This window comes from Anarhichas minor, unplaced genomic scaffold, assembly GCF_050575085.1.
Source record: "Anarhichas minor isolate MPS153535 unplaced genomic scaffold, ASM5057508v1 ptg000023l, whole genome shotgun sequence".
NCBI classification, from domain to species: Eukaryota; Metazoa; Chordata; class Actinopteri; order Perciformes; family Anarhichadidae; genus Anarhichas; species Anarhichas minor.
In genome coordinates, this window is record NW_027466469.1 from 2,271,695 (window position 1) to 2,519,310 (window position 247,616).

Genomic DNA, 247,616 nt, shown 5'->3' on the forward strand with positions numbered 1-247,616 from the left:
ATGTATTGTCAGTTTGTTTATACAGTAGGTCCATTAGGTGTCTGTGTACAGCTGTGTGTGTGTGTGTGTGTGTGTGCGTACATAATATGTGTGTTCACGTGGATATCTGAGTGCCACGCGTGTTGCAGATGGGTTCATAACACATCTGTTATAGTACGTTACAGTGTGTGTGTGTGTGTGTGTGTGTGATGTTTAGTTATGTATATATGTAGTGTGTGTGTGTGTGTGTGTGTGTGTGTGTGTGTGTGATGTTTAGTTATGTATATATGTAGTGTGTGTGTGTGCCTCAGCTCTCTATAGACATGGCTAAGATGATCTGCTCCATTTTATACGCCAACTTCTGCTTCTGGGCCTGTTCATCCTGCTCCAGTGCCTCGATGATCTAATACACAAACACACACACACACACACACACACACACACACATACACACACACACACACACATACACACACACACACACACACACACACACACACACACACACACACACACACACACACACACACATACACACACACACACACACACACACAAACAGAAACACACAAGTGCACAAACTGTGAAACCGAGAACATGTGGCTTATCGTTGGTCAGCTATGGGAATCATACAAATATTCACATACACAAATACAGATCTGCAACACCGACCGCTTCTACTGGTATTTCTATTTTGATGATTAAATATATTGAACGTTTTACTGCGTTTGGTTAAAGGGGACAGATCATGCTCCTTTTTTAGGTTCATACTTGTATTTTGGCTTTCTACTAGAACATGTTTATATGCTTTAATGTTGAAAAAAATACTTATCTTTTCTCATACTGTCTGTCTGAATAGACCTGTATGAAACGCTCTATTTTAGCTGGGGGTGGGTATATTCTAATAAGCCTGCATGTGACATATAAGGGAGACAAATCTGAATGGCTTGTTTAGTCACATGTTTTCTGATCCAGGCCGCCCACGAAAAACTGACTGGGTCGTCTTATTTCACAGTTTGTTGGTTGGTAGCAACTCCAGATACTCAAATGTGTGCGTACAAGCACCGAAGGTTTTTCATGATATGTCCACTATAGAGTTACATTTCTAAATTATTTTAACTGGTATCTTGCTTTAATCATCACTGATTTGCTTGATTAGAATTCAGTGCATATGTATGAACATCAGCATTATTACTAAAGCTTATCAGGGTAAGTTTTATATAATTATAAATTAAATAAATCAATATTTTTGGGTTTTGGACTCTTGGTGTCTTCAAATTGTGTGTGCAGTCAGTCACCTCGTGACTTCAGTTTTTTGTTGACATTTTATAAGCCAAAACCATCAATTGATTTGTTAAAGAATAAATCAACATATTAATTGACAATGGGCTAACATTAATGATATTTATCTGTCAATCTTTAAGGAGTAGGTAAACACCCTCTCAAAATCTTGTACAGGTGTACATTAAGGGTGTAGTTACTCCTCTGACCACAGCCAACCACACTCAGCAGTGATGCTGAGGTCAGCTTGGTGATAAGTTACGCTTTAAACATGCATTCATTTCTATTTTTTGCCACTTGGGGGCAGCACAACATTGACACGTGGTCACCTCATAAAGGGGTTATGGTGCACTCGATAGCAACCAATTGCGTATCTACACACCCAACAGACGCAGGGAAACATTGTCATTCATGAAGAGTTCTGTTCATGTCCATATAATTCATTTAAGTCCAATATTTGTTCTCCTTTTAGCTCCGGCTCCACCAACTCCTGGGGGGATTATCTGGTTCTTAACTGGCGAAATGCTCCGCTGTTGGTCACCAGCTAGCGGCTAACTTTGTCTGTCTGCTGTTTGGTGCAGCGTTCAGAGGGTTTATCCGAGCTTTTGAAGGGGCGGCTATAGAGTCGGGTGATAATTAGCTCCGCCAGGAGGATCATGCGATCGGTCAAGTGAGTGAGTGAGTGAGTACCTGCCTCTCCACCAGACACCTTTTTGTGCAAGATTGTATAAAATGTTGTACAACCGATTGCACCTTTCTAGTTCTCTGTGGATTCACCACTATGAGCAACACTTTTTACAGTACGCATAATCATTTTGTCTTTTGTTAGTATAAAAATAGCTGCTTTAATATATACATTTGAAAAAAGCAGGCTTCAGATGGCTAACCACACCAGCGGGACCTCTACAGCACATTCTCTATGTCGCAGTGTGTCGACCGGCCTCACCTCTTGGCTGTACTTGCTGACGTAAGCGTAGATCTCATGGAGGGCACTGAGCATGTTGAACTCACTAGAGTGAAGGCGGGCCTGTTCAGCCAGATAGGCATTCATATCCTGATCACTGATGGCAGGCAGGCGGTTGATGTCAGCGTAGTACCTGAGAGGAGACACACACACACACACACAATCTGTCAGAGTCAAGGGCACAGTCATGCATACCAGAGCTTTCCTCGTCACCTGGATTCAGTGTGTTGTTGTAAAAAGTCAGAGCACATCCATTGTTAAAGGAGCCAGTAACCCAGAGGTGTTATGGCAGTGAAATAAGGAAAAGTGTCTCTCATATGTTCAGTCTTTTAGTCACGTGACTTCAGACCACACCGGCACACAGTTCTTTCTTTTTTATATAAACAAATGAGTGTACTTGTGAAAACTTCCACTTGATTACACACTCATTCTGTTACTGCCAACCCTGTTAGAGCTACATGATTAATTGTACCACAATTTGCGTTCACAACTCTACGCCATCCTATTTTATACACAAGGATTCTGCCGCAAATGCATAGCAGGGAGGTCTGGTGCACCAAACCAAGCGCTCCTAATTCGTCCCCGCAGTAAGACAGGACGAGACTCTTTTTGCAAGGCTCTTTTAAAAAAACAAAAACCTTAAGCCAACACCAACAATAACCTTTAATATAACAAACCTAATCCGATGTAAACCTAATTCTATTCATAATAAAACAAATGTCAATTCTAACTTTCACCTAAAACATAAACCCTGATTCGTAACCGACACTGTGAAGAAGTGATGACAACCTAAGACACACACACACACACACACACACACACACACACACACACACACACACACCTTTCTACCCAGCTCTTGTAGTGCGGTATGTCCTTGGCGTAGAGTAGTTTGGTGGAGGGCGAGTCTTTGCCGAGACGATGTTCAGAAGTTGAGCAAGAGTCCATGAAGGTCTGGGCCACCACAGACAGACAGGCGTCCGTGATGCTGCTTTTATGGATGTCAAACACAAACTGGGGATTCTTGATCACATTTACCCAGAAGCGCAGGGGCAGGCTGCAGATAATGATAAAAAAAAAGAGCGAAAGTGAGACTGAAAGATCTACATGTTTTTAGACTTGTGTGCAAAACAGCAGGATTTCTTCAAGTAGATAAGGCGCTCTTTTTTTTTTCTCCTCTCGACCGATCCTGTAATGACTTTTCAAACTGTCTTTAGTTATGAGAACGAGATGAAGATGGAGTTTAGAAGACCATGTAATTAAGAGTTACAGATTGTGCCAGAGAATGATAATTAAGAAGTTCTTCAAAGAGCAGTAATGAGTACAAGTTTGGTAGAAAAGTGAGCTGTCTCAAGTCAGGCTCTCCCCCTCTCTCTCTCACCAGTTACTCTTCCAGGTGTGACGAACGTCCATGTCATGGATGCCGTGCATGTCGGCCTGCTCGTCCAGGAAGTCAAACATGTATTTGATTGCCAGAGGCAGGGCGGTGCCCCGACACACGGTGCTGAACAGGGTCTCGAACAGGTCGTCCACAAACTTCTGCAGTGTGCCCTGTGGAAAACAGTGCACAGAGTTGAGACTCGCGGCGCTTCTGCTTTGTAGTCTTTCCTCAAAATCCAAAGTGTCCAGCGTTCGACTGCATTAAAACTGTAACTTAATAAAGCAAAAATTGGCACTAGGTGTCCAAAATAGTTATTCAATCTAACTGGACTCTGCACCATTCTGAGTCACTTATTATCTTTAGTTTTTGTAGGGATCAGTCATCTAACTTTGAATGAATAAAAAAAAACATGTTTTTACTACGTGTGTGATATATTTTGCACCTTTGTTGCTAGCAGCCTCGTCAGGTAGATCTCAGACACCATCTTGCTGCCGCGCTCGCCCTCTTTCTGGTCCCCGTGGTCGTGGTTCTTGACTAGGTGCCAAACTTTGACCCCGCTCTCCAAGTCAGGGGTCAGCATGGGCACACGGGAGTGGGGGCTGTCCGGGCTGGTGGGCGTGGAGCGGAAGGGAACGTCCACGCCTGGATGGTATAAGAAAGTCTTTAGATGCGGTCTGTAAATGGAACACTTCTCATCTGATAACCAGTTTGTCAGACAACGGCTGGAAAGTCACATTTGTCTATCGGATCTGAGTTTAAGGCGGACTGTCTCTTTGCAATCTGCAAGTGAGCAGGTTGGACGTGTGTGTTCAGACTATATAATCATTTGCTGACATTATTTCAGCGGTTGTCATAGTAATGATGCAGACGTGCGCTCAATCACTAAAGGCATGTTTTTCTGTCTCGGCTCTGGTCCTCACTTTCTGTTTGATGTGTTGTATGTTTATTTTTTTTGAAATCTTTAAATCACTTTGAATCTAATATGAAAGATCAGTGTGAGCTGTATTTGAAGAGATGTGGTTTTCGGTCAGTAGTTAACAGAGTTCTGAAGCGATGAAACCAGATGAATATTCTCTAGACTCAGATTGCATCTCTTTGTTTAATGTGCCGTTTCACAGTGTCTGCTGCATGTGCTTTGCAACAGACTGATGAGTGACAGCAACAGATGGTGCAACACTGCAGAGAGCTGGATGAATATTAAGTATTTGTGTTTCTGAAACAGTACTGACCGTATCTGCTGATACTGCGTGGGAAGCTGGCTGAGGAAGGAATATTGAAAGAGGACATCTGTTTGGGCACCAAGGCCACCACGCAGCGCTCAGACACCTAGAAGACAAAGGTAAGGCCTGCCTATTATTTATTTTACGGGTTGGTGGCTGTAATTATGGCAGGCATTCATAAAGCTGTTTGTGAATACAAATCAAGGATTAATTATGATTCAGAGGTTTTTTGAATGGTCTTTAAAGGGCAGTTGATTCACAAGACTTATAATAAACGTATAAAGGACCGGACTTTAGTTCAAGTAAAACATTCCGTAGAAGTCGACAGTTGGAGACATCTTCCCTCGTCATCCCGCTGGAATATAGATGGCAGCGCATTGATCACAACAGCTTCAGCTTTAAGAGCAAACAGATCCATATATACTTCATATCGATAGACTTGCTCAAACTTCAAGGACTAAACATCAACCTTCAAACTAAAACTGGAATCGAGTAAGAAGATTTCATCAATTAAAAAGAAAGAAGAAATCCTCCTCGCAACGATACGATTCACTTGGGTGATGGTTGAATGCAGCCAAGGTTGAAGGAATTCAAATACAAGAAATACAAAAACTGAAAATGATGTATTTGTTGTGTGTCAATCCCTCTCTGACGTAGATTGAATGCATCGTGAAACGCTTGTTTGCTTGAATAGCTGACTGTTTTTTAAGTCAGAATGGCTAAGATGAAGCCCAGTGTGAGAGTCGCTCCTACACTTTTCTCCTTGCACTAGTTCCAGGTAAACACTGCGTACCGTCGATGTGCTTGGCAGACGCGGCGAGGTCGTCTGCAGCGTGAACAAACGCCACGCCGCTGTTCCACAAGAGCTACAAACGTGGCGAATACAAATCCATCTTAGCAACTGAACAAACATTTCCACACCTGGCCGAGGGATTTGTAATGAAAGAGCGAAATTGTTTATCTCCTGGACAGATAAGAGGGGAGTACATGCGTCCTTTGTCAAAAAACATCGCTTTTAGCACTGAAAATGCAGATTTCCTTTTGTCTTTTATTTCTGTCTTTTGTTCAAACAAAAGTCTGCTGCACTGAAATATTGGGCTGTGTGTGAGTGGTACAGTCGGCCCCGAAGCCGATTGTCGAGACAAACGTTTGACTGACAAAGGAACAGGATGACTCATCCGAGGTTGGTGACCTGTGTAGTCGTATTTATGAGCTGGAGAAAAGAAGAAGAAGAAAAAGATGTTGTGAAAGGCACGGCCCAAGTGCGTGTTCGGTTGACTAAGCGTGCTTGTGACCCTGGGGGTTGAGACACTGTTGGCTAGTGTGAGGTGAGAGATGTGAATATGAATGAGTAACGCTCTGTCCTTCAACGACAACATCCGCCGGTTGAAAAGATCCACGGTTTGTATGAGTGACATAGCTCCGCAAGCTTAGTATCTAAGCTGCAACTATCTTAATCATTTATTCATCTTTCAACTCTTGTGAATGTCTTTGGATTCTGGATTCTGTTGGTTTGACAACAGGAGCAATTTGAGTCTTTTCCCTTTTGCTCTGGGAGATCGTGACGGGCAGGTTCCCTCGGTTGGTGAAAACAATTGATGTATTACTAAGGAGACACTTTCATTGATAATGAACACAAGTGCTAGATGCAGTTCTAGCATTAATATCACGAACAGACCTGGTAGTGCATGAGTGTGTTGAGTCTCTTCCAGTCGCTCTCTATCTTGGTGGTGATGTCCTCGTCCTGCAGGACCACACGAGCCGTCCTGCCCTGCCGCCACTCTGAAGGAAAATACAATCAGCAGTGAACGCGTGACATAAGTCATGTCTGTTCCGAAATGTTTGCATCCCAAATCGCCTGACAGTTACATATTGTCTAATGTCCGTCACTTGTCTTGCGCTGTCCCCTTTTGCGCTGCAGGTGAGATCGTGTTATCCCTGTGTACTGTCTGAGCTCATTCTTCTAAAGAAAAGTTAAATGTCACCGAGACAACTTGCTGTGCGTTTCCACCCCCCCCCACCCCCCGACAGTCGAAGTGATTTCGATACCGCAAAACAAAACACGAATGACACAGCGTCTTCACAGAGATTTAAGAGACCCAAAGCAACAAGGAGGAACTGATCCTCTCCAAATCCCTTACATCCCTAACTACAAACCCAAAGCGGTATCAGCCACTAGCTACAAGGTATCTTATTTACTCCCTTTGAAGGTGTGTGTCAGCTGGATTTGTGCCCAGTCATTCAGTATCGGATGACACGTTGTGGGCGTAAGCTTAAGTGTAGGTGAGCTGTCAGTGAGGTTTACCGTCAGTGGCTCTGGTTAGGTTGTAAACAGTTTTTGGGGAGGATGTTGTCTTCTAGAAACTGATTTTGAGCCCTGTGTTGATGGCATACGTCTCCCGTGAAACAAGTACTCTAAGCTGTATTCCCCCCCCCCCCTGTCATTATTCCAATATTTCCAATTAGCATGATGGAAAGAGTCTTTCACAGTAGGATCGCACTCAAAGCGGCCTCACCGAGATCCATGTCTGCAGCCCGCGGTCGCTGTGAGTAGGGCATGTTCTTGTACACGGCATCCAGAATCTTCTCCTTCACCTGGGTAATGGTGTCACAGTTGAGCACCTTGACAGGGATTTCTGGGCTGTTCTCATTGTCTGGGTTCACACAGCTCAGCGTCTGGGGATCCAGGATATATAGAAAGAGAGAGAGAGAAGGAGAGGAGGGGGTGGAGGGGGGAGGTAAGAGAAAGAGGCAGAGAGAAAGGTGTTGCTTGCTCGGAAAGTCCTTTTATTACGTGCTTCTTCGCCAAACTGTCCTGGTGGAGAGGATCTTGGCCAGAAATGTAATTTCACATCTCCAGGATGTGGCTGTGCCGCTCCAGCAAGGGGCATTAAACAAGTAATGAGACACAGCCCTCTCAGACTCTCCGACATGGATATCAGAGAGGTGTCATCCTGTCGCTGGCTGGCTCTGCTTCTGAGCTACAGCCTGAGGGGGAACTCGTTCTGACGGGCCGGTGGAGGAACCCCGCCGGCTTGATTTTAATGGAAAGGTAAAAGTAAGAGGCTTGTTGTGTACACAGGTGGCCCTGCTGCATGACTCTTTAACGATTAACACCAGTCAGAACTCTGTGGACTTCTTAATTGTTTTTATCATTTAAAACGTATGTGTCTTCATTATGTCATTATTTCTACAGCAATAGAAGGAACCAGACTTGTCTCGTCAAAATTCATCAGGCCTAGAGAACCGTAAGGGCAAACGTTTGGAGATCAAATCATTTTACACTGCAGGGTGTGAGATCTCAAGGCATAGTATTTCAGTCACACAATGACCATTTGTGTATCAATTACTCATCCCGCGTTACCTCGAATTGTTGAAGAAAAAGCTGTTTTGTCTTGCATGCTTCCACGGTGAATGAAGAATTAAAAAAAAACTGAGAAAGGTCTTGACGAATTGAAGTAAACTGGAGGCCGCGTTTAACGCCAGCAAAACTGCATCAACACATCCGTTTACAAACTCTCACGTAACTTGTGAAGTCTCGTTTATCCAGTCGTGTGCTCACTACTTCCTACTACTCGGCCTGTGCATTGTCAATAAAATTGTACTAAAACACTTCTGCAAAAACAGTCTCATGCTTACGCGGGCGCACTACTCGTACAGTATTTTAAATAGAGCATGCGACTGGATAAATCCGACCCGGATTAAACTGCACGAGTTGTGTGAGAGTTTGTAAACAGATGTTCGTATATACTGTAGTTTTGCTGTTATTAATTGTGAGGACTGCAGAAACTTTGTCCATATCTCCTTAAGCTTGACGAGATATCTGGCTATATGCTCTATTGTTTTTCTCCACTGCCTGTCATGTTATTGAAACTATCCAAATATTCAAAGCATTCATAAAAATCCCCGCCCCGGCACATGCCACATTGCTGTGGATCTGTCAAGCCTCTTTGCCAAGAGATGTCGCAGAAATGGATACAAACTAAATTTTAGACATTTTTTAAATTTGTTTTTTATTGATGTCTTTATGACTCACCAGCGTCTTGTACTCAATCTGCTGTCGGATGAGCTTGTCCTCGCTGAGGGAATAGCGCGCCTCTCCGGTGATGGAGTCTATGGGTCCCTTCTCCATTTGCTGTTTGATGGCACAGAACAGCATGAAGAGCGGCTCGCCGGCACACTCCTTTTGTTTTTAGAAGGAGACGCCGGGGATTAGAGGGAAAGGTGGGAGAAAGGAAAATAAGACATTGGAAAGAAGTGAAGGCAAGGGAAAGCGATCTGTATTCATTAGCGCAGAGAACATAAGACTCAGCAACTAGAGCATGACACATCAACGCTCAATACAAACGGAGCTTTCTCTCCTTTTTGAATGGCAACGCTTGAGGTACGTTTGACCCCACGTTTAACCATTAATCAATACCACAGAGTTAAAATGACAGCTACCACAGCAGCCAATGTCAAAATCGATGCAAACTGTTTTAAGGAGCATCGTCACAGTGCATCACATTGACACCTGTAGCGATTAAGGCGCGAGAGAAATTTTTTTTTTTTTTACCTTGAGGAATTTGTGTAGCAAGAAGGCAAACCAATTTGTCAGCATCTTCTCCGCCACCGACTCTGTTCTGCAAGACAAGAAGAAAGCGCGCTCATTTGTTAGCGAGAGACGTCCCGCAGAGAGCCGGAGTGCTCTGATTATACTTTCATAATTCAAGACGAAGAAGAGCCCGACACTGTTGCGACCAAAAAAACATGACACGGAGAGTTTACGGAGAAATGCCATCCTCACACAGCCGCTCGGCCTCAAAGGACACACACTCTGATATACTGTAAAGTAAAGTGCTGCTGGCGCAGAACATATTTGGGTCATGACGTGATTGTGCAGATGCAACTTGGATTGTCCACTTCAAGTCCTTTCACTCTGTTTCTTCCTCGCTGTGTCTGCACTCAGTCCAGACGGGAGCGATTTCATGATTCACTGCCGTAAGTCCTTTAAATCATGGAGCAGGACCCTTAAAACGGCGTATAAGCTCTTTCTAATCTGAATCTGATCCAAAGCCTGCCGTTTTATTGTCACCGGTCTGTCTCCCTCTCCAACCTGCTGTCTCTCTCATTCCCTTTTTCGGGTCCTTACCTGCATTTGAACCCTAACCTGTATTGACTGGACTGTTGACGGCATCCCATTAAATTGCAGAGTGCTTCCGCAAGAGCAGCGCGTTGTGGGCTAACAAGCTCTTGTTGTACCAGCTCACCATGCAAACTCATCCTTATATTTAATGAGTGTGCTTCAGATTGAGAGAGCACTCTTTTTCAAAAAAGAAAAAAAAAAAAAACTCATGAAATATTCAGCAGGCCAGTCTCAGCGCTGGGAAAACAATCGGCAGATAACCAGAGATGGAGGAAGGAGGGAGAGAGGTGGGAGAAGGGAGGACTGGAGAGGTGAGGGGGGGGGGGGGGGGGGGCGTGAGCTACAGCTGAATGTTTTATGAGTGGCACACAGAAGATAAGTCAGACTGACAAGGACTCTGCCGCCGCTGCACTCGCTCTCACCCATTAGGTTCTCTTCCTCTGCCGGTCCCGCCCACTCTCTATCCCGTTTACCGCTCCTGTCTTTCACCTGTCTGCTCAGCCACCCTGTTTCTCAGACTCGGAGTGGCTGTTTCACGCCGCTGCACAAAACAAAAGCTGAACAGAGGTGGGCTCTCCATCGCTGGCCTAGTTACTCATCCGTCTCCAGTGCCGTAACTGGGCTGGAAAGAACAATGCACAAAGGAGCTTATCTTTGCCAAAGAGATAAGCAGCGCTGATCAGAACTGGACAGGTCTGCGACAGAAAAGGCCTGTAGTTTAAATCCTCTGACCACAGTGGGTAATGTGGACAGAACAGAGAACGTGAGGATGAATTTGGGTTCCTGGAATTCACCATGAACCTTTCTACATACATGACTTGTTAAAGTTCTTACCAATAGTGTGCTTTAACCTTCAAGTGAGTGTATTTAAAAGGTGCAAGATAAGGCCAGAATTTTAGTTCAAATGTTTAAATAAAAGAGAAAATGATCAACACCATGTGGAGACGTCAACAGTTTTGACGTCATGCCAAATACGTCAATGTATTGTGCTGCAGAGGTATCTACTGCCAGCCAGCCAGCGTCTTGTAATTCCACTTGTTCGTCGAGAGGCGATGGTGAGTCACTGTGGCATCCGGTCTGCCCTCAGTCCAGAGGACGAAGGAGTAGAGCTGCCCCGAGAGGTTGTCAATAATTAATCTACGGCTACGGTCCGTGTGCGTCTTGATGGATTGTTTATTGGATTAAATCCAGATACGTGAGACGACTCGCACCCTCGACTCTTCCTCACTGCCACCAGGGAGTAGAGCGTGCAGCAGCATAGCTATCCCCAGTCAGCAACTGGTTTGAATTCAGCCAGTGTAAACCCCAAACCAGAGGTCCTGATCCCTCTGCCAGCCCGCTGGGACTCCTCACACTGGAGTTTGTGCTGGCTTATTTCCAGTTGCTACAGCCGCTGTCCGTGTCCGAGTGCCGGCCGCTCTCCTCCCGGGGTGAAACGACCTTCTGGCCGCGGTGAGATGAAGATGAGGGTCGTTTTCTCGTTACCGCCACTTTGGATCAAATCCAATTAAGAAACTATAAAAAGCGTAACGGACCGTACAGCCACCGGTATACAGATGGCTACCGTTAACTATACGCGTGGAGATAATAAGATAGCAGTGTTATGTTGACTGGCTCTCAGAGATTCAGCAGTTTGGTTTAATGTTGAGTATCCTTGCCAGGAGGTTAGTTAGTAGTTGGCCTTATTAAATAACTGATGACAAATTCAGTAAATGTAGGTTATGGACCCAGTAGTAGAGGTGAAAAGCAGGTGGCTACATGTTACACATTGTACCTTTTTAAAAACAGTGATATCGCCATTTTCTCAGCAACTGTAACTATGATGCCTAAACCCGAGCGTCCTGACTGACATAACTTTAACTCTTTTGTTACTGAATATAACACAAAGGCATCTTTTACCAAAATGTACCGTATAAACAGCTTATTTGTAATGCAACTTCAAGCGACAGCGTAATACTACGGCCGGTTTACCTGCGGAGGAGTAGCTTGGGGTGGTTCTTGCTCTCCAGGTTACGTTCTATAAGATCGGAGAGCAGGTGTTTGAGGATGTCCGTGGCATACTCCAGCCGCCCCTGCAGAGCGGTCATGATGAGCGAGGCGACGTAGCCGCGGTCACGCATGGAGAAGGAGCGCTGCAGCTCCAGTGTGCGGATGAATGTCAGCAGGAAAACCTTGTTATTCACCAGCTGAGCAAACTGCTTCAAGGCCTTCTCCACATTCGCCTGTCCGCTCCCCGACACCTACACGCATCATGCATTTTTGCACACACACACACACACACACACAAAGACGCACATGCTCATTAGATAATGCCCACTCAAGGATGAGAAAAGTCATGACATAGATGGAGGAACATGAAGACAGAGTGAGCTGTACACAGATATTCTCATAAACGATCTCAAGGCAAGAAAAACAACCACTGGTGTAGCACATCCATCTCCACTTTTGATTCATATCTTCTAAATTCATCAAGAAGTTCATCAAGAAAAAGAATACTATAAGAAACTATGCTATTCTTTTTTTCAACAAGTAAAGGGCCTGTTATTTTGATGAAAAAGTCAGAATGTTTAAACTGCAATCAGAGAGGCTCTTTAGAAGAGAGCCCTTTTGAAATCATTGTGACCATAATAAGAGCTTGATTACACCAACTATAACAAAACCGGCCTCATTATGACCTGAAGTACCTGAGGATTTGTTCTACAAATAATGAAAAGGCAAATGGTTTATCATCAGAGTTTCTTCAAAATGAGTTGTAGAGTGCTTTATAATTAAACGCTTGAGGGCGAGACGATTATAAGAACAATCTCGGCTGTCGAAGAACATTTTTAAAACCCGGTTCTTTTGAATTTGAGAAAAGACGAGATGAAGATAAGGACCACAATCAGAAGAAAAGTAATGCTACCCAAGACCGGTACAAAGAAGCCAATGTGAGAATAATGCTTAGGGAATTTCTTGATTTCTTTGTACTACATAGTGAATCACGTTGTGCTATCCTGGAGTTTCTGATGACGAAAACAATCCTTGTGACATCAGATGTAGATCAATAATTAGTTTTTAATGCAAAACGCTAGGAGTCCGAGACCAAGAAAAGTTTGCCTCAAAATAGAACTCCTAATAAGATCTGCCTACACGCTCTTCCAGCTGGTGTGGACACCATTAAACAAACAGACCTCAAACCACAGTGAGGAGACTGACATTTGCTCACTCTGCTCTGTTTCGACAGCAGTTTGACAGCTCTTGCCAACGAGCCAAAATCAATCTAGTTTGGAGTATACTAGAGCCTTAAGGTCAAGGTGTCGGGAGAAATGGCAGAAACTGTACTGAGGTAGTGCAGCCCTGCTTCAGAGGCATCTTACCTCCAGCTCTCTGAGCACAGGGTGATCATCGATGCCGGGGAAGAGAACCCTCATGGCGTAAGTGCGATAATCCAGGAAGGGGATGCCAGCTCGGTCCAGATCGCTCGTTAACTCGTTGATGTCCGTCTGCAGCTCTGCAAAGGCTGCATGTGACGCAAAGGTGCGCGTTAAATGTTTTGCAGCGTCAATCTTTAGTAACCAAAGAAAGTATTTTTCCTTTCTCAACTGTTGTGGAACACTAAAATCAAGACAAATAGTTGTTGTGATATGATTGGGAAGCATTGCAGTTAATATAAAGAGTGTCACAAAATTTAAAAGCAGTATTTTGAGGACATTTTTAGATCTACACACACTGTAGTAATGTATCTTTCTGAATATATTTCATTTTGGGCTTGTGCGTTTTTGTTAAGGCATCTAAATAATGACCTTTCAATCATTCCCAAGCCAATAAACATGTATATAAGATAATAAACCTTCATTCAGATCAATCATTTTGTCAAACGAAGCCCTCACAAACATCAGTCAAAACATCGGTCCTCAACAGACGGCGCTATATTGCAACCGCAAATTTCACGTTCTTTTGGGCAGCGTGACTTTCGATGCCTCAGATCAGCCTCCCTCACCTTCCTTGCACTCGAGAGCCACTCTGGACTCCAGGTTGTCCATCTGCATCTGCAGGCGCTTCAGAGTGAGGTCGTTCTCATGTGACTTCCGTCTGTAGGCCAGCAGGACTATGACGACGACGATGAGGAGCAGCCCTCCTCCAGCTGTGATGCTGAAGATAGCAGGAAGGGTGAGCAGGCTGTCGGACCGGATGTGAACTTCTCCTGGGGAGATGTGGAGTCCTCCTACTTGGACCTGAATAATAATCATAATAATAATAATAATAATAATAATATTATTACAGGCCCAATATTTCATTGTCCTGAAAATGCTCCAAAAACAAAGCAAATCATGAATAGAAAGGCTGTCCTGGATTCAAAACATTGTTGCTGAAGTATTAAATTGGCAAATACAATTGAGATATGGACCATTTTCCTGAACAATTGCCTTTGAAGAAAACCGTTTTTTAAAAGTTCCAGGCACACCAGCTTTCGTTTTCACAGCTCTTTGCCTCATTGTTTGCAAGCGTGCCTGTCAATAATTCTGGAGCGCAATGTGCTGTAATTGGGAACCCACCAGACCATGAGTGACAGACAATGACAGAAAGCCAGCGAGTAACTGAAAGACTGCCGGTGACCCACAAACGCACAGTGATGCACAAACAAGCACTGACCTACACACCAGTGACCCGGATCCATGCAGACACACAGTCAGATGGACAGAAAACACTTTTAGACTGACCAGGACTTTGTGCTGCCCGGTGAGGTTTGGGGGCTCACAGAGTAGCTGAGTGTCGGACACGGTGAGAGAACAGGGCGTCTCTCCGATCAGCACCGTGTAATTCAGCCGGGCTCCACCGGATGCGGACGGCACAAGGTTACGTCCCTGCAACACAGTTACAGAAGCAATATACAAAACATCAGAACATGAAAATATATCATCATTGGGATCTCAACAAACGAAAGGTCTGGTCTAAGGCATCAGATGAGAACGTTGTTTTCAAATCGCATCTACTGTACAGTAACCAAAAGTAGTGTACATACCCCATTGGAATTTCTATGTTGTTTCTACAAAGTTTCTGTTTTGTAGCATCATTTCTTGCAGATTATGCGTATTTCATCTTAAACTGCATTGATTATTACCATGCGATATCGAGGCATTAGTATAATTACTGTAATCAACCCTCTTGGAGAGGACCGCCAGACAGTTTTTCAGTTCAGCAAAATGATTTCACCTAACAGAGGCAGATGCAAAGCAGTCTGCCATGCTGTTCCTCCACGGCAAACAGAGACAAAGGTGTGTACGTGGTGTAGAAGTGAAAGGTAGAGGGAAAGATCCATTCTAGAGACGGGACGCAAAGGAGGGAAATCATGGGAAATGCAGTTTTTTTCAGTCCACTATTGTTTTGTTTGTTTACAGCGTGTGTAGTAAAGCATTTAAATACATTTCAAGAATTTAGAAATATTATGTGTTGCAGATTATGTGATCAGATGTATTCAGGGCTGGAGGTACAGCAGTGAGGGCGGGGTATAGATGTCATTTGGTGTTTTCACACCTCCAAAAGGAAGTCAGCATTTTCTGCACGTTGTGGTTCGCTTTGCCCCATGCCTTGTATTTTAGACCTTGAGGCTTGCCGTCGACGGATCAAAAGCTATTGCACCAGGACACTAAAAAAAAAAAAAAATTGGCGGAATCATGGCCACTCGTACAGCTAGCACAACAAGTGGACGAGGAGTATATAAAATGCGCCCGTGCCTACCCTAAAAAGGTCATTAAAGGGGGAAGCGTTGACTAGCAGCGCGATGACGGTTGATAAGGTGTGAACAGATATAGGACTGAGGCCCCATCAGAGCTGAAGTGGGCCGGAAAGAGAACTGAGTCCAACTGACAATGCGAACACAAAAAAGGACTGAGTCACTTTAATGTTGGTCTACTTTTTGCTGTTTGAGTTTGGTTTGTTTAAAAAGGACTATATGTGAAAACATGTCACTGTCAGAATTTCCTCTCTGTCCATTGCAGGGAAATCAAAAAAGGAGAAAGAACCCATCGTCTGACGTACTTTGAGTATGATTGGAGCTCCGGGTTTCTGCTCCAGAACACCGGATAGACTGAGGGGCTCCAGGTACGGGTTGGGGTAGTAGACGAAGATGGTGTTGTTGTAAGTGAGCAGAGCTTGAACGTTGTTGAAGACGAAGCCGAACTCGTCCGCGTGTTTGATCGTCTCCTGGTCGGCGGTGTAGTCGGCCTTCAGAGACGGGGCGAAGCAGCTGATGGTGGTGGTGTTGAGCACTTTGCACACCTGGAGAAGAATCGATACGGTCAACGTCACACAGGTCACAGCACATACAGTACCCACGACCAGACCGAGTGTGAGACGTAGCACAGTATGGCAAATGTCTTTTGATAGCAAAGACATTTTAAACCCTCTAGTCATTGTTCATTTCACTTCATGTGAATAGTTTTTTAATAAGGCAATATATATATTGTACTCTTTGTAAATCTAGAAAGCACATTTGCTTCATAGATCTGAACAGATGCCTCGTTTCATGCCCATCTGCGGTGGAATTACTGTTGTCAGTCATTTCTTAACATCCAGATGTTGTGAATCTTTTGGAGCCTTTTAATCATAATCAACTTGTGTATGAACATAAATATACTGACGACCTCTGTGGTGTTAACCTATATAACCTTCAATATCTGTTGCAGTATTGCCTGTATATTTACGTCCTATCCATATGTTCTATGTCTGCTCTCGTGTTTTTGACCTTCTGTCTGTAAATGTATGACATCTGCTTTGCCCCGATGATAGAGCGCTGCAGGGACGATGTTATGTTGTAATACCAGCCCTGGAAGTTATCGTTGCACTTGTTCCCTCCACAAAAAGCCAATGGGATTTTTTTGTTTTCCCCAATTTGGATTATTGGACAAAATATAGTCTGTGGCAGACACAGGTTTATGATAATTACACGTTTTATTGAGCAAGATGATCTTCACTTTTACAATTTTTGAAGCGAAAAGCCAGAAGGCAGAAGTAAAAAGCTAACGTTAGGCTATAAACGAAAGACAACGAGGCTGCGATGGCATTTTCAAAGCTTCAAAATGCACATGAGGGGTATTTACTAAAGTATTTTATGTCATGGAACAAAATGATAAAATCACTAAAGCTTGTGTCAACCAGAGACCTTATTTCAGGCATCAAACCAAAAAAACATTTTAAAAAACCCATTAACTTCAAGACGAGGGCACCGAGTGCAAAGACGCTGACTCATTCCTGGGTTTTAGGACTCACTCCTGCATCAGTCTACAGTGCTGACACTAAAGGCATCCCAGAGTCCTTGGTCAAATGTTTTTATCTACCAGAAACTGTATTCCATATAAAGCCAATCACTCGCTCCCTTGGTGAGGTTAATATCACATTGTTAGTTATTGGTACTCTCTGGAATTGGCATGTGCTTTGTGTTTCCCTCAGCAATTCTTGAAAATCCTCCTCTAAATGAAGCAGACACGTTGAATTCCCCCAGCCTCAGGCCGGTTTTTTAAGCTTCAGTTTGTATCTAAGGTTTCACAGAAAGTTTATTTCAAGTCAATTAACCGCTTTTGTGAGTCAAAACATTTTTTAAGCAACTCCAGTGATGTTTTCGAGATATGTGCGATTAAAGCGACTGCCCTCATTACATTTGCCAATGACCCTCCTTTAGCAGCTGAAGCGGGTCAAAGTTCAGCTTTAATCCCTTCAGATCTCAGTACTGCCAGTGACACCGTAAAACATGCAGCTTTAATTGACTGGCTCAAATTCTGGGCTGGCATCATTAACGCACCATTTAATTAGCTCAGGGCAAACCGCTCACACACAGCATTGTCATCAGCACTTTCAGTGGCCTCATCATGGGCTTTCTTTCACATGCTTCCTCCTGAGCTTTATTATCTTTAGATATAGTGTTTATTTCCACAGCGTTGACAACAAATTAGATCTTTTCAATTTTCCAGGGTAGTTTAACCCAAGCTGACTTAAATATATAAGCATATTTATTGGTCTAGACAAAACCATTATCGCCTTGTCTCTTTTCTTTATTTCGCCATCAATGAACTCTGTCTTTAAAATGTCTACCTTACGCTGCTAGAAGCAAACACGCTCATCGTTCCATTTCTGTTATCTCTTCAGCGGTTACTAGAATGGATTTTTAAGAATATATGGATCTATTTCGAGGTCAAGCCAAAAGTTCCGCCCCAGAACTTTCGACCCCACTTCAGACGGTGTGCAGTCTCAAATCCTCAGGCAATTCCCTGACTGGTCCAGAGTTGAAAAATAAAGGGCTAAAGGTGACTGGACTGATGCCGCCGGGGCCCCGACACTCTGGAACAATCGATCACTTTGAAACGAAATGCCTGAGGAGCTCAGACGAGCAGAATCGGCACCATAAATCACCTCCCAAAACTGAGTTGTGTCAGTCTTTTTAAAATCTCATTTTAGAGTGAACTCCTCTTTATGCCACCTCTGTCTAACCCCTTTGTCTACGTATGGCTTCATTTTGACATTCACAGTGACGCTGACATTTTCCAAACTACGGCCTATTAGATTGTGTCCGCAGGATTTCCAGCTCTTTTTGGACAATTCGCTCTCCATCCTCCAGTCTGTTTGGTCCAGAGACCAGTTGTTTTTCCGACTCTGACTCACACTTTGGTAGTGCAGTAGGTAGATAATATTTCATACTCAAAACTAAACCAGCTCTAAACATCCTGTCCCCCTAAGATGTGTAAAACTAAAGAGGTTTGTGACTAAGGCTGTATAAATGCTTTACAAAGATGTCACCACGGATCAGCGTGTAAAAACAAAACCCCGGGCCCTGAATCTCCCTGTTTACGACTGTAGCAAACTGTCAATAAAGAACAACTTCACTGTGACATTTCCATCAGCTTGAGTAAGCAACGCCAATAAAAGTTGAGTGCAGTGTATTAGCAGTTGTCACACTCACATTGACGGATTCATGGCCGGCGTATTTGACTCTGACGCGTGGCTCCTGAACCACATCCAGGTTGGTCCCGGTCACCGTCAGTGTGGTGTGTCCGCTGTTTTGCAGGGAAGGAGAACGTTTTTCCATTAGTACCGAGAACTATTGGTCAAAAACACATGCACATACACATGCACATATGCAAGCGCTCCACCTCAGCTCCAGGTAGCCCGCATGTGAATGCGAGCTGCGATTCTCAATGATTTAATTGGTGTGACCACTGTGGAGAGAGCAATCTTTGCAAACCCCACGTTTTTTTCCAGAGCAACTGCATTAATGCAGGTTTGAGGAGGTATAGCTGGCGCGGCAGCTCGCTCTTTGTTATTGGACAGGAGAGCCAGATCAAACGGCAAACCAGCTGGCTGCTATTTTATATTCATCCATGACTGTGGGGCTGGCATGGCATGAATGCGGGTGCTGCTTGTTTACATATCTGCTCTAGATGTGATTAAAATAAACAACGCTCTCTCATCTCTGTGTAACCTGTGCTGCAGCGTGAGCTCAGAAACCCAAAGTATGGAAAAGCTCGAAAGTAGAGAAGCAGAGACAAAAGAGGCGGGGGGGGGGGGGGGGGAGAAATACAAGAGAGAAGTGATGAAAAAATGGCGTAAAAGAAGAACTGGCCAGCCTTGTCAGCCTGACGGAGTGCCAATCCTTCTCTTCTCACACTTCAAAGGGTACCTAAGCTTGTAGGGCCACATAGTGGGACAGCACATTCATGACGAGGGCTCTTGGTTGCAGCTCCACAAAGCTCCTCCTGTCACTAGGCTGAGGGCCAGGGTGGCTCTCTGAAGTCTAATCTGCAGGGACGTAGCGCCGGGTAATCCCACCCGCAACCAAATTAATTAAGTGCCGTCATTTATTTAGTTGGAATACAGGTGACGCACCTTTTTTTTTTAGCAGCGACAGAGAATTCACTCACTCTAATAGTGTCAGCCTCACACTCACTCGCATTAATATTTTAGTGAAATGTGGCATAACTAAAAGTGCTGTTTTTTAAACAAAGATTGTCGTTTGTTTAGATTAGTCAACCTTGCCAACCAACAGCCGTGATAGAACTGACAAGCACAACGCCTCAGTTCTTTGCATCACTCTCTCTGTAAACTCACAGATTGCCTGGCGCTGCTATAATCTGAACTGGGCAGGCCACCACATGAAGGCAGGATGGTTTTATTTATAACATTTGATTTCTAGTTGAAAAATTGAAGATTGACAGATAGTGTCCTTGGCTTTGCGTTGATCAGCTAACATTTACTTTCCTCTTATGTGCGTCACCCTTCGTTATTACATTACATTACAGTCATTTAGCAGACGCTTTTATCCAAAGCGACTTACAATTCAGAGTCTATCACATTTCTACACCGTAGGCACAGCTATGGGAGCAATTTTTGGGGTTAAGTGTCTTGCTCAAGGACACATCGACATGCGACTAGCGGAGCCGGAGTTCGAACCGCCGACCATCTGATTGAAAGACGGCCGTGTTATCCACTTAGCCACAATTGCTATTCCACGCTCATTATTAGAGTGAGTTAGCCACAATCGCCCCCATATACTTCCGTTATACTTCCTAGAGATAGATTTGCAACTTGTGCACACTGGATGGGCTGGGATTTGATGACAGCACGACCGTAACAATTAGAAATACAGTGAAAAAAAAAACAGCAAACAATTGCAATGTGGATGCAATGTGCATTCGCTAGTATTTATCATGCAATGTGAAGAGCAGCTCAAGCTCACGCTCACACCCACTTACAGTCTCACCAAGGGGCCGCGCTCATCAAATATGCAACATGCAAGCTGCAATTTAGCCAAACGAGATCACTTCCTCTCGCATTACTTGTCGAACCTTTCTCTAATCAAAAGTAACACCGTACTTGCAACCCATGAGCATGTGAGAGCTGACAAAGTTATCCACACGCCGTAAAGTTTGCGCGCCTGTGGACTGTGTGAGATAACACGATCACAATAAAAAACACTGGGAGGAGTTGCAAACTCCACACAGGAAGCTCCAGAGAATGAACCTCCATCCTCCCGAAGTACCATGCAGTGTACACATGCGTCTGTTATTTGTGTGTGTGTGTGCGTTACCTGGTGATGCTCCACAGGGGTTCAATGCGCTGGACTGTGGGGTCTTCTATGTACTCAAAGGCCAGACTCCCGGGAACTTTGGCCCGGTCGACGCTCAAACTGACCTGCACCGGTCCGGCTCTCGTCACGGACGGCGCAGAGAAGCACACGATCTCGGACACGGTCCGCCTGGTGGGGACACGGGAAGAGCGATTTACTCACGCCTTTCTGACTGTGACTCTGCCTCCTCGCTACTGCGGTGGCAGATCCCTGACTTCACGCAGTTATGAGCCCTGCACATTACCACTAGAGGAGACGATCCATTATAGTCTGTCCCGTCTCTTCCTCGTTACAGACACATTAGGGATGGAACACTGTAATTAGAAGGTGCTCTAGCTAATGGCTTCCTCGCCTCACCCTCCCGACTCCTACCATGTGAGGCATTTTGAACTTTTAAATAGATCGCTATAAATACACAGAGAACAAAACCCACCGCTGTGGGTTTCATCACCTCCTCACAAATCATTAAGACTTTTCATGCAACGCACGAACACTTAATTGTATCCAAAGTGTGCTTCTTTAAATAGAGTGGTCTCTCGCTGTGTTTCGTGGAGATTAGAGAAGGCTTAGTCTTTGATATTGTGTGGAGGAAGTCTCACTTCTGTGAATCTGGAGTCTAAAGGAATGTAAGGCGTAACGTAACATCGGGAAGTCGTGTTCTCATCACCCACCTGTACAGCTCACAGGTCTGATTGCCAAAGTACACGTTAACAGTGCTGCCAGCGCCCAGGTTCTCCCCGACAATGGTGACCTTGGTGCCCCCAGATTCAGGCCCTCTGCCTGGGGTCAGCGCCAGCATCGAAGGGGTCTGAGGAGAACCAAAATTCATTAATGATTCACACTCAACATAGATCAAACACAGATTACAGTGCTTCTTATTAATCGTCCACCGGCCTCGGCTAATTAACCTCTGTGGAACTCAAAAGTTAACATCAAAACTCTTTAAAAACAAAAAAGGTCGACAAATGAGCTTCTTTGGAGAATAAATGGTAATGAAGAATGACCCATGTTCATCACATGTTCATCCTAATTCATAGCTTCAGAACAAATGGACAAAGTGAATGTGTTTGAGTGCCAGAATCACCACAAAGGAGTAGAGCTGGGAGGACTGCGCTCGTAGTTCTGGTCTGCATTCGCCAACACACAGCTTAACGGGACCTGGAGCACTTCTTTTAGGAGCCGCAGCCATCTCGCACACAATCCTGTCCAGACAAAAGACACAAAGACACAAATGTTGGTCGGGAAAAAAACAAACAGTCATGCAACAGATCATGGTGCATACAAAGTAGTGGTGTAGCGGACCACTGTCGATCCGTACGGATTCACCCTCACGGTTCAGCACGCATGTGAACCACAGATTAATTACAGTTTAAGATTAACCATCACAGTGTGAAATACAGTCTTACTCGTAAAATGTAGTGTTGGTGAGAAACTTGAATAAATCCAGTTGTTTAAAGGAGATGTTTCCACAACAACATGAATAGTTATTAGAGATGAACTATGACCTCTGTACACTAACTCTAAGCAGCTTACAATACATCATTAAAACTACTAATGACAAGATTTGTTTTAATCCATAAATTATTGCATTATTATCCAATGTTATTTCCTAATCATTTAAATTGTGTTTTTATGAAGAGAATATACTATAAACTATAGATGATTATAACAAAGTAAAAGGATAACGTAGAATTTTGGATTGTTTAAACTGACTTCACAGCGGTTGAACTGTTTTTTGGGGCGGATGGAGCCTTGTAGACCAGCTGCTATAATCAAACAACAAAAGGATCTGTATATGCCATTATGGATCATCAAAAAGTTATATTTGCTCCTTTTTTTTCTTTTGTGCTGATCCGATTCGTGACTCTGATCCGTGACACGATCCCAACCGTGAGTTTTATGATCCATTGCACAGCTACATGCAAGTAATAACAAAAGCCAGGCAAACACACACACACACACACACGGCAGAATCACCGCACTGTATCACATCTGTTACGTATTGCACAGGGGGAAGGTGGCCTCTGCTGGCCGGTGTGATTGAGGCAGACTTTCATAGAAGTTGTGGGTCAATACAGAGGGTCGTCTTTCTTCCTAATGGGAAGCCTATAACAGCAATATAACTCAAATGATAAACTGCACCCCTCCCCGTCTTCAGCACGATTGCCACCCACCATTACCTCCGGTTGCCATGACAACATAGGGGTTTCTTCAATAAATCAGTATTGCCTGTCAGGTCAATAAGATGAAGTGTGCCGTGAATAAGTCATTATAGCAACTGACCCCATGCTGAAATTAATGGTGGTAACAGTTGTAATGCCATGTTTTAAAGCGCCGTGTGAACGGCCCCGCTACAATGAGACCTATGAATCGTCCTCGCCCATCCCTTCTATTCATAAATCACGGGAGTTTTCCAATTTTCTGCCGGCACGTTCTTTTCTTTTTCTCTCTATTTTTCTTTCTTCTTCTTTCTTTTTTTACAAGGATATAAATAAAGTCCCTGCAGCCTGAGCCCAATCGCATTACATGGCTGTGAGAGAAACACATGGCTAACATATTGTCCCTCCAGTCAGCGACATGCAGCGCATTTCAATTACAGCTGTGCCGACAGCCTCATAACGACAGCGACACAAAGACCGTCTCTTCCTTTGGCTCTGACTGCACCAGAGCAATGCAAAGCCCCCCCCCCCCCCACACAATCCTACAACCTGATGAGGCATCACTGGGCTCCAGCTTATTCACAGATTCTGCTAGTGCTGAGGGGAAAAAAATTGTGTGAGAGAGAGAAAGAGATTGTGTTTATTTTGTGTGTGTGTGTGTGTTTGCATCTGTACTGTATGTCTATGTACGGTACAGTATGAATCCATGCGTGTCTGGGCAGGGGAGGGGAGGAGTCTCTCTTACTGTTCTGCAGTGATGTATCCTTCCTCCTGTGGGATGCACTGCACACCCGCCACCTCCACGTTGCCCTCCAGCTCAGAGAAGGACAGACCCAGGTTCAGGCCCTGGATGGTGACCAGTGTGCCCCCCTCCAGAGGTCCCGCCACTGGACTCACCTACGTAGGAAGGAGCATAGACTGTATTTAAGAAGTAGACGTGACGTCATTGGTTTGTGGAGTGCTGTTTTGAAGCCTTGAGTTCTGCATTTTGCCAGTCGCCATCTCGGTTTCTGGCCGTCGCCATCTTGTTTTTTTGCAACCAGAAGTGACAGGAGAAGGTGGAGCTAAGTACAACCGAATGCTGAATAAGACATTTTTAAGCGATGATACAAATGATACAATTAACTTTCATGAATTGAAAACCCACTGTCGACAAAAACGCGGACAACGCCGTGGTATCAACCTGTCAATCACAAGGTTTCTCATAGACTTCTATACAACCAGAGGAGTCGCCCCCTGACGGTCATTAGAAAGAATGCAAGATTAAGGCACTTCTGCATTGGCTTCACTTTTCAAATAACACCTCAGATACACATATGTATATATATTTATATTCAAGAATTTCATATTGGAGAATAATGTGCCTTAAAGAGAGTTTCATTCCAAAATAATAATTAAATGTAATTGGTTACAGTGTCGGTTGAGAGTTCTGTATAAGTCTTGGGCAGAAATATCAATTGTTGGCGACTTTAATACAAAAATACCGACCCTCAAAATGTATATTGGTTCAAGGACGCGTAAAACCTTCACAGCAACCAACGCAACCTAGAAGTGCTATTTCAAATGCAGCTGGGGCTTCTTTTAAGATTCTCAATTCTTTAGATTCGTTGAAGAATCTAAAGTACTACATGACCTGAATGACTGAGCATCTCCACAGACACACTTCCCACTGTGTAATCTCTATGTAAACATTAAGTAGATTTACCTTAAGTCCCATACTGACAGGAGGTTTCTTTTTTTTTTTTTAAAGCTTTGAAATCCACCATAATTCAAAACAAACTTTACTGAATAATGCAGTGAATAACAAAACCCTGAGAAACCTATTGACAGTGTCCCAGCTGGAAACCTTTGGACCTGCAGAGCAGAACAGGAGCGACACTCCCTCCACTCCAGAGCAGCACTCGGCTGCAGCTCCTTCAGGAACACTAATAATGTGACGGGGACTTCAAAGGCTCGCGGCTCTTTGAAGTGCAGGAGCCCTGCATCTCCGTGTCTGACCCACTGTGCCTCATTCTGGGGAATGAACAGGAGTTTGTGACATAAAAGATCCATCACTGCTCTCTAAACAGACTGAATTCGTTAAGCTGTCAAGCACTTAAGGTATTCAGCCGGCGTGGGATAAAATGCGAGATAGTCTCAGGTAAACAGGCACTTGGATGGGAAATTGGAAGGTGGCCACGCATAAAAGTGTTTGTTGTTGATATTTTCACAAGAATATCCAACAAGATGTCTCGGCCTATTGTTTCCGGATACTTAGAGGTATGAATACTCGGATGATGGTTGAAGAAACAGGCTTGTGACTGGACATTTATGGGCAGTGGTCTTTTAACCCCCAAACTCTCTCAGTAAGTAAACAGCAGAACTCAAATGGTGCTTTCCGAAAGTAAAAGCTATTAATTATCTCCACGGGAAAAGTCGTAATGCGGACAATATATATGCATAGGAACCAAAACTATGGTATGTGTACCTGTAGAGAGTTTACTCCCATATTTCTGGAGAAGCACAAAACTGACACAAATAAAAGTAGTGATAGAGTAGATCCAGCTACTGTAAAAAACGACTTCATCTCTGTTTCTCCATCAGACACGCCTCGCACCTCAGTCAATGAGTTTAGCTTTTTTTTTTATTGCTAACAAAACTCCCAAAAGAAGACTTTGCCTTCCTTGCATCTTCAACTTAAAAGTTTCTGAACAAATGACCACAATGTCACGATTGCTTTCAACTGATTTGCCAAGTTCAAGACGTACAATTTGTATTCCTTGGAGTTTCTGACATATCGTATTGCAGCTCTGTTGTTTTAATTGGCATGACGCGTTACCGAGTCATCGGAGAGCTGAAAGAAAGCTGAGACCAGTCAGGCGTCAGTTTGTAGCTTCATGTCAGTGGCTTAAATTGAAAATGACTTGTAGCCTGTTGCTGTGTCGCCCATAGTGTGAACACACCAATCATACGTTTCTGTTCTAAAAAACGCAGTTAGCCTGTTCCCATTGCTATTTAAGGACATAACTACGTCAATGATCGCCCGAGCAAAATTTCAACAGCGACTCACCGACAAAGTAGAAGGCCAAGTTTGGTCCTTTTGTTCCTTTTGTCGCTCATAGTGTGAAATATTATTTTGAATTGTCATATGCATACGGGTACAAACATGAAATTTGACTTCTTCATTCAAACCATAAGCATTAGGAGCGGTGGGCTGCTGTAAAGCACCCACAGAGCAACTTGGGGCTCATTCGCTCAGGGACACTCCAGCAAGCAGACGGTAGGATCACGGATCGAACCACCAACCTTGTGTTTGAAGGACGATCCGCTCTACCCACTGAGCCACGGCCGCCCCAAAGCAGAAGAATGACAAATGCGTATAACACTTCCAACCACCAGAAACTACTCATTCTAGTTAATTACTTGGCTAAAGGAACTCACATCTCATAATTAAATTGCACAATAAGCCTAGCGGGTTGACGGGATTGACTGACCGGGCAAACAAACAAACAACTGACCTCAGTGATGCGTGGGTTGGTGCACTTGACATTCTTGGCGGAACGGTCCAGCCAACGGCTCGCATAGGGTGAGATGGGAGGACAGTGCTGCCTCATGGTGCATCGGCCCTCACCGCTGCACCATCCACACTGGAACTTCCTCTCCGCCCGCAGACACATGCCACAGCTGTCCCGCTGGGCGCTGCACTTGTAGAGGTGCACTGTGGGACACCGCAGAGGATCTCTGGTCAGTTAAATAACAAGTCATTTCGGCGTGTCAATATTGAGGTTTTTGAAGAACATCGCCGGTATAATAGCTCATAAATCAAATGTCAGCCATAGAATATGCTGTAAAAGCGCCAGCAGGGAGTCGTGACAATTCGATTTAGACAAACTGATTCACACATTCTTAAACAGCAGGTATTTACAGTCAATTCCATAAAAAAATGAATAACCGCCTACAACCGAGGAGTCAACTTGAGAATTCACCTAAATTCGTAAAAAAAAGCATGTTTGTTTAAATTCCTTCTTCCAAGTATTAAGGAAAAAAGATGGCGAGGTAATCCAATAAACCTTTCTTTGAAGTCTGTCGCCTACATCCTCTCTCCTGTAAGTAGTCTGTATTCATGCCCATATAAAGTAACTTGCCTGCGTAACAAAAAGGCCTGTTGAAATTCATGGCCATCACTGTGTATATCCTTGGCAACGGGGATGCTTTTAATGCACAACCCACAATGAAAACTGACAAACACATTTTCTCGTATGATGATGGAGAGGACAACCAAGAGCAGCTACGAGAGCGAAACTGAGCAAATATGAAGATTCACCCTTCACCCCTCCGGGCACACAAGTGATTGGGTGTTTTTTGATAAGACTCCCTGCTATTGTGAACTTTCTCTCAAGGCCCTTTGGGAGCCTTGAAGTGGTCTCTATGACCCATCTATCCCCCTGTGGATTGAGTGCTTTACACCTCTCTGGCCTGGCAGTGATGGATGGCAGAGGCACCTTTAATCTTCTCGGGATTGTCGATGATGAAATTGCCGTTCCATACGATGGAGAGGTCCACTGCCAGGTCACTGAACTTCACACCCTCGTACAAGTACTGAAAAGCAGAGACAGAGAGTGAGGGAGTGTGCGGTAAGTGGATCGAGAGAGAGAGAGAAAGTCACAGCGCGACAGAGGATAGAATGAAAAAGAAACAAAGTCAGAGTGGAGGAAAATGAGCGAATGGAAGGGCAGAAGAGGGACGAGGTTCTTAACCATCTGTCATTTCTGCCATGGTTGTCTGCTCCTCTCCTCTTTGACATGTAGGCACGCAAACCCTGGCTGGGGGCCAATCATCCACATCTGAGGAAAATGGCCTTTTCATTCACTGTCACAGAGCGGCAAGGTATGCTTTGCATTGAAATTTAGCCTCCGATTTGCATTGTGCAACAAACATCTCCTGTGTTCATCCCAGACCTGTGACTTTCTGTCGGGAACATCCCCTTTTCGTTTGGCGAACGCCGAGACGTTAGTCCGACAATATGCAGCTCACGAGACAAGGTCGTGTTGAATTCAGGGTTTCCATCTTTTTCACTTTACACCATACACATTTTTTTTTTTCTAACCTTTCCTTCCCTTGTCGGTCTCCTTTCCCTCGAATGCCTCGCACCTTTTGCCATCACTCTCGCTTTCCCTCTCCTCTGCTTTCTCCTCATATGCTCAGGCGGCATGCACTGATGTTCCCTATGCACCTTGCCTACACAGCATCTAAGCTGTCTGCCTCATTTGACAGCTGTGAGACTCCCACTGGGAGTGTTTGAGGTCATACCGAGCTGTTCTGGCACTGCACGCTGGTGCTGTTGAAGCGCAGCGCCGTGACACGGTGGATGACACCCTGTACGTGCACCACGCACTCGTAGCCCCGCTGGCCCGACTGCGGCTGCGGGAGGTTTCGGGCCCTCAGCGTGATGGGTCGGACCTCACCGGCCGGCAGGAGGATTTCCCCAGAGTGAAGGAGCTGAGGGCAGTCCTGTGAAAACAGTGTACAAACACACATAATTGTATTATTCACGGAAAGAGAGCACACACTCTTTCATGTTGTCCCTGCTGTTTGGCCTTTATATTACCCATGCATAATAATAATCCCTTCGGAGATTAATTGAGTTATCCTTCTACACTATCTAGTTATCTATTTTTAGTATGTATCTTCTTTCTTCTATCTGTCAATGCATGTAATCTGTGTCAATATATATGAATGTATAATATAAACATGAAGGACTGCAGGTATTATTGGGGCAAACAAATCGCTAATCCGAATATAATTTGCATTCATATGCTACATGTTACACTTTCCACTATGGTAAACTATGTAAGACTATTTATTACATATTTTTTAATCCATAGTAATAATGATGCTATTTTTCCGTCAGTCTTCCACTTTGGTCCAGACTGAAATATCTCAGCAACTATAGGATGGATTGCCATGAAATATACATGCATGGTACCCAGAGGATGAATACTAATGACTTTGCTGAAATTTTCCACTTATCCAGTAAAATATTTAAAAATCTACTGGATGGGCTGTTGCCGAGATATTCAAGGACTTTGGCGAGCCCCGGACTTTTCCTCTTGCGCCACCATGAGGTTGTTTTTTCCATTTGATTTTGATTGACATGACACGTGGTACAGACATTCCTGTCAGGAAAAGCCATAGTAACTTTGGTGATGCCCTGACTTTTCTAGCGCCATCATCTGGTCAAAATTTCAAATTGTGGTTGGTGTTTTCAGCATGTTAGCATTTAGCTCAAAGAAACATTGTGCCTTTAAAACCAGCTGCCAACATGTCTGTAGACTCTTAATAGTCTTACATTTAAATCACGGACTGTGCCTTTAAGGTAAAAGTATCACACAGGAACAGATAAATGGTGCTCTTAAAGGCTTCACGTTAATCGGCTAACTGTAGCTCTCTTTATGTTAACGGTAATGCACAGCACCTCTGAGGCGTTGACTCTGCCCTCCTGGAAAGAACAGCTGCTGGGGTCGTGGGTGCACAGGTTGCGGTATTTACACCAGTGGCAGCGAAAAGTGCTGTTTACACAGGACAGACACCTGCAGGGACAAATGAATGCGTTACTACTTGACATGCACAATTTTAATTGAGTGGCTCTGCATTTACATAATATGTAAAAAGATTTATTCCTTTTTTTCCTTACTCATTACCCACATCTTCCTCTCCTGTGTGAAGATGATTGAAAAGAGGAGACTGATGAAGGATTACAGCTTTCAGCTCAATTTATCGTGTCAGTGTGTTTCACTGAAAGATCAGATGTCCCTATTTTCTATGCAACCAGCAATGAATGGTGGTCTTTTTGTCAGGGATGACAATAAATGACCTGAGGTATGAAGTCTTGGCAGGAGAGTCCCTGTCACTTAAAGCACTCTTAAGCAATTTAAAGTAAAAAAAGTGTTGGACAAAAAGCTGTAGAGGACCTGCAGTGTCCTTGCCCTGAGCTTTATAATTTCATTATTCATTTTTTACACACGCTTGCTTTATATTTCTGGTTTTTGACTGCAATGAAAAACAGTACATTTCATTCGTCCAACTCTGGCTTGTACACAAAATCTAGAATTAAAAGTGACAACTGGATATCTGATGGGTAGAATTGCGTCCCATCTTTGGCTCGGATTTGCTAAACGGCAGCCAGCGGTCAGTTGTGGATTAAAGTTGTGCTGAACCCTGTCAGACTGGATTTCATCACATTTCATTCAGCAAACGGGGAGCTGATGGTGACACAACTTTGGGTGGAGGACTTAGAGAGGTGAGGAAGTTACGAGAACAGAGACGAGTGACGCACAGCTGTTGATATACCAGACAGAGCAATTGGAGGGCTGAAAATTGAACATTTTCCTGTGGGGGGCCACGCAGGCTTCGCTGTGTATAATAGAGGTGTGTGGAAAACAGATCAGTGCTCTATCAAAATCATGTTCTCCCTAAATTGGTCATGCAATAAGATGAAACCATGAAGAAACTATCAAACCACTAGCAGCACTCCAATACTGCGGCTCATAGCAAGCTATACGAATGCCAATAAATGTAGTGCAGCGGCATTACATTTTGATATTAATTAGCTGCCCAGGGCCAGTATGGACATAAAAATGTGTGGGTGTGTGTGAGAAAGAAATTTTGAGGGGTTGGGTATTAATAGAACTGGACTGGCAGGGAGCTGCAAACACTGGATAATTAATTATGGAGGTTGATGTGATGCTGAGCTGGTGGCGGTAGTGGGGGGATGTGGAGGAAGAGTTGCTGGGTGAAGAGTGTGTTTGGCTTGAAATATTAATCACAGGAGTTCACAGGGTCACCCCGCAGCTAATGGAGGCCGTATCAGTGTGGTGGGGATGTGATGAGCCTCCGACTGTTTCTCTCTAATGGCTTAATGCGGTTATATTAGGGCATTCATGTCGCAGTCAAAGAGCATTTTGAATAGGTGGCATGTGTATCCACTGTGGGCTAATTTCCAAGGTTCGGCTATGAATGCACCATCAATCAAATATTCCCTCCTAGAGTGAACTTATTGTACATCCCTGTATCCAGCTGTTGTGCGCTCGTGGTTGAGTATAACTCACGGCGCCGTCGAAGGTTAGTGAAGTGTGCATAAGAGGCTGTCAGTTCAAATCTCTGTAACACCTCAAAAAATTAAAGGAATTATTACTTTCCCTGTCCAAGAATGTGGACAAAAATGTAAAAAAAAATAATAAGAATCATGGTGAAGGTCTATTGGAGTAACTAATTCAACGTTTGGCCTTTCTGGAGGTTTGTTAAGCTGTGAAAGCTCGTAAAGTTTCTGATTTGCAGACACCTTTTAAAGCCGACAAATGCTGCTAATTGGCATTCATCCTAATAAGATCCACCTTTTGTAGCAGTGCTTGCAATTGCTATTCAGCTATACGGCTGACATTAGCATAATGGCTCAAAGTCAAAGCAGCTCCCCTGCCCTGTCGAGAAATTTATATTGGCAAGACAAAACAGATGAGTATTTAAATAAATTCCTTGTTAATTTACATTATTTTATCCACCCTCAAAGCACCAGAGCGAGGCTATCAAATCTAAAATGTCTCAACACAAACAGTCGTCTGGCTGGGACGCTCGGGACAAAGTCAAGTCAGAAAGGAGGTGTGTGAGTCTGCTGCTTATCTATTCAGGGCTCCTCTGGGACTGCTGGCCTACAGCGAAGCACACTCTGTTGCACCAGTAGAGCAGCTCAGCTATGAACACCGTGGGTCTGCTATGCAGTTTCCAGATGTGAAAATGTATACGGTATTGCAAAGCCGAAGAAAACGGGCCAAGGCAAATGCATCATGTTGATTTGAATGAAACCTGACAGATAAATTGAACACTGAGGTTCTCTAACAGCCCAATCTTAAGTAGAGTTGTGAGCATCAGTACATCGTTGCCCTAAATCAAGTAGTGCTCCTCCGTCTATTGAACAAATCAAAGACAGAGGTGGGGATGGGCAGCTGGACTCACGTCTGATGGGTGCTGCAGTTGTAGAACTTCACCTCTGTGCTGGCGACCATCTGACCTGTCTCCTTTGAGTTCAGACGAAGCTCTACGCCAGCCCAGTCTGAGAGAGAGAGAAAGAGAGCGAACATAATGAGTGAAAGGATGGAGAGAGGGAATTAAAATGATGCAATAGAGAGAGAGAGAGAGAGAGAGAGAGAGAGAGAAACAAAAAGGAAAGGTGAAAGAACGAAAACAATGATCGAAAAGACTAGGTCAAAATGAAAAAAGAAATGTTAATACTTTTATCGCACTTCTGTAAAGAGCCACCTGGTGTCTGCGTCTCTGCCAGGGCATATTGCTGTTGTCGTGAGGAAAACCTTCAGTCATAAACTTCAATCGAAGGATTACTGTATATGCTCTGAGTAAATCCTACGGCTCCTTGGTACTTACGGAGCTCCTTGGATAAACAAAAAATGCAAGGTGGTCCATCTGAAAGGAAAGCTGGTGGGGTTTTTTTTGGGTGTGTGTCTGGAATATTGATATTAGAAGTTCTTCACCTGACATTGGCATCACTATCAATCAGTTTTTCGTTGGTTTGTTTTGACACGAGAGGTGTCTGAGCTCACCTTGTCCTTCTGGTATTTGAGGGACCTCCTTCCCGGCCGGCGACAGACACATGACCCTGTTCCCGTTGACGTGACCGTCCACCTGGGCCTGCCGGCCAAATGAACAGGTGATTCCAGCAGAAAGGTCTGGAACATTATTCACCTCCAGCAGAAGCTTAAAAGAAAAGCAGAGGGTGAAGATGTTAATGGGCCGAAACTTGTGACAGGCCAGGTTGATTGGGCCGGTTTTAGCCTGCTATATTAGGGTGGCTAGTAGGAATGATAGGCCGGCAACTTGGGCAGGAGGTAGCCCAGAGGTTTAAGTGGACTAATAGCACAAAGGTTGAGTCCACGATGTACTACAATTCTCACAATATTTTCAGAAAGCACGACAAAATGGCAAACTTGATTTTGGACACAGCCCGGGCCAAACAGCATTTTGTTTCCTTTGGCTCTGTCTAAAGATGACAACATCTGCACTTCTCAAACCCACTAATTAACACATTAAATCTTGGTTTATACATCTGTACGAAGGCCGACCTGTAAAAACGACTACATGGACGGAAGTTACTGCTCCTGGCCAACGAATAGCCCGGCATACAACCCCCTTTGTGAAACCATAACCCATTGTTTTTACACTTCTGTTTCTGTACGGACTGAACAAATGAGACCTAAGATGTTGATCAGTGAGTTTAAGAGGTGCTTGTAGTCAGGGTAGCTACTTCCCCTGTTATACTGTGTAAAGCTAAGTGCAAAGCTAAGCTAATCTAATTGGCTGTTGGCTCCAGCAGGATATTTAACGCACCGATACGAGAGTGGTATTAATCATCTAATTCTCGGCAAGAAAGCAAATAAGTGTACTTCCCAAAATGTCGAACTATTCCCTTAAGATAATCCTCAGCACTAACTGTACTCCACTCCTCTGTGCTCTTGGCTACTGTCCAATAAACAGTTGAATTAAGCTTTTAGGTAACGCAACCTTTTGGCAGATGACATCGTAAACAACTCTCACGTCATCCCCCCTCAGCATTTGTCTCTCATCCCACAGTTCATGTATTTAAACCACAATAAATAGATCGGATGTCTACAGGGAGAACCACCCTTCTCTCTCTCTCTCTCTCTCTCTCTCTCTCCCTCTCTCTCTCCCTCTCTCTCTCTCTCTCTCTCTCTCTCTCCCTCTCTCTTCGCCTCTCACAAATCTAATCTTCTCTACCAGGCTTATACTTACTGTACATGTGGCTGCTGTACAAGGCTACTCTCAGTGATTGCTCATAAACTTTGCGAGTGGAGTGACAGAGCGGTGATTGGTGGAATGATAAGCGGACTCACAGGGACACTATGTGCTGATACAGCAATGCTGTCCGGGTGAGCGATGACCTTCACACAGCGGTCAATGTCGGTGGCGAAACGGAAGGCCTCATCCGCCCTCAGACACCGATCCCTCCTCGAGCACCTGTGGAGCAAAAGGCACTCATTATTAAATATTCATAAAACAGTGCAGCCAGTTTAGAGACGAATAATGGCAAACGCTCCGATTTGTTTTGAATTGGCCCGGCAGTCATCCACTATGTAGACAACTACTGGATGTATTGCCATGAAAGTGTCACGTTTTTAGTTGTGAGCGAAATGTCTCAGCAACTATTGGACGGATCGTCATGAAATTGGGTTCTTGAATCATTTTGGTGACTTTTCATCCAGCACCATCATTGAGTCAAAATTACAGTTCGTCCAATGCCCCGATTTGACCTGCATAAGTAAACGAGACAATCAGAGAGAAGATTGTCTATTTCTATATAGTTCTTAACGCTTGTCATCGGTGCAACGAGTCGGATTCCGCACAAAATCAGACGACATCGCACATGTTCACCAGAAACTCTTTCAGCGACCAACCGACGGTGGACAGACCCAGATCCGGCTTCGCTGCGGCCTTTGGCTCGCATTCGAAGCCCGGGGTGGGAAGAGGAGAGCTCCTCGCCCGGCAGCAGCATCTCCTCCTCCGGCCCAGGAGCAGAGCTTCGACTCGCTACTCCACCAGTTCCTGGCCGTAGCCGAAACATCGACACCACCGTTGCCTGCCTGGAGGGAAGAGAGGCACGCGAGAACCAGGACTGCACGGAGCAGACTGTCAGACCCTGGCTGGAGTAAAATGAGAGGTTTTTCCAAAGGGATTCTAAACAAAATGAAGGTTCCTCTTAGTAGCTTTAAACATCAGCTTGTTAGCATGCACTTGACCACACTATAGTGATGTCCATGTCTCGATTGTTTTTGATGATTGATCATTTCCTCCACACAGCTGTTAGTCAGATCAGATGCTTGGTCAGATCGTTCCCTATATATTTTTTATATACTTTTCCGCAGAGCACATAAACCGAGTGCAACATTTGAATAAGCTTCAGCTCCCTAAATCCCAACAGGCAATTAAAAGTAAGAAGTGAAAGGGTTGGCACCATAGTGCGACCTTAGAATAACCGTGTAAGAGAGAAGTATAGGCTACATTTAAAGTTATCGCAAGGGATGGAAAGGATTTATAAAACTTTGAATAATTTGTCCAGTTTCAGAAACGGGGATTTGTTGTTGAGATAGTTTTTTAATGTGGTTGTATTGATACTGATTTCTTTGAAAGAGGCATTGTCGGAGTTAGGTCTCTGCAGGCTCAGATAGTAACAGGCATTAAAAAGAACAAGAATCTCTCAGCCGTAGAGTTAAATCGTAATGGAAAACTCAGTCTTTTGGCTGAACACCATCATCTCTTTCTTTTAACAGTGTAATGCGCACAGCGAGGGGAGATAGTACTTAATACACTCTCAGATGCTGCTGAGGGGGTGGCGCCTCCTGAGAGAGCTCAAAGAGCGCCGAGGCCTCGGCTGTAATTACAACACAATAAAAAGGCGGAATGGAAACGCGGTGACAGCTGTTGCCGGCTCGGCTCCTTCAGGCGGACCGGAGCCACAGGAGTATAGACGGTCACCTTCTGACCGCTCATCAACTGAAGTGCCTCCGAAAAAAAAAAGGGACACCTTTCATCTCAGACTGTCTTTCATTGCCTTTTATTTTGCCTCCTTTATTTGCAGCGTTTTGTCTGATGGAGCCATTTGTTCCCTTTTCCCGTCAGGCTGTGCGCCTGTTCAGCCCCCAACACACTCTGTCAGATGGGTGCTCTGGTGCACCGTGCCAAGGGTGGGAAAGTGAGATCCTGAAAGAGGTCTACATGAAACTCTTTGAGAGTCATTCAGAGGCTGTAAAAAGACCCCAATCAGGATTTATTGGACAGAAAAATAAAGTAGCCTCATTCTGCAACGTGAGGGATCATGATTCACTTTGGGTTACTTGAGGGAACAGCAGCCTATCTATTCACTGATAAGTGTAAGGGGGGGGGAAGGAAAAACTACTGTTTAATGAGCCAATTTGGATTAAGACAAAACATGTTTTTTTCCTCTCACTTCACAATTTGATAACACTGAGAGCTGCAATTTAAATAATGCTGATCATCATCAAGATATTGCTCGCTGAAATGCAGTCGTCATATGATGAGACGGGGGTTAATCCCCGGCTGAGGTCAGCGAACCAACTCTGCCGCTGTTTGGGAAACACAGCGTTTTAATCGCCTGAATCCCCTTTTCTCCATATCGAGGTATTATGCAAGTTAACCTGGGGGTCAGATAATTAAGATGGAAGTGATAAGCTTGCTCCGTCAGGTCCAAAATGTTCCCCGGGTATGTAGACGTGCAGTTTGTGCACCCGCAGTGACTGACTAATCCCTCCCTCCGCCAGCCCATTAACACCAGTCCCCCCCCCCCCCGGCCTGACGGACAATAACATCTGCAGTTTCTGCTGTGCTGAATATCTCTACTTTAGGAGGGAACACGCTGTCCAATAACCGCCTCCCGGTTTTCCGTTTGTCCCGCCAGCTGTTGGTAACGTTGAACTCCAAGGGAGGACAATATCTCTGTTATATTAAACTGCACAAATCACATGACCACGTGCTTACCCTTATAGCTTTCTAAAAGCTGTTTGGTAAGCATTAATGTTGTGGTTTTAATCCCTCGGCTGTGATGTGTGTAAGCGAGCATCATGGGAGTAGAAGGAGGGGACAAGACTCACGTGTTGAACAGGACACACCAGCCGCAGTGGGGGTCACCAGAGCTCAGACACTCAGCACATGTGCCGTACTGCTCACAGGCCTCCACGGGGACCTGAGCCACCTACACCAGAAGAAGGGCAGGGAGGGTTAAAGCACACGTTCAGGAAAGATACACAGATACATTAGTAAAAACAGACAGGAAGAAAAAGTATAAAGTTCTCCATTGGCTTCCTTCAACAAACTGTTTTGGCATCTGTAAATGTATGGACATGATTCCAGTGGCAGTCAAATTGAATTTACTGCACACACAAAAAATGAAGCCCAATGTGATCCTTTTGTTGTGTACGTTGATCCACATCAGACAAGTCTTTATTTTCAAGCCTTTCTGCATTTTTACCTTCACTGTATAGTCTACAGCGGAGGTGTAACGCGACTCCTTTACAGCTGAAAGCGAACATGAAACCTTAGAACAAACCAGATATCTGGAAGTGCAAATCATAACACAAGGGCCGCAGGAGGGAAACTAAACAAACCACAGACAATCGCTTGGAAGCTGCAAAAGTATTGCGAACTGAACACACAGTGAGGCGGGCCTGCCCCCCAAAGCAATGGTAGGGGAACACTGGGGCATATCTAGCGCCTCCACACGGCGCTCAACATGGCGACGGCTGAGCCGGCGACTGGAAGCTAACGGTGATAACGACGGCAACAGTGCTGACAGAGCTAACGGTGTTGACCTGAGGGGGAACCGGAGGGTGGGCACTACGCTTCAGCGGCGACGCTGTCGGTGTGGAAGGCATTATCAGCTGTGACCACCATATGAGAGCAATGCAGGGTCGGGAGCTGGCCAACTCTTGACGACACAAAAAATGCTAAATACTTGCATGCGAATATCATATGTTTAGCGCTTTTAAAAAACAGAAGGAGTGGATCTTGTATGCTCTGCCTTTATCAAGGTTGAAATGAGTAATAGAGTTTGCTGTCTCAATCGTTCCGCACAAAGTGATTGGTTATAATATGACATAAAATAATATGATATTTGCATTCTGTTTGAAAGTACAGTTTACAGTAAAAATAGAAATGAATCTGACAAAAAAAACAACTGGTGTGTAAGTGGCTGCCTTTAGTGTGATACAAGTTAAAACAAAAAGGGCGCCATGGACTGGAAATAATGTCGACGAAGGCATTCAACCAAAACATCCTGATGAAATAATAAGCAGTTCTGATGAGGAGAGACCAAATCCCATTTCATCATGTCCATGTCCATTTTGCAACATGTGGAAGCCTCATCACTGCTCACACTGTAGAGTTTCTCTGAGGAAAACAACTCCTTTTTTTCTACTTCCTGCTGCTGACACAAACATGCAGCACTGTGGTTTTTGCCTCCAGATATTTTGTTCCTCATATGTCAGAAAGCGTATGAAATGACACCACAACTTTTCTTTGAAACATTTGATAAAGGATGTTATTGCGCTACTATAGCATGCCAGCTTGTGGACCTCTGCTATAGTAATTACACTGGAATAATTCAATATTGTAATTTAACGTCTTTCAATGGAATCGTAACGTGCTGAAATCATATCCAGATATATATATATACATATATATATATATGTATATATACATATACTTGATAATATTGTGTTAATTTTGCACGAAAGTGCTAAATTAAATGTCAAAATGAGAAAAATAACTCATTCTGACAAGAGTATACGAAAATATGCTTTACCATGCTGTTATTTCACATAATAAATTCACATTTGTTTATTGAACTTGCAATTATCGTTATATGAAATCTCCCAGTCCACATTATAAGTTGAGCTGCTATTTTCCACACACAGGAGCACACACAAGCAAAAAGACGTAGTCAAACTGACAGACGGACAACCACGCACCGTGCTACTGCTGCAACCGCAATGTGTGAATGTCTGGCAAAGTATGAGCTCTCCATGACGGCCAGCACCAGCCCTGCACTCAGCTGCAGCTTGTGCCCGCCTATTTTATACTGTATAATTATTCAAGGTCTGGACGTATGATGCAAGCAATTTCCTGATGTAAGCAATCACAAATGAAGAGTGGATTATGGATTAGAGTGTCTCCGGTGCTCCTGATAGCATAAGTGGGTGCTCTCTCAGGTCTGTGTTGGCAAAATGGATTGTCTGCTGCTCCCAATGAAATAACTTTCTCTTTTTTTCCAGCGGTTCAGAACCCAAAGGTGCATTCCATTAGCAAAATGATTTTGCAGCACAGGAGGGGCTGAGTTTCTAAGTCCATATGCGACGCAGTGGGAATAATCCATGAATTTTTTGTGGATGGGAACTCGTCTAAAATAACAAAGTTGGTCTGTGGTCGTTAGGAAGCATGACCTTTACAAGGGGAGAGCTATGGATCGTCTGCCTTCTGCTGCCCCGCTGACAATCATATGTGAAGCTCTCGCTGCACATAAGAGTTGATGTTTAATGGAGCTGACCTGAGCAGGAACGCACTGTGTTGAATCCAAATAAGATCAAAAGACATGACCTTAGGTTTTATGTTGACAAGGTCTAAAAAGCATAGCAGCTCAGCATGTGAATTAGAATCGGTCAACATGGCGACGGCTGAACCGGCGGCTACCAGCTAACAGTGCTAGCAGCATGAACAGCGCTGACAGAGCTAACGGTGTTAACCTGGGGGGCGGGGGGGCACCGGAGGGTGGGCACTACACTTCCCCGACGACGCTGTGGGTCAGAACAGTGGCGCTTGGTTCTATAACATAAAACATATCAGTAAATCCCCTTTTTACGTGTCTAAAAAATGGTGGATGCTAACAAGTGGCTAAATGAAACTACAAAACGTCATCACACATAAAGTGCAGGTTTTCCTTTTAGTGTGTCCAGCTCAATGACAGTCAGATAATAAATGTCTTAAATGTAATGAGACACAGGAATTGATTTGGATATTTCATGTTGTCTTTCCTGGTTGAATCTAAATTTAATTGAAAGTTCATATTGTGGAGATGAGTTTCACTTCTCAGTGTAATGAATATATGATGTCTTTTTATCGTCTTTCTATAATGGTGGATTACTGAATTAAGCCTTCATACATCATTCATGATCAGTAGTATTATTTTATCAAGCTTTTTTTTGTCTTGTCTTCTCTGAGATAATTTCTCCAGGTGAAAGTGATTATTTAAAGCAAACACAGAAAACCAATGACAACCCTCCGCTCCCAAGAAAGTGAGAAATCTCAGTCTGGCTGCCTTTTGAATGATCGTCAGCGTTAGATCATAACGTCCACTTTTCCGGCTCTGGGAATTACAAAATCCTCATCTTTCCATAACATCTGGGATGACCTCACACTAATGCTCGATCTCATCATCTTATCAGCTCACTGTCGCTTTAACACTTTCATCCGGATTTACTGGAACTTTACGAATGCTGTCAGATGAGCATGCAGGCTTTTAGACCTCTGCACTACAGTTATCCTTTTTCCTAAGTCTGGCTCTGGACAATCCACAGCCATCTCTAGATAGATACTTACGGTCAAGGAGTTATCTGGTCATATCTAGGATTTTGTGTTTTTAGGATACAGCAAGAAAAGTTTGTTTTTAGTTGTATTTTTGTTTTTCCATCATTGGTATAGAGCAAGTAGCTTCACTTTAATGCAGATCCCCTTTAACTTTCTCAAAGCCTGTTAAGTGCACATGCTGTACAGCAAACACAAATTGGTGTGAAGCTGATCTTATCGATATTTATTGTCACAATAACCAGTAAACTACCAGGACACACCTCCCGACAACCAGCGTTAAATAACACCTAAACAACATCTGGGACAGAATTATTCCTTTGCAAATGCTGTTTAAATGATTTGCTTATCAAGTCGTCCGCCTACAGGGTTCTTTTTGGGTCTTTTTCATACATGACAATACATGGAAACATTTTTAAATCGAAAGTAATTCTTTGTTCTTTTCCTCAACTCCCATGATACTTCGCCTCGTGGTAACCTGTCTGCTTCTGGACCAGAGCAAGAGTGATTTTCTTTCAACGAGAAACGTAGTCTCCTTGAAGTTTATGACAAACCGCCAAAAATGGGCAAAAGAGATGCAGCCGTGAAACTTGGTGCCAGGCCACCTTGTCATGGCTGCAGTGATGGAGACAGAAAACAAATTCCAACGGGGAAAAGCACCTGTTGTTGAAGCTGTACTGTAATTTGAAACAGTCAGTGAAATTCAGTAAATCCGTTTCATTACTTTATAGTCATGTAATACATGTACAAATGTCAATTAGATGGTAATCTGCATGAGAAATAAAGAAAATCCATCATTCGCTTATAGCAATCAATTTAACCCGGACAGACATGATCACTATAAAAGATTGACACTGTACAGTGTAAACTTGACTGAACCTAATTAATCATATAACTTCCAGTTAAAAATAAAGAAAGATTAACTGCTGGGAAGAGTTATTTTCTTTTTTCATATCAATAATGGATCCCAAATGATGCTTTGCGGACACAGACACAAGCACGTACATCCACACACACACACACACACTGATTCCCGCTTTTCTCTCCTCACTCTTCATCATCACGCTAACCCTGCGTGTTTCACTCGGCAGGAGACGGAGAGGCTCATTGTTATTCCACGAGGGTCGGCTGATCTCTGCCAAATCTGTCTGTGCCTCGCTCCTTATTCCACATCATTCCTGTATTGTTTGGCTCCCAGAAATCAGAAAACCTCTCATCCCCGGGATCTACTAGAAATGTGGGAAATCTGTGCGTGAAGCCCTCCCTCTGGGGGATTCCTCACCCGAGCAGGGGGAAAATCGGAAGGGAAAAAGCTGAGCAAAGACGAAGAGGAAGACAGAGAGAGGAAGGCCTCGCTCTGCTCCAGAGCTCCTCGGGGCTAAAGAGCCAAAGCTGTTCTCATATTGAGAGAAAGCGCGTGGCCGAGCCGCGTTTGGTAGTAGCACGGTTTTTACGTGTCACTGGAGGCGGAGTGAAGAGAGTGGCCGGCCATCTCCTTGAAGGAAGCATGCGTCTCTCCTTGAAAGACCGGAGCTCATCAATAAGTGATGCTCTGTCTCTTCCAGTCCATCAGACAGAAGGAGGAGCTGCCACTGCTGCTGTTTTAGAAGACGGCGCCCAATGCAATACTGTCTCTAGTCTCTCTCCCTTGTTTTGTTTAACTCGATGCTTTTTATAGTTTTTCTGGACTGTTTTTTCAAGATTCCCAGAAGAGAGTTTTAGAGCCACTTTGAAAAAAAAAGAAATAACAGACAGAACTGCAATTGTACCGATGCCCTTTGCCTGTCTGTCCTGTGACTCCGGCTCGATGCATTCCAGCAGTCAGAAGACAACTGAGAGCAGTGATAGGGGCTTTTTCTTTTTTCTTTTTTGGGGCCGCACTGACACCTAATCCCATTTCACAGTGCCATGCAGCTGCGCCAAAATAATCACTTGATGGGAGTTGAAAGTGATTACCACTGTTCACTCTTATCTGCAATGAGTGCAGAATATCGTCCAACGACAACAACAACTGCTCGCCTCTGTGATGCCGGGCCAAGTGAGGAGCAGGCAAGGGGGGGGGGGGGGGGGGGGGGCCTATACAGCAACACAGAAAAAAGAAGAAGCCGCTAATGGTTTTCTGTGGGATGTGTGTGTCATGTACAAAAGATGCATGCACTGTAAGGCGATTCGCGTGGATAAGCAATTAGAACAGCGGCCCGTCCCCTTACACACACACTGCACATTTAACAATCCCCTCAGCTTGTGAATGTTTGAAAGATGCCACATTGGATTTTGGGGATAATCATCTGGTTGGATTCCAAATAAATAGCATTACTTTATCATTCAACATGAATTAATGTTTTTTGTTTTAATACTGCTTTATTGCTAATTCCCGAGCTGAACAGAACAATAAGGCTAACTGAATTGCTGGTATCTTTTTCCAATTAAACTGAATCCAATATATTTTTTCAAGAGTTCTCTACCTAAAAACACCTGTTAATATTATATTGTATGTTTGTTTGTACAAATTTCCCCCGCAAATGGCAAAACAAATTCTCTTTTTTATGTGAAGTAAAACTACTAAAGCGGCAGTCTCTCGCTCAAGGACATGTCGGCATTGTGAACGCTCGCTGTCACGGGGGCCACGAACTCGCGGGCTTCCAGCTGAAGGACGGCCTCACTACTCGCTGCATCACCCCGCCACTGAGCATTTTCCCCACGACAGCAGCAGCAAAATGAGGGCGTTTCCTCACCTGATTGTCAGACATGACGTAGAGAAAGTTCCTGTCCAGGGAGAAGGCCATATCCCGGAGGATGGGGCTGCTATCCTTCATCACGGTCACTGTCTCGTACAGCACTCCTCCCACCAGAGGACCGTCCACTCTGATCTGCAGAGACACAGACAAATACAGAGAGGACACAGTGATTCAATGGTTACTGTACTTTTGTAGAGGGATATTAGTTGTCTATGTAAGCTCCCACTGTCCCACTGTGGTTTAAACATCGGCTTTAAATGAAAAGAGATTAACAGCATGCTCTCAGTTTGATGACCACCCAATTTCAGTTTCAGCTTGCGTTGTTCGGTATGTTTTCTTGCTTCAAAATGGTGATGAAACTTTTAAAGAACCACGACTTTCTTCACATTGGGTGATTGTTCCCTAACATTTCAAAAATGCCTATTAACATGCGTCAATCTATTTCTCCAGATTCACAACATGTCCTCTTGTACATTTATATTTTGTTCTATGACAAATAGACATTTCTAAGACGTAATCCGTTGTAAACTCATTTCTAGCGATCAGTTTGAACTTAACTCACTTACAGAGAAGCTGTTTGCGTGAAATGACAGCCTGTTCATTTGTGCAGGACTGAGAAGTGCTCTGAAGTAAATCACTGAAAATGTGCCAATTCTTACTGGAAGCCACACTTCACAGACTGATTGTAAGCACTATACTGCGATCTCTTCATTATTCATTCATGTCACCTGGAAATGGTGTGCGCATTGTAAAGCTTAGACTGAGAGGAGTACACAGAAAACATCTGCTGCTATACTCATTCACTTGTCCACCCCCGAGGTTACAGCCGCGATGCAGCGAGACTTAAAGATAAACATGCTCACTGAGCTCAGCCTTAATTTGACTTTGGAATGACTTTGAGGCAGAAATCTTTTGGGGCTTATTAAATGCCAGCATGGAGAACAAATGCCCACTAGTGACGGGTTCTCGATTCTCTTCTCCCACCTCTGCCTTACAGACAAGAAGTGCTGTTGCAGTGAAGCAAACGAAATAAGCAGGGCGGTCTTTGTAATGAGGCAGCTGTGTGAGGATGTGAAACTGTTTGCAAAGATGTAAAGTGGTGAGTAAGCTGGAAACCCCTTTATTATTGCTGATAAAATCTACCCGTTAGTCACCACACACTGAAAAGAGTTTTATCTTTTCATCTTCTTACTACAAACCTCTTTGTTTGACTGCTTTAAATTGCATAACCATCGCCAAATGTGTTTTGCACCACAAAAAGAGAAGGCAGAGCTCCTTAAATGTTTTATTTCACAAAAAGACCTTCATTTGCACTCATAAATCCCATCTTTCACCATTGGTGCAGGAACCATGTGAATTGCATCACACAGTAACAATAAGTTGACACTTGAAATATAAGTCAGAAATGTGAAATGAGAGAGAAAAGTCTGAATAAAGCAGGAAACTGAGAGGTGTGTGTGTGTGTGGGGGGGGGGGGGTCCTCATTAGCTATGCAAACCCAGGTTGAAGCCCTATTTAAATTCCAGGGAGATCAGATCATTAACCATGTGATGCAATTACAGTAAAGCTGAATTCATTTCTCAATCATAATAATTGAAATAAACGCAAGATAATGAGGAATTGGAGCAGAGAATTGTGGTGAGTGTTGCGAAACGTCTGCAGTGTGATTTATGGCATGTCTTCCCTCTGTGCATCCCCGACGCGTGGACTCAGGCGACCTCGCCACCCGAATCAAATTTGACTGCATAAGATTTTGAATGCGTGCCAGGTCTAGCTCGCGCACATGGTGGCAGAGCCTCAGCAGTCTCTCAATGGGGACAGTCAATCAATACAAACTGATTACATGATTGGATCCCCTGGGCACAAAAACTTCATCAATCAATCACGCCTCCACCTTCCAGGCAGCTGTGCCTCTCCAACCGTCAGCTCCGCCAGCCAAGAATGAAGAAAGGAGGGAGAAAATATGCGCAAACCCGTGAGTGTGTGTGTGTGTGTGTGTGTGTGGAAGGGACAGTATACTGGGGGGTACTGGGAGTGTGGGGCGTCATCCTCTGCACACAAAAACACCAAAGTAATGAGCGCAATAGTGACACGATATCGTCTGCTGATTCCAGATCACAAGAGGAGGCTGTGTCTCTCGCCGGTTATTACCTCGGCACAGTGCACGATCCTGTCCTTTTAAAATGGTTATTTCATACACAGATGTATCTCTGAGCTGAGCTTCTTTCTCTCTCTCGCTCATTGTCTGGTTCCTTTCTCCTGCCCTGTCTTCTCTCCCTCCTCCTCCATTTCCTATTCCTCCTCTCCCTTACACTACTACTATCCCACGCAGTAATGGAGCCAGTTTACGTTATTGTTTCCCACACTCCTCATTTCATAAAGAGCATATAGATAGAAACCAGAGCATGTCAGCTTTTTTTGTGGTGAAAACGACAACAAAAAATGAGTATAGAGAAGCACAGATGGCGAGGTTGACTGAGGGCTGAGCTCAGACAAGCACTGACCCATCGTGACCGATCCGTGGTGTTTGATTTCAGCGGATTTATAAGTGTTTTTTATCGTTTAAAACAGGGCTGACCAGACAGAAGCCCTGTGGGAGTACAACAGGTCCTCAATCTCTCCTTAAGCCCCACAGCTCGCTAATGAGAGTACGGCGGGTTTAATTGGTTTTATAATGAGCCTGCATGTAGGAAATGGCACACAAAGTTACACGCACGCGCTCATCTACGCACACAGGCGCGCAAACAAAGACGCACACTTACGCTCGCATATACAAACACGCCGCGCGCGCGCACTCTTTCGTCGAGCGCTCTCATTAAATCTGCTGCTGGAAATTCTGTGCATGATCACTTGTTGGATCAATACACCATCTCATGGATTATTGCGTATCAGGAACACACACACAAATTGCGGCGATCCATGTAGTGCCAAATTAGGCCCCGTTTCTGCTTGTCAACAGAAGAATCCATGAATGAAAACGCGTGGATGAATCCATATTTATGGAGACAGCGAGACAAGAAGGCCACTCACGCCGCTCCCTTGCCCACAGATCAATCGGTGATCAGGGATCAGATACAAGCCGCAAAGGTTTAGTGCGCCTTCTGTTTGATCTTGTGTGTAGAGATCATCTGCCATTGACCGTGTGAGCGCTTTCATGGTTAAACTTAAGTAGCTAGCTAGAACGCTCCTTGGTTATTGTATATTTTTAAAAAGCAATCCGATCCGCCTGAGATACAGGAAGTGGCTAAGTGTAAATGGGGTCTCATTTAAGAAGTTAGGACATTGCCTTAAGGTTGGTAAGAACGACTACATATTTCCCAAAAACCTCAGCAAACCTCCTTTTAAGATTCAGGCAGATTCCCCTTGTGTGGTCCATGTCATGTAACAGCAGAACTGAACTGATTTGCCATTAATACCACATGTTCCTCTGACCTCGGTGAGCTCCTTCATTTCATTTTCTCTTCCCAGCGTCTCACGGCTGACGAGGGTATATATTTAACCCATGAATAATATTTAAGCCAATAACAGCAGTATCCTTCCTGCTGCTGAAATTCCCTTCGCAGAACCTGCGATGGATATAAACAACCCGGCTTAGTATGGCTTCCACAAACAGCTATGCAACATGAGCCCATGCGCTCTGAACGAAAACAGCCGCCCTTTTGCTGGGGCCCGGGTTTTGCATCATAAATGCTCGGCTGCACTCTCATTCTGTGAGAGCCAAAGAAAGCAAAAGAGAAAACAACTGTCACTTGGCTTAACTCAGGTTGGCTCCGTTGTAAAGCTGCCATGAGCAACACACACTCACCCGAACGTCTCTCCTGTGTGTATTTACATGCGGGGTTGATTTTTGAGATCCATTTCAGACGATGGTTTTATTCGTGCTGAGAGGAAACGTAAATGTCTCTGAGCCCCTGCTTTTCCGCTGCAGACGGGGAAACCTTATAAAGCAGATGATTGCTATGTTTATGTGGTAACTGCTGTCCAATCTAAAAAAATAAAAGTGTGTCCATATGTGGCCACTCAGTCCAACCTAAACATATGGATGATGACCCAGGAGGCAGGGAGCTCTCTGTTAAACCGATCATTCCCAATCTGCCACTCCGACAAGGTTTCGTCCGTCCCTGAAGGCCGGTCTGTCCGACTTGAACCAAACACAAAGATGTTGGTTCATTTAATCTACCAACAAACTTGTCTTCCTCGGCCTTTACGTGACATTTAGCTGGAAATCAGTGATTCATCCTTTTTGGCAGGAAACCACAGATAAATCTTCCATTACAGTGGGACAGAGGGGGCACAGAGTGAAAATACACGCAAGACTAGATCTAAAGTAGATGTATACAGACCGTGAGACAGATTTTGGCACCGACATGACTCAATATTGTGACACGGGCCATGCAGCGACATAAGGGCCAGACAACTGGCCACCTTTTAAGGTTGAGTGGCCGTGCATATGGTCTGATGGAGGATGACAGGATGGAGGAGCGCGGGGCATTGATTAGCCCATATAACCATCACGGCTCTGTGAATGCTAATGAGACGGAGCTCGGGGTAATGAAAACGAAGAGCGTTCAGGGAGAGAGGAGGGGTCACTGAGGTGGAGACGTGTATTACGGGGCAGGACTAACCATTCAGCCGTCACATTAACTACAGTCACAGAGAGAGGCGTATTGATCCCGGCCACTAGATGCGCTGTATGTTGGCAAGTGCCCAAACCTAAACGCGATTACCAACTGGGTTGGAAGGAGAGGTCATGGCGCGTGTGTTTTTTAAGGGTTACTGTTAACAGCCTTCCAATTGCAGCGGCTGTTATTTTCAGTTTCAGCCTCAACCTTCAGCTGCATGGCGTGCTCCCAAGTCTTCAGACCACAAGTTCTACAAACTTAACTGCACTCTCCTCTCAGTCTCCGCGTGTTCACATCTTTTTCTCTCTCCTTGAGGACACGGTTTCCTGTTCTCTCTTTCCTGTCCTCCTCCGTACGCCCCCGGACCCTCCAATCATTCCCATTGTTAGTAGGGTTCCCAGCAACAAAAAGCAGTGGGAGGGGGACAGTGGAACAATTCATGGCACCCGTATGGTCTTCATTTTGCTGACCGCAATGCAGTCACAGTCCTCTTGTGTGTTGCCATTTGTGTGACTGAGCTGGACAAAGAATGAAAGAGAGGACAGAGAGAGTCGGAGAGAGAGAGAGAGAGAGAGAGAGAGAGAGAGAGAGAGAGAGAGAGACGGAGCTGCTAAATTAAACTACAGTCAGGAAATGGCCGAGAGATAGACACCTGTCATACCTGTTGTATGTGTTATCACAAAATTGCCTGTCTTAATGGCGATTCGCTCTGAAGACTTTCACCATCGGCTCCAGCTCCCTGCATGCGGTTATGAAAATCCTTTCAATTTAGCCTCAAACACACCTATTCAGCCTGCGTCCCTCCTCCGAAACTCTATTCTAATGATTTCAATCACCAGATCTCCACTTCCCGGCCCCTGTTTGGAAACCGTGACTTTGAAAAGTCCAAGTCATTTAGCCGTGCGCTGGAGAATTTCCCCACCCGGTCAACTCTCAATAAGCCATAATGAGTCCACTATTTGCACATGAGAGTATTTATTCGCAGTGAGCTTAACATTTCCAACCATTTCTAGGGAAATACTGCCGCTGAGTTAGCTGCAGCCAGTCGCTTTTCTTCTTTTTTTTCCAGCACCGCGCTGCACGCCCTTCATATTATAGCGTGGGCATGCTTTGAATTACATTAATCAGCTCTGAGCTAATTCTCTTACAATGATTGAATGGTGAAGGCATCAATGGCTCGCTCAGGAGTCGCGCTGAGGCAGCTGCAGGGATCAGATTTGTGATGCTTCAGTCAAAGGACCGGTTCCTCCACGAGACACCCCCTCCCCAGCCTGCAGAGAGTGTTGTCTACCTACGGTGAGCTCTTTAAACATGAAACGGTTTAATCGTAAATGAAAATAATACTGCAGTTCCTCAGTGGCAGGTATGACATATGACATCATTGATTTCCCTCTGAACCGGGATACACACGTCTTAATACACTCGCTATGTCAGGGAGGCGTCCGGTCGCACTCGGTATGCTATTGTCGTCCTTCTGAGTATTACTGTGCTCTGCAGAAACATTTCCTCCGAAAAAAATCAATTCCACTCAACACCAGTTATGTGTTTGAAGCTGCCACAGGGTAAGCATAAGTATAATGTCATTCTACACTGTGTCTGCTGCTTACTTACTTGCTAGGATACAGGAGCGTAGACGCAGAAATCTGCTGTCCTCCTTCAAGTGTAATAAAGTATGAAACCTGGGGAAATGTGTTTGTAGTCTTGTAGTTTTTGGAGCTGAATGAAGCCATTTATAGACCTAATACACATTTTACTACATTATCCACAAATTCTCGCTCCCAACTCATCAAATATTGCTGCTTGGTCAGTGGCCTTAAGCTTCAAACTATGACGCTTTGGGTCCCCATCTAGTGTCAGCTTTGGACGTGCCGGCGACGAGGTGTGTAAAGAGAAACTTCCGTCTTTGACAAAATAAGTCACGGGACACAAACAGCAGTCTCCTGGGTGAAATTCCTGTTTGTTTGAGCCATCCAACACCCCTCCCACCCACCCTAAGCAGACCGTCGAACACTTTTTGTAATTTATGCTTGACGCATCCGCGAGGGTCACGGCCCCATCACGGGGGTTCCATGGAGCAGGTTTTCACCTGTCCGTGCAAATCCAATCCCGTGGATTCGGCGTCAAAGATCGAGCTTTGTCGAGCTTGCTCACATTTGTTTTGCAGCATCACCTGAGCAGAGCCACGCCAACCAACTCATTATTGTTGCAACAAAAGGTTACAACCTAGATGTGACTGTACTGACTGAAATGCTAATCTTGCGCCCACTAGCATTTTGCTAACAAGTGGAAACTGTGCCAGTGAAAGTTGCATCTATCAACGCCTCCTGCTTTATGACCTAAATAGAAATAAGGATCAGGGAGAGATAATGGCTTTTACCTGGATTCACTTCATTAGCGAACGTCATGCAAAGTGTAAAAGCCCCTTTTTGTTTTCGGCACAGTTCCCCGCAGGGTCATATCACTCAGCTAAAATCAACCACCCAAGGCAACACGACTGTGGCAGGTGATGATAGAAATGTCCTGTTGTATATCTGGACTATCGAGAGACGGTGACGGACTCATCCATATGCTGTACGGAGCCCGGAAGGTGAGACTGACGGCTATCCCTGTGACCTTTCACCCCGGTTACTCCACTTCCTGTGGCAGGCTTGACCTTTGCAATGGCCCTGCTGCCGGAGAGATCCGCTGATGCCGATTATTGTCATGCCCCATTTCCACTCAGCCTGTCCATTTGGGGGTGATGGAATATGACTCGCGAGGTGACCCCGTGCTCCTCGGAGGCTCCTGGGAGTCTGAATCATGGCTGTTCATTCTGTCAGTGTAATGACAATCTCTGGCCTTTAGACGCTCTGCACTTTAAGCGCTAATGATAGATTCCTAGTGCTCCTAACCCAAACTCACTTCCTGAACACATGCAAAACTTTGGGTTTTTTTCTTGGTCTACCTTCTCCTTCTTCCTAAATCTCTTTATTTTTCTCACTTTATGTCTCAGTCTTCTTACGTCTGTCTCTGTTGTTTCTCTCTTTCTTCCCTTTGCCAGTCTTTGTCTCCCATTGTCTGTCTCCATTTTATTTCTCTCTCTCTCTCTCTCTCTCTCTCTCTCTCTGTCAGGCTATCTTGTTTTTTATTTGTCCCCGATGGCTCATCCAATGAAAGAGCTGCAGTGATGCTATCTGTGCTCCCAGTCTGGACCCGTGTGTGTGTGTGTGTGTGTGTGTGTGTGTGTGTTTGTCTGTGTGTGTCAGACAGATTGCTCCTCATAAGACTGAGGCCTCCAGGCTAATGTCACAACAGTCCTCTCACACACATTTCCTCAGTCAGCTGCATGCCTTAACAACTGCGCAGCAAGCAGAGCCCACGGGTGCTACCAAGTCAATCCGGTTCGATCAAAGAATGAGCCTGATAGGAGCTTCATGATAATATATCATTACAGTATGCATTCGAAATGAAACATGATGGACAATGAGCTAAATCAACTTCATGAACCTCTCGGAAAGAGGTCATCTTATGTCTGTGGGCTTGGTGTAAGGATCCTACTGTGGTGGGGGGAAACAATCCCTGGGAAAGATCTGTGTGGATGATACATTCCTATAGATTGCCTGTTTTCTGTACATCTGAAGCGTATTTGTGTTTGCTTGCCTACCTTATCATGCCAAAGTGGTTACTCTGTGGCTTTCAAACCTACCTCGATATGTCATAGTTAGGTATGCCAAAGGCCATTAAGGGGTCAGTATGTTTAAACAAAGTGCTTGTCAGGTTGTTGAACAGCGTCTGGAACCCCTTCCAAAAACTTTTTGTTTTAAAGACTATGTCAGTAACAACCAGATATTTAACTGACATGTTTTGCTGTACATTGGTGGAAGAACAATGTTTGTAATTTTATTAAAACTGACAACCATGTCCGCTTCACATAGCGATTGGCCAGGTGTGTGGAGTTGGGAAAGTAGTCTAGTTGAAATGATTAGTCGATAAAAGTTGTTTTTAAATAGATTTGCTACTGTTATAATGATTTAATAGCTAGTAATTGCTAGTAGATTGATTGAGTTGTTAAGATTTTTTAAACACATTTTGGGGCAGATTCTTTTACTACCTTTTACAGCCATATTGATTAGTCAATTAAGGAAATAATTGGCAGATGAATCATTAATGAAGTCTAAAGAAGAGCATTATTTCGAAACGTCACTCGTGAATGTGCTAATAAATTGCACTTAAGATAGCGACAGTGTTTGGACTTTTATTTATATTTTCATTGCTGTCGTCTTTTGGTCCAGTTTTGGGTCTTTATTGTTTGTCAGATTCATCATCAATGAATATAATCTTCAGGTGCAGGCTTTATCGTCAGGATTTGAGCTTCTCTCCTTTTTTTCAATCTTCACTCAACTACTTCGTTCAACACTTTGAATGCCTTTAATTAAGGTGAGACTGAGTCTGAAAGTGTGCACCATTATCCCCCATGTGAATGTATCTCGCCCCTCTCTGACAGCTCCGGTCATTTCGGAACAGCTATAAACCCATTTGGCCTCCAGACGTGGTCAGATGACGTTTGAACTAGTTCCTGTCAATCATACGCTTGTCAGTACTCTGTATTAATAATCAATCCCTTCACCTGATGATGCAAGCACGGCCGAGCAGCAGAAACCTAATACTGAAGGAATACTAAATTAAGACTTTAAAGGAGAAGGCTGGCGATATTGTATATTTGACCAAAAAGATGAACACCAACAATGCTTTGGTCAATCTCATAATGATTTCAGAATTAACCACTCTGTCTGTGGCACTCATCCTCTTTAAAACAGGTCACATGTATATATTTAAAGGATAAAGCTGTCATTTCCTGAAACAGCTGGGCACATGTTTTTTTTAAATGGGAGTAAAAGGTGCATCTGTTGCGGCCTATTTTCAGCTCTTAGTGGGTATTTACAGCAGCAGGACAGTGTATGTGGGGTGACCCAAAATTAACTACAGTGCCCATATTCATAACATGTCATCCAGGGCAACAGCATGGCTCGCTGGTGCGTTTGGACAACAATGGAGGTGTGTGGCATAGAGGAATACGATTTATCAGGGTTAAGGTATTCAGTATTTATAGTATAAATCCTTTTTTGGTTTTAGGCTTTTTATTGGATTTGTTGACAACAAGAAAAATGTAGGATATTACCAAACTTATCCTTTAAACAAATGAAGGATTAAGTTAGACTTTGAAACCTTGAAAATCGGAAAAAGAAACTCTCAAAACACAAGATAAAATTAGAAAATAACGAGGCTTTAAAAGAACAGGAACAATAATGTTGGGCTTTGAAATACAGATTAGACTTTTAGATTCAGGCGAGTAATTTGAGCCTGCCTACAAGACACAGACAAACACTTACATGTCTAACCGTGTTCATAAATAAATGTAGAAATGACTGTCAAGTACACAGAGATAATGTTCAACATCAGTGAAGAGGTCCTTTAAGTACTTTATACCGCTAAACGCCATTAAACCAAAATCCGCCAGGACTGTGATTCACTAGAGCTGCATAATTTCCTGCCGCTAATACAAAGGAATTGAGGGAACAGACACGTGCTTCAGTTGTGGCTCAAGAAGTCACGGGTGATAAATTTACATCAATCTGTCCCAGTCCAGAGGCTGAAGATGTAGTGCTGCATGATTACTGCACCTTTGTTCCGCTGCATAATGTCCTACATAATCACCATGATATATTAAACGTGACCCGTTATGCTAATTAGGCCATTAATTGCTCATATTATTGCATTAATTAGTGTTAATGGATTAAAGATCATTATTGCATAAATGTGCCACAGCGGTGAGACGCAAGAAACAGCTGTGGAAGATGAATCTCTGTGGTGTATTTCTGATGAATGATGTAATATGTAGTTTGGAGGCAGAAACCTTTTAGAGTGATGTAAGACATTAAAGGCACATTCCACCAATCGGTTAGTTAATGGTGAGTGCAACACAGCCCAAAAAACGTTGTCTTCTGGGGCTCTTCAGGAGCTTTGTAATATTATTATTTTGTTTTTTTTAGTGCTATTGCTACAGTTCACATTATCTGTAGCCTTATTGATTAGCTTACTTTTTGCTAACGGCTGAGAGGGCGTTTCCATTTGAAAAACTCACAAAAGAACACAGATTCGAACTCTGAGAAAGTCATGATGTCTCAATGTCGTCACCAGGGTTATGTTGTCTTTAGCATGGGCCCTTCAAATTCTTAACAGAAAGCCATGCGTTATAAATTGGGCACGGCATTCCCGAGACAGGGAAGGTTTAATAAAGAGATGCTCTACGTTGCATTGTGGGAAATGTCGGTTCCAGTGTGTTTGGAGTTGTATTCCACAAACTAGGAAATAAAAGTCAATATATTTCTGCTTCTGCTGCATCAATTTTGACTTTTCTTTTGGTCGTCTGTCTCTCACAAGTCCCCACACTTTAAGGGAGTGCAATACTAAATCGCTAGAGTACAACTTAATTATGTTAATGTTTTATTTGTTCATGCCTCATTAGGTCAAGGGTATAAACGAGTGATTTTAACCTTCATACAAGATATGAAGGACACTTCAAATGATGTGTTTAAGCAAGTTAAAGTTAAATGAGGTTCACAGAGATCTCATCATTTTTCATAACCATCCAGCTTACATCATTTTTAGTTGGCAAGGAATATTTTTCATATTCATCATAGAAATTTGTCAATTCAAGAGTTGCTATTTCTGTGCTTGGATTTGATGCTTAAGATTGCTTCAACGTGTACAGCTTCATCAATCTCATCCGCACGTTTTAGCCATTTTTTGCTGATTTCCATCGATGTAGCTAGCTAGCTTTGTGGGAACACTTTCCAATTTTTAATCCCGCCTACTAAACTCTGATTGGTTGATTGTTAAGCCAACTGCTGGAAATAGCTGTCAATGTGAACAACATCAATTTAGTTGGATTGTGAGGTCTGGGATCAGGCTACGTTTTGCATTGGTAAAAACTGAAACAGGAAGATAACTTTTAGAAGAGACAAGAGATGCCAATGGGTCATCAATAGCAGCCTAAATAAATCATTTCTGTTTTCTGTAGATAAGTGATGCTATTTGTCATCAAGAGGATCCGGTTGTCTCTCTGTAAACAACCAGACGATCCCGTATCGGTGTGCACAAAAAAGGCAGATCAAGCCCGTATTTGCTCGACAGCTGCTGCTCTCACCTTCTTCAGCCGTCCAGTCCTGGTCCCCAGGAAGATCACACTGTGTCCGTTGTAGATGTAGGAGGTGACAGAGGTCAGCCTGTCCCTGCTCTCAGTGTACACCGTCAGGCCGGACACCAGCTGGGAACCCCCCAGGGGCTGGTTTATATCCAGGCCACAGAAGTGATCATCGATGGGAACAGGCTGCGTGGAGAGAGGGAGGGATGGAGAGGTGAGTGTTGGGGTGAAGTTGAAGAAGGCATTGAGAGTACGAAAGCAGAAAGATGGAAGGGGGGGGGGGGGGGTGTTCAGGAGGTGTGGAGAGGAAAGAGTAAGAAGAAGCGAAAGGAGGGAGAGATAGGAAAGGGGAGAGGGCGAGCGGAAAGAGGAGTGAGGATGACAGATGTGAGGAGGGGGGAGGGGGGGGGTAACGAGAGAGAAGGGAGAGCGTAAGTGACTGAGATCAGTGGAGACATATACAAACACAAGAGAAGAACTCAAACTGACCTGTGGCAAGCCCCACGTGCACTACGTGCACACAGTTTTCAGGGTTAAAAATGATTACTTCAAAAGGGGCTGCCTCGTTTATCAACAGCAGACTAATTGCTGATGGCAAACGCGAAGAAACGCTGTGTATTTTGCGCCGGTTTCTGTGATTTTGAGATCAGTTGATCTGACATCACACAAAGACGCTATACAAGAAGTGTCAGGTTGTGATTAAGCATCAAAGAGAGCCGCGTGCTTCTCTGTCCTGTTACATCTACTAACACGCGCCTCAAATCTTTGCTAATTGCTTGTCACTCAGTGTATAAATCTACCTTTTTAGGGCAACTAATTTCTTATTTCACGTCCTCCGCTTCTTATGCATATTAGCCCTTGCTGTTGTTTTTCTTCCATCAAGCAACGTGCCTCAGCTTTACTGAATGTGACCAGTGAAGTGAACGCAGCGTACACAAGCTTCATATCTCACCCTATAATAAGCCGTTTTCTTTGTAGTATGCAAGCATTCAAGTCTTCTCTTTTGAAACTAAGTGTTGTTAGGATATGTGAATATTTGTCATTTGTATATTTGTTTTAACATTTGCATTTGTTTCTACTGACTGCTTGCAACATCGTCTGATATTCTGCTGCTGAATTTAATCATGTCATCAGAATAATGAGATTTATCTTATCCCCTGAGGATGAATCCTGACATTTCATCTAGCGACACCAGCAGGTTGACATTTGTGCTTTTAGGTGAAAAGTCTCAACAGCTTTTGGATGGATTGCCATGAAATTTGGCACAGACATTCATCAGGTTGAATTGTTGTTACAAGCAAATACCTTCAGGTTTTTTTTTCCATCGACCTCACCTTTATGTTTAGTGCAAATCATCAGCTGTTAGCATGCTACCACTTCAAACTAAGACAGTGAGCTTGACGCACATTGTGCCTGCTGCTATAAATGCTGTTTTGTCTTGTTAACCCAATAACTGGCAGATAGTGACAGTGGAATTTTCTTAGAGTCTAAGATTGACAGTGACAAGCAAAAAGTGTGAGTGAAGCAGTAGAATAAAACCGTACTGGTCTTTTCAAGTAAGTATCTTAAAATAGGCACATTTAAAAATCTGGACACAGGAAGGAAATTATCTGATATCAGTGTTGGTTTTCGAAAGCAGATAGTGGAGAACAAAGATTTAGATGCAATGGAGAAAATCTAGAGATTGTCTATTGCTTTAAATATCTTGATGTCATTGTGAATTATAATGGTCCGTTGAAGACTGAGGAGCAGCATAAGCAAGCCTCCCATGCAATGTTTGTCAATTATTTTGTAGAAACAATGTTGAAAATTTGATTCACCTTTAGATATCACAAGATCTGTTTGACAAGTTAGTTACACCCGTTATGCCATATGCTTGTGTATATACTGTATATTGGTGAAGCTACACCTCAGATTTTGAAAGAATACCTTAAAAGTTAAACTGACAACCTGCAATAATACGGTCGATATGGAGCTGGTAAGAAACCCACTCTGTGTCGCAGTTGAAAAGAGAATTATTGGCTACTGGGAGGAGGCTGAATAAAGGTAAAGAAACTGAACTCAGTCGTATAACATACAACTATTTGCCTGCATAATTTGGGTGTGTATGCGTCGGTATGGGTCTTGCAGGTTAATCAGATACTGGATGACACAAAAGTGCGACAACATCAAGTGGCTGAAACTTACTGTTGAACAGAGGCTGAGAGATCAGGTCATGCTAAAGTGGCTAGGTGAGGTAAGAAGTATGACATTATTATTATGCAGAGTTCAGAGTGCAGAGTCTAGATTGGTGAAGTATCTCTTGTATGAAAGTGAAACGTACAGCCAGAGTTTTTGTAACTTTAGAGTGAACAACTCCAGAATTCCTAAAGTCATTGAAAGACAAGTTGGATAGAAACCAGAGGGGAGCTTGAGAGACGAGTATTATATTTAGTTTGAATGTTAGAATATAATCATAATAAATTATTAGAGATAGTTATTTTCTTAAGTATATCTGTGTTTAAATTAACATTGTTATGACAATCAGATAAGCCAAAAGTGATTTGTAAACTGGGTGCCTTCTTTAAAGAATGCCCTGAAGTAACATTCGTTGTACTTTAGCCATGCCGTGTGCCATCGTTTTGTTATTATTGTACGTGTGATCATAGTCCTGGAATCAATGGATAGTCAATGGAATGAAAGTGAAATGAGTATCGGCATCAAAAAGCTGCATCAGTGCATCTCTAGACGCACTTGGCTGTTGATCTTTCACTGAATGATTAATTATATAACCAAAGAAACACAATATCTAATGACTTCTCAACAAAGCCGAACCACCGCGTTTCATTTACTGTCCATTTTAGATATAAAGCCCTCTGGTTAACGGCGCAGTGAGAGTTAATTATTGTATTATTATGTGTCTCTGTCGTCCCTCAGTTGCTTTTATGAATACATCTTATTTGTTTGATGGCACTGTGGAATTAAAGTACATATTTTGAACGACCAGAGCATTGGCTGCGATGAATATCATTGTTTTTATGGTCCGCTTTCAACTTGTTTCCATGAAAGCCACTCATTGTGCAGAATTATAGCTTTCACAAAAGAAACCGACTTGGACATTCGCAAGAAAGCCCTTTTCTCCAGATCAAGAACGGGTCTCCGAGGGTTCAAATACTGCTGACAGCGACAAGAGTAGAAGGAAGGGGTTGAAAGGGGGGGAAGAGGGGGAGAGAAAGGGGAGGAGAAGAAGGAGGGAGTCAGTGCCCAAACCCCTGAATGAAATCAAAGCTCCATACAAACGTGCTCTGATTAGCGTTGTGGAATTAATCTCCTCCAGCTCTTCTGCTCTCGCGGGATCCTGAAAACCTGAATGGTGTCTTCAGCACAGCTCTGGCTGCCTGCCTGACAGCTATTTCGGCTTCAATCATGGTTGTGGATTATGAAAGAGCCAACTTTCAGCAAAATCTATATCAAAGCTGCTCACCGTTGTGCAAGTTGGTCAAAATATGTGAGTGTTATAGGCAGTCTGGTCTCCGTAGAATTAGATTCTCATCCAACAAAACTGTATCGTCAATTGTTTTTTCAAGAGAAACGTATTTTCTTTGTTTACGTTTTTTGCAACCGCAAACTGGGAGAAAACACGTTTCCCTCGAAACATATCTGAGAGTGCAGTTTAGTTGTAGTGGAACATAATTTTAGGGTTAGTTGCAAGAGTCAAAAATCAAAGGGTCCACCTACCGCCTTGGTGCACTGCACGTCTTTTCCCAGCAGCCAGTGCAGCTCCAGGTTTCCCTCTCCCTGGTAGCAGGACTGCAGCCGCTCCTTGATGCGCGTGTTGATGTCTTGGATGGTGAAGACGCAGAGAGCGGAGTGATCAGGAGGGTCGTGACACTGCTTCTGTCCCTTGGAGAACACGGCAAAGAGCACGTCCTCCTGGGCGCTGATGTTGAGCGACTTTGCCAGAACCCTGCCGGCCTTGGACAGGTAAGCCGCCTGCAGCAGGCGGTACTCCTCGCCTTTTTGCACGCACCCCACAGGAAGCGACACGTACGAGTGGAACTTCTTGTCCCCTTTGCAGAGGCGGATGATGCGAGACGTGTAGAACAGGTCGCCGGGGGAGCCACCGGCGGGCATCCCGTTCTCCGGCGTCTCCGGCTGGACGGTCAAGAAGTAAACGAAGCTGCCGCTGGCGAAGCCGTAGATGTAGTAGATGTCAAAGTGTGGGACAAGAGCGAGTGTGTCCGAGGGGATTTTAATGAGAGAGGAAACAAAGTCGGTGTGAAGCTCGTAGTCCAGCATGGCAGAGGATTCTGGGTCGCGAGGCAGCTTGCGGCTGGAGATAGTTGGGAAGTAGTCCTGCTTGCCACCGACGGCCGTGCCGATGTAGAGGGTGGCATCCTGACCCTGCGAGGGCACAACAACCCCGTACATCGTCCCCGTCTGGTTGTCACTGGACAGGTAGTGTTCCTTCTTGTGCGTGGGCTCCACGAGGATGAACAAGTCATCCAGCCTCATCAACTTGCAGACGCCCTGGTAGAGACTCCCGCAGGCCAGCAGCCGGTTGTGCGAGTAGTCGATGAGCAACAGTTTGTTAACGTTGTCAGTAGAGGCAAGAGGCTCAGAACAGGGCTGGACAATCAGCGGAGGGTAACACGCTTTGTTGTCGTACTCTGGCCCCGTATCGTGGGACACCAGGAGGGTGAGGTTAGCTGACAACTTGTAGATTCGGTTGACAGCTCCGATGTACAGAGCGCCAGTAGACTGATGCACAGTCAGGTGGTTCAGCGACCACTCCCTTCTCTCTGATTGGAAGGTGTTCAGAGTCTGTCCAGCAGTCGTCCTGTGATTCGCAGAGATTAGAGTCAATAGCCACAGTGACAGGGGCCATGACATGACCTTTGGAGGACGGTGACCTTTAGTGAGGCCGCAGTAAGTCCATCTTTTATCCAAGCACGTTCCCATCCCCACGTGGTTCCGAAAAAAAACAAATACAGAGGTCAGATAAAACACCTGGGGTTGTGTGCTGAAGTGCGGTCTGGTCCTTTCAAGAGATCTTCACATCATTCTGAAAGAGAAAATAAAGACATTTGTTTTAAACTCGAAAAATCCTTCAGTGTTTTGAGAGTGGAAAAACGGCTTTCAGGGTATCATTAGATACTCCACGAACCTAGACATATATGAGCTTGTTTTCTCCTCGATCTCTGCTTAGTAAGACAAATGAGACATCAAAGAAACAAGTAATCATTTATTCAAACTGTCTGCCCATATTTACTAGCCCGAGAGATGTTCCAATATTCCCCCTATACAACAGGGGGGCTCATTATATCCGCCTGTCTGTAAGAGAGAACTAACCGTGGCTTATTGTTTGAACAAAGCAACGACACGCCGTAGCTGTGCATTCCCTCTGTTTGGGTGACTAATTTAATGATCCAAATGTATTAATTATGTGTCCATATTTTGGGCTCCCTGTTTTCCTTTCTCCCCTCTGCCTTGTTCGTTTAAATGGTTGAATCCAGGAGGAATTAATCACTCTCCACCGCGGCCGACATTCCTAAATTAATCAGGCTTTTTCTAGGGATGGCAGGGAGTCATTAGAGATTCAGAGCCAGGCACCATCAACCCTCACACTTCCCTGTTTAATTTCATTAGCATATTTTATGCAGATATTTACAGGGGACGAACACTGTCCCTCAAACAGGCGATGGGCTGGAGGATGGATGAGTTCGACATATGGCAAAGGATGTTTGGTGTGTTAACTGTTTTTTTCCGCCTTGTCATAACTATTGTCTGTTTTAGTTTGATGCAACAGATGAGAGAAAATACGCTAATTTGAAAAGAAAAAAAAACTGTTTTCTATCTCAAAATAAAGACAGATGATTAGTGAAGGCAACATATCATCGTAGATAAAGGGGCGTCGGGTACACGGTTAATTCATCGTAGTCCATTAATGGAGTAATAAAACTGCCTGCGTAGGAGGAGGGGCCTTTTTAATGACTCAAACCCTTTCAGTGAAACACCTTTTTAAAGATATCCTGCTAAAAGCTTTGATGGCAACTTTCTTTTTTGGCTGCCGCTAATGAAAAAAGGTTGTTTTGCTCAGTGAGACTTCCCGGTATAAGTAAAGGTTAAATGAAGACAGCCATGTCAGATTCTAATGCCGGGGTCACGATGCGGTCGGTGCTCTCCATTGGCCGACTAGCAGGACGTCCGGCTGAGTTGAGAGTGAGCCAGGGATGGAGCGGATGGACTGACACTGAGCTGGCTGGGCCGAGTCCAGCTCCACTCCAGCATCTCCTGTCCATCTGTCCCCGCCGCGCTCGCACCGCGGGACGAGTCACTCCAGTGTCTCGACCTACTCTGCTCAATTTGGCACGTGCAGAGTGCGCAACCCTACCCGTAATTGGCCACCAAAGAGCAACATCTGACACACACTCTATTGCTGAATTTGAATCTGAAGTTTGATGCTTGTGTGGTATATTTTCAGGTCTTACACAGTACAGCGAAGACCCCAAGTGTAGTTGTCTTAGATGAAAACCAGATGTGCAGGAGACCAGGGGCAGAAGGGGGGATGTGTAGAATGAGGAGGCCACATACATTCTCTTATGTTCCGCCCAGATGTAAACATGACATGTACCCTATATAAAGATGAAGCGAGCGCCCTAGAGGCAGGACTTTCGGATTCGACTTGAGACCTCCGGACGATCTAGACGTCCGTAATGACATGTGTTGCTTGTTTGTAATAAACTTTATTATACCAGCAAGAACAGTGTCCACGGAGCATCCTTCATCATCACTTCAACAGAACTGCCGCATGCAAGACACGACACTTGCTTTTCTCTAACTGCAATACGTGACATTTACTCAGACCGATGTGAGTCACACTCTGGCTTATCTCTATCTTTGTCTAGCTCCGCTTGAAATGTTGGATGACTGAAGCTTCTTCTTTTCTCTTCGACTTTTTTTCCCAACTGGACACAAAAACTGCGTTTGCTGTTATTGGTTCTCAGAAAGCTGAGATTTGGCAAGACGTGTTGGCTGCAATATTTACAGCTTCTTTATTTTGGGCAAAAATGGTGTCCAGCTAATTCCTTCAGAAAATCCCTCAAATCATCTGCTTTGCAAGCTGATGAGTCCCTGAACCAGTTACTGTGTGGATGTAACCACGATGTTCTATCATTTGTCCTTTTTATGTGAAGACCCGATGAAAAGAGTATTCAGGCGTTTTTGAAATGTCGCAGAGGAAGCAGTGACAGACCTTTATTTTGATGGCTTCTGGGTAAACTAAAATATAAACTCTTTGAAGCATTCATTCGTTTGTTTTCAGTCAACCAAATTGCCTGAACCAGAACACCGGAGAACTCCGGTCACCGGAAACCTTTACTCCCTGGAGTGCCGAACCTTTTTTCTTCTTCTTCTTTCTTTTTAATGCAGCTTTTTAGAGTGAAAGGGGATGCTGGAAGTAAAGAGCTGTTTGAAAGTGGGCGGATTATACCACAAAAATTTGACTCAATCCTTTGTGCATATTCTCGAGCTGTCACAAAAAGGAACAGAAAAGAGATTTTGTGGTTAATTCAACTGGTCTCTACTTTGTGGCGTCCAACAGAATCTCAGCGCTTTCGAACATCTCTTGTTTAAATCACACTGAAAACTTCCTGCTGACGACCTGTAGTGCAGTTTGCATTGTAATCTTATCAGAACCTCAAGTCCTGTCCTTTTTCTCAACTAGACATTTAGACAGCGCTCTAGATGTCCGACGGCAAATAGCAGACCAAATGATATTTGCAAAGCCAGCTTTGAGTCTGGCATGATCTTAAACAGCAGACGCCAGCAGTGCCACCCAGAGGTTAATTCAGTGTTGAGAGTCTCCAGTCAAGAACTCCAAGAGGAATTACTTAACAGGGAGGAAAAACAAGAGGAGGAAATAGAAAGTGCTGGTGGCAAACGAAGCCGGGCAGGCGAGCAGCAGCCTCATCGTTTCATCCATTTCTGTTCTCCCGGCTTTGGTCACGTCTAAGGCGTGCAGTCATGCTGCTCAGTGTTTACCCTGGATTATAGAGACAACTCTTTGCCCTCCGCAGTCCATCCTGCTGAATTCTCCGCCTCGCCACTCAGACACGCTCGAGCCGAGACGTGACTCATTCACACTCACACACACAGGAGCATGGGTTTGCAGAGGCCTCTGGGGACGCGAGGCTCTCAGCGGGCACCAATGAGGCATATGAGGGAGAAGCCGGCCCTCCTGTGCTCCACAAACACGACCCTCTGACCTGGATCGAGATCAGTGGAACCAAATCCATCCTTTGGGTTCAGCCTTCACTGGGGTGAAATGCTGTCATAGCGTCTGTAGCGCCCTTTTAGGCATGATTCACGGGACAGAAGGGATGGTTAGCTTTTTTTTTTTTTACCTCTTGTTTGTTTGACCCATCTGCCATCAGAGATGAACTAAAATGTTCTAAGGGGATATTTCTTTGTTTGGTTGTCTTTGTGCATCAGTTTAAAAGCTCGCTCAAGTTCGATAGCATGAAGCTGGGCTCAGCAAACATTTGTCTTGTGGTAAATTCACAAATTCTGATAATATTACTGATAGTTTGTAAGACAACTGTGAAGATTGCACCATTGTGAGACATAATGGGTTTAGAAAACCCAATTAAAAGAGTAAGAAAATGTCAAGAAGCATAACTATCTGCATTCTTTCTGTATTCTGTATTCTAACACCAGCAATAAGATGGCACAACATGATTTTTTTTCACTTATAAGAAAAACAGATTTAGCAGGAACAGTATGCCGTTCAAGTTTATGCTGTTTGCATTTTGGATTATAGGTTATAGGTTTGTGTGAGATCAGGAACACTGTGGACAGACAGTGCCATGATCTTTCTAAAGGTCAGCAGAAACCTCTCTGCTCTCACACTTAGTCAACAATGGGAGTCATTGTCGCAAGCATCATAGGTGATAAAAAAAAAAAATGTTGTTTTTTGTGGCCTTGATTTATAAGGCTGTAAAAAAGCAATAACAGTATAAGACCATGGGGGCGGAAAAGTGTCTGAACTACAATAGTCATAACGGCTTCTGTCCTCATGATTTCAAGCCGGCTGCAGAAAGGCACAGGGTTTTTTTGTGTGTGTAGGTTCTCAGGTTCATAAAGTCCGTTCTCGGAGATGATTTCAGATTTAGGGAAGAAGTTGTGGCTGCAGCTGTTCTCGGCAACGCACAGTAAAATATCGACTTACAGTACGTAAGCTCACATGGCATGATGGGATACTTTTGTCTGGGGTTTCCCGCAAATACACACGGACGAGTCATTGGGGGCAGGGCCAGCGTTGTACGCGTTACACATGAATGAGCTGGGAGGGCGCCAGCCGCGACAGAACTTGACTTCCAAATGAATAAATGAAGGCAATTAGTAGATCTGTTTACAATGTTGTGGAGACAGAAGTAGGTCAAACGTGGCGGGGACAGGAGGGAGGAGGGAGCCAGCAAGCCAGAGCCACGGGCTGTCGCTGGTACCTACAGTGATGAGTCTGGGAATTAGGACATGAAAAAGCCGTCTTTATTAAGGATGACTTATAAATGAATGTCATATTGAATCACATGGGACCGGTGGGGTTTATTAGAAAAAGCAATGTTTTGTGACCAGTCCACCGTGTTTTATCTGTAGCCGCGTTGAGGAGGGGCACCCCAGGGTGATTGGTCGCTCCTTGTGAGCCCCCCCCCCCCCCCCCCCCCCCTCCACAATAACACACACTCGGGGCCTCACAGGGCATAATGTGTGTAGCGTGGATGCTCACACTGTAGATGCCGACAGGATATCTCCACTTTGATGCCGCGCACTGAAATTTTGTGACAGTTGGCCTGTGGTTCATTTGAATTATTATGTTCTGCAATGTAAATTTCAAACAGCAGTGCTTCCCCCAGACATTTCCCCCAGTCGGGGGGGGGGGGGGGGGGGGGGGGGGATCTTACAACCAGTATATTTAGATAGATAATGATTCCAACACTTTGCAATTGCTAGTATTCTCTGGAAACGAATGCTGTATATACATTTAGTTGTGTTGGCAGCTCTTCTGTACCCCGGCATGATTGTATATTCAGAAAAACCAACCGTAATTGCCTTTTTTTTCCCCGTACTTGTTGTTTAGTTTATTGGTCAGAGCAGATATTGCACGCTTTAGGACTCTCCAGCCAGCCACTAATCTTGATGGTAGCGTAGCGGCGGATGTCTGCTGGGAACAGTAAAACAGCACTATGTCATCGCAACGCGCTCTGCTCCTAATAAGCGCAGGATGCTGCGAGGGACCTGGGCAGAGGCGAATGTGACAGAGGGGACCAATTCTGACACATCACCATACAACACAGTCAGCAGCCTCCTTCTGCAATGCATGCCATTATCTTAGGGCGCATGCATTATACATGCAGATACAGTGCTCTATCTGAAATTGCTGTTAAGAGCCGGGACCAGATGAAGGGCGCCGCTGCCACCGTCAGATTTAGCCATGCGTGGCAGTCTCCTCTCTTCCCCTCCTCTCGGCTCTGTCTCCTCTTCCATAAATCTCATTGTCGGTCTTCCCTGGTTAATGGTGACCTCAAGCAGGCTCTCGACTGCTGAAGCCCTCGCGTTGCATATATGATGAGCATAGAGGGGAAAGTCAAAGTGACCTCCAGGACTGTGATGAAAACCTACGCAGCTCGCGTGCAATAGGAGGTCTTCTATAATTCAGCGGCCGCAGACGAAGACAGAGACGAGCGGCGCTTTCTTTGGAGCCACGCAGCGCTGCAGCGTCTGCCCAGCACCCCTCATCCTCAACATCGCTTAAGTGCAAGAATGGGAAGAACAAGGGGTAAACAGAGGAGTCCGACCACGGCTCTGAGTGATCTGTGGACAGTGCAGCTGAGGGGAATAGAGAAGGAGGGTGGTGAAATGTGAGCTGTACTCTGGAGCCCAGAGACAAGCACAGAGCAGCTCTCCAGTTGTGCTTTATGTGTAAAAGCACTCTCTCTTAGCCATTTCTATGTGGCTCTATAACTACCAGCCTCCTCTAGCGTGGCTGTAATTTTATTGTCTGCTTCCAATCTTCAGAGTTTCTGTCTTTTTTTCCCGTCCGAGTTGACATTGCTTTTTCTCAAGAACAGAGCTATATTCCTGCTCCGGCTGATTCAGTTACAGATGTGCGGGGCTATATTGATTTCGCATACATAAATCATGGAGACCTGACAGCGAACATACATTTGGCAGAGACCAGACCCCAGCGAGTGCATGAATGAGAAAAATAATCAAACACAGTGATGCAGAGCATCCACGTGAAGCTGTGAAGCACATATGTCCATAATTCCCACACCACTGCACAGAGAAATCAAAGAACTTATTCCAAAAGAAGCCTGTTCGTTTCCTCGGCTTCCTCCCTCTCTACCCATATGGCTTCGTGGGGCGGAGGATGCCAAGGTTGGAGGTAGCTTGCACGAATAATTACGATCAAAGAAATTACAATGCAAAAGGAACAGCTGCTACCTCCACTGCTGACAAATCACTGTGAGCGAGAGGAGACGGCAATAGGCAGCGAGCGAGGGGGAGAGAAACAGCAAAGAGGAGGAGAGACGATGCATGTTCTACTATTCGACAACTTTCCCTCTAAGTATCTGCTGCTCCAAAACCCATCTAATCCGCAGCGCAAATAAGGCCTTTGGTGGCCATTCATCCAAAAGCTGTACAAATACAAGCATCTGCCCAGATTATCTCAGTCCGTCTCCATGGTCGGCCTAACTCTGACCTACTCTGAAACTCCATCCGTGTCTCCAAGGTCTCTGATTGTGATTTTGGACAAACACAGAGACATTTCCTCAGTGTTCAGAAATAGACATAGCCTGGTTCAAATTATAGTACCCGAGTGGGACGGAGGTCTACCAGGACTGTGAACAGACTATTTTCATCAAATAGAAATTCACTTGAAGGCAAATTGGACGCAGGTTTTTAAAATATTTTTTTTTTTTTACAAAAGCTCCTTAAGGGTTAAAGCACAATGGGGAAAACAGAATTTAAACAGCAGAGAATATTTCCCATCGTTAAAACCTGTCCCTCTTGATAGGACTTCGTCCTCAAATTAACATTGAATTCTCTAAGTCTATTAAGAAAATGGTTTGCGGCCGCCAAGTGTCGGATGTAGTCCAGGCGCTCTGGGCTTTCTGGGACATGTTGTAGGTAACTGATTACTTACTTACTTTCTGACACGTGCCCAAGCAAGTCATTCAGTGTTGTGTTGTGGCTTTAATATTCCCCCAAAGACTCTGTCAGCAAAAAACGTCTCAAGGGAGAAGTAATTTAGTAGCCTCCTCCTACTGCACTTCAATTAATTTGGTTTGAAACAAAGATTGTTCTATCTATCTACTATATAACTTATCTGTGATTGTTCGAAAATTCGCTGATGTTATTATTTATTTGGAATTTCACCAATACTTCGACTGACATGCCATGAAGAAGGTGCAACAAAGATTTTCTTAGAAATGAAAAAAAAGATTTGAGTTGGAGGCGTTTGATGAAATGGAAGGAAGTAGAAGCTTTTAAGTGAAGTGACACAGATTTGCCACGGCTCTACCGCATTAATACCAATTTCCATACATTTTCCATGTCATAGAATGCATTTTCCGCCACCAATATGTGGATTTCTATTTCTTTATTAGATTCTCAAATTTCAATTGACAGTTAATTTGAATTTTCCCAAAAAAATGTTCTTACGTCATCATAAGATTGGCACCATCCACGTTGGACATGAAAGACGAGTTAAACTAGACATATCATGAGAAACTCACTTTAACAGTGCTTGTGCGCATGCATTTGTATCTCTTGAGTGGCTACCGATCCAAAAACGGAGAAATAAGACCATCTTTTCGAGAGGGGGGCTTAAAGCAACAAGCGCTAAAACTTAGCTTTTCCGACAGAGGATGAATGCAGGTATATTCAGATGGACAGTGTGAGAAAAGTAATGTTTTTTGAACATGAAATCATTTAAACACGTTCTAGTTGAAACCCAAAATACAAGTATGAAGCTGAAAATGAGCTTGTGTCCCCTTAAACCCGTAGTCCATTGCGCCTCCATTAAGTTCGGGGACTTGCAGACGTTATCGTGCGAAAGAGGCCGAGATATTCTGACTTTTGGTCCCTAATATGAGTCAACAGAGCATGCTGCATTTCTCATAATGTAACTTGATAGCATCTTTTAAGAGACCTCTCTTTTCAAGCTCCACGACCCGAGTTTGTAGACTTTCTGTTAAAAGTCTGTAGTCTTCAAGCCCGACCTGAGATAACCTTGATATCACCTATTTTCTCAGACTTTAGAAAGCCTCTCCAAAGCCACAGAAAGCATTCCACACCTGTTTAAATAAGCTGAGCAGTACTGCTCATGGTGAGTAAACTCATCCTCGTGTGTAAAACGCCCCTTTAAATAAAAAAAGAGATTACAAACTCTTCAAACTTGTCAATTCTTTCCCAAGAAAAAAGCACACATGTGACTTCCCTCAATTTTGTCAGTTTTCCTTTCAACCATATGCTGCCTGCTAACAACCATGTACCGGAGGAAAATAATGCAAAACACACACATCAGCAAAGTTATTGCACTGTTTGTATTAACAACGGTGCGACAATCTGGAGGCGGTGCGCCATATTGCAACACCGCCATCTCTGCATGCTGAGCCCTGCCAAAGCTGCCATCTGGCAGGTGAGCTGCACGCTTTCCACTTGTTCCTCTCCTCCCTTTCCCTTCTCTCCTCCACTGTCAGTTACCACCTCTCTCTCTCGCTCCCCCTCTTTTTCGTCGTCCTTCTCACTCCTGCTACCTATCACGTCCTCATCTCCTCTGTTTCATCCCTGTTCTCCACCTTAAACTACCTGTGTATCCACCTCCCTCCAGGCCTGCATCACACACTGAAACAATAGAGGAAGCGAGAAGCTCGAGAGGGGGGGTCGACGGAGAGAAAAGAGCGAGGACGACAGCGTAACGCTCGTGCAGCATTTTGTTCTCTCTCCGTTTCTTCCTCCCGTCGGTGACGGTTTCGTATCGCTGCTTGCGTCGCTTTCTCTCCTGCATGCTATATCTAATGTGTGCCCACCTGTGCAGAGTCACACCAGTAAATCCACATGTGTACGCACTCGGATTCAGTACGCGCGCACGCGCAAACACGAACGCACACGCTCCAGGGGGCTCTCCTTCTCCTCCTCCCTCCTCGGGCTGTGTAGCATCCGAGCAGTCGTGTTTAATCAGGGTCTCTGTCGGCAAACGGGGGTAGTGGTGGGGGGAGGGGTTGGAGGTGGAGGGTCTCCCGCTATGGGTAGCGGTACTGAGCTGCTGTGCACTCACACACCGTGTAATTGCGTTACATACACTAATTCCCCTAATGTATAGCAGCGACTGCGCTTCGCCTTTGCCCCTGACCCACCACATCCCGCTCCCCGGTGTTCAGATTACTCTACAATCAATGTCACGGTATGAACCGGTGGTCATTTCAATCAAAAGCTGTTTCTTTCACCGCTATGGAGTTGTGTTACTAATTTCTTCCTATTTATTTATTTGTTTGTCTTCTCAAACGTGCACCAGAGCTCATTAATCTCCGTGGAAGCCTGAGATAACTCTTCCTGGCTTGTGGGTGAATTTGACAGAGACAGATGTTCTGAATTACTTCACCCACGCTGGTCCTGCGTCGTCTCCGGGTTCAGCAGAATCCAACATGATGCAGTTTCACCTGCAATCTATCCGCGTTCAAAACTACCGTTGCAAAAAAACGGATAACAAATATAACGCTGGGCAGATAGAAATCAATGAACGAGCCAACGAACAATCCATGCTTCATTTTGTAGGACGCGTTTTAATCTAATCTCCACTGGATCTGTCTGACTGCATGGTGGAAAACAGTATGAATAAAGGACCTTAAAGGGTGAGGTCACCCAACTTTAGAACTATGTCCATCTATTAAACTAATATCTGTAACTAAAGTAGCTGCCCTGAAAACAAAGAGTGGAAATTAGTTTGTGCCTCTCAAAACACTGAAAAATGACATTTGAAAACCTCAAACAGCAACTTGTCTTTCCAGAAACTATATCCGGATCACACTGGACGATCCACAGACTGCAGATTTCAGAATATTGTTCCTTTGAAAGTAGAAAACTGGTCACAGTGAGGTCTGTGTGGTTGTTACTGCCATAAAAATAGATTCGGCTGTATCGATGTGGCAGCATGAATATCTTAAAAAGACAGATATCTTAAAAACCAGAGATGTCAGACCAAAAGTAACTGTATGGCTTGAAACCACAAAGAGTAAGGGAAGAAATATATGTCTTTTTGAAATTGGATAAAGTGACCCTTTAAAAATGGCTCTACAGCAGGAGTTAGGATTGGATAAACCCCAACTGCATTACTGAAACTCCTTCAGATGAACAGCAATCATCACAACCAAAACCTCATTTTCATTTATTGCCGTCAAACGGCTGCAAAAGAGTGAGAGACGTGAACTAATGTGGAGATTCATTTACATTCTAAAATTAGCAGGCAACTGATAAGGTGCATGACTGGCATGAACGTGCTGAGGGGAAAAAGCCAATCTCTCTCTCTCTCTCCAAGAGAGGCTTTACCCACTCTGGAGGGGCCAGGAGAATAAAAGCTAGTCCAACTGGCCGACCAGATAAGCCGGAGCACAGAGAGAGAGAGAGAGAGAGAGAGAGCACACAGAGGGGGGAACGGGGTTCATGTGGTTTTGCATGAGAGTGAGAGTCAAAGAGCCGTGAATCCAACAACCGGCACTCCTCACCCCCTCTACTTATGTAGCACCCAAACACACACACACAGGCAGGGGCTCGAAACAAAGATGTACTTGGTCAACAGCATTGTCGAGGTTGGCACCGCTACAGCCGTGTGTGTGCGTGTGTGTGTGTGCGCGTGCCTCGGTTCTCCCAGGCCCGGGCTCCTATCTCAGCTCCTGCCCAGCCTTATCAGCGTCCCACTGGCTTCTTGCTCTGCCCAGGCTGCCAAGGCTGCACGAGCTCCGGCTGCAGGAGGCAGGAGGCAGGGCAGCAGCGGGGGAATGACTGTCCCCGGGCTAAATACTTCACTCTGGTATTCTCCTGATGACCACTGATATCTGATGCGCTTGCCCAGAATAATCCACAAGTGCAAAGAGTTGTGCCACGGAAGGCTGTGAGTGAAAGGCATCCCTCTGATGATGCAATGACGTTTAGCACCAAACCAACACAACGCTGCTCTGCCTCCGGTCTGTGATGGGTGCTGAAGCTGAGGCACCGGTCCACCGCATCTGTCGGTTGTTCCAGGTGCCCCCCGATGGAGACATAATATTTGATCATTTTCTCATGCAACATTTGATATAAACACCTCGATTCATATAGTGTGCGCAAACCGACGCCTTTCACTGCGCCCCGGAGGCGCGTAAAGTCGACCCAACTTTGCCCTCGTGCACGCCGCGCTGGGCTGCACGTACAGGCTGCTGCTCAGCTACTAACAGCGAAGGAGAGGCTACTCACCTTGAAGTAAGAGGAGACTCATTCATGAGTAGCGCAGATCCGGTTATTTTGCTGGGTTTTTTTTCTTTTTAGAAAAGAGGAACGTCCCACATCCGTGAATGTGTGTGGACGCAAAAATAAATACAGCAGCTGTAGACAAACTACTTAATTAATTTATCCTACGCGCTGCACGCGACGCTAAATCGTAAAGTCATCTGGACAGCAGAGAGCGACTCACCGTCAGCCGCTGAGAAGGAGACGGTATCAAGTGACCCTCCCGCCTCGTTCTCTCTCTCTCTCTCTCTCTCTCTCTCTCTCTCTCTCTCTCTCTCTCTCTCTCTCTCTCTCTCTCTCGGTCTGGATGCCTGTGCTACATGAAGTCACCCATCAGTTCACTTGCACCTCACGTACAGTGTGCGCTTTTAGACCCAACCTCCGTCGCGTCATCCTTTTGGCACAACTTGAGCGCGCTGCAATACATGTCATGTCTTTTTTGGCATTAGGTGGACCCTTCGAAGTGTCTGTGGATTTATATCAGGGCAGATGAAAATGCATCCTTTTTAATATCAAGAAATTATCCATAAATGTAATACAGGTAATAAAGATTCAACAGAAAATTCGAATATATTAAAAAGAATTGGACCCAGCCTGCCACAACGTTATCAGCAGCGCACAGGATGAAGATAATGCCAGAGTCTAAAATAGGCTTGTTTGTCAAATGGCAGCTATCTTCATTCTTTTTTGTAATACCAAAGCTTGTACAAATGGGTTGTATTTTTGATTTGTTATATATTTTGAGACGTGTATTCACACATCCTCTGAGGTAAAATCTAAATTGGAAGAATGTGAAAGGAAATTGTGTCACAGCAGCTCTCATGCTGGCCCGCTCACCCAGTCAGATATAGACTGAGACAGTCAGGATCTTTTTCTTTAAAGACAACCTTTTACAGTGAATTCATATGCATTTTTATGTTCATTCAGAATTCCAGATAAAAAAAACGCACAGCACACACTCCCAAGTTTCCTTTGAAATACTGCCATCTCTAGACTGAATGACGCAACCGCACGCCCCTCCTTCACAAATCTGTGATCCAGAGCCTTTTTGTTATTACAGCCTCATTATTGAGTTGTGTTGTTGCTTTCTGCTTCAGGTGAAAGATCAAAACACATCTGACTGTAGAGTAAGAGGCTGTATAGTGCGATGCACGGATCTCCCTGACTTTGAAGGAAAAATGTGCACATACACACGCACGCACACACACACACACACACACACACACACACACATAGCCAGTCACCAATGTGTCCAGATGAAACTATCACAGAACTGCTTACGTTGCTCAAAAGCTCAGTAGGCAGTTTTCCTGGTCTTGGTGGAGGGGGGGAGGGAGGGGGGCCGTCGGCCAGCTGTCGTCCCCTCATTATCTGCCGTTTGGTGGGTTGAAGATGAGTCGGAGATGTCAGACGGGTTACCTGTTAGGGGCGAGCAGCTCTGGGTGGCCCGTGGACTCCCTCAGGGCCAACCAGATGGCAGCGATACTCCTCACTGGCCTGGCGTCAGGTGCTGGGGTTCATGAGGCCATGTTATACACACACACACACACACACACACACACATACTGTAATGCAAAAACATAGAGAACCTAGAAACACATATACAAACATACACCTTGAGGCAAGCACGTGCAACGTGCACAGCCACAGCGCTGAAAATAGGCATGCGGATGCACACATAGCTGGAGGGAAACTATAGTTTCAGGTGAGGGGAAAAGTGAGAAAATAGAAAAAGGCTGAGAACAAAGAGTTTTATCAGACGTATATGTGTTGAATAGGCATTTAATTCAATTCAATTTATTTTGTATTGCCCAAAATCACGAATTTGCCTCAGAGGGCTTTACAATCTGTACACATGCGACATCCTCTGTCCCAGGACTCTCACATCGGTGCAGGAAAAACTCCCCCAAAAAACCCTTTAACAGGGACTAAAAAAAAAGGAAGAACCCTTAGGGAGAGCAACAGAGGAGGGATCCCTCTATCAGGATGGACAGAAGTGCAATAGATGTCATGTGTACAGAATGAATATACGTGTAACAACACATTCAATGCATATGACAGAAACTATTTAGATAATGAGAGTAGTGAGCAGAATAATGATGACAAAATGATGACTACTACTAATAACAGCAGAAGTGGATATAGTAGAATAACGGCAATAGCAAGCAATGCGACTACTAATGATAATGATAGTGGGTGCAGTGGGTTAGAGATGTGGGATGATGGGATTGTCCTTGTGTCAAATAATGTGTGATTATTAGAATACCTTTATGTATGAATGGATTAACATACTACCTTTCTCCATATTTTAGTCCTTTTATCAGATTTATCAGTGAATGATACGTTGTACTGGAAAGTGCTTTTCAGGAAATGCCAAGCTACATTAAACGTGATGACTCATGCTTGTACAGTATATGAGTGACTCACAGTCGTAGCTTTTCAACGTCGGGTCAAGGCCGTGATGAAGATTGTGAGTGGAACTGAGTTGTCGACGATTGTTACACTCACTGCACAAGTGAAATGGCTCACCACTGTCCAATTCCAGGGCGGTTGTGGTCGTTAATTAGTTTTCAAGTTGCGGTGCAAACCCGCGTTATCGCTCCTTGAAGAGCAGCACTTGTACAGTGTGTTCAGGTCTCTGGAGAAAACTCGCCGAGAGGAGAAGCCACAGGTTAGCTGCTCAAGTGAAGAGTGTCTGAATGAGGCTGCCGCAGAAAACTGAATCCTCTTTGAAATGCCTCATTATATCGTTGCTATTGAAAAGTGCTGTTTGAATTTCCCATAAAACGTGTTACTCGTAGCAAAGAATGTGCTTGTCTCTCTTTCCATACTGTTAATGGCAAATATGGATTCCAGCAGGATAAGGTTTGCATAACTATGCAGATGGAATAACAGTATTTACAGTATATCAGTGTTTATGACATAACTACTGACGTAAATGGTTCAGTTCTAGAGCTTGACTGATGAATTAGCCGAAGCCAATACATCTGTAAAGGCCTAAACTGGTTCATCAACTGCCAGAAAAAGATTGCAAAACCTTAGATTACGTCCAATGCAGACGTTTTGAAATTCTCGTTTTTTTTTTTACAATATCTGCAAATGGCAACTTTAATATGACTATGGTTAGGTAGATATCATGATTATGGCAAATACATTATGGTTAAGGTATGTGGTTAGGGTTAGGCATCAAAAACACTTTAAGGAAAGATGGGTGAGTTGATAAACGGACGAACAGTGATTGCAGATCTGGGACACAAACTCCAGTCTGATGCGCCCTTGACACTCTTACTTTCCTCCTCACATGAAGAACACACTACTTCCTGTTTTGGCACTGAGCGTTGGCATTGGACCAAAATTGGGAGGCGGAGAATTGAGCAACATAAATTCCCAGGAGTTTTGTTTTTGCTGCTCAGTATATTTGTCGGTCACAAAAAATAACTGAAAAAGGTTCAATGATATTTATGTAGGAAAGAAAGAATATTTGCTCATATCCTTATCTCTGTTTTTTATTACCCTTAATAAAAACTCGATCATGGTCATTTTGGTAAGTGTGTCAAAAGAACTCAAGTCAATTGTGTCCGGTTTTGTGTCATAACACAATTGTTCTTTGTGTTGTAAAGCAAACACAGCAGATTTTCACACAATTCAGTGAGGCACAGTGAAAGATGCAGTAACACAGTGCAGGATGTCTCATGCTTCAGTGGTGTTTGTTCACAATAATTGTACCAGAATACGTCCCAAAGGGACATCTGTGCATGCTTTAAGTCAATTGTTATTATGTAGCCCAAAATCACAAATTTGCCTCAAAGGGCTTTTCCAACACATTTGTCGACCTCTGTCGTAAGACCTAAGGAAGACTAACTCCCTGAAGAAAAAAAAAACATTAAACCCTTTTAACAGATAGAACAAGAGAGAAGGTATCTCTCTTCCAGGACAGACAGATGCCCAAAGTAGACAAAAGTAATGATCATGAACTTATGGTTATGGATAGTAAAATTACACTAAAGACTGAAATTACGCACTTCATTCTTGCCTTAATGTTGCGCCAGAGGGGCACCTGAGCACCTGGTCCCTAACTGTAACCCTGCACACAGCAGAGATGTGTTCATTATGATTATTATGCTTCTCCCGCAGACAGGACCCAAGTGGAGCTGCCAGCTAGATGCAATCTACTTCATGAAAATTACCATAACAACACAAAGCTGTGCAAGGTGGCAAAGGGAGGTGCATGCAAATGGACCAGCAATGAAATAAGATTGCAGGCACAATCAAGCTGTCATGACACAGAGAATAATAACAACTGAAAGCCATTAAAACCCTTTGCTCCGAACCGTTACACCTCGCTGTGTAAAGAATGGGATTGAGAGGCCCTCATATCCCTCATTTCTCCAAAACAACCGCAAACACACACCAGGCTTTATCCACCTCGCATCCATCATCTCCAGATTATAATGAGACATTCATCAAAAGGAGTACGCTGTCGGAAAACAATTATCCATCCCCTTGTCACTCGTTCCTGTTTATGCTGTTCATATACATTTCTCTTCTCTGTTGTCAATATGTACATTTTCAGAAATGTTTTCCATCCAAAAGAATATAAACCCAGGGCCATTTTTCAGGTCGGGCAGATGGTTTGTTTGTGTTTATATGTGGCTGTTTCAAATCACCGGTACCTATAGGTTATTCCTCCGTGCCATATGTTTTCCAAAAAACGATAACAACATAATTGAGCCACATCGTTTCACTGATGAACGTTGCCCTTCATTACCATAAACACGGGCACTGTAGTTTATTTTTTAGTTGATCCTTCATACACCGTCCTGCAGCCGTAGATACTCAGAAGCACCAAATGTTCATTAATCCACGGCTGAAAGTAGTTCCCAAAACAATCACAGTTAACTTGTGTTTTACGAATGTTTGCTAAAAACTACAGTGCCAAGCTGGAAGTTTTAGGAATTAATTTGGTCCTTTGAATCTACTGCTGCGTTCCAAATGGCATAGTTTTTATTTTTTATTTTTAGAACAGCTGCCCTGTTGCATGCAGTATGCATACATTTAGGACATATTACTTCGTCATTGCGGCTTCTGTCAATAAGCTGTTATCAGTCTGTGCTCTCTCAGTGGCTCAGTCGATGTGACGCATCTTCCACAGCACAGACTATTGGGGGTCAGAATAGCCAGAAAAGCATGCTGGCTTGCATACTGCAAAATGCGACCAGATGAAGTAGAACATTCTGGTATTTTTGGCATACTGCATTTGTCATACCATGTATTGGGACATTGATTTAACTCGTTTGAGACAATACTATCACTACTTCTTTTTTAAAGCTTCATGAGACAACCAGCAGAGGCTCAGAATGATATAGTTGTTACCTGAACTGCAGGCGTATCAGCAGAGAAACCTGCTGTGTTGCATGTGATGCAACATGGGGAACTGTCATCATATCTGCCAGACCGACTGCATCGCAAACGAGAACAGCAGTCAAACTCCAATGTTCAGCCAGAGAAAGAACCCAAAGGTACATCCTCCAACTCTCAACACTTCCATGAGTTTCAAGAAAAACAGTCTACTGTGAGCTTCACAAAGTCAATATTTATACTGTCATAGGAAATACGTGTGAAGGGAACAAAACTTAAACTGTGTGCAATTAACCTTTTATTAATTAACCACTCCCCTCAATTAGTAATTGTCCAATCGTAGCGTAGCAACCCTAACTAGGCATGGCTGGCCTGTCAAACTCCACTCGCTGAAACTATACGGCTACATTAACAGAGTTGAATATGGCGTTCCCACTCACCCTTGCTGTCAGTAAGTCCCAATGGCAGTACTGCAGTGAAAAAAATCCCCTGCAGCCGAAAGACCATTTTCCCCAGAGACCACTATTATAAAAGAGACTCCTGTACAACGTTTGAAACCTAGAACGGCACCGAGGTTAATTGTTACTCTTTGTATTGAAGGTTATGTATTTATAAAGCTCTTCCAGAGGCGAGAAAAGTGATATTAAAGTGTGTAAGTTTAAGGGCCGATCTGGTGTCCACTTCTTATAATATACGTCCATGGCCGAAACCTTCTGCATGGGGCTAAGAGTGGTATTTGTCATTTTAAGAGTTTGGGTGGTGGAGTTGTCTTTTAGCCTTTACAAATCCAATAACACAAGAGCAGACGTAGAAGAAGGAATTGATGAAACAATGGGTTTATGTGCTCTAATGTAAGCTGTACTTGTTAGCCTACATCAGTTTGTTGAGGTACAGGTTAGGTTAAATAGAAAGAAAAGAAAGCGGTCGAGTGACGCAGGAGTTAGCAAGTTTGCACTTCCAGTTCCCTTGTTGTGAAGTCAGTGGTTTTGTGATTAGGTATTTGGTTAGAGGCATGAAATAAGAAATAAGATCTTGTGGTTAACACAAGTTTAAGAGATTTTAAATGCTTTGTTCTGCGACATAAAACATGTCAGTACCCCGTGAATTTTGAAGCTTTTACGTGTTTTGAAAAAGATGGTCGCTAACAAGTGGCTAAATGACACCACAAAATGTTATCACGCCGATTAGTCCACCTTAATCAGAATCAGAGGAAGTAATGAAGCGATAAGTGTAAATTACCTGATGAGTAATAATTTCTATTAAAGATACAGTCATCTGTATTGTAGATCTATTAGTTCTGATTTTTCAGATTAAAATCTTTGACTTCAATTCGTAGCTCAGCCTACCTTTCATTATGTCCCGTGGGAAATGTGTCTACAAGAAGCACTGGTGCCTCCACTCAGTCTCATTATATCAATTAATTTCCTTGTTCAACAACAGTGACTTGATGCATTTAGATGAACGATTAATTATTTTATTCATAAACAATCACACTCCAGCAAGATGCAAACACTCGAGCATCAACTCATTTACATGCAGTACATCAGAGCAGGATTATCGGCTTTTCATTGGTATCTCAAATATATCTTTGTGCTTGTTTGTGTGGTCTTTATGTATTAAACGTTCATCAAACAATGGATGCTATATCATCTTCTTACAAGTGTTCCCTTCCTGAAGTCTGAATTTATGTTGATTAAAAAAACTATCAAGTTCTTCTTTTATGGATTCCAAAAAGAAACGTAATTTGTTGTTTGTTTTTGTTGTATTTGTTTTGTGGACCCCAGGAACTTTGTGGAAGCTAATGGGGATCCAAATAAAGGATATAATTATACTATAAATATAAAAAAAGAGTATTATTTATTTAATTATACCTTATAATTTCTTTCTTTTTATTTAATTATTTAACTATGTTTACATTGGTATTGTTGTTATACCATGTCTGCATATATGTGTGTTTGTATATGTGTGCAGGGGGTTGTATGTGTACGATATAAGTAAAGACAAAAACAGTGTAAAAAAAGAATAGAATTATACTATAATGTGTAAGTGGTAAAGCAACATGAATCCATATGTATGACACTCATAATTACATCAAATTATAACAATAAAATGTCGTAATAATCTTACAAATCATATCAGTTTGACACAGTCCCATCAATAGGTACAGGTGCGGATGTTGTTTATAAAAAGGGTTTTTAATATTGTGTGTATAATATGTGTGAACTGCGTCACATTTTGTGTGTATTCTCCTCGCTGAAGCTTTAAAACAGCAAATGTTAAAGCTTTAGTACAACGAATAAGAAGTGAGTCATTGAAGGTGAAACAAAGTAGCAAAATGAAAAAAAAGAAACATTTCTATTTTAGGAGCCATTGCACGTGTGTTAAGCTTGAGTCCAAACAGAGCTCAAGTGTTTTCCACTCACAGCTTTTTCGCTCTGTTCACATTCAGCTCAATCAGTTCACAAATTAGATCAAACTGCACATAATAAACTAATGACAGAGACCTCATTCACCAGTTCTTGACAGACTGGAGCTAGGGCAAGAGATTTATGAATTTCTATAAACAATCCACCTCCTCCGCTGATTGAATTTGGAGTGAATTGACCCGTTTGTCGGTCACGACAGTGTGTAAATGAAGTTCTCTGATCTGTTTATGTGAGCACAGCGTTTATCATCGGTTTATTACCCTCATTGACTCTGAAGGTGTTTTTGCAGGATGCCGCATCCCGTAGCATTAAGGAGCGGGGAGGCAGACGGAGAGAGCCAATTGTGTGTGAATGTGATGTGAAAACACAGATTCGCCCATCAGTCATGCATTTTCATCAGCTGACATTTGCTGACATTTCGTGGCTCCCTTTTCATCCGAGCGCTTATAATGAGGCAAATCAATACTGTAAATATTGAGGAAACTCAGCAGAAGTGGAAGGCCTGAATAATTTTGTGATGATCTAATCTTAACTTTAATGTTATTAATATGGAATTAAATGCCTCGCTCCACATTCAGAGTCATTTTTAAGGAAGCATCCATGTTTTCTGAAACCTTATATGAACCACCTGCATAGATTTATCTTCCTCTCAGAGCCTCTTATTACCTTTGCATATAGATGTATTTTTCAAAATAAAGGGCTATTTGAAAATGAAGAAATATTTGACACATCTAATGTACTTTTTAAGTGATTCAAATACCAGAGGGCACCTTGTATTTCCAAGGCTTTTTACTTTCTTACCCGTCTTTGCCTGTCATCTAGGTTTTGGGTGAAGCTCACTCCCCTTTTCAACACTTTATTTTGGAGTTAATGGCTTCATCACTCGGCTTTGCATCACCTGCACGCTTGGCTTGAGCATGAACTTACCCTGCTGGGATGTCTACCTGTTCCTGGAGGTCATTCCCTCTTCGAACAGGTGGAAAGAACTTGATCGGCCCACTCAGCATTTCCCCATATCCTGTGGAGCAGGATGCACTCTTTAAGCCAAATGGCTTTGGTAACCTGCCCACTACACACATTTGAGCCCTGTGTATGCATGAGTTCTTCGCCTCAAATGTCAGGCCTGTTTTTTGTTTTTTTGTGGGGTAGATGAAATAGAATTTCGTTGATTTAAAGGGAATTTAAGAAATCCTATATCTTGTTATCAAGTAGGCCAATCAAACACTGTTGTGTTCAATGTGTAAAAAAAAGCCGGCACACAGGGCAGTGTGCATCACACTTGAAGAGCACTTCCATATTTAGACCAACAAGAACCCTTGGAAAATCCTGAATATGTTTGACCTTTTTTTACTGGAATTAATTTGCATCTGGCTTATTGGATGAAAGCAATTTTGTGTGCCAAGTAAATTGGCATTTTCTTGTCAGAGGAAGATACTGGTGTAAATATTCAGCAGGAATAGACTGCGGCCTTCCCTGGGGCTGCAAGTTAATGTGGTGAAATATGAAATTGGGTTCTTAAGTGTAAGATGGATTCAGTCGGTTTGGTCAGAAAGGGGCAGAAGACTGTTGAACGAGAAAATCAAGAAGTGAAGAAAATGTCTATCACTGACATTTAACCAACAGCTCAGCGGGATTTCAAAATTGCCCGTCTGCAGATGTTCTGAGGCTCGCCTATTGAAACCTCAGCACAAATGTCAGAGGAGAGTTTGGTTTAATTGAGAAATGTACCACAGACCTGATGACACTTCTTAAATTGTCTTCTGAAAATGGCGGCTGATGAGCCCGACTTGGGCATAAGTTTGACACCGGCTCGGTAAAGTGTGGCGCTGATTAAATCTCTGCAGGGTTTCTCTCGCTTTCAGCCTTTATTATTGGATTCTTTCACAATAAACAGGGAGGATGAAGCCTGTGCTCAGAATAGAGTTTGATGTGCGGTGCCTCTACCTTGGCACAGGAAATCATTGCACAGTGGTTGAGCAAATAAAAAGAAGCCAGGCGGAGGAAGAGCGTGTGCTTTAGCATCCATCCCTGGGTTGTTGTTTTTTTTTGGAGAGGATTTAAGGAACCTATAGTTTGTTTCATCGTTAGAATTATTATCTAAAGTAAAGCACAGCAATGGTTTCAGCTCTAAAATTCAAATTACCTTTTTGACTGATCCCCACTGCAGATTTTTATATTGCTTTTTATGGCGAGCTGCTTTGAGCTTGAAATCGGCATCTGTGTCTGTATTTATCAGTGCATGACCTTTTTTTCAGATATCTGATCTTACCTGTGATAGCAGTGGGCTTTTGAGGTTAGACCAATTTCTGCGAAATTGTGTACAGATAGTCATGGTTTCCAGATGATGTAGGCCTATCATACTGACGTTGGCGATCCACTGACTTTTATTCTAGGTTGACAACTATGGATGAATTGCCATTAAATTTAGTACAAGCATTCTTGTTCCCCTCTGGATCAATTGTAATAACTCTGGTGATCCTTAATTGTTTAATTTAAATTTCTCCAATACTTGTAATACAATAGCTTGTGACCAAATACCTGCAAAATGAATGACCTTTTGTAACAGCCAGAGTTGTGGTATTACTGTAATGCCAAGCGCTGCCACAAGGTGGTGCCTCATTTTGTTGTGATGTGCTGAGAGTTAGTTGGGTTGAGAGTTGAGCTGCGATCGGCACCAGCTCATGCGTGTATGAATGTAGTGAATACAGTGCTGCAGAGACTTGGGACTGTATGGTTGCATCCCGTACTGCAGAATAAAGTTACAGTTAGTAAATCTCCGTCCCGTTGTCTGTCGACAGTCTGAGCTAAAGGAGCTCCTGCTAACGAGCCCCATGCTGCTAGCTCTCTCCACCTTCACCAGCCACGTCACACGTGTTGAGTGCTAATTAGCAAACGTTAGCATGCGATAGATTAAAATGAAAAATAAATTTGATACTCGATGAACAACAGCATATGAGCATGTTGCAATGTTAGCATTAGCATTTAGCTCGAATCGTATGTGTGTCTAGTTACTTTGCAGATAAAGATTTGAAAGAAATTACAAAATCCTGTAAATTGTAAATTTACAATCTACCTAAACTACCTAATAGTCTGTTAAATCAGAAGTTAAACCTGCTGCTTACATATCAATGCATCAGTGATAGTAATCCGATATAACAATATCAAATGGCTGCATATTTTTCATTTAGATACTTTGAGTACATTTTCCAGAAAATACTTTCATACTTCAGTAAAACTTTAATGGACTTTTATTTGTATTCTTACAAAGTAGTATTGCTACTTTCAATGTCATACTTTCATTGCTACCTTTTTTAAAGAATCTCAATACTTCTTCTACCACTGACAGTAAGCAAGATAAAATGAGGTCTGTATTGAACATGACTCGCTTCATCATAATAACAACAACAAAGCTCTGATGTGAGTAAGGCATCAAGTCAGACAAATGGTGTTTTAATTAGCATAGAAAATGCATCACGTGATATGAGTAACTGCACCCAAATAAGCTGCCATAAAAATCATGAATCTTATCCTGTCAACTGCAGGTGTAGCAGGAATTAGAGGAAATGAAGGAAGAAAAATGTCTCATCATGTCTCATAAATCCCAAATTAAAAATGCTATTGTAATAAAAGTAATAAAAAATACATCAAAAGCATTATTTGCAGGTGTTTTGCCTTCTGATGTGCGTTTAGAAATGCAGCTCACTAATGTGTTTATTGGGCACTTTGCCGGGAACGCACTGTCCGTCAAACCTGTAGATAGGAAGAGCAAACACAGTCTTTGAATGTCAATTCCAGCATCACGGGCAGCTGCACTCAGTCATCCTCCTCCGTGCTCCGTTTTGAAATTGCCGGTCCAAAGCAATCACAAAAGTTTTGATGAGTATATATCTGCCTCCGCAAAGTTCTGATGTGACACATTTACCCACAGAATGCCTTCAGAAACAAGAAAACACACACCTGAGGCCAAATCCATATCTCCTCTTGGTGTAAAATAATTACCTCTCTGACAGTTCTGTCCGGCCCTCACATCACACTATCATCCGCGCAGTTTTCTTATCTGGGTTGACGTTTGAATTAGGTGGTGCGATGTGCACATATTCAGAGGTGAGGCTGCCTTGTGTTTGCTGTCACAAAGAGTCTCTACGAGAGAGATGATGACCTGCACACCGGGCTTTGCTGAAAGCTCTAATAAGCGTGGCACGACACCCACCCCGAGGAAGGTCTCCAATATCAACCATCTGATCAGCGGGTCAGCTGGGATTTGTATCCTGGGCCTCGTCTGATGAATGAATCATTTCCTCTCGTACGTCTCTCAAAACACACTGTGTCCAAAGGCTGGATTGCAAAGGACATCAAATACAGACGGGGATGCGAAGAGAGGAGAACACATAAACACAGTGATGTCATGAATATGTGAAAACCCCTCTTAAGGGAGAAACATGTTGAGGGAAAGAATAAATGATTTATGTTTGATGTCTTCAAAGATGGGTTTCTTTTCCTTGGGATTGATGCACGTCTACAGACATCTTTTAAAGAAAGATGACAACTTTAAAAAAACAAGTCTCTATCTCCGTCTCACTTTTCACTTAATTTATTATAATTAGGACTTTGAAGTAATTGCACCTCGTTCCTTGCAAGCAGAGTGATTTTATTTTGGCTTCTTGCGAACACATCGGAAGCTGTTCAAGCTGGTTTTGTCGCCGCCTCGCTCAGCGGGGCAAATTATTAGACAAGCACTCCTACGCTTCGTCCTGGTTCCCCATTGCTTCAAAATAGTCATTGCTCAGTATTTGTTGTTGTGGATGGATGAATATAAAAGACAATAGCAAATGTATTTAGCCATATAATTACATGTATTGTTAATAATATACTATTGCAACACTGGATTACCTTAAAGCAATACTGTAAAATGATGGGGATTACACTTATTCGTTTTCTTGCCAGGAAAAGATGGCTCTCCTCATCACTCAAGGCAAAAGCAAAAAAGCGTATTTCCCGCTATTAATATTTGAGGATGGCCATGATATGAATGTATATTATATGTTCCATGTATATTTCTTATTGTCAACAAATCCCATTGAAAGACCGAAAAACTACAATGAATTGATCCGATTAACAGGTATTGTCTGTGTGGCCAAAGTCTGATTTATTGTAGCTTTTTCCTCTGTGCCATTGACCTCCATTGTTTTCCAAAAACGTATTAAAAGCCACGCTGTTGCACTCGGTGACGTCGTGCTTCATTTCAATCATCATCATCATCATTGGCACCGTTTTAGTTGATCCGACATATATTGTGCTTCCGTAAATACTGAAAATAGTCTCCATTTATGCAGCTTTTACTCCAGTTTGAATAACGTTCGCTAAAACACGACCTACTGATTTAGGAAATTACTGAGCCTTTAATTAAATAACTGTATATTTGATCTTTAGGATGAATGCTTTGAACACGGTGGGGAAATTGGAAAATATTAGGAGATGGACGAATTGTTGTCTTTTCGTGGTCATCAAAAAGGAGAAATCTAAATCATAACCAGACTTATCCTTTAAAGCAAATTTGGTATACGTGGTTTTAAACAGCACACGAGTTCCAGTGAGACATCAGTATTTACACATATATGCTGCAATCCTACAATTAACATAGGATTACACGTCTTAATCACAGGATTTCAAGCTTCGACTGCCTGTATCTTGAGTGAATCCGCATTCACATTCCCCCAACTTAAACGGTGATCAACTTCTGATGCCGCTTTTCTCCCACAATAGCTTCCACAAGTCGACTAATCCCGGGTTTTCTCTGCTAAGACGAGCCGACATATTATCAAAGGTTAAGCTACCTCGCAGACACGGAGGGAGCCCGCAGAATTCAAATTTCAGTTCAAGTTGTGTGAGGGAGCTAATGAGAGCTGGGGGATTATCAGAGTTATTGGCCATGATCGGGTCAATTGGAAGGTAGTCAGGCGCCAGGAGGCTGAGTTGGGCATGACATCTGCCAGAGGAAGGATGAGGGGGTCCGTCTCTGTGATGCACAGTCATGCACAGTGGTAATTCCCAGAAAGGTCACACAAAATGACACCTACCAGCATTAAGCCCGGCCCTGCTCTCTTTCCTCCCTCTCTCTTCAGAGCTATAATCTGTCTGATTCGTCTTCCTAGCGCTGCTCGTGTCATCTCTCACACTGCTTTCAGCCCCACTGGAGCCACCTCTGAGAACGAGAGGGCGAAAAGGGCAATCTCTGTCACATTCCTCAGATGTGATGTTTCTCCAGCTGCATCTCGTCCGATTTAAAGCCACAGTCTCAGTGTGTGTGTGTGTGCGTGTGTGTGTGTGTGTGTGTGTGTGTGTGTGTGTGTAACAGGAGGGAAATCAATGAAAACGGATTTCACAGTGAACGCGTATACATTTCTATTATTTCTTTTCATTTTTTTATTACCTGAGAAGGAACAGCATGTCAAGGATTTATTATGGTGTTAGCGTTACAATGATAAAGCAATTTGGTCAACTCCGGCAGTAAATTGGCTTGTCACATAAGATAGCATTGCCAAGATGAACAGAAAATGCCAGGGAGCACATTAAATTATGAATGATGGAAATTATATTAACATTTAAATGAGACAGTCATGGTCCAGTGGGATTACAAGTTTTCAGTGTTTTATGGTGTGGAATGATGTATCGCGAGGATATCAGAATTATTATGATTTTTTTGCATTTTACTACGTACCCGTGGTTGTTCTTTACACAAGAGCAGTTTACCTCTAAATAGCATCCTGATGAAACTGATGTGATAACTAATCATAATGATAGGCTCATTAACAGCTGTGGTAAATAAATGAGATGCAGCAGCAGAGCCTCCGTGAGTTTACATTTCTGTTTACTCCATATATCTGCTTCTTGTACGAGGAATGTTGTCGTCGTGTGAGTATTTCTCTGAAATCCCGGCTCCTGATTCCCCCGGCTGCAGCTCCAGCAATCACAGAAAAACATGTCCAGGGGGGACGGGGAAGGAAAATGAAAGCAGCAAGTACAGGCAATGACCTTTGCAGACTCCTCACATGATAAATGTCAAAGGTTTTCTGTTTTTAATTTGTCAGAGTTTCCAGGGAAGCCTGACCTATGTCCACTTTCAGCCACAGCATTCCTATCACAGCAGTCGCTGAAGCGGCACCTCAAAACCTATTACTACCCGCCTTTGCTGAGGCTGGTGCTGTCAAAGCTGCAAATTAGCCCATTTGCAACCTTTCATAATGCACTGTAGCAAGGAGCGGCGTGTTTTTCTGAGGGAGGGCTGACGCTGAACATTGTAATGTATTGCAAATGTGACATATTGCAGACAAACCAGAGAATATACATTCAAATGTGGCAGGTGTCACTTTTGTGCTTTTCTGCAATCCATTATGCTTTCTTAGCATATTTTGACCTTTTTGTGTTGTAGTGTGAGATGTTGATACAGAAAAGCACTACTATGAAATCAGGGCTTAGTTTGTGAAAGTACACACGTCTTAAAAATCCTCAATGCAAATTGAATGACACATCCCATGAAAACACCTCAAATCTCAGCAAAATATCTGAATTTACCATTGTATGTATCCACTGAAATGTTTGTCAAAAATGTTTGTCCTTTTGTGTGTGTGTGTGTGTGTGTGTGTGTGTGTGTGTGTACCTTGAGCTTACTGGGAGGAAAACAACAGTGTTATATTTACACATCCAGCAGACCCGGAGTAACAGAATCATTAGTATAGAGTCATGTGTCTCTCCACTTGATGAACATGAGAGCTTTTGATTTTTTAATTTGTTTTTCTTAAACCAAGAACAGACATCTGAGCGAGAGACTCGATTACTGATTTCTGAAGTAGAAGCAGAAGGGTTTGACCCCCTCAAAGTGTTCTTTGTTCCCGTCTTGGAGCGCTTGATCAATGAACGACTAGTAGTCATTAGAAGACCCTCTGGTCGATTCCACATTAGACTCCATCTTCCCTATAATTGGACTTTTCTTATTCTGCTTCCGCCTACTCGGTACTCTCAAGAAAGCAGGATTGTGTTTTCAGATGGAAGTGTTGGTCGCCTTGCTTTACGATCTAAATGTTAGGAGGGTGAGGTCTGCTTCCGCACAGCCAGCTACAAGCGTTTTAATGTTTCAGAGCATCTCCGGGGGAAACAACAGCGCTCGATGTCACATACATTTCTAAAGAAATTAAACAGACCATTAATTATGAACCTTGGCTGGAACCCAAGACTGAAGATCTGAATACAAAATGTTTGACTTGTTGGTGTCAGAGGGATGTCTCCTTCGAGGTCAAAGACAGAAAGGGAGAAAAAGCTCGAAAGCAGCAGAGCTCTTCAGCATGCAGTGAGGCTGCAGTACGCTGACCTTCATCCCCGATAACCCGAGCCTCTCTCTCCCCCCTCCTGAGATCCGATGGGCTGCTGGTTTGGACGTTTGCCAAGGTCAGGTGTAGGGCCTCGGTCCTGTGGGGAGGTGATGAGGTGATGCGTCCGATGCCCTCTACTGTTAATGAGTGTATCGTGAACAACCATAGGGGGGTAGAAGGTGAAATGGTCTCACACCATCCACCTAAGTGGGCCAGATGTGTGTCGTGCTATTTGTGTGTGTGTGTGTGTGTGTGTGTGTGTGTGTGTGTGTGTGTGTGTGTGTGTGTGTGTGTGTGTGTGTGTGTGTTTGTGTGTGTGTGTGTGTGTGTGTGTGTGTGTGTGTGTGTGTGTTTGTGTGAGTGTGTGTGTATGGCCTGAGGAGAGGTTGGAGGTGGAGGGGACGTACAAAAAGAGGGGTCATATTTTTATCTTGGTGCTGTTGCACAGCTGCTAGAAAAGTGTCAGTTTAAATGAAAATTAGAGACAAAGATCAGTGACGGACAACCTATAAGCCAAAAGGTTTATTGATTTCAATGAAATGAGATGGATAGGTTCTCTTTTCCTTCTCTTTTCTCTTTTCTTCAAGGCCAGGCAACTTTGATTCATGCTAGTGTTTTTAAGTAATTCAAATTTGACTTTAGTTTTGAGCAGGCCGGACTCTACAGCACAAGAGGCCCGAGGTAAGATTTTCTTTGGGGGCTCCTCCATACATTATCATGTCTTTCAACATGATTGTGATCAATAAAAAAAAAATTAAGCAGAAGACAACCATTCATTAATTTTTCCTAATGAAAAATAAAGAAATATATTTATGTGTGATTATCATTGACTATTGTCTGCATGAACTGTGTCAGAACAGTGGTTTTTTATTCAAGATATGGTTATAAACTATAACATAGTAGAAGCTCGAGTTTTTCTTTTGCCAACCAGATATAATCAAAATCAATAAATGGAGATTGATTTTTATGGAATGAAATTGCTGTCATGTTTCACACAAAGTGGCCTATTGCGTACACTTTAAGTTTAGTTTTGAGGAGTTCGTGGCAGAATCACAAGCATGTTGCTGTCCTACTGTTAGACATAAGACACCATTTCTGACCAGCGCCTTCAACTCTCTACCAGGACTTGAATTCAGAGATTATGTTCGGAAATGTTTTTAAATGCGACGGTAGACGGGTAAAAAGGAAACCTGGCAGTTCTACGAAGGCTAATCGGGCACTACTGCTGCGCCATTGATCGTCTGGCTCACTGTGGCGCTCCTCCACACAAACGACTCAATACATTATTCGGTGCATTGAGACTTGTGCAAAACCTGTGACACCACAGAGAACTATCCGCTGCCTACTTACCATGAAATATCTTTACTATCATGAATGGAACCCTACATTTACCCTTCAGCTGTCTTATTTATGTTGATTTACTTTTTTAAATGGATTTATAGATGTGTTACGGGTGCATTTACATGTCAATACTGTAAGCCGGTACATGTGTTGTGTGTTATTTACAGTGCTGGTTAAGAGGCAGGCATTGCATGGTGACAACAACACATAATGACATTAACATGTGAGAATCAGCAGTTGACAAGTTCATCAGTTCATCAGTTCTGTGGTGAAAGTGCTCGCACAGCTCTCTTGTTAATATAAACTTCTCATTTGGTCTTTCGGATCGTGTTTTTTGCCTTGACAGCATCGTGACTCAATCGTTACTGAAGTGTGTCGGTGGCCAGGCTGAAAAAAAAGATGCTTGATTGGAAGTATTTCAGCATTTGTTTGGTGAGGGAGACCTATTTGGGCGACCGGTAAATCCAGTCGTGACCGGAATTAGTCTGAAACTGCTTTGTCGAAATGTGTGGATTTGCGACAACAATTTAATTAGTATCAGAATTCTTAGAAAAGCTTTGAAGAAACTTTGAAGAAAAGCTTTGTATGAATGAATTCTTTGAACCAGTCCAATAAACTTTTGTGAAAGTTTCAGGCTCTTCAAAATGACACGACTGTGAGACATGAACTTATAAGGTAGATTTAGAGCTGAGTCATGCTGCTGGTTGATATTATGAATACATGTGTTTTATGTAGGTGCAAATATAAAACATTCATTTACAAACCCAAACACTGAAGCAAGGCCGGATTACCAAACGAGCAAAGCAGGCAAAAGCTCTCGGCCCCTAAACCTCCAGAGGCCTCAAAATTCCAGCCATGTCTAAACATTACATTCCCAAACAACAAAATGTTGTTCGAGGGAAGCGTGTTTTATCGTGGTTTACTTTTGCTTTTGACGTATCACAAATAAGTTTCAAATGAGTCAGCAGAAGTCCGCACAGGAAGGAGGTCATAGTGGGCGATGGTTCAAAAAACACGGGGCTTTCACCAGCAGACTGCTGTTTGTGTACCGTGTAAAGAAAGGGCTTTATACCTAAACACAACCAAGTACTTTTGATGAGTTTTTGTTTTGTTTCATAGTCATTTAAAGCCAAACCATGATGTTTTTTACAAACCCAGCGAGGTAGTTTTGTAGTGTTTTTTGTTTCAATTTAGAATGTTAACCATCTGTTATAAACTTTTTTTTAAACTGCGGCTGTAATCTGGGAGGAAAAAGGTTCTACTCGAAACATGATTAGGAGTGCAGTTCAGTTGTATGGTAAAGTAGAATACAATTATTACTTGTTCCTGCATTACTAAATCATCTTGCGGCCTCAGCCAAAATTATAATAATCATTATAACTACTTGAGTGGAATATTGTGCTCACACAGGATATCGAAATATGTTTCATGAAATTGCCACAAACCAACTGACACACAGAACACCAGGGACCGGGTAATAGTCCAGAATAGACGTGCTGGTTGGTTTTCTGGGAGCAAGGTATGATGAAGCTGCCATCTTTTAGTGTGCCGTGTGCACCATATGTCACAGTTCACTGCGTTGACCATCAGTTTAACTGCAAACATTCATATTTCTGAAAAATAGTTATTTTAGAAAGTTACATTGTACTAATGATTTTAGCTAATTAGCACAGACCAATTTATGAATCTAGCTGATATCAGCACTGCACCAGCTTCATTCAAGTTGCCCCTTGATTGCAGTGCCATAAATAATCAACAGGTGGCACTCTCTCCTGCCCCATTTCCAAATACTTCAAGGTACCCGGCTGGAACCCAAATGCCAAAATGTCCTCCCAGCTCACAAATAACAATTTCAAAGGGCAAGTCTAAAATGAGTTGGCTGGACTTTCTGGGCGTTAACAGCAACAATGGAGCAGCTACAAAAAAAACAAAAAACAGAGTGTGTCTTGATTTGTGAGGTGGACCTCCTCAGCAGACCTTGGAAAGCAAAAAACCGTCCCCAGGCTCCAAGTCTAGTGTGTCACTGTGATACACTCGACTGGTATAAACTCCGATATGGCTGTGTGAGTGCTCCTCTCATGCCTTTTGTAATTACTCTGACAGCAGCTGTGCGATGTACAGAGGATCCATCAGATCTATTATTCAGCTTTAAGTGGGTGGAGTGACACCACTTATTCTGAAAAAGCACAAGGAGTCTCAATTTTTCAAAGTTTGTTGGAGTAAAGCTCCTTTTCATCACATGCCAACAACTCCCCTCCGTGGGCAATTTGTCATCTTACATAAATCCCGTGTAGTACTGTGTGATACATTTAAGTGCTGTGTAAATACATTATATGGAAACAGAGTTGGGACTCTTTCACTCTGTTGCAGACGGGAACTTTGGCGCCAAAGAGAGACGACGCTCTCGTCGTTTTCTCCGCACGTTATTCTGCACTTCTTTCAAACTGGTTGAAGGGTGGTACTATAGCTGGATGAAATATGTGTGGCTGTTATGTCCGCACATGCCCACGTTGTGTAACTTTACAAGGTCTGTTGCTCTGAGGCACAGATAGCAATCTACGTCTGTTTAATAGAACAGTCGTAAATGTCTCCAACAGCTTTGGATTTAGAGTTGTGTTAAAACATCCTGCTGCGTTTAGGGCTTTTTGTGAGAGTCAAACAAACATGCATCAAACTACTTTAGCAAAAATAGACGATAACGACATGTAACATCTAACATCCTGACCTGGCTCTCTGATCAGGTTATTTGTGACAATCAACAGCAACGGTGGCAACTTGCAGCACAACCGAGCCGAGCTACACTTTGAGTAATAGCTTATCAAACCCCCTGAAGGCTGAATTAAGGCGGTGGACACGATGTGTCTGAGCACCTCAACATGCTGCTACTGCCAAGATGCCGCACTCTGCAGGCTTGCTCCATCTTGTCTGCATTCCACAGCAAACTCAGGGAAGTGGCTCGTGGAAAATTCCACCTTTGTGGCATTTAGGGGATGGGGGAGGGGTGGGATAAGATAAAGGGCAGGATCCTTGTTACTGCTACAGTGTGAATCTGACATGAAGAAGGTTATGTTACCTTTCGGTTAAAGGTCTTTGTTGGATCTGCTGGTTGATTTGCAACCAATTTAAAGTCATGAAAATATGTGTGAATATTCAGCATTTTGAAATTGACACTTCAGACGTTTAACATTAAAGGAATAGCTCAACAGTTTGGGAAATATGCTCGTGGGCTTTCGTGCCAAAGTTAGATGAAGGGATTGACACCACTCTCAAGTCTGTTTGGTTTTATGAAGAGACTATTTCAAAAATAATCCAGGAAGTAAATAGTCTGGCATAACCCCCCATGAAACCGCAAATTGGTGTTTTTACACTTGTTATTGGACAGAGGCAGGCTAGCTGTTTCCTGTCTTTGTGCTATGCTAGCTAACCGACTGCTGGTTCTATCTTCATATCTACCGTACCAAAATACCAAAATGTCCAACGTCCAAACGTCCAAAGTTGGTTCACAGGTACAGGTTGTGTTGTATTCTAACACATTCAGTCTACTCTATAACACAGACAGTATTCAACTGAGAGAGCTACCAGCCTCCACAAACACAAGTCTCATGGTTGCATACAGTATAATTCAAATCAACACGGGCATTTATTCATAGAGAAGATGTAAAGAGCTGTTTTTGGTGTAACTGCTGTATGTAGACCTGGTTTGATGTCGGTGTTGCATTATATTCAGGAATGTCACAGCAGTTTTCTTTCAGTGAAGCAGAGGTGCTGAATTTTGCATTTTAGTTCAGTTTTCAGACATGTTATTCAAAATAAAGAAATAATGTACTGAGCAGGCAGCTGTAGATACAGCATCACTATTATTCCTGGAGTTTAATTCAACTTTTAAAAACCCCACATTCGAACCCCGCCGTGTGAGCTGCCTTTTAACCGCAATCATTTAAAGAGATTAAAATCTGGGCGCTGGGTTTATGCATTCACACATCACTCAGCATGAATCAGAGTCCCTGAGGGACACTGGATTGGCTCATCAAAGGATAAATCTCTGCAAACGGACATGTCAGTGAAGCCCGCTCCTCCCTGATATACATTTATTTCTCCCTTGAAATGTATCTTTCTATTTAAACAGCGATCTCGATCTCACTGAGAATACCTGAATACAGATAAAACAAAAGCTCGTTCACCCCCGAGTAATAAATTATAAGCCACAAGTTGAGAGAATATACCGACATAGCAACTACTGATATTTGGTTCACGCCAGGACAGGTGTCAGCTTTCAGTTCAGCCAATTCAAACTGTAACTCCCGTCTTTCAAGTGAAAGATTATTAATATTCAGTCATTTCTCAGAAGTTCATATGACAACATTTCCATGTCTGTATACAGAGTTTTTGTTTTTTTCTTCAACTCAGTAACCCAACTTTTCCTTTTTCCGCTCCTTCCTCTCTCTTTCTCTTCCTTATATTGTGATATGCTGCTGGATTGGGTGCAGTGCATCTTGAATGTCTTTCAAGTCTCGGCACAGCAGTGCATATCTTACCTGAGAGCGGTGGAGTTGCAGCAAGCTGCTGGCCTGGGGCCTCAGAGCCTGCCACCCCACCCCCACCCCCCTTCAGTGTGGTCCATGTCCTCGCTGGTACACTGGGAATGGGCGTAATCTGCTATACAGTCTCCCTGTCAGGGATTATGCACATATTGTAAAGGCAGTAGTGCTTATTTAGACAACCAAAATGGTTGCTCTTTTCTCCAGCTGCATTTAACATTTTCTCTTCCTTGAGTGGATTTTGACTGCATGAAAAGAAGCTTTGTCTTATAACGATACTATAAACGACACTGATCGTAGAATAAATTAAAATGGATGCTTATTCACTCTCTTGCCGAGAGTCAGATGGGAAGATCAATACTGCTGTCATGTCTATACAGTAAATATGACGCCGAAGCCGGCAGCCAGTTAGCTTAGAGACTGTAAACAGGTGCCTGGCTCATGTCGTTTTCACACTTCAGAGAAACGAACGAGATTTTGTTTTTAATTAGTGAGCTTTTTAGGTTTTGTTACCTTTGGACGGAGCGAGGCTAGCTGTTGTCCCATATCATAGAGTATCAGAGAGTAGTATCGATCTTCTCAACTCAACTCTCAGATAAGTATAAAAAGTATTTCCCAATATGTCAAACCCTTCCTGTAATATGTTGTTGCCACTAGATTGTCTGGTAAAATCAGGCTGTCAGAACCATAAAGTCAACCATTAAAGCCCAGAGCCTCCAGATTTATGTGAATATTAAACCGGCAGCATTTCAGCCTTCTCTACAAAATGGGTGTTAATCAGGATAAATCAAGAACTTATTGTTGTTGTCATCACAGAAACAAGGCAAACTTTCAACCTAACTCTGTGAGACTTCTTCTCACCATCTTGAATACAGAGCTCCTTGCTTACGTGCAGTGCAGCATTCCAGGCAAGTTGAAACACGACCGTGTCCTTCCCTGTCTGAGGGAATCAGTTAAACTGGGTGGATGCAAGGAAATGGATCGCACACATACAACTCTGTATAACTTCAGAATGCAAAAAGAAAATTTAATAAAAATAGCGTTAAACTCATGTCACCCCCTGACAGGTATTCTGAGGTAAAGTTTAGAGCACGTCGCTTTCACATAATTCAAAATACAAGAAAGAAAAGAAAACAAATATTTTTGCCAAATGGGCACGGCACATAATTAAAACCACTTCTACAATACAATCAGCCCTGCACTTAAAAAAAAGATACTACATGACTCGATCTACATAAAGGCACAGTTCTTTTTATGGCATTCTCCATCAGTAGCTTCACTCAAACAGGAAATAAACCCTCCAAACAACACGCCTAAAGAAACATCCCTTTGAAGGAAAGGCATAGACAGTATCAGCAAACCTAAAAAAGGGCTTATTACATCCGTCATTTCCATAAAATGTGGGTTTTGAAAGTACCCCGGGATGTGTTTATTACTGATACATTTTCACCACAGTAATAAGCCCCAAAGTTTCCAGGTGCTATAGTCAGCCAAAACTTTTCTTAAATGGAAAAAACCTCAGAGATTTTATGGGATTAATAACTAGAACAACTTTCAACGTTACTGGATTTACTTGATAATTTAGACATAAACAGGTTCATGCTGCTTTGAAAAATGCTTTCACGTCTCATTATACATTTTGTCGTTTAATTGTGCTTGTTTACATTGTTTGCATGTATTACCATGTAAGTCATCAATTTGCTCCTGTATTAGTAAAACAGTATATCATATAATTTCAGCATGTTGCACTACAGTGATTGTAGTGATTCAAATCATCGTTTGTGTAATTTGAAAAGTTTTTTTTTAACGAGGGTGGAGAGGGTTTGGTTTTTTAACGTTCAGTTAAAAAAGGGCTATATTAGGGTGTGGACTGGCTCCAAGGCAGAAAAGGGGCGAGGTTTAACCCTGCTGCTGCATCGCTATTGGTGGACAAGGGGGACAAAAATGCCTGTACCTGGTGCAGGTAAACAGACTGACTGACACAGCAGGGATGGATGGGCTGACGGGATTTACTGTAACCGTTCAACTTCATTTACCGACCATTCTGGACAACTTCACAGCTTTTTTTTTTGTGTGTGTCTCGCTTTTGTACAGGTTTGTGTTGTATACACTTGTATGTCTATCTGCAGACAAAAGAAAACAGAAAGGTCAGCATTTGTACGTTTTTTTTCTTTGATAAATATCAGGCACTGGTGCTTTGTTGTGTGCAATTTTCCCTGATAGTTTGTGCATTTCACACATCTTGCCTCGTCATTCAGGTGAGTTGCAGTCAGAGGTTGAGACGTCGACAGTGTACGTTTGTCAGCGGTTGTAAGTTCTGTTTTAGCTGCATGATTGAGAGACGTGAGAGCTGAAGGTTGCTGGTGATTTGAGAGTGAGTCAGTAATAGAGGGTTCCATTTGTGTGGGTTTGGTCTCGACATGTTCAGCAGCACCCCGCATCCACTGGGTTCAAAAGACTCCAGAAGGATGGAAAACAGTGAAAACAGGTTTGGTCTTGTGCAGGGAGAGGCCGGCCTGGCACACCCTTCATGCACGCACTCACACACACACAAAGAAAGAGAAGCGAACCTGTTTTCTAATGGAGTCGTTCTTTTTAACCACTCTGCAACTTCTTTCCCGACAGAAAAAGAAAGAACTGCATCATTCGTGGAAGGAAGTCAGCCGTGTCAACTATGTCACTCCCAGGGATTCCTCACCGGAGGCGTCAGCACGCTCGCTGCTTTAATGAACCCATCCATGTATTCTATCCTTCATTCCACCGGAGTCTGTGTAATGTGCCAATCAGATTTCAGTGGTTTGAAGAGTAAAACGCATGGAATTTGTCATCTGGGGGAGCTTTCCTAAGAATGAAGTCACATGAAAGAAGGTCTTAATGGTCGCAACGTTTACAATAAAGGTTAATGTGACTCTGTGACAAAAGATCAACCTCGTATGGCCTTTAATGTCTTTGGATGCCAACCTGCCGTTGAATGCAACAGTTCTGCACAAGCACAGAAAGAGGACTTCTCTTCCTCCTTCTCCTCCTCCTACTCCTCCTCCTCACCTGCATTGCGACAGCAGTTGAATAGCGCTGCACTGATTGCACTTTATTGCAAAATCACAGAGTCTTGGCAGCCCCACTTTATGTCTTTTGGACTGTCACTCAGAGGTTGTTATGTCCTCACCGTGTCTCCCTGCCCTTGCTTCTCCAAGACATGGCAATTACATAATGACACCTAAATTCCCACATTACCACATCCTCAACAAACTCTTCAGGGTTAGTTCCAAGACGTAGTTTTGTGTCCCTAAAGTCTCCTCTTCTTATAACCGCACCCAAAGAACTCATATATTGTCAGCATTGTCTTGAGTGATTCAGCATTGCGTAATGAACATCTTTTTTTTCTCCAAAGAATATAGTTTTCCCATCAGGTTTTTAACCAATTCTCTGTTGCATAATTAACCTGACTCATTAGCATTAGCGGAGTCTATTCAAAGCTTTAATTCTAACTAAATGGGCAGCTGGAAGTCATTTGACAGCTACATTGAGCCCTGAGTCACCCAGCAATAATTCTTCCACCCAATTAAGATGGAGAGAACATAAAGAGCAAACAAACAAAGCCACATAGTGCCAGATCAGCAAAGATTCATACGGACCTGCATTGAGTAACAGTGTTGTTATGACAGTTTCCTTCCTTAATTATACACAGTGAGACAGTCGGTTCCCCCTGCCCACGGACACACCATTTCATCCAGAACTACAGGTGCTAAACCCTCGTCAGTTATTTAACAACAAATAGGAAACAAGATATTTTAATAAATAATTAAAAAAACATCATTATTATGAATTCACAACACAAAGGAGAGAAGAGTCTTTCCTGCCTTTTCTATCACAAAACAGAAAGCACCCAATATATACAAAGAACCCATGCATGACCCACGCTTTAGAAAGATTCATCCTCATCATCTTGGCTCCTTCTGCTGCCCCTGTGAACAATCAGCCATCCCAGCAGGCCTCACACAGTAGAAAGACATGTGTCTTTCTACTGAACAGGCTTCCTCTTCACGTCACACCTAAGCATGCCATTCACCTTCCTGTTGGATGCAATGATGACCACGGGGCTTAGCGCTGCATAGAGTGAGGAGAAGAATATACGCAGGTCAGAGATCAGCGAGGAAGCCATGGCCTTCCTCACAGTGAGAGTGTAGACCCAAATCCCGTTATCGACCCCGTAAAGAACCACATACAAGGTCACGAGAGCTATCACGGTTTTGGCAGCTCGTCGCTCTGCCCCGCCTACGCTACTGCCGCGGAGTCCCTTCACCTGCTGGCTGTGCTTGTAAAGGAAGACCAGGATGATCAGACTGGCTAGCGCCATGAGGGCCATGGGCACCACATCTCTGCCCACCTGGGCTGCCCCGTTCGCCTCAATGGACAACTTTGAAGGAAAGTTAACGTAGCAGAATTGGACATTGATGCCATGGTTTGATAGGTTGGAGACGTTTTTGGTGCCAAAGGAGAAGAGTATGGCTGCCGACGACATGCAGGTGTTGAGGACCCAGAGGAAGAGGAACACAAAGCCCAAATACTGGGCTAACACGGTGCGGAAGGAGGCCCAGCGTGATCCAGGAGGGGCGATGCTCAGGCACTGGTAGGCGCTCAAGACGAAGGTGAGCCAGATCGAGAGGGACCGGGATGTTCTGTAGACAAAGATCACGGCCTTACAGCCCACGTCTCCGAAGATGCTGGGCAGGCGGAGGGAGGCCAGGGTCTCCAGCAGACAGCGGACGACCACCACCAGCAGGTTGACGCAGGCCAGGTGCAGGACAATGACATCAGATGGGAGGAGGTGGTTCTTCTGGTACAGCAAGAGGAGGAACGCCAGGATGACGGTCACGTTACCCGGGACTCCCACAACAGTGAGGGTCAGATAGAGCATCCCGCGGACAAACACCTCTGATGGCATTCCTGCAGCAATAGAAAAGAGGACAAGGCAACTTCACCACTTAGATAAACAAGGTGTATTCAGGCGCATTCGAAAAAATTGCAGAAGTTTACACCCCTACCTGAGAACAGTCAACGGTAACGAGGTCTGAAGTGGACCTTCTCCCTGATCCCTCTCTCCTGAAGTAGTCGGGTTGTTTGTGCTCTTATACTTGCAAACAGGTGACAGTTGTTGAATCTGTTTTTCATGGTCCATTGACTTCTCTTCCCTCAGCCTCCAATTACTGGAGATCAATTCAGATGACTGATTCTGTCCCCTCACTGGGTTTCAGACAGACAGGATAACACAGAGAAAGCTGTGTACGGAGATCCAATCATTGGACAGAGAGAATGGTGTTAATAGATAACATCTATTAGCTACAAGTTTATACTCAAGAAAGATTAAAACAGTTTCTCAGTGTCACTGGTTCCCTGAGTGGAGACCACTGAATACCTTTTTTTTGTAATTACTGATCCTTTAATTAGATTTCCTTACAGGACCCTTCATGTTACTCTTGTATTTTTAATTCTCTAATCAATTTTAGAAGCCACTATTAAAAAAAGACTTCTCTTTGTTAGTCAAACACCAACACCACAGTGTCCTCCAGTGGAGAAAGAGGACGTTCCACTCAGTCTGCATGACAGATCACCCACGATTTTCATCTGTAGAGTGTGACATAGCAGACAATTTATGATTGTCTAATTCACCCAAAGCCATAAAAGTTCTGAATATTCAATTAAATCTAAACTGTGAGGATTTTGTAAGGACAAATAAGTGTAGGTATGGCCTGCATGATTTAACCGCAACATGTCCTAAAGCAGGTGATGAATGTTAAGTCCATTTCTCTCAAGTGCATGATGAGACATGAAATTAAAAGAGAAAATACCACAATATGATATTCAATGGGATTAGTTGCATACATGAAATTCATATTTTGAACATGATATAGGAGGATTTCATTTATTGATAGTGTTGAGTTTATTAATACTTGGTTGTGAAATGTATAAGTGCATTTACTCACTGTGCAAATTTGAGGTACTTGTACTTTCCATTTTATGCTGCTTTGTACTTCTACTCATTACAAAGGAAAATATTGCACTTTTTTTCTCCACTAGTACTTATTACATACAAAACATGATATATTCATTTATTAATATTAGCTTTACCATAACCTACTGCAGCAGTAACATGATACCAACACATCAATAATCCAATCATATAATAATATTAAATAAATTATGATATATACAGTTATAGTGTAACACTCACAGGGTCCTCTTTTCTCTGTTGAGTACTTTTACTTTTTTTAAGTGCATTTTCCTCGTGTTACTTTTACCTAATTAACATTTTAATGGAGAATTTCACTTGTAATTTAATATTTTCATAGTTGTTCTTAAACCGCTGTACATTTTAAATTTAACTTTATTGTCCTTGAAGGGAAATGTGTCTTTCAGCCAGGTGCAACACAGATTGCATACAGACCTGAAGGTACATAAAACACAATGGAGAAAAACAATAAAACGTAATGTGAACGTGGTAAACAGAGGGGGAATTCAGACAGGTACCTAAACTGATGAATGATCTCTGTAGATTTGATGTGATAGGTGAAGGCACTCAGCAGAATGAAGATACATCTTGAAGATCAGTCGGTGTTTTCAACTGAACATTGTGTGCGATTGAGTTATGTTACTTGTATGTTAGAAGGATACTAGAAAAGATATAGAGAAATAAAATAAAAGGTCGTGGGAGGTCAAATTTGCTCCTTTCCCCTTAAATGCAAACACTGAGTCTAAGGCCCATCAATATCAGACGGGAGACTGCTAAGCCAAAAGCCTCTTAAACCTTTTGCTGTGGGACAGATTAAGTGGCACAGTGAGGAGTGCACTGAATATTCCCTCTTCCCCAACCAAAGCCTCACCCGCATACTTCAAGGTGCAAAAGGTTAAAAAGTAGACACATCTCTGAACTGACTTGACTTGCATGCGAACCACTAACTTGACTGCTACTTGAGAAGTGACTTGATTTAAGATAATACAGCACTTAATGGTGCGAGAGAGTGCATTTTCTGAACACTAAGTAAATAATCTCAAACAGTGATATCAAAAGAATGAGAGACATTTGAGTGCAGCTTATATTGTGTATAAGTCTTTTATTATCCATGCAAAACTATTAATGGATATTTCATCCATAAAGTCATCCCTTAATCAGGAATACAATGAAACAGAAAAAAAGACACTGCGCATATTATTGACACGACCTGTATTAAACTAGATGTAAACTTCGCCTCTAAGGACATTATTGTAATGAAAGTTAATGTAACATTAAAACTAGTTTAGTGCATTGGGGGAAAAAAACTATTTACATCACCCATAAACAAAGACATCAAATTGCATGTCAGGGGAAAAATAAATTGAACTTGCAATGCAGCAGACTGCACATTATCCAATCCCCTGAGAAGGACAAGCTTGAACTTGCCATTTTAATTAGCTCTTTGAACATGTAAACATGTAAAACAAAAAAACAGACACACACAGGAAAATAATACATCTTATGATGCTTTATTCCAAAGCCCATTCCCAGGAGAAAATAAGCTTCTTAAACAACAATGTTTCAGCACACATGTCTGAATTTTGCAACTGAGAAAATGTAGAATTGACCAGTTGGTTACAGCGCGTTTAATCTAAGACACATTTACAGTTTGTACAGAGAGTAGCACCGTACAGAGTCAGTGCTGGAATACCTTGATAGGAATAGCAAACTTCTGTTGCAGCGATTGTGAGTGCTGACTGTTAAGAACATAAATAAATGTTGTCCCTGTGCCCCCAATTAGTACAGACATGCATTTTTATATGGCTAATTGTCTTGCTCCTCTGTATCTTTTAACACGCTCCCAGGACATGAAGGAGGAAAGGAGCGCAAGCCAAAGCACCAGCTGTGCATGTAAAAGCCTCTTGATGGCTCATTCAAGGCATCATCAGGCTGCTTTTGCATCAACAATTACCGCACGCAGTGTTCCCCGCGAGGGTTGTTTAACTCTATTTTTTAACTCCACGGGGAAATAGCATTATAATGTTTGATGGACGTGCAGTCTGTAGAAGCTGAAAACTAACATGTGGAAGTAAAGCACGGGAAAATACCGCTGAAGTTTAGAAGTCACATATATTATCTGTATGACCTAAGGCAGCGCAATTTCCCAACACTAAGACTAATTGGGAGTGTTGTGTTGATGTTCAGCCTGGAGACGTTTGATGTCACACTCCCACCTCAGAACCTCTCAAGTCTACCTTAAAACAATACTCACATTCCCATCTGTACATTGAAACAGATTTTGCACAATGTCATCATCCCTCGTGTTCATACCTGCCACGAAAAGATCCATTCCTAACATGTTTCGAGTGGAAGTGATGGGGGACGTCCATGGAGTCAATTTTTTATGGCGCCCAGGAAGGAGAATAGGAAGAGGAACACAAAGCCCAAATACTGAGCTAACCAAGGACATCCACAGCTCTTGTTTTGTACAAAAATATATTCAAAAGTGTATCTGAAATTGATTTGACGCTGAGTGAGCGAGGACTGTGGACTTTCTTCCCCACCATCGCTTCCATTGGATGCTTGTTAGGTCCGAACAGGAGGAATGATTGCAGAAAGCAGAAACTGCTTCAATGTTCACATGGGCACCTGATTATTGTTTTTTATTGACTTGAAAAACTGTGTGTGTATCCTTCAGTTGTCGTATATTCCCTATGCAGCCCTCTGGAATAAACTGAGTCAGATTTAGTTTGTTGCTTTAATTTGCCAAACTGTGGGCTGAACACTGCAATGTTGGCCAGTGATCTCAAGGGGCATCTGAGCCTATAAATTGCAATTACACAGGCCATTAAACATTTAATGCACAACAGGCTTTACTTCATCTCAACTTCTGGTGAGCATGGTTTTCATTCAAGAGATTGCTTGATTATATTCTGGCTGGTTATATAAAGTTCCTTTAAATTGAGTTACTCAGAGGCTGTTCCCTGTATTCATAACAGATTTGATTCTCCGTCTGCCTTTCAGCAGCAGGCCTTGGTGTCATGGATCTGTGTGTGACCATCAAAGGGGTCTCGTTCCTCTTGCAAACAGGTATGGGCATCTTGGGGAACACGGTGGTGCTGCTGGCGTACGTCCACATCTTCTACACCGAGCCCAAGCTTCTTCCTGTGGACATGATCCTGTGCCACCTGGCCTTCGCCAACCTGATGCTGCTACTGACCCGCTGCGTCCCCCAGACCATGACTGTGTTCGGGCTGAGGGACCTGCTGAATGATCCCGGCTGTAAGGTGGTGATCTACGCCTACCGCATCGGCCGGGCTTTGTCGGTCTGCATCACCTGTATGCTCAGTGTGTTTCAGGCGGTGACCCTCGCCCCCGCTGGACCCCGTTTGTCCAAGTTGAAGCCTGCACTTCCCTCCCTGGTGCTCCCCACCTTTGCAGGACTGTGGCTCCTCAACATGGCCATATGCATCGCAGCCCCTCTCTTCTCTATGGCTCCACGTAATGGCACCGTGCCTGCATTTACCCTCAACCTGGGCTTCTGCCACGTGGACTTCAGAGACAACCTGTCCTATGTGATTAACGGAGTGGCCGTCTCTGCGAGGGATTTTGGCTTTGTCGCCCTGATGGTGGGCTCAAGCGGTTACATCCTGCTGCTCCTGCACCGCCACAGCCGCCAGGTGAGAGGGATCCGCCGCCCTCAGGGCGCCGGGGCAGAGACCAGGGCGGCCAAAACAGTGATCACCTTGGTGGTTCTGTACGTGGTCTTCTTCGGGATCGATAACGCGATCTGGATCTACATGCTGACGGTGGCGAAGGTGTCACCAGTGGTGGCTGATATGAGGGTGTTCTTCTCCTCCTGCTACGCCTGTCTCAGCCCCTACTTCATCATTTCCTCCAACAAGAAGGTCAAGGCGAAGATCGTGTGTGCAGCTGAGCAAAACCAACCGTCAGTGGACAATCAGGAGTCGAGGGACAAATGACACTCTTTCTCAGTTTTGACAGGCTGTTGACTAACAAGACAGCAGAGTCCTTCTCACAGACCTTATCGTTTTCAACACTTCTGCTCGGATGACTGACAATTACTGAGACAGTGGAACCTTTCAGAAAGTAGAACAAACAGTAGTGTATTGCAATAGTGTTTCAGGGTTTTCTCTTATATTTATATTTTCATCAAAATCACAAATATACTGTACCTGCCATGTGGTTTGTGGTCATTTTGAACTATAGCAAAAAAAAACACACACACACCATCATCATCATCATTAGAGCCGAAACCATTCAATTAGTCAATAAGTAAATTAATCTGCATAAGCTTTGAGTATTGATTAATTGTTTAAGTCATTTCAAGCAAACACCCCCTCATTCTAGCTTCTCAATTAAGATAACTTGCTGCTGTTCTCTTTTGTGATCTTACACTGATGATCTTTGGGATTGTTGGTCGTATGATAAGCAATTTGAACAAGACTTTAGTCACAATTAAGGACATCATCGTCATGCTTTTGAAATAGTTTAAGGGGAATTCAAGGTTTAATTGTAGTGAGTGTCAAAGGCATGTACAGTTTCACGTACATTTCACATTCACTCAGATATTTTTTTAGAGTCAACATCTTTTAATTTGACTGTTTAAGGGTCATTAAAATAATGACAATCAGAATGTATCCACCAGAATTATATTCCTGATGTTATGGGAAGGGTTTTGAATTTGAAAATGTGGAAAAAGACAACTTTGCAGACTTTTTCTGGTGACTAATCAAAAATCTTACAGGGCGGATGCAGTGTTTCTTACGTCTTAGTCCAGAATTTGAAGATGTTGCTTTTGGCTTTTTTCTAGACTAAACGATTCATTAAGAAAGTAATCGTTAGAATAATAATTAATTGCTATTTGCAGCCCTAATCATTCTCATCATGTCCAATATTGTGCTGTCTCACTCTTGCTGTGCTCTGATTGGCTGAAATGTTAGGAATCATTTAACATTGGGTATATGTTGTCTGTAGAGTAGCCTCCCAGGCAGCGCCTTACTACTTCAAGTGTGCGACTAGTTTAATCAGTCAAATGTTTATGATTAAAAATAGAGCACAAAATACCACTATAACGTGTCAGACAATGGTAGCGGTTTAATGTCTCAATCTTACCCACGGAAAAGGATTCTGGACGCAACCTGAGCGAGCACCAACTCAGCCTGCAAGCCAATGCTTAGGGAATAACCCTCCCTGCACAAGCACAACAAACCCCGGAAAAGGGAAGCGGAAGACTGAGCCAAACGTTGAACAACAAAGTGAAGTTTGTGAAGTACACAGTGACAGTTACCTGAAATAAACGCCTCGACAACCAGCCATACGGGGATGAAGGAAACGTCTTAGAAATGTAACACCTACGAGGCATCAATCGAGTCGAAAAGTGTCAGTTGTGGTAAAGCGCGTAGCTAGCGGTTAACCTCACGTTAGCTCGGTTTGACAACAAGACGCTGCTGCGCTTCACAACCCGACGACGGGAAAGTAGTTACCGAGCGGTTTGTGATGATTGTTAAAGGCGTTTACAAGTTTGTGGCAAATCAACCCGTACTGTCTCATTTCAGGTGAGTTCCTTTAGCCTGCTGCTGACGGGCGGCTAGTGTTAGCTAACGTTTGCTCGATTTAGTTTACGGTAAACAGAAGCTCGCTTCAGAGCTAAACTAACGGTGACAGTGCGCGTACAGCTGACTTTATATCTAGTTTCCTCTGTTAGCCATTGTTCTTTTATTTATTATGTTGCTTTAATGCAGTGATGGAAGAAGTACTCAGATTATATGTACTTAAGTAAAAGTAGCAATACCACTTTGTACAAATACTCTAAGTCCTGCATTCAGAACCTTACTCAAGTAATAAGTGATGGAGTAGTAGCATTGAAATATACTTACTTACCAAAAGTACACATAATGCAGAATGGTTCATTTCAGAATAATATATATATATAATATCACAGGATTATTGTTGATTATATTTCGTATCGATCATCTGAATCTGCATGTAAAGTAACAAGTGTATATAGTAAGATAGTAAAAGTAAAATGTACAATATTTCCCTCTGACATGTAGTGGAGTGGAAGTATCAAGTAGCATGAAATGGAAATACTCAAGTGATGTACAAGTACCTTAAAATTGTACTTACGTACTGTATTTGAGTAAATGTAGTTAAGTTACATTCCACCATTGCTTATATGTCAGTTTCAGTGTCTGTTTTTCGTTTGTTTAGTGAACACATCTGGATTTGTGCCCAGTCCTCTCTGTTTCCTGTCCTCTGTGTGAAATGACCTGACTGACTTCACTGGTTCCAGCATCAGATCACAATGGCCAGAATAGCCTGGTACCAAGAGAAGGTAACACAGATATTCTGTTGTAAATTACCCTTTTTTTAAAGTGTACATTTAATTTATCCAACAAACCAATTTTAAAAAATCTCTATAGATAGATAGATACATAGATAAGACATTTGAATTTGGTGATATTGGTACAGAAACAGCTTTACATTTATGTTATGAATGTATACTTCTGAAATTTTTGGGGGATGTTTTAAGATCAATTTACAGAAAATAGATGCATTTTTTTTTTTTTTTTTTAAATGGAAAGTTTTATATCAATAAATGCAAATAGTGTCAGAAAACCAAGCGCAGACCAGTTCAAGACTGAGATTTATGATTTTATTAGCTCATTTGACAGGGGCACTGCTCCTTTTTTCCCCTGTTTACCTTTTGCTGTTTTCGTATGACGGCGTACAAACCAAATGAAGTTGGAAAAAAAACAGGTGTGACCTGTTCAACAGGTTACCGTGTGTCGAGACGTGTAGGGGGATATTCACTAAGCCTGTCAGGGCTCGAGGCTGCCAACGCCACAAAATCGTGCATCAGTGTAATTTTCCAATTCATGTTATGAGCCCAGCTGCATTTCATCTGTGTCAATAAGATCTCACGCCAGGCTGTTTAAGGCCTGTGTTGACGTGTCTGAAAAGCAGTAGAGCGCAAAAGAAAGTGTTTACAGCTAATAGGCTGAGAATATTACACTTTAAAAAGTCCCATCTTTTACATTTAAAATGTTATTTACGCTAGTTCATGTAGGTATATTTAGAAATGTCAGTCTCATATTCATTATTGTAATATGTATGAGGGTCTTAATTTGCTGTCTTTAAATGTCAGAAGAAAATGTCATCGGTTAGTAATATTTTTAAATGCATTCATTTTAATTACCCAGTTTATTTGAAGAAGCTTTTGGAGCCGTAAATGTATTTATTAAGACACTCTGATCAGCTCTCCCTCTCTGTTTCTTCAGTCTCTACAGAAACGGGTAAAAAAACAATCTGTTTTAAGTCCGATTTATTGGAATAATTTACCATAAGGATGAGCCCAAACATGCCCGAACAGCACTTTTCTTCCATTTGAACTGGAATTAAATCTGGACAAACTGAATGTTACTAATTGCCACAGACCCTTAGTAAATACTCCGTGGTGCTTAATTTGAAGAATCAGAATCAGCTTTATTTGGCCAAGTATGTGCGCACATAAAAGTAATTTGAGCCAGTGTCTTTTTCTTTTTTTTGCATCTTTCACAATGTACTTGCATATAATTAAAAATAACAGCTCGGGGACGAGGACAACAAAGCTGGTCAGATGATAAAACATCTATAAGTCAAGTGTTCTTTGTAAACAAAACAAATAGTGCAAAGAAATAGATACTGAATGGATATACATGGCCTGAATTATTATGTAAGTATGTACATGTAAAGATGACTATATACTGTATATACAGTGTGTAGGATTTATATTAATAGCGACAAATGATATGTACCTAGTGAAAATGCTAGTCAGGGTAATGAATGTTCTGTTGTTGCTACAGATCGGAGCCTATGATCAGCAAGTCTGGGAGAAATCTCTGGAGCAGACGGATTTAAATGTAAGACAACAGCAGATCTCTGAAAAGAAATCAATTTTTGTGTATTCATCTTGTGCATTACCACTGTATTGAAAATACCACTTGCCATTCATCTAGGGTTTGGACAGCCAGCCGAGAAAGACTGGTCACATCAGATCAGACCTCATTGATGTCGACTTAGTAAGAGGTGAGCATCAGTGAGGAGTAGTTCTCCATCTCTTGTTAGTTAGTTTGATAACAGAGACATTATAATCATCTGCATACAGACAGCTTACACACTAACAAATGCATGTTCTGCTGTCAGCTAATACCAACCTCTGTCTACTTGCTTTAGCCCCGATAACGACAGAAGAATAACAAACAGAGACAAATCACAGGACTTTGTATCGTCGAGGAATATCATCATGTTTGTAATGGCGTCAATGCAGCTGTGTGAGCGACTTCCTCGTTTCTCCCCGCAGGATCAACATTCGGCAAAGCCAAGCCAGACAGACCCTGGACAGCTCTGACCCGGAAGGGTCTGGTCAGAGTGCTGCTGTTCCCGTTCTTCTTCCAGTGGTGGATCCAGGTGACCTCCAGGTCCATCTCCTCATGGATCCTCGTGCTGTATTTCATGCAAGGTTAGCTCACCGGGTCTATTCACACTTGGGCTGTGGGTTTCTCAGCAAAACTGCCCTAAATTTGATAATGAATTCAAATATTTACATAATGACGAGAGAACCAGGGCACAAGTAATGGACTACATACTGCAAACTGACTCGTACTGCTGAAGGATCTCAGTCCTGTTCTTTCTTGTTTTTATTGAAGATATCATTAAAACGATTTGAAAGAATAGTAATTCCTTCATGAGCCTCTTCTATATTGCCATTATCAATCATTTATGTGCTTTCAAAATCCACAGAGAAAGAGACGATATGGAGCCCAGCTATAATGAATTACCAGTCTTGACATCCACATTGAATAATGGTTTTAAAGCTAACTAACAGAGTCCCGTTTGAAATGCTTTTATTGCAACAGTGACATTTTGAGTGTGCGTCGTTCTTCAGCTAAAACATCACTGCTGCTGCTGGAGTGAAAGTCATTCAGAGATTAGGTGGGACGCCTCAGGCAAAAACATTGTTTTCATGTACTGATCAATTTTGGGGTATTTTTCTTCTATTTTCTTTCAGACTAGTGGGAAGAAATGCATCCAAAGTACACATTTAAGTGTTTATTTTACAAATGTTTTTCTATTTGTGTCACCAAATTTAGCATTATATAATGCCTCATTTGCACATATAAACATAGAATTTCATTAATACCAAAAACAATAGTTTTTTTGTGTTATCTATCAGTTAAAATGTTAAAATGTTACCCTATTGGCCTCCGGTGTCCTTCAAAATGTATGGAATTTTATATCCTTATATTCCTCAACATCAGTTTTATCTCAGCCTCTGAGCCATACATCTTTTCATTCCTATCTATATTCTGAAGGTTTTTATTGAGGGGTTTGTTCATATATCAGCCCGATTTATATAGCATCTTATTTCTGAAAACATGGCCAAAAAAAAGATTGATTTAATGGCTGTTGACAGTATTTTCTGATTTATGCAGTAATAAAAAAGAGCTATTCCAATTTCCCATTGTAGAAACCTTTGACTCTTTAAGGTTTTTACAAATAAATCAAGAATTTTGAACCTGACTTCATCCAATGTTCAGGTTTCTGTTGTAGAAATGTCATATTTGATTAAAATATTTGATTTGCATATTTAAACTATATTTTTTTACCATATTTGCCTGTTTTGTCTCCCCATAAATATTTTTAGATTGTCTCTTTTGACTTTGCTGAGCCATAGAAACACACGCAGGATATAAATATAAATGATTGTAAAGACAATATGAGGATTTTAATACGTACCCAATTCAGTATCTCCATTTGTCACATTTACATTCAGTTATGTGCAACAACAAACGTGTTACCCATCACACCTGAGCGACACAGAAAGACCTCATTAATAAGCATGAATTCTGTTATAATGGCTCCCCTAAGAGACCGTTTTGTTTGCTGTTGCCAAATGTTTTGCTCCCCTCAGTGGCAGCAGTGGTGCTGTACTTGGAGGTCCCTGGGGCGAGTGCCAGCGAGGTGTTTGGGCCCATGTGTCTGATGCTGCTGCTGGGCACCGTGCACTGCCAGATTGTGTCGACTGAGTCCAGCCGGTGGCCCTCGGGCAGTCCAGCTGCCAGCTGCACGACCAGCCCTGCTCGCAGACGGAGGTTGTTCTCTCATTGTTAGGCACTGCACACTCATTTGCCTTAACAAACACACTCTCACCTCTTGGCACGTGCATAAACAAGAATAAACCCAAGGACTTTCCATCAACCTGACGTTGTTTTATTCAGTAAAGCCTCTCTGATGCTCTCCAAACTCCTGTGGGTTTAAGCTCATTTTGTGATGCCTGCTGTATTTGCAATCTCTCGTCTTTGACTGTCCTTTTTATTCTGTGTCCTTTCAGGCCGAGGAAGGGCAGAGTGCTGAAAAAATCAGAAGAAAAGAATGACGGGGGGGACGCAGGGGAGCAGGGGCCGTGGCAGTTTGAGGAAAGCCAGCGGGTGTACAGGAACGAAGAGAGGAGGGTACAGTCACCTATCTCACTAGTCTGAAGCGAAGAAGGAACTGATTTATGACAGAAGTAAAGATCACTGTCAGAATAAAAATAAAAAAACCTGTCAATAAATATGGATGGGATGCACTGGAAATGTAGTTAGAATTAAACTCTGGGTCCATTGCCAAAATGTAAAGGGACAGTCAACCCAAAATCAAAAATCCCTATCGTTTCTTCTTACCTGTAGTGCTATTCATCAATCTAGAGTTCTGGAGATATCGACCATAGAGATGTCTGCCTTTCTCCAATATAATGGGACTATATGGCACTCAGCTTGTGGTGCTCAAAGCCAAGAAAATACATTTAAAAAGGCTCAACAGCAAATGATGACTCAGTTACTCAAAATAATCCACAGACCTTGTTGAGAGCAGTTTCGTGTAAGAACCTGGTCATAATTTCAAGAGACATTGGTGTTTTTTCTATGTATTGTTTGAGGGCCCTCAAGTCCCATTGTATTCAAGAGAAGGCAGACATTTATATTGCTGATATCTCCAAAACTTGGCAACAGACAAAACAATTAGCACGATAAATAGTGCTACAGGTTAGAGGAAAAAGAAAATGTAGTTTTTGGGGAGAACTCTCCCTGTTTGGCCTCTGGCTAATGAGGACGTGTAACTGATGTTTGCTGTCTCATTATCTGTACAAAGGCAGATTGATTCTACACTGATTTAGTGAAGATAAAGAAACACCTGTATCTTTATTGCAATCGATGAACCTCCTCGACTGCCTCGAGCTTCTAATAAGAAGAACCGTTGTTGATTGTTTTATTGACTCCAGGGCTGTTGTATTGGAGTTCATGAGATTGTCAGATAGTCTTGTTATTTTGGTAATTTCCTGTATTACAGGACTGAGTTCAAAGCTGCCCTTGACTCTTTAATTCCATTCTTGCTTTGAAGTGCACCATAGTGGTACAGTCTGTGGTGTTTGTCAAAGTCCTGCATGTTTTGTATTACATGTTTTAAGATGTATGTGTGTCTCAATATTCTCTCACAGACCACAAGAAAGTCAGGATTTGGGGCATCCGACGAGCTCTCCAGTGAGGAAGAGGAGGGGGTTCAACCAGTGGAAGTAATTCTTCCAAAACCTCATCAAGAGAGGCTCCCTGCTTCAACTTCTCCACCAATGTCTTCTGTTAGGAAGAGAAGTCTAAAGTCTAACTCCAAATCTCCATTAAGACCTCAGGTACACCTCGTCGTTAGCCTGTGTGTTAATGAAACTGGACTTTGACGTTTACTTTGCATCAGTTGTGTGTTCCTCGTATAGAACAAGCATTTAGGATTGAGCACAGTTCAGCGTGAAGTGAAATGACTCTTTATATACTGAAAACAGGAAGGGGCCTCCGTCAAGGGGACGCCCAGAGAGTTGGAGCGCCTCAGGCCGAGCGGGTGCTCGCTTCCCGCCTCCTCGCGTCCCGCCTCCGACACCGATGACACACTGTGGGAGGAGCTTCTCCAAGGGCCCGACTCCGCCTCCACGGGGAGCAGTGACAGCGAGTCGACCGGGAGGTTCAACGCTGGCGTGGCGCTCGCTCAAACCACCACTCTGAGCAGTGATGATGAGAGCCTGCAGCAGGGGATCGCCGGAGTAAGACCGTCTTAAATACTCTTCCTCCACTGGTTTTGTCTCATCGTGTACATGTTGGTACATTTTATTCATGGAGGTCAAAACACTCCTAAGGTGTTACAACTTTATGGTGTTAATGTTAAATGTTGTAATATTTAAGTGCTAGCTTCATTAGCCGTCCCAGTCCCATTGGAAACCATCAGTAAACTGGATGTTATTTATTGTGTTTCATTTCAGAACCAGCTGTCTTGGCTGCAGGCATGTCACCCATCCAAGGACCGGGTCAGTGCCATATTTTGGGAGCAGGGCGAGTGTAGGAAAGCAGACATGTCAGTGTTGGAGATCAGTGGGATCATCCTCACGCGGGTACACGTCACGCTCTTTACTTTGGTATTAATTCTGTGGGTAAAGATTGCTTAGAGTCACGTCTGTGGTGGGAAATATTGTAATCTAAGGAAAGCCTCGTTCAGTGATGAAATACAGTGACGGATAACAATTTGAATTAACTTATTATATGATTAACAATATGCCAAAATGTGATATTCCTACTCTGTTGAACATTTACCTGTCTGACGTATATGATCACTTGTAGACATTAGAAAAAATACAGAAACACAGACTGCGTTCTTTTAACACAATCTTTTCTTACAGAGTTTGCTGTCAAGAACAATAGATTTGCTTTTCACAGCATTAGAATGTTGCTGCATAACAACATGTCTCTCTCTCTCTCTTGTGTTTCTTGATAGGTGAAGTTGGTGGAGCAGGGTATTGGTTACCTTGTGCTCGGTGGGCTGATGACCGCCACCCTGGCGCTGCTTCCCTTCGCCTTCCACTTGGCCCAGCGTCTGGACATGTCGCTCCTCGGCTCCATGTCCCTCAAACAGCTGGGCGAAATGGCGGTGGGGCGGTGTGATACCCAGGTCTACGTCTTTTTCTTCATCACGATGGTGCTGAGAGTCTGCCTCATAGGACTGTTCTTCTTCATGATGTGTGTGGCTGAGAGAACGTACAAACAGGTAATACGATTTAATAATCCCATCGAACCTGAATGATGAAATTTGTGCCAAAAATCACATTCCTTCATGTCTGTCGTAACTCAAAAATGTTAATACAGAAATATGATACATACTGTTAGTTTGAGCTTTATTACCTCACTAACTCACTAACTAGCAATATTATACTTCCTACTTGCGTCCCCCAAAGCATTATGGGTACTGTTCCAAACCATTATGTGATTATCCCAAATAGAAGTAAGAAACAGAAGTGACAAAATCCATTATTGTTACCCTTTTCTTGTTTGTTTACTAGTGAGAATGTTATGTTAATATCCCAGGAACATCAATACATTATCCGTTCATGGACAGTTATCGCCCTGCCTTGAAAATCAACTATAGGAGTGAAAAAGCCTAGGGATCATTGTTTGATTGTATTATTACAGCTGATTTTAGTTTGTTTTTTAATGTACTTCAATGAATTCTGATAGTATGCAACTTCATCCACACTCACCAATCCGCTTAGTCACTCACGGGTGCCGGTCTTCCCTCTAGTGGCAGTTAGGAAACATTGAAACACAATCACTCGACTCTTTGCAGGAGACTGCTAAACTCTGTCGACTTGCTTTGCATCTCTGACAATGTGTGTACGTCCATGTTTCCACTACAGAGACTCTTGTTTGCAAAGTACTTCAGCCACATCACTTCAGCTCGCAAGGCCAAGAAATCAGAGATCCCTCATTTCCGGCTGAAGAAGGTCCAGAACATAAAGATGTGGTTGTCACTGCGCTCTTTTCTCAGGGTTTGTATTCACCTGCTTTAACTCCGTCATTGCTGTTACGTTGTTTCACCACCGGAGGGTTGCGATGGACGCGTCTTTGTTTGTAACGGTGACTCGCTCGTTCATTGCAGAGGCGAGGGCCGCAGCGCTCCGTCGACGTCATCGTCTCCACGATCTTCCTTTTGGCGCTCTCTATTTCATTCATCATTTGTGCCCAGGTCAGTCATGTGTCCGCTGGAAGAGATCAGATCTGTTGTGCCGGCGGCCACGACGAGTATCACTACTGTTGTTTTTCTCGCTCTTCCTCAGCTGCTGCACAACCACCAGACATTCCTGGATTCTCTGACCAACTGGGAGCTGATGGTGTGGGCCTCCTCCCTCATCCTCTTTCTCTTACGGCTGGCCACGCTGGGCTCAGAGACCAACTGCAAATACAGCAACTCCTCAGTGCTGCTCACCGAGCAGGTAAGGACCCGGCTCGTCTGAACACATGGAGTTGCAAGTAAATTTGTCAGTGGGTTCGGCACAATAGGCGACACCATCAACTCATTCAGTGTTAGAATCGTTTAATCCAGGTTTGAATGAATGACTATGACTTTATTGTACAATTTACAGAATGTAACACTGCTCTTGGTTGCAGATCAATTTGTATCTCAAGATGGAGAAAAAGCCCAATAAGAAAGAAGAACTCAATATCGTGAACAACGTTTTGAAACTGGCTACAAAACTGATGAAGGTAAGCAAAAATTAAGCTTCTTTGTTTTCTGAAAAAAATGAATTGTCTGAATTATTGTAGTTATTTTGCTTTGTAATATTACTACAGCAGAGCCAGAACCTTACTCTCGTCATTATTTTCCATGTCTAAAATATTGCACATTTTTGTATTTTATTCCTGTCAAAGTATGATAAAGGCGGTATTTGACAATAGTTTTTCCCCAGATCCGAAACCATCTTTTAATAATGAGAACTCACTGATACTGTGCCTTTAAAGCATTATTTATCCATGACTGCATATTACAGCTGCACATTTTATTCGACAAAGAGACTGACTTCATTTTACAACTGAATCATTTTCTATAAGAACAAAACAGTGACTCACATCTTTCCTTTTAATGTTTTAAGTTTAATTTTAAGAAAATTAACAAAATCTAAAAATATTCTATTGCTCTTACAAATCTTAAACGCTGCCCCAGAGTTAGAACACAGAATAGCATTTAAACTACATTTAAAAGTAGTGCCTCATTGTTTACCATGTAGTGAATAGCTGTTAATACCTCTGATCTCTGGCGTGGGGGTTAACCATGAACTGTAATGTTCCTGTTTGAATCTTTGTTGCGTTCCTTATTTCCAGTCCTCTCTCTCTCTCTCTCTCTCTCTCTCTCTCTCTCTCTCTCTCTCTCTCTAATAACTTAATACTGAGAGATATAGAACTAATTTGATTGCATTGTAATTACATTTGTTTTATTTATAGTGATGGCCCCATGGAGCTATTTTTGTCAGTGGTACCCGTGACATGCATTCCCTCTTACCTCCTCCAGGAGCTGGATATTCCATTCAGACTGCTGGGTCTGACTGTAAACCCTCTCATCTACAACATCACCAGAGTGGTCATCCTGTCCGCCGTGTCTGCTGTGGTCAGCGACCTGCTCGGCTTCAACATCAGAGTGAGAGTCTTTCTGCTAAATGTTAAAATACACAGAACGAATTATGATTAAAGGGGCACTCAACTCTACTTTACACAAGTTCAGTTTAGTCTTCACATAAAGCAGTATTCAGCCTGTAACAACGGGTTGTGTTATGTCTTCTGTGGCTGTAGAGGGAGCTTTCTGAAGTTTGGAAGTCTCAACGTCAAACTCAGTCAGTTGCATTGTGGGAAATGTAGGATCCAGTGATTTTTGTTGTGTTTGACTAGGGGACTACAACTCATGTGAATACCCCAACTTATTGAATTACAATAATAAAACACTGGACTGACCTTTAAATGAAAATTGTGAAATGTTCCCTTTATAGTTGCATATTACAAACAAACCAGTGGGGTTGTAAAGTAGCCTACAGGGATATCTCAAAAATATCTTATCTCCTTGATGCCTAAGTCAAGAGTTGGATTACAAGATCAACTGTGTACAACTCATGATTGTGAGGGGAGTATGTAGCTGGAGCCAGGAGGTTGTTAGCATAGCTTAGCTTAAAGACTGTAAGCAGGAAACAGCTAGCTTGGCTGCCTCTTCTAATGTCATTGTAATTAACCACAACTTGTTGTTTTTATATTTCTGTTTGTGTGTACGTATTAAACAAGAGATGCATCATGATCTTTACAGCTGCAAGTAGGTTTAATTATGTACTTTGACGATGCTAAGATAAACCAAGTTCCAGCCTCCTGGCTCTATAGCTCTATATTTATAGCGCAGACATCAGACTAGTATCGATCAAAACTTGCTGCAAGAAAGTGAATAAGCATGCTCCCTAAAAACAGTTCCTCTAATGAGGGATGAACCACAGTTGGTCTGTAAGACATCTGTGAAATGACGGTATTATTTTTTCCTCCTAATGACAGTTTTATCTCTTCTGCTTCATTTCCAGCTGTGGAAAATCAAACCTTAATGTGAAAACGGTCGGACACTGGAGACCAGAAACTCCCCACGTCTGCTGCATACAGCGTCTCATCTACAAAAAGACAAAAAAGTGCAAACCTACTGACTCTGTAATGATTGTCTGTGCCTTCCAGCTGAGACTTCTGTCTCTTGAGTTTCATGAGTCTTTCACAAGTCTGAGATGCTCTGACAATCGCTCACACACCGTTACTGGCTCAGCCGGTGTCCATCCACCACGCCGCTAACCCAGTGCCTGACCGTTGACCCTTGACCCTTGAATGTTCCTCAGTATGTGGCTAAATATGGCGGTGAGTTTGAGGTCATTTCAGGCTTCTGTGGCGTCCACATTCCAAAATGTGTACAGATGTGTGGACACAACATCAAAAGTAAATGCAGATGTAGATATTATTGTCTTACTCACTGATGTTTCTCATCAGTCTAACTGTAAATCAAGATGGGCTGCCAGCTTAATTAAGTGCATTTTCAAAGGACTCATCTTTAATTTCAACCTTTTGTACTATTTAAAGAGGAAACCTTGTGATTGTAAGTGGGCTTTATTTATTCTGGGTTCTATTGTAGCACTTGTAATGGTACCTGTAAATCCTAACTCTCTGACCACTATCTATTGAGGACCATTGTTGAATGAAATGACTATGCAATGTTTGTATAGTTATGCTCAAATTAAATATTTGATAGAGGTGAATAAATGTTTTTCAACCACGGATCGGTTTCGTAATGTTTCTCTCTCCACATGCTGGGTTGCACTTCATCCTCTGCAGAGCTCTTACTGTCTGTGAAGTCTTTTTTGAATTAGTGATAATGGGTTGTGCATTGACGTATGATCTATTATCAACGTTACGGTAGGAAAAAAAATTATGACGTAGAGGCACATCTTCCGCTTGGAAGGACACCAGCCGGCCGAGGACGCACCTCCGCACCAAGGACAGGCCGACCAGACTGGCTCCTCCGGCCGCAGCGGCGGGTGCAAACTCTCGGTCCGGCAAAATCGTGAGACCCCCGTGCCGACGGTGTGTAACGGCGTCCGCAGAGGCTTTCCGCCCGGCACGACTCGTATTATTTACATATCGACCAGGTAAAAAATGAATATGATGCGTCCTGTGTAGAATATGTTTGAGGCGGAACATGTTGTTGGGCATTTTCATTTGGGATTATGTTGTTCTGTCGGATTTCGCGTCGCATGAACTCAGTCACCGCAGTTAAAGAGAGAAAGATGGCATTGCTCATATGCGGCTTTGTAAACACAGTGGGTTTAGCCAAGCGGACTTCTTTCCCTTTAAGAGATGATGTGGCAGCATATTCATCCTTTGCCCTTCTGGTGGATGTTTCCAGGGATCCATGGAGCCATAACATATTTTTTTTAGAGAATGCACAGCTTTGTGTTTAAGATTCTGTTCTATCAGAGATGCATGGAAGTGATAGACTGACTGACATTGATCTGACTCCTCTGTTTCAGCCCAGCTTGGATAATCCCTTCTGAGACAGAAAGAGAGCTGATTTTTTTTTTTTTTTTTACTCAAACAACACTCTCAACATGTCGAGCACTCAGACAGACAACGGCTCTGCAAACTCAGCAGAAGCTAAGAAAGCAGACATGAGAATGAATGAGAAGAAGTGCTGTAAGTGAAGTCTTAACCCAATAATAATTCCATTTGAACAAGTTCTTCTGCATGACTGCTTTAAGCGTCCACAGGTGCTCTTGTAGCATAAAGCCTTGTATTGTTCACTCTGTGACACCTTCTGTGGTTTCCACTGTTCTTAAGTAAATTGCCTTTCTCAGGACGTTTCCTCCTCTAATTTCTGTAGATCCTGTCTTCGATCCCAGTCCGCTGATGATATTTTTGTCTGAAGAGATAATTATTTTAGTCCAGTGCACACATGGCCTAATTATTATTTTGTCCTTTAAGAATCCTGCAACAAAATGCATTTTTCTTGCAGTATTTTCATTAGTTGTGTTGAAACGCAGCCTAACTTTCCGAGACAGTACATTTACATCTACGTACCTTAAATTCTCTGCCTGTTATGCAGCATTTTGTCATGCAGGTGATTCACATTGCAGACACTATAACTGTGTAGGGTTTCTATTAATGTGCTTGTGCATCTGTCCCCTGTGTAGCATGGGCCTCCAATATGACAAACTCTCCAACGGTGATCGTAATGATCGGCCTGCCTGCAAGAGGGAAGACCTACATGTCAAAGAAACTCACACGTTACCTCAACTGGATCGGAGTCCCAACCAAAGGTACATGACGTGACAAAAACCTGTTTTCTTTGTGTGTTCAATTTTCCCCAATAGTAAATCTAAGTCAAGCTCACTGCACATATTTCAAATTATAATCAATATACAATCATATCGTGTCATGGGTGTCAACTCAAAAGTAGAGTATATTGGTCTACAAACTAATTTAACACTTTAAATCAATAATATAAATCTGATTTTTTTTTCTAAAAATAAAACAAAAACCTTACCAATATATTGAGGAGAATCAAAAGATCTTTGCCGATAATTTGTCACGGGTTATAAAATTAGAGTAGAAGAATGTATTGATTACAGGTGAAACTGTTTATTTTTACTTTCAAATACTTTGCAATGACTGTCCAAACGTTCTTCATATTGGTTCATGTAGCAACCCCCATTTGACATGACATGTACATTTAAATGTGCGCAGCCTACTGTATGTGAGTATCTGAGAATAGGAGGCTGAATTCAGCATCGGCTGTAATGCCTTGTTAATGTCATTTGTTCATTTTTCAGTGTTTAACTTGGGCGTGTACCGCAGAGAGGCCGTCAGAGCTTATAAGTCCTATGATTTCTTCCGGCACGACAATGAGGAAGCCATGAAAATAAGGAAGTAAGTTCCACTTTTACAAAATGTGCCCATCGTGGGCTGTTGTTCAGTCATTACACAGGACATTCATATATATTATTTATCTATCAGTAAGGGAGGCTGCAGCATTTCTACTGTCCAGTCCACACCTTTACTTGAAGAGTCTATTAACTTTTTTTGTGTAAACAGTGTCACAGCTCTTTCAGGTTCATTTGTCTTTTTTATATTAATGCCAACATTTCCCCCAAGTAACATGGTTCTGTTTGGTATTCTGCAGCCTCCACTGCTGCATCAGTGACTAAGCTGTTTTCAGGCCTACAGCCTACAGACAGAGTCAGCATAATGTTCATACTACCTTAAACTGGCACTGATTTATAGTTAATGTGCAAAGTATCACCACCAAATTCTTCTGCTTTGTATTCAGATCAAATGTATAATCACTGCTTATTTCCCAAAAAAGATTAAGAATACAGATTACAACTGTCTCTCTCTTTCCTTCATGGTCTTATCCAGCAGTGGTAATCGAAATGGAGTTTGTCGTTCAGGGCTTTCATAAAAATGCGACAGGCTCTTGACAGCGTCCCCACGCTGAATCGTGACCTAGATATTAAACAAGCTGCCGCTGTCACTCAGAAGCTGACACAAGCCCGCCAGCTGGGTCTAACTGTAAAGTCTTTGTCTTTTTCACATAAGAAGTATCAGTTTGGTGGGGTTAAAGGAAAAAGAAGCCATTTTGCTTTCTTGCAGAGAGTTAGATTAGAAGTGGTGGCCAGAAAATAGTTATTTACTGAAGAAAACAACACTAGATTATCCCAAATGGAAATTATTCCCCTGAGTGTAAGTGATAGTGACATTTTGGAGAATACGCTTCTTCGTTTTCTCGCCGAGAGTTACCTGAGAACGACTAGGCACATTTTACAAAGTATAAAACCATTTCTTTAACTCTACGAGACAATTTAGTGATGTTCTGTTCAGTAAATCCCTCAGGATTCCTTCAAGGTACTAAATCCACCCCAAAAATATTGCTTTTCTTTCAAAAGAGCAGTCCAAATGAAACCGTGCACAATAAGGTCTATGGATTATCAAACGTGTAACCAAGACCTTTTGTCAAAGATAAAAAATATATTGCTGCTGAGCTTTGCAAATGTATTTTTTTCCAGTGCTTTCAGCAGCACATATTGCATTCTATGTACCTCAATTTTGTTGGGGTGGCAGCAGAAATCTAAAGAGATAGATATCTCATAACCTCGGCGATAAAAAACTAAACTGTCTCCGTGATTAGACACCACTAGGAGATTAGAAAATCATTTTTTTGTGTGTTTGAGTTACCTGATCTTTTAACCAAGATACTATCAATATCCCTTATGCAGAAATATGTAAAATAAGACACTAATCTTTTATTTATTATTATGATTAGCAGTCTACTTGATGATCAAAAGAGCATGATTCCAACGACATAATACTACTAATACTTTCTGATTTCTGACATTTTCCATGTCATTTACGAATCTTTTTAGTGAATGCGAGCATACTGATGGTCCTTCAGAGCACTGTTCCCATGTATGTTTTCTCTCTCTCCCACAGGCAGTGTGCTCTGGTAGCTCTGCAGGATGTGAAGGCGTACCTGTTGGTGGAGGGAGGTCAGATCGCAGTGAGTCCTCTCTCTGCCTATGTCTCTTTGTGTCTCAATGTTGACTCATTTCCAAACGTAAAGAAATATCCAGAAGGGAAACGCCTTTTGCAGTACGACAGTCTTAATCCTAAACTGTCCCTCAAACATTTTACCAGTGAAGACACGCATCATACATGATAAATTCTTTCCCTCCTTTGTGTTCCTTTTATTTTTTAGGTGTTTGATGCAACAAACACAACAAGAGAACGGCGTGACCTCATTCTAGGTTTTGTGAAGGAGAATGCATTCAAGGTGAGATTTGCTTAATTATGTTCATACTTTGCAATTGTTTCCTCTTTTCCCTCACGGGCTTTGGTGGAAAATAGGCGTTGATATTTAAACACTGTGCATAAAGCAGTTTCCTGTACTGGTTAAGCCACTGTGGCCACAACTGGTTAAAAGATTAAATCAGCCTTTAACTACCAAGATTATTTAGAGTCAACTGTTTTTGTGTTTCTGTAATACCCTTAAGTGCGGTGCAACAAGATAAATAGAAGAGGAACAAAAAGGTCAATTAATTTGTCAATCAATTTAGTTTGGATCATAGAAATAAAATAGAGTAGAAGGGATATTCCCATTCAAAGCAATGTAGCTGGATGGTCAGAGCGGCCGCAATTTTTATTTGTACTGTTGCCATTGCACCTGTTGTAGCGGGCTAACTTCCGTATACACTACACAGACTTACAGGAATGCTTCATCCACACACTCTTGTTCCTGTATTGAAATGTGACAACTTTTTTGGGCTCATTTTCTGTAATCAGTGTAGCATTAAGTATCGTGGAAATGAATTAGCTAGCTAGCTTGTTAATTATCCAATGCTACACTTTGTTACATAAAATGATCGAACAGCGGGCTGGTGGCCAGCGGCAGCGCTTGGTCTATATGAGCCTTCCGCCTCACTCGCCGCTGCTGCTCCATAGGTCTCAGGAGCAATTGCCATTTTCTTTTGTACTCGTCAAATGACCACAGAAAATAGTTGCAACTGCTAGCAACACTGCTAGTTCTACTCCCCTATTTCTTTGGTTCAGAAAGTCTCTTAAAGGTACTTTGTGTAATGTCTGACCACTAGTAGCAATATTGAGCAATGTTTTTGGAGCAATGCCCGTTTTGATTGCATCTCCTCCTTGTGCTCAAGGACACACGTGTGTGAAACATAACACTCAGCTCTGCTGCCAGTTTCCTGCTACTCCACTGATTGACAGTTAGTTTTTTTCTTGCACCAAGACACGTTGCAACACCCCAGGAAATGCAGAAAAGAAGACTTAATGGCTAGCAAAAATGGTTGGAAACAATTCAGTCAAGAATACACACAATTCATTTTGGTAAGAGATAGTGAATGTAAACATCACTGTTTTTGTTTACTTGAACACTCCACTGAGTGCCTTTAATTATCTGATGTGGAAACAGCTGATTATGTGACATTGCATCAATTCAATGGACATTTTCAGGAAGCTTTTGCACATGTTGACCCTGTGAGCTGCCCTCTGTCCAACAGGTGTTCTTTGTGGAGTCGGTGTGTGACGACCCAGAGGTCATTGCTGCTAATATTCTGGTATGATCTCGTGTCACCAACGACACTCAAAGGTTTGACTGTGACTTCTTGAGTCGTCTCGGTCGAACCCGTAATCTATTAATATTCACACTATCTACAGTGTTATGTGAGAACGGCCGTGCTTGCTCACATTGTTTGAATGTGCTACATACCTGTGACAGGAAGTGAAAGTGTCCAGTCCAGACTACCCTGAGAGACACAGAGAGAGGGTCATGGGCGATTTCCTCAAACGAATCGAGTGCTACAAGGTTACTTATCAACCATTAGATCCTGATGATTACGACAAGTAAGAACTGATCACCTCCTTCTGCTTCTATATTGGTTTTTCAAACGTTATTTAATACCGTTTACAAAAATGTAATATTCCAAGATTATTCACATAAAGCTTATTTTGGAATGTTTTTTTTAACCAAGCAGTAAAATTGTTTGCATCTTGTGTATCATTTTGTGGAATTGCGGTTGCAATTCAGAAGAAAACCACTAGATGGTGTCGTTGAACAACTATTTGACTCACCTACATGATTCATTGGCACCTGCAGGGACCTATCGTTCATCAAGGTGATGAACGTGGGCCGGCGTTTTCTGGTGAACCGCGTTCAGGACTACATCCAGAGTAAGATTGTCTACTACCTCATGAACATCCACGTGGACTCTCACTCCATCTACCTGTGTCGGCACGGAGAGAGCGACCACAACGTTGAAGGCCGCATCGGAGGAGACTCTGAACTGTCTCCTCGAGGGAAACAGGTTCTCTTTTCATAATCCTCATTTTATGAACTCAGATCAGTGGGATAAGGTGTACTTAACTGTATTATTATGAACACCTGAGTCATACCCTTTATCACATCTAATCATCTCCATTTCCCATTTTCTTGTCTCGGTCAACTGGACATGAATCTAATGAAGCAGAAGTACTAAGGAATTAATTAAGAAGAAATAATGAACAGACAGATGATTGGAATTCTCTCTCTTTATCTCTCACATCCAGTTCGCCCATGCCCTGCGAGACTTCATTGAGGAGCACGAATTGTCGGATTTGAAGGTGTGGACGAGCCAACTGAGAAGAACCATCCAGACAGCAGAGGAGCTGGCCGTCCCTTATGAACAGTGGAAGATACTCAACGAGATTGATGCAGTCAGTACCTTCATTTTACAATTGGGATGGGAATTTTACAATTCTATGAATCATTACAGATTGACAGCGCTCTGGTTTAGATAGAGAGAAACTATATTTTATTCATTGTATTTTTTAGATCCTTTAGCGGGAGGAAATGGGGCTTTCTGATAATACGTAGCACAATATCAGTTGTTGAAGAAGTATTCAGATCCTTTACTGAAGTACTAATACCATGCTGTAAACAAAATACTCTGTTACAAGTAAAAAGTCTTGAACTGAAAATCTTACTTGAGTAAAAGTATGAACGTATAATAAAGAAAATGTAATTAAAGTATTAAAAATAAAAAAGTACTCAAGTAGAAAAATGGCTTCTTGCCAGTTAACTTTCTGTCAATCGATGAATCTATTAATAGTAGTTTAATTTATGACAAAACATCATATTTTATAAGCTATTTGAATGCACAAATCTGAATTTGTAATGTAACTAGTAACTAAGCGATCAAATGATTGATAATAAATATTCTGAGATATAGTAGAGTAGAAGTAGAGGTGGCATAAAAAGAAAAGACTCAAGTACCTCAAATTAGTACTTGATACAATCCGTCTCTACACAATTGCCAAAGTGAAGAAGGCTTCCGTGTCGAGGTAAGAGAAGAGAAACACAGCCACAAAGCCTTTCAGTGCTTTTGTTATTGTTCAAGCATAGAGCAACATCCAGAGGAGAAACCTCACAGGGTCTTCATAGAGATGGGAATGTGGTGATTACACCTGGTACTCTATTTACAATATTACAATATATTATATATATATACAATATACTACTATCACATGTGTACCGTGTCTGTATTCTGGTGTGAAACTGACATTATTCTTTTAAAACATCCTGCTGCTGTTTTTCTTTATATAATCTCTATGTGGACTATATTTAAATTCTGCATGTGATGTTTTCTTGGCAGCGAAGTAAATAAAATGGTGTGTGTGTGCGTGTGCGTGTGTGTGCGTGTGCGCGTGCGTGCGCGTGTGCGTGCGTGCACACACAGTGAAGGGCTTCCACTCTCCTCTTTACTTGTGCTTTTGACATTAATACAAATGCTGTTGTCCTTCTCCAGGGTGTGTGTGAGGAGATGACTTATGAGATGATCGAGAACGCGTTCCCAGAGGAGTTTGCTTTGAGGGACCAGGACAAGTACCACTATCGTTACCCAGGAGGGGAGGTGACCTGACAACACTCCTTCCATACTTTTGTTTGCAATAAACTGAATCCTGTTTGTTTAAATGTGTCCTTCGACGGTGGGTTTAAAACAGTCTCTTCTTTCTTTCAGTCCTACCAAGACCTTGTTCAACGCTTGGAGCCGGTTATCATGGAGTTGGAGAGGCAGGGCAACGTGTTGGTCATCTGCCACCAGGCTGTGATGCGCTGCCTGCTCGCTTACTTCCTGGACAAGAGTGCAGGTCAGCCAAACACAAGTGCGCACACACACATATACACATATGACCTCCCACCAGCAGATGATAAGACAATTTTGCATACTCTCTTCTTCATCCCATAGAAGACCTGCCATACATGAAATGCCCGCTCCACACAATACTCAAGCTGACCCCTGTTGCATATGGTAAGCTTTTACCTATAGCTCTCAATATTACACCGTAACACTGATTATTTTTCTGCATTGTATGCATGTTTTATTAAGAATGTATTCTATCGCCTATCCTCTAGGTTGTAAAGTGGAGATGTTTTATCTCAACGTGGAGGCAGTGAACACGCATCGAGACCGGCCTCTTGTAAGTCGCTCTGCATCGAGCTGAACCACATTGTTGCATGAACGTGCATACAGCATCGTTAAAGTAAAGCTTCAAATGTGATCATCGCTGCAAATTATGTTTCTTGTTTACTTGCAAAGTAATAATTCCAAACTCATCAGCAAATCTCACGGTCTAATCCAAAGTCTAATAGGCTCGTTGTGTCTGCACTTCATCCCCTGTGTGAGGCTTTGCTGCCTTGAATCCCTTTTCTGTGTCCCGGTTTTGTTTTGCTGCTTTTATCTTTAACCCTAATTAATCAGCCTGGCTTGAGCTGCAAGCTAATGAATGTTAAGTCAGTTGTTAATTTGGTGTTCTTTTACCTCGATGGAGGCAACGGCTGATCTATATCCATTTTTAAATCTTATATTAATCTTGATTGGAGCAGTTGTTCGTCTGTCAGTGCAATCAGGACTGCACTGTTACAGTTCATCAATGTTTGTTGTCGTGTGGTTGAATAACCTGGTTGAAACAGCGTCTGTCACTTAAAACGGCTTCAGATGTTTTAACCTGTTGCTGTGGATCCATGTTGATAGGACGGCTAGTTTGTGTCCAGTAAGGTGTCGCCCCCCCCCTCCCCCCTCCCCCCCGGGTCTTTGTGTGTTCCCTCATCTTTTTCCCCTAACATTTGCGGTATTTCATCTCCTACCAGGATAAAATCCCCAGGGACTCTGCTCTCATACATCGGCGGAATAGTTACACGCCCTTGTCCAGTCACGACCAGGTCAAGCGTCCCAGGCTCTACAGCGCAGGCAACCAGCCCTGGCTACCGCTCGCCCCCACCCCATCAGCTCTGATGCCAGAGGGACGGCAAAGCCAAGTTAGTGCCGTAGCTACAGGCTCCCCCATTAAATCAGTCACCGTCAACTGTACTCAGTCACCTCCCACCACAGTTTGTAACCCTGTGTCTGGCATTTCCTCGCCTCAGTTTTGGATTGTCTCGATGATTTAGTTTTCCGTGTTGAAAATGACGTATATAGAATCCATCTCTGTATCTTTCTCTCTCGGGGCATGTCTTGGATCTTGAATGGGTCTTTTTATGTTGCGCCTGTCTGTTTCCAAAGTCAGATGTTTGTCTTGCATGACCTCTGCTTCACCACTGGGCTGTCTCCGGCTTGAATATGCAGAACAGCACGTCTACTTTTATTAGTTAGCCTCTACGGGATAGAAAAGACACACACACACACACACCAAAGGCATCTTGTACTGTATTTTGGTACAAGTACACATTGTTAGCTAACCTTAACCTTCATAAATCTACAGTGATGATTAAAAACTGAATCAATTTGAGAAAATGAACACATTCTACAAATGACAGATGTCAAACTTACAAAAAATGTTGAAATTTAAAAATGCATATTCATATTTGTACGTGTTGTGTACGTGTTGGCCTGGCCTCATGGGTAAAGTGCTACAGCCCCTCTCCACATTTCTATCTCTCTCTTTCCCCACTTCCTCTAAACCTGTCTTAAAGCCTCGGACAGGAAGCAGTTGTCTGTGAGTATTTTGGAGATTTAGTACATGTGTAGCCCGCCTTTCATTTTCTTTCCCACAGTTCAACTCATGTCATAGTAACCCATGGCCATCTGTTGTCACAGTGGTGCATTTTCTATGGTTTTCAATCTTTTGGTTTGTCTAACCTTCGAACCACTTTTGTACTTGAATAAGAACGAAAGCTGTCGCCATTGTTTCATCTCAGTGTCCTTATCAGGACAACTCTTATCAGACGCTGATTCTGTGGTCGTTTCATAAATGGTAAAACTCTTTGATTATAGTATTTATTAGACACCTAAATATATTTCTAAATGGGAAAATAATGTAGGAATTCTCAGGGTATTTAAGTATTGATTTCCTTGTTATTGCATACAATTAAGGCTACTATATCACGCTAGGAGCCGGAATGTGATTTATAATGAATCACTTCTTGAGAATGTGCTAAAGAAGAGTCTCCACTAATGTGGACTGTCACATTTCTCAGAATGACCTCATTTTTCAAATAGGAACTTAAAAGACTCCTGGCCCCGCTGGTAGGCTGTTAGCTTCCTCCAGTAGGATCTGCTGCTGTTTGGTATTCATTTGTGAACGTCGGTGACATTTTCTTTTCCTTGAAGGAGTCCCTGTGCGAAGGAAGCGACTCTGACAGTCCAGAAGAAACTAGTGGCTGTGTTCGCTTCTGAGTGAAGATGAAAGCCTCTTCCTTCATGGCACAATGTGGGCAACAGTTCTGGGTTCAGTCACGAATCAAAATATATATATATATATATATATATTTTTTTTTTTTTTAAACCACATTCTTGGAAATGATGGTCAGATTATGAGGTCACTTTTTGGTTTTGATCCTATCTATCTTAACCTCTCTGTTTAACTTTACTCTGCATGCCGAGGCTGAGAACTGGAAGCCTGACTATTATAATCATAAACACTTCTGCATGTGCAACAAAACCAATCAAAACAACAGGCAACTAATCATCATTGTAAATAATACAATGCCTTACTGAAGTTAAAGTATATCAATAGAATTAGCTCTTCTGTATGAATGTAACAAGAACAATTTTCACTATTACAAATAGTTATAAAGTAGATGTAGTACACATATTTTTATAATATAAATACCCTCATCTACCATGCAAACAAGCTGTAGATCTTATAAAATGTATTCCGAGCTATCATCTGTTATGTCTTATCTTATTGATTATGTTTATTGTGTATTGTGTTTGTTATTTTAGGATTTGAGAGAATGTCGTTTTTGGCTTCTAAAGGAAATTCAAATACTGAAATGGTTTGTTAGACTAATACACAACATTTCTGGACATACTGTGTACCAGCAGCGGTTTTAAAACCAACGTAGTTTTCTGTCAAAAGCTGAAATTTCACAATGTTCACAAGCTAGTGTTATCTGTCACAATGTTCACTAAATCCTAAAAGTTCATCAGTTAATCAGTTAGTCCAGTTAATGTATTGTTCGTCTTGCCTCTATATATGAGGAAGGGATGTTGTGGAACAAAAGCATAACATTTAATGGTATTTTAGCTATTTCTTGACATTTGTGTTCATGTCATCATCCTGGCCAAACTTTTAATGAATTTATTTTAATGTATCTTTACCCTTTAAATTTGCTTTAAATCAGCCATATCCGAAACACAAAATCCTTCTATTATACTTACTAATAATAGACAGATGCACAAGTTCCACTCTATGACTGTGTAAGTTTTGACTGTTAAGTTTTTTGCTGAATCAGCCTACTTGTGCCTTTTAAGCAGACAATAAAAGTGAATTTTGAAGTTACATGAACTTATTCCCCGTAAAAATGAAGGAGACACTGAGCATGTGATATTTTCCAAATGGTTATTCCATTATTTGTGGCCTTCATTTAATTGTTCTTTGTTTCACAATCCTTAAAGAACTGAATAAGACATATAGAAACAGCTTTGCTTGATATATATTAGGCCTCCGAGATTCGAAGAGATTTCAAATCAAGGTCATTACAGTTTATGATTATTGGACAGATGGGTGTAAAACCATACAAAATTATTAAGTCAATTGTAAGCAGATATAACTGTAATTAATTGTTTTAAAGAACTGGAAACGAATGTGTTTTGGCCTCATTAACAGAATAAATGCGTTCTATTCTCTTGATGTGTTTCTGCGGTTTACTATTTCTATTCTAGCAGCACTCCACCCACTACAACACTTGCAACAAGGAATTCAAACCTTAAAAACATGAATAATAAGTTAACAACTAATAATTTGTTTTTGTTTTTTTAACTACAGTCCTTATCTAAACACACGAGGTGAGAAAAAGACCAAGGTTGGATCAGTTATTAGTGTTTGTCAATGGGATTTTGAAACAGGTTTTCTTACCTCTGGAACAAAAGTTAGCGTCACACTGGTTCCCTCGACAAAAAGCCAATGAGATTTTATATTGTATTTTAGATTATTGCAGAAAATAAGCTCTGTGGCAAACACAAGTTTGTGATACTTTAGTTCAGCAAGATGATCAACTCAACACCACTTGTAATTGCAAATGGTACACACAAGCTTATGTGATTTAACATTTTGTTTTACGACCTATGCATCCTTAAATACCCCACTCATACATTTTTGCTTTTACGTGTCTTGAAAAAGGCTAAATGAGACTTTGAAATGTCATCACACAGACTACTCCGGCATCACAGCCAGCTTGTGTACTCGCGCTCATGCAACCGTAACATTGGTGTAGTTCGTTTATAGCCTAACGTTAGCTTTTTACTTCTGTCGATTTCATTTATGCTTCAAAAATTATAAAAGTGTTTATTTGTAAAAGTTATCTTTCTGAACAAAACATTTAAGTATTATAATCTTGTGTTTCCATAGGTCTTATTTTCTGCAATATTCCAAAATACAATGGAATAAATCCCATTGGCTTTCTGTCACGGGAACCCGTGCAATGCAAACTTCCGGGGTTGGTTTACAGAAATACTTTGGCCCTGCACCAATAGCTAACTGTTATTAGGGGATTTACGGTTTGTCAGCCAGAGAGCGTCACGACGTCGTAAAGACGTAAACTGACGTTCTACACATCAGTCTTACTGGATGTGCATTAGGCTCGTTCGACTTAAGCCAGGCGTGCGCAGAATCGATCACCGGCGATCGGAGCACAATGCATGCTGGGTAGATTTGCGTCCGACTTGCTCTGACGTCATGAAAACGTGCGTAACGATGACCTCACGTGAGCGAGGCGGCCGCAGATTTTAGAGCCAGGCTATGCAGAATTGCTCTCCACCGACTGCATGACCCCAGGGCATGATGGGACTTGCGCTGACGTCATGATCACGTGGGCAACGATAACCTCACGAGAGCGGGGTGGCCGCAGATTTTAGAGCCAGGCGCTGCAGTTGCTCTCCACTGACTGCGTGACCCCAAGGCATGATGGGAAACTTCTTGCTGTCTTCGGATCAAAGAGCTGATTGGCTCTTAGATTTCCTTTAGTGGAAAAGGTGGGCGACCGTGGCTCACTGGGTTAAGAGGTTTGTCTGGTGACCACAAGGTTGTTCGTTCGAACCATGGCCTTTGACGTGTCGCATGTCAAAGACAGCCCACTGCTCCCCATATATAGGGATGGGTCAAATGCAGAGACAAATGTATCCTTAATTAACAGGATAAATATAGTATAAAAAAAATTGAAATCCTAATTTTCTGTCTAATTGTAATACTTAACGCTAGCTTGTTGGCTATTAGTCTCATTTTGTGCAATAACAATAATAATATATAAGGTTATTTATTTAGCATCTGTAAATAAAGATATTTATTGAGAAAGCCTACATCCTACTTGATGTCAACATGTTTTCAGTCACTGGAATGTGTCCATCGATCAATGATTGTGAAGCATCACAAAACGTATTAAAAGAAAAGCACAATTGTCACTGATGGAAACGTGCAGCGTTGCTTTTCCTCCGTGTGTAGCCTGTTTATGTAGCTGTGATGTTTGGACAGTGGTTCAGTTTTTAAATTTCTTAAATTTACGGTTGTATGATTTAGAAATGACGCTGTCTTTACATATATTTATTTATATAAATGTTTAAATAAATATGACATCCAAAAACTAAAATATGCCCAATCTTATATCCTCAATTATAATAATAACATAGTTAAATATATAAAAACACATCCAAACTTAAAGACCAGCAATTTTGGGGTTAAGTGTCTTGCTCAAGGACACATCAACATGCTCCTAGCGGAGTCGGGGATCGAACCGCCGCTCCTCTGATTGAAGGACGGCCCTGCGCTCCACTTAGCCACAGTCGCCCAAGATCAGTTCTAGACTATGGCTGTGTGGCTTATAGGTCGGCGTCTAAAACCTTGTTGGGAAAACTGGATGTAATACAAGCGTCAAGAATATGTAGTGGGGTCTTTAAAACAACATCTGTGCCGGCATTGCAGGTAGAAATGGGGGAAATGCCGTTGGAGTTGAGAAGAATACAGATCATGATGACATATTGGGTCAGTTTACAAGGACATAACAACCATCCAACAATAAGTGCAATTGAGCCATGCTGGGAACATGACAACAGGCCAACAAAGAGCTTTGGTTGGGTTGTTCAGAAGAAGGCTAGTGAATTAGGTTATAGGAGTTATTCTCCAGCTGTGGTTAGCTGTTCCTCTTTGGTTACTGCCACAGCCTGAAATTGATCTTGGCCTCCTTGAACTGATGAGAGATGAACGTGGGGGAAACTGTAACATCTTCAAGTCATACATCAGTTACCACAATTAAATACAGATTTATGGATCTAAAGACCCTGAAACTGGTAGAACAGCAGCAGCAGCAGTAATCCCAGAATTCCATTTGGAGTGTGGGAAGAGACTCAGTGATGATGTATCTGTGTTTACATGTGAGATGATGGCCATGTAGTTATTGTGTTACAGTGGGTAGAGGACGTCAGGCCAGAGAGAGTGGTGATTGCATCAGACTCATGTGCAGTGCTAACGAGTTCGACATTTTGCCACTCCAAAAGCAGAGAGGATTTACTGTTTGAAATTCTACAATCATTTTTAAGAATCCATCAAATGCGGATAGCGGTTCATTTAGTGTGGGTCCATGTTGGAGTCGATGGCAATGAGAAGGCGGATAAAGCAGCAAAAAGGGCTTTGAAGAGTGGGAGAAATAACGTTAATGTAAATATAAGTAAGTCAGAAGCTAAAGTGGTGATTAAGGGACAAATTAAAAAGATATGTCAGAACGAATGTAATAAAGGGAGTAAAGGAAGATATCTGTTTAAAAATAAACCATTGGTTGGGAGCAGGATCTAGTGGACGAACTAGAAAAGAGGAGACGATTATGACAAGACTAAGGAATGGCCATACTGGTCTGAACAGTTCCCTCTATGTTATTAGAAAGCATAATAATAGAAAGTGTAAATTTTGTGGAGAAGAAGAAACCGTGGACCATGTTTTATTGTCCTGTCAGAGGTACGAGTCAGAGAGAGAAGTTTTGAAAAAAGGTCTAAGAGAGATTGGAGAGGAAAGCTTTAGTGACAAATGTTGGAAACTTTTTCTGGAATATTTAGAGTCAACAACACTAATGAATAGAATTTGAGAAAGAAATGTATTATTATTTATTTTTTCTATATGTGTGTGTATATATATATATATATATATATATATATATATATTCATTTATATATATATATATATATATTCATTTATATATATATATATATATATTCATTTCTATATATATATATATATATTCATTTCTATATATATATATATATATTCATTTATATATATATATATATATTCATTTATATATATATATATATATATATTCATTTATATATATATATATATATATATTCATTTATATATATATTCATTTATATATATATATATATATATATATATTCATTTATATATATATATATATATATATATATATATTCATTTATATATATATATATATATATTCATTTATATATATATATATATATATATTCATTTATATATATATATATATATATTCATTTATATATATATATATATATATATATATTCATTTATATATATATATATATATATATATATTCATTTATATATATATATATATATATATATTCATTTATATATATATATATATATATATATATATATATATATATATATATATATATATATATATATATATATATATATATATTCATTTATATATATATATATATTCATTTACACACATATGTATTTCTTTTCGTTTGGTTGTCGTATTAGAGTCCTTAGTCCACACTCCAGATTAGTGGGAGGCGGTAATGCACCCGAAAGCTGTTTGCCAACCGCCAAAAAAAGCAAAAGAAAGAAGAAGAAGAAGCAGGCGGCTGAAAACGGTCCGACTTGAACGCAGTTTTTTGTCAACGCCCCTTTCTACGTCCGCCTGCTCTCGTCTGCTTTCCAGGCGAGGCGCAGTTCAACTCGAACGAGTTGTTTAAGGCTGAGCTGAAGTCAACAGCAGGTAAGAAGAAAAACAACTAAGCTGGTTTGCATGTCACGTAATACACCATGTCGTCTATATAAGGCAGGAAACAGAATTTACCAAAGTCTGCCTGGATGCTTGTAAAAACGGTCGACTTGCAGGTTAGCATGCTAACATTAGCAGATGATACATGATATAGCTAGTTAGCTCACACGTTACATGTTAGTGACTCCGGACAAGTCACGTTGTTTCTTTCATAACGTTTCTTGTTCAAGATGAACGTGTCAATAACTCCTACTGTTATTTATTGAGTTATGCAACGATTGGCTCCACGTACAGCTGAATGTGTCTTGCTTAGGAGGGCATTCCTAGCCCAGCCCAGCCCACTATCTCCTGCTGTTGAGTTCACTAAGTCTGGCTGACAGAACAAAGAAAACAAAACAAAGCAACGTCGCTGTCATGTGTTTTACCCTGCTGCTCGTCAGCAGTTTAATTGTTATGCCGGGTCCATTTAGAAACAGCCTGGTTGTTGCTCTGTTGCATAAGTTAGGCTAACAAACACAATGAGAACTAGCTCATAGCTACACGGTACAAGTGCTTAATTCCAAACTAACGTTAAATAACCAACACTAAACACGCGATGAAGTATTTTGAGGTAACTTGAATGCATGTTTTCTGAAAAGGTAAAACCCATGTTTTAAAAGATTCGAGGTCGTTTAATCCCCTCACCGATAAACTAGTTGCGTTGCATATAAGGGACAACTCCACCTATTATTATGAGTGATTCAGGGGTTCTGCTCTAGTCCCAGTTTGTGCCTCACACTTAATCACTTTCAACAAACTTCGCCACGTTTTTTTTGTTGTTTTTTACATTTTGATAATCCTTTAGGCATTTTTATTTCCATTCCATAACCCAAATAACGATGGCAACCAGAAATAATAGACCCTGCTTTCTTGTCTGGTTGCCTTTTTATTTTTGGACCAAGGAAGGAGCCCCACCCTTTCTCAAATACAGACCACTCCTTAGTTGAGGTAAATATTTGAGTTGATTTGAAATGGTGCACTACCTTTTGTCTACTTTCACTTTTTAAAGCAGTAAAATTACTGTTTTCTTTTAGTTTAAAACTAAAAATGACTTTTATCTACCAGTATAATGTGTGACGGGCATATACATTGTTGTTCCATCATTAGAATGACAACAGTCTCATTTGCTGCACTCAACACTAAAGACGTAGTTGCTCAATTGTACATGTGAAGAGAAATGTTTCTAACCTGATTTAAAAATGAGTTCACATCTAAGATCTTCCAGCAGTGTATTACAGTTGCATGCAGCATAGACGCTACATTGGCAAAAAGCCAACATGAAACTCCATTTCATATTATAACAGATGCTTTTGGGAAAGTGTTTTTCGAGTGTGCATACACACACAAGGTTCATTATTTATATTTTGAGAATAGTTTACCAAAGCTGTCAGTAGGCAAAATGCCATCTCAACCCAGGAGGACGGTTGTATCTGACTTTGATACTTGAACTACCGGCATATTCACAAATATTCTAATAACAGTGTGCCGTCACATAAGTTAATGTGAAAGTGACAGGAATTTTAACTTTTCTCTTTTATTGACAGATGTAGATTTTGGTTGCCTTTTTAAAGATAAGAGGTGAGGATATTTGTTATAATTGTTATTCTAAAATATAGTTGGATTGTTGAAATAACTACAAGTTTTCATCAGTAAGGAGAGAAATGGCATTTATTTTGAAGGTAAAATGGTGTAATTTATACTTTTCATGCATACATTGGTGCCTTTGCTTGGGACAGAAATCATGGCCAGAATGCACCAAATTGCACTATTTCAGAAAAACAAACGTCTAGGGCGGCAGCATGTCCCCCTCTACCATAACTCCTGCCTTTGGTGCTCTTCATCACACAGCCTGGACACATTCTCCCCAGCATCCATGGACGTACAACTCTAGCACTTTTATGACTACTATACTATATTTTCTATAACTTACTCCAACTATGACTTTTTTTATGACTCTTCATGACACACTATACTATGACACACTATATACTATGACACACTATACTATGACACACTATACTATGGGGCTTCACCAAATAGTTGGGAGCTTTATTCATTGCGTTGACATTATAACAGTTATCATTAATGAATAGCTTCCAGACACATTGCACGCAATAGTTCACCTTTCCTCTTCCTCACACACAGCACTCAACTCTGTAGTTGACTCAGTCCAGAAGTCAAAATGTATTGATAAAAGAAAGATGGAGTAATTGCGGAAATCCACAAACTTTTTTACCTCGTGAAATGTGCCGCTTCAATCCATATTTGTTGGACTTTCGCCTTTCAAGAACACTGCGGCCAAAGACCTGTTTGCTCTCAGGCTTACCGCACACACAGGGAGGCACGTGTTAACGGGGCAGTCTAGCAGCAGTCCAACACCACTGTTCATTACATTTATACACAATAACACTAAATCATATGTGTTGGGGGTTATGACATCATAGAAAATGACAGACATTCAAAAACCTCAAGCTTCGTATGTGAAAAACTAAATGACATTCAGTAAAGTCGTTTTCTACTGTTACGACTTATTTATGTCAAACAAAACTGACATTCTTTCACTATTTTCTGTGCCTCTTTTGACATGCTATAACATACTCTGACTTTGTGACATTCTATGACATACTACACTGACATTTTTATACTATAATATACTTTGATACTATACTAGTTTTTCTAACATTTACTTTAAATACTACAGTATGATTTATGATATACTTTTCTATGACTTTTTTATGACGTACTACAGTATTTTTTGTTATTGGTTTTTATGGCATGCTAGACTAATATTTGTTATTACACACTCTACTATGACATCTTTTGGCACTTTTTATGACATTTCTCTGATATACTATACCATGACCATACTGTACTCAGTAACAAGTGATGATGTAACCTTCCTTAACAAACTGGATATGAATACAGTTTGATACATTCCAGCTAGGATTGTATCGTCATTAACCAACATAACAAATTACAAAGTTGATTTAACGGTCTTTATAAATCCAGATGTTCAGAAAGTGTTCTCTTGATCGCTACAATCCCTTAACAACAAATGTGCCTGCAGTGTTACTGACATGTTGTCTCCTGTTTTTATAGGTAGGATGTTGCGGCTTCGCTGTAAGACCAAAAATGGCAGCCACATAATGCAGGGCTTGACTCATCAGTCCTGCGTGCAAGAGCTGAAGAGTAAGGTGGAGGAGCTGACTGGTATCCCCTGTGATGTGCAGAAGATCATGGTCGGTTATCCTCCCTCCAGCCTGGATCTTCAAAATGGAGACGCTCACCTCAAGGACTACCCCATCAAATCAGGCACGTTATCAGAAATCCAGATACATTCACAGCATTGATCGTTTGTCTGACTGTTTTATTATTGAATTACATGTTTTCAAGACATACCACGACTGTTATGACTGGGTTAACCTTAAGCAACCATGAAAATGATGGACAGTGTTCTGTGAATTTCCCAAAGCAACTGTTTTTTTAAACTTAATTATTTAATGCTATGAGACATTCAGTTCACCTCGTTGTATTGAAGTGGCAGCAGGAATCTCAAAACGTGGCAAACCGACCCTTAAGCTCAACATTTAGTTACCGTGATAGTTTTAAGATAAGATGCATCTTCCTCTCTTCTTACCTGAGTTGTGTTGTCTCAACCTCTACAGGAGACACGCTCATAGTTGAGGAAGAAAAGAACAAGCCAAAGCCTCCTCCGGATCATCCCACTGTGACTAAAGCTCCACGCCTGGAAGCCTCACCCACGCTGGCACGTCGAGTGGTCCCAGCTGACAACTCCTGCCTCTTCACCAGTGTGTATTATGTGGTGGAAGGTGGCGTATACGACCCGGCTTGTGCCCCTGAGATGCGAGGCCTCATCGCCCAGATTGTGTCCAGTGACCCCGCAGCTTACTCTGAAGCAGTGCTGGGAAAGACCAACGAGGATTACTGCGCGTGGATAAGACGTGACGACACCTGGGGGGGAGCCATCGAGGTGTCTATCATGTCCAAGTTCTACCAGTGTGAGATCTGCGTGGTGGACACTCAGACGGTCCGCGTGGATCGATTCGGGGAGGACGCCGGCTACCACAAACGCGTGCTGCTCATCTACGACGGCATCCATTACGACCCGCTGCAGAAAGAGACGGCCGGCTCCGACGCTCCGCCCCAGACAATCTTCTCCACCACGGACGACGTGATCCTGGCACAGGCCCTCGAGCTCGCGGACGAGGCCCGCCGCAAGCGCCAGTTCACGGACGTTAACCGCTTTGCGCTGCGCTGCATTGTGTGCCAGACGGGCCTGGTGGGACAAAAGGAAGCTCGTGAGCACGCCAAGGAGACGGGCCACACCAATTTTGGGGAAGTGTGAACACTGTTGTCTTTTCTGCCTCTCACAAATACAACCGCCACCAACCCCGTGCCCCACTGTCTGTCAATCTGCTCGTGTGATCCTCTACCTCACGTTGTCCAGCGACATCTTTGGAGAATCTGCAGACATTGTGTTCAGCCTCTCGCTTAGTATTTATTTTTAACAGCGGTCAGTTCTCATAGTCAGAAACACTACTGCAGTACTCCGATGTCTCTAAACCATATTTTTATTCCACTAGGATGGTTTCAAATCTATTTAACTGGGTCAAGTAAAAACTAGGAACCATTCTGAGGACATGTTTTAATCTCTTTGGGTTACTCGATGGCTTGGTTGTGATAAACTAAATGACGCCTCACGTGTTGGCAATTAGAAAATGCACCAAATTGCCCAATACCTAACTGTGACTAACTGAACTTCTATTTTATAAAACCTTGTTATCTGGCTCTAGAAAGAGTTTAATGCAACCATTAAGAATGAGTTGCACTATGATGTGATCCTATTCACTGTTGTCTTAAGAGCAGCACACAAAGAATGACTGTTATCATGTTGGCTGTGTAGCATGTTTTTTTATTTCCCTCGATTTATGTCAGAAACTCTTCTAATATAATAAATGATCATTTGGTTAATTGTAGACGTCTGAGTAGTTCAGCACAGTTGGGCTGTTCATGCTAAACTACATTGAGATTGAGGTTATGCATTTTGAAATCATTTAGCAATCTGTGATCCAAAGTTGGCCTAATTATGTCTTTTTTTGTACCCTTCCTTTTTGTGATGTGACACTGTTTATCAATGAACTTATTTTAGACAAAAACATAATGGTGCTGAAACATTTCACAGTTTCTGTAGCTCAGTTATTCTTCATGGGTACGACAGTATTTCAGGAGTCTCATTTTAATTCTAATCATGCTGTTATCTTTTTAAAATGTGTTTTTGTTTTAAATTGAAGAACACTAAGAGTGATGAGGTGTTTGTATCTCAGATACAAGTCATTGTGAGAGTGTAGTTACTAGACAGAGTGTGAGACGTTCTATACGAGATGAATCCTGCTCACTTAATGGTTCACTGAACAGGTACATTCTGTGTTTAGCTCATCAGCATTAAACATTTTACAGCTTATATTTACAGCCCCAAAAGTATTTCTAGTCGGGGTGTTTGAAAACCACGAGTAAAAGAGCATTTGGTTTAATATGTACTGCATGTTGTCAAAAACAAAAAAAACGCCATTTTGTTCCACTATGTTTTGCACAACTGCAGCATGTTGTCACATCTCTTTGCTCAGTCCTTTGATACTCACTGCCTATGAGGATGAAGCATTCATTGACTTATGTTCAACCACAGATCAAACATGTTAAATTGAAGGAGGACATTAGTATATTGTTGGGCTTTTAGCTTAAATCCCACTTCATTATGGCCTCCCGTTGTGCAGAACCAGTATTTCTACTTCACATATCTGTGATGCCAATATTGGGAACTAGTTTTTGCCAAAAATGTAAGTTGAACAGTCGAGGCGTTGAGATATTTCTTCAGAGATGGTGTTGGATATTAACAAAAGGCAAAGCTAAAATGAATTGCTATGATTTCTTTTCTTTCATTTTAAGTGTTTATGGATTATGTCAGCTTACTTCAAAGTGAAACTATGAAATGGCTTTGTTGTATTTTGTATTTACAAAGTTCTCAAGACTCTTCAAGGACAATAACGATGAATGTTGCACACAAAGCACTGCAGAATAACTGGATTTACTTGATTCTTTTCAGTGTTGTCACAATTAAAAGTTATAGCCGACGGTGTTGGGTCCGAGTCGTTTTGTGTCAACACATTCCTTTTTTCCAGTTCACTCTTTAAGCTATTTATGTTTTATATCTGTAGTGATTGTTAAAATTCAGTTCACCTTACCTTATTTTCTTATACTTTTTGTAATACTAGCCGTCCCCACGCCATCTATTTATAGCTCCTGTTGACAATCCATGGCCAATAGGAATAAACCCTTGTTGGCCTAACCTCACTGATCCTGTGCCATCGTAGTGGGATTACACCACCGACATGGTATTCTAGGTACATCTACCCTTTCTTAATAGGGTAATACCATTTGTTCACCAGCTGTTTGCTGGTCAAAGAGACTGTGTGAAAGTACACTTATCATATGCAATCAGCATTTAGACTTGAACGAGTTTGTGTTTACAGTGATAACACATTTGTTTATATGATAAACTGTACTTTTACTCAATTTGAATTTTTTTCTTCTTTCCAGTTTTATTTCACTACATCTAAGAGGCAAACGTTCTTTTTCGCCACCATATTTCCGACAGGTTTAGTGACTTTTGAGATTACAATTTGTCATATCCTTAAAATTCTCTGTTTTGAGCCAAATTAACAATTTAAAAACCCTCGTGGAGCTTGAATCATTCTTTCTGACTTGCTATACTATGACTTTTTTCCACATGCTATACTATGACTTTTTTAACATGCTATACTATTACTTTTTTCCACATGCTATACTATGATTTCTTTCGACAAACTATACTATGACTAATGATTTCTTTCGACAAGCTATACTATGACTAATGATTTCTTTCCACATGCTATACTATGACTTTTTTCCACATGCTATACTATGACTTTTTTCCACATGCTATACTATGACTTTTTTCCACATGCTATACTATGACTGTAATGATTTCTTTCCACATGCTATACTATGACTTTTTTCCACATGCTATACTATGACTTTTTTCCACATGCTATACTATGACTTTTTTCCACATGCTACACTATGACTTTTTTCCACATGCTATACTATGACTAATGATTTCTTTCCACATGCTATACTATGACTTTTTTCCACATGATATACTGTGACTTTAATGATTTCTTTCCACATGCTATACTATGACTTTTTTCCACATGTTATACTATGACTTTTTTCCACATGCTATACTATGACTTTAATGATTTCTTTCCACATGCTATACTATGACTTTTTTTAACATGCTATACTATGACTTTTTTAACATGCTATACTATGACTTTTTTTAACATGCTATACTATGACTTTTTTTAACATGCTATACTATGACTTTTTTAACATGCTATACTATTACTTTTTTCCACATGCTATACTATGACTGTAATGATTTCTTTCCACATGCTATACTATGACTTTTTTCCACATGCTATACTATGACTTTTTTCCACATGCTATACTATGACTTTTTTCCACATGCTATACTATGACTTTTTTCCACATGCTATACTATGACTTTTTTCCACATGCTATACTATGACTGTAATGATTTCTTTCCACATGCTATACTATGACTTTTTTCCACATGCTATACTATGACTTTAATGATTTCTTTCCACATGCTATACTATGACTTTTTTTAACATGCTATACTATGACTTTTTTTAACATGCTATACTATGACTTTTTTCCACACGCTATACTATGACTTTTTTTAACATGCTATACTATGACTTTTTTTAACATGCTATACTATGACTTTTTTAACATGCTATACTATGACTTTTTTAACATGCTATACTATGACTTTTTTTAACATGCTATACTATGACTTTTTTTAACATGCTATACTATGACTTTTTTAACATGCTATACTATTACTTTTTTCCACATGCTATACTATGATTTCTTTCGACAAACTATACTATGACTAATGATTTCTTTCGACAAGCTATACTATGACTAATGATTTCTTTCGACAAACTATACTATGACTAATGATTTCTTTCGACAAGCTATACTATGACTAATGATTTCTTTCCACATGCTATACTATGACTTTTTTCCACATGCTATACTATGACTTTTTTCCACATGCTATACTATGACTTTTTTCCACATGCTATACTATGACTGTAATGATTTCTTTCCACATGCTATACTATGACTTTTTTCCACATGCTATACTATGACTTTAATGATTTCTTTCCACATGCTATACTATGACTTTTTTTAACATGCTATACTATGACTTTTTTTAACATGCTATACTATGACTTTTTTCCACACGCTATACTATGACTTTTTTTAACATGCTATACTATGACTTTTTTTAACATGCTATACTATGACTTTTTTTAACATGCTATACTATGACTTTTTTAACATGCTATACTATGACTTTTTTGAACATGCTATACTATGACTTTTTTCCACATGCTATACTATGACTGTAATGATTTCTTTCCACATGCTATACTATGACTTTTTTCCACATGCTATACTATGACTTTAATGATTTCTTTCCACATGCTATACTATGACTTTTTTCCACATGCTATACTATGACTTTTTTCCACATGCTATACTATGACTTTTTTCCACATGCTATACTATGACTTTTTTCCACATGCTATACTATGACTTTTTTCCACATGCTATACTATGACTTTTTTCCACATGCTATACTATGACTTTTTTCCACATGCTATACTATGACTGTAATGATTTCTTTCCACATGCTATACTATGACTTTTTTCCACATGCTATACTATGACTTTAATGATTTCTTTCCACATGCTATACTATGACTTTTTTTAACATGCTATACTATGACTTTTTTTAACATGCTATACTATGACTTTTTTCCACACGCTATACTATGACTTTTTTTAACATGCTATACTATGACTTTTTTTAACATGCTATACTATGACTTTTTTTAACATGCTATACTATGACTTTTTTAACATGCTATACTATGACTTTTTTAACATGCTATACTATGACTTTTTTTAACATGCTATACTATGACTTTTTTTAACATGCTATACTATGACTTTTTTAACATGCTATACTATTACTTTTTTCCACATGCTATACTATGATTTCTTTCGACAAACTATACTATGACTAATGATTTCTTTCGACAAGCTATACTATGACTAATGATTTCTTTCGACAAACTATACTATGACTAATGATTTCTTTCGACAAGCTATACTATGACTAATGATTTCTTTCCACATGCTATACTATGACTTTTTTCCACATGCTATACTATGACTTTTTTCCACATGCTATACTATGACTTTTTTCCACATGCTATACTATGACTGTAATGATTTCTTTCCACATGCTATACTATGACTTTTTTACACATGCTATACTATGACTTTAATGATTTCTTTCCACATGCTATACTATGACTTTTTTCCACATGCTATACTATGACTTTTTTCCACATGCTATACTATGACTTTTTTCCACATGCTATACTATGACTTTTTTCCACATGCTATACTATGACTGTAATGATTTCTTTCCACATGCTATACTATGACTTTTTTCCACATGCTATACTATGACTTTAATGATTTCTTTCCACATGCTATACTATGACTTTTTTCCACATGCTATACTATGACTTTAATGATTTCTTTCCACATGCTATACTATGACTTTTTTTAACATGCTATACTATGACTTTTTTTAACATGCTATACTATGACTTTTTTCCACACGCTATACTATGACTTTTTTTAACATGCTATACTATGACTTTTTTTAACATGCTATACTATGACTTTTTTTAACATGCTATACTATGACTTTTTTAACATGCTATACTATGACTTTTTTGAACATGCTATACTATGACTTTTTTTAACATGCTATACTATGACTTTTTTAACATGCTATACTATTACTTTTTTCCACATGCTATACTATGATTTCTTTCGACAAACTATACTATGACTAATGATTTCTTTCGACATACTATACTATGACTTTTTTTTACTTTTTTCCACATGCTATACTATGACTTTTTTCCACATGCTATACTATGACTTTTTTTCCACATGCTATACTATGACTAATGATTTCTTTCGACATACTATACTATGACTTTAATGATTTCTTTCGACATACTATACTATGACTTTAATGATTTCTTTCGACATACTATACTATGATTTCTTTCGACATACTATACTATGATTTCTTTCGACATACTATACTATGACTTTAATAATTTCTTTCGACATACTATACTATGATTTCTTTCGACATACTATACTATGACTTTAATGATTTCTTTCGACATACTATGACTTTTTAATGATTTCTTTCCACATGCTATACTATGACTTTTTTTTACTTTTTTCCACATGCTATACTATGACTTTTTTCCACATGCTATAATATGACTAATGTTTTTCGACATAACTTTATTATGACTTTTTTCCACATGCTATACTTTCATCTTGGCTCCTCATGGCATTAAAGACTTAACATGTGTCTTTAAAAAAATAAAGTACTCATATGAACAATAAATGGTGTGAATTTAACTGGATATTTGACAACATTCTTGACAAGTGGACAAATCAGTCTCTGAAAATGGCTCATTTAAGATGATTAATTTCGGCTAATTAGGAGATAATGCTGGAACGTTTCATTGAATACAGGTGTGTGTTTTTCTTCACTTTGATCTGAGGAAGACCATCTGTGGTTGAAATAATCACGTCTGCAAGAAATAAAAGCAGTTTGTCTTTGTTTTTATGTGCATAATTTGGTCTCTGTTTTTCTGTCTCTCTCCATCAGGCTACACATGACTTGTTAAATGCGTTACTCAAGTAAGAGTAAAAACTATTCCGCATTCAAACTAACGTTACTCTGACAAGTACAATGTACTCCAAAAAGTTACTTCAGAAGGCTCCATGAAACGGGGCAAATGGAACTCTTTTCCAACCACCTCTGGTATCAAGAGTAGGAATTATGTCCCAGAGAGTAAACCGTTTACATTTCATAGATAATGAGCATAGACAGTACAGTTAGCAGACAGAGAGAGAGAGAGTTTGAAACAGAGATACTGATTAGCAGATTACCGCAGTTGTGGGTGCCATGACGACGAAGGCTCGTGTGTCTTCAAGAGAACGCTGCTCTCTGATTGGCTAAACGCTGAGGGCACAAAGTTCCTCATGCAGGTGACACGGAGCCGCTCAGCAACTCGCCCGCGTCTTCACTTGCACAAGAAGCAGAAGACTGAACACTAATGTACGGAGACTCAAAACAGGTATGTGTCAGTGCGATGTGCAGATTGTGGTCTGTTTAATCTACTTAAAGCTAGTTTAAACTTTCTTTTTAAATGAGTTTACATTGTGTATTTGTTCTTTAATATAAAAGGTTGAATCTATAGCTCATATGAAGTAAATTATATCAATTCAAGTTTAAGATTATTTATGATTATTTTCATTTTACACGCATCCTTTGATCAATGGATGTTTTGTATATTTTGTAAAGACTGTAGATAATCTTCATTCCAGAGGACATGAATCCTATCTGAAGTCAGAGGGTCGAAGGCCAGGTAGTAGAGGTAAAAATGAAGCTGGGGATGATTTGACCCAGTTGCACAATCCCCTTCAAACAATGGGTTAAGGTTAGGCTAATACAAGCTACCCTTTTATAGCCACAATCAAAACAACACAGAGGCTGGGTTATTTTTATTGTGGCGGTTGCTACTGTACTGTGTTGATCGGTGTATCAATACGGAGATAGACCTATACACGTATAGATACACTATAGGTGTATCTATACGGAGATAACATTATGACGTCTATTCTGCCATGTCCTTTTACTGGAAATGGTCAACAGGGGTTAATCAATATCTACCGTACAGTCTTATTAGTCTCAGGTTTTGTTATGACCAGGGAAAAAAAAAAAAGTCACACTAGACCTTTGACAGCACGGGAACTATATAACAGTTAGGCAAGGCAAATTTAATTAGAGTTAAAAATACTCTGATGTTTTTTCTTGCATGTGATCTACCCCGACTGTGTGAAATTAAGACACAATAAATGCTATGTCAGATTCATATCCTGACCTGCAAGCAGCAGGACATACGAGTACATTTACATATCAGCCTGGCGATAGGGACTGGCCGGGATGACATGGCAAAGCAACAGTGAACAGGAGTGCTTTTGTGCCTCTCCTGGCTTATCTAGCAGCCCTTCCCTCTCAGGTGCGGAAACTTATCCAAAAAGGGAATTTCTTTTCACTTGGATCAGACAGAGGTTCCTTTCTACTAAACTCCCAGCTCTATAGTAGAAAAGCGAACTGTTTTTATTCTCTAAAAGTTGTTTGCTCTGGAAAAAATCGGATGCTCTAATAGCTGTCAAACAACTGGGCTTTCCATCTGTAATCTCATTTACAGTAAAAGATGCATCTCATTGCCAGAATCGTGCCAAAATGTTAGCATCCCCAGAAAGAGAAAAATCCCTAATCATGGCGTTACATTTTAGGTTCTCTTTAGATCCCACCACGTTAAAACAATGATCATTTCTGAGGACGAACATAGACCCAGATGAATAGCGTTGCAGTCAGACAACATGGTCCACCTGGATATCATGTAGCTTTCAGGGGATCATTGCTGCTGTCCCTCTACTACCTCTGAAACTGATCCGGTTGAGGAAGATTAGGAGTGGCATGTGTGCTGTAATCTGAGTCACATGCAGTTAGAGGACTAGTCGGAAACACACTACGCTATGATACCCTGTCATTCTGTCCCGTCAACAGAAAGCTGGCGCGCATGTAAAACACACCACAGGGTTACATGTGGACGAGATGATATTTAGGCAGGTGTGCATGTGAGAATTTAGAAATCTGGAAAATAGCCTAATAAACCATATATTACTCGTCCATATGAACACATGCAGCCTCTAACGAGTACCTTTGCTGTGGTTTTAGCCAATTAACTACAAGTATTTTTATCTCATCTCAGAACATCGGACCTAGGAGAACGACAAGCAAATATGGATGTTGTGAAAATAACAGTTAAAAGTTCTTATTGTTTTGCATTAAAATGGCTGCTGTTCTGCAGCAATTGATTCTTAAGTGTAAAAACATTTCAATGCACTTTTTTTCTAAAACTTTGAGCCACAAACAAAAGCCCCAAAGGATGGATAGTTGATTCTCCGGAGGCTGTAAATGAATTCTTTCAGAATGCTTGAACACCTTTTTTTCAGTTTTTTTGAGTCGTCTTTCAACACTTTTGAATTGACTGGCAATAGTTTTCACATTCTCTTGCGATACATATTAATGCTGTGAATGCCCCTGGACACATTTTGTTGATCTTTAATGGCTTGACGAAGTATGAAGTCTGCAATTGTGCACTCTTGTGCACCAAGTCATGCTAAAATATCATATGTGTTATGAAGGCACAGATTCTTATGGCACCGCAATGCACTCCATGTTTACACTGTAGTCTAATAGGATTAAAATGACCCAGTACTCGTTTTAATCCCGGTCGACATAACCCTGGGTTATCCTGACATGTTTGACACATTTATATTTCATCCTGAGCCAGTAAAGCAGATCAGACTGATCTGGAGCTGTCCAGTCTCTTGTGGTGCTGATTGCCGGTCATTTTTCCTTCCTCTCCATGTTTGCTTACCTTCTTTGAAAACAAATGTATTATATATTGTTGATCAGTGTCTGTGCACATTGTACTGTCAATTATCTATTAATTATAGAGAAAGTTAAATTAATTTACAGCTAAAAAATTGTCCTGTGGTAATTAAATCAAATGTCGTCAAAGCTCTGGAATTTATCTAGAGTATTGTTGCTGCTAAATTTGACACAGACCATTATTGAGGGTGAGCCGCTGTTTTCTTAATCCATACTGTTTGTTAGTTGTCCTTTGCTCAATAACTAAAAGCAACGTATTGGTATCTACTACTGTCATTAGCTTTCATCTCATTGAAGTCTATGTGTCAAATGCACTTTAAAAACAATTTTACGTAGTTTTTTTTCAGCAAGTTGGACGATTTCTACAAAACAAAATGCTATCACATCACACCAGTGTGGATTCTGCCTAAAGGTTGTGCACACATTATTTGTAATAATAATGAATCCCTTTTATGCTGATTTGAAATTGCTGCATAAGGTTAGCACTAGGTAACATAAATGTTATCGTAAGTTTAGACCAAAAGTACTGCAAGAGAATGCAAAAGAAAATTCCCAATGTGGTCGTTGAAGGACTGTACACATGTCATAATGTACAAAATGACATGCAACCCAATGGCTGGGTGGAAGATAGAACAACTAAGAATCTGTGGGAAATGATCAAAAGAGACATAACGTATAAATAATGTCGTTAAAATATGCAATGCTAGTATGATTACATTAATACAAGCTACTTTTGAATGCTGTGCCTTTTTTGGGGGAATAACTTTGCTCTTTCAAGATGATGGAGGAAGAATTTGAATTTTAACTATGAATTCCCTTCTCACAGACTGAAACACAACAATCTGTGCCACTAACCTTGGATAAACTCGGGCACTAAGATGCCCAAAAGCGATACCTGGCCAGGTGGCGTTGGATTGGAGGCGATGACTGGCATGGATAGCGCTGGCAGCTGTGACAGCGTTCTCAGCGCCAATTCTGGCTTTGTAAGTGACCGTACCCTCCTCCCAACTTATTAGTTCTACTACTACTCATTGTTAAAAATAAGAAATTAAATATCAAGACAAAGCCATGTCGGTGACTGAGCTGCAACATAAAAATAAGGGATGCAATTGGTTTCATGTCTATTTAGAAGTGAAGGGGTTCTCTGATAAAAAGTGATTTAAATTCTGCTGTTTGACAATTTCCTCTTGTTGTTTTATGTGTTACAGAGTGATGATAGTCTGGAGCACCTGTCTGCTGAAGAGAAGGCCTGTCTCATGTTTTTGGAGGAGACTATTGAGTCTTTGGATACCGAGGAAGACAGTGGACTGTCCAATGATGAACCGGACCAACTGCCCAGCCCTGGCAACATTGCTAACAAACTGGCAGACCTGTCAGCCTCCATGAGCAAAAGCAAGCTCAACAGTGAGTTAATCTCTGTGCACAGATGTAGAATTGGCTGAACAGTTGTCAGTTTAATACTTTATCGTGACAAACATGCGTTTGTCTGTCTTTCAGGTTCACAGAACCACGCATCCAAGGAACCCACACAGGAATTTGTTGACACCAGACCCATGCTGAGCTACCTGGTTCCTGCACCTCTTGTTGTGTCAAGCAGCTCTCCATGTTCTGCACCAAATGCAAAGACAGGTGCCGTTCCAGCCAAAAAGCTCAGCTTTAAGCCCCACTTCATTCCTCCAAGCAACAAACCCAAACACAACCAGAAACCTGTCGCTCCCCAAGTACCTTTAGAGGTTAATGTTGTGATACCTCCTCCCACCAAACACAGGGACTACTCAGTTAGGAAAGCTGAAGGTTTACCTCCTCGAGGTCCTCTGTCCTATGAGGCACTTGTTCATCTGCGGAGGAGTGCCTCCACAAAGAAGACGCCACTCTGTCCCACCATTGATCACACTATAGAGTTGGACAAGCACCTTCCTGTCACACTGGAATGCCCAAACCACGAAATTCCTCCAAGAACTGTCAGATTCCACTCAGAGAGTTATAAGTCTAAGACTGGTCCCCCGGTTGTTGGTCCTAAACCCAAAAAGATTCCCGCCAACATATCTGTGAAAGCACACAATGAAGCATCCGTAACCTCGAACTCTTCATTCAATATCAAGAATGCATCAGATCCCCAGGTCGCCAGACTGGAAGCTTTGCTGAAGCTGGGTCTCCTGAAAGACCAACAGCCAGAAAACAAGTCAGTAGCCCCACTGCCCCCCCTTAAATCTCACTCCTCTCTGGACCCAACTCCCAACAGATTCACAAGAGGTCCGTCTAATGTTAATCCATCAAGAAGCCCATCATTTTGTCATTCTCAGGTGCCCACAGAGCCTAAGAACAGGCCTCTGCAGAGCAGCGTCAGTTTCCACCACTACTCCAGACGTGAGGATCTGATACAACCTGTGCCTGTATCAGATCCCGCTCAATCCAGTGGATTGAAGGCAGCTGGTCTGGAGCGCTCTGCCACCCTAGACAACCACAGACAGGGTGGAAGCTGCCAGCCTGTGCCCCGCAAACCCTCAAACTCAGTGGGATATACGGTGATGGTGGTGCCTGGGATGGGAGCGGATCGCAAAGAAGCTCTCAGAAAGCTTGGACTGCTCAAAGACTAAACCAGGTAAACAGCACAAGTCTGCCTGTGTAACGGCAGTGGCCCGAACGAGTTCAAGAGTACCGGCTTAAAGAGACTTAGAGCACTAAGTGGGAACTTGGCACTTGGCACTTTGGCAAACTAAAGCAGAAGAGGATGAAGAAGTGGAACAATTTAAAGGGCAGGAACAGCACTTTTGACAGAGGTTTTAACACACAGGGATGCACGTACTTGAGGGCAGTTGTTTTCCAACTGTTCTCATGTTGGTTTCAATCTGAAAATGCACCTACCACATTTCAAACCCCTGAGGCTCTATGTGTTCGATTGAAATGTTAATGTCATTCCATCTAATCAGAATCTCTTATTATTTTTGCTGTAACAAATTTCAGTTAAGACTTGACAAGGCCCAACAATGGGCCGCTGAATGTTTTAAATACATTTGTGCGCACACACACGTTTATGGCTCTAACAAATTGTCTAAAGTCAACAATAGAAAGAGATATTGTAATAACATTTTAGATAGTGAAGCAAGCCATATTGTAGCTTTCCATTAATCTTCTTCCTTCCTTATTATACTGCACATAACATGCTGCTCCACTTCTACTTAAAGGAAACATCAACCCGAATCAACAGACTTCTTCCATGACGGATTGTTTTATAACTCACAGATGTGCCTTTAAGTGGATAGTCGAGTACATTCCTCGGAGTGAAGCCTCGAACAAGAAGATCATTATGATTGTTAAACTAATTCTCAAAGTGTTTTGGGGTGATTTTTCAGTGTTTTCTAATCTTTAGTAACAATCAGCAGTACGTTATTATTGAGATTGATGTTTCTGCTACTATTTTATACAAAATGGTTGAGATGGTTTTGAAAATGTGAGATGACTGCATTCATTGTCTAAATACTGGAGATGTTCATCCAGAAAAACAACAATGTGATTATTTTTACCCACTCTTTACCATCTCCATTAAAAAAACAGAGAAAATAAAGAAGTCTGCATGATATGTACTGCGTATTGTTATTTTTTTATCCTCATGTTTAAATACAGTCCACCTGTCTCGTCATTTTGAATCATGCAGCTTTGTTTCTGAAGCCGTCAGCGTAGACTGTTCGACTCATGATTTGAAATGGGATTAGCTGGAGCTCTTAACGGTTTGCCTTTTCTGACTGCGCTGTGGAATAACATCGCACAGAATTAGTGGAGCACAAAGAAGCAAAGGCCCCTTAAGTCAGACAAACTACCATCCCTGTTAACCTGCAGTAAGTCTCTGCCTCATCAAACACTCCACTTACACGATGACTACCGGCCATACGACCTCATCTTACACGCTACTCGGGCAACGAGAAAGCCTGCTCAGCTGTTCTTCCATTATCCGATTATCCTGAGCCCTATACCTCCATGTGAACTTAGCAGGCCTCTACTTTCCTTTCTCCGTTTTCTCAATAACCCTCGCATGAGAGACTTCTAATTCCAACCACTGACTTACTTGAAAGGCTGGGCTCTCGTTATGCAACAGTCTTGAATTAGTACGTGGTTGATTATTGCGAGAGACGATTGCAGTTTGCCGTCAGTGGTCTAATCTCTCGTTAAGGCAAGGGGCTCGCCTAATGGGCCCGTATCTGTGTCTGCGCACAGGCAAACAAAGGGTGTCGAATTTTGAAACCGACACGGCTCTCTGCCGGTCAAGTATTATTAAACAATGGATGGAGAAATCAGGCCACTGCAGCCATTTTTAGAAATATGATACTCAGACAGAAAAGTGAGCTGCAGAGAGGATTGAGATTATCAGTAGAGATGCATCGGAGATCTCCTCAGATAGAGACGATTTTAAATAGTGCATTGTTATCCATGCAATATTTGGACATCTGCATCAAAAGCAGCTTCGAGATTTGCTTTAGGAATAAATGAATGGCTCGCTCATCTTTATTAGGCTTAGTACAATCACACCAAAATCCACAATGCTGACCCCAGAGGTCACAGTATGAAACATGAGATCACCGTCTACTACCTGTCGACGCTGCTGCCTTGACAACAGCCCCCCCCCCATGCCTATTCGTGACAGTGAGACACAGCAAACTGGTCTGACGTGTTGCTGACTGAGAGCCATTAATGAAACGAGCCATGATGTGGATGAATTCATTCCTTTTATTTGATCTATTCAGCAGCAAGAACTTGAGAAGTTAGATAAGGAACAGGTTGAAATGGTTGTTTACAAATCAGCAACGGCGCAACACATTAGAAGTTAAATATTATAGGAGCTGGACTTTGAGTCTCACAGTGCAGAAATCACAAGTTTTTAGGTACAGTGCAAAAAACTTCAAGAGTAGCATCATTGTGTAGGTAGTATCATGTCCAAAGCAAACGTTCAAAATGTGATTGAAAACCCGTGACACCTGGAGTCGCCAATGTCAAGAAAATGGGCCGAAACATTTCTGGTTAGCAGGAGTTATAAACATTACATATTTGATAATTTAATACATAGTGTATGTGAGCTTTCACGGTGCATACAATCTTTTGAGTCCAAAAAAAAAAAAGTATTTTAGGGGATGGGAACGGCCTTTTTTTTTCAAATCCCCTCGTTATGGATGTGATTTGCTTTTTTTGCGCCTCACCTTACCGTTGGACACTGGGACGCCCAGCGACTCCAGGCGGAAGGGGCGGGGCAGGACGGAGTCTGTGCCGACAGGCGGGTTCATGGTGGAACCGCTCGCAGTGAGGTGGGCCGTCCCGTTAACCAGCGGAGGAGAGTGGACGGCTGTGGGAGAAGAGCTCCGTCAGAAGGGAAAAACCATTGTGACTTGAATATTTATCATCTGTGTTGATCACACCTGGTTTTATTATTCATAACTATTGAAGACATGTTTATGCATGAGTGTATGTATGATCTATGTTCTACGCGTGCATGTGGATTGTGTGTGATGCAGCGGCTTGGAGCCCAAGACCAATAAAGTATATCATATCTTAACCAATGTAGAAGGGGTAAACGCCTAAATGTAAATTGGTTCAGCACTGTGACAGCAACTATCTACAATGTAAGCATAATTACTTTCGTAGTATTGTGTACATCTTTATGATCTTGGCATGGTTAATTGCTCCACCTCAAATAAAGGACACTTCAGAATTCAAAGAAAGACCAAAAACACACACACACACACACAATGATGACAACCTGCTGATTCAGCACAGTGAGAGTGAAGTGACGTCAGTCTGCAACAAAGCTAATTAGATAAGCAAACGTTGACATGAATTATCATTTGTCGTTTTTGTCTTACCGTGTCCCTTGGTAGCTTCGCGTCCCAGCAGTTGGCTCGCTCTCTTTGACTTGAAGTAGCTGCTGGCGATGTTCTCACTGTCACTACGGTCCAGCATCTCCTTGTACCTGTCCTCCTCCACCTGCTTAAAAACAAACAGGAGGTTAAGGCTCCGTGATAGTGTTTCAGTGAGAGTGTGTGTGTGTGTGTGTGTGTGTGTGTGTGTGTGTGTGTGAGATGACGCGTGGCCCACAAACACAGAAACGCACCATGAATTGCTCTCCAGCGTCAGCAGCTGAACCTCTATCAGCTGAAAGTTTCAGAGCTACAGCTGTGAGAGAGAACGAAAGCGGGATGATATTTAAAGGGGGAGATTCTGTGAAACGCATATATTTACACTCACAAGCCACAGCATCACTCAAAACGGATGATTTTTGTCTACTTTCTGTTTGTCTGCCTTCGCACTTTGCACCTGAAGGCAGTGTTGTTTTCTGCACCGTAACGTCGGGCAGCCTCCAGGCGGCGCCGTCTTCATCCCAGGCAGCTTCTTTCTTCAAGCGGTCCAGGTTGCTGTAGTTGCAGTCACGGCGCACCAGCGGCACCATACGCTCCAGCAGGCTGTGCAGTAACTGGCCCTCCCTCTCCAGCCGCCGGATCGTTGCCAGGTAGTCGTCCCTCTCCACCTCGAACTCTGCCTGCAGGTCACGGATCTCCAGTTTGGCTGCTCTCAGCTGTCACAACAGGTGGATGTGGTTTCACAGTTGAATGGCAGAGAGCACATTGTTTCAACACCAAAAAGCTTAGAGACTCTGCAAAGTTGATTTGACATTATCCAGCATCATTTGGTGCTAACCTTGAAAGATTTGGGTGTTACGTAAACACTAATGCGGGTGGAGTTTTGCACCGCAGACCCTTAAGCCAGTTGTTAAAACATTGCTCCAAACCCACTGCATGTCCCAAAGAACCCGTTACGTGTGTCCTGCAGCCGCTGGGACCCACCTTGCCCTGGACCTTGACCAGCATTTGGCTTTTGGCATGGACCTCTTCCTGGATGGAGTTATAGACGTTCAACAGCACATTTTCACTGTCCTCACTGTTCTCTGACAGAGCGCAGATAAGATGGACTTTTCTCTGGTCGGCGAGGTTCTTCCTCTGCCTCTGTCTCTGCTTCAGCTCTTTGTTCCTGGCCTGCTCTCCTCCAACCACCTCCTGTTCCAGCTGCTGCAGTCTGGGGAGAGACGGATGAACGGGAACGACTAATACTGGGTTTTTATGGCTGAAACTGGTATCAATATTTGGGAGTAAAACATACGGAGAACATAGATAAACAATCATAAAAACCTTTGTTTTTGTTCAATTGTGATCACATACTGAAACCGTACCGAGCGTGACTTTTTAAACTTGCTCTCTAGTTGACAAACTATTTAATAGTGACAGTGTTTCTAAATGACCTCAAACCTTGTTTGGCATTTCTGTACTGCAATTTCTTGTTACATAATGGCCAACACAGGATATGGATCTGCAATAAACTAATATGGGCTGATATAGGAAAGCATAAAATAACGTGCCGGACTATTACGACTCCATGCTCCTCATCTTGATGTAGACATGATGTAGAAAGACCTTTATCATAAAGTGTAAGAAATGCTGATGGTTGGTTATGTGTATAAAATGTGTGCCCACGCACCTTTCCAGGACGTGTTGCTGGTCCGGAGGCCCTGCAGGGATGTCAGGTGAGCATCCGTCCGGGCTTTTTTGGACACCGACTGCTGGTACAGCAGGCTGGCTCACCAACATGAGGAAATAATACCCTTTGAGTTTCTAATATTTCTAATAATCCATAGTTCTATTTTCATGCCAGCAATCATTTCAAGCTGGGTTTTTTTTTTTTTTTCTGAAGTGGTGGATATCTCATTTGGTAACTATAATGTTGATTAGTTCAAAATGATGGAAGGTGCTAGTGGACAGTACCTGGGTTAGGGAGGTTTCTCCAGTTGTACCGTGGCACATGGGACCAATGTTGTGGAGGAACTCTTCCTCCGCATCCTCTGTCATACAGCCAGAGCTCATTGATGCTGAGAAGCAATACAGGGGAGTGGACACAATTGCAAGAACTCTTGATGAACAATGCAATCACGTACAACGTTTCTAATGTTCAGTTTTTGTTCAGACTTTGTCAGGAGCGTTGACTCACTCAAGCTTTTTGACAGGCTGGTGAGCATTAAAACACATTTTAAAACTAGTTACATGGTTTACATTTTCTGCTTTCATCCTTTGGGACGGAGCTCCCCCTGCTGGCTCGAGCCTTTTCCAGATTGGACAGCTTGGAGTCACAGGAGGAACGCAGGGCGGCAATGTCCTCCTGCAGCTTTGCTTTGGACTCCTGCTCTGCATTGTACTCAGCCTGCAACTTGGCCAGCCTCACTTCGTACTCCTGTGGCGAGAGCAGAATACAGTCCCATAAATCACCTGGTTCTTACACAAAGCATGTGGAGATGCGACGTGATATATTGGTGTGGGAACGGCCTGCAGTTGCCTCTTTAATCTTCTCCTTCTCTGCTTCTGTGTTGCTGGATTGTGGCCTTGAAGGAACAGCGGGGGGTGCCTCAAACAACTGACCAGCCAGCAGAGCTGCGTGATAAACAAAAGTTTGTTTTTCAGCCAAACAGGTAATTAAAAAAGAAACGGTCAACAAAGAAGCAAATGAAACATGGTTCACCATCTGCATTTAAATCTTATGGCAATCATCAAATACAAATATGTTGTTTCCCTCGTATTTAAAAGGCTAGTTACAGAAAATATCACTCACACGCAAAGTCAGCGGCGCCCAGCTGGCCTGAGATCAGGGCCCGCAAATTCTTGATCTCCTCCTGATACTCTCTGAGCAGAGCATCCTTCGGGTCCTCATTGATACGAGGCCTGTTCTGGATGCTCTTGGCCCGGTTGGCATAGCGCAGCGTGCTCAGGCTTTCCTCATAGTTGTTGTCGGCGGGCGAGAGACAGGCGATCATCAAGGTGCGCGTGTTTCCTCCCAGAGAGTCCTGCAGCAGTCGGGTCAGCTTGGAGTCCCGGTAGGGGATGTATTTGGAGCGTCCGTCCACCAGAGCCGAGATGACGTTGCCCAGGGCCGAGAGGGAGAGGTTGATCTTGGTGGCCTCGCGGAGTCGCTCACCTGTAGCACCGGTCTTAGACTGACGCTCACTTCCTGCCAGGTCAACTAGGTTGAGTTTACCTGCTCGTAGACGATCCTGGCCGTCTGCATCTGAGAGTGTGGGGCGACAAAGAGAATGTTGATACAAAAACGACTTTCAGCAGACATAGCTGCCCTCTCTATTTATATTAGTCATTAGTTATCTGTGTAAAATGCTTATTGTTATATTTTCAGCCATTTATCGGTTCTCAAAATGTGATTTTCTTCTTTTTTTCATAATTATTTTTGTGGTTTAATTGTTTTAAAGTGTCATCTCTATGTGTACTATGAATTAAAAAGTCCTGACTCAACTATCAAAGTGGTTAGCCATGTTTTTTCTTAATCTTTGTATAACTGAGTAGCATTTTTGCAAGACATTTAAATTATAAGGAAAAATCCATCTATGTGGAGACGGAGCTGGCAACTTATCGACCACAAGAGGCAAATAAAGACAAATGCAATAAGGCCATGAAGCAAATTGTGTTTCTTTGTTCTCAAACATGTTGGCTTTCTGGCTAAAATGCAAGACGCTTATTTAACATATTTGTCTTTCATTGTCCACATTCTTTTGAAAGCAACATATTTATGATCTTTCTGAACAAGGCATTCAGGTCAAAATATGAATTCTGTGGAAAGTAGACAGAAAAAAAAGATGGCACAAGAAATAACTCTTGAAACACACTAAGCACGACAGCTTGTTGACATCTTGCTCTATTAATACTGAGCAGCTGGTAGGCTCACATGTTCCTACAAGCACACGTCAATGTTACAGCTAGTGTGTGTGTGTGTGTGTGTGTGTGTGTGTGTGTGTGTGTGTGTGTGTATGTGTTCACCTGTGTTGCAGATCTCCAAACGGATGGTGAAGATGGAGTGTGAGCGTGAGGAGTCCTTGTTCATCAGTGTGTAGCCCACTGCTCGGCTCCGCCCCCCTTGCTCTATGATTCTCTCGCACTCCCCCACGCTGTGCACAGTGTGCACGGAGAGGTCCCGCGCATACACCCCATGCTCTGGATGCTCTTTCAGCTGCGCATTCATCAACCACACAAAAAACAAAAATCACCTTGTGTGCAAACACCTTGACCTTCAAAGAAATCATGTAACCACCGTGAGTTGAAGTCACCATGGCAACTTGCACAGCATTGTCCACACAACATAAGTAGCGCAGTGTTCGCTGTCAGAGAAGAGTCTGAGAAACAAGTTTCATAATGACTGTACTTGCCAGAGAACAATAATCATGTTTGGCTTATGATGTCACACAGTGTTGCTGGTTGTTTTGTTATTTAAAACAGCAGAGCTTTAAGAGACTTACCTCCAATCTCTGTTTGGTGTCACTACCCAAGAGGTCTCGGATTTCTTCATTGTAAATCTCCAGGTAGGAGGCCCTCACCAGGAATTTAGTATTTTCTGCACACTAGCTTGCACAAAACAAGAACATGCATACAACTATTGTCTCTGAGCACGCAGAGCTTAGACAAGCCTGGACAGAGACTAGAACTGCAAGACTGAACCAAGCATGCATATCATCCCGACAGAAGAAGTACGTGCACTGACATTGGGGGAGACTTTTGCATGAAACTTCTGAATGCCTAAATCGGATTATGTTGTTAATTTAACTACGGTTTTCCCCCAACCTACCTGAATACTCTCAAAGATGTGCTCAAAGGCTCGTGGAATGACCCCCCTCTGGGCTGCAGGATCGGACACTCCCTGCATAGTGAAAGACTTCCCACTTCCAGTTTGCCCATAGGCAAAGATTGTTCCATTGTATCCCTCAGTGACGCCCTGTAAAAAAAACAAAAAAACAAATGTGGCATTAATGCACGAGGGTCCTTTAAAAAGGACCAACAAAGTGCTGACCTCTGTGAGTGACTGACAGCAGGTCAGCTAAGTAAATAATGAGGTCTGCAGTCTTTAGCAATAAGAGATGCTATTGTTGGACTGAGGGAGTCCAGTGACCGGCGTGGATCTCAAGACTGCTGCTGCGTGTTGGTACTGACAACACCACAAACAAATCAAAAGTGTCTCCAGGAGCTTACCTCGACCAAAGGATAGGCAATCTCGTTGTACATCTGCTCGGTGGTTTGATCGATGAAGTAGGTGCCATCAAAGGTGAACCGTTTGGGCGGCTCGTCGGCCGCCCCGGGCTTCTCTATGAAGCACTGGCAGCGGTGCAGGTCTATTGACAGCACCGTGTCCGAGCCCAGAGCCCTCTCCCTGTCGTTCAGGGGCCTGCACCTGACCACCACCTTCACCGACTCTGACCCCATGTCAACATCCACTTCACAGCAGTCGGCTCGTGCAGGACATGGCGGATGAAATCAAGGTTGACGTGTTTAATTCCGCTTTATAAATACACGAGCAGGATCCTCATTAGCTAATAATCAGATGACAAACGCTGCCGACTAACGGCTGATAACGGTTCACGTACCGGTTAACGTCCGCTGAGAACAGCAGACTACCAGGAGACTTCAAATGTGTATCCTCAAAGTTAATTTAGAAACAGTTAGAGTCTTTCCCAGACACGGTGGACACATTGTACTGGTCAGGTAACGTCCCGACGGCGTTATGAAGTTGCTTAGTAACCATAAACCGTCGAGGGACACAGTCAGGCGGCCATTTTGGTGAGGAGGGAGTGAGGTCACTAAATACATATATTTTGTACCATAGTGTCATATTTTGTATAGTCGTGTATAAAAAGAAAGAAATAGTCCCTTCATGAATATGTGGTGTGTCCGTTTACCTCTCCACCTAGCTAAGCTAACTTTACCTTCCATCCTTCTAACTAAACGACACTATAGGCCTAGTTCAACTTTTGGAGGTGGAGAGTCACCATTTATTCAGTCTAAGCCAAGTGTTAAACTAGCAACTGTGTGCATATCAGTGCAAAAATCTCCTTTTACCCAATTCACACATGAAGCAATCCCATGTGGAGTTCTGCCCTTGGATTTAGAAACTGTGTACAGCACAAATAATTTGCAGAGGCAAGTAGCATCAATATCAAACCTGCAGGTGAGGTTGTGCTATGCAGTCATGAATAATGGAAAACAGTTCTGCTGGATTTGGGTTGAAAACAGAGAACATCTGCCGTTTAATCTCAAACAGGGCTGAACAATAGGAAAACTGTTTGTTGGCCTAATGTGGAAAAGATGGTGCAAAAAAAAAACACTTGAATTAGTTATAATGAACCAGAAAATAATCTCACATACAACCTTATGATCAAGACCTAATTTCATACGACAGCGTGCAGTTTAATATACCCTGCGCACTGATATTAACAAACATTACCAGTTAAAACCAGTAAACTGTGACTTCATACAGACTTTAAACACAGATAGTTTAAACATGTCCCTTCTCAAGAGGCAAGATTAAAATTCAGGGAATAATACAATTTGATTAAATATATTTGTGGGATCAATTCCACTCCAGGGTTTCTAATAGTTACATTTTACGTCTTAAAAAACACACAAATAAACTCCTCTGCTGCCTTACAGGCACAAATAAAAATACTTTAAAAAAAGATTATATTGAAATACATAAAAAAGCAGCAAGCACAACATATTACGCCTTTACAGAAGAGTACCCTTTGAGGAAATTACTTGTACACTGTACATCAAGTGCCAACAATAGGTGCAGTTATGCAGTTAATGAAGCCTCCCAAAAACACCACATGTGATTTTAAAAAGGTAAGAGATTATATATGTGCAATATAAAATAAAAGGAGTCACTCAGTCTGAGGTTGGCAATCCACAAGTTCCAGTGTGCAGGGGTTAAAACCAGTGCTTTCTGCAGGTACTTGTAATGTTGGCTTTGTTCAGGCTCTTGTGTGGCTTTACAGCCGGCTGGCGTGTTCCTCCCACTCGTAACAGTGGTTTACCCGGGCACAGCTCAGCAGACACGCCAGCTCACCCCGAGTCCCCGTGTAGTATTCGATCAGCTCGGCTAAGGAACTGAATTCAGCGGTGTACGTCTGCCACAAAGAAACAAGAGGAAAAAATACTGTCAAATCAAAAAAGGTCGCAACCGGGGTTACACAGAACTATCGGTTTGCCAAGACAACTTTAATCAAATGCCAACAATGACTTCATTGTTCTTTGGTTTCCGTGGAGTGGGAGAGTTTGTGGGATTTTGTTTATCCTCTCCAACACCCTCACACCTAATACTCTGTAGATCTCTCAGTTTTTAAATACATCACTGAATTGCAGAGAGATATGTCTCCACAAGGAAACCTAGATTCTTTAAAAATTGCATCTAATGTTTATGATGTTCCACTTGAGATAAGCGTGATACATTCTCATTGAAGCAGGCAGATACTAACTACACTGGCTGTAGCTGTGTGGAATGATACTATTTCAAACTTTCAATCCATCCAAGAGGGAATGTATGGAAAGTCAGACTTGTGAGGTAATATTGGTGTTTAATACACATACAGCACATGCCTTTTATACGAACCTTATTTTCAAAAAGTCAGTATCGGACAAATATCTGCATCAGTGCGTCTCTGCCAATAATCATGTAGAACATTCAATCTTGACAAAACAACTATACCTCCAGCAGGAATTTCCCTTTGCAGGTGTTTTCGATGAGGTGGGTGATCAGGCCAGAGGGGAAGCGAATGATGAGAGAGCCACTTTGAGGTTTTTTAGGATGAGGGCACAGGAGGTACGATCCCAGAACATCATCTGCAAGCAGGGAACAGCTGCTGTCACTGAAATACACCACAAGATCACGCAGTTAGAAAACCCAAGACAAACCCAAGAAAACAACAAGGGCCAGGGGCGTTAAATGCACGAGTGACGCTCACGTTGCGATACCAGCCCAACACCACACTTCCTGAGCCAGCGCTTCCTCGGTTTCGGCCAAGCTTGGCGTGCGGGATCTCCTCACCGGCGCTCCGTCTGTGCCCTCTCCTGATTCACACACAGAGAGAAATCATTGTGAAGTTAGAGGTGTTTTCATGCCAAGTCGAGGTCCAAAGAGTGGAGATATTCCAACAGTCGTGTTTGAGTGGGGAAAGCATCCAATGTGATCCCAACTCAGTGAAAGAAATGTTCTTTCTTTAAACGTAACAGGACCGAGATGGAAAAGGAGCAAATGGTGATTAAAGAACCGCTAAAACAATGCTTGTGTTTCAAGGCACTACAGCTTAACGTCAAATAAAAAAAACAATCTATAAAATGACCCACGTGAGCCCAGACCATTATCCATCCCCTTATTGAGTCTAAATCCCAAAAAGTACCTTCTGGCACCACAACAGACAGTGAGTGGCTCCCCATCACCGGAACACTGAGGGGCTTTGCTTTACCTAATCCACTCTTTCACTCTTGAAAGCGCTCTGTGAACACTCGGCCCACCTTGTGACGCACTCAGTCGCTCCTGAACGCTGCGCTGTTTGAGCGGCGTGAACGTGAAGGAGCGGTAAGCCCCGGAGCGCAGCGCTTTAGTGCGGATGGCTTTCTTTCGCACCAGCGAGGGGGAGGAGGTGGGGAAGACTTCATCGGGGCTGCTGTGCAGGTCATCGGAGGACTTTCGATTCTTCTATATAGACGGTCGGGGGAAAGAAAATGTAGGGGGAAGCACTGGGGTTAAGGTGAAAAATACCATGGTGTACGAGTGAGTACAGGAAGTACATTCAAAACCTTAGTGCCCGGCAGCAAGCCCTGGAAAGGGGCTCTTCTGAAGGAGACCAGGGCGCTGACGCTGAGAGGGAAGCCGTGGTTGAGCAAGGAGGGTTTACGACAAGGCATTGAGCCGACGGAGTCTTTCTGGGCCTCCTCTGGGTGCTTCTCCAGGTAACACAGCTGGAAACAGCGGCACAGCAGCAGGTTCAGGAACTGCGCCTACAGGAGGGGACGTGGAAACAGTTACAACCAAGTGCTGATCCCACATATTTCATAGCCATGTTCCAGATCTGCACAAAAAAATAAATAAAGATCCAGACACGTTGGAGCTGTAACTTTCTGTCTAAATACGACAGCAGACCCAACATGATATCGGTCACGTCTCACCGCTCTGGAATGCCTGGCTTGAAAGACGTGGCAGTACAGCTGGGCATCAGCGCTGCCCGGGTTGTGGGAGACGAAGGCGAACTGGGTGTCGAAGGGCCGGGCGGTGGACAGAGAGACTCTACGCAAAGCGTGAGCCATCAGGAGGGTCTGCAGACAAGACCACGAACACATATTTTCATCTTTGATGGCTCCAGGTTCAAAACATACAAGACGTCCATGAACGTTTGAACGTTCTCATACGTACCGTTTCATCCTCGTCATACATTTTCACACCTTTGATGGAGAATTTCAGCGATACAGGCCTCCGTCTTTTGCAACTCTGATTTAACACAAACAACATATTCTGTATCTTACTCTGAATGTTACAAGCAGTTGCTTTATTTGGGACACTGATGAGTCAAGGCCCAGGACTCACTTTGAGGAACTTCAGCCGAGTGTGCAGTTGCTCTATCTGATCATCCAAGCAGCAGTCATCCACAGAAAATGAGCCTACGTACTTCACAGCAAAGAGGCAAGTTTAGTCAAAGCACAAACACACGTGGGGAAAAAAAAAAAGACCCAAATGTAGACGATGAAATCACATTTCTGGAGTTACCTCTGCTGATCTCATCACTGTACCATCTTCTCTGACCGGTGCCTCGCCCATGATGCCTGTCTCTCTCTGTGAAACCAGACAGCACATCCAGTACTTAAGAGAACAAGGACACCAAGGTTAACAATAAAACGGATTTAAAACGCAAAACATGCACACGTGTAGCAAACTAAAGTCAAACAATCACAAGTGCAGTGCTACAGGAGGCCAATAAAGCCAATCTTGGTCCATCTTGTAATATGAGAAGAAGACGAATGTGATTTAGCAGTGTTACCTGTGATTTGTGTTCGTTAGAACAGCGTCAGTGTACCGTTTTGTGTTGCAGCTCATTGCCTCGTTTTTATCAACTCCATAAATGCGTCAAAGTCGCTGCGAGCACGCGCGGAAAAGTTATGAGTTCTGTTTTACTAAAGAGGTCTCCGTTTTCCAACAGTGGGACGACATCCAAAAATGAGAAACTTCTCCCGGACTAACAAAACCTTTGCACCGTTTCCGCCCCTTGTGTGTGTGTGTGTGTGTGTGTGTGTGTGTGTGTGTGTGTGTGTGTGTGTGTGTGTGTGTGTGTGTGTGTGTAGGCCGACAGCGCACCGGACCATATCGACTAAGAGCTCAGGTTGTAACGACGCTTTGGAATCGCAGGAACTCACTTTTCGGAGTCGGAGAGCCTTTCAGCAGCAGACAGCCCGCGTCCTCTTCACACGGAGCCGCTGACGCTGACGTCCTTCCTCAGCCTTTACCTGCTGCCGCTCCGTGGTGGTCCAGGTGTGCTGCTGGTGGCCGAGGCGGGGCTCGAGGGGAAGAAACTCGGGGAGGGGAGGAGGAGACATTCCTCCTTCTTTTCTTTATTTTTTTTAAGCTCCACAAATTCCTGCTGATTGCACAATTCACCCCGGTGACGTCACAAGCCAAGTGGCGGTGGGAAAGTCAATTCAACCAATCAGCCAAACAGTTTCACTCATAAACACAACTGTCACGGATCACTCAGTATACGTTTTTACTTTTTCTCTTCAAATTTAACTCTGCTGAACAAGTAAATGATGAAATCTCTTTCGCTAATACCTCTGGGTGAGTTTGTTCATGTATTTATATACTTTTTATGATTCAATAGTGCTTTAATCGTATTTATTGTTTGTAAATATGTGTTTGTACTACCTACATGTGTTATGAATGTGCTGCTAATATTTACCTGGATTCTTTGTATATTACATTTTGTAATTTTTGTCAATTCAATTCAAGAGGCTCTATTGGCATGACATGTTGCCAAAGCACGATTATGAAATATAATGAATGAAATAAACAAAATAATTCAGAGCGGTAAAAAAATACAGCAAATATCAATGTTATACAATAAAATAGATAATGAAATAGGTTCAATAAAATTATATATATTTTCAAAATTCACAGTCCCAAAACTAGAGTGCTGAAATTTAAATGTGTGATGTCATAAAGTATAAAGTGTGGAACTGCTCCATTTGCTGTTTCAGAACTGAAGACACAATAGAATAAAGCTCATCTGGCCATTAAAAAGTAAATAAAATCAGTCTCCCATTCACTGTCTACAGAGCAGCTGTGATGGCACATTTCCACTGTGACTTATCTGATTTATTGTTGGACCACTCAGTGTTTTGGCCCTTTTTGTCTAAACAAGGAAATGAATGTCAGACCTGGTCAGCGAGGGTCCTCTCAGGTTGAGTAATATTGTGTGTGTGTGTGTGTGTGTGTCTTAATCAGGGGCATGATGTCAGCTTAGAGAAGGGGCTGGATGGAGATGCAACCAGTGGACCATTCAATGGTTGTCCAGATGTCCTTGTGCTGAACTCCTGCTACCCACCATGTGCTCAAGGCCTCAAACACTCTGGGTTCCTTCCTCCTTCAGACCTCATTGCATTCTATAAGACGATTGAACCTTCTCTGCGCAGAGAATAAATACTTTAAAGACAAGCTTCTTTTCTCAATCTTTCTTAATTTCAGTATCATAGGACTCACTCTGTACTGTTCAATAGTTTCATCCAATGTTTTCTAACTTTGGGACCCCCTCATAAGGGTCACTAGATACTTTTTTTGGGGGGGGGGGGGGGGGGGGGGGTTACATATTGAATGCTTAGATACATAATTTAAACCCTCTGAGAAGTTTGGAGCGGAAGCATGTGTTTGGTGCAGCTGCAAACAACTTGTATAGAGATCTGAGACAGAGACCTCAACTACTCACTGATGTTTAGCGTGGTCACAAGCCAAAGAGGTCAAGAACCACTGCTTTAATTCTTTATTCTAAAATAATTCTTATTTTGTTAACTTTAAATACATTTTCAAGTACAATATATATCTGTAACGTAACCAGTAATTATAGCTGTCAGATATATATATATATATATATATGTATATATATATATACACACACACATAAGGGTAAAAGGTTTAATATTTACTTGTGATTGGTTGTTGAGTAATGTAAAAGGTAGTATGAGATGGACATGCCATAGTAACAAATAAATATAAACCTCTCTCCCACACTGAAACATATGATGTAGTTTCAACAATTTTGAAATAAATATCCAAAATGGAATGCGTCAATTAAATGAGTAAATCTCCACACTTCAAGAAATGAAACAAAACAATGATTCTCTCCACTGAACAGGATGTTAAAATGCTTGATGTTTTTAATAGAATATGTCCCCTTGTGTTTTAAACAGGACACCTGCTAGCCTCAGCTCTGACCGTCACATCTTTAAACAGAACCGTTTAGTTTTGTGCAACGAAGAAACCTGGAAACCAATAACTGATACATCTTTATATTCTGGAATCTGGAAAGTGTGCTGTGTGTTTTGAAATTCTCCATGTAAATAAAAAAACAAAAAATAAAAAACAGCAAGAGTTTACAAATATAGCCATTTTATTAATGACTTGGGAAAAAAAGCTGAACAACACAAGGAATACATGCATGCAGGGTACGTATGAGCTATTATCCTCTTTCTTATTAACACATCTCGTACAGTTTGGTACTGCGTTACAGCTGTGGAGCAATAAAACCAATTCATGTATATTTTTTGTTAGACACGTATCAAAAAGACATTTTCCCCCAATGTGTGTTGAAATGAACACTAACAAGTGTTTTCTCCTCTGTTAAGTCCTCAACCTGTCAAATCTTCTCTCAGGGCATTTTTTGTTTTAAATAAACAAATATCAATCATTGTAAATAATAATAATTAACAATATAATTAGAAGGATGGATACAAATTCAAATTCTTATGCAGTACCGCACAGTCAATAACATTGTTTTATCCCACGATACAGGGCAACAACAGTAAATTCTGTATTTTATAAAATATTAGGAACGGTTTAAACTTTTCAACCCATATTTCAAATTAAAATGAACCCTCAAACACTGATCTCTCACTTCATTTGATATTCGGAACGTGTGCCGCCAACGACTAAAGAGTGGGTGTGGGACAGATATAAAAACGGAAGTCACTACCTGGTTCTATCCATCTTTCCCGATCTGGCAGCTGGTCACACATCTGTTTTAACGGCAACACTAACTGAGCTTTTCTACACATGGTGATTAAAAAGGAAATCCAAAAACTCTGTGTACAGTAAAACTTGGAAGGATAACATTGTTAATCTACAATAGAAATAAAAAAATAAAATCAAAACTACTGCCCTGTTAAAAAGGGAGGAACTGATAAAAGAGAGAGCATTGAAACAATGCGGCAAACTGCTGCAGATTCAGAGCGGCCCAGTTCATGAAAGGCTCTCCTGGGCTCAGTATTTCCCTCTCTTGGACTTGCGGGTGGACCGCTTGGTGCTCTTCGCTGCCCCCTTTTTGACTGCTTTTGCGGGGGATGTCTCTTCGGGCGCGGCCCGCTTGGACCCACCTTTGGTCGCCGCCTTTTTAACCACGGGCGACGACTCCTCGGGCTTCGACCGCTTGGACCCGCTCCTCGTCGTCTCCTTTGTGACTACGGCCTCCTCGGGGGACGACTCTCTGGACACCGGTCGCTTGGCCCCCCTTTTGGTCAGCTTCTTAACAGCTGGCGTTTTGGGCTTTCTCGCAGGAGCTCCTCTCTTGACGGGCGTGGCTTTAGGAGGCGGCGTGGCTTTAGGAGGCGGCGTGGATTCCTTCTTAGAGGCCGATGGCTTCCTTCCCCCTCGCTTGGCCGAAGACACCGCTTTCTTGGCAGGAGACTTCTTGGCGGGAGACTTCTTGGCGGGAGACTTCTTTGCGAGGGAGCGTCCCCTGCCTTTAGCTTTCGACTGACTAGAGCTCCGGGACTTCTTGGCCGGTGGGGGACGGCGAGCCTTGGGTGGAGGCCTCTTTTGAGATTTTCTAAAAGCAATTTGAACAGGGAGCTTTAACTTGAGTAGAAGTAGCGGGACTATAAACATCACATGTGGCTGCATGAATTAAAAGAGTAACGCCTGCACACGGACTCCAAACCACACATTCATTTAGATGGACAGCATTTCGATCCCTGTTGGATCTTTGTCAGGTCAAAATGTTCAAAAATGGCTGTCGACAATAAAACTCTTCCACTCCAACAAGTAAAGTTCAGAGGTCTGAACAGAACATATATGGTGTAATATTAAAATATACAGCTTCTTCTGGTAATTGTTCACAGCCTAAACCATAAAGACATTTACATCAGTGTGAAATATGATGCATGTGTGTGAAAATGTTCAGGTTTAATACCCCCTTTTGTGCTCCGTCATTTAAAATATTTCAATGTTTCAATTTCAATGTAAAACTTCTCAAATTTGTATTTTATTTTGAATTGTTGATTGTTCTGAGATGTGATTCACACCAGCCTCCTGGTGCACATATATAGACGGTGGCACCGTTTGGACCCGATGAAGCTGTGACCGGGATCAAAAAGTCCACGTAGATTTGCGGTTTCGAGTCGGCGTTCAGGCATTTCTCTTTTCAGAGTGTCTCTCTAAATGATGGAGAAACTGCCTGCACAATACAACCCTGTGTTAAGGATACTAGGTACAGATTTATTTTGTTTTTCACCCACCTCCTCCGAGAGGGAGCTTCATCCTCAGACTCTTCTTCTTCCTCCTCCTCTTCCTCTTCTTCTTCCTCTTCCTCCTCCTCCTCCTCCTCTTCCTCGTCAGAAGTTTCAACCGTCCGCCTCCGCTTGGGTGGTGGGTTTTTCTTAGAAAGGTCGTTGAACTTGTCTGGGTACAGGATGGTAGGGCTAAAGAGAAAAATAAAATCATCAGGGCTTTCATTCTGTTTGGCGAATATTTCCTCCGAAGCTTCTCATCAGCTGGCCTTAAAACCGAAAATATAAATTTCACTTTGTCACATGGTTAAAAGTTTCTTTAGTCAATACAGTAGGCTTTGAAAGCATGAAATGCTTAAATAATGCTAAATGTAGCTGGCGTACCTCGGGTAGAAGGGGAACGAGAGCTGGTAGGTTCCTGTGAAGCCGTGACCGGTGATCTGCTCCATCCAGCCGAGTACTTTACACTTTGTCAGGGTCCTCCTCAGACTGGCCACTGAAGAAAAGAGTTCTCCTTTCAGTGCACGATTTAGGATCCACAAACCGTGTAACCAAAAGCTCATCGAGCAGCGTGTTTAGGTTTTAAATGTTAGAAAATGAAAAGAAAGCACACTTGACAAAAGAAGCCCTTAAAGTGACCTTTTCCTACATCAGCCGCTTGTAAGCTGGAAACGTGGGCGTAAAAGCTAGTTTCTTTCTCTGCAGGGAACAGCAGCTGTGATCAACTTGCCTTCATGTTGGAATAAATAGTTTTCATGTCAAAAACATCTACAGACACCTTCACATCCATCCTGTGGTATCATCAACTTCTTTGAACTGTAACTTTGATTGTTGCAGAATCATCGAGACAATAAGAACATGTGTTTTTAACATGTGGCTTTAAGAGTGCTCGCTCGTCTTGCATGTTGTTTAAAGGGCAAATAAACAAAAGGTTTCGTAAGGATGCACGAGAACCAAAGCACAAAGCAAACCTCCACAGGATCCTATGCTCATGATTAATCTTGTGTGCCGTACACGTAGGAACAGGTCTTCAGCTGAATATACTGAATCACCAATTTCTCTGACAGAATCAGCCGCTTTTAGGAGTGGACCTCCTCCCTGGTGGCTCAGAGCACTTCGCTGAGATACAGTTACTTTACTGCATTGCGATTAGTCCAAAAATAAAATGGCTGATTCACTTTAAAACGGTGCTTTTATAGGCCTAGTTTTGTGCAAAACTTAAGTTTGACCCACCAACTGACTGAATGTACCACTGAACTAAAAACCAGTCAGAATCAGCGTTATGAACAGTGCTGCGTTCAATGACTGGTGTGTGTACTGAAGTGAATTTGAATGGTGACCTTGTGAGTGTGTGAGGGTTCTTAGTCAGATGCGGGTGAAACTATGCGCGTCTGCAAAATAGCAACACAGTGGATGGACAGCAGAGAAGACTGTGCTGCTTTTATTTACTTCCTTGATTGAAAACTGTTGGAATCCATTATACTTAACATGAAGATCAAACAGCACAAGTTTGCATTCTTTTCCAACTGAAAACTCAACACGTTGTTTTAATCACTTGAGGAAACAGTCGGATGTCAGCAGCGTCCCGCTAAGTCATGTCAGAGAGAGAGGGGAGTCTTACCTAATTGGTACTCCTTTCTATCCTTGTTTGCGTCCACTAGGTATCTGCGCAGAATGGTGGTGCTGCAGGTTTTAGGTTCATTCATGGCTGTGATGGCGGCTGTGATGGCTTCCTCCAAATTGCTGCCCTTCAACAGGACCTGGTTACCAGTACGCTTCAGCTGTGACAGTCGGGATATGAACATTTTCTTTAGGATATCGGGCCGTAAGCCCGTCACTGAATCTGTCGCTTCAACCGTGTCGTAGAGAGCTTTACCTGGAAAGTCCCATTGGCTCCTTTCCCAGTGATTTGGTCCAGATGTCCTTTCTCGACTGCCCTCACCAGGGCTGACTTCAGTAGATCTGGCCTGAGGGCAGACCGGAGTCATGAAGTCATTAACATATCCAATAATCATAAACAACAACACATTATACACCCATTTCTATAAGTTACTGAGCCTCTAAAGGAGAGTGTGTAGCTGTGTATCTTTGAAGTTTAAACATTTTAAAAACATTCACTGAGCATATATGATGTCTGTAGTTCTTAAAAACTTTGTTTAATTGATTGACTGTTAATGGACTGCAGTTTTTATCAGCTATGAATTTATCTATAATTATGGTAAATATTTAACGTTTGCAGGTTACAGCCTCCCAAATACAACTTGCTTGCATCTATTCCCTTCAACATCAATAGTTTAATATGGTGAGTTTTCTGATGGTTGGTCAGATTAAAACTGAAAAACTTTTGAAACTTCAAAGACTTGTTAGAATTAAAAAGAATAGATTGTTGGCTGCAGAGTTCCAGTTGGTCAGTACCTGGTTTTGATGTTTAGGTTGGGGAAGTGCTGCTCCAGGTATTTCTTGATCAGGTAGTAGGACGCCTCTTTGGGCTCACAGAGCCGAGTGATGATGAGAGGAAGAGCATCTCCCAGAGCCTCGGCCCTCACAGCTGGTTTCTGCAACACCATCCGGTAACATGAATGACAATTACAACCAAACACACCCGAGACTCGTACTGGAAAATGACAAAAGGACACTGTTGACACTACTCCAGTAACAGAAGGATTAGATCTATGAAACTAGTGCTGGGCGGTTTGAATTTCCCCTACGATATTCATTTTTCACATAGTGCCACACAGGACAACAGCACTACAGCAGATTGAGAGGGGATCCATAACTGCGTACCCTTCTCGGTCATGGTTACAACACAACAGTTAATAACCCCCAGACAACTATTGTTAACAGGGTGAAACACGATCGCACACGACACAATGTGACGCATAAACATTTGGTGAAAAGCTACAGACAGTCGAGACGATTTCAATGATTCAAACACTGGATTCAAGGGGAAGTTGAGTCTTTGCTTCAGTCAAACTCATCCTGACATTGTACCAACAGCACCGACGTACAGTCGCACACTTTTCAACAACAGGCCTGTGGTCAGTATTTAGTGTTACTATAGTTTAATCATTTGTTTTTGGACTATGTTGCACAATAACAATTGTTTACAAGACCCAGTCTTGCCACAAATAAAAAATAAATAAACCTGTAGATATATCGATAACTGCCAGAATCTTAAAAGAATACCGCGATACAGATGTTTGATCTCACCGTCCAGCACTCTGATATATTCTACTGTGTTCTACTACTTAAGGTTCCTCAGTCCTTTAGATATAGTTGGACATCGATGAGGAAACAATGCACTTTGGTAAATACGCTTTCTTGCCTTAAGATGAGAGGAAGAGCAACACCACTGTTATCTCTGTCCATTTCATATGAAGCTACCGCCAGCAGCTGGTTAGCATAGCTTAGCAAAGAGGCTTGAAACAGGCCTCAGCACCTCTGAACCCTCTAATTAACTCACGTTTGTTAATTCTGTACAAAACAAGCATGAACACAACCAGCAGAGTCTCCAGGAAGTTGCTGCTCCATGCTGAGAAACAGGCCGGCACTTAACTATTGTACATCAGTACCGACCTTTGCTGTGACATACCTTAGTGGAGGAGGACTGCTTCCCAATTGCGAAGGTTCCTGAAAGGCCTTTACCCTTCAGCTGTGTGAGAGACAGATCAATAACAAGAGTAAGCAGACCCGACACACTCCTGTGTTCCTACACACTTTAATTAATGAGCATCTGTGAAATAGACCAATCTCTCAAACTGTTAAGCTTTGGATTTCACCAAAGGTTGAAGGTTACAAGGAGCTCTGAAATGTAAAGTTTGTGGAGTGTTTCAAACCTTTCAAAACGAGAAATTTGTGAGCAAAGGCCCAAGTAAAGGATTTTACGGTGTGCGTTTGCGCTAACGTTAGCTGCAAACATTAGTCCAGCTAACTATCGTAAAGCCTACAGAAGGAAGCGCTACTTTCAAGACTGAGCAGCATTTCAAAAGACTTGATTTTGCGGAGTTAGAAGTTATGTTGAACCTGTTCACATCTAACACAGCCACTGTGTAGCATTTCCCCACCGAGAGGACGCTGGTCGTTGATGCCATCAAGCGCTGATGCTAACGTTAGCAGCTCTATCTGGCTCTTTAGTGGATTTTGGGAGGTTTACACTGCAGCAACACCATCCAAACCCGTAATCCCCACAGGACTCTGGTGTCAAAACGAGTCAGAAACGGAGCAATCGGTTGCATTTGTATCTTATTTGTTCTCATTAATGCTCCATGAAAAGTTCCAGATTTGAGCCGATGCCTTTATCTATATCTTTGCATGGGACAAGTACGAAATTAGAAGATGTTTTGCCCCCAAATATCATCCTGTACCTGTTTGATGGTTCCCTTCTCCAAATGTTTCTTCATTGCTTTCTTGAGGAGAAACTTCTTCTTGTTGAGCTCCATCTCCGGGTATTTGTTCAGAATATATTTCATGAAGGACTGGTATGAAACTCCAGACTTGTCATTACAAGACTGTAAAGAAAGACGACAAGAAATGAGATTTAAAAAAGAAAAAAGCGGTAAAAAAACAAACAACCCCTGTGAGCGACTGCGTTGATGGATTTACAGGGTTTCTACACACCGTAATAGCTTCGATGAGAATATTATCCACTTTGTATTGAGTGCCTGCAAAGTTGGAAACGGGCCGCTTTTTGCTGCCAGCGACGCTAGCCCACGCAGGAATCGTCCGTTTCACCTTCTTGGCTTTGGCTTTCACGTACTTGTAGCCATCCTTCAACCTGCCGCCAAAGAGGAGGAGCAAGACACAAGTTCAGTGAAGTGGTTCGATCCGTTGGAAGCGATATTTCACTGTGATTTTTACCACCCTTATCTATATCACATTCTCACCTTGGTAGGAGAACATAGCAGTGTGTTGAACACTGTCCAGCCGCGCAGTCCTTGCATTTGTCCCTTTGTCACCGACGGGAAAGACAAAATGAAGTTTGAGAACATCTGTCTTAATGATCACCATGTAATTTGACCCTCCCTGGAGTGCTATGCTCGTGTACTACGTGCAGAAAAGTCAATGTGTGCTTAGTCTGTGAGAAGAGATGGAGGTCAAATGTCACTAATACCTCAACTACAGCTCAATGGTAGTTTCCCCCACACTTGTTTCTTTATACTGTTTTTGAGAAACTTTCATAACAAAGTTCATTACTTTGTTATGAAGAAAAAGGTCTACGAGGCTTTAGAAATGTTACCTACAAATTATTATTATTTTTTTTTTTAAATCCAGAATATATTTTTGCTGAATTTCTGTGGATCAACAAAATTCATTTTAGCATTGTTCTGCATGTATATAGATAACGCCGTCCTTTCTTTGAACTTTTCAGATGTGTACTGAGCTGGTAACAAAGGGACCGATACATCCGTCTGACATCCATCGAATGAATGCGGCCGTGACGGGTCACATTTAAATGAAAAAGACAGGAATGTCTCCCCGTGTGTGCTTCGCGTATCTCGAGAACCGCTCATTCGACCCACGTCCCACTCGCCGGGTGTTTTGCTGGGGACTCAATGGACAGCTTTTGTCAAATTGTGTGCAATTTGGACTCGCGACACGTTTGATATTGATTAACTTTGAATTGACATGCGAGCAGCGCTCTGTTCAGCAGCCGGGGGCGGGGCTTCACGGCTCTGCAGAGTCCGGCATGTCGTCCACGGCGGGTGGACCGCGGCTCATTAACTGCAGTTCACTCTAAAACCAAACTCTTCTTCACTTTCCCTGGAGTCGACACAAGCGCACAGCCGCCTGGAAGCAAGGACATATTCTGTGATTTGGTTTCCGCCGTCTAGCTTTACTTCTCTCCCTTTGGGAATGTTTGCCAGTGGCAGAAGAAGTGGGCCCACTCAAAACATGTTAAACTATTAATAGTCAAACTATTAATACAGTACAATAAAAAGTACTGCGTTAAATGTTTACTTCAAGTGAAGAGTGAAAGAGAGATATCAGTACAATTAACTTGATTTTTATTTAACTGTTCATGGCGGAGCTCTAATATGGTGCTGGATAGTTTGATGAATAACAATGCAGCATATTTCATGTAATTGTTATATTTTGTGCATCTTATATTTCTGAATCTTAACCAGTAGCATTTCTCTGTCAGGTAAATGGTAGTACTACAATGTTTTCCTCTGAAGTAGAAGTACACATTAAAGTAAAGTATAACGTTATCATGATGTGTTCACGTGTGATCTATGTAGTGTTAGTGAGAAACTTGAACAAATCCAGCTGTTTGCAGATGTTTTCACAACAACATGAATAGTTATTAGAGATGAACTATGACCTGTTTACACTAAGCAGATTCTACTACATCATTAAAACTACTCATGACAAGATTTGTTTTAATCCATCAAAATACAATATTTTTTGAAGAAAAACAAACAAACTATAGGTCAAAGTAAAAGGAGAATTTTTGATGGTTTAAACTGACTTCAGAGCTGTTGAAATAATGTTTGGGACGGTGGCAAAAAAGCCTGGAGCCTTGTAGACCAGCAGCTATAATCAAACAACAACGGGATCTGTATCTGCCATTATGGATCATCAATGATCACCAATTAGTGTCAACAGCAAAAGAAAATGTGATCAGGGATCTGTAAAAGTTATATTTGCTCCCTTTTTTGTTTTGTGTAGATCCGATTTTTGACCGAGACGAGAGTATGATCCGTGATACGATCTGAACCGGGAGTTTTATGATCCGTTGCACCACTACTTGGGTGTGTGTGATTCAACTAAGTCACGGCAGATGTGTTTTTTGTGTCAGGGCCCAAAGAAGCGCCGGGTCGAGTGTAAAGTATTTTGTATGAGCGGTTCTCGAGGAAGCTGCAAACAGCAATACCACAGGCCAAGCCCCCGGCCCGTTCTGAACAGGCATGTTTTTAAACGGGCACTGCGCTAGTCCAATGCAACACTGCAACCGTGAGAGGAGCAGCCTGCTGTTATCCAGCAGAGGTAAGGATAATATAAACAGATAAAAGTGCTATCAAAGTGAAATATCGCAGCATTCACAGTTGCACACTAGCTCTCTGGTGGAACTCACTCTTGCTTCTCTGTCCCTTCTTCTCCCTTCTCCTCTGCGGGTTCTTCGGCTTTCTCCCCATTCTCTGTGGGCTCCGTCTCAGCCGTGGCCTCCTCTTCCTCGGCTGGCGCGGCTGAATGTGCAGCCGGCTCCTCTTCGGCGGCGGGTGACTCTTCTGAGGACGCCTCAGCCTCTGTGAGGAGGAAATATGTGCAACAATGCTTAAGAATACCACTTTTTTCTTTCTTTTAAATTTAGCAGTTGACTGACCATTCCACTGTGGAAGCATCTTTTGTCATTTTCTATTTTGTTCTGCTTTGGGAAATCGTTTGAAATAAAGTCATGGCAATTTATAAAGAGAGCCACTGCAGGAGCATTTTTCACTGCAAAACACGGGCATGTGTGTTAATAAATGTATAAACACATGTTGGGTTTGTAACATTAGAGCCCACAAATAAACATTTGCAACCCATGTTGGGTCAGGACACTGATGTCGGGTTTACAGGACAGAGAGAGTCTACAACATGCAACAAAGGTCTCCGACAATGTAATGTGCATGTTGCCGTATTTTCTCCTAAAACCCCAAAGGTTGATGTTACTGCTCTGGTTGTGCGGGACTGTTTTGCCTCTCCAGCATGACATTCCCCTTGTTTTGCCTTACTTCCACACTGTGGTGCACTATTCAACCTTGTGGCTGCTGATTGGCCACATCTGCTGTAGCTAAGCCTGGACTTGACTTAAGGGGCATTACTTAATATCAATGTTTTAAAGACAGTTGGGATTTTTGCAATCAAAAAGTTGGACGAACAGCGTAAATGTTTTTTTCCCTCCCTTATTTTAAAAAGGGTTTCATGCAGCATTATGAACTTTTTTTGAATGTGCCATCTTATCAAACACGTCCACATGTTCTACTCAAAGACCATGCAATTCTGATTTAAGTCTGCACGTAAGCAACATAAATATTGTATACGATTCTGACATTTTATCAGTTCTAAAAACAACATGGCCACACATGCCTCTGCAGACTGACCACAGTCACTGTGTGGGCTGTAATGAGTGCCGATGAATGCGCGCTCACGGGTCCTTCAGTTCAGGTGATGGACGACCCCAGCCTTACCCTTCTCTGCTGCAGCGGAGGGGGCCTTCTCCGGGGTCGGAGTCGCTGCTACTCGGCGTATCGGCATTACACGAGATTAACCTGGATGAGGAAAATTAAACACGCACGCGAACAAGACAAAAAGTACGTTAGCACACAACACTGGTTTGGTGCCCATTCCTGTGTACGTGCGTGGTTAAACATGGCGACATCGTAAAACCCACTTCATTCATTTGGGCCCCATTCTCATGGAAACGGGAGAAAGGGTGCTGCACTTGTGATTCGCCAAAAGCAACCACCTTCAATACGGTGCAATGCTCTTTGGCTTAACCGCCAGTCTCTGCCAGTGGATTTCGAAAATTTGCACATGAGCCAGAAAATGAGTTGCCAGAATTCTTTCGGCAATTTCGCCATTTTGTCCGTTGGTTTATACACAGTAATGGCGTCGCACAAGGCAGAAAATTAATTTCAGTTGCATTGAGTTACAGCCAACAGCCTACGCATCATTTCCAGCATCGCATCCGTGCAACTTCACATTTAGAGTGTGACTCAACATAACACGGATCAAACTTACCTCTTACTAGTGGAGAAAAAGTGAGCTACTTTGGAGTAAATTTCTGCACGATCCTTTATTTAGATTTCACTGTTTACGAGCCCCGCCCCATTAGGACCGTTGGTTACGTCGCAGCGTCACAGAGCACGTCGAAGGATCCCCACTGTCATGGCCGCCGACACTTACCTTTTAAAATCAATTCTTGACTGTCTCGTCGCTGCCGTTGTGTAGCCGACCGAGGCTAACGGAAAAGATGCTAGCTAGCAAACCGTTTATTTTATTTTATTTCTTTCGTTATTGTTTCTAAAAGCTCAACATTATACTTTAATTGTTTGTCGTTATTTTGAGTTACATTGATATCGTCTACCGTACAGTGCAACACAATCTGAGCACATCGTTAAGTCAACCGAGATAAATCAGTTATGAACGTATAAGCATTCAGAAACTACAGCCCTGATGAGGTTTTCAGAGGTAGTCTGTGGCAAAGACTCATGAGAGCTGTAGTTGTCTAACAAAGTTAAAATGAAGACAAACACATTTTCTTTTTCAGAACAGTAGTGGATACACAATAATAAAATATAGACAGAAAACATTAGAAATATACTTTAGCTTTCTAGTTGCATCATTATGTGTAGTTTAAATTCGGACTATTTCACCACTAATGGTGTCCCATTAAGAATGCAACCTTCTTATATACAGTCTATGTATGTTACTATTTTCAGGTTCCATTATCTGCTTATTTTCAAAATTAATGGATTAATCATTTGGTCTTTGAAATGTGTGAAAATTGTGAACAATGCCTGTCACAATTTCCTGATTTGACTTCCTCAAATCGCCTATGCTGTCCGAACATTCAAAAACCCAACGACAGTGACTACAACAGAAAAGCAGCAAATTCTCACAATCAAGAAGCTGACATTTTCGACTAATCTATTAATGGTGTCAGCTCAAGTCTCCATGTTCACAGGGTGCCGAAAGTTATTTGTGGGTGATAAAAAAAATCAAGTCAACTTCCGTAAAGACGAGCAAATGCATGAGCTATGGATAAGGCCAGCCCCATATGTGATCACGCAGACATTGTAATATGAATGCCAGTGCATGCCTGACCACATTGAAACACATCTCAACTAGATCTATACACAATCTAGACCAAAATATATATTTATCTAAATAAAATAAAACATATATTAAAAAAAGTGCAGTCAATTACAAGAGAAAGGACCTGCTGCAACTATTTCAAAGCCACAAGTTGGGAGTTAATTCATGTTTGTTGATGCTTTAATTGTCTCAGCAGAACAAATCAGTGGCCCACAGTGACTCCAGCTGCTCCTCTGAGGATGCTGGGGTGTTACCCGAAAATGGGAAAACAGAACACGCACACACTTTCAAAAGAAACAAATCTGTCAACCTTCATCTTCAAACACCAACCAAACAAATCATGACAATGAGCAATTTTAAATACCTTTTTTGTCTTTAATGTATTTACAAGCTTTAGTCTGCTCTGTAGGTCTGAAGTATTACAAGCATTTCACGTTCAGCGACCTTGGCCATTTGCTTTTTAATGTTGCAATTTTTTGCTCGTTTCATTTCAATGTATCCGGTTTGTTCATCTGCATTTGTTTTGACAGTTCTGCGGACTGACTTGCATCGCTTCTCGAATGCATACCTCTGCCTCTCACGAGGCGTATGTACAAATCAACGTAGAGCTTGCCAAGGCTGAGGGAAACACCTTCTGGTTATTAGGAGATAACCTTTGACCTCAAAACGTCATACACGGACAACGTTAATAGCTTCTGTGCATCCTCTCCTTTTTATCTCCGCTTCCCCGTCATCCCAAAATAACTTTGTTTTACCCTGTTTTAAACCAAACAGTGTGGAATCCAGGGAGGCTATTTATTTCACAATTATTATTTTGTTATTATAATTAATTATATTGTTATTTCTGTTGTTCTCATTTGTGAGCATCTGCAAATGTTAAATAACTTTCATATTTGCAGTCCTTAAAAAAATAATAAATTAAAGAGTCCAGAACCTATGTAGCTTTTAAGTCTCTTCTTAAAAAGTAACAAAACAAAAGTAAGTTAAAATTTAAAACAAAAATATTTTCTATGTATAATACAGGTATTTAGTGCTTCCGCCGTTGGAATCCAAACTCAAAATGGCGGCATGTTTTCCGAACCGTACCGCAGAAAAAAATTCCAGCCGTAAAACATGTCGTCCTGCCCACACACCCATTTTGAATGTTTATTTGTTTGTTTGTTCTGCTGTAAGGATGCAGTTCTACTACGTCGCGTCCCCCGGGTGTCTCCCTCGTCAATTGTCTTCCGACTCCTCCTCCGCCTCCCGCAGCCAGGTGAAGAAGGCCGTGACAGACTTGAGGGCCACACCTTTACCCTGCTGCTCGGCAGGGTCTTTGCTCGTCTCCCACTTGTAGAAAGCGTCCTCCGAGATCACGTCCTCGTCATACAGACAGTCAAAGAACATCCGGAGAAGGTCTGGAAGACAAAAGACGCATCAGTCATCGCTTTGGCTCCGACAAGGATTCATGAAGTGAAAGAACGTGCTGTCCTGCTGTAGAAGTTCTGTTTGATACTTTTCTTTAAATGTAGCTGTCTCTCTTGCTGATTTCTGTAATGTTACTAAACAAAGCTTTAATGTTACAGATTAGAATAATCTGAATATCGAAGCGAAAAACTCACCGTAGAAACATTTGTAAACTACCTTCTCCAGGTCAACAATGAATTGAATCTGAACTTTTAAATCGGACACGGACGAGCAGTCCTCTAAGTGCTCAGGATATTTTTTTATTTGAGCATCTGTAATTCCATGACCACCGGGCAAGCTCCATCTGCTAATGAGTATCATGTGACATGATCGTTAGCTTCATACCTGCTACGAAACAAACCTTGTGCTGAGATTATATTTTCTGCAATAAGATTGGTGAAAATGATTTATGTCTTCTCTGATGAATCACAGTTCTCTCCTCCTAATGAAACCGAGATGCAGCACTTACTTGGAGGCTGATCGAGGGCGACGATCAGCGCCTGAAGTGCATAAAGTGCTTGCAGCTGTTGCTCAGTGTCTGAGTTAAGGTACTTGAGTAATACAGGCAATCTCCACTGGATGATGGCCGTGTCCACTCGACAGTTGGTGTTATCATCTGTTCGGTAAAGCGGGATGGAGAGTGAGTGATATGAAATCAGTGGTGGCATTTCAGCAGAATAGAGGAGTTTCTCCTCCAGGTGGCGGAGTGCTTACCTTTCACTGCTGCCTTACACACAGCTGTCATCAAAGCCCTCAGGAAGGGAGACGAGCTCATCTGAGATTCATCTAGGGTTGCCTGGGAAATAGAGCACAGAGGAGGAGTGGGGGGGAAACACACAATGTGTCAATTTCACATGGTTCAACAGGTCTTAGCAGTTATGCTACAAAAGAACAGGAAACAGCTTTAAGTCTTGTTTTGTTTTATTATTATTAAATGTTTCTGCTCATTACAGGCTGCCTCTCTGAATTTAAGTCACTAGCTTGCAGAGTTTAATGGTTGCTCCTCTAAGAAATGTGTCACTTCTCATACCTCCACCCAGTCAAAGATCTGCTCGTCGCTGGCCATGTCCTCCAGGAGGAGTTTCTCCAGCTGCTGGCTCAGCTCCTCAGGAGACAAGATCTTTTTGGACAGAGCCTCCTCGGGACCGGAGCCGTCCGACAGAACGAACTGGAGTTTCTGTTCGCATCGAGACGAGAGGACATGGACACGATGGGGAGGTGACAATAAAAGAGGTAGATGATGAAATGGGAAAAAGAAAGAGTGAGGAGGGGGTCGGAGGATAATGTGCTCTCTGTCCACTTTTTGTCTTATAATAGTATCAACAAAACCAAATGTTAGTGACTGAGATTTCCTACAATTTTGATATTCTAGATTTGAGCGGAGGCCTTTATCACAAACCTGTTCTGAGATGAAAGCCTCGACGTCCTCTTCCTCTGGCAGGAAGTCGGTCCAGTCGAGGCCAGATTCCCTCCACAAAGAACCCACAGACCTATGGCTCTGTGGAGACAAGAGGAGACAGCATTGCACCTCTCTTCTCTGACAGAACTTATTTTTATTTCTCTCTGGTCTCCAGGTAAAAAGATTTCAACGAGCCAATTCAGCCATAATTAGCTACAAATCAACCATGTCCATGATTTGATTTATGTAGTAAATAAATGGGAGCAACAATGAAAGTGCATTTTTTCTGTCCTTACTCTTGGCTTCCACATTCAAATCCATTTCACCAAAATATCACCGATATAATCACCTTGATAGACATTTAAGTGAACATCATCTATTACACGTGTACAACTACAATGGAGCTATTGATTAAAGCCCACTGGCTTTATAATAAGAGCAGGTAACTTAATTACTCAATTGAAGATTGAACGTGTTGCTTACCATTTGTTTGCATAGTATGTGCAGTATTTCAGAGATTAAGATCCCAGCTCTTCCCACAGGAAGCAAAGGTTTGCTTAATTCACTGTGAACAAACAGATGAACGGAGAAGTTTAATAACACAATGAAACACTTGAGACTATTTGCTGTGCAGCCATAAGGGCCCGTTAAAGTTTCCTCCATGTATCTTAAACTTTAGTAAAGCCTAAAATGAATCCAGGAAATGAGAACAGAGAAGAGGAACATGAACTAGAAAAATGTTGCGCGAAGAACAAGAAACATGTAATTATGTTCATCAAGGAAAATATTGATCAAAATGTTGTTCTGTGGAGGTGAACACAAATTTCATCTGTGCACACGAAGCCAACACATTGGTCTGATATATTCTGAGCAAACACTAAATTTGACTGTATTTTTAACATGTTTTCTGCTGGAGTATGCAGCGAGTGACGGGTGTCGTACCTAAAGAGCTCTCTCATAGAGAAGCCCCCTTCCTTCAGCACCGGAGTGAGCAGCTCGCCCAGGTACAGCCAGATGTGGGGAATGTCGATGGACATGTCGTCCGCTTGTTCCAGCATGTCTGCAAACCTGAGGAAACAAAACGGACGCCGCGGTGGTTAGGAAGCGACATATAACACAGTGATGTAATTGTTCCTCTGGAAGGTGACACACTAGACGTGTACAAACGATATTTAAGCACCAACAAAATATGGATTTAAACTCAAATTCATTTTCAATTGTATTCATCATGGACCAGAAAAATGTCCCTCGGACAAGAAGAAATACACTCTTCATTCTTTGTTTCTACTTCTACTTGGCATTAATTTAAAGTTTCCCTTTTGAGTTTGACAGTTGTTCTGAATTTGGGTGAAGTGACTGCACTGTTCTGCTCTGGAACGATGGCTGACCTTCAAAAGAGTTTTCTTTTAACCCCCATCAAGCAGAAACCTGGATTCAAAGTGTCACTTTAGGCATTTTTAAGGTATTTGTTTCAAAATTACAGATTTTGAAAGTTGATTTTAAAAAGATATTGGACAAATGAATCTACATTTGATTGTTATTTACAAATACGTGAAGTTGCATGTACTTTGTTTGATTCCAAAATCAGAACCGGTAGCAGATTTTCTCATGAGCAACCACGATACAAACAAGAGACTAGCTTGTAACAATGGATTAACTTCAGAGAAATGCTTGAGCTGAGTTAAAAGGCGGCTGATACGCATTTGTTCATTAGAATATTTACAGTTAAAGCAAGAAAAGCTTCTTGGCTGGACGAAGAACAGAATGCCGAAAGCAGCAATTAAGGCAAGAGACAACAAAAGGTGGCCATGAAGTCTGGTGATGCAGCTGATTGGGAGTCCTACTGAGAAACCAAGTGGAGTAAGTGTGACAGTTCTGGAGAACTATAAATAATATTCTGGGTACATCTGTGGATAACACTGCAACAACTCATGGGGATGCCAATAAACAAACCCCAAAATCATTGGATGGGGACATTTTAGAATAAGAAACTGTCTCAATCAATATTCCCACTTTATGGGAACACGGCAGTCACAATAACAAGAAGCAGGCACAGTCGGTTGCCTGGCTTTACGGCTGAGTGCATTAAAATAAGTGGGTGAACTGACCCTTTGAAGAACTGAGGTTTGGGCAGGATGCCCTGCTGCACCAGCTGGAAGAGGAGCTGGCCCATGTGGTCCCGAGTTATCTGACTCCGCTCCAGGGTCGACTCCACCCCGACACGCACAAAGATGTGCAGCTGAGAGCCCAGGTCGAGCTCGTCCACGCACTGAACAGCCTCCTGCAGAAAAACAAAGGAATACGATCGAGACTGAAGCTAGTGAGAGAAGAGGAACTCGAACACTACATGCATCTGAATTCTATGAGTTGTCGTCGCATGGACAGTGGTTAAAGGACGACGATTAAAGCTGTGGGTCTGATATTAACAATGTTGTCGTTAAAGAGCAACACATTAAAGGGACAGCTTAGATTTTTTTGAAGTGGGGTTTAATGAGGAGCAGCAGCAAAACGTATTTAACCACCTAAAATAAATACAGTTTATTTGATACGTTATAATTTAAGTGTACACTATATATAGAATATTTCCTCTCCTTTACTTTGACTTGATCGAGGCAGCAGTAGACCTGCAAGTCCTGAGTTGTACGAGGTAAAATAACTGTTTTTGTCAAAGGAGTCAGTAGCTTTGAAGAGAACATAGATGGATGCAACAGCTTCAGGTCCACGTTCGAAGGGCTGTCTTACAGCAAGGTAAAGCGGTGACCAAACATAGCGTGCACTTAAACTAACATTGGTTTTCTTTTAGGTGGCTAAAATACGTTTTGCTGCTGCCTCCGTCCACAGCAGTAAATACTTAGTTTCCGTGCACGTACTCCTGTCTGTTCCTCCAATCTACTGCAGGTAAAACACCGATAACAAACTCATACAACCCCACCGCGCAAAATCAGAACTATCCCATTTATCTACATACTTTAAAAAAGTATTTTACAGAAACAAAAACTGAAAATACTGATTGAATTTGCATCTACTGTTGATCTCCTTGTGAATCTCAGTACCTTGTAGTCGTTTATGTGCAGGAACTCGTCGATGATGGACTTGGACTTCCTCTCCGTCTCGTCCTCAGACATAGGAGGTCTTTCCGAGGTCTGGACCACTGGCTCCGGTTTCACTGTCGACGTTAACAACAACAGTCACAACAGTGTCTGTCTGGATGAAAATCCATGTTTGGTCTACTCTGATTTAATCACATAAGCAACAACTTACCCTATTCCGACTTCAATACATATACTTTGTTTAAAATCTTTAATTTATTATACTTTCAAAAAGGTACAATCTTTTTTTTTATCTAGATGTATGTTTTTAGGGACAGTTTATCTGAGAATATAATATTCACTGACTAAACTAAAAGACACGCATAACAGCATCACAGCCAAAGCTAATTAAAATGATGCATGATACAGTTTTACAGCAACAAAATGAGACGCAAGGGCATTAACCCCCAAAGATCACAAATACAACCGAAACAAATTGCCTTTCTAGATCTGCGTGCCGTTAGTGAGCAGGTAGACTACATTGGCTTGTGGCCCAATATTTAGTGGCCAGATATATACTCATGTATTTGCTGGAGAATCCTAGCGTGTAACGTCACACCAACGAGAAATCATGAGCATACAAGCCACCGGGGAGCTACAAACACAAGCATTTCTGATCATTCGTAGACGTGATCCTTTTGTTTTCAATCTGCTGTTGCTCCTAAATTGATTGACACATGTTGTAATACAAAGAGAAACAATATACAATGCATGTAAATGAGGTAAGAGTTACGATATTTATGTTTTCTGATGTCATTAATGGTGCACCAATGGTGTATCCAGGACATCTGATGCCAACCCAGACTAGTTCATGGCTTAAATCCCAGAACCAGATCATCCGTGTGGTGTCACTAGAGACAGTTTAAACGCAAATATGCTTTCAAAGTACGTCCAAGTGTTGTGCAGCGCCGCGTGTCTCACCAGGTTCCCTGACTCGGCTGCGCTCCGGCTCCGTTTTGTCCTCGGTGACACTCAGTCTCCGGGGCTCGGCTCCCTCTCGCTCCCGGTCTCTCCGCGGCTCCTCGGGAGTTGGACTCTCCAGCAGCTCCTTCGAACTGCCCCCCCTGGTGAACGGTCCGGGCTGTGACGATGGAGGGGCAGAGATCACCGGCTTCTCACTGCGTTCTCTCGTCGCACTGTTACGACTGCCAGGAGAAGAAAAAAGCTCGAGCCAATCAGGATGTTTGAAAATGAGAGCGTAACTACCAGAAGCACGTGGTGTTGTTGTTTACCTTCCCAGAGTTCTCCTGGGGTCAAAGTCTGGGTTCTGTGGAGGAGTGGTGGAGGGCTGAGGAGAAGGCGTCGACTGCAGCGCAGAGTAACGATTGAGGCCAGCTGTCCGTGATAGTTCTGTTATGAACAGAAAGGTTAGAAGAGACACAAATGACCAGAAAATGAAGGGTAATGCTCATGGATCAATAGAGTTCAGGTGTTTGCAGTATCAAGAGGGAAAGAAAATACAAAATTCAATGCTGATCAATAGGAAAAACAATCTCTAGTGAGCTTCAGGATCAAACTAAAAGCATCAGTAAGAATCTACAGAGGCGCTAAACCGATATTTGATTTGACAATTTCTGTAACTTTCTTTAATCTAACAATGGCCGTTTGGAACAGCTATCAACATTTCTGTCTTCGTGGTCGTACGACACATCATACTTCTTTTAAGGCATACTGACAGCTTAACCATGTGACATTTAGGCTTCAGTGTTTTGCTTCTTTGAACTGGCCTCTCAAACACAAGATGAGATGTGCTTTGCTGTGTAATAAACGCATATTCCCCCCGTCACTTCAGGTCCGCACGATATCTCCAACTCCTGCTCATGCAATTTTCCTGTGGTCTTGGATCAGTTACTACATGTTTTCTTACCTGAGTCACTGGCCTTGGCTCCTCCACTGCTGCCCTTCCCCCACGTGACTTGAGCCCGGGGGCCCAGCTGGATCTTCTCATCCATTTGAGGCTGCAGAAAGAGAATCATTTAAGAACAGGCTGCAAGCACACATGGAAACCATCAACAGCAAACAGGCAAACGAGGACACCGTTTGAGACCAGATGAATGAAGCAGACCTAACCCTGCAGGTACATTTTGATTGTCCGTTTAACGCTCTGAGCTGCCAGAAATAACACACATCAATCAGCGTAGATACTAATATGCTTGTGTCATATAACAGTAACAATCTGCTGACAGAGCCCTCCCTGATATATCACTTGCTCACTAATCATGCTTACGTTTTGTTTACTAAATTCTTCTATAGTGCATCTATCCATCTTTTACACCGGTTTATTTATATTCAGGGTCTCAAGAACGCACTGGTGAAACCTTTGATTCAAGATATAAGTAGCACACAAAATGCAGTGTGTGCCATGTAGTGTATTACAAGAACTGTCAACAAGGATTAGTAAAATGACTGTTCTCATAGTGGACCCAACACCAAGAACATGGCAGAATTCCTCCTGCAGGGGGAACTTGTTTTCTTTTTACAAAGCAGTACCACGTGGGTCCAACAGGGGGACGGAGTGCTACTGAACACTCACCACCATAATGTGGATCACAAGAGGACAGGGCCAGTGAATAAGTACACATGATGAAACACAGGAGTTCTCTTGTTGTTGTTTTTTTACCTCCTTGTCTCAATTCCTAAAATGCATCTCGAAGAGATAGGAGGCTTGCCGGAGGAGCCATGAGCGAGGATGCACATGTGTACACTTTGCAAAAGTCTTTTTACGGCACCCGAGACGTGTAACAGAGGCGTGGCATATTTTTGTCACATTATGCCACGTTGTGAATAGAATTAAAAGTAAATATATAAGTTGTCGTGAACAGTTCTTCTGACAGAGATCATAAAATAAAGCGGTATACCAAAACAACGCTCGCCCTGAAGCGCAGATGCATTATTTAGTTAAATGGCCGTTTTTCCTCGACTCCTCTCTCCTCGCCTCCACCGCTCGCATCCCTCAGTGGGAGGGACTAAGATGCGAGGAAAGAAGGCGAAGAAGGGCATGTACACATCGTGAAGTGAGTAGAACCCCCCCCCCCCCCCCCCCTGTATTGTAGCGCTTGCTTGGTTCATATGCAAGAGGCAGCAGCATGTCTCACCTTGGAGATCTTTGGGATCTTGGTGGGGTCGATGGTCCTGCTGTTCTTTGTCACGGGCACAGTGTTCCAGGTCTCTTCTCTCTGCACGCGCTGATCTCTCTGTTCTCTTTGCTCTCTGGGATCTACGAGGCCAACGCACACACATACGCACACTCAGTGGAAATCTAATAGTATGTCATTCATTGAGTGGACAGCCAAAGCTGACAAAATGACATTTTTGACAGTTTTGCGCTAGACATGATGAGAAATGATAGGTCAGCTAACAGACGGGATGGACCGGGGGGGCTTCCTGTCTGCTGTTGGGCACAATAGCATCTCTGCAGGTCATAGGGACAGGAAATCTCTCAGTATGCTTGCAGGCTTCCTGAGTCACCGTCGGTGTGCCGACTGTAAGCTCTAAAGAGGATTTAGACCGCGGGTCTGACCTGGCCGTCTCTTGCTGTCCTTGGAGAGCATTTGCTGGTGCACTTTCCTCTGCTCCTCCTGCTCTTCAATCTTTGCCTCCTTGTGGATCTGCTCGATGGTTTTCGGGCCCTGGTCGGCTCTCCTGGACACCCAGTTGTGCTGGAAGAATACCGAGAACCACAAATGACCTCAGAACTGACTCGAGCAGTAGTGTCAGCTTCAGCAGTTTATCACGGATTGATTTCACTTGAGCCGAGCTGTTTCAAATGAAAGCCCAGATTATTGCAGAGTGTCGGAGGGTTTTATCAAAGCAGATATATCAGTTCAGATATAAAGGCGTTTTTTTAAGCGCAGAGGAATATTCAAAGACTGTCAGTTATGATCATTGACTAACTCAGACACATGTGTTAACATTATCAGTTTCAGCTTTCACTACGACCCTTCATTTGTTTTATTAGTATTCGTTTCATTCCATGATGCTGAACATGCCGTAGCCCAAGCAGCCTTGCTCATTTTAATTTGACAAGAGCGCAGCACGGCCCGGCTCAAATGTGTGTTTCCACCGTCTTGCAGGAGACAGTGACATGAATTCAAACAGCTTGCGTTCGGCAAGAGTTACTGCAGGAGAGAATCACAGTGCAGATGTCTCCGTTGGATAAAAACGGACACGACACTCGTCATGTTAAGACCTTTGCCCCTCGTTTGTCTCTGTGGGAGCCCAGGAAACGTCCATGTGCCCTCCAAATATGCATTTATGTGTTCAATAAACTAAACAACAAACTGCTGAAACAGAACAGACAATAGACTGTGTGCAGGTGAGCATTCATGTATGTAACATAGATGACTGTGTATTGACATACAGGTGCAACAATATTTCTTTGCAGAGAAAGATATTGATTAAAATAGGGGAATTCTCTTGTTTTGTTGTCATATTGAACAGCCCTAATCTGACTTTACACCTATATACAGTATATATGGATTAATGCACACTATGTCTCATGATTCCTGTTTAACAGCCACTGGCAAAACAATACTAAACACAGAACTGTGTGCAGAATATGTGATCACATTGTACTGTGTGGACAGTTTACTTTCCACAAGAAACTGTTCTGTGTAAAAAAAATAAAGATCAACACAATCACATGTTAATGGCAGTTGTTGGTGTTTGTTGTTGTTTTTTAAAAATTCATTCACCATTTTAATCTATTAATAGACGTACAGAACACATTTGTGTTTAAACATTGTAGTGCCATCAATTTGTTTTAATATTATAGGAAACCGATATGGGAAAGTTGTATTCTTTTAATGCAGCGCTATCTGCTGCGCACACACACACACACACACACACACACACACACACACACACACACACACACACACACACACACACACACACACACACACACACACACACACACACACACACACACACACACACACACACACACACACACACACACACACACACACACACACACACTCTCACCAATCTGAGGTCCATAATGTCTTGCAGCATGAAGCGTATCCGAGATGACGTCTTCCTCTCCTTGACGATCTTTTCCATCTGATTGAAATACTGATCCATCCGGGGCTGAGGGGGGAGGGAGAGAGCGAGAGCGAGGAGGTTCATTTCAGACATTATTTTCTCAACCTCTCTGTTGAATCTAATGGACAGCGAGTTTCAGGGATTTCCACATTATTACACTAAACTGACTGATTGGTCCGTTTGTTACTCGGAGCAGAGGCCGTCCGGACCGCCCAAGATGAAATTGGAACAATTTGGGAGACGGTAGAACTACAACTGTAATAGCCCAGAAAGCCCAAAACCAATTCACTGTTATGGTCCGACAATAAAACGCCCATGTTCACAAAATCACCAAATTAAACAGGATGAAACTCATCTGAAGGACAAGATGAATTATTAACGTCTAAAACTGTGCTTTTTATGTTGGTAAACAGTGTAAAACTCCTTCAAACGGAAAGTGAAACAAAGCAGAATTAAGTTGCTATGCTGAGTTCCTATCAGTCTCTCTGCTGGTCAGAGGGCTTTCCTCTTGCAGGGTGACTGCTGGAGGATGAGGACCAAACCACACATCGCAGTACAGCAGAGAGAGAGATCAGGAAGGCCCTCAGGTCTAGTGTCTCTCCAAGCATCTGAGGACTCTCGCTGTGTCCAGCTGGGTGTCACTGATGTCAACAGGAGTCAGTCAGACAGAACAAAGCAGAGCATCCACTGTGTGCCTATTCATGTTTCCTCAGAACATACATCAACATTTTCTCCTCCGTCTCTTGAACTGAAGAGAGCCCGGCCAGCGTGGGACCTAATCCCACCACAACCTTCTCTTTCATGCCTCTCATACCTAGAGCTGGGCGATAAATCAATTTTAACAATTAATTTAATTCCATGATGTTAAAAAAAAGGAAAAAATCGATTTGCACCTCAACTTGGGTAATTACGGTAAAGAACTGCCACAGCTTCCTTGAGCTCCTGTAGCTCATAGTAAACAGGTGAAACACCAACATGGCAGCATGGCTTGTTGTCGAGGGAACCAGTGAGACGCTAACTTCCGAGGTTGGCCTGCAAAAGTATCCCTGCAGCACTCTACACAGAGGCATTTATGTTCGTGGCATCTTAGCAGAGCCGACATGCTGTGCTCATGTCAAAGTGCTGCTGAACAACAGTTCATCTTCTGGCTGAATCCTTGTCAACCATCACTCTCTGGCTGCAGTAAAACTTGTTTTACTTGCTGGCTCAGAAACAAAACATCAGGTCTGCTTAAAGTGCCAGTGAGCCTCTAAATATGTTAAATATTCCCTCTTTATATTGTACAATACATAATAATATTTCATTATAATTGTTATAGGAAAATGTACCCATTTCCTGTCTTTATGCTAAGCTAAGTGAACTTGCTGGCAGTAGCTGGGTGGTATCAATCTTCTCATATTACACTCAATTAAGCAAACAAGCGCGTTTCCCGAAATGTAGAATTCGTTTGAACTACTTAAGCTCTCTTAATAAATCAGCCTTCTTCTGCGCCTCACCTTGGCCTTCTCAAAGTCCAGGTCCTTGCCGATGGTGGTGAGCAGCCTGCACAGGCACTCCAAGGACTCCTCGTCGTGGTTCTTGAGCAGCTTGACGACACAGTCGTGCATGATGGCCTCCGTCAGCATCTTGAGCTTGAAGAGCTCGCCGATGAACCTGATGTTGCCGATGGAGCGCCGCCGCGCCAAGTCCTTGGCTTCCTGCAGCTCCGCCTGGAGCCGCTCGCGCTCTGTCGTCTGAGGAGACCAATGGAAAAATCAAACAAAAATCACTCACAACACGTCTTTGCTTCGAGTTTCATTCTCTCCCCAGCACTGAAAATGCTTTGGCACAGCCAGAAATCCAGTGTCACGCTAAAGTAATTCATTGAGCACAAACCGATGCAGCAGAGTCCAGCTCTTTCTGCTTCCTCTCAAACACCACGTCGTCCACCTTGTCTTTCTCAAACTCCTTCTGGCAGCGGTTTAGCAGCAGCTTGCGGAAGTTCACTGTGGTGTTGGGTTTGTCTGTCATGGGCACCTTGAGCTGCACAGGAACAGTAGACACGGTGGATATCGTCAAGAAACAGAAGTATTAAGACAACTTAGGTGACAAACCTTTAATAATTTTAAAAAGGAAACTTCTCTTAATATTTCCATGTGTGGATTATTACCGTAAAGCCCTGTACGTATGCTAAATGTATGGTTAGGGTTACCAACTGATAGATATCATGTTTCTTTAAAAAGAAAGAAAGAAAAAAAACTGTTTCTTATTGCAGAAATGCATATTAAATGAATAGTGACCCATTTAAAGGAATCATTAAGAGATGATGTATTTCATATTTTACAACCAACAAATTCAATCCAAATAGAAAAGACGGCCCTCTTTCCACCTCCCTCTAATATAGATTAAGGGTGTAACACATCTCACCATTTCATCACTAAATGATATTGTTCACACTATATCACCGCATTGTATTGAACTGTGTTGTATCGCACAGCATTATGTTGCACCGACGCGGTGATGAATCTGAACCCATCGATCCGCTTGTGGCTGAAACATTTAGTCAGAGCCGTTGACTGCACATTGAGAGGCAAATTGGATTAGTTTCATTAAAGGAGCGCACACGTCGAGGAAACTGCACCGTCTGGGGATTTCAGAAAAGTTTACTTATTGTGGTGCTAGAACTCCTGAGCTGTGAATGAACCACAGATGAGGTGAGATTATTCATTCACTTCCTGCCCGCTTCTCTGACCTAAAGTCGACACGGTGGCCTGCTTACCGTGGCGAGGCAGCGGCACATGTTTCCATAGGCCACGGAAAAGCTGGGCTCATCGATGGCCTTCTCAAAGACCAGGTCGATGACCCCTTTGAGCCTCTCTTCTGTGTCGATGGTCAGGTCCGTCACCTGCTTCATCAGCTGGTTGAACTTCTGAGGCGTCAGCTTGTTCAGGATGCTGCGGACCTTCTTGAAGAGCTCCTGAGGGCAATCAGTCAAGCATTGTATTTAAAGATTATCTTACAAACTAACTAATGGCTTGCAATTATTATTGTTTTTTGACAAAGATACCATTTTAAGAAATGCGTATGTTCCATGATAACCGTCTATTTATTACGTAAAGTTGTTTCACACCGAAGTAGAGCAAATCTTCGACTGAGAAATAACAACTTAACTCTCATTTTGTTAAGTTAGATCAGACGATTGATTCTGCAATTTTCTAAAATGTAAAGCTCTTCACTCCAGTGGATTTAAATTAATAGAAACAAGTCTGGTAAACTCCTCTCTTGTGTCATCTTTTCTGTGTTTGTGGACAGGCGTGTGTGTATATTTGGATCTACCTGTGTGTCTTGCACCGCGGGATCGTCTGCAAGGACCTCCGGCCTCTTCAGGCCCGGTTTCCAGGCATTCTCAGATTTTTTCAGCTGAATCTCATCAACCGACACGTTCATGATGATCTTCCTGGGTGGAGGCCGCCGAGCCCCAATGTTCATAAGCTGTGAACGCAGTGAAAAGAATACAACGCGTCAATATTCCTCGTAGCTACAAGTCAGTCACAACAACAACAACACATCGTCTATTATAATGAAAAACAACAAAATATAACATAAAAACTGAACATAAAACAAAGATACATGACTTAAAAAGGTAGCTGCCACTTCCTTGTAATTGTAAGAGCCATGTGCAGACAACAATTCTCGGCCAAATGAGCGCCTGTGTCCATATTGTGTCTTTTTCTGGCAGAAAAGTGCTTGCAGCGCGATTGGGGAGCGCACCAACCTGAGGATGCTTGCCCTCATTCTCTGTCTGGATGAGCTTTTCACTGCTAGAGCTGACAGCCGTAATGTCAGAGCAAGGAGGGAGATCAGTCAGAGACAACGCGTCCAGCGATAAAAACACTCACCAGCAACATTCTGTGTACGCACGGCCGATCTGCTGCCACAAATGGGCTTTTCAGTCTGTGTTAAGATTTGTTAAGTGTCTGCGTGACATATAAAGCTCAGGATGGATATACACAGCCAAGCTTCTCCTCTATTTTCTACGGTGACGTGTCACCAGTGCTTTTCTGAAAAGTTCAGAGACTTTCAACTAGCCGCGCTCGCTCAAAGCGGCCGGACAAAAAAAATGCGGAACTCTCTAGGCGGCCGCATATGCTCTCCCTTCATTGGGAAGAGTTGAAAAAAGACAGATGAAAAATGCTTTATGGACACAGGCCCAGACTCTCCACATTACTTTTTGAAATAAATATGAAAATAAAGAATGTAACAATCTGCTGGACCTGAACTGCCTCTGCATTGTCCAGAAGAACTGATGCACTCTTATGTGTTGCTGCGTTTGAGTACGTTCATTCCAAATCAGACAATTCTTGACTCAGACGATGGTACAAATGTGTTTGGAGTGGTATATCGGAGGTTTGCTGTGTTGAATCAGCCACTGAATACTTATGGACTTTGGCTGAAACCAACTGGAACCAAGTACCTCAAATCATATCCCATTATCCTCAGACAATTACGCAAAAGTTTGAAAGATGTGGCGTATCCATTTAATGTTTTCCCCACTGAATTTCTCAATTTGACCTCATGATTACGAGACAACTAGACACATTTTAAGAAAGTTGGAATCGGAGGAGTGTGTGTGACTTTATGAAAGAGCGGCGCGCGCGCGTGTGTGTGTGTGTGTGTGTGTGTGCTCATGTGACTCACCGCAGCGCCTCGTCCTCCGGTTATCTGTCTGCCAAAATCTGCGAAAGCAGGTGTGAAATCCGGTCCCCTGGAGATCACCCTGGACTCCACCACTCGAGATGGCAACTTGTTTTGGTTAATCTGCACAACACACAACAGACACAATCCATCGTCACACACACACACACACACACACACACGCACACGCACACGCACACACACACACAAAAAGTTGAACAGCAGGGGGAGCAGTGATCCCCATAACAATAGTGGCATTAGGGTAAAAGGAGTCTGGTGAGCATGCGTATGTGCATTTCTAACCCAGTGGGCCCTTAAAGGTGACCCGCTGTAAATGACAGTCATAATACATTAACAGCTTTTAGTTTATGTATTTTCACTGTACTGGTGATAAATTCTGCTCGGCGGGATTAGCGGGGCCATTAAGAGAGAGAAGTCAGGACCAGATGTGGAGGGGAAGGAAGGAAGAAAGCTAGAGAGCAGGGGGGAGATAGCTGTGGGGGAGGAGAGAAGAACAAATCCAGCTCTTTATCTTTCAGCTGTCCTTGACTTCCTCGTTCCCACTGAGATTTCACTTTCTCCCTCAGAGAAAATGAGACTTTGGGTTTCTGCATCGCAGGTCTGGTTGTTCTTTTTTGGAGAGGTGGGGGAGGGGCATAGGCTCTCAACGCTGCCAAGTGTGACATAATAGCAATGTGATTTTAATCAAAACAGCATTTCGGCGGGCCATACGCTCCACCCATACACTTGTGTGGATCAGAGGAATGAACCAAACTGTGTGCTGTATCTTTGATCCAGTGCACTCAATCTAACGGACTCAAGTCGGAAACAATGCCTGTTGCTCTGAGCTAATGATGAAGAACCCCGTTTCATCAATCTATCATTTAATAGCTTAATTGCTTACGTTTTTTAAAACCTCAGAAAAGTCAGAATCATTTCCAAGAGCCTGAGGTGAGATTTTTAGCTGTATTCAAACTGGCCTCCTCACCTTGTCCAGCACCACATCACTGATGGGCGGGAGACCCTCGGGCTTCTGTACGCAGGCGGGCATGAACTGGAAGCCCAACAGGAAGTCCCTGTTGTACTGACGCTTCCCACTGGACTCGGCCAGGTCTGGACCACCAAGCAGGGTTTGAGAGACAAAGTGCAAATATATTTAAAGACTGAACTGAAAATAATTGAAGCAAAATCTACACTGAAAAAAGACAGTTATGCTGAAAATATGAACGTCAACACACACAGAAATCTATTTACAAAACTGCTGTATTTTTACATTTAAGTTTATAGTAGCTATGTCCAAAGAACGGGGCCCTTCTAACCTTCCATGTCCTGCGGGGCCCCTGTGGAGTTCTCCTTCTCTCCAGGGGTGACTCCGCTGTCGCTGCTCTCCGTCTCTGAGGTGTGACCTGCCCCGTTCCTCATGGGCTCCATCTCCGCCTCGCCGTTCTCCTCTGGGACGGCGGCGGGCTTTCCGTCAACCTGGGGGCTGCTGGCAGGAGCCGGAGCAGCGGTGGAGGTGAGGACGGATGGCAGCGGCACCGGGCTGCTGCTCACAGGAGCCGACTGCAGGTCCTGGTCTCCAGCAGGCTGCTCTACTGGCCTGGGCTCGTCCTGTGCGGAGGCAAGATTCAGTTTTCAGATGATCAAGCAATACATTCCTCAGTGCCTGCTATATTAACCGAGAAAGCTAATTTCTCCTGCTCGCACGGCTGTGTCAGCAGTGCCTACATATACCAGGATGCATTGCGAGCGAGCTACTGGACGCCTGGACGGTTCCCTCCGGCCGCATCCTCTGGCACGGTTAATGCAGCTGCATTCTCTGCCTCTCTCCGCTGCATTTCTTCAGCTACTGAATATCTTAGTCAGCCAAAACACTGTAAAACATCCCTGTCCAGAACACCCTCTACTCTCATATTCTGGGATGTCAAAACAACGAAATTGGATGCAAGAAGAACAACAGATTTTTCAGCTGCAAACTAAGATTTCTTGGTCAATCTAGCGTGCACTGAGGAGTTTGTTGATTCAATCCACACAACAGGTGGTCAATTTCCCCTTTAATGGCTGCTGCTGCATAGCTCTCCTTATATTTAAAGACTAGTAGTATTGACATTTCTCCACTTAACACCATCTTTAATTATCAGTTACATGGCAGTAAGGAGGTCATCTGCTGACAGGGTGAAATGGACAGACACATAAAGAAAGGGTTTAACTGCAGGAGGAGAAAGTGAGAGAAACAGAGTGAAGGGAAGAGGACTGGGTCAGGTACAAACAAAAGACAGAGCAGGAGGAAACATAGCAGCACAATAGGCTTGTTGCAGTAGGGCTACGCCTATGCTGCTATCATTTACACTATCCCTAGTGTCCTTCTTTGAAATATTATCTGTACACGAACACTATTTAAAAGTAAAAAAAAAAAAAGAAAGATGGATTATTCTTTAATTTGTTTATGTTGTGTAATTCATGTTCTGTGTTACGTGCTCTGTGTGCTATCCTGGCAAGGACGTGCCCGCAAGTGATTTTTCTCAACGAGACAATACATTTTCTTTGTCTTCAAAAATAAACAGCAGCTTTAAGTGGGGGCACTGCATTTGCTCTCCAAAGAGAAACAACTGAGTCAATGAGGTCATATTTTGAGTCCAGTGTCAAGCCAGCTTCAATGTACAGCCAAATAGTATTCAATATAAAATGAAATATTGTGAGACACACAGAGTCTAAATCCAGAAGATGAGTTGAACTGAACTTTTTCTATGCTCGTAAGATATTTTAGTGTTTATTTTCTGCGTGAAATGAAACCTAAAATGAAACCTAAAAGTCTGCGACACCGGTTTGGTGGCGCAGTGAAAACAAGCCCAGGACAAAACAATAAAAGAGAGGAAACGAGAGCGGGGAAAGAGCTGATTCTACATACGGTGGGCTGGCGGAGCAATGAAGATGATGGATAACTACTCGCTGTCACTCTTGAACGATAACAACATCCCAAAGTAATTTAAGTCTGCTACCCCCACCACAGATGTGGAAACAGTTTCCACTTCAACTATTGCCCATAATGCACCTTTCCTCTTCTCTCTCTCTCTCACACACACGCACACGCACGCACACGCACACACACGCACACACACAGTAGGCATTTAAAAAAACATTCAAAGAAGGTGAAGAAATATCACAAATGTATTGGAAAGTAGGTACTTTTCACAGAATATTCACAGAATATCTGTGTAGGACTTTGAATACTCGCTACAGCAGGTTCACCTACATGGTGAGCCGCTTTGGGCCTCTTTTCTTACCTCAACTTCCTTTTGAGGTGCGTCTCCAGCAGCGATCTCTTCATTTGGTTTCCTCCAGCTCTTTGGTATAGCAGAAGCAGTCTGATTAACTGCAGGGAAACACAAACGCAGGAACATGCAATCAGCCACAAGCCAGTCATCAAACAACTCAACCACAATGGATGTAAAAAGGGAATGTGTGTTTAAAACGCAATGATGTGCAAGAGAAACATCTTTTTGTCTGCATAAACAAATCTGTTAGTCCACATCTGAGTAAAAACAGTTCAGGTGAATACATATTTAAAAAACTGTTTCAACCTAAGATGGATAGCAGATGGGTATAGTTGTCAATATGATGAAAGCCAGAAAATGACAGTTACTTTAACTATGGCGTCTACTTATTACTAACGTGATAAACCTCACCCATCTCTGACCAAACTAAAACAACCAATTACTGAGCACAACAAGGGGGAATTATGGAAAAAAACGTTGTTTTTCTTGGCAAATAAATGTGAAAATAATCTCACAGGGAAACAAATGTATTTAAAACGTGTCTCATAATTTCCAGGTTTTTCTGAAGGTGTGGGAACTAAGCCCAGCTCTGACCTTGCTGATAGGTTATTATATTTCTTCTAGAGGAGTTAAGTGTGACAGCAGACTGTTTATCTGCAATGTGTGCTACATGGGCGTTCATAAAACACTCTAGTTATTGAGTGTACCCATAAAAACAGCCTCTCTTTGTAGGCTGGACTGTCACAATGATAGGCTACAATAGATGTTTACAGCAGTTGAATCGCATCTGATAAAGTACCTGTAGTGGGACTCTTCCTGGTGAGTGCTTGGTGCTGGGACTCTGTTTTGCTGTCAGAAATGCCTCCATGTGCCTCTGTCCCCGCCTTGGGGACGATGTCTTTAGTGTCTAAGGACTTGCTCGGCTCGCCGGCCTCTGTCGTGGCCTGCACTAGAGGCGGAAGGCCGAGGGGGAGCATGACTGGCAAAGCTGGGGCGGGACTTGAGGTCAGGGTGACTGGCACCACGGCCACAGGTGCCATAGGGGCGAGCGCAGCAGCAACGGGTAACTCGGGCCTCGCGTCAGAGGGCAGAGTTTCAGAGGAGGCCGCCTCTCTGTAAGCAGGAGCAGAGGCCGGGGGCTGGAGTGCAGCTGAAGACGGAAGAGAAGGCTCGTGAGCCAGGGCGTCCAGCTCGGTCCCGGAGTCCTCGAGGCCGTTCAAAGCCTTGGGAGCCGGCGCTGGCGAGGCGGCCGGAGTTCGCGGAGCGTCTGAGAGAGGCTCGTCTGTGTTTGGAGTCTGACTTGGCGCCAAAGAGGGCTTGTGCTCCCCGACTGCGGAGGAGGAGGAAGAGGCTGAAGCAGTGGACTCCCTGGCTGAGGGACGCTCACTGTTGTTGGCCGCTGATAGAGGGAGAGCGACGGCGGCGGTCACTGAAGCAGGTAAGGGAAGCTCTGGTTCAACAGCAGAAGAGAGCTCAGTGACAGCAGCTTTGGCCTCAAGTCTCTCGACAGGAGCTTCAGGCTGCACAAGCCCGGGCGAGGAAGACTTCTGGACAACTGGCTCCAGTTTTGGCGTATCATCTGGAAGAGGAAGAGTTCAGATAAACACACAATCTAATCCTCGAAGGGAATATTTGAATCATGTATCTCTTTCTTTAAATAGATAACGTGTGTAAAAATGCTTGGATGGAAATTAAGTTCATGATTGTGACAGCTCTAGGCTCAGTAAACCAGGCGCCATTTTCCAGCATTTGCATAGAGGGTATCAGGTTAAACTTGTAGCCTTTAGCTCACTAATAAGCGTCTATGCAAATGTAGAACTGGTTCCATAAGGGATGCTGAGAAATGCTGGTGAAAATGCTTCAGATAATTACTGGAAAACACGACGCTCTGACTCGCCTTGTGTGGGAAATGAAAGTGAAAGCGTTCGATGTGCAGCATGTTCTGGGAAAACGAAAAAGCGAGACATAAGATGTGCCTGTGAATCGTTTCAGCAAAAGAGTGCAGCATGACATTGCCCGACAGGATGTGACGACACAGCAGTGAAACAGACCTGATACTTTCACAATTTTAACATAAAACTCTGGTTTTACGACACAGCATTGGTGAAGACTACTGGACTTGTTAGGCGTTTTGGGTGTATTCCAAAGAAAGAGGGGGGGGGGGGATGTTGGTGCAGACCTGGCCCTGGTTTGGTATCTGAAGCCCCAGTGGTCGATGGCTGCTGTGGCTGTTGGGGCTGTGGTGGCTCCAACGTGTAACCTCCAGGATGGGCCTGCTGTGGCTGAGGAGGCTGCTGCTGCTGCTGCTCTGGAGTCTGGCTGCTGCTCGGCTGCTGCTGTGTTTTGAGGTAGAAAATGTGAGGATAATGAGGGTGCGCCCATAAAAACTAGCAACACAGAAAACCAGAGACAGGCACAGAGATGTAGGCACGCACACAAACCAATAAACAAACAAGCCCGAATGTAGGATTAAGCAGAAATAAGGAGTCCGATGGGGGGGTGTTAGATTAGGAGGACAGCAATGGCAGACGAGACAGAAGATGAAGATCGATATGGGAGGAATGGCGGGAGGAGGAGAAACGGCTCAGAACAATGCAGAGAGAAGGACAGAGGAAAAGAGAGAAAGAAATCAAAAGGGGGCACAAAAAGACAGAAAGAGAAAGAGAGGAAATACTGTTAACATCCACAGAAGGACACTTTGTCTTTCTTCAGAATCCAGGAAAGCTGTTTTTTGGGCTTGGTACGTTTCATGTAATAAAATGTGCCGATGGCATTCTTACAACGGTTTCTAATTAAGGGGCTTCAATGCAATTTTTTTTTAATGAACAGACCGGATAGATAACAACAACAACTGAGTGGATTTTGTAGGAGGAGCAGGAGAATACAGACATGAGAGCACATGATCTAAGGAAAAGAAATCAGGTGTAAGATCAAAACATCTGTTAATAAGATCAAAACATCTGTTAATATGATTCCAGTGAATTCATCAAGAGTGTTTTTAATAAGTCATAATACCCACATGCATGTCTAAATATACATCGTATGTGATAACTCTTTTTTATTATTATTCTTCAGGCTTTTTTGACCTAAATGGTCCCAGGAACATACGACACTCAGCCACATTTATAAAACAATTTACAAAAGTGCCGATGCGTGTTCTGGACAGAAAGCTGTCATGAATTCCTTATGAGAGGGCAAGACGGCCAGATAAATCACCGAAGACACAGAAGCCGTGTCCCGTCTCTGCTCTCCACAGCCGAAGCTCCGGTCTAATCGGTGCTGTACCACCACGACTGTAACTAACCACGGTGAGTGCGTCGGGGAGGCATACCTGCGGGGGTGTAGGGGTAGAGGAGGGCCGGCCGACAGGAGGCGTTGAATTCCTGCTCCCTGAACCCCCTGCCATGATCTCCTCTGTGATGTCCCTGCCACCCTGATTGGGGTCACGGATACGGATCTGGGAGGACAATGGCACAAAAAAAAAAAAACAGACCTCACTAAAGCGCCTGAGTCTCGGCGCAACCCTGCCTCAGCCGTGTCTTACACATGCTTATCATCGGCAGCGTTACATACCAACAAGAGGTTGGAGTATTACATTAATGCGTTACATTTTGTGACCAATTCACATGCTTAATGTAGACTTTTTCAAAAACATACTTTGTAAAAATGAATTCCTCATATTACGCAAAATCTTGCCTATTTTATACAAGAGAAGATGTATTCTGTTACTCTAAACACAAAGAGCAACTGGAGTAACTGATTATACTGTATGAAAAGATTGAAAGCTCCAGAGCAGCTACTAAATGAACTTTGAGGGGAGATTGTTTCGTCAACTGCTGTTTACGAGATCAAAACTGAAATGCGAAGCTCGACTTTTGAGCCAATATGGATGAGAAGTCCTAAAAAGGTTGTCAAACAAATGGAAATTTGAACGTCTACATTTCTGTGACAACTGATAGAAATCACTGTGTGATGTAAAGCTCCAGAACAACTGCTAAATGGGCCTTGAAGGGATAGTTTGGATGTTTCAAAGTAGGTTTGTATGAGGTACATATCCATAGTCAGTGTTCTACAGAAGATGGCAGTCACAACGACACTAGTTTGGAGAATCAGACAGGAGAACCGACACTGGAGAACAGTAATGTACTGCTGTTGATGGGGGCAGCAGCTAACTAAAAGAATGACGGAAGCTGTTATCTATGCTCTCTCTCTTCAAGGCCACAGATAGCTTTGACAAAAACAGTAATTTTACCTCGCAGAATACAGGAGTTTCTGGTCTACTGCTGCATCGATTGGTAAGTGGTGACTTTGTGTTATTGTGTGACTTTTTTTAATCTGAACTAACACTTTAAAAATACAAAACTAACCAACCGATCGCAGCGGAGGCGAACCGACAACTTCGGTGATCTGCGAGGTGAACCAATGAGCCAATGAGTCTCGTGGCTCTGTTCTCCGCCGGTAAGGGCGAAATATTCTGAATGTAGCACACACTTATACGGATATCGATTATTTTAGATGTCTTTCTTTGAGGTGGCAAAAATAAGTTTCGTTGATGCCCCGTTCCCAGCAGTACATTACTTTGCTACCGTGCCAATCAATACTCCTGTCTGCTCCTCCAAACTGGGGGCATCCCGACCACCTACTATTGTCAGTGATACAGGGACTGTGGATAAGTATCTCATACAACTCCACTTTAAAACATCCAAACCATCCTTTTTTTCCTAGTATTCTGCAAGCTTCCACAAGAGCAAGATATTTTTAAACTTGACAAAAAGCAAGATAACTGGAGGCTCAGAGTGTCAAATCTATTGGCAAAAAGAAAAAATAGACGCAGAACTACTAAGGCACTCACTGTTTTCTTCTCGCGCTTGGCTGGTGGAGGTTGCTGTGGTGTAGGCACTATGATGGGGGGTGAGGGGGGATACACACTCTGTCCTGGGTAGTAGGGCGGACCAGCTGTGGGGACGGGAGCAGGAACCGAGGGTGAGACAGGCGGGTGGTACCTGAGGGGATCTGGATGAAAAAGGGCGTAAAAAGGAAAAACAAAAGAGTGGAAAACAGGAATTAGTTCAACGCCGTTGCACCCGAGGCTGATTGGTTGTGTCCAATTGTGGTGAAATTGGATTTTAAAAGCGACATTGTACTCGATGTGCGTCTTTGTTGTGTTAATGACTCACGATATGGGGCAGGGTACTCCCCTGGACCTGGACCAGGATAGAAGGTGCCAGTCCCTGGAGGCTGCACAGAGTACTGCTGAGGAGGTCCCACGTAGGGCGTACTGTGGCGATACTGCAAGGAAAGACAGAGAGAGACCGCTCAACACATCATCAGATACTGTGCAAACGTCATGCAAAAACTGCATACTTTTGCAATCACTGGTGATACTTTTTTTCTTTTACGTTTAGATTAAATTTGAAGGGATTTGAATCATCGTCCTGTGAGATTTTGGATACGCCCTCTTTCAAATTCTGCCATGACCAGTGTTATGAACTGTATTTCTAGTAGTAAGTCAAATCTAAATCAGTGCCAGCTGAGACCAGAGTGTTATCTCTGTAGTCAACAGCACAAAAACAAAATAATTGCAGGTGCTCTACAGCAGCAACAATATTTTTGCATAATTCCTGCCTGAGACAAAGGGAGATGCTAATGTTCAGAATCTGTGTTTGTTATGATGAATGCTTTTACCTATCTAATGTACAGTCATAACTATACCTGACATTGAGGTATGGAGGTGTGGAGCCATGGGTAATAGAGCCTCTGGTATGTTAAAGGAATTTTGGGAAAAACCCTTTTTGTTTTTTTGGTTTCTTGCCAAGAGTGAGATGAGAAGCTTGATACTACTCTCACACCCGTCTGGTAAATGTAAGGCAACAGCCAGCAGCTGGTTAGCTTAGCACAAACACTGGAGACAGGGGGAAACGGCTAGCCTTGCTCTGTCCAGAAGGAAACAGAATCTGCCTCCAGGCGCTTCTGCAGCTCACTGAACACATCATATCCAAGTTGTTAAATTTGTACAATCCAATTTTTACAATGCAATAACTTTCTGGAAAGACGGATAAGAAAGGAAGATACCAGGCAATTGACTGCAGCTTCATATTAAACAAACAGACATGAGAGTGACTGGCATCATTCTTATCGAACTTCTGGCAAAAAAAATAAAATAAAAATGAATAAATGCATTTCTCAAAATGCTGCACTACTCCTTTAAATCAGCTCAGTCTCACCAGTACCAGCTGCAGCCAAAGAACATTGTCTCAGTATTCGATTAACTACGAGAAAAATGATCAAAACTGCAGAAGCAAATGTGACATCAAGATAAAGTGTAATCCTAATGTTCATTAAAACACGTCAAAATAAGAGACATGCTTCATGCTAATTTTAGGAGCCAGTTGAGTGCGTCACCTGTGGGATGTAGTACTGTGCGGCCTGTGGGGAAGGGAAAGGCATGGGCGCCATGGCCATCATGATGGGTTGGTTAGTGGGGTACACGGCCGCCGTGGGAGCCTGTGAGCCCGGCCGTATGGAGGCTGTGTTCGTGGGGATGGTGGGCCGCGCAGTCTGCATCTGAGTCCTCTGGAAAAACTGAGGGCAACACGTGAGAGAAACGCAGAGAACACGACAAAATACATTAAAGTAGCATCCCAGAGGCCACATGCTGCCACGCTTTATCTAAAATACAAGCAGAGAGAACAGCCTTTCAGATGTCTTCGCCATTTGGCCTGCACATTTCTCACAGTGAGACAGTCCGAGTTTTTATCAGCAGCTTTAGAAAAAAGAAAAGAAAAGAGGCCAAGCAGCAGGACTTACTCTGAACTCTCACTCAGACCGAGGGAAGACATGCACACTGTTATATTACCATTTAATGCCTCTATAATCAACCCACACATCAATTACTATATTATTACTTTAACTGGAAAGCATTCTATGAATCAGATGAATGACATCTGCAAAGCAGGTAGCCCCACTCTCTATTTAGACACTTGGGTCTTAATATTTCCTCCGACAATCATCTTATCAATTAAACAGAAGCTTTAAAAGCATGATTCATTCATATTGAGATAGATTTAGTAAAAAGTAGTCTGTAGTCATAGTGCTACAGAGTGAACTGTCTCAAGTCTTCCAGACATTTGTGTTTGTTTTGTTAATAATCTCTAATTCAAGTTTTTATCCCTTTACTTGTTCTCTGTGTTTCCGTTAATGAGGATTTGATCACTATATCTATGTTCATTTTAAATGATAAATATAACGCTGGTATGGTTGAGACTTTCTAGAGACATTTCTTTTCCCTGAATGAAACCGGATGCCGTTTGTTACAGACGGACATGGAAGGAGATCGACTCAAATACAGCGTTCTACACAGAGGTATCCCACAGCCACACACACACTGGCGGTTGAAGGGTTTTCCCTGGGGGACATTGGGTTTTATAATGTCTTTCTTTCCTATGGTTGGATCAGCAACAAAGGACTTCACCCGACCTTATTGGCAGAGACCGGCCTGAATACGGTTTTCTGCAGAAAACGTAAAGGGGAATAGCGTGTGTACATTTAATTAATTCTTGTTTTTTTCCCTCTCTCTTTGTTTTTTGTTTTATTCTGGCCAGTCTCTTTCTAAACGGTAAACATGCTGCACCAGACTAACAGCTGTAGCAAATAAAATAAAGAAGCTGAATGGCTTCAAATACCTCTCTTTGTGCCCGAGCAGCTTGGCCAACTTTGCAGTTGTACCGACTGTGAGACACACGGCACGGCTCTCTTCACCGGGCAGCAATATGGCCTCTCTTTCTCGTGCGTCACACAGCACAGAAAACTTAAAAAATAAACTCATAAAGACTGAAGCTACAATGGCTTCTTACACAGCACATGTCCCAATCAGCTTAAAGTTGAATATTGGATGGGCTTTGTGCTTGGACGGGCCTGAAGAGAGACCACTACCAACAGCTGGGACCGAGCTCAAGCTGGGAATACCCAACCACAGTTACATTGTGAAGGAGAGCAGAATAAACAATGCTGTAAAACCGTCTAAAAATACCCAGGAGGGAAATCACCTTTAACAGAATAAATCATTGTAAATAGCCCCGTGGAAATCTGGGAAACGACCAGGAAACTGTTCATTCCCAGCTACCCAAATAAAAAAATGATACGAACACATTTCCAACAGGTAAGAGACACTTACGTATCGCATGGATATAAAAAGGAAATACACTTATCTTAAGGAACAATAAAAGAGACTCTTTCATTCCGCATGCAGTTTGGAAATTGTGCAAGCTAATTAAAGATGAATAATGAATGGAGCAAAAACGGCGACATTATGAAGTGGAAAGTGAAGTAATGATCCTCTACGGGATGAAAGAGGAAAGGAATAAATGATGATAAAAGACCTCTCTACTTGGCATTCAGTGCGGTGGAGATGAGGGGGTGCACAGGGTTAAAAGTGGAGGAGGGGGGGGATGGGATCATTTAGGGATGATCCTCATCATGCCATGCAGGTCTGCAGAGAGACTTGTGAAACAGAGGTTAATGTTACCTGGATGGGCCTGAATCCTCCCTTGAGTAGTGAAAGCAGGAAAGAGAGAAAAAGCCAATGGGAGACTGTACTGGTGACACTCAATACAAAAACAAAGCTGGCAATCATTCACCCACACACATTAAGGCACAAAACCACCCAATTATTCCCATCCACCTGACACTAACTGATCCTGAGACACTTTGATCGGCAAAAATAACTTGTGCGCTAGAAAGCACCTTCAGAAAGATATGGTTTATCTTTGAGAGGGTGGAAAAACAGCTCACAGTGAAAATGTCACATCAGCCTTTGACTTGTGCATCACCAGGACATAACATGAACAGTTGCACACATATATATATCCGCAGGCACATCCTCTCTCACTTTACTTCCACGGGTTGATTCCTTTCTCAAAGTCTGTGTGCCAGCCTACCACAGTCTGCTTTTGCCAATTTGGCATTTTCAGAGGAGAGGAGACGGCTAGCGGCCCGAGATGGCACCCACCCATCACTGAAAGCGGCCACGCCTTTAATTATGTATACATTTAAGCCTTGATATAATTTAAATGGGTGAGTTACATACAAATTCACCCCCCGTGTAGTTGTAATGAAGGAGAACCTATAGAGACCAAAACCCTATTTTGTGAAAGGCTGTAAACACGTTTGTTCCTGCTCTAAAGTTGGGCGTTTTAACATGCGGGTCTATGGAGCCTCAAGTGGCCATTTAAGGAACTGCAGTCTTTGGCCGCTCGCTTGAGTCCAACCTAAAGGAAACACTCAAGGCTAAAACTAAGAGAGTCATCTACACTCTGAACAGCTCTCTGAATTGTACAACAACAGTCGTTTGTTTAAGTGTAATTTCCACTTGTTCTGACCTTCTGGTTCACACAATAACACAAACAAAAGCATTGAAATCTCCCAAAAGTCAGTTACGTGGAGGGAAAAAAATGAAATAATGATGGTGCTTGTGATGGGCCAAATGAATTCATGTTCTGATCCCTATGTACCCTTTACTGTGCATCGAGTGTGTTTCGGGGGGACAATGGCTGTTTTCACCATTGACATAAAAGGCCACTGTTCGGCTTCATCTGCTTCCCGACTCAACTTCCGTGGTGGCACAAGAGATCCCAGCGCCACTTTGTGACAGCCAGAGAATGCACTTTGTATGTGTGTTTGTACACATCAACGCGGGGCGAACACATCCGACACACTTTGACACCACACTATTAATAGTCTGTTAAAAATGTGTCCACACAGAAGCGTCCAGAAGGTGAGGATGTGGAGGGGGGGGGGGGGGGGGGGACACATCAATCATAAAAGTGGGCAGCTGCGTGAATCATTACGCCGAGAATCAACAGAAAAAACGATAACAGCGATTCACATCGGCTGAATGTCGGCACTCAGACATGTCTGAGAATGTTAGCGTCCACAAGGTAACTCACCAACAGCACCACAAACACTGCGCCGTCTGCCAGACAGGAACACATTCACATGCTCTTCATAATCTAATGACATTGGCCCACAGAGTGTCAGCTGCATAACAGGACACAGAGTGTAATTTACACCAGTGTCTCACACACACACACACACACACACACACACACACACACACACACACACACACACACACACACACACACACACACACACACACACACACACACACACACACACACACACACACACACACACACACACACACACACACACCTGTCTGTAGTAGACACATGAAACAATCAGCATCTTTAAGCAATACTTTACCCCCAAAATGACCATTTGTGTTTTAATTACTTACCCCGCGTTACCTTTTTCTCGCATGCCTGAACGAAGAATATAAAAACTGAGAAAATTCTTGATGAACTAAAACCTAAACCAAAGAATTCAAGGTAACACAGGGCGAGTAATTGATATACAAATGTTGATTTTTGGGGTGAAGTATTTCTTTAAGACTAATTCGTGCAGCTGTTTGTGTCCATCTGGAATTAGACGACACAATTCTCACCCAAACAATAATAAAAACAGCCAATTTAATTACAGTACCTCGGTGTAATTACGGGACACAAATGAGAGCATGGTCTCATGAGGGTCTTGTCACTGAAACAAGTCTGAGATTTAGCTGTACAAGCACAGCAATAACAGCGTCTCTATTTCTGTTGTCAGGAATGAAGCAATCTGCAATGGAGCCAAATAGCCTTGAACACTGATTGCAATGATGTCTCTACTACCTCGGTCAACTTTAACAGTGCCCTGCAAATATAGGAATGTTAACTTTCCACTGTCAAAACACTTTTGACTGAATGACTCAGGAAAGCGACAACTGACATTCACCCCCAATATCCTGGGGTGAAAATATATGAACTGTGAGGAGAATCGCAGTCATTAACATCCTGAGCTAGAAACCAAGGACACCCACAAGCTTCATGAACCCTAACCCCGATGAAGACTATTAAACACAAATTAAATTCTAGGAATGAACTCGGATCAATCCAACTGTAAAAATAAACATGAATAGTGCAGGAAGCGGCTCTGTGCACCTGGCTGGATATCTTGATTACAGCACAATCCCATGATAATTAAAACCTCTTGTACTCTATCCAAAGACACATGAAGGCTTTCATATCGGAGACTTTTTTTTTTTTTTTTTTAAGGAACAGCAGACGTCCCACAAACAGCCCTTTGCCAGCAGGTACCAGCAAAAAAACGGCTTTGATGAGGATGATGCAAGAGAGGGAGCAGGAGGGGCGTTCAGCGGGGGTAAATTACCTGATGGTGGGTTGGTCGAGGGCCCGTAGCAAACTGGTGGGGGAGGGAGGAGAGGTCCAGCAAGGAGATTGAAGCATTGATGGCAAAGCGGAAGGGGAGAGAAAGAGCATAAGAGAGACACAGAGATAAGATGAGGGATGAGGGCAGATGCTTGAAAATATAGTACAAAACCACAGAGCAACAAAGCTTTGAGGACACATGGCACATGGTGCAGCTGTCAGACCTGAGCTAATTTCGCTTTATGTACCACTCACTTCTAAATTGTCAAACACAGAAAGGATTGTAATGCTGTGAAGCATACTGTGGTGGGACCAAATTAATTTCAAGTTTCTTATTTGGCAAACCTGCAACTGGAACCACACAGAAAACAAGACGCATGAATGTGTGTGTGTGTGTAGACACTGACTGAGGTCTGACAGCCTTGCTCTGCTGAGGGGGGGCTGGGCAGGAGCCAGGCAGGATTATTAAGTAATGCTTACTGGGAAGAGTGTGTGTGTACAGAGAATGCTGGCAAAGTACATGTAATATTTGGACATTTCTTACTAGGCTTGTTGTGGAGGGAGATTTTCACAAAAGAAAAGGTGTTGGCGATCTTTACGCAGCTTTCCTTAGGCTACACTAACACAACACTGTAAGATACGGCAGCTTGAATTGACAATTAAAACAAAAAAAGACAATTTAAACGGACGTAAGAGAACACTGACACGGGGAGCGACCTTCTAACTTTAATGCTTCTACTACTCCTAGACTCATAAGGGCGCTTTAAAAAGGAGACAAGGAAGGAGACCTCGTTGAAAAAAAATAAGCTACACTGCTTCACTGCCATGAGCAGATCGAGATCGGTCAACATTTCTGGAGCCACTTGTGACTTCATAACACCAGGACCCTGCATCACCGACAGGCACAGTGAACCACAAACTGTTTGGCCACTCGGAGGCGGGCGTGCAGTAAATCCACGAGCAGAGGGACACTCACCGGGCGACTTTGTGGCTGTGCATTCATTGGCTGTGTCTGGGGAGAATACACGAGAGGGGCGGAAACAGCATTTTGTCCAGGGTTGTATGGAGACTGTCGAAAGACAAAAAAAGGAAAGACGGAGAGAGAGAGGGAAAGGGTTCATTATATACAGAACAGGGACTGTGCAGAAATCAGCTGCTGGTCATTTCATTGAGACATTTCACTGACCAGCTGTAACCCCAACAATACAGCAGCAACACCAACGTACGGCGGTGATGGTTTACGTTTGCGTCTATAGAAGGCTGGTGAGAGACCAGAGCTTTAGGGTGAGGCAGCGGGCAAGTAACGGTAAAGTGGAACGACTAGATTCCTCGCAAGCATGCTCGCATACTTTCAAAGAAGCGGAGTCACGCAGTCAACACGCTTGTAGGCGGAGAGCAGCAAGGCGATCGGAGACGACAGTATCCCAGCAGCAGTGTCACTGTCTGACAGTGAATTAGTGATCAACCGATTGGATTGGCCTTTTCTATCTCCAACCCATGTGTATGAATCTCACTACAGATATGGACGGAGAAGGAAGTCCCTATAAAAATGAACCCTTACCTGACCCCCACCATCTCTAATCCTAATCAATTAAATAAACCCGAGCCAATCACGGGTTTGAGTTCACACCCACTTTCCCTGTTATTGTATTCCCAATCCCGATTAATCATTTGCCACTTTGCATTTTTTCAGAGCTTAAAAACATGTCTTGCAATGTTCTGAAATGTTACTCTGATGGTGTTAACCTGCAGGCTAATAGATCTGGCTCCAATATGTAAAAACAGACCTACCCATTCTGACTAATCACATAAAAATCGTAGCCTCGTGGTGAAATAGCCCGTCATGACTGATTCCTGTGGCGTTGTTTTACTAATGCGTAGGACATAATGGAGTGTTCCTCCCACAGTGACACAACCTTTTGCAGCTGTACAACGTAGCTGACAAACCACAGTGAGAGTTGGCTCGTACATCCAAACATTCCTCAATCCTTGTGGCGAGTACCACAACCCCACGGCAAGAAGGTTCTGCGTTTAAACCCATGTTCTCCCATTGTTCATACGGGTTCCCTCCATTCCTCCCGTAGTCTTAAGGCAAACAGGTCACAGAAACGTGTTTGTGTATATTTGCATTAGGCCCAGGATATACTGTTTATTGCTATTTGGACACATGCATGCAGGGCGTGCCCTCTGCAGACTCTCACCAGGATTAAACAGGTACTGTATAGAGCATACAGTGTCTATTAGAATTTTACTTAGTTTTAACCATATGTTCATCTGAATTTCATCACAAACAATGCAATCATGCACACATGGAGTACTGCTGTGTAAAAGTAGTGTAGAAGAAATGAGACAAACAGGGAAATGATGAAAGTAAAAAGCAGATGTAAGAAAATTTAAATAATACAGGTTAGGGGTCGGCCCAATGGGCAGAATTATTGTCCAACATGACAACGGGTAAGTCACAATTTAAGTATTCAAATTCATTCTTATGTTCGTCAAAATGATCTATTTTTACCTAGAGCAAAAATCGAAACATTTAGAAAAAAAAAAAAAAATGTGTTCAAAATCTGGCAATGTGACAAATGTTGGTACAGAAAAAAGAACGTCATATTTCGTCATGATGAAATTCTACTGAGAAATGATGAATTCTAGTGTTTAATTGCCGCCCAGCCCAAACACAGGTCACCCATAGCATGCAGACACAATGGACAGATGAAGCATGAAGATGCAGAGAGGTTGACGGCGGACACAGTGATGAACTCACCCCTCCGCCTGCCTCCCAGCCCTTAGGGTAGCGATATTGGGAAGCTGTGGGTAGTGATACCTGAGAGAGCGCTGGGGAGTGGGCATGACCGGGCGGGGTGCCCGCCAAGCTAGGGTGTCCCTTTGTGATGTCGTGAGCAGTGTACGGAGGGCCAGCATGCCTGGGTACCTGTAGCACATGAAAGAAGGTTAGACACAAAAAAGGGACATTATGTCAGACTGACAGACTGACACACGCACGCGCACGGAACAGAAGAGGCAGAATTCCACAGGTCATAAGTCCTCCCTCCTGCTGAGGAAATTAAGCTACAAGCTCAAGGATTAGCCCCAGTAAATGTGTGCAGAGGTGAAGACCTGTGCTGTGGATGGGTGTTGAAGCCTGCAGGGGTTGGCTAAGACTGGCTCTGGCCCCTTCTGCAAGCCGCTGTGCCCAACTCCGCTGTGCAGGAAATACTGGGCCTCATATTGCAAAAACTGGGTCAAGTAATCACATTACAACCCCACTCGCCTGTGATAGTGCATCTGATACAATAGATACGAGCGAGAGCATGCTAAACTATCCTTGTCAATATGGGAAAGCGAAAGGGGCTCAGGTTAGGCACAAGGCGTGCGAGCGGTATCGGGGGGGCGGGGGGGAATTTGACTCAGCCTTTGGTGTCAGAATGGGCCTTGGCTGCTGCAGCTGTGGGCTGGCACAACTGCAGGTGCTGCTTGTTGCTGCAGCAAGCCCGACACTCCAGGGAATGAGACCGGATACTGCAGAAATAAGCAGGAGGCACGGACACTGAGACGGACTGGAAAGCGGGGAAACCCACCTTTTTATTTTTTTTATCTCGACACACCCTGGCCGTGAAAGCTTTCCCAGCTCCAATACTAACATCCCATTGTGACATTATATTCAAATCCACAGGTAGTACAGGCAACATTCTGTACAGCCTCTATAGCACCAACCCCGTCTGCTTCTCTCCATCTTCTATGTATGGCCCACTTCCCTTAGATGACCTGGGATAAACCAACTAAGCTAGCCGCTGTTGCCAGGGGAGGAGCCTGCTCTGCTCCAGGCGAGTGACTGATTCTGAGGACATACAAAGTGATGGAATGGGGGAGGGGAGGCAAGCGGCTGTGCATGAGGGGAAGGGGGGAGAAGAGTGCACAAGCCCTCTGCATCCACTGCAGAGAACAAGCGTTTCACGCCATGGGCACGGTTTATCTCCACCAGTGTCCTCATGGTTGCAGCCTAATGCCTTAAGACGAACTTCCAGAGCTAGAAAATTGCATACAACCTGCGGTGTTTCCGGTACCTTTGTGTTACAGCGGATAAATAAGCGTGCAGCTGAATAGACCGTCTTCACGCTTCTGTATATATGTGTATATGTGTGTGTATATAAATACACATACACACACACACATATATATATAGCATTTTTTTTTTTTTTTTTTTTTTTTTAAATCACTGAAAAGCATCGTATATGTGGTGTCAAATAATCAAAGTGGCAAATCTACGGTATACCACAACGCTCGTAAGAGCCAGAGATTGTGAAAATAAAAAGCACCATGGGGCTAACAAACACACACAAGCCAATATGTTTCCACATATGACCACCACGAAGCCTCATTGTATCTGTTGTGTCAGCTCAGTGCATTTTGTGTGAAAAAATAAAAATCAATACAATATGATGTGAAGAGGGGAATCAATATTCCTATCTTCTAATTTCTGAACTGAACATTTAATAGTGGGATAGCCACTAACCAGTATCTTACAGAGTCCCCGAACAAATCACTGCCCTCCAGATAATTGCACATTTGGCTTATCAGAGAAGACAAGAATGGTGTGGCAGAGCACCGAGGGTCTGCGAGCAGCTCAGCGTGGATGGTTGTACGGCATGATGCCCTCAAAAGGAAGGGAGGATGCCATTTCGGGTTTGTGTTTCTCTTTAGTGTGATACAGTAGGAGTGGCTGGTCACTGACTAGACAATAAATGTCTCCCAGAGTTCAGAAGGACAGCATATCAAACTAAATTTGGGATTTCTCTTTCTTTTTTTTTTTTTTTCTGTGGCCAAATCTAATAGTCTTCCTGAAGCCCCTCACTAAATCGTGTGCATATTATCGTGACAAAGATCTGATACAGGAAATGTTGATTAGCTACTGAAGGAGACCGTGAATGGCAAAAATCCCCCGAGGTGACAAAGATAACAGCATTATGTCTTCACAAGCATGCCTTCTTATTTACGGAATAAAAATACAAAAACACACACAAATGCAGGATCACAGTGCCTGTAAAAGATTCTCAACCTCTTGCAGAGATTTGTTCTATTTAAAATAAATACATATACAGTTGTGTGAAAAAGTGTTTGCCCCCTTCCTGATTTCTTATTTTTTTGCATGTTTGTCACACTTAAATGTTTCAGATCATCAAACTAATTTAAATATTAGACAAAGATAACACAAGTAAACACAAAATGCAGTTTTTAAATGAAGGTTTTTATTATTAAGGGGGAAAAAAAATCCAAACCTACATGGCCCTGTGTGAAAAAGTGATTGCCCCCCCCCTGTTAAAACATAAATTAACTGTGGTTTATCACATCTTTGGAAAGCTGAGTTCAATTTCTCTAGCCACACCCATGCCTGATTACTGCCACACCTGTTCTCAATCAAGAAATCACTTAAATAGGACCTGCCTGACAAAGTGAGGTAGACCAAAAGATCCTCAAAAGCTAGACATCATGCTGCGATCCAAAGAAATTAAAAAAATAAAAATAAAATGAGAAACAAAGTAATTGAGATCTATCAGTCTGGAAAAGGTTACAAAGCCATTTCTAAAGCTTTGGGACTCCAGCGAACCACAGTGAGAGCCATTATCCACAAATGGCGAAAACATGGAACAGTGGTGAACCTTCCCAGGAGTGGCCGGCCGACCAAAATTACCCCAAGAGCGCAGCGACGACTCATCCAAGAGGTCACAAAAGACCCCAGAACAACATCCAAAGAACTGCAGGCCTCACTTGCCTCAATTAAGGTCAGTGTTCATGACTCCACCATAAGAAAGAGACTGGGCAAAAATGGCCTGCATGGCAGAGTTCCAAGACGAAAACCACTGCTGAGCAAAAAGAACATAAAGGCTCGTCTCAGTTTTGCCAGAAAACATCTTGATGATCCCCAAGACTTTTGGGAAAATACTCTGTGGACTGACGAGACAAAAGTTGAACTTTTTGGAAGGTGTATGTCCCATTACATCTGGCGTCATACAACAGTAAAATATGGTGGTGGTAGTGTGATGGTCTGGGGCTGTTTTGCTGCTTCAGGACCTGGAAGACTTGCTGTGGTAAATGGAACCATGAATTCTGCTGTCTACCAACAAATCCTGAAGGAGAATGTCCGGCCATCTGTTCGTGACCTCAAGCTGAAGCGCACTTGGGTTCTGCAGCAGGACAATGATCCAAAACACACCAGCAAGTCCACCTCTGAATGGCTTAAGAAAAACAAAATGAAGACTTTGGAGTGGCCTAGTCAAAGTCCCGACCTGAATCCGATTGAGATGCTGTGGCATGACCTTAAAAAGGCGGTTCATGCTCGAAAACCCTCCAATGTGGCTGAATTACAACAATTCTGCAAAGATGAGTGGGCCAAAATTCCTCTACAGCGCTGTAAAAGACTCATTGCCAGTTATCGCAAACGCTTGATTGCAGTTGTTGCTGCTAAGGGTGGCCCAACCAGTTATTAGGTTTAGGGGGCAATCACTTTTTCACACAGGGCCATGTAGGTTTGGATTTTTTTTTTCCCCCTTTAATAATAAAAACCTTCATTTAAAAACTGCATTTTGTGTTTACTTGTGTTATCTTTGTCTAATATTTAAATTTGTTTGATGATCTGAAACATTTAAGTGTGACAAACATGCAAAAAAATAAGAAATCAGGAAGGGGGCAAACACTTTTTCACACAACTGTATCTTTATATATAAAAATACCTATATAAAGGAGGGCTGAGTAGTTTTATAGGCACTGACATCTAGCATGGCACCAAACCGCTATGACATTTAAACTCAACACACATTCAGTTGCCAGTTCATCAGGTACACGTGAAGGGGTTTACACTTGAAAACGAATGCAATGAATCCTACCTTCATAAAGGTTACAATGTTCTTAGGAGGAAACTGGTGCGCATCTCCTGCACTGAACTTCAGTTGGCTCTGCCTCAAAAAAACAGCAATGTCTGTGGCACTCTGTGGTGAGGTCAGAAACAGCAAAAGAATCACCTCATATGTTGATGGATTTTCGTGGGTGGCATGAAGCCTACAGCATGATTGTAAAGGTTGTGATGTTCTGTGAGAGGAGTTTCTATTATTTTGTCCAGCGTATTTATCGCAGACTCAACATCAGAAACACATCAGATGCAATGCAGTTCAAACGGGTGGAAGAATTACCATGAAGTCAAATCAACACCTCTATTAAAACAGTTCTAACAAAGACTAAACATGGCAACCTTTATGAAGGTGTTGCACAAGACTGCAGTAGTTTGAGCCAGGTCAGGTGGACCTAATAATCTGGCAACTCTGTGTATGTATTATTTGTTTCGTACAGTCGTGGATAAAGTGCTTGTAAATTACATCCAGTTGGTATTCTAGATCTGTGTGTGCAGTCTGTATCTGAAGTGTGTATTCTCTGCACATGCATTGCAGCATACAGGTGAATGTGTTTTGAGAGAGGGGACTCACGCTGTAGACTGCAGCCACTCCGGGTTGTGTGGGGAAGATTCGGTCGTCCAGTGTCGGCTGAACCCGGGGGATTCTGGAGAGAGCTGCGTTAAGGAGAAACTCTGAAGAGAGCCGGGGGACACCAAAAAAACAGTTTCATGCTGGCTCATCGGGTAACATTCCCGTCATGTTGGATGTATTCATCTAAGAGACGGCGTTAAGCAGGGCTGGACGATAACGCAATAGGATGATTTATTGTCTTTCAGTGGAATCGTGATGAAGTCGTACGTCGAGACATGGCGATACACAATTAAATTGATAAGAACAAGCACATACTAAGTCAAAGTTCTTAGAAATTCTGACCATTTTTCTCTTAAATTGTTAATTTAATGAAAAAATAATTAATTTGTCACGTATTTAAAGTCTAAATATTGCTGACCAAACCCCATGAAGAGACGTGATCTAGTGTGTGTGGAAGTTACCCGCTCAGGAAACACGCTGCAGAGATAACTTCACTCTACGCTTCTATGTTTTTACACTGATTCGGATCCACAGAGCTTTCCTGATGGCTCTGTAGTTTGATTTCAAGGATCCCTCCCCCTCCTCCTCCTCCCCAACCACCCCGCTCAAAATGCCCCATCTCTGAGAGTACACTGTGTACCTTCCCCATTTTCCCAAGTGTTAAAGGGAAAATCTGAAATGGATTTCTGGACCACTCCGGGCAAAGGGGACAGCCAGAGCAGGAGATTAAGACAACTGTAGAGGAATAGCCAAAGCTATGAACTTCATATATTTGTTATAATAAAAGGTAGAATAACAGGTCAAAGAAAAAAACCTCCGGGCATTAGTCATGCTCTGTTTGAACAGAAACCAGAACAGAACTGTCTTTACGGCTTCTGAAACATGGAATAACGAGCCTCACGAGACTTCACTTAGACGTTGGAGGAGAAAGAAGAGGGAATGTGTACGAGCCACACAGAAGAGGGAAGCCCTGTGGTTAGTAACCTGCTCAGTCAGTTGTCTGTGACAGACGGCCTCACACTCACACACACACGGTCACATGGTTTAAGGGAAACCGAACGTCTGGCTTTCTTCCTTTCACACAAATCACGCCTCCCCTTTCCCCCCCCCCCCCCCGAGGGAAGGGTTGTATTAGAGAAGAAGTAGGATGTCAATGTGTTGTCCGACCATGACGTATATCAAAAGTGTTGTTTACAACGGCCACACTCAAAAAGCCAGCTGTCAGAGAGTCTCTCCAGGAAGGAATTCATGGTGTTGCATACGGGTTTTCAGATTTAAAAAAAAAAGTGCCACAAATAGTTGTGTAACAAATGAAAAAAAAAAAAAGTTGAGCTGAGAGAGACATTTAAAGCCAGCGTACTGTTTAACCTCCGGACAGCCGGCCGAGCAGGCCGGTAAGTGGGTGTGAATGTCACATGGCAGGTTTCGGAAAGTTACAGGAATGGTCAAGACGCAACATCGGAAAGGTGGGGGGGCTATCCAACCATCCGACAAGCTGCTCTGACTGAGCAAACTGGCCCTTTAAGCCAGTTCACCCTGCTCCTGCCTGCAGGGGCCGTCGTCTCTCCTGGCCCCCTGCCAGCTCGGCTACTAGGAACCGACAACACAAGAGGCAGAGAGCGAGATGAGAGAATAATCGTTTAAAAAGAGGGCCGCGATTCAAAAAGCAGAAGCACAGCAGGAAGCGGATTCTGTTTCATTGCCAGGGCATTTTGGAAAAACAACCCCCCCCCCCCCCCACACACACACACACACACACACACACACACACACAGACACTAGGAGTAATTAGAGGCTCAGTCTCTTCACAACTGACACGACAGTATAGGTGAGGAGGAGCATAATAGTACTGTGGGCCACACAGCATATATAATCTTCATGTTTTGATGTGCCATGAGTGCCAGACAGGAGACATCTGGGTCTGAAGAAAAAATAATAATAAATCCAATGGAAGTTTTCAGTGATTCCCAGATTACCTTTCCTGATCTGAAAGGCTCTGATGTTATGTGGAACATCCACTGTCACAAAGCACAGAGTAGCAGGCGAGAAAAGGAGTCGTAATAATCACTTGCGAATGCTTCCTGGTCCACCTGAAGGTCAGGGCAGGAACAGCAAACGCAGAAGTGATCAGGGAAGTTGAGACACGTAAATGTTGCAGGGATTTTGGCAGAACTGATCTTTGTATTGTAACAACAATAGATGATTTTAAATGGCTAAAAGCCGGTGGGCAGATCTCTGTTATCTCAGGAGGAAAACACCTGCAATCACAGCAGAATGTTGTTACGCCACTAATTACACATAACGTTTGAACACTTGTGTCGGGCCTTTAGATGGAATATCACATCATGTTGAGGGGGGAAACTGAAAAGGCAATACTAAACATCAAATCTACTCTAATGAAAACCAGATCCAGTGTAGTTTCCCCTCTGGACAACTTGCAAAGTAATTATGTTTCTGTCCATAAAAAGGTGTTTGTGTCAGATAAGCTTTTGCAAGATTTTCCTTTGAATATCAATGGACGTCCATTCATGCTGGCAATGTGACGCACTTTCACCGCTTACTTAAAGTTTCTCTAATGCTGTTGGTAGAAACACTCCAATGTGGGTGGCCCGGTAACCAGATGGATGCAGAAAGCGGACACCTTTCAGTCAAGCTCTTCTACATGTTTCAGGCACAACCATGAAAGTGGCTGACCGCGCTAATTAGATATCAGTCATTAGTTTGATTTCCATTAATTTTCTGCTTGAGGGGCGACGGCGAGCACAATGTCAACTTAAAAGACTTACAACAGGGACACTGCTTCAGGGAATAGGAGCGCCAGCGTGGCCGAGTAATTACCTGCGACGTCTAATTGGACAAAAATGACACCGATGGTGAGATTAGCATTTGACCCTCACTGCCACCGAGAAGAAACGCAGTGTTCAGATGAGGGAACTTCACCTGAAGGACACCAGCTAGTCACACTCAAAGTTCATTTGAAGACATGTCCACAAAAAGCCTCACATTTCAAAAAGGGCTCTTACCTCCTAAACAAAGGAAAGGCTGCAGTGTAGTTTATTGTTGACAAGGTAAAACCTGGGCCTAAAACAAGTCTGCCATCAGAGCCTAAAACAAGTCTGCCATCAGAGCCTAAAACAAGTCTGCCATCAGAGCCTAAAACAAGTCTGCCATCAGAGCCTAAAACAAGTCTGCCATCAGAGCCTAAAACAAATCTGCCATCAGAGCCTAAAACAAGTCTGCCATCAGAGCCTAAAACAAGTCTGCCATCAGAGCCTAAAACAAGTCTGCATCAGAGCCTAAAACAAGTCTGCATCAGAGCCTAAAACAAGTCTGCATCAGAGCCTAAAACAAGCCTGCCATCAGAGCCTAAAACAAGTCTGCATCAGAGCCTAAAACAAGTCTGCATCAGAGCCTAAAACAAGTCTGCCATCAGAGCCTAAAACAAGTCTGCCATCAGAGCATAAAACAAGTCTGCATCAGAGCCTAAAACAAGTCTGCCATCAGAGCCTAAAACAAGTCTGCCATCAGAGCCTAAAACAAGTCTGCATCAGAGCCTAAAACAAGTCTGCATCAGAGCCTAAAACAAGTCTGCCATCAGAGCATAAAACAAGTCTGCATCAGAGCCTAAAACAAGTCTGTGCTGCTGATTCTTCTCTTAGTAGCTTCAGCCACTCCACCTTGTCCCTCGACTCTACAGTGACCTGCAAGCCTCATTTAGGAGGGGGTGGGGGGGCTTCTTCATTAGCTTACTGTAAAGCCACTAATGTGCTGCTTCTGTGGGAAGACAGCAGGAAAATACAGCCTTACAAATAGCAGGGGTGTGATCCGGAGGATGATTCAGCTCAATAAACCGTAATCTGCCATTACTGATTATATTAATGAATCACAGCGGCGTATTTAACAATCTCACCCCTGAACGCGTCGCATGAAACATGAACAGGAAGAAAGATGCACGAGAGGGTCAGAGTTAGAGGCGAGCTGGGTTTCTGCCGAGTTAGCGGCTCTGTAGACAAACCTTAAATCAAAACGGTCACGTTTCGCGCTGCCATGTAATGAACACACACAGGGGATTGATTGTCATATAAATATGGCACACGTTTAAAAATACCACGCTTCCTTTGAATGACACCGGTTACCTGGAAATCTCGGTGTGGTGGAAAGGCTCAGGTAGTGAGTGGAGACGGCCCAGATGGTGCAGACACAAACCCTCCTTCTCCCAGCTGGCCCACTGGCCGCTCTTCACACACATACACACACAGAGACACACACACACACACACACACAGAGAGACACACACACACACACACACACACACACACACACACACACACACACTGCCTTTGCTGAGGCTGCTCTTTCACTACAGTATGAACGCCAGCTGTTAGGTTGGTGGATTCCACTCTTAACAACCCATATCTTAAGCAGCAATGGTTGTGGATTTCTGCAGCAGGAAGTAGATGCAGAAAACAATTACCAAAAAAGACCAATTTCAGGGATAAATAAGGTTGTATTGAATGTTCTGTCCGTACTGCATGGGTAAATCCTCGTTCACGTTGCCAATCACTTTGAGTTTCAATTACTAAAAGCCCTATGATCGTGATAAAGTAATGATGACATCGAGAAGCCAAATATTTTTGAAGCCTGAGTCAGTTACACATGGACACAGAGAGGGCTTCTCTGACCTATTTATTTATTTGAGTCTGCTAGTGTCATTCCTCCTAACGGTGGTCTAAAGGCCGAACCAAACCAGGACACTGCACGGTCTGCTGTGTATCTCTGAACCACGTTAAAACTTCCTGTTTATTCCGCAACCATAGCGGACGCCAGTGACATCTATCTTCTGTCAAACTACTTGAGAAAATAGGAATGAGTTTGACGAAATGTACGATTACTTGTGTTGTTGTTGGACCCAGACGACTACAAACACTCACCAGGAGGAGTACGGCAGCGATACAGTGCTAACAAACAGGAACCAACTGCTCACCAAAAGTGAGTTTCACCATGACATGTTTCTATTTTGTTTTGCATAAAATAATTTCTGAAATGTGCGACAACGAAGGACCGAAATCAAAAACCACTTACTCCAGTAAGTACTCCCTACAGTACTCCACTTACTAACCCGTTTCAACTGCACACAAGTTACGCAAAGTGTTTGGCTGCAGTGAATTCTAACCCTACGTGCAGTAAGGCAGAGCGTCAAGTCTTGCTCTGACACAAATATTAACACTGTATTGGCAAACGTTGTAGCACTACTTGCTGACAAGTGGATGTGAACATTTCCCACTCAACCTGACAGCATCATGGTCTGGGTGGGATGGATCTCCAGACACAGAGCTCTCACTGTAAATACTGAGTATTGCAGGAGCAATGAGAGTATAATCAGAAAATTCAACAACTGCTGCTGCTTGTATCTGCAATGCTTTTTCTAGAGTAAAGAAAAGTGTTGATTCGAGATCGAGTGGAAGAAAAACTACGTCGGCAATAATGTGTAAATGTCACTTGAGATAAAAACACTGGAAGTGTTTTGACCATGGGCAGAATGTCTTCCTCAACAGGCCACTCCCTCTCTGGAAAGAAAAGTCCTGCATGCTGGCTCACAACAACACAGCAGTTTATTTATAACGTCCCACTGTGAGTGCGCTCATGAGAATATCTTCTCATGCAGGCTGCAGACACCTGTCCTAAAACACAGGACCACGATGCTGGGTGCATGCGTTACGTAGCCCTGTCTCACAACCAACACTGGCTGTGACTGCATGTCTGGCTCACAGTTTACATTAGTACTTCACTGCTTCTTTATCGTCAACTGCTGTCATCCTTTTGTCCAAGCAGGAATACTAACCTTGACGACAAAGAATTGAAAAAAAAAATAAAAAATTGTGAGAGGGGAAAAAGGAGCTCAGCCCCTTCAAAGAGAGGAGAAAGCGCTGTACCATGAAAGCTGAGGGGTTGGAGGGGGTGAGGCGGGAGACGAGCAGGGGGTAAATGGGGAGAAGCCCTGCGTTTTCTCAGCTGGGCCAGCAGTGGGGCGAGGTGAGCTGTGGGGGGAGGGAAGGAAACGAGGGAGGGCTGAGGCAGCCTGGGTGACCTGGGCCTTTGTTGGCAGATGGTGGGAAGCGCCACCTTGGCCTCTCGCTCTGAATGCTAAGCAGCGCTGCCATTGTCTGGCAAGTGCGGCAGCAGACGCATGCGCTGGGTGTTTCTCTGGCAACCAGGAACAGAAACAAACTGCCCCCCACCCCACACACTCCCCCCCTCCTTCCCAGGCCCAACACACATACGCGCCTTGCCACCCTGCTTCTTTGGACCCCTGTGTATCTCAAGACTCTACAAACACTCCAACATCCTCCAAGTGGGAATTCCCATACAGGGGGAGCCCCGGGCAGACGGCGCGTAACACACGGCATCACTTCTGACCTCAGAGGTCTAGAGAGAGTGAGAGGTCAGACAAGTGGCGACACTCAAGACCGTCTGTTTTCATACAGACATGAAGATCAAATGCAATGCGGTCGAAAACGGGGTCCAGGGACCATCATGGGCACCTTGGAAACTACACAGAGCTCACAGGACAAAGCAGACTCGTTTCCCTTTCCTGCACATTTATATTTTCTTTTTACTCCCGCCTACTTTACAGATAGTTTTGTAACGCTAGATTTTTTTTTTTTAACTCTATATAAAAGTTAAAAACATTCAATATAATCCAATAAAATTCAAAAGTATAACAACCTGCAAAATGACCAGCAAGTTGAAACAATACCTCTTCAACAAAACTAATATGATTACCTTGATAAAAGTAGGATTTATTACACAGCGGACTCATTGGATTGAATTAAAGGTACATCAGTTAGATGAACCTGATGAACTGGCGTGGCATCAGTGTATTGTCAAGTTTATTTGCCTCCAACTCCCATGTGGATACAGGTGGGGATGTAATATCATACACACCTTATTGGTTATTTTAGATTGAATAGAATTGTGTTCATGATATTATCACCAACCCCTGAATGCACTCTGTGCAACTGCAGTTAAAAAGCCAGACTAACTAATCTCTTAATGCCATTTCTTTTTCCAACAATAGAAACAAGAATTGAAGTAACCAGCTTATTGTGCTATAGATGTGCCCCTGTACATTAAACATCAAACCCCTGTATATGATGTAGTTACTCCTACTTCAGTGGATCAATAGCCACAACTCCATAATGTTGAACAAAATCAGACTGCTAATGTTAGTCAATGTTGAAGCTAAGCAAGAAAAAACACAAACAAAAAGGCAAATAAAACATTTAAGCCCAAGAGGCGTAATGTCTCCGAACTATAAAAGAGACATATTTACCATTATTATAGTTATTATGTATTCCTAAAGAGGACATCAATTGAGTAAATGGAGAGTATGCGCTTCTGTATTCAACTGGTAGGCTCTTCACAGCTAAAAATTGGTTTAGTACATTTCAAAAGCCTGCAGAGTCAATCGAGGACATGGCACAGCAAATAAAGAGACCATTATCTTCCGTGTTGCGTTGCTCATCTAACTCACAAACAACCCATGAACATCACAACACACTGTTGGTTTCCTGAAGGTTTCATATGGCCACCTGCCACAACCAGCTACTTACCGTCCTTTACAGATGTCACAAACACGGGGCCGCTGTGATCGTGGGTGGCAGGAAATCAGGTCGAGACACAACACCCCAAAGCTAAACCACAACAGAAGCTGTCAGATCACAAAAGACACATCTCTCAGCCCCTGGCAGGCAGGAGACATCAACCTAATCCTCTACCTCACACAACTGCCACCATGCTGTAAATAAAACAGGCGGTGACATAACCACAGTGACTTCACTCCACTAAGAGTAGGGTAGAGTGATACTGATGGATCACTGTGTTAACTCAAAGGTTAATGACTAAACCAACTATGCACTGCATTTTAATGTTTGGAGACACATTTCTGGGAGAACACAGGTTTGCCAGCTGATGAATGATTTAACAAACTGTTCATATCAAAAACCAAAACGTCAGAAACAGAACTGGCTAATGTGTTGCTGCTAATTGATACTCTGTCATCCTAGGAGCTCACCGGCCCTGCCACTTGCAGGCCTGTCAAGGTGCATAGTAGCGCCTCTTCAAGAGCTCAAGTCGAGTGAAATGGAAATGGTAAAAAGGGAGGTGCACTTCCATTAAACAAGGCCTTGTACAGGCCAACATAAGCCCCAGGTCATCACCCTGATATGGCTGAAGCCGCACAGCTCCGCGACGTTGCATTCACTGACATGTGCACTCGCTAGCCGCGGAGGCTCCCGTTAATTTAGCTGGCTGGCACAACAACCTCCGATAGGCTAATGCACCTTGCTAGCTAACAACGGTAACTGAACAAAGCCGGTAACCGGTGAGGAAAGCCCGATAGCTTGCCGGTGATGGAGCTTTCCTGCTCAAAATAACGTCACCTCATCTGCATCCCGCCATTTTTAAATGACAGTTATATTAACTCACAAATGTGAAAAGAATACGTAGCGTAGAGTGAACTCCCGTGTAACCCAACTGACATTTCCGTTAGCTTGGACAACCGGCTCGATAAGCTAACGTTAGCATACCTAGCTAGCTAATTGTCCCCTCCCCTCCCAGCTCCCTCCAAACGAAACCATCACCCCCCATCAAACCCCGGTTATCTATCGCTATTAAAACAACACTGTGCGTTACTGTCTAACATGGGAGTAAAATGCATAAAATCACAAACAATGTTCCATGTTACCCAAGTGAAAGGATACTGAGGTGGCGGTACAGGCTGAGGAGCCGTCTGGGCTCCCGGCGGCAGAGACGCGGAGGTCAGGGTAGCCCGCAGTTGGCTCGACGGAGAGGGGCCACTTCCAGGTCCACTGACTGCGACAGCGGCGGGTTTGGGGACCACTTTCGGTGGCAAACTCATTGCAAAAAAATTAACAAATAAAAACAATACCGTAATAAATACTGATACAAACGACGCCTAGCTGGCATGCATGGAGCAAGCGTAGCAGATTCTTGAAGCAGGCCCTAAATCCCTTTAACGAAGTGGGATAACGACGCTCGAATAGCAACACAAACGTCTCTTTTTTTCATGGAAAGTCGCCGCTCGGATCAGCCGTGCTGTGCATGGGGACGGTGGGAGGTTTAGCCTCCCTCGTCCGTCCGGAACCTTTGCGGATCCGGCTCGGTTTCGTTTCTTTCAAAAATAAATAATCGCCGCAATCTTCAATCTCTCCTCGGCGATCTACCTTTTCTTCTCTGTACGTATGTTTTCTATCATTTTTTTTCTCACAGAGATGAGAGACTTCGCCAACATGGCGTTGTGGCCGCTTCCAGCAGTCCGGGCAGGACAGATGATTCGGCAACTCTCGGCAACCTACGGATACCCTCGGTTAATCAACGGAACCTATGATCCATGCCGACAATCAGATCCAGAAACCGTGAATGGCTCACGTGCCCATAATGTTTCTGAAATAAATATTTGTATATCTTTTTTTAAATTATTTTCGTGATGTTAAGTCCTCAATTTGGTTAATGACATTAAAGTCCAGAACGTAAAAACATGTCATTGGTAATTGCCAACACATTGAGAAGCAACATATTCAAACAAAAATATTTTAATTACATCAAGTTGCACAAATGTTTATAATATTTTGGGTGTTTGCATGGCCAAAAATCCACACCAGCTTTTTTTAAAGTACAATTAATGGTCTGTAATTTGCACCAGCAGCAGGACTATAACAGATTTGTGTGTCATTAGCGCCATCTATTGTTATTCTGCCTGCTTCGCATCTGCGAGTCACCAGAGGAATGTCCCATTAACGTTACTGTAATTGGATAAGTAGTGTAACGTGAGGCAGCGGGCGGGGCTAGTCACAGTCTCTGTACAACAAAGACGTGTGTGTGTGTATGTGGGTTCAACTTAATAAACAAATTGAGGAGACAAAAAATGTTTTAAGACTGGTTTTACTATACAAAATAATTAGTGACAAACTCTTACTCATAAAAACAGGTATGGCACATCATAGGTTCTGGATGGAAAACATAGCTTACACTTTTGCTGTGAATGTCTTAATTCCTCTATTGTGTTTCTGATTTGTATTGGTTTTGCATTTCATAAATGAAAAGCCAGCAATGGGAGGCATATATCGCATCAATGTCTATAAAACGTAACAGTTTGACCAAATGTTACGCAAAGTGTTTCTGAAACATTGCAATGTTTCAAGTACAAACGGCTGTTTGAGTAATAAAACACATTTATACCATTCGTGATTAACAGATTTAAAACGGATATCAATTTTCTATCAGGTAAAAAAATAAAAAATAAAAAAAAATAATTGATGAGTACATGAATAAAATACAATTAAAAAAAATAATAAAATGGGAGCATATCCAAGCACAGTGAAGAGTTACAGGAACAAATACAAATATTTATCACTTTATGACAAACAAGCAGTTCACAAAATTTGAGAGTGGTTCTCCCATTTTCTGTAACCATTTGCTGGGTTTCCAGTGCGCATTCATAGCTACATTTAACTTCAGAAGTTGGGGCAAGCAATTTGCTAAACCAACAATCCTTGTGGAGAAGCACTGAAGAGTGCAACCCTCCACACAGAGCAGGCCCATTCTGTCCTGAAAGCAGTGGCAAGGCAGTAGGAGTTTCAGTGGTTCTTGCGGTGCCCGTCTAGAGAGACTTTGTCAATGCTTCCTCCCAAACGTCCATTCTCCCTCCTTCCTGATTAACAGCAACGGGGCATCACCAAAGCTCACACTTATGTTTGGGGTTCATGGGAGCATCTGCTTTGCAGCCAAAGTGCTTTGAGAATTCCTGTGAATTGGAGATGGTGCCGATGACTCGGAATCTCGATGGACTGTGAGGATCTGTGATGACGCCCTCGTGCGAGCTTTCGGGTGTCCTGACAGAGCACCAAACCTGCAGGGACCATAACGGATGAAGAGACACACAATGGGGGGGGTTACTTTTAATTTAATTATGAAGACACTAACTCGTTTTCTTCCCTCATTATGAACATTTCATATTCATCAGCATTCATTTATTTTCATTACAGCTCTTTTAAGTGTTTTGAGGTTATGTGGTAAAGTGTTATGTATTTTAAAAGGACGTGTATATTTTTGGGCTCATTTTGTTTTGATATTTAACTTAAAGTCCCCATTTCCACTTGTTCCTTGTTGTTTGAGCTTCACAGTGCAGCTTGACACGACAATACTTCATGTTCACGTTCATTTGCTGAAGGAGGAACGTTTCTCTGAACACGTGAGCGCATGAGCCAGATTTTCAACTAGTTTGGAGCCAATCACAGTCCGGTATGCAACTTATATGTGAAGTGTAACATGGAAACTTAAAGTGCCCAGGGAACAAACACGGACAGTTCACTTCTCAGTGAAGCAGGAGACATCTTGTGTGTTTTCAAAGAGGGCGTTGCTGTCTATAAAAGCACATCAGCAGAGTATTTACAAGTATCTTAAAACATGTCTGGCGTGGACCTTTAAGTAAGTATTAGTAATGAGACAGTTTGATTCAGTAATCGAGAAAGAGTGAGCGGTACAGACCTGGGCAAATCCTACAAAGAACAGCTGATGGTTCGTCATTCCCAGGGCAGGTAGCGTGGCCTCCTCGCCGTTATTTTTGATCCAGTTCACATAAGCCTTCGAAGCAACAAATGATCATGTTACACACACACACACACACAGTCACTGTTTTTGCTTGTGTTAAAGTGCATAATGATGTAGACCAAAGGGAAATAGAAGGCTTTAGGTCCTCCTCTGTGTTATTGCCCCTCTGGTTCACTGTTGCTTCCATATGATTTGCTCATCTGCTTCACAGCTTATGACCTTTTACATTACATGGAAAGAATGTGTGCATGTGAAGAAGTAACCAGAGGCTGACAAGGCCACTCGGAACCACCTGTTGCATTTCCAGGCGTCGCCGCAAACCACACAAGCTGCTTTTTTCCAATACAAATAAATGGGTTGTGCCCCGCAACGGCCTCGAACAACAAACTAATCCGCTGGATTAATGTCAGATCTACGCGATCGTTTCCTGACCTCGCAGACAATCTGACAACGTAGTAAACATGGCAGCAGTGGTCTGAATTGTTTGTCTACATCAGTGACAGATTTTGCCCCCCCCCCATGTTTTAACCACACACAGAAAACATCCGTCCCACCTTGTAGGCGGCCTTGAGTCCACCGTTGTCGGCGATGTTCTCTCCCAGGGTCTGCCTCCCGTTCATGGGCTCCTGGTTGATGCTGTAATTTCCGTACTGCTCCACCATGCACTGTGTCTGCTTCTTGAAGGCCTCCACCGAAGAGTTCTTCCACCAGGGACGCAGGTTTCCATCCTTGTCGTATTCCCTCCCTTTGATACAAAGTGTGAAATATTACCGGATTCTCTGCCACATCAATCCTTTTGTGTCAGAAGGATGATGCTATGCCTCTGGAATGTAAATGGTTCGAATGGAAAACTTTTTACCAACCTTGGTCATCAAAAGCATGAGTCAGTTCATGTCCCATGACGACTCCAATGCCACCAAAGTTGAGAGCTCTGAAAAACATTAAAGATGATACATTTAGAAAATGTACGCGAATCATTCCTGTAAAATCCCTGATTTCTTCACATGGTTTTACTGAACGTAATGTGTATTTCTTTCTAGTTGTCTCTGAATTGTGAGCTGCACACATCTCAGGTTTGTTCAGCAATTCAAATAGAATCAAATCAAACTGAATACCAAAATAAAATGAAGCAACTAACAAAATGGCATTTCGTATTGATTCACAAGTTATATATGCAGCACACCACTGGAAACAGCTGCTAAATGACATTTCTGGTGGATAATGCTGGTTAGTGTTTTTTTTTTTTTTTTTTATACTTCAATGGTGTTTTAATACAATCTTTATTCCGTGCAGCTTTTTTTGGATTTGTGAAGTAAAAGACAATGTTCCACTTGTTTGTTCTATTCTAATAAAAGCCATCCACCATGATTTAGACAACCTGAAGTGGGACCTACTTAGGCCAGGAACGACTGTAAAACGGAGCCTGAAGAATTCCTGCAGGCAGAACCATCTCATTCTTGGTTGGGTTGTAATATGCGTTCACGGTCGGAGGGGTCATGCTCCACCTGAAAAAAAAAAAAAACACAAGGAAGACAACGTGTGAGGCTGACATCAACAGATTCAGACTATCGATGTCCTGCCCGCTCTGCTGTGCCAGGCTGACTGCAGATCAAATTTTAAAAAGGCATGGGAACCCTCGTCTGTCCCCTCGACCTCAGCCTAATTAGAGACACGGATCGGTTCAGCAGAGAGAAGTTGGTTGCCTGGGAACATTTGCGGATGGCAGCAGTATTCTGCTGAGTCAGTATAAGGGGAATGTGTCCCCGTCGGAGCGTGCAAGCCTCCTCTTTGGCAAGCGGGGCGGAGGAGGATGAGGGTCAACTCACTGGTTTCTGTTGGGAGTTTTCCTCAGCTGGTCGGAAGTCACTCTGGCTGAGAAGTTGTAGTACTGCATGACATTCTGGAAGTAAAGCTCCGACACCACCTCGAACTGAAAGAGAGATGAATCAGAAGCGACGGAAAAATGGAGTTCAGTGTTTTTTTTGTGAGACATTGTGTGACAAATAAAAAGTGACAGGACATTTAATTCACTTCCACATTTACCTACATCATTGAACACTTTGTCCAGCTTTGTGCCGTTCATGATGAACTCTGGATATCCCACCATGTTGTATATTGCATCTGCCTGTGACAAATTATCAAAAAAAAGAATAAATAAACTGTGAAAGACACATTTTCACACCAGGTGGCAGTGCTGTGTTTGTCAGCCACTTCAACACACAACTCATTCAGATGTTAATGTATCCCTGAAGCTACAGCAGGGCACAACTTCTTTGTCCCACCTTTTCTTTGGCTGCTTTTTTTGTCTCCGAGTCCATCCAGCTCACATACTTCAGGCTGTCCTCAAACGCCCATTTAATGTCCCCGACCATATCTTCAGCCTGAAGCACAAAGGAGACAAAAGACAGTCAGAGGCACCTCACAGCAGGAGCAGCTTTTGTGTGTGTGTGTGTGTGTGTGTGTGTGTGTGTGTGTGTGTGTGTGTGTGCGTGTGCAATGCGTACAATAGTCTTGCTGTCCTCGGCAAAGGTGGCTTTGACAAACATGGCTCCCAGAGCGAAGCCCAGGGCGCTGTCCGTGTCGCTGACGCACAGCTTCCAGCGTGGAGTGCAGCTCTGCAAAGTCAAGGCAACACACCAAGACATGTTAAGGAAAAACGCATCCTCACTTGTTAGAGAACATCAATCTATTTGGAATAGGATTTTCTTTCAGCGGGTCACATCGTCTTCAACCCATTTTGTCATTTCCCAGAATGAACGTAACAAACTTGTACCATTCAGCCGTGGGCTACGTGTGTTGTTTGAGAGAACCGTAGCGATGGTGAGACAGTAGCGAAGTCACAGCGATACCCCCTTTTTCCACAAAAGGTAGCGCAAGTAAGACTAACTAAGACAGTTTTGATGAGTTTGAATGAAGTACGTTTCGATGATCAGTGAGCTATAATTGCTGTTGTCTGTCTGCAGTCCGGTGGCTTTGAGGAGAGCATATTAATTGTATGTTTTGTATGTTAATGCATTATAGTAATTGTCCAAATCCCTGTTGATTTGCCCCATTATGTAGTCACTTCAAGGCCCGTCACATAGCATCGGGTTAAAACTCAGCGTGTTTCTATCACCACCGATTGGAGCCGGAGATGATAAATATCTGCAACTACTGCACTCATTTGTCCTGGGAATGAGTCCTGATTGTAAACTTTCCCACTAAAGACAAAAGCCAGATGTTAGTGGGGTTTTTAGTCCAGAGAGAAAGGGGCTTAAGACAGTGTTGGTGTTTCTGCTAAGACAACACAGTCTACTTATAGGCCGCTATGCCTCCTGCAAAGCCCTGCGATCGTTTGGCCAATCTCTTCCTGCTTCTTGCCCAGTGCATGCTGGGATAGGTGAGCCCCACAACTCTGAACATGTCAAATGGATGGATCAGTGTGTGTGAAGTGGAGACCTGCACTCTCTATTGGTTGTATTCCTGCCGGAGGAGAATTTCTAAATTTAAGAAATACATTTTTAAGACATAAATACAAAACTATATCAGCATAGATTTAAGGTTTTTTGGGATATACTCAATACATAAAAATATAACCACCAGTGTCTTTAATATTTCTAATAAAAAATAAAAAAAAGAAAAAAAAAAAGATTTAAATCCAATGAAGTCCACGGAGGACCCATTTTGTGGAAGATTCAACTCAAAGAAAATCAACACAAAAGAGAGGACATGGCTGTGAGCTCTGAGCTCAGTGATTATGAGACAAAGCTGAGCCGTTATCTCTTTGTGAGCTGAGACACACAGGGTTCCCTCTTCAGGACTGTGAGGACTCGGTTTTTGTTTTGAGTAGACAACATGTGAACAACCAGGACACCCCACATGCTAACTACACTAAAAACTGAAGAAATGCAAGCCAGTCAACCAGCAGAACACCAGAAGAGGAATAACAGAGCAGAGTCTCATCCGAACACGTAAAGGGCCGTTTCACTTCCTGATGTTTGAATGCTGGAAGTGTCATTGACCCAATAACACCAGATTAGCCTTTGATTTTATATATATATATATATATATATATATATATATATATATATATATATATATATATATATATATATATATATATATATATATATATATATATATATATATATATATATATATATATATATATATATATATATATATATATATATATATATATATATATATATATATATATATATATATATATAGTGAGTCGTGTTTTCCAACAGCAGTGTGCAGGACTTTCTTTATATATTCATTAAGATTTATTTACTGCCTACACCCAATTATTCTGTTTATGGGAATAACACAGCGCAGGTAAATCAAACTATTGTTTTAATCAGATTTCTTTTTAACTGCTGGATTCTGTTTTTCTCTATAATTTCACTTCAAACCTCTTTGTTCATTTTGCTCTCAAGTTCTTAATGAAATGAGATAATAATCATATTTTCAATATTTTCATTTGTCAAGTACACATCCCCATACAAAATAGGCTTTACCATGTGGTTAGTTCATACAGACTATTTATTTATTCATATCGTTATTGAGATATTAAATAACCTACTGTATGTCGTGACAGAAGATTTAGGCCATATGGTCCAGCCCTAACACATAATATCTATTTTCAAAAACCGTGCCTCCGCCTATCTTACAACAATGACTTTACATCTCAGCTCTCAGCATGTAAAGAACGACCCTCCACGAGTTCATCAAGTGAGAGAAAGGACAAGGACAATTGGGGATGCGCGTGTACATAGACAGAGAGGAAACAAGGTTGCAGTGAGGAAATGAGTGAGTGTTCTGAGCAAGCAACAGCAAGTTGTAAAATGAGATGGAAAAAGAGACTCGGCTGCGCTCTCACGAAAAACAGACGCACAAAGAGACATGCATAGATAGTTTGGGGTTTGTTATTACAGCTTGACCCCGGTCGAAAACAAGGCCGAGGGAACAGGATCTCGGTCAGATAAGAGCCGGAGTCAGCGGAGCTGCCACACTCTGATGGTACAACTTGCTGCCTCGTCACTTTAATGTACACTTAGACAGGACACGTGTTAAAGTCAGAGTATCTTTGACTCCATGTTTTCTCATGCATCTGCAGTGTAGGGGCATCTAGCAGCACAGCTGCTGCTCTAGCGTTTCCTTAAAAATTAAGGAAGCAGGTTGCTGACTTATGATTTACAGTTCTTTTACAGTCTTGAACGGAACGGAAAAGATCAGCTCCTCTGTTGGTGCCAATTTCCATGTTTTTCAGTAAAAAATGAATCCTCTGTGAGTGTCACACACAAGAACAGGAGGTCAAGTGAAAAGGTCTCTAAAACAAGCTTTGTGAGCCATTTCCTCTGACTGTACACACTGGACTATTAAAAAGCCCCAAAAAAAGAAGACCATGATAAAAAAACAGCAACACGGATACTTGTATCCAGTTCACACACATGCTAAAAATACATTATCTGGATGAGAATGCCAGAGTAGTTTTTCTCCCTGCTTAATCCCACCTCTGTGTTTAAATCTATCCGCGTCATGCTGGATTACGGCGACTGTAAAAAGGCCAGAATTTCCTCACACACCTTCTTCGTTCCGTACATGACCTCGAGGAAGCGCTGCTCTGCGTCCTGAAACCTTTGGTCCAAAATGGACCTCATCTTCCTCACCACCTTCATTATCATGTAGTTGTTGAGTAGGCTGAAAAAAAAAAAGAAAGAAAAGGAAATATCAAATTCACCGTTTTGTTGCCCTCGTTAATGCTGTCTGAGTATTTACTATTGTGCCTTTCAGTAGGGGGGGATCTATGCAAGTCTATATTGTATTAACAGTGTAAACACACAAACAGACACAGTACCATACAGCCTGTATTATATTATGCTGTGTTCACACTACGAGCGACACAGCAACAGGCTACGAGTCATTTTCAATGGAGGCCGCTGACGCGAAGCTACAAGCTGACGCTCGACCAGAGACGGTTCAGAAAGGAGACGGCCCACTGAGGGTCGGTTTACTTCAGAAGACTCGCGGGAAGGCCTGAGTCTCCAATGGGAGAAAGGAGCATGAACACAGATTATGAACGATTCGTTTCGTTCCATAGTCACCAAAGTAAATATCGGACCCATTTTTTTAAAAGCCACATATTGTCTGAACGTTCTGAGACTGAAATCGCATTTTTCAAACACACAAATCAGGAGAGAATGTACTTTGTCCGAGACCTTTCTGTGTCTCACCAACATGAACGCCCTATCTAACTCACTTTATAAATGCTAAATATGGCTGTTAGCCGTGTAAATATCTAATGTCAGCAAAAGAAAACATAAATACATTAGACAAATAAAAACGAGGTGGGGGGCTGGAGGTGCATACACTATGAACACGCCCACTAAAGGAGACAAGGAACCCAAAAAAGGTTTCTTGTTAGGAGACAGGAAGTGTATACCATTTCAAACCATTGGCGGAGCTTGCAATGAGTCATCTTTGTTATAGAGCATCTTTGGCTCAACGCGCTACAAATCAAAGTTTAGCTGGTCTCAACTTTTTTTCAGTCTTGCAACGACACGGTGATGCGACAACCGACCCTATGTTTTTGTTTCAAACTGATGCGCTCCATCTTAAAAAACAAAGCCCAAAAAGCTCCCCGTGCTATTTTATGGGCATTGCTCGTAGTGTGAACATATTAAGCATTAAGGCTTAAAAAGTATCTGACCTCTTATTTGTTTTCGTTATGAGGTCAGAAACTTGCTGGAGGTATTCTTTGGCATAAACAACCACCGGCTCTGAATCGTTGAGCGGCACGGGAGCAAACACTTCTGAGAGATACGGCATCCAGTCCACCGCCGGAACCAGATTCTGCAAAGACACCGATAAAACACACACATCAACACACACTGAGGGACGAGCACAAAGGTGAACAGTTCCTTTGCAGTCACACATCCTGAAGATTTACATTGTCACACAATGTAGCTTTTCACTTCCTTTGGTACACGGCAGGAGCAGTCATGACGAAAAGTATCATCCTATGTGTTGTATAATCAATACCGACGGGCTCTCACCTTCAGATCCTTGGCCTTCATCTTATTGTAGATGAGCTCTTCGTCTCTTCTCTCCTCCTGAGGGACCGTGATGTTGGCCAGGGTGGTTTCAAAGTCCACGATCTCCTCCATCAGCGTCCGAGACGTCTCCTCGGAGCCCCCCAGGAGAACCCCCAACTCCGTCAGGAAGACGAGGTATGCTGTCAGATACTGCAGAGTCCCAGTGGGCAGCAGGGTGAGGGGGGGGAGACGAGGTGTGTGCATGTGTGTTAACATTTTGTTAGGAAAGTAATCCTAAACCATACAAATACAAGAGACTATGCAGAGTTTGTTTGCCCCTGAAGCTGAAATATTTCTCCTTTTAATATTCATTGACTTTCTTTGCAAACATCAGCAACTTTTACTTTTAGAGATGGGGCAAGTTTAACTGCTGTAAAAGCAACGATTGGCCCTACAGTACCTTTTCATTTGCCGTTTTGTTGAGGTAGTAATCCCGTGACGGTAGCCCCAAGCTGGACTGATCCACCTAGAGTCAAAAGAAGCATAAGATGACTTGAGCCTCCGTTTCAACCTTCACAAACAACCTTCTGTTTTCATCCCTGCGTTGCCAGCATGCAGGCTAAAAGTAGAAGCTTGCGAAAGATTGTATCTGTGCCATTTGTTACGCTCTCTGTCGGTGTGAACCCAAGACCGCCGAGATAATGAGTGCATTATCCCGCTGAGGGAAGCCTGCCAATGTGGGTTGGAGGGAATATGATGTAAGAATTTAAAAGGTGAAGAAGCACTTTCTGGTGTGTGAATATATGATTTTAGATAAATGCATGCCTGTGTATATAAAAACGGCCCGATCTGCTCACCTGGATGATGTTGGTGTTGGAGTTTTTGGAGTCGGTGCTGACAAACACGGTGAAGAAAGGCGAGGTGTGATAGTTGGCAGACACCATACGCAACACTTCCTGGAAGTTGTTCTTGTCCCAGGGTCCCGTCAGCGCCCATCCTCCGATCTGAAACGGGCAGGTTTAGGCAGACACTCAAGAGAGTTTCGATAGAAATGAAGGATTGAAATGATGAATGTGCCTGGTGTGTGACCGCTTTGGGCAGTGAGCATACCTGGCTGATGAGCTCCTGCAGTGGCTTAGCTCCCAACTCTTCAATCTTGGCCTCGTTCATGCAGGCATGGTAGTATCGCTGGGCCTTTTCCTCAGCCTTACTCAGACCTTTCATCGTTGTGTTTTCTGCCCAAAGAACAGACATAAGTTTAATTACGTGAATGAGGCCGGTTTCCCGAAACATTAACGCCTTTGCCTGGGGTGAAGGCAGCTGAGGACACCGAGTCAAACAAGGACTCCTACCTAACAAATGCTTCATTACAAGAATGTTGCTCTCCCACAGGTTGCTGAAAGGTCCCCAGCGGGACTTGCCCTCAGGGAGGGGGTTGTTCTTCACCCAGCCCCCACAGGCAAAGTTGTAGAAGTCGTGGCAGGGGTCGACGGATCGGTCCAGGGCTCCCATGACCGCACTGGCCACAGTAACGCACGGCTCGGTCAGGCACAGGCCCGGGTGAGCTGCAGGAGAAAAGACATTTCATTCTTTCTTTTTTATATATACACACACTTTATCGCAGGAGTTAATATAAATTTGCTTACATATAATGTTGTTCATACGTATTCCTTTGATGTTTATATATTTTACAGTGAAAAAGTACAAATAATTAAGTAGAAAAAATAACAAAATTGAGAAAACAACAATAATAACAATGTATACACACCCTGTGTCTGTATGTACACAGAAACAAAATGAACTCTTCAAATTCCTCTTCCAAAATAATAGGTTTACTTTTTCTTAACTCATAGACAGTTCACTTAAACCCTTGTCTTTTGAGGACGACTGTGGTAATCTGAAAATATGTCCCGGCAGGACATCCAAAGATATGTCTGCTGGCGAGTTTCAGACCATCTGGAAACTATTATTTAATAAGAAGTAACAGCCAAGATAAACAGCCTGAAGGGAATATCTGTAAAAAAAAAAACTTCATAAATACTTCGCTGAAACGCAAGGTTTGATCTGATCTTTGCAGGAGGCGGTGTCTGACGTGAACTATTGCCGACTGATTATGTAATTGTCTGACTAATAAGCAGTCCACCTAGATGAAGGTTCAGGGTCCTGGGTGAATTAATCTTCTTTAAAATGAAAGATTAAGTCAGTCACTTTGCCTTTGAAGTGTATTTCACTGGCCCGTAGATAAATGCCATGGCTCCTTTTGTGTGTTGTGTGGAATATTTATAGAAGTAGAAGTAAATTAAGTGTTTAGAGAAGTGCAAGTGCTAGTACAACTCGCCTCCTTAAATACTCGACTTACTACGTCTGCACACATAAGGCATGAAACAGAGACAAAGTTACGAGCAGTGATGAGGTTAGTACCCCGAGGAGAATTCGGCCTTGTTCCCTTTATTATTTCAAAGTATGATCTGACATGCGGTTCTGAATGGGAGGAAGCGGTATTAGGTTTCCCATGGCAGAATTGAGGAAACCAGCGCGGATGAGACGCCGCCTGGATACGATGGTCAATCCACAAGCCCCTTTTTCCATAATGAACAAGCTCAAGGGAGAGATTTAGAGTTGTTTTTAGGCAGCTTAGCTGAAGGTGTGGCTTTGGTTTATCAAAAATATAATCCACATATACTGTATTAAATAGCACAGCTCCTGTAGTTTTTAGGCTGGGTCAATGCATGAGAACAATCCTGAGCACCTCGTGAAGGAATGTGGACTGACTTTAGTTTTTTATACCTCTTTGTTATCATTATAAACAAAAGGTAGCGGACATTTCAGGAATAGCTTTACATTTTGGGAAACACACTTTGTTTTGCAGAGAGTTAGATGAAACCACTCTCATGTCTGTACGGTAAACGTGTAGCTACAGCAAGTTAGCTTAGCTTAGCATAAAGACTCAACAGAGGGAACAGCTGGCCTGACTCTGTCCAAAGTAAACTAAATTGACAATTCTTGCCCGTTTCTTCACATAGAAACAAATGCGGTATAATGTTTGAATTTGTGAGCTTTATGGGAGCTGGTCGGTGGATTTTGTTGCAAGTGTTCATCCCAAGCTAAGCTAACCAGCTAGCTTCATATTTAATAAACAGCTTTTGGCAAAATAAGCAAATAGACGTATTTCCCCAAATGTCAAACTATTCCTTTAAGCCTTTCTCCTTTTGTTTGGGTATTTCTGTTTCAAATTCTTCTTCTTTTTGGAACGGTTGCTTTGTTTTTGATTTGACTAAACAATAAAAACACTTCCTGTGTTTTTATTCCCCAGTGTATGTCACCATAGCACTGAGTGTAAATAGAACTTCACACTCACTCTGCTTGTAAAGGACCCCGGTAGTGATGAGCGATATGAACAGGCCCAGAGACACGACACACACTAGACACAGCAGCCTCCTCTCACTCTGTGTCCGGTCTAGCCAACATGAGGGACCGCGGCCGTGCAGAAGAGTCACCTGCACACACAGAGACACACACACATATACAAAAAACATTAACGTACTTCATTTAATCCACTGTGTCAAACAACCATTTTCAAGAGGTTTAGCATCATAAAACACATGAACATGACTCTCAAATCAGCTTTATAAGTCACATAAACACACACTCTTGATAGTGTTGAAGGGACGCAGTATGGAAAAGATTGCCTAGAGTCACACAGCTTCTCAGGGATTTGATGACGGTTTGGTTTGGTTTCAAAGCACAATGGCGTCTCTATCGCGACGCTTTCAAGCCTCCTACACAGAAAAGGTTAAGCATTCTTCTATTGTTCTCTCGCTAATAGTTTAACGAGGAGGAGGATATTTTTAGTTTTGCCCTCGATTGATCCTGTTGAGCCACATCTGCTTTGTTGTGGTTCACCTGTAAATAAAATGAGTCAATGAGGGACAACAGCATACAGTTAATAGATATTCTGCTGCAAAGCTTATGAGGAAAAGAATCCACATGAAAGAATAAATAAGTTAGAGGAACGTCCATACTTTGTGGTCATTTTTTTTACATTTTTTAAAAGATCAATGACCGGTGCAGTGGACCTTTAACCAGCACACGCTGCTCCTGCATGTTTACTACTGATTGTTGCTTTAGTCGAGGCTGCCAAGGGAGTTTATTTCCTACAGGAATGATTCCAAAGGCCACTCGCAAATCTTCCACAGGGCGCATTCAGCACTCTGGCCGGCTTTTGAGTATCCCCTCTGTAAATAAATGCCAGATCTTGGACCTCACATACATCCTGTGGAAGTCAATTACCCCTGAAGTGTGTATATAAGGATCCGATTTACTACTATTAGCTTAGATGAGAGTTCAACAGTCAAACGTAATGTGGCCGAATCAGAGGCAAAAGCCACGGAGGGTTCTTAATCCCCGGAGCTCAGCGTGTCGGCTTGGTTTGAACCTTAACTGGGTTTCTGAGTGTAACGGAGAAAATCCTACTGCCAAGCCGGTGCACTTTAAATCTGCAGCTCATCTAAACCACATCTTACTACCCTGACAACCACGGCAAAGTGATGATGGCAGAGCGATGTCAACGGCTTAGATTCAAACTTCTGGTCAAACAAAGTATGTGAGGAAGGATCTCAGCTGCAGAAGTTAATCAGCCGATATTTCAGACTTTATCCTCATGAACACGACCATCACAAAGGATTGTATTAGTGTGCTTGTGGGTGTGTTTGATGTTTGCAGGTCACGTTTGTGAAAGAGATTGTGATCTTAAGGGGAATTCCCAATTAAATAAATCTTTCGATTATTGAGGTGTTGCAGTGAGACAAAATTTAAACGTGAACGTATCCGTTCAAAGTTTTTAAAGTGTGTATTGTGTCGAGCAAATTAGATACAGATCTGCTGAACGAAAGTCGGATCCCTCGTTTCCCTGATTCTGCAAAAACAAAAGGGTCCATAAACTGAAAAACAACATGTAAATCAAATGGACAAAAGTATAAAAGGTGGTTCAATGTTGTTTTCAATCTACCTGGTATCCCAGCCAGCATGATTTAATCATGTTCAGTATTAGCAGTCAAGCAAATATACCACCTTCATGAAGCATGTGTCCAGCAGGCTGGCCTCTGTAACGTGTTATAGAGTTTACGGGCAGACATTAAATCAACTGGTATCTGATGTTCAGACCAATGCTGAACCGATGCTGCGAAATGATCTTCACGTTTTTATTGAAACTGCTTTCCTCATGAGTTGAACTGGGTTTAAATTAGTAGATGTTACTCTCCGATCAAAGCCATGTTTTTTTAAAGTTTACATTCAGGTTAAAAGGTATAATGTTTGCATGACAGCGGTGATATTTTCCATAAGGTGTGAAACTGTAAAAAGCCTGCACATTTCTTCTGTGTAACAACACAGTGCCGACAGTAAAACAAGATGTCTGCACGTTTACCTGCATGGGTGATGATGGGTAGACGTCGTCACTGGTGGAGTCCACCAGGTCCTCCTCATCCAAAGTGGCTCTCTTATACGTTGACATCTGAAAAGTCAAATGCAGAAAAGACTCTCTCAGTGCTTCCATGTTCCTTTTGGTCGCTCCAACGACACCTCTCACGGCCCCCATGTCGTTCAACAGACACCACCCCCCCCTCCGGTGTCAAACGTCACAACACACACACACACAAACGTCCTCATGAAAGCTCTTGTGAGATCTCCTTGTGGCTCCTCTCTTCCTCTTTACACAGTGTTGTGGTTCTTCCTGGGCAAACTTTTTTTTCTTTTCTTTCCCTTGACTTCCTGCTTCCAGCCCCGTCTATCCAAACATGGTACGAGAGACGACGGGACCAGTGGAAAACAGGAAGGAGCGCTGACTTGAGCGATTTAACGTGACTGAGGCGGAGTGTGTGTTAGGGATTGTGTGACACTGTGTGTGTATGTATGTGTGTGAGAGAGCATTCCCCAATGTGGTTTTACTTAGATTCGGGGAGGGAGCTACACAATTGTAGTTCACACCCAGTGTCCTTTTCTATAGGACATGATACAGACGGGGGTGGAGCCCGTAAAAAACCTCCTCCTCCTCCGACATGCTTGTAGTCGCTGCCTGTAGCAACCGTTACCTGATAGGCAGTTTAACCCCTCACCCACACGGCCACAAAACACAAACACTGCTATTAAAAGAGTTTTAAATGCAAAGAGAGTAAGAGTATCCAAAAGTATTGAAAATGTGTACGATCATTTTTACGGTATAGATTGTCTAATACATACGATATCCACACAGGACTAAATCAATCCAATTAAGATTAAAAAGAATAATTTTATTTATATATATTTATATATATATATATATATATATATATATATATATATATATATATATATATATATATATATATATATATATATATATATATATATATATATATATATATATATATATATATAGTGGGGGGAAAAAGTATTTAGTCAGCCACCAATTGTGCAAGTTCTCCCACTTAAAAAGATGAGAGGCCTGTAATTTTCATCATAGGTATACCTCAACTATGAGAGACAAAATGAGAAAAAAAAAAAAAAAATCCAGAAAATCACATTGTCTGATTTTTAAAGAATTTATTTTGGTATTTGGTCAATAACAAAAGTTCATCTCAATACTTTGTTATATACCCTTTGTTGGCAATGACAGAGGTCAAATGTTTTCTGTAAGTCTTCACAAGCTTTTCACACACTGTTGCTGGTATTTTGGCCCATTCCTCCATGCAGATCTCCTCTAGAGCAGTGATATTTTGGGGCTGTCGCTGGGCAACACGGACTTTCAACTCCCTCCACAGATTTTCTATGGGGTTGAGATCTGGAGACTGGCTAGGCCACTCCAGGACCTTGAAATGCTTCTTACGAAGCCACTCCTTCGTTTCCCGGGCGGTGTGTTTGGGATCATTGTCATGCTGAAAGACCCAGCCACGTTTCATCTTCAATGCCCTTGCTGATGGAAGGAGGTTTCCACTCAAAATCTCACGATACATGGCCCCATTCATTCTTTCCTTTACACGGATCAGTCGTCCTGGTCCCCTTGCAGAAAAACAGCCCCAAAGCATGATGTTTCCACCCCCATGCTTCACAGTAGGTATGGTGTTCTTTGGATGCAACTCGGCATTCTTTCTCCTCCAAACACGACGAGTTGAGTTTTTACCAAAAAGTTCTATTTTGGTTTCATCTGACCATATGACATTCTCCCAATCCTCTTCTGGATCATCCAAATGCTCTCTAGCAAACTTCAGACAGGCCTGGACATGTACTGGCTTAAGCAGGGGGACACGTCTGGCACTGCAGGATTTGAGTCCCTGGCGGCGTAGTGTGTTACTGATGGTAGCCTTTGTTACTTTGGTCCCAGCTCTCTGCAGGTCATTCACTGGGTCCCCCCGTGTGGTTCTGGGATTTTTGTTCACCGTTCTTGTGATCATTTTGACCCCACGGGGTGAGATCTTGCGTGGAGCCCCAGATCGAGGGAGACTATCAGTGGTCTTGTATGTCTTCCATTTTCTAATAATTGCTCCCACAGTTGATTTCTTCACACCAAGCTGCTTACCTATTGCAGATTCAGTCTTCCCAGCCTGGTGCAGGTCTACAATTTTGTTTCTGGTGTCCTTTGACAGCTCTTTGGTCTTGGCCATAGTGGAGTTTGGAGTGTGACTGTTTGAGGTTGTGGACAGGTGTCTTTTATACTGATAACAAGTTCAAACAGTTGCCATTAATACAGGTAACGAGTGGAGGACAGAGGAGCCTCTTAAAGAAGAAGTTACAGGTCTGTGAGAGCCAGAAATCTTGCTTGTTTGTAGGTGACCAAATACTTATTTTACCGAGGAATTTACCAATTAATTCATTAAAAATCCTACAATGTGATTTCCTGGATTCTTTCCCCCCATTCTGTCTCTCATAGTTGAAGTGTACCTATGATGAAAATTACAGGCATCTCTCATCTTTTTAAGTGGGAGAACTTGCACAATTGGTGGCTGACTAAATACTTTTTTTCCCCACTGTGTGTGTGTGTGTGTATATATATATATATATATATATATAAATAATCATACATTTTGAATGCGATTATTGAAACCAAATATATGTTCATGAAGGTAAAAAAGATCTACATTTTGATTGAATTGAACCCTACAAATGTATTATTTTTAATCTACAAGTCAACCCTGTAATTGAACAATTGAACCCTGGTGAACAAATGACTTCTGATGAATAGAAACCAAATGCTATTTTAACATTAGGAGACAAAAGGCGCTACAGAAATACATTTGCATGTGGTTTACACTGCAGTGACAGCCCTGTTAAGGGTCGTGATTAAGCAGACAGACACTGCACAGGTTCTATCAGTACCGTCTCAGTCTCTCTCTCTGTAGACATGCTCCTGCTCTGGCCTGTAACTTTCCACGTTAACATCCACCGAGCACGAGACAGACCGGTGACTGAATATAAATGTTTACTCCATGAAGACAGATTCGATTTTCTCGTGAACACATCCAGGAGGCCATCCAGCAGCAGATCCTTGCTGTGTTTCATTTCCCGCTCGTTTCACGTAAACATGTCACAGGAGGGGGGGGGGGGGGGGGGGGGGAGAGTCACGTTCCCACCACAAGCATTCCACGGAAATCCTGGCAAACCAGATCCCTGTTAACTATCAGACAAAATGCCGCAAATCAACCCCAGTAACACTCCCTGTGTCGGTGTGCTTTTAAACTCTGTTAAACCCGGCACAGCCAAGTCCCATTATCGGCTTATAAAAGGACTGTTGGGACAAAAGATGGAGGACTAAAGTGATGAGAGACACAGACAGGCCGGGGGAGGAGGGGGAGGCCACCGATTGTTTTTAGGACACTTTCAATTACATAAATGGCTTCAAGTGACCTATAGCTCAAAGCAGAATAGAGCCTAATGGGGATATTGATGTCTCTCTCGCCACGCACGCACGCACGCGCGCACACACACACACACACACACACACACACACACACACACACACACACACACACACACACACACACACACACACACACACACACACACACACACACACACACACACACACACACACACACACACACACACACACCTCTGAGACCCGCCAACGTTGGCGTCTTTAAGAGGCTGTCGCTGGCTCACTTTTAAAGCTAGGGTAAAGATGTTGGTATGATATGAAATAGGACGACCTAGGGCAGGGAAAGGGCTAAATAAGGCTGCAAATTTTGGCGAGGGGAAAAACTCGTACGGCCATATTCACAGGGGTCCCTCGACCTCTCACCTCAAGATATTTGGGTCCCTGCCAGAGACTGTATATAAGAAGTGGACGTAGTCACAGTGAAGTCACCCACTGGATTGTGGACTGCCGTTTTGAAGCATCAAGTTTGGCATTTTGGCTGTGGCCTGCTTCTTTTTTTGCAATTAGAAGAGACACGAGAGGGTGGAGCTAAGTACAACCAAACACTGAATAAGACATTTTTATGCGACCAAAAAAGTTAACTTATAATGTACTAGATGAACATCATGCTGTATTGAAGAAGACTTGAAACCAGCGATTGAGACCATAAACTCATGTTTACAATGTTTACTGAGGTAATAAATCAAGAGAGAAGTAGAGTCATTTTCTCATAGACTTCTATACAATCAGAGGAGTCGCCCCCTGCTGGCTTTGTGAATGGATGTAAGCTTAAGGCACTTCTGCATTGGCCTAACTTTTCAGACCCGGAGGTTGCCCACGAGTCTCCCCTTTAAGGGACATGCCCACTCATGCTAATCCCATGTAGTTTTGGGAAAAAGTCTTTACATTGCATGAATTAGGTTTGACTGGAAAGCTGAGACTCTAGTGGATCCAATGATCCCCCAATTGTATTCATGTGTGATGATGTTAAACCACATAGTAACTGTTTCATTGTAGTGAAACTTGACGTCTCTGTATAAAATGCCCTGTTGTGATGTCGAGGATGATCACAGGCTCATGAACCTTTACAACCACAGACTAGAGACCTGGGGCATTCGGCGGGTTAGGGTTTTCATAGGTTTATTGACAATGAGGTGGTTTCTGAGCAGTTTCAAGAACAGAAGTACTCGCCATCCAATCGCCAAAAGAATGCAATTCTCACAGAAGTCCCAGCATTTAGTTTTCAATGTGGTATTTTGGAGGGATTTGTATTAATTTTCATCAATTCTCGAGTGGTAAAAATTGTTAAATTTAGCATAAAATCTGTGTAACAAATAGTATCAACCCAAAAATTACCAATGGGGACACGGGAATTGACGTCATATACTTCCATCATAATGGTCTAAATCCTTCAGATTGCCCCGTCCTACCTAACAATAAAAGACTAAAATGGGTCTTTAAGGGAAAACAAGAGCTGCCTTGTGAATTACTCAAACTGAATTTCACCACACAAAAGTATTAACCGCCAAAAAGTATCCCTGATTGAATCTTACGGTCGGTATCTGCTGGCAGAGACCAGTGTTGCTGTCGCATGCACACACACACACACACACACACATTCCTCAGCACACAATCGTTGTTTTTCAACACTTTCCTGGCATTGCGGCCTGTGCAGATGTGCGTGCACATGTTGCCACACAGACTGGCCCCCGAGCCGAAGCATTGCTTCAGCGACAACCCTGCCTTCCCTTTCCTGTTAATGATGTATGGTGACTAATATCAGCCACGTCTTCTATGATGTTTTGAGTTACGATTTCTCTTATTCACATTATCGTGAAGCTAGAAAATAGATATAAACGTGTACAATATGACATGTAACTTGCCGCAATGGCAGGAGTAGTAGTAGGAATAGTCTTTGGGCAAGGCCAGATGTCTTCCCAAATACAAGCCGACAGAACGAGGGGTCACAATCAGGAAGCGGCGCGAGGCCGCGGCCCTCGAGAGAGGCTGTAAACCACAATCATGCGTCAGTAATTCGTCACTGATCCTGCGAAACCAGACGATTATTTGCAGTGCAGTAAGGGGGGGGGCGGGCGGGTGATTTACAGGCGTGTTTGATGTACGCTGGCAGTAACAAAACATTCTGCAAGATGTGGTGTCAGACCACAGAGGAACAGTGGTTAACAGGACTACACGCCCAAAACAATCGGAGGGAAAATCTAAGCCTCGTATTGTGTCAATTGACCTCCGTGATTCATGTTTCTGTTGAAACAACTTCTGCTTCTGAGTTCTCGTAACTCTCTCCGGCACGTAGAGACGACTGCAAACTTCCTCTTGAGGCTTGAAGCAATCAATTCACGGTGAATCACAAAATGAGAACACAGGAGATTTGGGAAAACATTCCAGAAATACCACGACGACAAACGTAAACATGACCACACGTCTTACTACAAACGAGATGGAGCAGGCACGGCTCAAACAACGTCACCTCGCCTGCAGGGAGACTGGCTGCACACATGGATTATTATGCGTGGGCTTGTTTACTTGCGGGCAGCCATGTTCTGCACTTGACCAGTCTACGCGAGGTCTCGACCCGGCGCACCGTGCAGCATGTGCTTCTGACCGTATGTTCACGTATGGGATGGTGACTCAACGTGAAGACATTCCTAAATACGGCCGCTTCAGCTCCGACACGTTATCTTTTTTTGTGTTCAGTCCCCGTTGTGTTTCTGCCCGGAGGCCACAGATAAGACGGAGTCGTCTCCGGTGTTTAGCTCCTGACCTCTGGCGTCAGGAAGGCCCTGGAAATGTCTCTCTTTTTCGCAGCACCGAGGCTTTTCCTTCGGAGGAAAACACCCTGATAAAAAAGCTCTGGAGAAGGATTGTTGCACTAAGCCGAGGGCACGTTTCAAGTATTCTGACGCATGTGCGATGATCAAATATCACCCAGTCAGGTCTCGGTATCACAGTCACGCACAAGATCGGCAAGCCCCTCACTAGGGATGCAAAGTACAGTGAAACACACTCTCTATTTACATTCCATAATAGTATATATATATATATATATATATATATATATATATATATATATATATATATATATATATATATATATATATATATATATATGATGATATATTTCAAAAGAACTGGCGTTTTTTATGTCCCCTAAAATGTAATTCAAGAGCTCCGACTCTAGACTGTATTTCAGGGTTTAGAGGAGGGGCACACGGAAGCTTGCTTACAATGAGATATCCCACTGCCACGACACAGATAACAAGAGATTACCTGTTCCTGCCGTTATGGCGCCCTGCAGAACACTCTGGATCACACCGAGAGAATGAATAACTGCACCAGGCTCCCCGAGCGCAACACAACCTGGGCCACCTAATGTCTCAGGCTTCAGATGGGTCACTTAGGGACCTGTGTCTCTCATATTTCACGCCTTTGCAATAAATAAAAAAAAGAAAGAAAAGTTCCCCCAGAGGTTTGACTTTGTAGCACCACATTTTGCCATTTTCACATGCAACGCAAAGCAGGATTTGTCCTCGAATGATGGCGAGTAAGAGGATGCAAAATGCCTGCCTGGGATAACAAGAGACTTCATGTCTTGCCCAGCTGACTTTAAAGTGATGAAATACACATTTGAGCAATAAATTGGCTTTATTAAAAAAGAAAACAACATCTAGGCATGCATCCAAAAAAAATGCTGTTTTTCTACTTTGATTGCATTAACTCCCTCTTCCGCCGAAGCACCGCCGAAAATGCCACATTAATTATGCTTTCTCGCCTTCTACCTCGGTTTACTGATTAACAAGACGATCCCTCATCGTGTGCTCTGGTGTTGGCTTTTGTTGCTAAGCATTACTTCCACAGAAACCCTGACATGGTGCACCTGCCATTGTTTTTTTCTGAGTTGGTTTATGTTCAGAGCTGGTGTGTTTGCTCAAAAGATGTTTTTTGATTTATGATCTTTCACGTTCGCTGCTTACAATCTGCTCTGCAAGACCTCAGATGATAAATGAGCTCATAAAAACCCAAGCAAACATTTAGACAGTGAGAGTAAATGTTATTTGTTATGCCATTAAACCAAGCAGAAAGGGGGGGGGGGGGGTTGTATTGTGGATACACACTAACTATTGCGTGCATATGGTGTGGTTCTGGTTGCATAGAGGCTAAACTGTTGCACAGGCCACTGAAGAATAATGAGATGTTAGCTCGTTAGGTGGTAGAAGGGGAATTTGATGTTGTCTATGTGAGTCACTGAAAGTACCCCGAGCAGCCTACATGGGAAACCTTGAGGGTGTTTGTGAAACAAAGTTGAAGAGAAAAAACAAGTCAGAGAGGTAGCCTGAAAGTGCAACAAAAAACATTTCTTAAAAAGACAACTTCTAGCTAGCAGCAAAACGTTTAGTCCCTGTTGGCAAATGACAGACTTTCATCAGTACGGTCACTGAACTCCGTGCACGCCAACGCAACATACTTTGTAATTATGTAAGATATACAAACACATCGTTACATTGGTTCAAACGGGACAAGTCGTTAGCAGAACATGTAGTCAACAACCGCAAACTAGCTCGTAATAATCAAGAATTGAACACGTGATGTTGTGTCATGCCTGAAAAAAGATGATTCCACCTAATTAAACGTTTGCTGAGTGAATTCGCGGTGTTACTCGAGTAGAGGACGCGTTCTTACCGTGCTGTCAGCTGGTCCTCCGTGACTCCGGTGTGCCTTCTGACCGGGGGACTGCGAGCGAGCCTCGGCTGAAACAACCGAAGAGATGCGCTTCACTGTCAAGATAGTTCACTCCCACCACCGTCATCCTCCACTTCTGGAACTTTGTCCGCCGCCGCACCCGCTACCCCGGAAATCACCTCGCGCTTGCGTCAGACGTAAAATAAAATAGAAAAACACACTGCAGATGACTGATCTCTCAGGATATCCTGTGGCTGAAGTGTGAAAAAGCTATCGAATAAATGAAAAAAAAGAGCAGCCTTGTTTTTGAGCACATTTTGTATTAACTGTGAACCACCAAACTGGAGTTTTGCATTGTTTTAAAGCACATTTGGTGATCCATTTTGATTTCCCACCTGATATATAATAATCAAACCTATACATCACTTTAAAGCACAGTCCCACTGGTGGAAGCTCACTCTGACAGAACAATGAATCAATAAAATATTAATAAATACATTAACTGACCTGCTTTCTGCCTGTCCAAATGTTTCAAAATTGGGCGTTTATTGAAGTAATGTTTCTTTA

At 42.6% G+C, this 247,616-nt stretch overlaps 12 protein-coding genes across 29 annotated transcripts; 5 read left to right on the top strand and 7 right to left on the bottom strand.

Annotated features, from left to right (window-relative positions):
• Positions 1-286: 286 nt before the first annotated feature.
• LOC142955486 (plexin-A2-like) lies at positions 287-59,842 on the bottom strand. Its single transcript, XM_076097021.1, has 31 exons — positions 58,619-59,842; positions 54,905-55,087; positions 43,094-43,228; positions 36,875-36,975; positions 34,103-34,226; positions 32,795-32,948; positions 32,193-32,289; positions 29,659-29,773; positions 28,494-28,694; positions 27,686-27,782; positions 26,702-26,901; positions 23,950-24,101; positions 22,130-22,247; positions 21,717-21,853; positions 21,007-21,174; positions 18,883-18,976; positions 15,969-16,208; positions 14,651-14,794; positions 13,930-14,164; positions 13,307-13,449; positions 11,922-12,190; positions 9,381-9,447; positions 8,862-9,008; positions 7,342-7,501; positions 6,504-6,607; positions 4,835-4,931; positions 4,048-4,247; positions 3,606-3,775; positions 3,069-3,281; positions 2,207-2,357; positions 287-382 (listed from the first exon to the last, which is right to left on the bottom strand). Exons 1-31 carry the CDS (start codon positions 59,840-59,842, stop codon positions 287-289), a joined length of 5,736 nt encoding a protein of 1,911 aa, XP_075953136.1.
• Positions 59,843-97,478: 37,636 nt separating this feature from the next.
• ora2 (olfactory receptor class A related 2) lies at positions 97,479-98,402 on the bottom strand. Its single transcript, XM_076096787.1, has one exon. The coding sequence runs from the start codon at positions 98,400-98,402 to the stop codon at positions 97,479-97,481; it is 924 nt and encodes a 307-aa protein (XP_075952902.1).
• A 4,070-nt stretch (positions 98,403-102,472) lies between these two features.
• ora1 (olfactory receptor class A related 1) lies at positions 102,473-103,432 on the top strand. Its single transcript, XM_076096828.1, has one exon. The coding sequence runs from the start codon at positions 102,491-102,493 to the stop codon at positions 103,430-103,432; it is 942 nt and encodes a 313-aa protein (XP_075952943.1). The 5' UTR covers positions 102,473-102,490.
• A 1,241-nt stretch (positions 103,433-104,673) lies between these two features.
• Positions 104,674-116,644, top strand: phtf1 (putative homeodomain transcription factor 1). Its single transcript, XM_076096823.1, has 17 exons — positions 104,674-105,028; positions 105,684-105,807; positions 107,318-107,374; positions 107,471-107,540; positions 107,815-107,973; positions 109,426-109,606; positions 109,846-109,966; positions 110,989-111,177; positions 111,325-111,579; positions 111,796-111,924; positions 112,305-112,574; positions 113,221-113,352; positions 113,463-113,549; positions 113,641-113,796; positions 113,972-114,067; positions 114,870-114,995; positions 115,912-116,644. The coding sequence occupies exons 2-17, from the start codon at positions 105,778-105,780 to the stop codon at positions 115,930-115,932; spliced, it is 2,079 nt and encodes a 692-aa protein (XP_075952938.1). The 5' UTR covers positions 104,674-105,028; positions 105,684-105,777; the 3' UTR covers positions 115,933-116,644.
• Positions 116,645-116,747: 103 nt separating this feature from the next.
• pfkfb2b (6-phosphofructo-2-kinase/fructose-2,6-biphosphatase 2b) lies at positions 116,748-128,543 on the top strand. 3 transcript variants are annotated; one of them, XM_076096827.1, is made up of 16 exons: positions 117,445-117,559; positions 118,057-118,182; positions 118,696-118,792; positions 120,353-120,419; positions 120,618-120,692; positions 121,936-121,992; positions 122,154-122,278; positions 122,532-122,739; positions 122,981-123,127; positions 124,219-124,323; positions 124,432-124,561; positions 124,660-124,722; positions 124,827-124,891; positions 125,562-125,729; positions 126,384-126,406; positions 127,021-128,543. In XM_076096827.1, the coding sequence occupies exons 1-16, from the start codon at positions 117,475-117,477 to the stop codon at positions 127,088-127,090; spliced, it is 1,611 nt and encodes a 536-aa protein (XP_075952942.1). In that variant the 5' UTR covers positions 117,445-117,474; the 3' UTR covers positions 127,091-128,543. The 3 variants fall into 3 exon arrangements, with proteins under 3 accessions (XP_075952941.1, XP_075952942.1, XP_075952940.1); XM_076096826.1 differs by lacking the exon at positions 126,384-126,406 and having other exon boundaries at positions 116,748-117,559; XM_076096825.1 differs by lacking the exons at positions 117,445-117,559; positions 126,384-126,406 and having other exon boundaries at positions 117,587-118,182.
• Positions 128,544-132,746: 4,203 nt separating this feature from the next.
• On the top strand, positions 132,747-139,082 carry yod1 (YOD1 deubiquitinase). 2 transcript variants are annotated; one of them, XM_076096885.1, is made up of 4 exons: positions 132,800-132,887; positions 134,477-134,510; positions 136,032-136,244; positions 136,598-139,082. In XM_076096885.1, the coding sequence occupies exons 3-4, from the start codon at positions 136,037-136,039 to the stop codon at positions 137,296-137,298; spliced, it is 909 nt and encodes a 302-aa protein (XP_075953000.1). In that variant the 5' UTR covers positions 132,800-132,887; positions 134,477-134,510; positions 136,032-136,036; the 3' UTR covers positions 137,299-139,082. The 2 variants fall into 2 exon arrangements, with proteins under 2 accessions (XP_075952999.1, XP_075953000.1); XM_076096884.1 differs by lacking the exon at positions 134,477-134,510 and having other exon boundaries at positions 132,747-132,887.
• Positions 139,083-142,617: 3,535 nt separating this feature from the next.
• LOC142955412 (specifically androgen-regulated gene protein) lies at positions 142,618-149,534 on the top strand. The gene is made up of 4 exons (XM_076096918.1): positions 142,618-147,710; positions 147,936-148,131; positions 148,225-148,909; positions 148,970-149,534. The coding sequence occupies exons 1-4, from the start codon at positions 147,606-147,608 to the stop codon at positions 149,322-149,324; spliced, it is 1,341 nt and encodes a 446-aa protein (XP_075953033.1). The 5' UTR covers positions 142,618-147,605; the 3' UTR covers positions 149,325-149,534.
• A 2,349-nt stretch (positions 149,535-151,883) lies between these two features.
• kif17 (kinesin family member 17) lies at positions 151,884-158,212 on the bottom strand. Its single transcript, XM_076096934.1, has 14 exons — positions 157,782-158,212; positions 157,381-157,527; positions 157,055-157,156; positions 156,579-156,768; positions 155,365-155,817; positions 155,092-155,186; positions 154,812-154,989; positions 154,527-154,630; positions 154,243-154,337; positions 153,555-153,783; positions 153,028-153,286; positions 152,825-152,886; positions 152,577-152,700; positions 151,884-152,059 (listed from the first exon to the last, which is right to left on the bottom strand). Exons 1-14 carry the CDS (start codon positions 158,010-158,012, stop codon positions 151,884-151,886), a joined length of 2,445 nt encoding a protein of 814 aa, XP_075953049.1. The 5' UTR covers positions 158,013-158,212.
• A 412-nt stretch (positions 158,213-158,624) lies between these two features.
• sh2d5 (SH2 domain containing 5) lies at positions 158,625-162,396 on the bottom strand. Its single transcript, XM_076097046.1, has 9 exons — positions 162,346-162,396; positions 162,166-162,246; positions 161,995-162,069; positions 161,751-161,897; positions 161,382-161,582; positions 161,097-161,280; positions 160,547-160,652; positions 160,291-160,450; positions 158,625-159,712 (listed from the first exon to the last, which is right to left on the bottom strand). Exons 1-9 carry the CDS (start codon positions 162,394-162,396, stop codon positions 159,575-159,577), a joined length of 1,143 nt encoding a protein of 380 aa, XP_075953161.1. The 3' UTR covers positions 158,625-159,574.
• A 2,818-nt stretch (positions 162,397-165,214) lies between these two features.
• hp1bp3 (heterochromatin protein 1, binding protein 3) lies at positions 165,215-176,161 on the bottom strand. Of its 2 annotated transcripts, XM_076096881.1 has the most exons (13): positions 176,070-176,161; positions 175,517-175,597; positions 174,421-174,592; positions 172,229-172,291; positions 171,963-172,119; positions 171,710-171,853; positions 170,938-170,997; positions 169,761-169,900; positions 169,222-169,312; positions 168,967-169,126; positions 167,730-167,841; positions 167,355-167,537; positions 165,215-166,666 (listed from the first exon to the last, which is right to left on the bottom strand). In XM_076096881.1, the coding sequence occupies exons 2-13, from the start codon at positions 175,581-175,583 to the stop codon at positions 166,102-166,104; spliced, it is 1,914 nt and encodes a 637-aa protein (XP_075952996.1). In that variant the 5' UTR covers positions 175,584-175,597; positions 176,070-176,161; the 3' UTR covers positions 165,215-166,101. The 2 variants fall into 2 exon arrangements, with proteins under 2 accessions (XP_075952996.1, XP_075952997.1); XM_076096882.1 differs by lacking the exon at positions 172,229-172,291.
• A 1,339-nt stretch (positions 176,162-177,500) lies between these two features.
• On the bottom strand, positions 177,501-224,171 carry eif4g3a (eukaryotic translation initiation factor 4 gamma, 3a). 14 transcript variants are annotated; one of them, XM_076097007.1, is made up of 37 exons: positions 223,577-224,171; positions 214,815-214,887; positions 214,221-214,322; positions 210,104-210,271; positions 208,316-208,408; positions 207,341-207,373; positions 204,600-204,620; positions 202,478-202,657; positions 201,253-201,364; positions 200,928-201,088; positions 199,407-199,532; positions 198,255-198,408; positions 197,973-198,017; positions 196,875-197,654; positions 196,085-196,173; positions 194,120-194,411; positions 193,789-193,913; positions 192,804-192,923; positions 191,442-191,597; positions 190,885-191,082; positions 190,002-190,148; positions 189,623-189,859; positions 188,067-188,171; positions 186,601-186,739; positions 186,176-186,297; positions 184,948-185,038; positions 184,313-184,430; positions 184,002-184,225; positions 183,045-183,157; positions 182,100-182,272; positions 180,934-181,059; positions 180,475-180,556; positions 179,992-180,090; positions 179,623-179,769; positions 179,307-179,388; positions 179,062-179,208; positions 177,501-178,543 (listed from the first exon to the last, which is right to left on the bottom strand). In XM_076097007.1, exons 1-37 carry the CDS (start codon positions 223,732-223,734, stop codon positions 178,362-178,364), a joined length of 5,520 nt encoding a protein of 1,839 aa, XP_075953122.1. In that variant the 5' UTR covers positions 223,735-224,171; the 3' UTR covers positions 177,501-178,361. The 14 variants fall into 14 exon arrangements, with proteins under 14 accessions (XP_075953122.1, XP_075953121.1, XP_075953120.1 ...); XM_076097006.1 differs by having other exon boundaries at positions 198,255-198,411; XM_076097005.1 differs by having other exon boundaries at positions 199,407-199,541.
• A 588-nt stretch (positions 224,172-224,759) lies between these two features.
• On the bottom strand, positions 224,760-239,514 carry ece1 (endothelin converting enzyme 1). The gene is made up of 18 exons (XM_076097019.1): positions 238,890-239,514; positions 236,823-236,961; positions 234,817-235,029; positions 234,575-234,699; positions 234,322-234,468; positions 233,925-233,990; positions 233,486-233,674; positions 233,140-233,282; positions 232,016-232,130; positions 228,950-229,060; positions 228,728-228,826; positions 228,493-228,570; positions 228,272-228,375; positions 227,840-227,950; positions 227,309-227,376; positions 227,000-227,190; positions 226,383-226,478; positions 224,760-225,744 (listed from the first exon to the last, which is right to left on the bottom strand). Exons 1-18 carry the CDS (start codon positions 239,058-239,060, stop codon positions 225,568-225,570), a joined length of 2,343 nt encoding a protein of 780 aa, XP_075953134.1. The 5' UTR covers positions 239,061-239,514; the 3' UTR covers positions 224,760-225,567.
• Between the last annotated feature and the right edge of the window lie 8,102 nt (positions 239,515-247,616).

Coding starts and splice junctions, on each gene's coding strand:
- LOC142955486 (XM_076097021.1), bottom strand. CDS start 59,842: ATGGGAACGTGCTTGGATAAAAGATGGACTTACTGCGGCCTCACTAAA. Junction 14,795..15,968: donor GAGCTCCAATCATACTCAAA/GTACGTCAGACG, acceptor ACTGTGTTGCAG/GGACGTAACCTTGTGCCGTC. Junction 4,932..6,503: donor ACACACTCATGCACTACCAG/GTCTGTTCGTGA, acceptor TTTGTCTTCTAG/GTGTCTGAGCGCTGCGTGGT.
- ora2 (XM_076096787.1), bottom strand. CDS start 98,402: ATGCCATCAGAGGTGTTTGTCCGCGGGATGCTCTATCTGACCCTCACT.
- ora1 (XM_076096828.1), top strand. CDS start 102,491: ATGGATCTGTGTGTGACCATCAAAGGGGTCTCGTTCCTCTTGCAAACA.
- phtf1 (XM_076096823.1), top strand. CDS start 105,778: ATGGCCAGAATAGCCTGGTACCAAGAGAAG. Junction 105,808..107,317: donor TAGCCTGGTACCAAGAGAAG/GTAACACAGATA, acceptor TTGTTGCTACAG/ATCGGAGCCTATGATCAGCA. Junction 107,375..107,470: donor TGGAGCAGACGGATTTAAAT/GTAAGACAACAG, acceptor CCATTCATCTAG/GGTTTGGACAGCCAGCCGAG.
- pfkfb2b (XM_076096827.1), top strand. CDS start 117,475: ATGTCGAGCACTCAGACAGACAACGGCTCTGCAAACTCAGCAGAAGCT. Junction 122,279..122,531: donor GATCCTGATGATTACGACAA/GTAAGAACTGAT, acceptor TGGCACCTGCAG/GGACCTATCGTTCATCAAGG. Junction 124,324..124,431: donor ATCGTTACCCAGGAGGGGAG/GTGACCTGACAA, acceptor TCTTTCTTTCAG/TCCTACCAAGACCTTGTTCA.
- yod1 (XM_076096884.1), top strand. CDS start 136,037: ATGTTGCGGCTTCGCTGTAAGACCAAAAATGGCAGCCACATAATGCAG. Junction 136,245..136,597: donor GGACTACCCCATCAAATCAG/GCACGTTATCAG, acceptor CAACCTCTACAG/GAGACACGCTCATAGTTGAG.
- LOC142955412 (XM_076096918.1), top strand. CDS start 147,606: ATGCCCAAAAGCGATACCTGGCCAGGTGGCGTTGGATTGGAGGCGATG. Junction 148,132..148,224: donor GAGCAAAAGCAAGCTCAACA/GTGAGTTAATCT, acceptor TCTGTCTTTCAG/GTTCACAGAACCACGCATCC. Junction 148,910..148,969: donor GACCAACAGCCAGAAAACAA/GTCAGTAGCCCC, acceptor AACTCCCAACAG/ATTCACAAGAGGTCCGTCTA.
- kif17 (XM_076096934.1), bottom strand. CDS start 158,012: ATGGGGTCAGAGTCGGTGAAGGTGGTGGTCAGGTGCAGGCCCCTGAAC. Junction 157,157..157,380: donor ACATCTTTGAGAGTATTCAG/GTAGGTTGGGGG, acceptor TGTGCAAGCTAG/TGTGCAGAAAATACTAAATT. Junction 153,784..154,242: donor CAGCAACACGTCCTGGAAAG/GTGCGTGGGCAC, acceptor GTCTCTCCCCAG/ACTGCAGCAGCTGGAACAGG.
- sh2d5 (XM_076097046.1), bottom strand. CDS start 162,396: ATGGGCGAGGCACCGGTCAGAGAAGATGGTACAGTGATGAGATCAGCA. Junction 161,898..161,994: donor TGTATGACGAGGATGAAACG/GTACGTATGAGA, acceptor TCTTGTCTGCAG/ACCCTCCTGATGGCTCACGC. Junction 160,653..161,096: donor GCGACTGAGTGCGTCACAAG/GTGGGCCGAGTG, acceptor TGTGTGAATCAG/GAGAGGGCACAGACGGAGCG.
- hp1bp3 (XM_076096881.1), bottom strand. CDS start 175,583: ATGCCGATACGCCGAGTAGCAGCGACTCCGACCCCGGAGAAGGCCCCC. Junction 174,593..175,516: donor CTCCGCTGCAGCAGAGAAGG/GTAAGGCTGGGG, acceptor TCCTCCTCACAG/AGGCTGAGGCGTCCTCAGAA. Junction 169,313..169,760: donor AACCTAAACATCAAAACCAG/GTACTGACCAAC, acceptor GTCTGCCCTCAG/GCCAGATCTACTGAAGTCAG.
- eif4g3a (XM_076097003.1), bottom strand. CDS start 223,734: ATGAGTTTGCCACCGAAAGTGGTCCCCAAACCCGCCGCTGTCGCAGTC. Junction 194,412..196,084: donor CACCTCAAAAGGAAGTTGAG/GTAAGAAAAGAG, acceptor GCCTCCGCACAG/GACGAGCCCAGGCCAGTAGA. Junction 179,770..179,991: donor AGGCTTTCATCTCAGAACAG/GTTTGTGATAAA, acceptor CGATGCGAACAG/AAACTCCAGTTCGTTCTGTC.
- ece1 (XM_076097019.1), bottom strand. CDS start 239,060: ATGGGGGCCGTGAGAGGTGTCGTTGGAGCGACCAAAAGGAACATGGAA. Junction 229,061..232,015: donor TCATGTACGGAACGAAGAAG/GTGTGTGAGGAA, acceptor TTGACTTTGCAG/AGCTGCACTCCACGCTGGAA. Junction 228,827..228,949: donor CCGAGGACAGCAAGACTATT/GTACGCATTGCA, acceptor TTTGTGCTTCAG/GCTGAAGATATGGTCGGGGA.